Source organism: Pipistrellus kuhlii, unplaced genomic scaffold (assembly GCF_014108245.1).
Source record: "Pipistrellus kuhlii isolate mPipKuh1 unplaced genomic scaffold, mPipKuh1.p scaffold_m20_p_18, whole genome shotgun sequence".
Taxonomy (NCBI): domain Eukaryota; kingdom Metazoa; phylum Chordata; class Mammalia; order Chiroptera; family Vespertilionidae; genus Pipistrellus; species Pipistrellus kuhlii.
Genome location: NW_023425493.1, coordinates 9068315 through 9353779, shown reverse-complemented (window position 1 = coordinate 9353779; position 285465 = coordinate 9068315). Strand labels below are relative to the sequence as shown.

Here is a 285465-nt window from a genome sequence, read left to right as displayed (position 1 = left end):
GGTGATGATTTAAAATCAAATTATAGATAACAGAGAAAACTTTTGAACAATTGGTAGCCACTCTCTTATTGTATTTATCTGCATGGATTCAAAATATTTTGTGGCATCATCTTGGACCTTTTTTAGTAGTTATGAGGACATATCAACTCAGATCAAGTTTCACCTGGCCCCTGCTCCATGTCTGGACGCTAATACCTGACATAGGGGGCCATCCGTGTCTTATCCTGAGGATAAGACTCTTCCTCCAACTCTTTCCTTGGCCACATCACCCAGGATGCCCAAAGCCTGCAGAGTGCCAGGGACTCAGGTGAAAATCGTGACCTCTCTCCCCTAACTGGTTTAGCTCAGTGGATAGAGTGTCGGCCTGCAGACTGAAGGGTCCTGGGTTCGATTCCGTTCAAGGGCATGTTGGGGCACATCCCTAGTAGAGGGTGTGCAGGAGGCAGCTGATCGATGTTTCTAATTCTCTATCCCTCTCCCTTCCTCTCTGTAAAAAAAAAAAAAAAAAAATCAATAATATATATATATATATATATTGTATTTTTAAAGTGATCTCTTTCTTAAGAAAGAAAGAAAAGAAAGAAAGAAAGAAAGAAAGAAAGAAAGAAAGAAAGAAAGAGAAAGAAAGAAAGAAAGAAAGAAAGAAAGAAAGAAAGAAAGAAAGAAAGAAAGAAAGAAAGAAAGAAAGGTGACCTCTGTCCCCTGTACAACAGCTTAGCAGCATGGGCCTTCTGGGGCAATACTCAAAATCTTCAATGAAAAATAAAACAAAAAACTTCAATGAAGTCAATCTGGCCACTTAATCAGAGGATATCTTCTTTTCCTATCAACCTTTCATTAACTTCTTGTGGCTCTTCGGGAAAAAAATCTGAAATCTTTAACATTGCCTGCAGACCTGATATGATGTGTCCAGGCCTACCTCACCTGGTGCCTGGTTTCTACTTCTCCCTCCCTCTTTCACTCCATTCCAGGCAAGTTTGTCTTAGTGCATCCCCCAAGGTCTCTCCTGCCTCACACCTTTTGCATATGATGTTTCCTCTTTCCCCAAACTGCGCCTGGCTAACTCCTAGTTATGATTCAGGTCTCTGGTTATTTGTCACTTATAGAGAAAGGTTTTCCTCATCTTTTATCCTAATACTACCCCAATCTTTTTCTTCATGCTCCTTATAGCCCTGATCAAACTTCTACTCTTTCTATTTTTCTCAGGATCACAACCCTGTTGTTCTTGGCTGCAACTCCAGCACACCACACATACTATAGACCACATACATTGAGTCAGTGTCTAAAGAAATGAATTGATAGACATTGGCTGTTCAAAATGGAATTCACTACTTATCTTTCTAACACCCTGTTTTCTGATCCCTTCCCTTTTCCATTCCAGATCCTTGTGTCTAGAACTCCTTCTCTTTGGTGATTCTTAAGGAGGCCCTGAGCTCACCCAGCATATTGAAATGGATGAATCATTCCTCAGCTTGATGATGCAGCCGAGGATACAGTTACATAGGTTTCATCCATGTGCAGTATACTGCAACTGACAGTGACAATAGCAGGTGAAATATGCCAGTCGATGCACAATAAATATGATTTTTATGTCTCATTTATCCTTCACAACAGCCCTACAAGCCAGGGACATTAATTGTCCCCATTTTGCAGATGAACAAACTGAGAACTAGATTAGGCCATTGTCTGAGGCCATGTGGTAGCTATTTGCTGAGAGGATAGTTGAAACAAACTTGGTCTAATCCCAACACTCAAGCACCTAATCTCTTTCATAGCTTCAGGCACCAACTTTGCCAGTATACTCTTATCTGACTTTAGCTCCACACTGCTTCCCTCCTAATCCATCTAAGCTCCTTTCTTAAGGAGCAACACCTTAATGGCAGTTCCCAAAAATAACCTCAAGGTCAGGCACAAGTTATGTTTTCTTCAATGCTCTGATGCTAACAATTGACAGTCTTCTCTCTTTGATTCCCATACCTACCAGTCCTTTGCCAGATTTCTACAGCTCCTTTCTTTTAACCAAGGTCATTAAGACTCTTGCACTTAATGAGAGGGGAAGAAAAGGTAGAAAAGTAGCATTTATTCAGTCCCTTCTATGTGTCAGCTATTCTTCTACATGTTTCACATGTGTCACTCACCCAATTGCCTAATAGCCCATTAAGTGGTTATTAGTATCCTGTTAATATACAAGAGAACACCGGGCCTCAGAGAAGTTAGATAATTTACTCAAGATCACAAGGTTGCTATGTGGCAGACTCAAAATGTCAGACCCATTTCTCTTTAATTCTAAAGCCATGCTTTTCCCTTTATGCATATTCCCTCTTCCTGAATCTTCCAGATTTGTCTCATAAGCTCTCTCGCATTGTCTCCCCCTCTCCTTCTGCAGTTCTCCATGGGCTTCACCATCCAGGCACCGGGGTCCCACTTCCATCTCCCAACCTTAGGAGGAATCGTTTTGTTTTCCCCTTTCCTTGCTTGAGCAGTGGTTGGCCCAAAGAAGACTTTATGTTTATGTGTATGTTCATTCTATTTACACTTGCAAAGCAACTACATTTGCATATCTCTTTTCCACAGCCACTTTCACAGAACATTAACCAAGGTAAGAGTCCTGAGCATGGGGCTGAGGGAGCATTTTATTTGGGAGCTTGTCTTGTTCCAAGGCAACGACGTTGTCACATATCATCACATTAGCAGAGAGCAGGTTCCTAGGGAATGGGATGGAAGACAGACCAGCTTCGAGAGGACAAGTGCCACCCTAATATAAGGCAGCTAACGGATGAGGAGGCCACACGGCCCCTGGAGGTGAAGAGCTCTGGGAGCCCAAGGACATTGACAGAGAGAAGGGGACCACGGTAGTGAGCACATTGTTTGAAACGATGAATAATGGAGCTTCAAATTGTTATTTAGTCTGGCCCTGAAAATACCATCACCGTGCACCCCCCAGGCAAATGCCACCTTGAAAGATTTCTTCTCCCTGGGAGTCTTGGGTAGAGCCTATATGCTTTATGTTATAAACAAGATAATCAAATTGACTGATATATCCCATGATTTGAGTCCAGGTACAAGTGTTATGTTTGAATGACAAGTGTGAGAGAGGCTTTCAGAGATGCAATTAGAAAGCATTGATGGGTTATGTGTGCATATGTGGGCCAGGCATAAATGCCTGGCTGCTCTTGATAAAAGCCATAACTCTACCCAGTTTATAGCCCCACCAAAAACAACCCATTGGCCCTCTTCCTGGTCCTGCCTGGTGAGAAAAGATTTACTCTGGTCAGAGCCACTACTGTTAATATTGCTATAACCTTAGAATGGGTGCTATTCCTGTCCACCCAGATCCCTTTAATCCTAGGGGCAGCCATCCCCAGCTGCTATGTGATGGCCAGATATCCACTCCCAGCCCCCAGCTCTGCAGAATTGCCTTTGGTGGAGCAGGAGCATTGCTAACTCTGAGACCAGCTCTCCCACCACTTCCAGGTACTCAACCCAGAGCGTAACCATGGTTGGGGGGAGGAGTATGCTTTGTATGTAATTTGTGCTTCAAAGCTTCTGTCAGGGATCAGACATGAAGTAAGTGTCCAGAGCAAAACATATTCCTACTTAGCTTTCTCCCTGCTTCATCCTGATTCCCTCACTCACCTTTCCCCAAGAGCACACCTCCATAAATGCGTGTGTTTATATACACAATAGAATATTACTCATCCATAAGAAGGAAAGATATCTTGCCATTTGTGACGACATGGATGAAGCTTGGGGCATTATGCTAAATGAACCCAGCTATATAAAGACAGATATGGTACGTTCTCCCAACAGGTGGAATCTAAAAAGCTGAACTCCTAAAAACATAGAGTAGAATGGTGGTTACCAAGACCTGGCGGTGGGGAAAAGGGGAATGTTAGACAAAGGGCACAACCCTGTAATTAAAAGATGACTCACCTGCAAGGATCAGTTGTCCAGCGTTGTGATCATAGGTAACTACATACATGAAAGTTGCTGAGAGAGTAGATGCTAAATGTTCTCACCACAAAAAAGGAAATGGTAATTATGTGCCTAGGTGGAGGTGTTAGCTAACATTGCCATGATGATTAGATTGCAATTGTATGTGTATCAAATCAACATGTGTACATCTTCACGTGACACAGTGCCACATGTTCGTTCTATCCCAGCATCTGCTTCTTAAGAGCATCCGGAAGGCATCCCTCTGCTGCTCCCACGGACGAGGCTGTCCTGGAGCCCTGGTCTAGGTGACACCCAAACCTCTCCACCGAGGCCCCGGGAGGAAGCTGGCTCCCCTTTAGTCCACCGGGCCTGTGTCCTCTGTTGGACAAAGAGTCCGCTCTTGTGCTCCCCTTCAGAAGTAGGAAACTAGGTTTGAAACCAATTAAACCACAGTGACTCCTCCTGCTCCTGAGTTGGGGAGAGTTGCAGGGAAATGTGGGGTTCTCCAGTCTGTGTGAACAGAGGCCAAGCTGAGCGCAAATCACTTGCTCCCAGCACTACACTGTCCTGCCATTTTTGGGAGCCCTTCTCCCACAGTGGCAGCTGGGACTGGGAGGTGGGCTGCTCCTTTCCATTTGCAGCTCCCCGCTCCCCTCCCCCAACTATCCTCCTGTGAACCTGGTGATGAAAAACAGACTCGGGCAGAAAACCGGGAAGGGGGTGCTGGCCAACATCAGATGTGTATTTATTGAGGTTCAAGGAGCTCAGGAAGTAGCACTCCTTGCTTCTACTCTCAGGTTTAGAAAAGATTTCAAAGCAGATAAATGAAGATCAAACTATCACAATAGTTGATAAATCACATAGAAAATAAGGCCTGCCCTGCCGGTGTGGGTCAGTGGTTGAGTGGTCACCTGTGAACTAGGAGGACAGGGTTCGATTCGGGGTCAGTCAGGGCACACAAGCAGGTTGTAGACTCCATCCTCAGCAGTGGGTGTGCAGGAGGCAGCCAATCAATGATTCTCTCTCATCACTGATGCTTCTATCTCCCTCTCCCTCTCCCTTCTTCCCTGAAATCAATAAAAATATATTAAAAAAAATAAAAGAATGCCTTCCTCAAAAAGGACTGATAATACTTCAGTCCTGAACTATATGACTCACTGACCCAGAAAGGGGCCATGGGGGCAACCTCGGGCTTCGTGAACTTTCCTGCTCAGTGGAGAGCAGAAGAGAATGCCCTGTGTCTACGGGCATGCCGGTCTGAACATGAGAAGGCAAAGGCTTCTTCACCCAAATTCATTAATGAAAGAAATCACTGCTCCAGGGAGGGAGGTCTGGGGACAGTGCTTCATTCTTGGTGATCGCTACCAAATTTCCATTGAGGAGGGAGGGGGTCTTAAAATCATGGGGAGGGCCGAAACTGGTTTGGCTCAGTGGTAGAGCATCGTTCTGAGGACTGAAGGGTCCCAGGTTCGATTCCAGTCAAGGGCATGTACGTTGGTTGTGGGCACATCCCCAGTGGGGAGTGTGCAGAAGGCAGCTGGTCGATGTTTCTCTCTCATCGACGTTTCTAGCTCTCTATCTCTCTCCCTTCCTCTCTGTAAAAAATCAATGAAATATATATATATTTTTTAAAATCATGGGGAGATACAACCAGCATTTAGTGGCAAGAGTGAGAGATGCTAATCATTCTATATCATGAAGGACAGTGCCATAGGACAAAGGACCAAAGGCCATTCCACCCAGAATGCCAATGGCACCCCGAGGGAAACGGAAGTCTATGTGGGAACCCGGGCAGAGAGCTTGGAGCTGCCTGCACACACTCTATGGATCACCTCCAGATGGCAAAGCACAACGTTCCCAGCAGATGCCATTGGGGAGGGGCCATGCCAGTTTCACAACCTTGGGGAAACCCAAGAGACACAAAGCCGGTGGACCAGGCATTGCTCCTGCACTTTGTGGGGGGCTCCCAGCTCCAGAATCAGCACAAAAGTGAGGAGGCCTGCGCCTTTGCTGAGAGAAGCACAGCACAGAGGGCCAGCGTGGCTGGTGGCGGGCACTTCTGCTGCAGGCGGCCGTCAGCCCCAGGGGAGTCCTCACCTCCCTTTCTTCCTTCCCTTTCTTTGAGAACTGTGGTTGCTCCCCGGAGGTTAATTGCTTGCCTGTCATTGTGTCCAGGAGTCTCTCTGTCAGCTCCCTCTGCTTAAGGACCAGAGGTGTCAGAGGGAGAATTTCTGCTAATGCTGCTCACACACCCACCCCGGGGCTCCTCGTCTGCCTTCACAACAGGCTGGTGTTCTCTTGGCATTGCCCTTCGGAGGACTTGGGCCACAGGCAAGCATGCCCAGATGGTTGCTCGGGCCTCTACGTCTGCAGGCATTGCGGTGTCTGGCCACATTAATGGGATTATAAATATGTCTGATGGGAGCCTGAAGTTTGGAATTGATGAGTGTGATTGGCAAACTACTCAAATAACATGTTTATTATTGAGAGCGTGAGAGAGACGCAATGACATACAGAGAGAGCTCACGCATCTCATTTGCACCTTCATTTCCTGATCTTATCTACTTTTATTTGATGCCACATGAAAAATGGATGGCAGCTGCTTGCTGTGGTGCATGAGGTTTCTCTGCGAGGATTCTTCCTCTGCCTGCTTTTTCAATGAGAGTAGCACCAGGGTCCTCAGAGCCAACCCCAAAGAAAACCACCACTCAGGGCCCAGAGAGATATGGAGGAGCCGCCTCCCATGTACATGAGACATGGCCTTCATGGACTCAGCCCGCAGGCCTAAGAGAGCTCTGCAGACCCAGCCTCGTCCCACATCTCAGGGATTGAATGAGACATCTGCACGTACAAGTTTGTAGATGAAAAGGATTATGGGAAATGTGGTTTCATATGTATTTGCATGGCTCATTTAGAGAGCCTTTAGGAAATGGTCTCTATGCCTGGCCCTTGGGTTGCATAATACAGGCATTTCATAATACTAGATGCTCAGTCTTCTCCTGGAAATGTTAGCCAAACGCTTTAAGATGACTTGCTTCTCAAGATAAGATTGTGTAAATATTTCATCAAAAAACCTAGTAGTAAGCACAGTGACGGCCAGTTACTCTGACCACTTAAGATGTTCCTGGCAGTATTCTGAGCTCTTTGGAGAAATGGATTTACTTCATCCTCACAAGAGTGTGTCCATCCTGAAGATGAGCAAACGGACGCAACTGGGCCGGTTAGTAACATGCACATAGTGGCAGAGCACAGATTCCGACTCAGGCCAACTGGCTCTGGGCCCTGACACAGCAGGACGCTAGTCATTCTGATGTTTATGTTCATCAAGATTCTATTATGAACAAGCTAAGCATGTCGATAGAATCGAACAGGTTAGGATCCTTCTAAAGTATCTAGTCCAATTGTTTCTACCTCAGATGCCTACATATATGGGCAAGCAACATCTACATATAAATCCAACAAGGTGCAGGGGGTCTTGTGAATGGTGGGACATGAGAGCAACCCAACACTATTTTTCTTTCTTTCTTTTTAAATGCTTTTAAAATGTCCTTAGGCTAAATTCTGCCAGCTGGCTGCCAATATGGGAGCCCTGGTTTTGGTCCAAAATTTTACAGACAGTGAAACTGTAACCCAGAGAGGGAATGTGGTTCACACCAGGTCACATGTAAATAGTGACAGAAGCAAAGCTGGAATGCCAGGCTCACGGTCCAGCACCTTTTTGCCTATCCCACACCAAAATCCTTCTCCATCCTCTACTTCCCAGACCCTCCATCTGGGTACCCATCTTTCTTATGCACAAGATAGAAGGCTTTTATTCTGTTTGCCAAGTTAAGAAAGCTGAGACACACACTACTCGCAAGCATCGAAGCTTTTGTGCAATATAAACAGACTCTGGGTAACGTGTTCCCTTTCGCTCCTCTCCCACACATGCAGACTCTGCGCCACCCTAGCGTGGTTAGCAGAAGGCAACTCGAACTCGGGCATCCTGGCCACCTGGAGAACACTGTCCAATACACACAAGGAGATGCACTTAACGTTTCCTTCTTCCTTCTCTTTTCTCACTGATCCTCCGATGGGAATTAAGACTGGATTATTACTCAGGAGGTATCACTGAGGAAATAGAGGAAGACTTGGAGTCAGCTGGGAGGACTGGCTTCTCTTCCAGTCTCCCTGAGTCTCAGTTAAGTTAGTTTCAGTGATGTGAGGATTACATGGGTTAATAAAAAAAATAAAGGACTGAAATACGGCACATTATCAAGGTCCCTACTCTCTATGTCTGAGAGGACACACACACACACACACACACACACACACACACACACATAGAACCTCTTATATATTCATAACTACAAAACACAATACATGTATTTGGGAAGTTACATTTATAACAATAGTTCTGCCATTACTCAATTGCTCTTTTTGAGAACTAACTCATCCACGAGAACATTAAGGGCTTAGCAAATTCAGTGTAACTTTGACAGCAGCAAACCTTCATTTTTTCCGAGTGTGAATTGATTTGATCTTTGAGAACAGCCGAGAGTCTCTCAGAGCTCTGGAGGATAAATTGGAAAACAAATCTGGGATACGAGTTTTAGATATGAGAAGGCTGGGTGATATGATAAAAAGGGCTCAAGATTCTGTGTCAGAAGATGCAGGCTGATTCTCTATGTTAGGTGAGTCTACAACTGTTCTCAGTTTCAGTTTCCTCATCTGTAAAATGGGAATAACAATTGCTTCATGGAATCTCTATGAAGATCAGGAGATACTATGTGCACAAGTGTTCTCTGTGCCATAATGTCTAAATGTCAAGTTTTAAAAGGTTCTTAGGCCGAAACCAGTTTGGCTCAGTGGATAGAGTGTCCGCCTGTGGACTAAAAGGTCCCAGGTTGAATACCAGTCAAGGGCATGTACCTTGGTTGTGGGCACAACCCCAATAGGGGGTGTTCAGGAGGCAGCTTATCGATGTTTCTAACTCTCTACCTCTCTTTTTTCCTCTCTGTAAAAAATAAATTATATATATATATATATATATATATATATATATATATCCATTTTAATGGGAGCAAAAATGATATCACAATAGACAACTGCACATGGCCAATCTCATCTCTATACATTTCATTCATTCATTCAATCAGCCAGCCAACAGATGTTCTTTGAGTGCCGAAAAGGACCAAACTGTTAGACTCGGAGAATTCCAAGTCTACAAGTTGACAATGGAATGTGGCTGGACATCCAGCACTTACTTTAGATTTACCTCATCCCCTTAGTGTTAGATCTGATGTGAACAATGACAGTGCAGAGCAAACTTAGAAGCTTCCTGAGGCTTCCACGTGCCTACACAATGCTTTGAAGAATAAAAGATGCTTCCATATGTGTTTCAAAGAGAGAATAGCCAGTGTGCCCATGAGGCAGAACCAGAAAGATGGTGAAATAAAGGACACAAGGGGAAAGTTCCAGAAAGAAAGTGAGGGTGGGACCAGGTTGGTGTTCCTCCCTTCCCCCCTCCCCCCAACTTGGCAACATCCCCCTTATCAAACACCACTCACCGCCTTTCCTCCATCTGTTCTCTGGTGCTACAGCCCAGATAGGAGGAACTGTACCATGTAGAGAAGCCACCAGGTTTCCATCCTTTCCTTGGACCCAGTTTGATTTTATTTCAGATTTTTTTCTGCCTCACAGACAATGATTTGCTGCAGCCTGGAGGAAGACAACCTGTCTGACCTCAGTCACGTCCATTTGCCTCTCTGACTCCATTTTCTCGTTTATAGAATCAAGGACGTCAGCCAATGACCATCAAGGTTCATTTCAGCATTAAGATCCGGTCATCCTCTGCTAGACAGGGTAGCAGCCCAGTGACTTAAAGGAGTTAATGCATCTTGCAGAGTGTGTCTAACCTTGCATCAGCCTAGGTGAGGCAGAACCTAAGGAGACGAGAAGGCAAGGCCGCCCATCATTTGCCTTTCATCTGTTTTCTTTAATTTTCTTCCTAAGGAAAGTCACAGCTCCAATCAGCCCTCTAATCAATGACTGCACTTACTCCTGCGCAAATGAGCTAGATTTATTAAAGGAGTCTTCTCTTCAATGGAAATGGGCTCCCTGCTGGGGCTGCAAACACAGCCTAAGATTGACTGCTCCCAGAATAGGTAAAGATGTAAGAAAAATGAGAGCTGGCAAATAAGAGATGTGGGAGAGGGCACCCAAGGCTTCTGACGACCACTCCACCACCCCAATCATGAATGGGTGGTAACCAGGGGCAGCCTGGACATGTGTGTGTCATTTATAGGATGACCTTGAGCTCAGTAGCCAGTAGTGATTCATGGGCAAGCACACGTACTCTGTCCCTTCCCTACACCCTCTAGCACCGTGGTCGGCAAACTGCGGCTCGTGAGCCACAGGCGACTCTTTGGCCCCTTGAGTGTGGCTATTCCACAAATATACCACGGCCTGGGCGAGTCTATTTTGAAGAAATGGCGTTAGAAGTTAAAGTTTAAAAAATGTGGCTCTCCAAAGAAATGTCAGTTGTTGTGCTGTTGATATTTGGCTCTGTTGACTAATGAGTTTGCCGACCACTGGCCTAGCAGAAGAAGCTCACCCAAAACAGACTACAGGTGACATCCCTTCCAAGTAGAGAACTTCACAGTTTAAAGGCTGTCAGACTGGAAAGATCATTTGAGGATGATGTATAGCCACGAATTGAAGGGGTGTTCTGTGAAAGGACCCTGATATTTCTGAATCATTGATGGCCAGAAGCAGAGGAAATTAATATTTTAACACTGCAAGAAATTATTCATGTTAAGTAAAAATTAAATATGTACATATTCATATCTGGGGGCTGAGAGCTCTTTGTTGATGGGAAGTGGACACTTTCTTAAACGTTTGGTTAGATGGAAATACTTGGGACAGAAAAACTTAATCTGTCCTACAAAATAATGTCAAGCTCTGCCTGCACTGTGGGTGCTATTTCTAGAAATATTTCTAGAAATATGACTCTAGTTTTTGGGGCAGGTGTGAGGTTATGGTAGGGAAATAGATTTCTTATTTGTTTCCCCTTGAAACCTCAGAGAGTCTGAGAGGCCGGGACCTCAGGGTAGACTATGGACAAAGACACTCATGTGGGAGACAGCTACTTGATCCCGGTAACATGGCAGAAAGAGAAAGATAGAAACAGAGACGGGGAGAGACACAGAGAGAGGAGAGTCCTGTGCGATAAACAATAGACACCACGTTTGCTTAGCATCTGTTTTGAAATGTTCTATTCTCAGCTATAGTTTCCTTCTGTTACCTTCAAACCTCACTTTTGTTCAGCATGTCAGCCTGAGAGTGAGCAGTCTGGAGAAACAAACCAGTTACAAGATGGTAAGAAGGATCAACATAGCAGCTAGCCAGAGAAGAATAGTTTATGGAGATGATGAGGTCACCAGGACAGATTCGTGGAGTAGTAAACATTCTTGAGGTGAACCTCCAACAATGTGGGCAGGGGAACCTGGTGGAAGGCCTGCCTTTTCTGGTAGGTGGAAAAGGGGGCTGCTGCTGAGTAACATGGGAAAGGCTGAGGGAACTCTGAGAGCTGGAGGTCTTGGGCTCATCTGGATTCTATAAGGAACAAAGCCCACAGGCAGTCATTAATGACTTGCTCAGGGTCACATAACCAGTTAGTAGCAAATTCAGATGGAGACTTTGTGACACTTAGTCCTGGGTTCTCAGTCACTAGATTAGACCATACTGCTTCCCACCTTACAAAGCCCAGTGAAGCTTTAAATACCACCCAGAGAGGGAAGGGAGGAAGGGCGAGGGCAGGAAGGAGAGGGACATGGAGAAGGACAGGGGAGTCGTTCTGTGTTTAGGAGAAGAATACTTCCTAGCATTATTCTGGTCACTCACCTTTCTCTTGACCCCATTCTGCTTTCTGAGACTTGCAGCCTACTGAAGTTGGAAGATCAGTTAATCCCCTCCTTTTGACAGATAAGAGAAGCTGCCCACACAGACAGCAGCATGGTGATTACTGGAGGGGAAGGAGATAGAAAAGAGTATGGGGTGGGATAGATGGCGATGGAAGGAGACTCGGCTTGGGTTGGTGAACGCACAATACAATATATAGATGATGCATTATAGAACTGTATACCTAAAACCTAAAAAAAATAAATAAATAAAAACCGCCCAGGCAGTGGAAGTGGCTTGCCTATACTTACTGTCAACTAAAGGCCCACGTGCGTTTGGAAGCAGAGAACAAAGTGGCAATGACAAAATGTGGAGGGTGGATGGGGAAAACGAGTTCCCCCAGTCAGCCTGCCCCTCACCTCCAAGAAGTGATTCTAAGAATAACCCGCAAACTATGCAGGCGTCTGGCTCTTTCCTCCCTCAGCCTCTAAAATAACGAGGGTGAGGAAATACATCATCTTCCCAGTCTCCTGCCCGGTGCTGTCCTCTCTGCCTCGCTTAAGTCTGGTTCCCCCCACGCTCCCTGCTCCTCCAGGGTAAGAACTGGGGTCCAGGGACTGAACCGTACCACGTGCTACTCTTTTTATAAAGCACCTCGCATGGTTTAGAATAAGCAGTCCATACCCTATGAAACACCCGCGTGTGGATCCCTCTTTGAGAAAACTTGAAAAACTTCTCGCGGTGCAAATTCTTAAAAGGGGAAAATGTAAACGTGGGGAAATGAGACTCAGCTTGCTCATCTGAGAAATGGCGAGGACATGGCAAAGGCCTCTTGCCCTTCCTTCTTCACTGAGGTGGGTCACTTGACGAACAAAAGTTAGCTACTGTCTTGCCAGACCCCAGTCTGCAAACTGCGAGGCTTCCTCCCTTCCCCTGGCATCTCCTTCCCTCTCACCCCCCATACAACGGGGCAGGGCCCAGCAGGGGACCAAGGCATCTGAGGACTCCTGCAATGACACAGCCAGAGATTGCTTGAGGCCTGTGTTGTGTTGCAATTGAAATTCTGAGCCTGGAGCTGAGAGAAGGCAGCTCTGAATGCATCTGTAGCTGTGGTTGCTTTCAGAACACAGAGGTGTTTCGCCTCCAGGGATGGGGAAAAGTCAGAGTTCAGGCTGGAAGCGGGTCATCGTCATCGTTGCAACCAGAAAACATTTTATCAACATTTTATCGGGCGGTGAGAGGAGCAATGGCTCCCTCTCCCCGATGTCTCCTCCCCAGAACCCACAAGCTAATTTCCCTCTTTGTGTCTGTGCGTCATTAACATGGAGTTCGTAATGTTACATGAGACCCTGAAGTTCAAAGGTAACTGCGGGAGCCATAGAACTCTGAATGGAGAGCTTGGATTTTTAATAATCTCCAGTCTTCATGGCAGAACATTCCTGGGAGGTGTGGGGAGGAAGGGAGGACCAACTCAAACTGACTTTTTCCTGGACTGAAGAAAACATAGTGGAGAGGAGCACGTATGTTTCTGCCTAAAAGAGCCACTCCAAAGCCTCTTGCTTGGCATTTTGCACCACTGAATCTTTTCCACTTGAAAAGCGGATTCCAAGTTGCTTTTTTTTTTTTTCCAAGCAGGTCTCAGCTCCACAGCCCTACCAGAGAGGGACCGCACGCAACCGCCACGCTTTTATTCAGGCAAATGTAGGCAGCGCTGGAGACAGACTCCCTTCTGCCCCCCACCCTCTGACCTTCACTTCTGAAAGCCACTTGCTTTCAAGGTGAACAAGTCTTGTCCTGGAACCAATTAAATATACATGCAGCAGGGACGGGAGAGTTCTGGAAAGGATGTGCAAGGGGAGTACCGAGAAAGAGGAGGCATTTCAGAATGAATTATTGATCAGGATGTTCTCTTGCACACACACACACACACACACACACACACACACACACAAAACACAAGGGTCTGGCAACCCCAGCCTGGGAGAGATTGTATCTTGTGTGGTCTTCACGGGGTTAAGGAAAAGATAACCTCTTTGCTCCAGATTCTATTTATCTGGCAAGTGGAAAATGTGTTTACATCTCTGGGTATATCTCCTTCTCTTTGGTTTTTCCAGAAAGCCTGAATCAGCAGATTTCGGAAGAATGCTAACGCATCTGACAGGCTTAGAGAAATGATCTGTCACATGAAAAAGATAGTTGGGGGGGAGGGAACACTTTTCACTTATGTAGCAGTTTTATCCTCGTCTCAAAACAGGTTATGGGTATTACCGGTATTTAAATGTTGCCATGCATGGCCACCTTGGTTCTTTAACCCGCATGGAAACATCAGGTTTGATTACTATTCACAGTGGGGAAACTGAGATAGTATAGAAGGATGGATTAAACACAGTCACTAAGGAAGTTAAGGGAGATGTCTCCTATAAATAGACCTATCTCCCTCATCTCATGAGAACTGTGGTGGGGATAACAAACCAGGTACATTGCACCTAATTCTGGTCTCCTCACTCCCACTGGCTGCCATTTTTGCTAACCCAGCTGATGGAGCTATCTCCTCGCAGGTCCACTTAGTGGCCATTACCTTGCGTCAGTTCCCTATGGCTGTATAACCAATTACCGCAAGCTTAGAGGGCTAAATAGCACACATTTATTGAATCACCGTTTCAGCAGAAGGGGAGTCCCAGCATGACTCAGCTGAGTCCTCTCAGCTTAGGGTCTCAGGTGGCTGTGATGAAGGTGTAGACTGAGGCTGGACTCTTGTTTGATGAAGAATCTGCTTTCCTGCTCATGTGGTTTTGGCATCACTCAGCTCCTTGCAGCTATCCTGTGCTGGCTGCAGGGCGTGGCTCCTAAGGGCCCCCTGCAGTTCCTTGCCATTTGGATCTTCTGATCCTGCCCACTTTCATCAAGAGTTTAATATCAAGAAGGAGCCATATACAGCCAAAACCGGTTTGGCTCAGTGGATAGAGCGTCAGCCTACGGGCTCATGGGTCCCAGGTTTGATTGCGGTCAAGAGCATGTATCTTGGTTGCGGGCACATCTCCAGTAGGGGGTATGCAAGAGGCAGCTGATCGATGATTCTCTCTCATCGATGTTTCTAACTCTCTATCCCTCTCTCTTCCTTTCTGTAAAAAATCAATAAAATAAAACAAAATAAAATAAAAATTATATATATATATATATATATATATATATATATATATATATAATTTTGAAGGAGCCATATACAACAGAATGTAATTACATGATGTGCTTTGTGGTCACAAAAGGGAACACCCCATTACATTTGCTGTATTCTGTTGCTTTAGAAGGAAGTCACTCTAGAGTCTGCTTGCCATACCCAGGAATCTGGAAGTAGAAACTCCTTCGCACACTTACGTTTTAGAGTAGGCTTTCAAGAGAAAAAGTTAAGGATTTGGTCAGATTATTTGATATTCTCCATCTTCCACAAGACAGGCGAATTCAGCAGAACTTGGAAGCCCACACAAAAATAGGTGTTTAATAAAGAACTCAAGAAAGCCCCAGCAATTGAGTTCATTCATTATGATATACAGGATTAATATACTCAACTAATAGCCAGAGTACTAAAATGCCACCTTCAAGTCCTCTTTCATAGTCTCAGGGGTAGAGGGGAAGGATAAACAAGAGAAATTCCACTCAATGCAATAATGATTTATTGAACGCCTGCTTGTTGCTCGCTCCATTCTAAACCCTGAACAGGAGACTCAGGATGCTTTCAGAAAGGAGCAGTGTTTCTCAAAGCACAGCCCTCAGCTGGATCAGAGCCACCATAAGAGTGTATGAGGAAAGGTCTGCTTCTGGGTGCCATCTCAGGCCTATTGAGTCAACTCTCAGGGTGCAGAGCCCAGTCATAGGCATCTTAACAGGCACCCCTGAAATCTCATTCACGTGGTAGTTTGAGCAACAGGATGGAGAGGCACTCAGGAGACGTTAATACACATATGACAGAACTGAGGTCTTGTTGGAATGCAGATTCTGACTCAGTGGGCTCGGAGTAGGCCTGAGAGTCTACAATCCTGATGAGCTCCCAGACGATGTCATAGTTGCTGGTCCTCAGATCACGCTCAGGAGAGCAAGAGTAGAAGATGAGAAAGACTGGAAGCACCAAATAGCAAAATTCTCTCCCTGCCCAAAGTGACACTGGAATTAGGGAATTTTAAGTTATTTAAATATTTGAAGTGCAAATCTCTGAAACTTCCAGAGCTAGATGAAGATTGCCTTTTGCTGTGCACTTGGTGTATTGTGACTTTGGTAGGGAACTGATATTCAGGTTTGGGAGAAAGGGGCTGGATCAGGGGAGTGAATGATGCTAGGGGTGAAATGATGATGTTAATGAGTACATGATTAGAAAATAAGGACACAGAGAAGAAACAATGAGGGTCCAGGTGAGTGTCTACGAAGGCTAGAGCTGGGTCAGAGCTAATCAGAACAGACTGGAGCCTAGAGCATTCTGGCACAGGATGAGATATAAGAATGCAAGGGGAAAAAATGAAATAAAATAAGATCCTTAACAGTAATGCATCAGAATCAACTTAGAGCTTCCAACCAAATGCACAAAAGAGAATGAGAGCAAATAAGAGTTCCTAGAAGACAGGGTATCGGGCAGGTGGGAAGGGAGGTGACCACTAATTTTATTTTCCACCAGAAGCTGACAGTAGTACATCTCAAAGGCAATAACTTAATTTTGAGCTAGAGGATAAAAGAAGGGAAAATGCCTGGGAAGCCTAGGGTGGCTAACGTTTCAAACCTGAGTTAAGCTAAGTTAGCCAGGGGAGTAGCACCATTTTTGGAAGGCCTGAGTCCATGTGATCTGGAGGAAAGACCATAGAACTGAGAGTCAGGAGACTTGACTTCTCCTTCTGGTTCATTTATTCATACATTGCAAATGTATTGCGACTCTGCAAGATTCTAAACCCTGGGCTAAGTTCTGAAAAACTTAAAATAATTAAAATTAAAAAAATATATCAATAATGTCAATAATAGTAACATTTTGAGTGAGTAATTTGTGTTAAGCACTATCTAAAGTAGTTCACATTGATTGGGTACTTTAAATATTACAACAATCTACTGAGGTAGGTAGTGCTTTTATACCCATTTTTCAGATGTGGAAATTGAGGTGAAGAAATTGCAAAGACTATTTCTGCTCCACAGGAGCTTATATTCTAATCGTCATGCCTCCAATTAACAGAGTGACTTTTGGTGACTTTTCAGTCTGTTTCCTCTTCCATAGCCATACAATAATAACTAAATATGTTAAGTGCTTGCTCTGAGCCATACATTGCATTTTATTTAGTCCTCCCAATGACCTTATGATGTAATTAGCATCATCATTTTCATCTTGCAGATGAAAAAACTAAGGTTCAGGGAGGCTAAGTGATTTTCTTAAGACACCACATCAAGGATTTAAACCCAGGCAGTCTGACTCCACACTAAAACATAACACATTTAAAAATAGGAGATTGAACCAAATCTTGGCAATTGCATGTTGTTAGAATGTTCTATCACATTCCTATAAATTTCCTGAATCTAACAGAATTAACGGCTCAGATACTTTTGTGCTAACAGAGTATAAGGAGCAGACAGAGAAAAAGCCACAACCTAAGGACAAGTTGTAACAGGGAAAAATCCACTTGACGTCCGTGGGCAATGCCAACAGAGCCCACACAAGCTCTGCCATCTGCGGGTGATGGCACAGATAGGCTGTGCCCCCGTGCGGACCCAGACCCAGCACTGCCTGGGAATGTCCCGTTCAGCTTGGAGACCTCCAGGGGCAGGGAATAATTGACTCTGTGCGTTCAGGGATTTGTTTCAGTGCAGATCCACAACGTAACCTTTCCCGATCCAGATGAAGAGGAAAGGGCTTAAATTGAGGTCCTGAACTGAAAGAAGAACACATTAATCGTGCTCATTGCTGGAGTCAGAAACAAATTCATATTTCCTGAAAGGAGTGTTATCAAGCAGGAAATCAAGTCCACGGGTGAGGGAGGTGGGGAGGTGCTGAGAGGAAGTGACAGAGGTGCCCATGAAGACACCAGAGCCATCGTATCGCCACACTCTATAGAGCTTTATACACAAAATAGGTCTCCATATACCACGCACCACCCTTTGTCTGATGTGATGGGTGGCTCAAAATTGAATGGATGCTCCATAATTTGAGAGCTTCACCTTGTCCAGAGCCCGAGTGATTCATTTTTTTTCATTCAGCAACTATTCAGGGAATGCCCACTAAGCTCCAGGCCTAAGGGATTTAACAGAGAACCAAATAAAAATTGGCCCTGCCTTTCTCAAGATTTTTTCTAAATACAGAAAATAATTAAAGAGCATGATAACTATGGATAAACCAGGAGTTATACATGGTAACTTCAAGTGATGATAAATGTTCTATAGGGCACACACAGGATGTTCTGATGGAAAAAGGCCAGAGATGATGGTCAGGGGAGATTTCTATTTTGAGGAGGCATTGGACCTGAAGGATGAAGAGAAGCTAGGTGATGAGCAGAGGAGGAGAGTGCTAGGCAGAGGGCCTCTGAAGCAGGAGCAATTGTGGCCTGTCTGAGGATCTAAACAGGCGTCCTCAAACTTTTTAAAGTGGGGGCCAGATCACGGTCCCTCAGAGAGCTGGAGGGCCGGACTATATGAACTACTAATTCCTACTGTAACACCTCGGCTGCGCTCACTGCCCAAAAAACCTGGCGGGCCGGATCAGACTCCTCTGCGGGCCGCATGTGGCCTGCGGGCCGTAGTTTGAAGACCCCTGAAAGAGGTGGCTGCCATGGCTGGTGGGTAAGGGGAGAAGCTCCTGGGATGAGATGTGAGAGAAGAAGCTATGGCAGGGCAGGGTCACACAGGGTTTTGTGCATCATGCTGAGGAGGTGGGTTTTACTCTAAGACCAAGTAAAACTTTAAAACATATATATGTGTGTGCGTGTGTTTAATTTATTTCAGAGAGAGGAAAGGAAAGGAAAAGAGAGATGTAAACATCAATGATGAGAGAGAATCATTGATGGGCTGCCTTCTGCATACCCCTGCTGGGGATTGAGCCTGAAACCTGGGCCTGGGTCCAAACTGGGAATCTAACCAATGACCTCCCGGTTCATAGGTCGAGGCTCAACCACTGAGCCACACTGGCTGGGCAACAAATGAAGCTTTTCAAGCAAAGGGTTTGCTTTAGAAAAAGCTCTCTCTGCTACAGTGTGGAGGAGTTACAAAGGTCCTAGAATGGTGGCAGGGAGACCAAATGAAGATGATCACAGTCATCCAGGTGGGAGATGACGGTGAGTTGGATTAGGTGGGGGCAGTGAGCTGAGAAAAAGTGGATAGATTTAAGAGCTATCCTGGAGGTGCTAATGAATAGGGTGTGGGGAGGAGCCAGAGGGCATATCTGTGCCCTTATATCACCATTTTTCTATATTTGAAGCTCTCCTTCATGGATTTTGTTCAGCTTCAAACATTATAGATATCCCTAGGGGTGAAACACAATTAACCAGCCTGAGTCTCTCCTGTTCTTCTCCTATGCTGATGACCATGACCACAAGGGGGAGGAGAGAGAGCCAAGGGCTTGGCAGACCCACCACCTGGACCCGCAGCCTCCCGGCACAGTCAGCTGCTGGGCTGGCTTTGATGAGGGACTAGGAAGAAGAGGAGGAAGTCAACGATGCAAAGTGTTGGGCACAGAACATTGGAAAGGGCCTTGCCAGCCATTTCAGATCTACCTCAGCCCATCACAGAGGAACAGGGGTGGAGGGGAGGGATGGGTTGAAGATGGGGGTGATATGGAGGGCAGAGGCAGGCTTGCTTTGTCTTAGCTAGAAAGGGCATCTCTTAGCTCCACATGAGGCTCTTTGGCCCCTCGAGTGTGGCTCTTCCACAAATACCACAGCCAGGGTGAGTCTATTTTGAAGAAGTGGCGTTAGAAGAAGTTTAAGTATAAAAAATGTGGCTCTCAAAAGAAATTTCAATTGTTGTACTGTTGATATTTGGCTGTGTTGACTAATGAGTTTGCTGATCACTACCTTAGCTACCTTGAATTAACAGATAGGAAAAGCACCACATCTGCATTCTGATGTCTCTGAACTTGTCAGAACCTGTCTCTGTTTGCAGCACACATGGGAGGGGGTAGTAAAAAAAATTTAACCAAAAGATTATTTGGTAACTCAGGTTCCCTCCCTCCCCAGTCCCCCAGTCCCCTCTCCAAGCAGGCCCCCCCTGCTGACCCCGGCATGTTGCCTCACCGAGGCCAGGTCTGGGCTAGAGGGAATCATGGAAATGCTGTCCTTTTGTGCCCTTGTCAGAGCCAATTAGACATAAAGAGAGAGAGATGGAGGCCCTCAAATATTTTTTTTTCTTTAAAACAAAATATACAAACTGGCTTGAGTGATCTGCCTTGAAAAAAAAGAGAGAGAAAAAACCCAGAGAGGAAATGAAGTAGAATCCTAGATGGGAGGAAAGCAGGTTGCTGGAGAGAGAAGAGGAAGGCATGTTTTGTTTGGCCTGCGTTGAAGGGAGTGAGCCAGCAAGGAGTGGCGCTCCTCTGGCCATCCGCAGAGAGACTCCCTGTCCTCCAAGCACTTCATACCTCCACGTTTTGACAAGTTACTTAACCCCTTGGGCCTTCATTGCTTTGTAAGTAAAAATGAGAGGGGAAGACCTACCATAAAACCTTAACTGCCTGGAGATAGCAAACTTAACCAAATGATCACGTGAGGTCATTTCAAGGTCAGGAGTCCAGGATTCTGACCAGGAGGCAGAATCATATTGTGGTAAGGAATGTCCTGCCATGTCACCTTGGACAAGTTATTTATCTTTTTTTGTACTTTCACTTCCTAATGTGCTCAGTGCAGACCATAATAGTGTTGTTGTAAGGACTGGAGGAGTTAGCAGAAGTAAATAGCTTAGAACGGAGTAAATAGGTAATCTTTATTGCTCCATAAATATTAGATGTGTTTTCTCTGAAATCCGTCTTCTGTAACAATCATCCCATGAGTTGAGCTCCAAAGAATTCCACACAAGGACCCTTAGGCTCCTACGATGATCTGCTGTCATCCTGTCTCCACGCTTCCATGGAAACTTTGTCTAAACTACCCCAGAGAGATGGGGGGGAGGGTGCCACCCAATTTGGAGAAGCACCCTGAGGTGTCTGGTTCCCATGGCTGCTATCATCGGCTGGTGGGCTTGTCTGTGACCATAAAGTCCCCTCTAACTAGAAAACTTGTGGGCACCGCAGCCACCAAATATAAGGGCAACCACACACACACACACAAAAACAAACAAACCAGGCAGTTGGACAAAAGATCACAGAGAGGGCCTGTGTTCAAAGGTCAGAAAGTAACCTCAAGAGCCAACTCAAGCTCCCGTCCTCTGATCCATGTGCCAGGGACTCATGAAACAGAATAAATCTCTCCCCAAATTTGTTTTACTTGGGAAGGTCAACGATTCATTCATTAACCAGGCATCTCTGGTGATGCAGAGTTCTCAGAGCAGAGGCTGATGGGAGAGTCAGGAAGACATCAGCTTTGTGACTGGGCTTGGGGAGCTAGAGAGCACCCAGGATTCTTCCCTTCCTTAATACAAGGTGGAGTGTTCCCCCTAAATAGGAATACTATGTGGCTTGTGGGTGAGTCCGTTCTCTAACAAACTCTGAGACCCTCAGAACCAAGTGCCGTCTTACTCATTCCAGAGTATCTATCGGAGAAGGAGCATTGCCAACGCCGTTCCTTTTTGTTGTTGTTTAAAATAAGAATTTATTTACTTTTTCTTTTTTAATTTAAATTTTATTTTCCACTTATAGTTTGCATATTATTTTGTATGGGTTTCAGGTGTACCATTTAGTGGTTAGACAATTATATACTTGTGAAGGCACTAAGGAGCACAAATTGGTAGTTACAAAAGAGTCATGGAGGTGTAAAGTACAGCAGGGGAAATACAGCCAATAATATCGTAAACACTCTGTGCGAGGCCAGGTGGGGGCTGAGAATATCACAGGGAGCATGTTGCAAATGCTTTTCCTTAGTTAATGAAAGGGAAACCGGGGGCCCCAGAAATAGAAGTAGGCCGAGATTGAAAAGCAGTAGAAAGAGTTGAAACTCAATCACATTGTTGGACTCCCAACTATTCAGGCAGCTAGCTCTTCCTTGATATTTTATTTAATTTTTTCAGGAGAGATTGCAAATGCAGTCCCCCTCTACCATAAATGATGCAGTGAGGTTTCCCACATTTGGGGAAATGGCACGGGTCAGCACATCCTGAGTGCAATGGAGAAGCCTCGCCCTGGGACAACCACCTTCGCCATCATGGCAGCTCCCTTGATTACTTGGTATCTTCAGCAAGGAGAAGCCAGATGTCTTCCTATCCAATGTGTTGTTAATCCCCTCGCTTGACCAAAAGGACAGCCAATATTTGGGAAAGAATTTTTTTTTTAATCCTATAACTGATCTCACTGCCTCAGGCACCCTTCCCTAGAACACAATTTCCGAAAACTTAAAACTACTTATGTCATTCTCCGGGTTAAATCCTTAAACCACTCCCTATTGACTTTAGGATAAAATCCAAAGGCCTTGTAATAAGGCTATTTCTTAACTGACTCCTACCTTCCTCACCAGCTTCATCCCTTCCTGTTCCCAACATACACACTCTCCATTCCAGCTACCAGAAGCTTCCACTGGCCCCAGTGGCCAGACCCAGTCTCTTTCCTCTTTTCTCTGATGTGATGAGCATACTGTATGCGGCCTGCCCATCTCTTTCGCCTTTCTAACTTCAACCCCGTCATGTCATAGCCCGATATCACTTCCTCTCAGATGCCTTGTCAGTTTCCTCACAGGACTCTGTGGAGACCCAGTAGCAGGAAGGTTTCACCACCTTTACTAGTAAGTGATCCCTCTGCCAACAGGCCTGTGAGCTCCCCCTAGGGGAGAGGCTGGGAATATCTATGTCCAAGACCTGAACCCCCACTACAGTGCCTGGAACAAATAGACAGTCAATAGTAGATAGGTAATTAACCGATGCCTCTGTCTCACCTAGAGTAGGCCCCTTCCTTTGGTAATTTTACATACAACTACTTATACTGATGTTTAATTACAACCTAGAAAAAAAATTAGGGAAGCAGAATCTATTGTTAATTACTCTGAAAATGATCATCACCTACTTTCTCAGAGAAATAAGACTGGCTTCAATAACCAAAATCAACAGATGATCCAGAAGTCATTTCTACCTGGTTTGGGGTACATGACATTGTGGTATAAAGTGTGTGTGTGTGTGTGTGTGCAGGGGAGGTGCAGTGTATGGTATGAATGAAGCAGAAAGAGGCATGTGCAATTGTGTGTGGTGTTCGCTTTTATACTTTGACCTTTGTTTTTGCTGACCATGCATACGTGCCTGCTCCCTGAGAGCATATTCACTACCAGGGAGAATGAGGGGGGGAGAAATGGCAATATGGGTAAAAATGAGTCTGGTACTGCAAAGTTATTGCCCAAAGACATACTACCGTCCACCAAATAGATAACGCATAATACCCCAGGAATTTAGCAATAAGCTACCAATGTCCACAGCCCCTCTATCATAAAACCTCTTACATTTATGTTGTAAGCTGGAGTTTAAAAAACACTTTTCCATTTGAGTACTCATTTGTTTCAGACAACGTTCTGAAAGGTCTGAAGAATATTTGTATCTCGCTTTGTTTTATCTCTAAATAATATAGTAAGCAACCTTGTACCTACAGACAACACAAACACTGGCACCTTGACAAGAACTTGTACTTGTCAGTGCTGTAGTCTTCTCCCATCCCATCCTCTCCCCTACCAACAGCTCATACGAGTACAGAAAATAAAACCAGGGCTTCCCTTCGTATGGATTTCTAAAAAGCATATTTTTATTTTCATTTTTTTAACTTTATGAAATGAGGCTCATGCAAGAGAAAAACTTTGTAGCTTACTTTTTAGAACTTAAGATATATATATTGCTAAATTTCAACCTTATTGTTACATGGAGCTGTGATGTATTCCTTTTGTCTGCTAGATAATATTTTGTTATATGACTAACTATACCCTAGTTCATTCACCCCCTTCTCCCTCAATGGGTAATTGAGTTGTTTACATTTTTTGCTATTGAACAGCACTGCTGTGAATATTCTTAGGCATATATCCTGGTACACATGAGTCTCAGTCTAGCATCCTTTGTGCCAAATTAGGCTACTTGTCTTGGAAAGTGTTTGACTAGTTGTTTTAATTTGGCTTTGCGAGACAGACACTCTTGTCTACTATAGGCCTTACTATTCCCTAATGCTTTATACATGGGCCACTTTATACATTTGTATTATTTCCCGGCCTCTATAGGCAAATGAGTTTGAGATCCCTGTGATGCCTAAAAATCTACAAATTTAGACTCATGGAAGAAGAGCTGGTCCAAGAAAATGTGCTTTCCAAAAGAATGCAGAAAGAACTCAGTTGAATGCCCTGCATATCTTGGATAAATTATCCCTCAGTACTGAAACTGCAGCTATTCTGCATCAAATGAGGTGAAGTATAATCTCAGGAGTTCGTGGAATTCAAATGACACATGCAAATGGGATGGAACGTAAAATAAACAATTGTTGAGGGCATATGCTGCCACAATAAACCCTCCTATCAATTCTTAGAGGTATAGATTATTATGCCCACTTTATAGCCAAAGAACATGAAACATAGAGAAGGTCATTGGCTTCCCAAGATATTAGTAGGGAAGAGCTGGGATCTGAATGCATCGCTGAACGACTGAATTCAAAGCACATGCACAGGACACCACAGCACACTGCCTCCAAGATAACTCTCTGTTGAGAAGTCACTGGTTTTATAAGAGGCACCTAATTCAACTCCCCATTAGTGTGGCAAGGTGCTTATAACATTTGCTCTTGCTGTTTCTTAGAAACAGGACATCTAGGGGCTTGCCCGGGATCACCTGGGGAGTACCTGAAGGTACTAAGTTTTGAACAAATTCTCCTCACTCTCACATCACCTTCTTATTCCATAACAACTGAGCATCAAGTTCTACCAACAGGCCCTGAGAGGAGTCATTGGCAGCTGACATAATGTATTCCTGCTGGATAGAACCACAAGTCTCCTCACAGCCAGGCACAGAAGGTGATGGTCCAGGGGGGGCAAGTTTGGGAAAGGAGAGAATTACTGCACCTCTACTGCTCTAGACAGATCACCTTCATGGATGGCAGTGTTGGGCTGAGTATAAGCCTGCCAAATTAGAAGGCACACACCACACTTAAAGGTTCACTAATCTTCCTAGAAAGAAGAGAAATGTTAGGGAAGCAGACTTCCAAAGAAGAGTAACGTGCTTTCTAGAAACTGACAGAGTGGGAAGCCCATGCTACAAATTTCAATGTGATATTCTTCTCCTTCTCAAAGTAGGTTTAGAAGGTTGCAAGAATAAATTGACCATCACCTTTGAAAACAAATTAAACTTTGAATTGTTCTCATTCAGGTCTGCATCCTGAATGAGAACAAAGACAATGGAAACCCTCCAACTTCAGAATAGTCACCCAGAGGAGCCATTGCTGGATTACTAACCAAAAATAATTCAAATTCTGACTCTATATCTGTTGAGACAGAGAAAGTTCCTAAAATACTAAGATGCAATTAGCGTGAGCTGCTTCAAGCTTTGAGTGAAGCTGCCTCTGCCCTTCAGCCACCCCACAAGGGGAAGGTTTGGGGTAAGGACCACTTGATCTTCTTCAGGCACAGAACTCGACACAGAAGATGCAATGACAAATAAGACAGACTTTGCCCTCAATCTCAGTTGGTAGGGAAGGCATACCCACAAACAGGCACAATTGGAGTACCATGTACAATGATAAAAGCAGGCAGCTGGGCCTGAAGAGGAGGGAGGAACATCGGGACTCTCAGTGGTGGGGAAAACCATGTAGAGAAGCAGATGCCAGAGATGAGTCTTCAGAATGGAAGTAATGCTCAAGTTCTACCTCCTGGATCTCAGGCATATCCTTGCAAGTCTTTCTCTTCTGCAAATAAAGGTGAAGTAGTTATCTCTTGTGTGGCAGAGAATTAACACTTTCATTTGTAGACCTGAGGTTCAAGGGACCTAAGGCTGAAATGCAAATGATCACCTTGAAATGCAACCCTACAGAGTATAGCCCTTTCCTACAGCACGTGAAAGACAGGGATCTCTACCCAAGTGTTCGTTTCTATCTGGATTCGTTTCATACCTGAGGAGACAGAGGCTGAACTGATGGCTTCTAACAGTAGCATCCTTCCTCTTCTCTTTCTCCCTGTTACCCAGCAATAATGGCAACCTTTTCTATTGTCTCAGAATCTACAAGTTCAAACTGGCATCTCTATCTTCTGTGACCATCAGATAATCTGATGTGACTGCCTCAGCTTTCCTCTCCAGAGAAACTACAGGTTATTTCTGTTCCAAAGCAGTAAAGGAGACACATTAAGGGTGGGGGTGGTGGATTATCATCACCTACTCCCAGGCTATTTTAGCATTCTCACTCCTCCTGTCCCCCTCCCTCCCAACCGAAGTCAAACAAAGCCAACCGTTTCGTCCTGCTCTGTCCCTTTCCCCGCACTAAATAAAGCTAGCTACAGATGGCATGCACGGATTGGTGCTCCAAAACTCCCCAGTGCCCACTCCCTTCCATCAAGCTGGTTCCTAAATCTGTGGATGCAGCAGACTTCAGAAGAGGAAACTTGTGATCACACAGCGTGAGCCTTGGCACAATGGAATCCGGGCTATGCCAGGGCCATGGTGCCCAAGTCTCACCCGCTCTGAGGCAGCACTCGGATTGGCATCTGGTTGCCCCACTGACCACAGGATGGGATTCTGGCTTTGAAAGCCAAGTTTCTCTCTCTTTATTGCACCCTGGGTAGTAGGTAAAGAAATGCACGATAAAATAGGGAGAAAGGAAAAAATCACCAGGGGGAAAGTAGTTGAGAGGCTTGGGGGAAATCCATCCTTGAACACTTTCTTCTCTGCTCATTAATTTTTCTGCTTCCAGCTTCCAGGGGAGAGTCTTAGGAAGGGCCATCCAAGGAAGAGGAATAAAGGGATTGGAGGGTTTTTCTTCCCTGGGAGTTCTTGCGCTGCTTGCAATAATCCCAGCCATCCCCAGTTCCATCCCAGAGCACTTACCCACAGTAATGCTCATTTGTTGGTGTTTATTATATTCCAGGCATTCTGTAAAATTTTTATACTCATTTTCTCATTAAATCTCCAAGCAAAATTGAGGGCTAGTATTATTTCCTCCATTTTCCAGAAGAGAAGAAAAAAAGAGATGCTAAAGAAGTTGCCAAATCACATAATTCTTGAATGTCAGAGCCAAGATTCAAACCTAGCTCGGTAGAACTTCAAAGCCTTTATCCCTAAACAACAACAACAACAACAACAACAACAACAACAAAAAACTTATCTAGCCCAGCGAGCTGTCCTAACAGAGCTTTGGCTTTCTGAAGCATTACCTGAAGCTCTGGGTCTCAGAAATATTTACATTTTAATAGCCTGTCTCTTAATGGGGCTTCGAGGAGCAAAGAAATAAATTGCTTGTAATGTTATTTGGGGCACCGTGATAGGTCATAGAGGAAATGCATGGGTTCAGAAATGTCTGGAATAACAGTGTGTAGACTGTTGTCCGTCTCAACTCCACATAGTGAAGGCAGGCCCATCTGAAGGAAGGTTGAAGCTACTGCTTCACATTTACTCCAATAGGAACTGTGCTGGTTGGGGGTTAAAACCAAGAGAAATGTTGCTTGCGTATAGGAAAGCTTTCCAGTGAGCCTGTGGAAGTTTCATAGATGACTGAACACACACATTCAGTGCTCACCCCCAGTCCGGGAGGGACTCAGTCCTACGTACCTGGTCACAGACAAACGAACAAGGTGATTTCCCAGGAAAACTCTTGGCCTCAACTTGGAACCTTTAACTTTGACCTGGGGTATTTAGTTTTATTTCCCAGGACTTCCTAAAGACACACATGTAGCTGACATTTCTGTCCTTAAGACAACATTAGATAAGCAAAGCAAGAGACTTCCAACACAAAAGAAAAACATTTTCCCGCACGTGGGTCAGGAATGGGTTGTCTAGCCAATAACGTTTGGGATCTAATTGCCACCCTCCTCCGGGCTCCCAGCTCTCTCAACCCAAGTTGACTTTCCCTCCTCTGGGACCCGCCCTTATTGGAAATCTTTTCCTGACAGACCACCAAACACAGCTCCTTGAAGGCAAACAGCAGACCTAAAGGCCTGTTTTTGTCTTTGTATCTTCCCTCCTGCTGTGTAGAGAAAGGTCACCTCCAACACAGAAAGATAGTGGTGGTGACCTGCTCCATTCCTGGGCTTGGCAGAGGCTGGATGCCAGTTCCCTCTTCAGGAGATCCCTTTCTCTTCCCCTCCCCTCCCAGAGTGCTCCTGTGGCTGCCTTGCCTGAAAGGAAGAGAGAGAAGGAAGGGGAGGAGAGGGGAGGGGAGGGGATAAAAGGGGAGGGGATGAGAGGGGAGGGGAACTTCAAGAGGACAGCTCATGTGACATTTCATCAATCAGGACCTGCCATATGCAAATAGACAATGAAAATAAATTGCATAGAGGTTCAACACGTTCATTCCAGCGATGTGGATGCAGGTGAGCTAGATAAATATGAGCTAAGATTCCCCAGGGTTGCCTTTCTATGCCCTCTTCATCCTTTCAGCCCAAGCAGGAAGCTCTGATTAATCTGGTTCCATGCTATGAACAACGATATATGTTTTCTGACAAATGCTTTTATAATTAGCTTTTAGCCACCGAAGGTATATTGTTGTCACCGGGACATTTGCACTTAAGAAAGGATGTGAAACTGGTCAGGGCTTAACCTCAAAGTAAAAGCCAAAGTCCCTATTTATTATAGTGTCCTATGAGCTCCTTCACAATTTACTTCCCCCCACAACTTAATTTCTTACTCATTTCCCTCTTAGTTCCCTACTCACTCCCTTTCAGCCAAAGTGGTCTCCTTACTGCATTTCCTGTTTTAGTCTTTGCCCTGGCTATGCTTTCTGACTAGACTAATATTTCCCCAGAACTCTTCTTGGCTCACTCCATCAGATCTTTGCTCAAATACTGCCTTTTCTAGGAGGTCTCCTCCCTTCCCTAAGCATTTTACAATATATACAAAGTCCACTTGCTCCATACCACTCCCCAACCCCTGCTCCCTCCAAATCCCCTTTACCCTTTGCTATTTTTTCTACTCATCATTTTATAACTTTCTGCATATTTGTATTGTTTATTATGTTCATTGTTCATTTACCTTTGTCTCATACCTCACTAGAATGTAAGCTCTATGAAAGCATAAATTTTTTAGCTTTTTTTTTTAAAAAATCACCAATATATCCCAAATGTCTAGGATAACATCTTCTATGTAATACATGCTTGAGAAATGTTGGCTGGATGAATGCTGAGTGAAAGGAATACACAACTAACGGAGGAATTTCAAATACTCTGGAACTGGGCATCCACTTCTATCCATACTCCAGGCGATGGGTCCACCCAGCATGCGCAGAAACTCCAAAGAAGAGCAAGCCTCCATGCTTCTTGTGCTCCTCACAGCCTCCATCCTTAGTCCCCTTGGATTTGTTTTCCTTTACATGTTTTACACGTTGCACCCAAACTTGAAGTAAATCCACTCCCATATTAACCTCCCATTTCATCCCCATTGTAGATTTAAGGGGCCCATGACCCCTCAATTTGCTTCCTTATTTGCCTGCAATCCAGGTTTTTCTTCCCAAACTCTGGCTCTGGGCTCCTGGCACTGCCTGCTACTTGGTTCTGCTTGGATGCTGGGCTCCTAGTTCTGCCTGGCAACAGCCCCCACAGGCACCCTGCTGTGCCCTTCTAGGTCAACTTGGACCCTAAGAGGAAGTAACACTCTTGAATGAATCTTCATTCACTGCAATGCATAATATCAGAACACATTTACATCCATAAAAGCTCTCAGCTTCATCAGGAGACACGCTTAAGAAAGAATGTGGCATAATTATGACTGTTCAGAATGTCAAAATGAACTTTGAATTTGTATATCAATAAGGCAAGAGCGAAACCTGTAAAACTCTGAAACCACAATGATGACAAACTATCCCCAAACTGCACATGTATTTTAAGAAAATTTTTCTGTTCTAACTCTGTTATTGTCGCTAATTCTCACCTGAGGATATTTTTCCCATTGATTTTTACAGGGAATGGTAGGGAAGGATTGGCAAGGGGACACAGAGGAGAGAGAGAGAAGAAACATCGAAATGAGAGAGACACATCAGTTAGTTGCCTCCCACATGCACTCTAACTAGGGCCTGGGATAGAACCTGCAACCAGATACATTCCCTTGCCCGGGAATCAAACCTGAGACCCTTCGGTGCACAGACTGACACTCACTGACCTACACAGTTCAAGGCCGTCTGGTTTATTTTGTTTGTTTGCTTTTTTTGACAGCACACATCAAATGATACTCTATTTTTCAAAGACTACTCAATTTCAAAACTGGACAGCCACTTTTTAATAGTCAGCAGCCATCTAAGCCAACTCCATATATAATAGTATGGGAGCTCTGAGCATTGGGCCAGGCTGATGTGGACATGTGGTGGGCACTCTGCAGGCTCCTTACACCTGTGGAACTGTTTTGCAGTATTACCACCTCCTCCCAGTGGGACCCGCCATTCCTCACTCTGCGAGACCTCCCTATCTTAAACTCCATAGCTTTCTTCTTTGCCCTCCCTTCTCACGATACTACAATGATACCTGCTGTGTGCACATCACTTTGTATCAATAGATTTCAGAGTACACTTACAGCCATATCCTAAGTCTACCCCCACATCAACACTGTAGAGTGGGTAGAATTGTCCATATGTTATAACAGCAGTGACTGAAGTTCTAAAAACACAGGGGACTTGTGCCAGGCTCACAGCTGGGCCATGGTGAGTTCAGTTCTAACTTAGGCCCTTGATTCCACAGCCTGGGATCAGCCTCCTCCTCCTGCTGCCTGGCTCGGTCACCCAGCACTCAGTGGTAAGTATAGCCCCAGGTAACACTTCCACAGATAAACTCCTTTCATGCTGCCAATGTGCGTGTGCTTCCTCATCCTACCTGCACATCAATGCAGGAACCAGCTGCCAACCTCACACCTAATTCTCTGTTCCGTCTCCCTGACTCCTTTGTGCTCTTGATTCACACCTTGGCCACAGCACTATTATATTGTTTCACAGTTACTCGCTGTGTGTCTCTCTTCTCTCTGTGTGTCTCTTTCCTCCAAGATAGGACTGTGTATTACTCAGCTCGGTTACCCCAGAATTTAGCACAGTGCTTGGTATGAAAGTTTCCAATACGGGTATGTAATTTTTGAGATGTTGAATGAATGACAATCGTAGCCAAGAGAAGAGGGGCATCCTTCTGCATCCAGATCACACCCACCCTAGCTTATGTACATTATCACAGTCACACAGACCCCTCCAGAGAGCACAGGCAGAGGCATGCTACACAGCCACAAATCACCCACTTCTAAAGTCCCGGGACCCACAGTATTGCTGCTCCCAGAGTCTATGGAGCCCAGCCGGTGTGGCTCAGTTGGTTGAGCGTTGTCTCATGCACCAAAAGGTCACAGGTTGGATTCCTGGTCAAGGCACATGCCAGGGTTGTGGGTTCAATCACTAGTAGGGTGTGTATAGGAAGCAGCTGATCCATACTTCTCTCTCTTTCTCTCTTTCCCTCTCTCTCTCAAATGAATAAAAACATATTTTTTAAGGTTTATAGAGAAACTCAACTAAGAGTAGCAAAGAGTTGATAGGGGCAGAAACACGGGACTGGAAAGAGGAAGAGCTGTCAGGAGAGCAGAGAAGGGAAGGGGATGCCAGGAGGAGCATCAGCTATGTCTCCATCTCCAGCCTTTACCTTGGTGTGCCAGGCCCTGAGAATTCTCTGTGCTAAGAGTGATCAGACTCTGAGACCCTATGAGGAAAGCAACTGCTAAGTTAAGAAAAGGCTTGTATTTCAGTCTGGAATTGTCTTTTCTCTAAGTAAAATCTGAAGCTCCCTAAAAAGTGGCCCAGCTGTAGCTGTTTTATCACCATAAAGTTTTACTCCAAATCTCTCCTCCATGTGGCATCCCTATTCCACACACACACACACACACACACACACACACACACACCATCTCCTGGGACCAAGCTCAAACATCTATGACAATGAGGTGACCTGGAGCCTTCTCAGCTGTCTTTACATATCAGTTAAATTCAGCTAATGTGCTAAGGCCTCTCGTGTGGTGAAGCTCAGGGAACACAAACCTGAATAAACATGATTCCTGCCCGCATGGAGCTCTCCGTCAGGTAGATCAAATGAACGTGGAGAGAAGTGAGGGGAGCTGTAGCAAGCGATAGACACACTATTGCTTGGGATGAAGGGAGGGAGAAATTAATTCCACTTGAAGAGGATCAGTACCGCTGGTGGAGGAAGTGGGACCTAAGCTGGCTCAGGAAGGATGGCACTCGGGCCACTTTGGGGGTGGCTACATAGGTCTCTGTGTAGAACCCCTGTCACTGTCATGATTTCTGCTCTAGGGAAGAACTCAGGCAGGACTAGTAGACTCTCCTAAGAACAGTAAAAGTCAACCATGACACCAAGGAGCAAAGATTAGAGGTTCAGGATTCTCCCCATTTGGGAAGATGGTGGTCCTCCAAACAAGCCATGGAATGATGCTGACTCACTCAGTAACTGGGAGGACTCAAGGTATTAAACAAAAGCATGTGCATAAAATGCCTAGAACAGTGCTTATGGGAAATCACCCAGTGGCACCATTACTTTTCTTACCAGCACCTTTTGTATCTCACACTCTTTTGTATTTACTTTCAAGCTGGATCTCCAGTGCCAGTCCCTGTGCCCAGCCTTAGTATCAAATTCAAACACAGGGCCTGGTCGTGTGGCTCAGTGGTTGAGCAACGACCTATGAACCAGGAGGTCACAGTTCGATTCCCAGTCAGGGTACATGCCTGGGTTGTGGGCTCAATTCCCAGTGTGGGGAATGAAGGAGGCAGTCAATCCATGATTCTCTCTCATCATTGATATTTCTATCTTTTTCTCCCTCTCCCTTCCTCTCTGAAATTAATAAAAACATACACTTCTTTAAAAATCCAAATACAGGGACTTCAGTAAGAAAATGTTAAGGGAGGGGCAGCATTCCATGGGAATAGGGGCACTCAGAACCTGTCAGGGAGTGGAGACTATGTCCACACTGCTTTACAGGGAGCAAACAAGTGAGGACACTGGGAGGCACTGGCAAAGTCCCTGAGGATCAGAGCATGGGGAGCTATGGATACCAAGCCTAGGAGTTTCCATTGGCTGGTGCCTGCAGGGGAACCACTGAAGGCTTCTGAGAGTGAATTGATCTGTTTAGGTCCCTCCTGAGACCTATGTCATCACCTCAGGAAGTAACCAGCCTGCAGAGAAAACGGTGTGAATGCTATTCCTAAAAGATGGAGAAGGTCTTTCTTGTCTCTCCGGTCTGGGTACCTGGAACCCGGTCTGTATGCAAATATCTCTGAGGGCCTTCAATGCCACGTCCTCAATTGGACCCTGGACACTGACAAGTGAGCCATAGGTGAGCACGGAGGTGGCTCTCTCTGTCCTTGGTGAGGGGATCAACAGGCCTGTCTGAGCAAAGCCTCCTGCCTACCAGCGTATGAGTCCCCTATGGCTCAGGCCAAGCAAACATGATATGTCTCCTCTTATTCACGACACATATTATCCATCTTTTCTGCAGTTTCCAAGAGAATGTGCTGCTAACTGCAGTCATTTTCATTGCAAATGTATGGTATTGACCAACCAACCAGGGGGATGGATTTCCACTGAGTCATGCATATTCCTTTGTCCACCCAAATAGGGCCAAGAGTAACCCATTCTTGCCACATAAGGGCGTTTGAATGAAAGCATGTAGACCCTAATCATGAAAGGCAAGATGGAGAGTGGTGTGGACAATCTTGCTCTGGAAGAAAGAGGAAGTACAGTTGATATTTCCTAACTCCATGGTCGGCAAACAGCGGCTCGCAAGCCACACGTGGCTCTTTGGCCCCTTGAGTGTGGCTCTTCCACAAAATACCACGGCCTGGGCAAGTCTATTTTGAAGAAGTGGCATTAGAAGAAGTTTAAGTTTAAAAAATTTGGCTTTCAAAAGGAATTTCAATTGTTGTGTTGTTGATATTTGGCTCTGTTGACTAATGAGTTTGCCGACCACTAGCCTAACTTATTTCATTCAAGTCCCTGAATCTGTGCATTCATAGGCTTGGCTGGTGCTGGGGCAGAAACGGGTGTCCATAGAAGTAAGGCTTTTCTCTTCTGGCTTCTGGATTATCATGAACTGGAGAATGTTTCCTTAGCAAAATAAATAATGTAAAAGTTACAGGGAAGGTTTTTAAAAAAACAAAACAAAACACACACATAAAAATTGGGCATATGGTTTGACAAGTGTGAGTGTGCTTAGGAAAATATAAGGAAAAATAGCATTTAAAATCGGGGCTGTTCCTGAAAAGTCTTTGGTACCCAGTCACCTGCACACAGTGCCCTCATGGATGCGGAATATAATAGGCATCATCAGGGGGAGCTCATTAGACAAATCACTGGTGACAACGAGGCGTTACTTGGGGTCCACGTGTAGGAAGCACTGCTCAGCTGAGCCTCTTCGTGCCTCTCAGCAGCTAAGCCGCTCACTCAGAGTCTCAGCAGCCTGCAGGCAAGGGCGGCTTCCTCTCTGCACGTCAGCATGTCAGGAGACTCTGGCCAGTGCAGCCCTGGGAGCAGACTTAGAGGCTAACCAAGTTAACCACACACTGTCCTCCGGAAAGCTGAGCCTGGGGGGTTATCCATCGCTTTTCTGTGCAATTGAGAATGGAATAAAATGGAAGCTTTCCTGACCACCACAGAATCGCTTTGTTCTCATCTGCAAAATGCATAGTTGGTCTTGCTCATCCCAATGCACATATACACAGATCTCCATCACAATCTCTCTCACCTCTCTCTCTCTCTCTCTCTCTCTCTCTCTCTCTCTCTCTCTCTCTCTCTCTCTCTCCCCCACACACACACACACACACACACACACACACACACACAAGGCAGACAGGCTCCATTTGGTTGTAGCTCCTGGGAGGGATTCAGAACAGAGCCAAATGTACATAGAATGCCAGACAAGCCCTCCGGCCCCTGAAACTTCACACCTGTCTCCTGCCAGGACCCAAAGTGCCATCTGCTTCTCGGGAAAGCCAGACACAAGGCCTCTCTTCATGCTCGTGGTCGCTGATGAGAAAATCTGGCACGGGGACCCTTCACTCCTCAGAAATAACGCCGTGGAATGTAAACGCAGTCTCATGAAGAGCCAGAGGAGAAGCCTGGAGGTCTTTTTACCAACACGCAGGGTAGTGGCTGGGGCATGCAAAAGGGAAACTATTTAAGGGCTCAGCCTGGTCCCAAGCTGTCTCCTCTGCCAAGGACTCCACAGGAGACAGTCCCATGGAAAAGAAGTGAGAGGCATCCAGGCCGGATCACAGCTTTCATCCCTTCCACTTGAATCTGTGACCCTCTCCTGAAAACGTCCCCCCCCCCCACAGTTAAGAAGTTTACTCGTTAATGCCACTTTTATAATACAGTCCTAGTCAGCTGTAGTTAAAAAATAAAAACAAGTGAACAAATAAAATACAGTTCTTCGCCAGTTGTGAGGACAGAGCAGAGGAAAGCCCCTCTCCCAGGTGCGTACAGCATTGTCTGAGCAAAGACAAGCCCCGCGTAAACCAGGGAGGCTGAGCCTGGCTCCGCGGTTGACCAGGAGGCCACAATTCAATTCTTAGTTAGGGCTTATGCCCGGTTTTGAACTTCATTTCTCTCTCTCCCTTCGTCTCTGAAATCAATACAAATATATATATATATATATATATATATATATATATATATATATATATATTTTTTTTAATAATAAAAAAGAAACAGGGAGGCTGAGAGAAGCAGGCTGGCTCCCAGCATGGGTTAAGCCCAGGACTTCTTTGAGGCCCGTGGAGAGACTGGGGCAGAGCCTGCCACCAGTGGCGCTGGTGACATGTGGGTCCCATGCATCTTCATCGTGGGAGCTGTTCTGTGCATGGCCAGATGTTTTGCAGCTTTTCTGGCCTCTACACACTACATGCCTGTGCAGCCCCTCCCCCAGGTGACACGCTAACAGCCATTGTTAAATGTCCCCTGAGAGTGAAGTCACCCCTTTTGAGAACTCCCAGACTCCATGATCTCCTGAGGTCTCCTCAGTCCATTGCTGGGGGGGGTGTGGTGGCAGAGAGGGCTCTGACATCGCACTGATCGCGGAGAGTGATGTTGGTCATTTGTGAGTCCGCATCTCCCATTAGGTTGTAGCTTTGGGAGAACAGAAGCCATTTCCACCCGGGCACTGCTGCCTCTCCAGCCCGTGGCCGGGAGCCTGGCACGTCGGAAAGGAATGACTCACTGCCAGGATACATGGCAGGCCGCATCCCCCTCTCCTTCCCAACCCCACCTCCGCTCCCGTGCCAAGCGCCGTGCCTTTGTGTCGGTGGTGGGAGCATGGGGGGTTTGGGTGGCGGTGGGGTGGGGTGGGATGGGGATATCTTCAGAAACTAATAAAATAAATGACTAAATAAATGGAACCTCTTGTCTAAAGAACACAGAGATAAGATAAATCATTTTGAGTCCTGGGAAAATTATCTCCACCATCCTGCCCCGGTTTCTCCGTTCAGCCAGAAAACACTTTAATTTATCTTGTGAAATTTTTCATCCACTAGACGAACATTAAGTATTTCTTTCTTTCTTCCTTCTTTTTTTTTTTTTTTTTTTTTTTTTTTTTAATATTCTTCTCTCTACAAAGGTGGGTTGGCTCTCAACTCATTGGAATAAAAGCTCCATTAGCCTCAGAGCACGGAAGGCTTGTGCGGTTGGCCTGGATTCAGGGCCGGCAGAGGGATAAAGAAACCTGACACTCATTCTTCATGTAATTAGAGTTGGTAAAATAAACTGAGTGTATTTCATTAAGGGAATGGACCCATCAGGCCCAGGACAGAGCGGGAATCCCATGCTTGCCAGCCACACCAGCCTTTCATCTCAAATGAACCCCCAGCTGATAAAAAAAGCTTCCCGTGGAGTCATTGGGGAACATTCCTGCACCCCAACTCCTGTCCCTTCATGCTCTTGGTCTCTCTCTGAGTCCACAGAGTTTCTCAGACCGAGGACACACTACCCACAGGCGTCTTCTTACACAGGACACGTGGCTCTGCCTCCCCGCAAAGTTCCTCTTTAGGGTGCTTTTTTCCACCAGGAACATGATGTCATTTGCAGACATATCCAGGTTCTCACCCTGGGCCAAGCGGGCTTTGCTTGTCCATGTAGTCCGTCGTCAGGACACGGTGGCACCAAGAAAGCCACACGTTTGACCAGCCTAGTGATCAGTTGCAACATGAATCAGATCATTGACTGGGAATAAACAGAATAACCTGCGATGAAGAAATAAAATCTCTTTTGAAAAGTAAGCAGCCCCTTCCTAAATTCAAATTGTGGTTCTTAGCTATGTCGGTACCCTCTTCTAAAACTCTGAGACAACCAAACCCAACCCAGTTTTCAAAGAGCCAGGGGGGTCATCAAAACTCCATTTTATGTTCTTGGATTAATTGCTACTCAGTCACAGTTCTGGATGGTCTTCATGTCTGTCGTAGCTCTCTATCCCGCCTTTGCTTTGGCTCACTTAAAATTAATATCAGTCCCAGCCTGTTTGGCTCAGTGGATAGAGCATCGGCCTGAGGACAGAAGGATCCTGGGTTCGATTCTGGTTGAGGGCATGTACCTTGGTTGCAGACTCGATCGCCAGCCCTGATAGGGGCTCATGTGGTAGGCAACTAGTCAATAACTCTCTCTCACATTGATGTTTCTCTCTCTGTGTCCCTTCCTCTCCCACTCTCTCTAAGAATCAATAAATATCCTCAGGCCCTGATTGGTTTGGCTCAATGGATAGAGCATCCTAGGTTCTATTATGGTCGGGGGCATATACCTTGGTTGCTGGCACATCCCCAGTATGGAGTGTGCAGGAGGCAGCTGATCGATGTTTCTCTCTCATCAATGTTTCTAATTCTCTATCCCTCTCCCTTCCTCTCTGTAAAAAATCAATAATATATATATATTTAAAAAATATCCTCAGGTGTAGAATAACAAAACATTTAATATCAATTTCCTCTAATGGCCTTTGACCCCTCCTTACTTAGCAGATGTTCCTATTTTATTATTATTTTTTGCATATTTACCTATAAAAGAATGGTAGGTGGGGAAATGTGCCAGGTTACAGAACAGACAAGCCAGCTCTCCACTGACCCTGGAAGAACATCTCCAACACTAGGCAAGAAGGTGCCAGAAGGCCAGGCCAGGACTGCCAGGAAGCAAAGGCACCCTGTGACCCAGACAGGCTGAGCGAGAGGTTCTGGACGTACGAGTTGTTTCACCCAGAGGTGCGGCCTGGCTGTCCCCCCCTCAGCGAGCACCTGCAGGCGCTGGGGCCCTGGTGCTGCACCGCTGGCCCAACCCCCAGGGCCCAGGGAAACAGCCAGGACGACAGTGTCAGCGAATGGGTGGACTTGCCTGATGACAAGACTGTGAGATCCAGCTTCCCCCCTCTCTGGGGCTCCTTGAGATTAGGAGAGTCCGTTTCCTCTCCAGGGAACACAATACTGAGCTAGCCTGGATGAATTTCTAGGAGTGTTTTTTATCTCCAGAAAGCTATGAAAATCGAGGAGCTATACCCAGGGCAACAGAGGCACCAAGCAGGTAGGGAGGCGGAGCCAGTCGGAGCCTGACCATGTCCAGTCGTTGAGCAGTTTGAGGGAGCCTGGGTCTCCTTTGGCTTAAGCATGTCCTGAGAGGGCTGGTGTAGTTCCTTATAGTCCTGATGGGTGAGTTGTGGTGTTTCCTCTTTCATTGTCTCCTGCCTCACTCACAGTAATGTGTGTGTGTGTATGTGTGTGTGTGCACATGTGCTTCCTTGGCCATTCCAGACACATTGCCATGAGGACAGAAGCCTCAGCAGAGGCTGGGAGCAGAGACGACCTTGGGGGTTGGGAGGCCGTCTGTTAATGCCCTTGTCCATGAACTCAGACATTTGGCATCCATGACGTCTCTCCCTTTAAGCTCAGTGGAGAGTAGCGGGCAGCTCCTCTTCCCTGCTGGCCTTTGTACACCCTCCTCCCTCGCTCCCTCCTGCCGCCTCCGTCCCCCGCTCTCCTTCTCCCCTCTGGTTTCTTCAGTTTCAATGACTTTATTGGCATGACGAATGTTGCCAAAGCCAATAGAACTGAGTCTCGGTGTCTGGGGATGGATTTCACAGTGGGAAGGGGGTGACCGGGGCCTCGGACCACATTCCCACTGTGGGTTTCTGCTTCAGTCTGAGGCGGTGGCAGGCTGCCAGGGACCTTGTTCACTTGGGTTTCCAGTCCCAGCTGAACTCACCAGCCTTGTCTCCAGACGGAGGGAACGTTCTTATTATGGCAGAGGTCATGTCTGGAGCCTCAAGTCTGGGGCGAGGGGGGAGGGGTGCTGGTGCTCCAAGCTTATGTTTTCAAGGAGTCGTTTATAAACAAACCCCTGTGCAAACTGCGCTGTTGCAGCCCCGGCCTCACAGACGGGGCCAGCCAGGGTGACAGGACAGGCAGCTCGCACCCCGCTTCACAGGACATCAGAACGGTCCCGGATGGGTCTTCGGAGCAAGTGTGAGTCTTACCAATGTCCACGCCCACCCCCCATCCAACACATGCACAGAAAGAACAATTTAATTTGGAGAATCTGAGAAAGGCAAGAGAAAGAGGATATTGTCACAACTGGAGCCCAGAGCATCCATCTCAAATGAGTTCTAGCTCAGGAAGTCTCCTTCCTAATCAGGGAGCCTTATGAGGCTTATCAAGTTCTCTCTCTCTCTCTCTCTCTCTCTCTCTCTCTCTCTCTCTCTCTCTCTCTCTCTCTCTCTCTCTCTCTCTCTCTCTCTGTCTCTCTCTCTTCCTCCCTCTTTCCCATTTTCACACACACACACGCACACACACACACACACACACACACACACACACACCTTGTCAGCACAGCAGGCATTTCCCTCCAGGGTGCCTCAGCTGATGGAAATTTCTATTTGCAATGAAAATCAACTTTGGAAAACGTCACAGCAAGGGACTTTTTTTCCTGGCTGTCCCAAGATTGATCTGGTCCATAGGATGCCCCAGATCATTGCATTCGGTAATTTCATTCAGCTTATGATCTATTTCTTATACGATCAATATGATAAATGTGAGGCAGAGCAAAGTGGGTTACGGCCCGACGCTGGCAAAGAAAGGAGGAGAGGGGAGCACTGGGCTGCCTCGCTGTGTGTCTCATGAAGCAGAAAAGCAATTCAGTCAGACTAAAGGCTACAGACAAGGCGGTATATTCTCCATGATAAATGCAAATGATGTGACTACATTTCCCCCAGCACACGTGGGGGAAGGGAGAAAGGCCCCGCTGTCTGGGATCACAACATTCCCTTAGGATTCCACAGGAAATTTGCACAAGGCAAGCTTATTATTATTTTTTTTTTTTGGAGGGGGGTGAGTAGAGGCACTGTGAGGGAAGAATTAGAGCTGCTTAAATAATCAGTGCTAATAGCAAACCCCCTCTTCTCAACCTGGTCATGCCTCTGAGCATTGCCATTTTTAAAGCATAACACAACAGAATCAGGCAGCCCGCGAGCAGAGAACCTTAGGGAAATATGGGACAGGGCACTGATCCATGAGAACCCCATCATCTTCTGCGAGCATCAGGGTTCCCTTGGCTACAGGTCCTGTGAGGTAGCAATCAGTTTCACTGTCGGCGTGGTTATTTTGTGCCAGGGTCTTCTGAGGGCCAACGTATCTACGTGTCCTTGAATGAGCCATTGAATTCTCTCCATCGAACTTCCATTATTTGTTAAAGGGGGTAAATTATATCTCTGCCACTGCTGGAGAGGATCTTTATGAGGATGGAATGAAATAATTTAGATAACCTCTAGAAATATATAATGTGCCCCAAGCATGAGGTATGGGCTGTAGCGGGCATGGTGATGCCTCTGAAAGGGGAAGGAAGAGACCATGCTCCCAGAAAGTTCTGAGATCGATCAGGAAGTGGAGTTCAAATACAGAAGAAGGAGAAGCAAGACAAGTGCACATGGGAAAAAAGTATCCCGGACCAGAAGGCATAAACCCTGAGTTATAATTCAGGCTCTAGCACCCCTCATTGCATGACCATACAACTTCCTTTCCCATGCAGGGCCTCAGTTTCCCCCAAAGGAACCTAAGACATTTGGGTGATCTCCAAGGCCATCCAAGGCCCAGACTTTGTATGACACTCTGACCAAACTGAGCCCTAACGTGAATGCGGATGTTCAAGAGTGACCTGAACTCCAGGAGAAAATAAAACAGAGGTGGATTTTAGAACAGGGAAGGGCATGCCTTGGTAAAATGGAAGGGCAGTGACATTCCAAATGGGGAACTCAACCTCTCTAAGCACCCCCAAAATAGGGCTGGACAAGTTCCAATCAAGCATGTTCAAACCATTCAGGTGGTTGGACCCTGGAGGGAAGTAAGGAGAGAGGCAGAGAGCATGAAGGATGTGCTTGGCTCTGAGCCCTGGCCTGGGATGAGGAGGTGGGGTGGAGGGTGTGGACAGAGCTGTCTAGCTGGGTGGGCTCTTCATGCCTGTGCTGAGAAGAGCCTGACCTGCTACCCACTCTCTCTCCCATCTGTATCCAAAGGACATAGCCTTCAGGATCTTCCTCCTGAGGAGCACTCTGTCACCACAACACTGCTGTTTCTTGTGTCCTTTCAGGAAATTAAATTGGAAGCTGCTGGCCCTGCTAGTGTTTGATCCTTCCCAGACACCTCGGCCTCCTGCTGCAGAAAGCCTGGGGCTGACCAGTGGGGATAGTGGATGAGGGGGAGGAGGGTGTTGTCTGGGGAACTGTCATGGGAAGATGGATTCCAGCACCTCCGTCCTCCTACACCTCCCTCTGCATGGAACTCTTGTCTCTGGAGAAGCGCAGTCGGAATGTCCCTTCTGTTTTCACCTAGCTGGCAGAGGCTGAGATGAGAGCTTCAATGGGCATGTTGCTTAAGTGGCCATTGCTCTGAGGGCAGGGCTGGGAACTGTGACCCAATTGATAGTGAAACCATTCCTGGCCCATGTGAAAATAGTCAGGCCAACTCACCTGGGCATTTTCTATTTGCCAGGGGATTGTAGGAATCACATATTCATATGTACTATGTCTACAGAAGGTATATCTTAGATTTTATTAAAGATGACCATATATTTGTTCACTCCATTTACTTTCACCCACAGGGAAAAGGAGTCCAAAGCACTAACACATTGCATCCTTCCTCTATAGCTGAGGTGGCTGAGGCCTGTCTGGGCCACACAGAGGGTCGTGAGAATGCCCTGGGGTCTAGACCAGTGTGGGAGGTCTGGGACTTTGGCAGGAGAAGGGGACCTGAGTGGGGGGAGGGAGCTATGTGCAACTGTTCAAAAATTAGGAGAACAAATAAAACTCTAAAAATGGGAACTATTCATTTTAGTCAACAGTTTCTCCTCTCCTCTCCATTCAGATATCTCAGCAAGTATGAAGTGCTGAAGAGAAGGCAGAGTAGTGTCAAGGACCAAAGGGCAAGCCCTACCTACCCTCTTTGACCTTCAAGAAATGAGTTGCCAAGACAGAGCACATAGGCTTCCTTATCAATGATTGAGGATCATCAGCAAAACAAAAAATGTTATGGTCTGTGCATTGATAAGCCAGAGCTGGTGCATTAAATTGAGACTCTGCAGGTTATGACCTGCTGAAGGAGGAGGTACAGTTGCCCCCATCGGTTTGGCAGGTAAATCCCTCAGCATCTAAGCTCCCACTTTGGGGAAGTGAAAACCCCAGGGTTGTTTTGATGGAAGGTGCACTTCCAATACACTCACACAAAAGAATTAAAGTCATAAGACTTGTTAGTTACAGAACCAGGGGAGTGGGATGGGTGCAAAAGAGCTGGGGGAAGGGCAGCCCACTGTCCCAGGTCAGCAGCCAGCAGGAGAGAAGCACTTTTTACTTACAATGTGGTTGGGGCAGAGGTCACTAACTTTTCAACTCTAAGTGGTTATTTAAAAGGGTGCCCCTGGGAAAAGCAAAGGGGGAACCTGGAGCAGGAATCAGTCCTTAAGCTCAGGTCCTTATCTAAGTGTCCTGACTCTGAGTGTGAACAGGGTTGCCACACTGTAAAATGCCTAGGCAGCAACTCAACATAGTTGTTTTTCTTATCACAGTTTGCAATCCAAAAAGGGAGAAGTACCATTCTTCCCCACCCTCCTCATGTCTGGGTTCATTTCCTACTGACTTTATTATTAAGCTTCTTAGAGTTTTGCCTTAAAGAGATTTCTGGTGTGCCCTTTGCCAGCAGCCCAGGCTGCTCTTCTTTTGTGGGTAATGAGTGCAATTGTCACATGAGAAGCCAGAACCTTTTGAGACATTTGGGCGAGTCCCAGGCAACTCCTTTGCCAATGCCACTTGCCCAAGAATTCCTCTCGAGCCCCCAGGCCACTTAGACTCCACTCCCTCCAGACCATTCTCAAAGCTCCAGAATAAGGCAAATACTAAAAACCAATGGGAATATTCCAGTAGGAAGCCTTCCAAAGTCACCAGAGACATGAATTACCTTTCCATAATTGGGAAAGTCCACTAAATAGCAGAGAAATGGTCTCTTTCTTTTTCCCCTGACTTGCCAATCGAAACACTGTCTGCTCCCCATCTGAGGCATGTCATGAGGCCTATTCCCAAGAAACTCAACCCCAGTAATTGGAAGCAGCCCTGCCTCGCCTTTGGTCTTGGGTATTTTCATCCATGGACTGTTGGAGCCAAGACATACATTTTGCCAAGGAAAACTTTCCTTTGAAAACTCCATCTTATCCAAACAGAGTTGGAATTGACTTTTGGCAGCTCCAAAGATAGTTCTGAGTTATGAAAAATAGTACATATGTGTCAGCCAATCTATGAGATTGTCCCCAATCTGAAAATAAAAAAAAATTAAAAAAAGCAGCCGTGCCCATGAACTCGTCCTTCCTTCCTGTGAACTGAAGAAGACAATGCACCTGTAACAACTTCAGAGCCCAGCTAACTGGCCCTTTGAAGCCACCTGTCCAGTTCCTCTGACTGCAATCCCCAAATCCTTCTACTCTAAGAGGTTTGTGAGGCAAAAGAGCAAGAGGCATTTTAGTGAAAGGGAAGATCTGGGGTACAGAGAACATTAATTGTATTCTCCAAGGGGAAGCATTTGAATTCCAGCTCTCTGGAGATTGTACTTTGGGGAAGGTTTGGTCTGACTTGGAGGAACTGTAATGTTAACAAACAGGGCATTGGCAGACATTGTTTATCTCCTCAAGCTGGAATGAGTTTTCATGAAGGGGACCCTAGCTATACCCAGAAACTGATGGAAACATTTTGCAAATATTCAAACCAGTTTTCTGACCTAGAAAACAGAGAGTCTGCCATCCCTAGATAGGCTTCTGCAAGGGTAAGGGAGACAGGGCCTTTGGTGTTTTTGCTAATCCCCACTGGAGGCTATATTTTCCATTGATTTTAGAGATAGTAGAAGGGAATGGAAAGGGAGAGAGAGAGAGAGAGAAACATCAATGTGAGAGACCCACATCATTTGGTTAGGGCCGTGGTCGGCAAACCGCAGCTCGTGAGCCACATGAGGCTCTTTGGTCCCTTGAGTGTGGCTCTTCCACAAAATACCATGGCCTGGGCGAGTCTATTTTGAAGAAGTGGCATTAAAAGAAGTTTTAGTTTTAAAAATTTGGCTCTCAAAAGAAATTTCAATTGTTGTATTGTTGATATTTGGCTCTGTTGACTAATGAGTTTGCCAACCACTGGGTTAGGGGAACCTGCAACCCAGGTATGCACCCTGGACAGGGCCAATGCTCTAAACATGGAACACGCTAGCCAAGGCAGAGATAGGGAGTTTTATTGAGGAATTCAAGGCTCTGAGAATCCCTTGCCCTGTGCTGCCTCACCCTGGGATACTGAGTTTTCCCCTAGTTGCCTTCATAGCTCCTGGAGATGATGTATTTAGTGCTACATCACACTCTCAGGACAGTCACTTGAATGGGGAAGAAACTACTTAGAAGTATAGAGTCTCATAATTAGACATGACCTTAAAGCCCATTTAGTCAATCACCGATCTCATGCTAGAACACTGCATAACACAGTCCATCACCAATGATATGGCCATGGCTGCCCACAGCACAGCTCAAGATGCAGGGCTGGGCAGAGCTACATCATCTCAAGTGGGAACAAGATGCCAAGGCAGAGAACCAACTTTGCCAGTGAAGGGGATGACTGGTGGTTAGGATCATGGACTTAGTCTGTCTGGGGTTAGACTCCCTGAGTTCAAATCCTAGTTCATTCACTCCTAGGTGACCTTGAAGACCACGCACTTGACCCATCTGTACCTCAGTTCTTCATCTGTAAAATAGAGATATTGATAACACCTACTTCATTTGGTATTTGTGAGATGAAAATGAGTTAACATAAACAAAGCAAATATTGCTATCCCAAATCAAGTAAATGAAATGCTCCTCACTTGAAAAATATGTTTTACAAATGTGTGTATATACACAAAAGCATAAATATCAACATAATGTACATTCATATATCAACATAGAGTAATGAATGCCTCACCTAATTTCAACAATAATCAATGCATGGTCACTCTTGCTTTATCTTAACTCTTCCCACTTCATTTCCATCCCTATTATTTTAAAGCAAATAATATTTAATCTTTAAATATTTTAGTATGCATCTCTAAAAAGCAGGGAATGTCTTAAAAATGTGTAGCCATAATAGCATTACCACATTCTCCAAAATTATAATAAAAATTCTACCATTCTAAATATCAATAATTGTCTCCTCTCTCTCTCTCTTTCTCTCTCTCTCTCTCTCTCTCTCTCTCTCTCTCTCTCTCTCTCTCTCTCTTTCTCTCTCTCTTTCCCTCTATCAGAAATGATATGAAGAAAGGTCCACACATTCATATTTTAAGTAGTAAGTCTCTTTAATTTGTAGGTTACCCCCTTCAATTACTTTACACTATTGTCCCCTTGCAATGTTTTAGTCAGGAGATTAGGTCATCTGTTGTGTAATGTTTCTGACAGTCTGCATTTTATTGATTGCATATCATTTCACATGCTTTTCTTGCCACTCTGCATTTCCTATAAATGGATACATCTGCAGGATTGATTGATAAAGTTTCAATATATTTTGACAAGACCACTTTATGGGTCCTCTTAAGTATTTCTATAAGGAGGTTCACAATGTCTGGTTGGTTTCTTTGTTGTGATGTTAGCAGTATTAGTGATCATTGCCTAAATTTATTAACTCTCTGTCAGGTTTTTAAATAAAACCTGGAATGTCCAGTTACAGTTGCATTTTGTATAAACAACTAATGATTGTTTAGTATAAGCATATCCCAAATACACTTACTCAGGTAATTATCTGGTTTTAATCTGAAATGTATATTTAATTGAGGGTCCTATGTTTTATTTGCTAAATCTAGCAACCCTAAATGGGGGCTGCAAAATGATGGCATTCTATGATTCCTTCTTTATTTGTTAGATGTAAGACTTATATAAAGAGAAACTTCCTTTCATCTATTAGATAGCCCTGGCATACAGACTATACATGGAAAGCAGAGTAAATGCTCGATTTTTCCTTTTGTTTATCAATTTCAAAATAATGAGATGATTCCTTCAATGGCCAATAGAGGTATCACAATGAACTCACAGGTGTAAATATGTTGATTGTGAATTTCAAGCTTTTACAGCTATTATCCTTCCTGTAAAATAGAGATATTGATAATACCTACCTCATTTCTTGTGCTTAAATCCTCCCATCTCTCAGTGAGAATCTATCCTAGCAGGCTCACGAGTCCTTTTGACATGACGCTAGTAGTGTTTGGTATTTAGTTTTTTTTTCTGGTATGACACGATTTTACAGACTCATCTTGTGCATTCCTGCCCTGGTTCTGGCATAAGACAGTTCTTCAAGAAATTTTGTGTCCTTTTAGGAGAAAATGGTATTTAGAAAACGTAATCATGGAGCTAACGGTTCTCTAGTTCATTATTTGTTGGTCTTTTCAAGAGACGAAGCCAGTAAACGTGCATTTTTAAAAGATAAGATGGATTGTGAGTTCATGATAATATTCCCAGCACAAATACAAAATCACAGGTTTTTCTTCACCTCATCGATCTCACATCTGTGTCTCTTCTCCCATAATAAAAACCCCTGCTGCCAATGACATTTAGTATATAATTACTCATATACAACATATTCACATAAAACAATATATAGCAGGTCCTCAAATAATGTCATTTCATTCAACATCATTTTGTTATAATATAATATTGATGAGATGCCAGAGGAACCTAACTCTTGTTTATATCACTAAACGTATGGTTGAGTTCTATCAAGGACATTAAGAGAGGACTTGCTGCACAATATCAACACTACTAGCACCAATATGATTGCTCAGAATAGCTTAAGGTTGGTTTCATTTTGTATTTCTTTTTGTTCTTAGGGTGGACCCACTAGGAATATAAAAAAAATTATACTTATTTTTTAAGTTACTTGAAATGCTTTCTTGGTGTGGTTTTGCTCCAACTGGATATACGGTTACATTCGCTTTTGTTTTCTTTCATTTCACTTTCTAAATTTTTAGAAACCACTTTGTTTTATTTTGTTTCAAACTTGTGTAAAAATATTTACATAGTTCCAAGAACAAATCCATAAAACGTGGTATATTCAAAAAAGTCTCATGCCCATCCTAGTCTTCTCCACTCTATTCCCTCTCTCTCTCTCTCTCTTTTTTAAACATGTTGCTTTTACAATTTATTCTTCCTTGGCTTATCCTCCTATAATCCCTTTAAGAAATACAAAGCTATATCTGTACCCTCCTCATTCTTCAAGCCTCAGCCCCAATATTACTTTTCTAGGCCACCCCACCAAAAATAGAGGACTCGTCAAAGTAATTACTGCCAGAAGCATTCCCTGCCTGGCAGTACACTGGCATGGTCACATGCATTGTTCACAGCTGGCCTCCATGCTGATGGTTGGCTTCTCTGTTCTAATTGTTTGGTGCCTGAGTGTTATCTGATTACAGTTCATTGCATTCACATCTGCCTCCCTTGGTAGCAATAGTACCTAGGATTTCCTTGAATGCCAAGACCAGACCAGCTCTTACATATTTTTTTTATATTCCATACAGTCACAGCCTCAATGAAAAGTTGTTGAACTGAATGCACAAAGCGGTGCCTCTTAGCCCTGGATAAGCATCCAAATTACTGATCCAGCCATTTCAGCTTTCAATAATATTAGATAGATAGATAGATAGATAGATAGATAGATATAGATAGATAGATATAGATAGATATAGATATATATAATATTATTGATTTTTTACAGAGAAGAAGGGAGAGGGAAAGAGAGTTAGAAACATGGATCAGCTGCTTTTTGCACACCTCATACCGGGGATGTGCCCACAACCGAGGTACCAGCCCTTGACAGGAATTGAACCTGAGACCTTTCAGTTTGCAGGCTGGCACTCTATCCACTGAGCTAAATTGGTGAGGGCCATTTCAGCTTTTTAACAGTGCAGGTTGTCAAGTTCTAACCCAAGACCCACTGAATCAGAATCCCCAAAAGTGATCTCCAAGAATCTGGATTCAATGATGTGATATGACTCCATTATATGGAGAGTTGGAGTGTTCTTGACCAGCAGCCTCTCTGTAGAAAGGCCCAGATGGGGCACAGCCCTTGCCATGAATGGTTCTTAGTAGATACTCCCCTCTGCTGTCTTAGATGGTGCCATTCTGTGTCGGCAAAGCCAAAAGGAAACCTCAGCTGGTCCCTTCATTGCCCCTGAAGGTTTTCATAACTAGTGGGGTTAGGCCTTGGAGAGAGAGTTGGTTGCATATAAAAGCTAATTACTTTTTAAGGTCACACAGTTTGTCGACACCTAGGATGAAGCTGGCTTTGTGATCTTCTGTCCCAGGGCTCTGTCACCATCAGCAAACAGCTGCTTCCCTTGGCCAATCCTAGGATTACTCGAGGATAGAGGTGGCACAAATCTCCCCAGCCCTCTTAGTGCACTTCCATCCCCCAGCAGGACTTGAGAGCCAGAGGGATTTGAAGGATCTAATTCAATCCCTTAGGTGAGAAAACTGTGGCCTGGCTCAGCAAGGCGGTGAAAGGCAAAGCTAGGACCAGAATCCAGCGTTCATTCCTGGTTGATTAGACTCTTCCCTTCCCTTCCTGCGGGGTCTCGTTCACTCTTGTGCCATCATAGCGAATAGCCAATACATTGAAGTGGGTGGTCTGAATGAAGGGAGTTGCTGACATCTAGTCTCGGCCTAATATCACATTTCTGCAACTGTGTTGAAGGCAAGAATCAGACCCTACTCGGTTTGTCTCAGCTTTAGTGACAAAAGCCATTGCTAGACCCATATCCAGGAAGTACATCCAAAGTAAGCCGAGAGCCAGTACTGGTTTGGCTCAGTGGATAGAGCGTCGGCCTACGGACTGAAAGGTCCCGGGTTCGATTCTGGTCAAGGGCATGTACCTTGGTTGTGGCACATCCCCAGTAGGGGGTGTGCAAGAAGCAGCTGATGGATAATTCTCTCTCATCAATGTTTCTAACTCTCTATCCCTCTCTCTTCATCTCTGTGAAAAATCAATAAAATATATTAAAAAATAAAATAAAATAAAACAAAGTAAGCCGAGAGGAAGAGGGGGGAGTGGGCAGAGAAAGGATTATCTCCTCCCACAATAACTTTAAATGTGCCCTCTCATTTGCTTTTTCTTGATTATCTACCCTGTTTCCCCAAAAATAAGACACTGTCTTATATTAATTTTTTCTCCCAAAGTTGCGCTAGGTCTTATTTTCGGAGGATGTCTTATTTTCAGGGAAACACGGTAGCAGTGAAAAGAGGCAGTGGGTGGTGGGTGGGATGCCTGGGGGCGGGGGACCCCCAGGAGGAGCCTCACAGTTGCTTCCTCCACATCTGCCATCGCACTTTTATCCCCAGGGCTCCATCGGTCAGAGACAGTCTAATTTATGTCCTGGTGGAAAGAGGTGGGGGCTGCGCTCTATAGAAACGAGGCTTAGGTTTTTCTTCCATGGTGCCAATCTACATAATCCTTGCCATTCCCTGGCCCCTGCCCGCAGTTTGAACCAAAGGCAAAAGCTGGAGGTGGTCTCCTTGGTGCATCTGGCTATTTTGGAAAGCTCCAGGGAGGGAATCATCGGAGTAATTGAATGCATCAGTTAAGCCCAACAGTGTTTCAGTCACAGGCCACACAGACACACACACACACACACACACACACACACACACACACACTAATACAATCGTTTATCTCAATGTACTCTCTAGAGCTTACACTGGCCTCCTGGCTTTTATAGTGAGTCAAGGCAAATAAACTATTCAAACCACAAGCTTTGGGTTGTGGGGGATGTAGGAAACCAGAGAGGGTGGGCAAGCATGCTGTTGAACTTGAATGTGTGCCAGGGAAGGGGGCCCCGAGTGGCTTTGAAGGCAAAAGTCCCATAGGGATGCTAATCAGGAATATTTTACTGTGATAATTCCAGGTCTCTTTCCCTCACCAGGATGCACATAAAACTATGATGTGTGATAGGAGCCTCCCAGATGCTCCCAATATTGCCATTGAAAAAGAAATTAGTTCTAGAGCCTTCTGTCCAAGGCTTTCATGGAAATCATTGTTTTCACTGGATTAAAGTTTAAAAAGAAAATGTAGACTAGAATTTGAGAATCTTCCAGACTAAAAAAACTGTAACAGGTGGTAGGAATATCAGTAATATATTCTAGACTTCTTAAAAGTGATAAGCTGGCTGCCCTGGCCAGGTACTCGGTTAGAGTGTTGTCCTGTATATCAAACCATGGCAGGTTTGGTTTCCAGTCAGGGCACATACATACCTAGGTTGGGTTGGATCTCTGTTCAGGGTACGTATGGGAGGCAAATGATCGATGTTTCTTTTTCATATCACTGTCTCTCTCTCTCCCCCTTCTGCTCTCACTAAAATTAATAAAAATATAAACTCAGGTGAGGATTAAAAAAACGTTATAAGTTGGTAAATGCCTTATCATTGGATGGGTACAAAGAGACAAAGAATGACCACTGACTGAGTTGATCTAGGAGACATTTTTAGAGGATGCAGTGGAGTTGAATTGTGTCCCCTCAAAGGATATGTTCAGTCCTAACCTCTAGAGCCCCTGAATGTGATCTTATCTGGAAATAGGGTCTTTCCAGATGTAATCAGGTTAAGATAAGGTCAGACCGGAATAGGTGAGGCCCACATCCAATGACTGGTGTCCTTATAAGAAGGCCATGTGAACACACACACACACACACACACACACAGGAGCGGGGAGATGGCCTTGTGAAGACCGAGGCAGGAACTGGGGTGATGCACCTACCTACTAAGGAAGGCCAAGCACCATGGACAATGACCAGGAGCTAGAAGAGGTTCAACAGATCCCTTCCTGGAGCCTTCGGGAAGAGTGTGACCCTGACAAAACCCTCTGAGAGAACAGTTGTTTCCCACCACCCAGCTTCTGGTCCTTTATATGGCAGGGCCTTAGGAAACTGACACAGGGTCAGACCAGGAGTCATGGAGGACCTCTTCCAACGGCAATAGACCGCAGACCTAAATTCATGGAGGTTTCTTTGTTGGGAGTTTATGCAGAAACATCGTTCTGAACTGATTTCCGCAGTCCTATCATGAGAGAGAGGAAAGCGTGTCGGCCAAGCCATTGTAGGTCCTGTAGGGAGAGCCTCAAGGGAACTCTCCTTTCCTCACGAAAGGGTTTGACGTGTCACACTACAACGCTCTCTCACACATGGGCTGCCTTCCCATGTAACACAGCTGCATGCTCAATGCTCAATCAAGGGGACAGGAACCAGACCCCAGATCCCAGGGCTGTCAAATGGGATTCCTGACTCAGGAGCGCCATTCAATCCCAAACAATTAAGATAATCCAATCAACATTACAGACGGCACAAGCTAATGCCATTAGAGAGTAGGTCTCCCAGGGCTGTGGCGGGAGGACGAGATGGGAGACAAAGCAGAGTGGGTTCAGCCTCAAGGTCACGGCGCTTTCTAAGACGGAGTTCCCTGAGACAGATGGTTCTGAATCGCTGCTGGCATTCTCGGGAGCAGACACCGCTGTCATCCTCCAGCAAAACCATGGCCAAAAGTAAAGATGGCCAATGTCAGAGTCCGGTGAGCCCATGCATCTCCATGGAGAAGGAAGGGGAGCAGGCGGGGCAGAGAAGACCGCAGCAGGAAGCCCTATTGCAGGAATCTTCCTGCAACGGGTCTCTAGTATATTATATTCATGATTAATATTCACTGTTAAATATGATTGCATTAAAGAGGAGTGAGTATTGGGTTGACTTTGAAGCTTCTCAAATGCTCAGAGGTGAGTTGTAGGTCCTGGGATGAGGTGGATATAAAAATTGCAAAGTCATTTGGCACCTTCTTCTGTCCAAGGGTCTTCTCTGAGCTCATCGGTCAACAGAAAGGAACTTGGTTTCAAGAAGGCTAGAAGTGCTGGTGGCTGTCCCTGGAGGCAGAGCTGGTGGCAGGGAAACTGAAGGCATTTTTCCTGTCTCAAAGGAGGAGATGCTGGGCCTCCTGACATTCCCACAGTCACCATGATGAATGAGAGGCCCAGACCAGCGGAGCAAAGCTGGGTGGGCCCTAGTGTCAGCCTCGGTGAGGAGCACAGATCATGGGTGTTTGCCAATCCGGGTCCACAGGAGACCCCAGCGTCAGAACAAAGACCTTTCAGAGTTCATCTCCATAATGTTGTGACCAGTTTTGACAGACTGGAGAAACGCTGGGGTGAGGTGGTCACATGAGATTGACCCATAACTTTTATTTCCAACACGAGACACGGAGCCTGCTCATGATGCAATGTGATGAGAAAAGGAAGTGCTGATTGTACCGGGAGAGGTCAGAGGGGTTTGACGTCGGAATGCAGCAATGCAGATGGGAGGACCCCGGCCTTGGAATTAAAACACTGGGGCTCCAGTATGTTCTCTGCCACTTCCTGGACATGTGATCTCCACATTACTGGACCTCTCTGAACATCCTTCCTTCACCAGCTCTGGAATGAGCAAGAAATGGCAGATGCCATCCGTAAATGTAATTCGGCAAATGTTTATGAGGTGACGTCTCTATGCCAAGCTTACCACGGATAGGAACAAGTCCACAAATTCTTAAACACACTATGACCATAATGTGCCCCTAGCAAAGACGGGGAAACATATTGAAAAAGAGATGGGTCTCAACGAGGCCCTAAACCTGCTCAGGCTATGGGAAAGGAGTGTGTGTGTGTGTGTGTGGGGGGGGGGGGGTGATAACAGGCAGAGGTTCAGGGGATACTATGATATCCAGGACTAAGAGGGAGCCCCTGTGCCTGGGATGGGTGGGAGGGGTTGTTAGCACAGAGGGCAGGGCAAGCTTATGAGAAACCTTGAAAGCTGGCCTTCAGGTCCTCTGATATTGTGGTTGTGGGTGTTATTTCTATTCCAGGGGAGAAGAAAAGAAAAGGAATGCCTGCTGCTCACCCAAACATCAGGACATTCTGTTCCTCTGTGATTGTGCTTCATGAAAATGCTCTCCAGCAAAAAAGCAAAGGAATGATTAAGGGAAAATATAACCGGAGCCACATTCATTTCAGCTCCACTGGAAGCACAGCGGGAACAAGGAGCTGTGTTTGCCAAACTGCAGAAAGAGACACAGTTGATGGGGAGGGGAGGGGAATGGGGGGAGAAGGGATGAGGGGGGAGGTCGGGGCAGGGAGGAGGAAGGTCCACTTTTGCTTTATTCTCCCCCAAAAGATAGTATCAATAATAGCGAGGTGTAGTGCACGGAAGGGGGAATTCCTCTGACAGGGCCACTTTAGGAAGGCAAATGGAACTCAATGCCCACCCAATCTTTCACTCAAGGCCCCATTGACATGGGGACACCCTGGCGCTGGTGTTTCTTCCCCTTTGCCGTCTTAAGTCCTCACTGACCAAGCCCCATCATCTCGAAATAATGGCCTGCGATTCTTCCACCGCCCTAACACGGGGTTATCATTATGAGCACTTTCCGGACAGTTCCCTATCCTTCCACCAGGGGGCGGTGATGCCCTCCAGCGACCACAGAAACCTTTCTGCAACTCCAGCTTCTCTAGTCCCCCAGGACGGGGATCTGCACGCATCCCAGGACCTCCTGGAACAACGCAGAATAGGAATTCCACAAGGAAAGAGAGAGAGGGGAGGCCTGAGAGCGAGCGAGGTGGGTGGGAGAAGAAGAGAGAAGGCAGATATGTGATACCCCATCACCGCAGAGGCTCTTGGCTTCTGGAACGTGGGGAAGTATTGACAGCTGAATGGATGGAAGGGGCTGGAGCCACCCATGATTCAGAAAGATTCATAACAGCAGAGCCCTGAACGGGCGCATTTATCACAGGCAGGCAGGGCGAGCCGTCTTCCACCTCGAGACAATTCAAAGGCGCAGTCCTGCCTCTCAGCTCTGTCCCTGGTCACACCCCTGTGTCGATTTTTGAAGGCTTTTTTGTGTCCAATGTCCTTCCTGTGTTCTCCAAGGAGAGGCTTGAAGTGATGGCAGCACAGCTGTGCTGCGAGAGAGGGGAGGACCCCGCATGAGTTCTGCCTTTTACAGACAGGGGAAGCCAGAGCCCAAAGTAGGGAGGTGCTAGGACTGGGACATGCAGGAGTGGGATTAGAACCCCGGTTTCTGACACCTGACCCCTACGCTGGCGGTTCCAACCTCTGCGTTTTGAGGAAAATGACAGTCTTTTGGTTCACCTGTGAGTTCTGAGCAATTGAAGCCATTCTAGGAAAAAAGGAAGAGAGGAAACATCAGAAAAGGACAGAAGCAGAATTCTCCCTGTTGATCTTTTCTTCCCTCCTCCTGTTCCGCCCACACATCCCACACATCCCACAGGAGAGAAGTCAGAAATGGGACAGTAATGAGCTCCACAGTAGCCCTGACTGGTTTGGCTCAGTGGATGGAACGTTGGCCTGCAGACTGAAGGGTCCTAGGTTCGATTCCGGTCAAGGGTATGTACCTTGGTTGTGGGCACATCCCCAGTAAGATGTGTGTAGGAGGCAGCTGATCCATGTTTTTCTCTCATCGATGTTTCTAACTCTCTATCCCTCTCCCTTCCCCTCTATAAAAAATCAATATATATATATTTTTTTTAAAGAACTCCACAGTAAACTGACCTTGAAGGGCAAGTGTGGCCCTTTCTTTCTTTCTAGAAATTCAAATGCAGAAGACATGCGATTGTGCTCTGTCTCCGGCCATTGCTTCATGGCATCAGTGATGATGCAGCTGACTCTTACCTGCCAGGAGCTGTGCCCTTTCTGGATTTTTCCTTTCTAGCCCTGTGTCCTTCACACCCTGCCCTGATTCCCAGCCTGAAGGCAGGCACTGGGTTTGCACCTGGATGTCAGAGCGTGTGATTTATGGAAGCCGCCTGCACTTATTTGTTTTTGCAAGGGAGATGGACTCCCCTCTGCCAGCCTCCTCTCCAGGCGAGGCCTCCCCCCTGCCTCTCTCCGCCCCCCCCCCCCCCGGGCCCCGGGCCAGCCCCCACCTGCCTGGTTTGAGGCCTCCCAGACTCCCCCATGCTCTGTGCTCTGCACAGCCTCAGCAGCCAGCCTAGCTTCCCCTCCCGGGCCCAGTTCATCACTGTCACCGCGCAGGGCTCTGGGCCCAGGGGGAGCCTGGCACTGGGTTAGGGACTCCAGATAGGAGTCAGGAGAAAGGAGTCAGGGTTAGGGGCCAACAGAGGGAGAGCTTGACATTCTGTCCCGGAAGAAGCAGGGCGGAATTCTCCTGCTATCGCTCCCGTCTTCCTTTCTCCCCTAATTAGGAGGAGATGTAAGTTCAATCCCATTGGGGTTGGCAGGGCACAAATGCAATCAGGGAGCAGGCAGACGCTAGCTTTGGCCCCCCTGCTCCCTGTGGACCCATAAAGGCCTGCTGGCATGCTCTCTGAGGGCTGGGGGTGATGCATGCTGCACCCAATCGCCCCATGCTTTTGAGAGGCAGGCATGGCCACGTATGTGCTGTGTGCGGCCCGCGCAGGGCGGAGGTGACATGGCTGGTGGAGATTTGCGTGTGTCGGCAACTTTTTTCCTCCGGGCCGCGCTCATTGTTCGACACAGACACCCTGCGAGGCGGAGCAGAATTGAGCTCATTAGTGTGATTGCTTATAATAATCACGGTCATAATTGCAACATGCGCTCCTTTGTTAGAGAGAATGACACCCTGACCCTCAGGGGAACAGAAGCCCAGGATGGCTTTGCTGGACTCTGGGGCGTCCGGAGGGCCTCCTGATGCTGGGGGGCTCCAGGCCACCGGCTGGGTGTGTTCTCAGAAGGATGAGGCTCCGGCCCCCCATTTTCTGGCATTTGAAATACAGCCCCCCTTGTTCAACACGTTCTCCTCCTTCAGGAGAGGACAATACTAGAGAAAATAGGCTCAGAGGGTGTGGCTCCATGGTTGAGCATCCATCTATGAACCCTAGGTCATGGTTCAATTCGCGGTCAGGGCTCGAACCCCAGTCTGAGCCGATCAATGATTCTCTCTCATCATTGATGTTTCTATCACTCTCTCCCTCTCCCTTCCTTTCTGAAATCGATATATATAGATAAAGATGTAGATGTAGATATAGATATAGATGATATAGATATAGATAGATTTTTTTAAAAGAAAGAAAATGGATGTCAGGGCAGATAAACCTAGCTGCAAATTCTGACCATACCACGTGGCCTTGGGACCGACCACTTGACCTTCCGCTCATCAGTTTTTGCATCTGCACAATGGGATGACAGTGCGTACCTTGTAAGATCAGACTGGGAGGACTAGGCACCCTATAGGTCCACCAGCAGCATTGGGATGGAAACAGGGTGGGCATCCGATACTTGCTAGCTCTTGCCATTGTGATGATCCTTATAAACAACAGAAGGGAAGCCATCGTTTTATTTAAAGGAAGAAGCTTGGATAAAACGATTGCTTCTGATTAGTTCCAACAGTTTCTGATCTCAAAGGAATAGACTGGACGGGCTCTGTCCTGCCTTACTCACTCCCACCCCCGATGGCCCTGAGTGAGCCTGCCGGTCAGACCAGCTCCCACGGATGCTTCGAGACCAACTATCATCCTAGCCAGGCTGGGCCATTGAGGCCAGGGGTGACGTGTGTGTGTGTGTGGGGGGGGGGCACTGACTCCAAAGGTGCCTCTTCATAATGCGTCCCAGGCAATGAGGGTCCATGCTTTCCCGGTGCTTATCCAATGAGGGTGTTCTCCCAGGCATCTCGCCACTCTCCTGTTTGCTTCCTGCCCAGGGAGGGAGGGGGGGGGCATGTTTGCGCCCTGCCTAGCGGTAAGCCGGCTCCAGGATCCGTGTGCTCTGTGTCTGTGTGGGAAGGTAACTGGACAGAACCCCTTTGGGCCTATGGCAGTTTCCAGGGGAGGCATGGGAGAGAAAGAGGGACCCCGAAGTGACGGGAAGACAATGCAGCCGCCCCTAAAGCGAAGGCGTATTTCTAAGGAGTTGGCTGCTTTGCTTTGGAGACCAAGCCAGAGAATGAACTGCAGCCCCAGCTGTGGAGCAGTGAGTGGGGTTCAGTCTGGAAGAGCCGCCTGGGTGGTAAGACAACACCCCCGTGTGTGTCCGACACACTCCGATTCCCAGCCAGGGAATTATCTGATTTTTATGAAGCAGTGGCTGCAAAGCCAAGGATGTGATTTCCACTCTATAGATGGGGAAACTGAGGCACCGAGAGACTTAGCCAGGGATGACGTGACCAGATGGGTGGCGCCTCCATCTTTGGAGAAAATAAGGATGGAAGACCCTTTCCCAGACCCTCACTGTGAGGCACCTAGCAGGGACAATAGTCAGGAGCCTCCACGCAGCCTGGCCTTCCTCCCCCGAAGCCCCGAAGTCCAGGCACCCTCCCTCCTTCCCCTTCCAGCCTGCACTGTCCCAGGGACCCATGTCCTTAGCTGTAGAGCTGGGCAAGGCTGGGCCTCTCAGAGACTATCCTTTTCCCAGAGCACCGTTCTAGACGGATGGGGAGAAGGAGGGGCGGCAGGGAGAGAGGGTGAGGGATACAAGGACATAAGCCCCACTTGTGGGAGGTTTAGCGAGAAAGGAGTGAAATCCCTCCTCGTTGGATTTGGAGCCTTAACAGGCTCGCTCCTGTGTAAAGCACACAGGAAGGTGGGATTTGTGCAGGGATGAGAGGTGTGCAGAGAGGAGGGGACATCCTACGATGAAAATCCGGGTGCAAGGGCCCCGTTGCCCTGTGTCCTGGGCCCCTGGCCCCCTGGCCCCCCTGCCCTGCTGAGGCCCGCCAAGCTGGCATCCCAGTGGCTCCTCTTCCATTCATGGGACTTGGCCCGCACACTCCTGTCTGGCCCATCAGAGGAATCCCTTTGTTCCCAGCACTGCGGGGGGTGGAGGAAGCAGCCTGCTTCTGCACAGAGTGACAGCCTCTGCCCCAGACAGTGAGGTCTGGAGGGAGACACAGGGCCCACCCACCAGGGGCGGTCTCAAGGTCGGGGCAAGGGAACGATGATGAGGATTTTATTTATTTATTTTAATCTATTTTTTATTGACTTCAGAGAGGAAGGGAGACGAAGAAAAAAATACAAACATCCATGATTACAAGAGAATCATGGATCGACTGCCTCCTGCACTCAAGCCCCATCCTGGAGTTGGAGCCTGCCACCTGGGCATCTGCCCGATCGATGGGGAATCAAACCGTGACCTCCTGGTTCGTAGGTCCATGCTCAGCCACGGAAAGCTGACGAGCATTTTAGAGCAAAGATGGATCACGTTGGTGGTGGCATCCGTGGCCTCAGCTTTGAGAGCCGGCTGCCGCCTGCGAATGGAGATCACTTCCCTGAAGATCACACGCTGCTGCTGGCAAGCCCTCCAGCCTCCAGACCAGCAGGTCCAGGCACACAGCCTCCCAAGCTAGCCCCCATTCTGCTCAGGGCACCCTAAATATATGCGTGTACACACTCCCAGGCAGCATTCCCATGCTCAGCACTGGAGGCTTGCCCCCCCCCCCCACCTCCCCGCCCCCGCCCCTCATCTGAAAGCAAGTGGACTTAATGCGAAGTGTGGCCGGCTTCCAGCACCAAAAATACATCTTGCGATCCGAGAGGCTACTGTTTGGCATCTATTTGTGGGTCTGGAGCTACTGCTGTGACGGAGAGAGGACCGCCCCCCCTCCCCCCGCACCAGCATTGGCTGGTTGCCGATTTGGGCCTGTTTCCCCCAAAGGCTAAGGCCTCCTTCCAAGGGCCCCAGGAGGGCTACGCAGCCAGACTCACCCCCCTTTGCAGGGGACATTGTAGCCATGGCTCCCAGGGGAAAATTCAGCTCCATTTCAGAAGGCCCTCGCCCTGTTCGCTCCCACTTCTCCTATCCTCTTCCCCAAGGTCACCCGTCTAGCGGTGAGCAGAGAAGAGGCCTGGGCCCGGGAGCCACAGCTGACTCGGCAAGAGTGAGGTCCCAGGAGCACGGGGACCAGTGGGGGGGGGAGTGGTTGGAATGGAGAAGAACCCTGCTGAGTTTTCGAGGGTTTTCCAAAAACGACAATTTTATATAAGACGACCATGCTCCCTGCATCCATTTGATAAATATTTATTAAATACCCACCACGGGGCTGAGCTGGCTGCCCCTCCTCACAGGAAGGAGGCTGCACAGCGAGGCACTGGGCCGAAGCGTGGCGAGTCCCTGGGAGCTGTGGGTTTGACACTAGTTGGGCAGGATGAGGGAGAGGACATCAAAGCCAGATAGATACCAGAAACCTCGGGTCCCAGAAAGACATAGGCAGGCCTAGGGGTAGAGAGCCTGCTAGATTATTAGCGTGATTCCTAAGGAGAGAGGAAAAAAATGTGTGGAAGAGATAATTATGTGCTGCCTGTGAATTCCTTAAAGGAAGAAATCTAATAAATTCGATGTTAATACATAATATTTGTGGAATAAATGAATGAAGGGATGGATACCCAGTGAAAAAAGAAGTGAGGTTATCTGGACACCTTTAAAGACCAAGGATGTTGCCTAGGAGGATTACAGTATTATAATTATGGGCTTAACTAATAAGATCCGTATTTTTGCATTAGCTGATTAGGACTGAACGTATGAATAAATATTTCCATTTTAATGATACCATTAATTCTTCCAGTGCTTTTAAATATGGCTATTTTAATTCTTTCAACTGTCTGATGATGGATGGTAGAAATCCCCATCTTACAGATGGACAAACTGAGGCCCAGAGATGTTAAGACTTCTTTGTCCAGGGTTCCTCCCCATAGACCAGGGTAGTGTTCTTCCCATTGTTATGTTGACCACGGGTATGGCCACAATCTCTCGGGACTCAAGTCTCAGCCTCACTGAGTGGCAGTGGGAACTGAGTCTCACTGCCACACTGCCTTCAATGTGTATTCCTGCCTGTCTTCTCTCTCTCTCTCTCTTCCTCTCTCTCTCTCTCTCTCTCTCTCTCTCTCTCTCTCTCTCTCTCTCAGAAATAAAAGGGGAGGCTACAAATGAAGGATAGAAGAAGTGGAGGAATTTGTTTCATTTTATCCTTTCTTGCCCTCTATTTAGAATTTATTTCTGGGCCCTGGGTGGTATTCACCCAATTGCATTAATGCAATTTAATTATTTAAATTGTATTATAATCTTTCGAAGATGTGATTAACTTGAAGCATGAGGAAGAGATGTGACCTATGCCAGGGTCACAGAGCACTTGATTTAGAACCGGAGGCTTTCAGCTTTATCACCTAGATATTTCCAACCGACCGACCGCCGGCCAGCTCAGGCATCGGTGGCCAGCCTGATGCCCCATGCATCAAACAAATGGGAGAAATGCTGTTGCAAAACCTCCCAGTGCCTTCTTCAAATCATCTCCCTTAATAAATTGTGGTTTAGATGGAGTCTACCCAGCGATAAGGAGGTAGACTAGACTTGTCTGGATGGGGAGACAAGATCTACTTATAGAGAGAAATTAATAATAATATAGGGTAATTTATGATAATTGCCTGGAGGGGTGCCAACAATGAATGCTAAAGGAGTTCGCAGAAGAGAACAAGTACGGATCAGGGAAAACAGCTTAGATTATTTCGTGGCTCCACAGGACACCGCTAAGGGACCAGGAGACAGATTTCAAGCTAATGACAAGGCAGAGAGAATGTTTGAATCAGTAGCTAATTTCTGCAGATGAAGGAGAGCCGGGGTTGCCCCCAATCCCGTATTGAATGGACAATTGTGATGTCCATTCAAAAGATGACAGGTGAAGAGTCTCCATTTCTTTCCTTTTTCCTTGTTGATGGCTCCTAAGGCTTAGAGAATTTTCTGCAACTCTGGGGTTTCCGGAATAAAAATGCTTCCCCTTATTTTTAACCACTGAAGACTGTGGCCACGAGAGGGCAGTAGAGGGGGGTGATGCCCAGTCAACTCTCTGGTGCTGGCTTCTCCAGCAGGGAAGACGCAGATCCCGCGAACTGGCCGGGGTCTGGCTGGCAGGCCCGGTTCCGAAAGCCGCCGCTTCCAGAAGCTGCGGAGATACCCTGACTCCTCTTCACGGGGTGCCATCAGCGGCCATTAGGGCACCGCCGCCGCCGAGGCATGGCCATTTGGAACCCAGAAAACCCTCTCCCCTTGTTATTAAAATAAGTTATCTTAAGGCCACCTCTTGGAATCCCCCCCGCCAGGCAGGCGCCGGGTCTGGGTCCAGCAAACTCCCTCCCTCCGTGCCCTCTGCTCACCGGGACCCCTAAGAGCTGGGGAAGCATGCGATTCCCAGCAAGACTCATCTCTGCGTTATGAAAATCATAATTCATAACAACTTCAAATCTCCTTTGACAGCTTGCTGGCTTTCCGAAAAATGCACCAGCAGAAAGAAATTTGCTCCCATAGATTCTGAGACCCCCATCCCTAACCCCCCCACCCCCCAATGTCAAGGCCGGCCCCTCCCCATCCACCCCAAAGGAGAGATGGAGAGGGTGGTGTGCAGGGTGCGCGCGGTGACCGGCTATGCTAAGGGTGGTGGTGGGGGGGAGAGAATGCATGCCCCCCTGCCCTCACCCTCCTCTCCTGGGGTCCCCCCAGCTCTCCCCGCACCCGGGGGGCGAAGCCAGCTCGGCTGGCCAAGCCCCCACCCGAATTCCCAGGCCCAGACAGGCAGGATTCCCCCCCCCCCCCCGCTGCCCCTTGGCACTGAAGGGGTCCGGTGGTGGGTCCGGGCTGAGCTGGGTGCCTGGAGGGCAGAGGGGCGCCCCCTCCACCCCCACCTTCCCATCCCCTCTACCCCCCAACTCCCGGTGCCAAACGCGCGTCTCCTTTGTTGACAGCTGGCGGAGGAGGGCGGGGAGGGCGGGGGGGGGGGGCGCAGGGGGCTGTGGCGGGCGGTGCCAGCGGCGGGCGGGCGGGCGGCCGGCAGGGAGCGGGTTAAGGCGCGGCCTCTATGATAATGAGCCGCCGGGACATATAGGGGGGAGGCCGGGCGCGGAGCAGCGCCGCCGCCGCCGCCGCCGCCGGGAGCCCGAGCTGCAGCCGGAGCAGCGGTGTCCTCGCCAGCCGGCCGGGAGCGGGAGCGGCGGGGCAGCGGCCGGGAACCCTCGGCCGAGAGGGCGAGCGAGCCACCAAGGAAGGGGAACCCCCCCGCCCCCAGCGAGCAGGGGAGCGCCAGCGCAGAGGACCTTCCCGGCGGCCTGAGCCAGCCCGGCTCCCGGCTCCGGCTCCCGGAGGAGGAAACGGGCTGCGAGCGGAGCCGGGGAGCGGAGGGAAGGAAGCGAAGCGCCGCCGAGATTGCTGATGTCAGAGCAGCCCGGAAAGTCGAGCTGGGAAAACCTGAAGGCAGCCCGGGCTCCGCCGCTTCCCCTGGACCGGCACTGGCACCACCACCGGCACCGGCACCGGCACCGGCACCGCCGCGCGCCCGCCCCCCACGCCCCCTCGGCGCCGCCCGGGGCCCCCGCGAGCCGGCGGCCAGCGCCCGGGCACCGAGGCGGGGCGCGCGGACCGGAGCCCGAGGGGCCGCCACCCCGGGCACACAGCTAAGTGGCCGGGGGCCCGCCGTGGATTTTCCATGCATGTGGACTCCGCCGTGCGGATGGGCTTCATCCCCCGGTGACGGCGAACCGCGGGCCAGGAGAGGGGCAGCGCGCAGCCCCCGGCAGCCGGCGGCCCCGGAGCCCGAACCGGAGACGCCAGGACAGACGGACGCCGCCGCCGCGGAGCCGGGTAAGCGGCCTCTCCCCCGACACCCGCGCGCCCCGCGCCGGCTCCTCCTCCGGCTCCCCGGGCGCCTCTCCGGGGTCCCGGTCCCGGCCCCGGGCTCCCGGGCTCCGCTGTCCTGGGCCAGTCCCCGCGGGCGGACGTGGAGCCCTGGCCGCTGGGGCTTCTGCGCCGCCGGCTTCCCGGCCGCCGGGTGCCCGTGGCGGCGGCGGCGGCGCTCCGGGGCGCGCCTTCCCTTCCCCGCGCACCTGCCGGAGCTCTGCGGCTTCGGGGAGCCCCGGGGCGGCGGGGCTGTCCCGGGGAGCTGGGGCCGGTGTGGGCAGAGGTGGCACGAGAGCAAGGGAGCCCCAGGCCACTGTGGCCAGCGCTGGATGGGAGGGTGGAGGGGGCGTTCACTCCCGGGCCAGATCCCTGGTGGCTGGCGGCTGTTCCTTGGGAACCTGGAGGCTGGGGAATGGAAGAGGAAGCTGCGCGGGCGCCAGGGGGCCTCGGGGAACCAGTCCGAGGTGCTGAATGGGGAGACGCGCCCCCATGCCCTCTCCCGTGCGCCCTTGTGGTGCACACCGCTGGGCACCTGCCCTGGGCTTGGGCGCCAGGAGGAGGCTGGAAACAGGAGTATTAGCTTGCCCGCCGGACCCCATGGGAGCCCTCTCGCCCCACCCCCACAAGGGATGGAGGGACCTTAGAAAATTCTAGTCCTTTGGATCCATCCCACAGGTAGTCTCCGTCAATGGTAGTCAGGGGCTGGCTGGGTGGATGGCCAAAGAGAGAGTCACCAAAAATTGTCCTTTCAGCTCCCAGACAAACATCCATCCGTGTAGCATGGCCCTTGCCACGGAGGCGTTACCCACTCAAACTCAGGTCCGGAGTGATGGAGACAGTGGGCATGGGGAGTACAGGACCTGGGGTTCCGGGCCAGCGAGGAGTCCACACTGAGAGCCCCCTGAGGCGGGCAGGGGAAACGTGGCCAGGTCTCCTGTAGAGGATCTAGTTAAACGGCGGCAGTGGCTTTGCAAGGGACACAGGACACGGCCAGCCTGAGGGACCAGGGCTGCCGGCTGATCTTGGCAGTGGCTGGGGGGCACCCAGCAGCAAGTAGGAACCTGCAGAAACGCGGGGACCGTTCATTCTCTTCCTTGTGTGCTCCGTGCCCTGGACGAGATGAATGAGTATCTGCGCTGGGCTGGACATTTCAGGGGTAGAGTCAAATTCGGCTCTCCCCTCCTGGGGTGATAGCGGCCTTCCCCCTGCCTCCCCCCCACCCCCACCCCCATACCGCTGTGCTTCTTTCTCAGACCTTGAAACCCCCTTCCTCTTCCCTCTGGGCAGCTATGAATTCTGGGGCCTTCCACAGCGCCCACGGAGCCCGGGGAAGAGGGACGTCTGGCAGGAGGAGCGGAGTATTCCTGGTGGCAGTGCCCACGTGGGAGGCGCTCACCCCAGAAAGCGCGTGGAGTTGCTAGCAGCCCTCTGGCCTCTGGCCTCCCGGCTGGGAGAGAGAAGGATCCCTTAGAGTCCCCCTCACCTCTCTGAGCACCAGGTGAAACTCATTACCCGCAATTGTGATCTCCCCTCCTTGGCCTGGGGGAGGGGGGTAGGGGGGATGAGGAGAGAGAGGAGAAGGGACCAAGGAAACCGAAGGAGCACAGGTCAAGATGCCCTAGCCAGGGGGGGGGGGGGTCTCTTTCCCCTTCTTCCACCCGCCGTCTCCACCTTTCACCCCATCCCTTCCTTGTGCGGAGCATTCCCTAAAGGAGCCATTGCCCTCTGTCCCCCAGCAGACGCTCCTCGGGGTCCTGCTGCTCCCTCTCTGCTCCCTTGCCGTTGTCTTCTGCGAATTGCATTCGACCTGGCACGTTGGCTTGCAAAACACTCACACGGGAATGGCATTGGGAGCCATGGGTGGTGGAGATGGTGGTGCTGAGGAGCATCAAGGTCCGGCCTGGCAAAGTACCGGCAGGTCTCCTCTGCCCCGGGGACCCCAAGTCTGGCGGGGGTGGGGGGGTCCCACCTGGCCTTTCCTCTGGCAGGACACAAGGGTCCTCCAGGTGCCTCACAGCCTGGGGCAGGGCGGGGGCTGGTCCGCCTTCCACATCTCAATGAGGAGGGGTCAAAGGTGGTGGTGCGTGTCCACTACCTAAAATCAGCCTTGTCACCCACCACAAGGTCACCGGCCCCTTCCGGGGCTGGTCTGACTCCCTGCCCCTGTCCCCAAAGCTCGGGGGGCCACGCACCCTCTCCCCCGGCTGACCGTCTGAAGCTGCAGGTGTGGGAAACATAAAAGTTCACCGTCTGTTTTTTCCCAGAGTCTGTGCTTCCAAGGAGAACACCCTCAAAGGGTAGCTCCTCCTCTCTCAGGTCTCTTTCCCACCTACAGACACCGCTGGGGATCCCATTAATCTGTATGTCATGGGCACGCTACCCGGACACCCATAGAGCGCGGGAGGGGACGCCGGCGACAGTTACATACGCGGGGCAGCCGCTGGCAGCGGCCTGAGCCCGCCTGCTCAGGTGTTGGGGAATATTTACGGTCCTGGAGTTGGCACTGTTTGGGGGTTTTATAGTCTCTCTCCTTTTCTCTGGCTGCCTCCTCCAGACGGGGGGTTCTGGGGAGGGGGGCGGGGAGAGGCTGGAGACTATTCCTGTCTCCAGCAGCAACAACCCCCCTCCCTTCCCGCCCCCCCCCCCCCCCCCAGCTGTCTCTCTGCTGCCACACAGCTGTCCGGACACACACAGGCCGGGCCCAACATACTTCTGTCCATCACAGCCAATGTGGAGGCCGGGAGCTCTCAGCCAAGCCCCCCATCCCCCCCACCCCATCCCCATTCCGATCATAAAGCGATGGGAGCATTGTGTTACAGTCTGTTAGCGACAAATAACCCAGAACGTGACCGCGGGGGAAAGGCAGAGCCGGAGTGGAGGTGCTGTACACCCCTCCCATCACCGCCACCCTCGCCCAGGGGCAGTCTGTTATCAATTCATTATAGGGGGACACTCCGTTTCTCCCCCGCACATATGCTCCGTTCAAACCGTGATGAATGGACCCCGTTCCCTGATGGGAAACAGTTTTTTCACGTGGTGACAAAGATTCCGTGCCTGATTAGGGGAAATGAGGCCAGGGGTGTGTCCACGTCTTTTCTGGTCGTTTCTAAAGGGGAGCCCTGTCTTCCCAGGGTCAAACAGCTGATCCCCAGAGAGGGTGGGATGCTCAGAAGTAGACTCAACCCCCCCCCCCTTTCTCTGGGGGCCCATTGGCTGGCACAGGGCATATGGAACTGCTTTATCTAGCTCCAGACTCTTCCATCTGGAACTGAGGGCAGAGAGAGAGGCGAGAAAGTGCTTTGTTGGGGAGCAGGGCCCCTCCTGGGTAAGAGTGTAAAGAAGGAGGGGGGATGGAGGGGGAGCTGAAAGGGAAGGTGTAGGCCTGAGCAGGGCACAAGTGCCCGCTCTCACAGCTGGTTAACCATTAACCCCTGCCCTGCCCTGCCCTGGCCGCAGCAGTGGGTGAGGACACCCTCAGAAACCAGAGGACGAGCAGGTGCTGCCCGCGTCCCTTGTCCCAGCAGAATATTCACTGTCTCCCCTTACCAGCTCCAGCCCCAGGCTCAGTTCTGGCCTCTACTTACCCTTTTCTCCCCCTCTTCCCACCCCCTACCAGTTGGCCCACCATCCTGGTACTGCCAGTTAGTTGCCTGCATGGTAGGGTCTTGGCAGCGGCCAGGATTCCAGCAGCACGCTGGGGAGAATCAGGAGCTGGTTCCTCACTGGTCTCCAGAGCAGGAGCTCCCAGCCCGGGTTCTAGACCCTGTCACACAGGAGTCAGCCCAGGGTTACCTGGGGGCGGGGCTGTGGGAGGCAGCTGATGCCCAAGTTTCAGACACCTCCGTCTTCCTGCTTCCGGTGCTTCTCGCCGTGGGTCTGCCTTAGGAGTCCCCATGTTGGCCTCTGAGATGAGGTCGTTCGATCAGGGGCCTTGTCAGAGCTCTGTTTCCAGCTCGCCAGACCTGGTATCCAGAAAAAAACAGCAGGTGGACCCCAAGATGCAGACCAAATGGGTGCATCCCAAAAGACTCAGGGCCTGATGTTGACAGTCACAGGTAGACAGAGTGAAGCAGGTGACAAGAGAGGACAGTAAAGACAGAGAGACTGGCAGTGTGGATGGAGCAGAAAGAGCTGAGAGCTACAGCAGAAAGCACATGGGAACAAATGACCCTCCCGGGCCGATGGGGGGTCCTTCCCATCCTCCCAGGGAAGGCCAGGCTCCTCTGGGCGAATGGGAAGGCCGAAGGAGCAGGTTATCGCCACTAGAGGGGGCTCTTGAAAACCAGGCTTGGTTTTTGTGCCTTTTTTTTAATAGACGAGAAAAAAATAGATGAGATATATTAGAAACTACCAGCTGTCACTACCCAGAGACCACAACTGGTGGAGTCATCGCCAGGGGGACCTCGGGACCCCGTCTGGTGGCAGGGGGGCCGGCAAAGGCGCCTGCAGCATTAAGCAGGGCGCCCCAGGGTGGGGAGCAGCCGGGGAGAGGCCCATCCCAGCAGGATGCCTGGGGGTGTGAGGCCTGGAGGAGGGCTGCCTCCTTCTCCAGTTAGCAGGCACTCAAGTCTGCAGGCTGGTCTGCCAGGAGGCCCTTGCCTGTCTTTATCAGCAGTAAAAGTTTTTGGCTCATCCCCAAGGCGCCTGCCCATGCCTCCCCTCCTCCCAGCTCCCTGCGTGAGGACTTTTTCTGAAACCCGCCCAGGTGGTGGCAAAACGATTTCTGGAGAGACTGTTTTCAAAAGATCTTTCGGGACCGGAGGCCTGTCCACCACGGCGCATCGCTGATTTAATCTCCTTCGTCTTCATGTTCTCGGTGGGAGCCTTTCTCCGAATGATAATTCCCCCTTTCATTTCCGCGCAGGACGGTGGGGGGAGCGCCGAGGCCACGATGAGAGATAATAACTGCCCAGGAGGGTGTGCGGGGCCGTGGACGTGGGGGCGGGCAGAGGGCCAGAGCCGGCATCTCCTCAGATCTGATAGCAGCCCCTGATAGTGCATCTCGGTTTCCCTTCTACTCACATTGACCTGGGGTCAAGGAGGGGAGAGGGAGAAAAGAAAAACAAGATAAATGAATCGTGTTCCGGAAGTGTAACCCTGCTTTTCCTTGGCTAAGATTCCTTTCGGTGCGCGAGAGCAAAGGCAGTTAGGAAGCTCAGCGGTGTTGGAGAAGGAAGAGGGAGAGGGGTCCTGGGGTCGGGAGCGAATAGCCTGTGAATGAACCCCTCTCCTGGGCCCCCAACACCCCCCTTCTCCGATGGGCAGCCCAGGGCTGCCCACACTGCTCCAGGGCTCCCTTGCTTTGTATTGAAACAGTCTCCCCCTCCTTTCCCCTTAGTTGGGAGATGGAGGGGTGGAGGGAACGAACATCCCCTTCAACAGGAACCCCCCCCCATTGGAGCTGTACCCACACTGCTGGCCCTGGCAGCGAGCAGAAGACACTGAACGCAGGGACTGCGGTCCATTTCCCTGAAGCGGGCAGAAACTGATCACGTAGGTCAGGGGTGGGCAAACTGCGGCTCACGAGCCATATGCGTCTCTTTGGCTTCTTGAGTGCTCTAACACCACTTCTTCAGAATAGACTCGCCCAGGCCAAAAACCGACTTCTGCACATGGGCCATGGAGTTTCAATGGCACTGTACGTGGTATTTTGTGGAAGAGCCACACTCAAGAGCCAAAGAGCCACATGTGGCTCTCAAGCCGCAGTTTGACATAGGCAGTGTGGCTGCACCCAGCACAGAAGGAAAATGCCATGGGTCCTGCCTTCAAGAAAGGGACAGTATCCTAGGGGGAGGGAGCCGGACAGCAGCCAAGAGCCCCCCCAAAGAAGCTTAGCCTAAGGCAGCACGTAGGCCACTGGGCACTGGGACTCAGGAAGTGAAAGGGCAGAAGTTACTGGAAGCCCTTGCTCGGGGCCATGCAAGGTGCCTTGGAGTGGAGCCAGCAATGTCCAGTGCTGATAAGGAGAGGCCGGGAGAGAGACTCAGGTGCCTGAGAGCCTCCCAGTGGCCGGGCAGGTGGGGATGACTAAACTCTCATTCCTCAGCCTCCGAGCACTGCCCCTAAGCATCCTTTCCCCTCCTTCTGCTCCACAGGCTAAAGGACAGCCGGACAGACTGCACTGGGGTTGTTTTCTATTAGTCCGTGTCCTGTCCTAGAGCGAGGTCCGCAGGCCCACTCCCTGGGGGTTCACATTGTATTCTATGTAAATCGCATCCCTTTCCGGCCCCCTGGAGCTGGCAGGGCGGCCCTTCCGGAGACGCTATTACTCATCCGTGCTCGCATCTCATCTCGGTGTCCAGAACCCCGCTGCTCCTCACCCTCTCCCATCCCGGGGAACTCTCCACCGGGGAGAGCGTCCAGCCTGCACCCCTGCCCTGGGGCTGAACAGAGAGGCCCTGAGGGACCCCCAAACTATCTGCGCAGAAAGAAGGCAGGGAGGGGTGCGAGGAGCGAGGTTAGTGGGGAAAGGCCAGCTGCGGCCTGGTTTACAAACTGCCTGTCATCTTAATCCTGGAAGGTAGAGCTCTCCCGCCTCCTTGAAGTGTTCAGATCCAGTCCGGGGTCCGGGAGGCCCTTGGCCTGGGAGGCACAGAACCAGCGGGCGTGCCTGGGCTTTCTGCAGCCTCTGGGGCCCCCTTACCAGTGTGTGCTCTCTAGAAATAGGGGAGACCTCTGTATGTTTCTGAAGACTTGGTGACCCCTCCTCTCAAAAATATAAAGAACCAGCCTATGGCCCAGAATCCCCCCTCAGTTGCTGGGTCCTGCTCTGAGGGTTGGACTGAGGCTCCCATTGAGGAACAGCCCGCCTCCCCCTCTCCTCCATCCACAGGAGTCCAGGGCTGAGAGTTATACAGGAGACATCAAGCTGGGGCTCTGAATGCATGCCAGGGGGAGCCAGGCCAGGGGGAGCCAGGCGTTGGAATTGCCCTGCATCTCCGGGCAAGTCCTGTCCCTCTCCGATGAGCAGGCAGGGCAGGGGGCATCTCCCCTCGAGGGAGAGAGGGTGGAAAGCTCCAGAGGAGAGGAAAAGCTGGGAGAGCTACCCGCAGGGCAGGAGAACAGGGGCAGCCAAGTGACTGCTTTGAAGTGCTTTCCTGCTTCACACACGCAAAGACCTCGCCAGGCTGGGTAAATATTACGTTGGCCTCTGACCTCCCACCTCCCCCGGCTGCTGTCCCAGCTCCCCCAGTCTTTCTCCTGAGTAACAAAGGTACCCAAGGGAGAAGAGCCTGTTTTCTGAACTCGGGGTCCTCCTCCGAGGGATGGGAGCCCAGCCCGAAGCAGACAGGACCTGGAGGTGGTGTTTCCCAGGAGCGAGGGGGGTCAGGATGTCACAGTCCCCTGATAAGACAGGCCCCCCCCCCGCCCCTGCCCCAGATGCCTAGACCATCCTGGCAAATCCCTTGACACTCTTTGGAACTCAAACCACACCACCAGGGTTTCTTTTAGGCAAATACCCCCCTGAGGTCCATCCGGAAGGTAAGAAAACTCAAGTCTGCCACCCACGCCCACTCGGAGCGGCCCAGGACCCCGCTGTGAGAGGCTTAGAGGCTGGGGAACCGAGCCCTCACCCTGGTGCTGGAGGTTGGGTCCCACCATGAAGATCCCAACAGATGGCCAGGAAGAAGCTGGTGTCAGAATAGGGTCCTAATGGGCCAGCACAAAGGGCCCACCTTCACACATGAGCTTCTCCCCCTTCCTGAGAGATTTCTCACCTCCCCACCATTTGCTCCCTGGTCCCCCGAGGGAGGGCAGAGGGCCAGGAGACAGAGCCACAAGACGCCCTGGGAGAGCTGGCCCCTGCCCTGTCCCCAGCACCATAGCTTCTCCGTTCGCTTGGTGGCGGTGGCTGCTTCTCAGGTCTCCCCAGTGGCCTCTGTGTCGGAAGCCAGGCAGAGCAAGGTGGTGAGGGGATTTGGAAAAAGGACAATTGCTGCAAACATGTACTATTATCCCAAAACTGAGAGCAGGATCGAAGCCAAGCGAGGGACAAGTTCTTCTCTTTCTCTGAATCTCTGAATGTGTTTGGGACATTCTGAGGGGGGGAAAAGATGAGATTTTATTTAAAGAAGATCTGTGTGCTAAAGGTTTTTATATTTAAAAATAGATAAAAGGCTGAAGACTCAGTAGAGACGGGAAACAGAGCAGGAGGCCACTGGTGCCTGGCTCCTGGCTGGCATTAGTTTTGAGATCCTCTCCTGAGGATATGACGTTATTGATTTCTAGAGAGAAAGAGAGAGAGGGTGAGAGAAACATCGATCAGTAGCCTTCAGTATGTGGCCCGACTGAAGATCAAACCCACAGTCTTTTTGGTGTAAGGAACGACACTCCAACCAACGGAGCCAGCTGACCAGGGCTCGTGGTTAGCATTGAACCAATGGGACTGGAATTTGAATTCTGAGTTTGCTATCCTTCCACCTGGGTCCTGGTGCCTTCATGTCTAGGAGGGGGGTGAACGAGACTGTCATAGAATTGGTAAGGTGGCATTTTTCCTGGGAGTCAACCTCCACGGCAGGGCATGGGGCAGCTCCCACAGGCCTCTGCCTGCCTGCAGCAGGCTTACATCTTTCGGCAGACAGAGCTCCTTGGAGTATGGGCATGCAGGGGGCATGCAGGGGGCATAAAAGACATGAGCAGGCTCTGCGTCCCAGCACCCAGCAGGACCCTGGGGCACCGGGATGAGATCCTCAGCCAGCTCCTGTCATTGGTCAGATCACAGCAGGAGGTCTGGGGGACAGCTCGGCTGTATTCTAGCCCAAGGAGCTGCCCGTGGCCCTCCCAGCTGGTGCCCAAGAGCCTTGTTGGAAGTGCAGAGCGTGGGGAGGTGGCTCACAGAGGAGCGAGTCTATGCAGTCAGAGCACGGCCCAAGAGCCAGCTGTGGGAAATGAGTGTGGCAAGGTGCCTCTATTTTCTTTTCTAACGTATTATTTTAAAAAACACATTTGAGCTACAAAGGAATTAGGCGTTCTATGTTAGAACACTGGGGGGAAACGTTTCTGAGTATTTCCTAGTGGCTTTTACCCAGGCCCACACAATAGATGTGAAACCCAACTCCACATGGGGGTGGGGTGGGAGGGAGGCATGGCCAGTCTCTGTCTTATCTCTAGGAAGTTTGCTGGCCCCAGCCTAGCCCAACACACCCTCTGAATCTGCCCACTGAGCCACCTTCCCTTCCAGTCTCCCCCTCCCCGACCTCATGCCCAGAAGAGGCAGGCCCCTCACAGTGACGATCCCATGGAGCTGTCCCCTCCCCTTCACTGCCAGTCCGCTGACCCTTAGGACACACTGACTGGACTGCCCACTGCTGACTGCCTCCCGCTCTGGGCTGGATGGTGTACGAAGGGCCTCTTCTCTTCAGTAGCCCCACCAGCTTGCCCCCAGGCACAGCCGGCCTTGCTGTTTGCACAGCCAATGATTCTGGCAAGGTGGAGCTCCCATCCCTTCGCAAGAGGCCCTGTCTGCACTGTTTGTGTTTCGGCCTCTAGGCTCAGCATTCACTGGGGAGAGGGTGAGACAATGACCCCAGCAGCTGCCTGCAGAGTGCCAGCTGGGAGCACCCCTCCCACCTTCCACCTCCCATCCCAGCGCCTTGGGCCAGCCAGGTTTTGTGCACCTCACATCCATGGGCACGTCCTCAGGCAGCCAGGCCCAGCCCAGAGGGGATGGGGGAGAGCTGGGCTCCAGAGGGCCCGGACCAGGCCGCCTGACTGGCTTCCATCCGGCACCCCAGTTTCCTTAGCCCAACTTTTCTCCAGTGGTGCTGTCCCCGGGGCCTGAGGGGAGAGAAGGGACCCGGCTGCTGAGGACGCAGGTGTTTCTGGCCGAGGACAGGAAAGGGCTGCACACCTGTCCAGGTAGAGGAACACTAGGAGCTTCCCAGGAGCCTGCCCAGCAGGAGGGAGGGCCGGGGACTTGTGAGGAGACTGCACCTAATTCCATGTGGTTGGGCAAATGTTTGTTGGCTGGCTGTGCCGGCTCTTGAGGACCGTGCAATGTGCCAAGGAAGGAAGGGTGTGCACACAATACTATTGCCCACGTTCGACGTAAGTGCTGCAGGACCGAGGAGATGGCATCTGGAAAGGGAGGAGCCCTATCATTTGGAGAAGTCAGGCAGAGGCTGGGAGCCGAGGACCAGGTCTGAAGAAGGGATTCCTGCCCGGCCCGGGTGGTTCAGTGGTTGAGCATCAACCTATGAGCCTGAAGGTGTCTCAGTTCGATTCCCAATCAGGGCACGTGCCCGGGTTGTGGGCTCCATCCCCAGTAGGGGGCGTGCAGGAGGCAGCCAATCAGTGATAGTGATTCTGTCTCATCATTGATGTTTCTATCACCCTCTTCCTCTCTGAAATCAATAAAAATACTATTTTATTTTATTTTTTCTAAGAAAAGGGATTCCCGTGTGGAGCAGAAAGGTATAATAGCTGGTGGCTGAGACACCACCGGGCCTGCCCCCAAGTCCCTAATCTTGAGTCTCCCTGTTTGCTGCTCAGTGAATTCGAGGAAGACAAAGTTGCGAAGTGAAGTGGAGTGTCAGGCCCGCAGCTGCCGGCCTTAATGCCATGGCAAACAGAGCCGGTTCTCACACCGTCACCCCCACGAGGCCGGGGAAGCCCCGGTCTCCCCGGGAGCCAGATTCCCCCTAATCGCGTTAGAATGAGCACTCCCTCTTACAAGCAGGGGCAGACCCCTCTGAACCGAGACTGGTCAGTGCTCGGCGCAGCTCTAACTTCTAATCATTGTCATAAGCGGGAGGAGAGCAGCTGCTCGCTCCAGTCTATTATCAGCTTGGTTGGAGACAGAGAAATTTAAATGACAGTAAGATGCTTAGCAAAGAAACGCAAGTCGGTGTTAAAAATAAAGAAAACAAGACAGCTTGTTTCATCGGAATGGAAGGGTTATTAAACAGCCCTGAATTAATCAGTGATCTGCCAGGGGTTGGAAATTGAAGAGCGGCAGGGCCAGGGTGGCAGGGAGGATGTGAGTGGGGGGTGTGGGAGAGATGGCAAGTTGAAGCTGCCTGCATGCTGGGCTGGCCGCAGGGGTTGTGGAAGTGCCACCGTCCTTAGAGGGGTGGTGGGCAGCCCCACGGACAGGAAGGGGATGGTGTCACCCCAGCCTCTCTCCCTACGAAGTCCTGCTTCTGGAATCTTTGCATCTGCCACCTCTTGGGCACCCCCTGGGCCCACTCCAGTCCTCAGCCCTTCCCAGCCCTCCTTCCCACCCCTCTTTCCCACCAGAGGTCTAAGTAGGAGCCAGGTGGACTTTTCCTCTTTCACCGAGGGTCCCCAAGAACCCAACTCTGATCAGAGCTCCTCATCCCCCCCCCCCCCCCCAAAAAAAAAAAGCCTCTGTGCTGAGCTGGGGCAGAGCCTTGCCTGACTGGAGCAGAGAGCAGTGGCTGGAGTAAGTGATCTCTCTCTCCTTGGAGGTGTCGGGTGGTGGCACCCACAGCTCCAGGCGGCGGAGAAGGAGGGTGACACGCTGAACTCCGGGAGCCCACGTCCAGGTCCTGGCTCCACACCTGGTACCTTTGCCAAAATACTCCACCTCTCAGACACCCGAGAAGTCCCGCCTGCGAAAAGTGATGCTGATGCTCTCTGTCCCTCCCTGGCTTGGGTGTGTGTGTGTGGGAGTGCATTCATGGGGACACATACATGACATTTGCAGCCGACAGTGAAACGCGGTCACGGCACAGATGCTGGCATATGTTACAGGGGGCTCCCTGGGGGCCTCAGAACTAGCCATGGGAGAGGGTTTGCGGGGGGCACTGCATGTGTCTGGGAGGAGAGCTGACTTGCTCACCCCTCAGCAGGGGTGGGGGCCGAGGTGGGGGGCAGGGCCCCGTGTCTGCGTGCACATCAGCACCCACCCCTCTGGGCGTGCAATGTGCTGGATCTTGATTCAATCATTCCAGGAGCATTGGAGTTGCTCTTTGACCTCAGCATTCTTTCTCCTCAGCCCTCCCTCCCTCCCGTGTCCCTCCTGGCTGTTTACCCCTTCCCAGACTCCTCTCTCACACCCCATTCATCATGGAGGCCAGATTCCCACTCGGGGAGATCTTTTCATCTCTCTGCCCCAGGTGCCCCGCTGCCCTGGCCACCCGCCTGTCTCCCCCCCGCATTCCCTCCAGCACATTCTTCCCGTGTCAGGCTCCGGTAATTGCTCCCTTCACTTTCCCTCGGCTGCAGGGCCTGGGTCCCAGACATCAAAAGTCTCTGCGGCTCTGCACGCTCACCTGGGGCCCATGCCACTTCTGGTGCGGAGGGGCCCCTGGGCAAGTGTGCGTGCCTCTTGGCACGGCCCAGCTCCCAGGAAGACAGAGCGCTGCCCCTCTGTCTGGGATGCCAGCCGCCCAGCCACCTCCACGGGCGCTTTTATCCGGCCCCACAGCACCTGCCCCGCTGCGGGGTGTGTGTGTGTGTGTGTGTGTGTGTGTGTGTGTGTGTGGCTGTGAGCTCCCCTGTCACTTCAGAGAGGCTGCTGAAGGCGGCTCAGAGTTTCAGACAGAGAGAGAAATAATAGACACCGAAGACGGGGCGGTGCAGGGCGGGGACACAGTCTGCTTAAAAAAGCTCCCTCATAAAAAAGGAGTTAGCTTTTGATTTGAAGGCTCAGCTGTCGGTTCAGAAAAGCACTGGAGAGGAGGAGAGGCAGGGGAAGATAAGAGAGGGGACGCTCAGCCCACAGGCTGGCCGGACCCAGGGCGGGCAGAGCCCAGAGGATGCGGAGCTCCAGCATCTCCTCCTCCAGGGAAAGGCCTTCCTCTCTCCTCCTCTCCTCCCTCTCTCCTGCCGAGGGTCCCTGGATGAATCACAAGAGCAGTAGAAGTGGGGTGACCTGGACAGTATGGGGCCATAGGCTCTGGGGAGAATGGCTGCTAGGGACCAGCAGCACCCAGTTCCTTCTCAGCATCCCTGGGAGCTGGGAGCTGGGCGACCACATTCCCCGGCACAGGAAGCACCCCTCGCCCGGCTGAAACGGAGTCCTCAGCAGCCTTGGTTGCCATCCTAGGGGATAGCCGCCATCGCCAAGGAGATGGTGCCCTTGAACAGTGTTTCAAGGCAAGTCCATGGTGTTGATCCAGACCTGCAGGGTTTACCAAAAACACGTTCACATCCGTCCTCTCGGTGATTCTTATCACAGCCCTACGTGGTGTCCTTCTGTAGCTGAGGGAAACTGAGGCTCCCAAAGGTGAACTAACAGGTTCAAGGTCATCAAGTGGAAGTGATAGAGCAAGACCGGAGCCCGGGTCTGTCTCCGAAGCCAGCACGGGGAGCCAGGCCTTGTCACTGAGTCCTGTTCTGAAAACTTCCTGGGGCATCTCACCCACCCCTCTCTGCTCCTGACCATGTCCTGCTGTCAGTTGACCGATTTGTATCACATACGTCTATGTGACCTATGAGATTGTATGATCTGTGGCTTCAGGGCTCTCTGGCCAAGCCCTGCCTGCGTTGGGCATTTTTTCAAATGACTGGTGTCTTCCTGTTCTTCTCCATCCTTCTCCCCACCTCCCTCACCTAGCCAGGGACACTGCTCTCCACCCTGTGGCTTCAAGAGGAGTAATTGGCAGAATCCTTCTCACATGGTTCACTGCCTTCTTCCCTTCCACCAAAGAGCAGTTATGACAAATCACTGAGCTGAGCGTGGGAGTTCCAGCCGGGTCTCGGATCAGGCCTGCAGTGAGATAGAGCACCGGATAGCCCCGTCTCACTTCTCCTCTGCTCCCCTGGGTTCAGACTGAGGGAAAGGCCCTAGGCTAGTCCAACGCGGGGTGCTGAGGAGCGTGAGGTATGGTTCCTGCCCTCTCTGAGCCTCCAGTTCAATGGGGAAATGGGACCTGGTCCCATAGCCTGCAAGAGCCAACACTGCGATGCCGTGTGTGCTAGAAACAGCCGTTTCTGATGGACTTTGGGGGAGAGCTTGGGTGATGGGGGGCCTAAGAGTCTTCAAGAGGCTTTGAGGGATGGATGGGGTTTGGACAGGCAAAGCTGAAAGTGGAGACAGGGGTGGGGACCTCGCAGGAGGGGGGACCTCGCAGGTGGAACTGTACCTAGTGCTCTGGGGATTGGACACATGAGCCAGTGTGTTGGGAGTGGAGTCTCTGGGAGAGCTGGGAAGGGAGGCAGGGAAAGACAGAAGAGCCAGCTTGGGAAGGTCATGAACTTGAGTGCCTAGGAGACCAGCTTTGAGTCTACCTGGCACTAGAAGGTGCTTCCACGGAAGGATATCACACTCTGGCCGCAGACAAGGAGTCCGAGGCACGAGAAATGAAGCACAGCGGGCAAGGTATCTACAGCTGCCCAGGGCTCTCTCCAGCGGCATGCCCAGCCCCTCGTCCCTGGGATAGTCTTCCGTGCATTTTCAGGGAGGCCACACCAGACTTGCTGGTCAGGAGGCCCACTCTTTTGAACTCCGGGGACCCCCGACTTGTGGAAGTGGACAGTACTAATGGCTGCTTTCCCTGACTGAGGCTGAAACAGCAGGAGGGTCTCCAGATGGCCTCGGGGACCGCCACAGAGCCCCTGGAAGCAGCGGGCTGGGAGGATCCATAAGAGAAGCAGGAAGTCCTCTCCTCCAGGGACCCCCGGAGGCCATTGCATTTTCTTCAAGAGGAGGAAGACGGGGAGACTCTCTGGGGACAGGGAGTGAGTTGGGGGCCAGCCCACGGCCTGGGAGCCGGGAGGAATGCCTGGCGTTCTGTTTGAGTTGTTCCTACCCCCTTATTTTCCTCCCTCCGCCTCCCGCCGCTGCGGACCGGAGCCGTGTCATTATTCTCCGAAAACATTACAGTGGTTAATGGCAGCATAATACGCCATTATGTGGAGTCACTGTAATTTATTTAACGATTTCGTTGGGCACTTTCTACCCTGTGGCCTGCTCTGCTGCCATGTCTTCCCCCCAACTCCCTGCTCTGCCGTGGACAGAGAGGAGGCAGGAGATGCATCTCCGGGCTCCTGGGAAAGGTCACGGGGATGTCTCCGACAGGTGACAGCCAGCCGGCACCCCTCTCTCCTGGAGACAGCCCCGGGCTCCACTGGGTGGCACATGACTCAACCCCCAACCCCCACCCCCAGCCCTGCGCCGCTACCAAAGTGGGGGCCTCCAGTGTTGACCTTTAAAAGAAGGTGCTTGCCAAGTCTTACTTAACATCCGAGTGAGTGTTTCCAGACCAGAGATAAGAGGGTTTGGTTGCAAGAGAAATGCTGACTCTCGAGGCAATGTGGACTGCTGGGGATAGCGAGGCTCCAGAAAGTTCTGTGTCCCGGCGGGATGGTCCCAGCGCGGTCCTCCACCTCCCCAAGATCCTGTTTTTCCATCTGTGAAACGAGAGAATCACACCCTTCTGGTGAGACTAATGCAACACGTCCTCTCGCTCAGGCAAAGAACCTGGCTCAGGGTGCCATGCAGCAGGCCGTTGGGAATGACATTGATTATTTTTCGTGGGAGCTGCTGTGATGTTGCTGCCCATGCCATCAGGGTCCCAGGTCTTTTTACCTGAATGTGGACTTGACATGAGCCACATACCCCCACTTTTATTTTTTATTTTTATTTAAATATATTTTATTGATTTTTTACAGAGAGGAAGGGAGAGGGATAGAGAGCTAGAAACATCAATGAGAGAGAAACATCGACCAGCTGCCTCCTGCACATCCCCTATTGGGAATGTGCCCGCAACCAAGGTACATGCCCTTGACCGGAATCGAACCTGGGACCCTTCAGTCCGCAGACCAACGTTCTATCCACTGAGCCAAACCGGTTTCGGCCATACCCCCACTTTTATTCTCCGGCCTGCGTTTGGAAGGAGCCTGAGCATTCTTCCCCCTGCTCTCTAATCCCATAATGCCTACCAGACGGCCCTCCTACCAGGATGGCTTAAGCAGGGTCTGGTGTGGAGTCGGGGAAGCAGCGGGGTGACCTTTCTGAGCTCGCCATGCCCAGAGCAGGATTGCTCCAAGGGCCCATTGCTCCTAGCCTCAGCGCCCTGCTCACCTGCAGAAATTCTCCCCCTTCCTTCCCAGGGATGAGGTGGTGGCCATGGGCAGGCCCTCCTTGCTGGCCATCCTGGCCCCAGGGGGGTTGAAAGGAGCAGAGCCATGATAGGGGGAGGGGCAGGATGGGGGGAAGGCAGCTGCTTGAAATTGATTGCTCCTGTAGTTTAGTTTATACCCTGGGCTCTCTCAGCGCTGCCCGGGGGGCGACCTTTAGATAATAAAGGGAATTCTGGGAGATTTCTGACAGGCCCATGACATATGGGGCAGGTCTGCAGGGTCAGGCGTGCATCTCCCTGCGCCCGGGGCCCCCGGGTAATGACTTTGCAAAGCCAGCCCTGCCCGTGCCCCCTCCCCTGCGCCACCCCTCGAGTGAGTGTCTTTGGAGCCCTTCATCATTCAGGGGGACAACTGCAAACTTTGACAGGCCGAGAGCGCAGAGGACAAACACCGCATGTTTTGCTAAGGCCCTGCGAGAGCCCATGCGGTTTCCAGGGCTCCACCGAGCCCGCAGGGAGACCTGGGTGTGTGTGGGGGATACATAACAGAAAGCCCTCCCCAGCATGAAAAGGCCCTGGGGGGGTCAGGCACAGGCAGAGCTGGGGTGGGTGGGATAGGAGGGCCATCGGTATCTGGAAGTCACACAGTATCCCATAAGATTCTTGGGGTCTGGGAAGGGACACACTGACTGGTCCGGGCAGGAGCTGAAGAGCAGGGCAGGGGAGGCCAAAGGGCGAGAACCCTCTGCAGGGAGAGCCCAGCCCTGACTCAAGGGGATAAAGCGGGGAGAGGCAAAGCAAGCGGGCTCTCTGGGGAAAGAGGCAGCCGGATGTGCCATCCTGGTCCTCACAAAGATAGCAAGACCCCTCGGCATGAGCATGTGGATTTAGACCCTGCCCGCACACCCACCTTTTCTCTAAAAGAACAATCTGGGAGCCAGGATGCCGGGGCGCTTACCCCTCTCTGCTCTCCGTCTGCTGGGGCCGCTTAACACAGTACCACAGGAGGGGCTTCCATCGCAGGCGGGTATCCTCTCCCGTTTTTGCAGGCAAGGAGTTCAGGTCCCAGCAGGGTGGTGCCTCCTGAGGTCTGGGAAGGAAGGCTGGCCCAGCCTCTGGCCTTGGTTTGTAGGTGCCCTCTTCCCCGCGTGTCTCCTCACGTCCCTTCCCTCTGGGGCGGTCTGTCTCCGGCTCTGTCCACATTCCCTTTTTTATAAGGACAGCAGCCTTTGGCCTTACGGCCCACCCCCTGACCTCACTTTAACTCCATTTCCTCTTTAAAAACCATTTCCAAATGCAGTCCCGTTCTGAGGTACTGACTTCCCCATATGCATAGGGGGGCGGGGGAGAGAGAGACACAGTTCAACCCATCACGCCCGCCATCTGCCTTTCTTGCCAGCGCCCAGCCCCTGCCCATCACCCCACGTCTGCCCATCCTGCCAGCTAAGAGGTCGAGTCCAATGCGGCCATGGGCTTCCATGGGTCCAGGGCCTGTTGCCTGAGCAGAGAACCATACCACAGCCCACTGCTGAGCTGGACTGTCAGGCCCACCCGGAATCTCCTTCTCCCTCTGACTCCTCGGTTATTGGAGATCAGATCTGGCTTACCCACCCATAAAGAGGATCGCGTATAAAGACAATCAGGGGATTTCTCTCCTTGTGGTGAGAGGAGGCAGCCGGAAGTTGTATTGACACACACTGGGGTGCCACAGTGTCGTCGGGGTCCCCCGCTCTGGGAAGGATGCCAGGAGGGCATGCAGGCCGAGGCCCATTCCCCCACCCCCCGTCTCCCTCGCCTTCCTTCTCGCTGCTCACTCCTGGGCGAGGTAGAGCCACTTAGCTTCACATAACAGCACAGAGTCTGGGGTGGGGGGGAGGCAGGGGGAATGACATTCGATTAATGAAGCAAACGCAGCTGGTATAGCAGTGACATCTAAATTGTTCCTTTGGTCCCATTATTTTTCTGTAAAAAATTCTCCCTCTCCCCACCCCCCTTTTCCTTTAAATCGTGTGCATAAAATACGCTAATAACCATCTTGGTGTCTGTGCCTGAGTGACAGCTGAAATAAGAAAAAGACTAATCGTACCTCCTGCAGCCCTGTCACATGGAGATTAAATGAGTCTCTCTCTCCCCCTCCCCACTCCCCACCCCTCTCCCCCTACTCTTTCTCCTCTCTCTCGTGGTCTCTCCTCGGTGAGAATCATGGGCATTTGAATAATAATATTATAGGCGCCATCAGGGTGACAGTGGGGGGGAAAAATCAGCTCAAACCCATGATTATTCCTTCAGTCTAATAATTATTTAAATACCAGATAACGCCGCTCACTTTAATTGAGGCCTTTCGGCTGCCGGCATTCCCCGGGGCCTCTGCCTGCGCCCTCTCGCTCACCTTGTGCCACCAACGTGCCTGGACTACCTCCGAGGTCGGTGTCACACAGCGACGCCTGGGATGTTTGCATGTACGACCACGCCGACGACATTATGTCGGGCCCTTTGGGGTCATGCCGCCCACAGGGGACAAGCTGAGGGGGGCCCCTCTGATCTCACATGGAGACATGCTATCCTCATAGACCTCTTAAAGCAGCAGAAGAAGACTTCCGAAGTCCCTAGATGGCTGTCAGGGCCCATCAGAAAATTCCATCATCTCCTTGGCACTCTGCCCCCCGGGACCCTCTCCAGAGAGGCTGTCCCCTGAAGGTCTGCCTTGAGTCCCTTCTGCTGCAGCTCTACTCCGGGGAGAAAGAGGCTTCCTGTGCTTAGAGTCCATCGGGCCTGCCTGCCAGGCTGTCTGTAACCCGGAGGGATGTGGCCCTGGCCCTCCCACAGCCCACAGGTCACGGCTTAGGTTCCCTTCCTGAGGCCGATGACGTCCTGGGCCTAGAGGAGTCCCAGGAAGTCCTTCTCCCCGCACCGAGGGGGAAGCGCCCTCTGAGAGCTCCCATCCCTGGCCATCATCAGTCATGGCACCTTCCTTCCCCAAAACAGGGCAGCCTCCAGGCAGAACGTAACTGACTCTCAGGACCCTTTCGCCCCACGACGGAGGCAGCGCTAGACTCTTTGCGGAGTTCTGATGGCAGCCTGCCCCTGACGGACTCAGGACAGTAATTTTCTTTTCCTTTCCGAAGGTTTTCGTTTCTTCATCTAAAAATAAGTCGTGGATTGGGAGTGATCATAATGCCCTTCAGCCCTGGCCCCGAGTGGCTGCTTAAAAGGTGCTGCTGGTTGGAAAGGACATGGGGGAGGGGATGGACAGTCTTCCTCTTTACCCTCTGGCTCCTGAGGATGCTGGCGGTGTGAGCCACTGGGTAGGGCAGTGATGATAATAGGCATTTGTGATTGCCGTTAGGAAATGGATCCTAGTCAGGATAGTGGGGGTGATAAAGGGGGGGGAGGGGACGGCCATGACGGAATGGAGGTGGTGGGGCTATAGACGGGTCCAAGCCCGGCTCTAACGCCTCTTCCTGGTAGCGGTGCCTTTTGCAATAAGAACGGGACAAGTGAAAGCATGTGTGCCCGGATCGCCTGAGAAAGGCCCCGGAGTGGGCCTGCTGGCGGAGAGAGCCCTGCGCTGAGCTGAACTGGAAATGCCTGCTGGCCACATCCTCGCTGCTTAGCCACCGATGCCCGCAGCAGCTGGTGGGGACGGTATTCGATGCCTCCCCTGGCTGTCACCCACACCTGCCTCCTGAGTCCTGATCAGGGAGATGGTGTCCTCGGGCTCCCCCAAATAAAATATTCAGTGACACTGCTTCCCACAGAGGCAGCCGTGGCCTCTGCTTGGCACGGGGAGGGCTCAGAGTAAGATGTCCCCGGAGGCCCTGTTGGGAAGGCAAGCGTCCCAGCACTGCATGTCCTGGTGTGAGACTTGGGGTGAGGGAGAGGCAGGCACTGGCTCTTGAGAATGCATGTGACAAAGTGGCTTCACAAGCTAGACAGAGAGAAGAGAAGCGATGGGGAAAAGGAGGCATCGCTGAGCGGAAACTCCTGAGGCTGACATTAGCAGAAGCCCGGAGTTAGGAGAAAATAATAGGTGAACCAAGGTCATGGGCAGGTGCTCCCTGGCTTGTACCCCAATCGAGACAGAGTGTAGAACGGATGGAGGTGAAGAGCTGGACCTATTGACAAATAAATTACTGCTAATAAAGACTAATGAATGGTGACCACTTACGATGCACCAGGCATTGTTCCAAGTGCTTTATCTGTATGAACTGACTTCACCACAATAACCCCACGAGGCAGATGCTAGTGCTGATCCCCTTTTATGCAGAGAGTGAGGTGGCATCTCAGAACGGCGAAGGACCTTGACCGAGCTTGCACGACTATCCAAAATCTCAGCTCAGCGTTCACGCATTTGACCCTTGCACAGCACGGCTTCTCGTCAGAGGTACCACGGAGGGGGCCTGTCCCCCTTTCTCTGAATGCGGAGAGGAGACTTGGTCCTTGCCAGCTGGGCCCTGCTTGGGAACAGCGACCTGGCTCCCTCCGCCTTGGCATGGAAAGACAGAGGCGCTCAAATTGCTGTGGGAGTCGGTTGTCCGTGTGAAAGCCACACTCCTGAGGTAGGGCGGGCGCCTTCCCTGTCCCCTCTTCCCCCCAGGAGTCTGTGCTGCCTCCTGACTCCACTCTGCCAGCGCCTGCTGTTCCCACGCCATGGTGAACCTTGAGCCCCCTGGGGTGATTTCGCTTGGCTGGTCACCAAGAGTGGTCTGTCTCAAAGTGGATGCTGAAGGAGGCGTCGGGGGGCCGGGGGGGGGGGCAGGGGGACAGCCCAGCTGCGGGGGTCTGTTGAGAGTTCCTGACCTAGCCAGCTTTATCGGGTCAGAGGGAAGTACCTCCTCAGCTATCTCAGTCACAGACTAGAAGCTGAAGGAAGCAAGCCTCAAGGTATTATTTTATCTGAAAGAAGGGATCTTACAGATTGGCTCACTCAAGCCCCCTTTGTTTTAAAATCAAGAAATGGGCTCAGGGAGATGTGAGGCCATTCTAAAGCCACATGACACATGGCCAACAGAGGCAGGATTTGAATCAAAAGCTCCTGAGACCCCAATTCTTCCCCCATGACTGCATGCCTTCCAGCCACCAGACCAGTTTTCCCATTTCAGCTCTCGGGATTCTGCACCTCCGCCAGTGCCCCTGCAGGCGGCCGAGAGACTGCGTTGGGACTTGTGCGGTAGTAGGATAGAGAAGCTCAGCTCAGGTCTGTCCTCCTTCCTGTGACACATGCTTCCAGACTGAACCCCTTCCCTGGGTCAGGGAAAGCTGGGGATCAAAGGTCAGCCCACCGTGTTCATTCCCGTGGAGAGAAAGAATAGGAGCGAAAGAAGGAAGCCTGGAGCTCTGGCAGGATTCCTGAAGTGCGGTCTCCTGGGGAGGCTTCGGTGAAAACAGTAACAACCAGCAGAGGCTGAGCATCACGGAGTGCCAGCCAGCAGGCTGGGAGGGTCCCCTGCATTATCCCATTTGCTCTCATGACAACCAGAGAGTCGGTACTGCAATGACCCCCACGCCCCCAGAAAGGGAGGTGAGACGTGGCTTGCCCACTTTCCCAAATGTGTTCCCAAACTCTGCCTGCCAACAAAGCCACTCACGATTCAAACCATGTCTTGGGATATTGGGAAGGGAGGTGAGATGGCTGACATCATCTCTGCTACCAGGACCTTCTTCCTGTAGCCACTGGCTGAATATAATATGCATGCATGTTAGGCTAAACAAAATGTGCATATATGTCAGGCTAAACATAATGTGCTTATATGTCGTGGAGGAGGCAGGACTGTGCTGTCCACAGACTCAGGGCCGGAGTGTCTGAGAGAGCACTTTCTAAAAGGCAAAACCATAGCACCATGTGATGACAATTATTCTCCTCCTCAGGGCTCCCAGTGGGACACACTGCCCTCCCCCCACTGGGACAGGGGCCTGCCCAGCACGGCCTCCGGCCTCCTGTAGCGCCCCGTCCAGTGGGGGACGTGAGGATTTTGTTATTTCCCTTTGCAGCTCCTCTTGAAGAATTCATGTCCTGCTACCCGCCCCAGGACATTACTAAAAATAGCCCCCGGTTTTCAAACCGAAAGCAGTGTTGTCTGTCGGAGGTCTTCCCGGTGGGTGCGGGAGTGGGGCCGGAAGGGCCAAGCTGGAGTCCCCGAGGTCAGCCCGGGCCTCACACCGCCGCGGCCTTCCTCCCTCCAGGGGAGGACGGGCCTCATGAGTCACCCGGAGAGCCCGTTGGAGGAGCGCGGTTAGGTGGCCCCGCCGGCACCGCGGTGGCTGTCAGGCCCCGGGCCCAGGGTGCAAAGGGCGGAAGGAGAGCTTCTAAAGATACAGAGCACATTCCTGAGGTGGCGCCTGTGCTGAGTCTGAGCCAGCCCAGCCAGCCTGGAGGCTGGGAGGAGGCAGGACCCTGCTAAGCTGCCTGGGAGCCAGGTCCCCATCCTTGGCCGGCATGGGTGTGTGTGTGTGTGTGTGTGTGTGTGTGTGTGCGCGTGTGTGTGTGTGTGTGTGTGTGTGTTCCCTTCTGTTGCCTGGCCGCCTGTAGTCGGCTGCCCTTGTCTGAGAAGGGTGCTGGGCCATTTGTCCAGCGGGAGGAAAGAGGTCCCTGCTGGACGGTGCGGCTCTCCGCCACCTCCTGCTGCTGTCCTCTATGCTGGCCATGAGCAGTGCTCCGAGTGAGGGACAGCTCCTCTGCTCCCCTGAACCAGGCATCCCCAAAACCCGGGAGCCCCACTGTGCTCCTCCGGGTGGCTTCCCTGGAAAAGCCTGGGGTCTGGAGGGAGGGGAGGGAGCACAGGAGTCAGGGCAGGGGCCAGTCTCTGAGGGTTAGGCTAAGGCCCCGGGGTGACTTCATGGATCCTTAAATAGTCACGAGGCCTCCGCAGTAGCTACAATGAGACTGGCCCTCAACTTGCTCCCGCTTGCCCCTCTCACATGTCCCAAACCCAGCCAGGCCCTGAAGCTGGGCTCGGAGGGCCAGTCCCCGTAGCGAGGAGGAGGAGGCCCGCCTGCAGGGAAGCAGAAGGTGAAGCAATGTCCCCAGGGCCTGGCACCCTCTTACGGAGTGATAGTGCCCGGCACCCCCTGTCTCAAAGAAGAATGGGTGGGGGGTGTCTCCCCGACTCCCCGTGGCTGTTCAGGCTCCCAAAGGGCACTCCCGTGTCTAACAGGTTGTAACAAGTAACAGCAGGGGTTCTTTCTGGAGAGGCCCCTGGCTGAGGGGCAGCAGGAGGCGCTGTCATTCAGAGTCTTTCCCTGAGGAGGACAGAGCTTGAGGAAGTAAGGAGGAGCAGCTGCGTGAGGGGCTGGAGGAATTTTATTTGGGATGTCCCACTCTGGAAGTACAATAGTTGGCCAGGAAAGCCCAGGAGAGGGCCTGCCTGTCAAGCACTTAAAACCGGGAGATTTCCACCTGACAGCAAGAAGACAGACGTGATTGCTGGGAGGGAAGACTGGCTTTAGTCCCCACCCGGGATCCACTAGCCCAGTGAACTCGAACTGTCTTTTAACCTCTCGGAGAGATAAAAAACGCTGTCTTGAGAGGACAGAAATAGAGACGTTTTGTAAAGTAAAAGAAAGGAATTTACAGCGTAAAGGGCTGGAGACCAAAAATAGATAATAGGATTCCCTGAGCCACCCCAGGAGGGAGGACGTCTGTTAAAAATAGAAACGCTGAAATACGCAAGGAAGAGACTCAGCGCTCGCCGGGGCCGGGACTCTGGGTCAGGCAATCCGATTCCCTCCTCTCGGGACCCATTTCTCATCTGACCTCCCTCCCTGCCTTGTGTTTCCTTCCAGAACCATGTGAGGGCCAGCCCTGGACAGCGGCGGCGCGGTTGAGCGCTCAGAGGATCTGCCTCCGGGTCCTTGCCCCACTCAGCATGGAACAGAGGAGGCCCTGGCCACGGGCGGACGTCGACAGCCGGTCCGTGGTCTTGCTCTCGGTGGTCTGGGTGCTGCTGGCCCGCCCGGCAGCCGGCATGCCTCAGTTCAACACCTTCCACTCCGAGAACCGAGACTGGACCTTCAACCACCTGACCGTCCACCGGGGCACGGGGGCGGTGTACGTCGGGGCCATCAACCGGGTCTACAAGCTGACGGGCAACCTGACCATCCAGGTGGCCCACATGACGGGGCCGCGGGAGGACAACAAGTCCTGCTACCCGCCCCTCACCGTGCAGCCCTGCAGCGAGGCGCTCACCCTCACCAACAACGTCAACAAGCTACTCATCATCGACTACCCCGAGAACCGGCTGCTGGCCTGCGGGAGCCTCTACCAGGGCGTCTGCAAGCTGCTGCGGCTGGACGACCTCTTCATCCTGGCCGAGCCGTTCCACAAGAAGGAGCACTACCTGTCCAGCGTCAACAAGACGGGGACCATGTACGGGGTGATCGTGCGCTCCGACGGGCAGGACGGCAAGCTGTTCATCGGCACGGCCGTGGACGGCAAGCAGGACTACTTCCCCACCCTGTCCAGCAGGAAGCTGCCCCGTGACCCCGAGTCCTCCGCCATGCTCGATTACGAGCTGCACAGCGACTTCGTGTCCTCCCTCATCAAGATCCCCTCCGACACCCTGGCTCTGGTCGCCCACTTTGACATCTTCTACATCTACGGCTTCGCCAGCGGGGGCTTCGTCTACTTCCTCACAGTGCAGCCCGAGACCCCCGAGGGGGTGGCCATCAACTCGGCGGGGGACCTGTTCTACACCTCGCGCATCGTGAGGCTCTGCAAGAATGACCCCAAGTTCCACTCCTACGTGTCCCTGCCTTTCGGCTGCACGCGGGCCGGGGTGGAGTATCGCCTCCTGCAGGCGGCTTACCTCGCCAAGCCCGGGGACTCCCTGGCCCAGGCCTTCAACATCAGCGGCCAGGACGATGTGCTCTTCGCCATCTTCTCCAAAGGGCAGAAGCAGTACCACCACCCGCCTGACGACTCCGCCCTCTGTGCCTTCCCCATCCCCGCCGTCAACCTGCAGATCAAGGAGCGCCTGCAGTCCTGCTACCAGGGCGAGGGCCACCTGGAGCTCAACTGGCTGCTGGGGAAGGAGGTGCAGTGCACCAAGGCGGTAAGGAGGCGTGCACCGGCCCTGCCCCTGAGGTGGGGTTCCGGCTCCCACTGCCCAGCCTGGGCTCTGTGCACACCCAGGCTCACGTTATCCGGTGGTGACCAAGCACACAGAATCTGACCTACACCAGACACACGTGTGTTGGTCCGTTGAGTGATTCCAAATATGGTTGACCCTTGAACAATGGGGTGGGGCACCGACCCACTGTGTGGACAGAAATCCACTGACAACGTTTGACTCCCCCAAAACGTAATTAGTAGCCTAGTGTTGACCGGAAGCCTTGCCCATAACATAAACAGTAGATTGATACTTCTATTTTGTATTACTAGATACTGTATTCTTTTTATTTATTTATTTATTTTTAATTTTTTACAGAGAGGAAGAGAGAGGGATAGAAAGTTAGAAACATCCATCAGCTGCCTCCTGCACACCCCCTCCTGGGGATGTGCCTGCAACCAGGATACATGCCCTTGACTGAAATCGAACCTGGGACCCTTCAGTCTGCAGGCCGACGCTCTATCCACTGAGCCAAACCGGTTTCGGCGATACTGTATTCTTAAAATAAAGTCAGCTGGAGAGAAGAAATACTAGAAAATCTAACGAAGAGAAAATACATTTATAGTATTTATTGGGGGAAAAAATGCGTGTGCTCAAGGGTCAACTAATATATATGTCAAGAGCCGGGCACTGCTGGCTTCAGCAGTGACCTGCACAGCCAAGCCCCCTACCCTCATGGAATATTCATCAGTGAGGCAACACAGATAAATCCATAACATATGTAGCCTGTCAAATGGTGGTGATTGCTGTAGAGAAAACTAGAGCAGAGAAAGTCGGTCCCAGAAAGGGTTGGTTCATTGAGAAATGGGGCCTTTGTGCAAAGACTGTGGAGGGTAAGGAAGAGAGCCATGTGGGAATCTGGGGAAAACATTCCCGAGAGAGAACAGCAAGGGCAAAGCTCGGGGGGCATGCCTGGCTTGTGTGGGGACCAGCAGGGAGGCCACTGCAGCTGGATCAGAGCATGTGGGAGAAAGAGCGGGAGAAGGTGAGGCGTTCAGTCAGAGATAACAGGATCAGATGGTGTCTGTGCGGGGCCTGTGGGCCACTGGGAAGCCAAGTTGGAGTGTTGAGTAGGCTGGTGGAAATGGAAGCCAGAGGAGAGGGAAGGGAATTAAGCTTGCCTGGTAGATTGCAAACCGGGGAAACATAATCAGGTGAAGGGAAGAGCGGAGGAGAAAGGGAGCTCAGGATCCAGGCCAGAGGGCAGCAGAGACAAGATAAGCAGTTTCGAGCACTATCCTGTCGGAGGGTCCCAATAGGATATTCACCAGCTTTTCAGGTATGCCCTTTCAGGGTCATAGTCTCCACTGATTGGTCAGGGTCAGAGCCAGGGGCCATTAGTCAGTGCGACTGGTCCTGAGGTCAGCCATGACCTGGCTTGTCTGATTTTGCTGCTTTTCTGGGCCTGGAGGTGAAATACAACTGAGGCTAGATATATTGGATGGGGGTCAGAGCCTCCTTGTCTTGGGGCTTAATGCTTAAGGGCTATTCTCTGCCCCCTTCCCCTTCCCCCTCTAAAGGGATCTAACCCAATAGACTAGAAATATGCCAGGGGATCATCAAAAGTGCATGACCAGCAATATGAAGGTCATGGGGGCTCTAAATCACATGACCAGGGATATGCTAGGGGACAAAGGTTACCCTGGGAACCAGGTCTTTGTCTTCCCAGTTTTGCCCTTTATGAGGCACCTGGGGCTCTTTGCACTGGTGACCTTCTGTACCTGGCTGTCATCCTTGCTCTGCTCATGTCTAACTGCCTACCCACTCATGTCTAACTGCCTACCCACAAGTCCAAGTTATTTCTGTCTAGCCACGCTGCTTTAAACAAAGCCACACTCCAAGATCTCACCCTTTGAGCAGAAGTGAAGGCACATCGGGTGTTTGGGAGGATCTGACAGTTTAGAGGCCAGGCAGAGAGAAAAGTCAGCCATCCCCAGGGGTTTAGACTCAGAATAAACCATTTTCCTCACGGTCTGGAGATTCTAGAGTCAGGAGGGTTGCAGAGAAACCCACAATCACCAGCAGACTTGCTTCTGTCGTCATCTCTGAGAAGCTGGCTTGGACTGTGGCTGTGTGTAGACTCTGCAGTTCCGTCGGCCCCAGGAGACAGTGGGAAATAAACCGAAATCTTGACAAGGAACTTTCAGAGTTGAAAGGAAAGTTGATGATTAGCTGGTCTACCCCTTTCACCTCACAGATGAGAAAACTGAGGCCCAGAGCGGGCATGTGACACATCAAGGTCATGTGGCTAGTTGGTCTTAGAGGCAGGACTACGATCTAGATCTTACGAGTTTTCCAGGGCCCCTGATGCCTGCAGGGTGGGGATGAGAAAGACAAGTGGAAGAGGTAAAAGGTAGTAGCTGTTCCTATGGCTCCATTTCTAGGCACAAGAACTTTGCACCTGGGCTCCCGTGGTGTGCTGGTAAATATTAAACAACCAGCTCTATGCAGGCTGTGGCAGCAGTGGTGGAGGTGGTGGGAGCCTTGGCTACAAGCATTTGCTAATGACCATGGTGTGAATGCTCCCACCATAGCTGATTTCATGCCACCGGTGTGATGTCACTGAATGTAGAGATGTGCTCTCAACCCTCAGGGGCTGGCTCTGGCATACCCCTCCTCCATTTCCTGCCTTCCTCAGTAGCTCAACCCTCTGCTGGGGCAGGGCATGGGGTATGGAGGTGGATCCATCTTACCAGAGTTCACAGAGTTCAAGGTTATCTTTACCCTGAAAGTTAGTTCTCTCCTAAAGAGTACACACACACACACACACACACACACACACACACACACACACGTAGCACCACCATTCCTAACAACAGAAGGAACACGATTCTCTCCAAAACACAAGTCTCTGTTCCTGTGTTTCTCAGGAGGGAATGGAAGGAAGACCCTGATTTAGCAAGCACATGTCCTAGCTTCGAACCCAGTTATTTTAAGCACCCGAGGCCGCTGACCAGTGATGCATCAGCCAGCTATTTCCGGGGAAGAGTGAGAGGAGGAGGTTGAAGGGAACAGGTTGCAGGTTTTTCCCTATGCGACAACAGTCATTTCCTTCCTCCTCTGGGATGCCTTTCCAGACCCAGAAGAAGCAGCTGTCACAGGAGTTGGGGCTCTTAGCTGGCCCGGAGTCTGCGGCCTTTGCCCACGCGATTCCAGCTGTGCAATCCACAGGGGCGTTTTGGAGGGCCCGTCACGGCCGGACCCCAGGATGGGCATTGAGTAGAGACCACAGGCCCTTTGACAGCCCCTGTCCTCAGGAAGCACACAGTCTTTTTATTTATTTAACTGAATGCAATCTTAGAAATAATCAATTCAACATCCGCCTTTAACAACAACCCACGAGGATGCCACTGGTCCAAGTTGATACGTGTAGGTACTAAGCAGTAGAGCAAAGGCTAGAACTCAGGGCTTCCTACTTTCTGTCCAACTAGTTTTTCATTGGTTTAAGGTGACCTTCTTTCCAAAGTGTCCTACTTAGTCTCTGTCAATAATGAAAATAGAAAAATAAATGAAAGTGCCCTCATCTCTCCTAAAAGATACACAGAAGCGCACCACCAGCTCCTTCACATGTCTGGTGCTAGGCATGCTGTCACCTGGACAGGCCTGAAGACCTGTACTGTGGAACTCATTGCATAACTTCAGACTCCCCTGCATGCATGACTTCATTAGCTCTTCAGTCATCCTCTCAGGAAGGTGGGCAGGTAGTTTGACAAATGAAGAACCTGAGGTTTATACAGATGAAGTAGGTTTTTCAAATTAAAATTCTATGGTCAACACAAAAATGACCCTTTTTAATTATTCCCTGTATAGAAAGTAGTAAATGGTTGGCTTAACATTCTTTAAGCCCAAAGGGAGGCGTTGCATCCCAAATGAGCAAGAAACCCTCTGCAGGCTGGTAGAAATCCTGGGGTGTTGCCTCTAGACCGAACCACTGCTGTCTAAATAGAAAGACCACCAAAATGGCATGTCCACCGAGACATTAACATGACCAGGAAGTGAGTTTAAGCCATCAGCCTTACAAAACACCCGGATGTCTTGATAGAAAGGGAAGGGGTGACTGCAGGTGAGCGAGGAAGATGGCTGATATGACTGGACGCCACTGTGGGACATGTGGGTCCACTGGTGAGGTGTTGTTTGCAGCGTGGGTAAGGGCCCTGCTCCCGTGTCACACCTTGCCGAAGCCCGGACCTAGGGCTGGGGGTTGGGGGTGACCTATAGACCGATGGCCGTGACTCTGCTGTTGTTCACCCCCATTTCCTCCCCTTCCCTCCAGCCGGTCCCCATCGACGACAACTTCTGTGGATTAGACATCAACCAGCCGCTCGGAGGGTCCACGCCGGTGGAGGGCCTGACCCTGTACACCACCAGCCGGGACCGCATGACATCCGTGGCCTCCTACGTGTACAACGGCTACAGTGTGGTGTTCGTGGGGACCAAGAGCGGCAAGCTGAAAAAGGTAGGAGACGGGGAGCTCGCGGTCCTTCGGCGCCTCTGCTGGGAGCCCCTCCTGTGAGGTCGCTGTCGGTGGAGCCTGAACAAACAGGCAACTCTGATTTTCTTGGCAGACGGGGTCGGAGAGCGGAGTTATTTTTGTGGCTTATCTCCTAGCTGTTTCCCCAGCCATTAGTCAATGGGCGGGTAGGAAACGCAAGCACATTTCATATTGCCCACACTTCAGGGAGCTAGGAAGGTGTGTTTGCCTAAGGGAGAAAAACACTTCACTCTTGATCTCCGAGCCGAGCAGAACTGGTCTGATCATTCGATTCTCTGTATTATAAACGGCCAACATCATGGATTCCTCCCCACAGCCCAGAGAGCTGATTGTACTGGCCAAAAGTCTTTTGTTGAGTTCAGAGCATCTGGTTGAAGCAGATGATGGGTCTCGGTTCTAAGAACAGGGCAAGTGGTGGGGCTGCCCTCTGAGGGCACATGGTGCCTGGTAAGACGCCATCCTTCTGTCTCTCCTCTCTCCAAAATGACAGAGTCTTTTCCATTCCTCCACCCCCACCCACCCCGAGCCCTGAGCTTCCAGGAGGAAGTAGACATCTTAACCTCTGCCTGCCCTGGGCACCTCTGCCAGCGGGAGGGCCGGGCCCGGCCCGTCTGGGCTAACAGTGTGGGCGGCCGTGTGTGCAGCAAGCTTGTAGCTGCTTGTCTGGTGCTTGGGTGTGGAGACCGAGCACGGTCTGGCTCATTAGGTGGATTACGGCTGCGGCCACATTCTTTCCGGTCCCAGCTAATCCTTTCCCTAAACTTACCTTCTTGCCACCTTTCTCCAGCTCCCCACCCCACCTGTGGATCAGGGCACATGGGGAACATCACCATGCCCTCCACCCCCTCTTGATGTTGACAGCACCCCTGTAGTTCTTTCCTCCTAATCCATTTAGGGCCTGGGAGAGATGTGACTTGGGAAGGAGGGTGCAGGGCGGGAGCCTGAGGAAGAAATTCCATGACCTGCTTGATCTGATCTGCTGCTAGGGGAGGTGAGAGCAACCGGCCTGTATGTGGGTGTATGCGGAGGTGCTGAACCCCGCAGACCTCTTGTGGTTCTCATGAGAACAATACCCTTTGACCCTTTCTCGCTCTGGGCAGAAGTTCCTACCTTTCCCTGTGCCATACTCGCTCCTCTGCCGGGGCTGTGGATCCTGGCTTGGCTTTTAGACACATGGAAGGGAGGCTGAGTGTGGTCCCTGCTTTCCCAAAATGAAGAAAGAAAGGAATTGCCTTATGATATCCCATTAAGATTTAACAGTGATATGTCCCTCCTGCCGGTGTGGTTCAGTGTCGACCCATAAAACAGAAGGTCATGGTTCGAATCCTGGTCAGAGCACATGCCTGGGTTGCAAGCTCCAACCCCAGTAGGGGGCGTGCAGGAGTCAGCTGATTGATAATGTTGTTTCTATCTCTCTATACCCCTCCCCTCCTCTCTCTCAAAAAAAAAAAATCAACAAAAGCATAAAAATGATGTATTCCACCAGACAAGGTTCAGCTTGGACCCCTTAGCTGGCTGCTTCCCTGCCCAGCAGCTTCCTGTAGGGTTGGGTAGACTGCTCCTTGCAAGGGGCTTTGGGTCAAGGGGCCTATGGGAGCTGAAGTCCATCCTCAGCTCTCCCAGCCATGTTCCTGCGGGTATAAACATTCTCCCAGAGGGGCTGCTTTTACTAGTCTCTCTGCCCAAAGAGACCACCTTTTTCTAAGCCTCCCAAGGACCTCCTAGGGCCAGCAGTAGCCACAGGGTTCTGGATCACTCATGTAGCTCCGTCTCCCTTATCCTCTTGAAAGTTTTATTGAAAACAGGGGCCATGCTTTGTTCATGTTTATTTCCTTCTTTCTCCCTAATTTCCCCCCATCTGTGGTCACACATGGGACAGCCCTGAAAAGTGTTTTTGAAAAACAGAACCGACCTCTAAGGAAGCTTAGAGATCACCTGGCCCAATACTCTCAGGATTCAGCAGGGAAACTGAGGCCCAGAGAAGTAAAGTGGCTTGTCGAAGCCTAGAGACTAGGACAAGTTGCTTCTTGACTTGACACCCAGGTTGACACCATTTCTTAAAGAAGCAGCCACAGAGCCCAGGGATGGATGCTGGGAGCAACCTTTGGGCGCAGACTGGTGCAAGGGTCAGCCAGGGGCTAGTGCCTCCACTCTTTTGGGTCTTCGATCTGAGTTAAGGAGTTAGTGTTTGCTGGTGGACAGATGAGGACTGAGTGAAAGAATGACCTAGCCAGACTCAAAGGGACCCTGTGTTGACCTTCCCATGTGTCTGTGTGTCTTGCAAAGCGCACAGCAGGGGCTGCTTGGGGCATCTTTCCAAGCCACACACCCAAGCGAGCAAAGTTCTCCAAACCCTGGCGGACAAGTAGTTATGGAGGCCAGTCAGCAGGTTCAAGGGCAAGGCTGGGAGTATGCCTGCCCTCAGCTTGTTCCAACCTGCAAGTTGGCGGCTCCTTCTCACTCCTCGCTTTGCCTTTCTTTGACACTGTCTATGAGCTCATAATACCCCTCTTTCTCCTCCGTGCAGCGCGCCCTTCCTTTCCACCCACACTCCTCTGAGGCACCTGGGACTCACACCCCGGCTCCCGCTGGGCTCCCACTTACCCACCCATCCCACTCCAGAGAAATGGCCCGTGATGAATTTGTGGAATGTCCCCAGGAAACCTTACCATGGTCCAGGCCCCATAGCTCTTTCAACACAGGAAGGAAAAATAAAAAATAAATAAATTACTAGCTAAGAGTGTAGGGAGGGGAGGGAAGCGGGCTGTGTCAGAACTATGCACCCTTTCCCAGCCTGTGCAGGCATCTGCCAGCCTGCCCAGCCCTCATCCCCGGCAGCCCGCAGGAATAGGATGTCCCCGAAAGGGGAAGTTTAGGGGAAGCAGAGGCTCATGACAAGTGCATGACCATGAGGCCACTTCCTCTGAGCCACAAACACGCAGAAGGACCAGGAAGAAAAAGGGCAAATCTTCAAAGCCAAGATGGGAGATGAGTAATGCTTGCCCAGGCCAAGGGTCAGTGCTTGCAGGTGATAAGAAGACAGGTGAAGCTTCACCACTGAGATGGAACCATTCCAGAAACACCTCTGCGATAGAGCGGCCAACCTGGGAGGCCTTATCAGGGAGGACCATCTCCAGGCTTTGGTTAAAGACCGAGACAGGTCCACGGATGAGCTGGGGGCCTGAGAGAAGGGCACTCTAGGCCTTGGGTGCTATAGAGTGCGCAGGGGAGCTTGGAGGACTTGGTGGAGTGGAAAGCAGAGGTAGAGTGCCGAGAGAATCCAGCCCCTAAGAGAAGCACGTGAGAAGGATCTTGGGATTTTCACTGACCACAAGGTTGACAGGAGCCAACTGTGTGATACAAGCAAGCAAAGTTAATTAGTCTTTGCAGAAAAGACAATTGGCAGAAAGATAATTTCCAGGTCATGAGAAGTGGGGGCTCCATGTTGGAGATAACATTGTAAGGGGGCCTTAAGCCCACTAAAGTGTGAGATAAACAAGAGCTGGCGGGAGGCGGAAGTCTTGCCCTATACATACTGTTAGAAGGATGTTAAGAAGCGAGGAAGAGAAAAGAAGGAGACTGTTTTGTTCAGAGACTGTCATTTACTGAGCATCATGTGTCATGTGCTATTCTAAGAGCATATATCTACTAACTCAGTCTGTATGTAACTCCATGGAGTAGGTGCTATTATTATCTCCGTTTTATAGATGAGGAAATGGAGGCCAAGGCAGGTCAGGAAATGCGGCCAGTGCCCCATAGCCAGTGAATGGCAGACCCAGGGTTTGAACCTTGATCGTTAAGTTTCACAAACTGCATGCTCAATCATTAAGCTGTGAAGGACGAATTAGGTCTATTTGCTGTGTCCCCAGAGGGTGGGACAGGGCCACTGAGTGGGAGTGACAGTAGATTAGCTTTCCACTCAAAAAAAGGAAGAGGTTTCTGGTGGCCAAACTGTCCCATAACGGAAAGAGTGGACTCCAGAGGGAGTGAGCTCCCAGTCATCGGAAATATTCAAGCAGAGACTGGATGGTCACGGACCAGGGGAGCTGTGGAGGGGCCCCTGCACTGACCACATGACCCTTGTGATCCTGTCCTCGGTGTTTCTCTGCTCCGCCGGTGGGAGTGGGTGACAGGGTGGGCAGGCCGTGGCAGAGGCAGGAGCAGAGAGGGAGGCCAAGGCCCCCTGGGGGTGGGCTTTGAAGGCACGGCTGGGTTCGAGCTTGCCTGTGAGTGTCATGGAAAGCCCCTCAGGGTCCAGGAGTAGGTGCTTGGCACCCACAGGGATTGGCTTTGCCAAGGTGATGAGGGCAGGAGACCCTGGCAGGAGTCAGGGGAGCGACAGCAGGCTGTTCTGGGCAGGATCACTGCGATGGCATCCTCCTGGCTAAGAGCAGGCTGTGGTAGGCAGAGGACAGGTGGTGGGTGCGAGCACGGAAGCAGATGGAGCAAGAGCAGTGGGCACAGCTCCTGTAGGGGGTAACCACAACCTCATCTAATTCCACTTCCCCGGATGAAGGGAGCAGCCAGGTGCAAGCACAGGCCCTGGGGCAGAGGAGGGAGGGGCCCACTGAGAAGGCAGCAGCCACCAGGACCTGCGGGGAAGGATTCCCTCCCTGAGTCCTTATCAGGCCAAAATCCTTCTGGTTCCTTCTCTTCATCTGCAGCTGCTAGAAAGGCTGGCTCGGTCCAGGCCTCCTCCGCCCCCGGGCCTTACCTAGCAGCAGGAAGTGGGTTGGCTCCTCGCTTTCTGTCCCCACTGGAACCTGCACTGGAAACTTGCCTGCTGCTCCAGGGCTGGTGACGGGACTTCCCTTGGAGCATCTGAGCTGCGCCTTCCTCAGGTCCCTCGTGGCACGTAGTTTTGCTGTGACAGCATCTGACACAGGAGCAGCTGCACATGTGTCCACCTCTCTTGAGATTCACAGATCCTTCAGGGCAGGGACCCTCCTTTCACATTTATATCAGCCATCCCCACTGTCAGATCCAGAATCTCTCACACATGAGGTGCTCATTAAATGAATGTCAAATTTGGGGAGGGGCTTTCTCCTTGCTAGACTCCTATGTACACAGATTAGATACCAAGAGTGGACATGGCTGGTTTGCAAAGGAAGGACGTATTGTGTGTTGGATATGCTGGACAGGGAGGAGGAAGAGGAGGCGGAGGCAGGAGGGTTGGGGGTGGTGGTAGGATGAGGAATTAGGGGAGCTAGAGAACTGCGTAACAGGAAAAGGGTTTGCTGGTTAACACTTGAAGGAGGCTGGGAAGGTGCTCTCAGAATTGTTGACTGGGGTGGGAAAAGGGGAGGGCATTTATACCGTTGCTTGAGACCCCTAGAATATAATAATATGGGGGGGGGGGGGGAGGTGGCATCTACCTCACCCAGGCAGGGAAGCAGGTACAAAGGCTCAGGTGACCACCGCTCCCCTCTATCCCATCAGCCCCCTGGACATTCCCAGAATCCACAGAGACAGCCTTTTTCCAGTTGGAGGTAGGGAGGGGTGTGGCCTCTTTGGCACCACCTTATTTCCCATGAGCTAACAGCCAGCTGCAGAAAGGCCCGTGGAATTCTTGAGGCGCATTCTTTCTGCCTTTCCCTAAGGGCCCTACCAGCCCAAGGTCTCCAGTCCTCAGCCCGAAGGAAGCCCTGCCGTCCCAGTCCTATTCTTCTCTTTGTGATCTCACCAATTTGCTAAGCAAAGCCAGGAACAGGGTGAGCTTCTGGTAGTAGCGTTTTAGGCTCTGGAAAGAATCCATGGAGAGCCCCTGAGTATTAACTAACTGCCCCAGGCCCCGGAGTTACTCGATAACATTTTTTACTTACAAGCTACCTTTTCATGGTCCTTTCCGTCTTCCACAAATACTGCTATAAGTGCGGCTCCCGTCCCTATTTTACAGATGTGCAAAACCGAGCCACAGACACATTCAGCATCGCGCCTAGGGTTCTAGGGCCCCTTCACGGGCAATGTTGACATTGGCAATTAGACTTCCTCCCAGAACACCCAGGGAAGTGCCTAACCTTTGACTTGGCTCCCTCCTGGGGTGGAGCTGTCTTGGCAGACACACCAGGCCGAGTTGGATGCAATGCTGAGAAACATGCCTTGCCCTCGGTGCCAGCCCCACCAAACAATAGCCACTCATTCCTCGGAGTGGAAATGATTCACTCCCGTCTCTCAGCGTGAACCCTGGATCCTGTAAACAGCCAGGGCTGCGGCTCTGGGTTGACTGGGGTGGGAAAAGGGGAGGGCATTTATACCGTTGGGAGAGACCTCCTGGCTCTCCCAAGACCTGGCACTACTGATTGGATGCCCTAACTCCCTGGCACCTCCGCAGGACTGGGGCTGGGGGAGCTGCGGGAGCTGGGGTCAGGGGCTGACACCCTCTCTCCTTCCCCGGAGCCTGCGTGGCCGAGGCCGGTGGTGGCTGGAAACTCACCACGGCAGCCCTAGGAATGAGTCTGGCTCCCTGCCCAGACTCCTGCCGCCAAACTCGCTGTTTGTTTTGTTGTTTTATAGCCCTCTTGAGTCCGGAGAACTGGTCTTCTGAAAGCTGGGAAAGGCAGCATTTGGTTGGCACAGGGAAGGAGGCGTATTTACAGAGTCTCCCCCCCTCCACCCCCCCCCCCTCCTGGCCACCCCCCGCCACGTGACAGGTGTAGAGATGGCGTGTGGGTTTCTGTGCAGAGCCCAGCTGAACCCAGGGGGAGGAGGCCCTGATCTCCCAGGGCCGGGCTGAGCAGGAGAAACCAAAGACTCATTTATTATTATTATTTTTTGTACCTTTTTGTGCAGCTTCTTCCTATGCCTCAATCTCGGACAGTCCCTGTAGGAGGCATCAGGCTGTGTGCGCAGCAGGCTGCTTCTCATCCAAGAGTTTGCCCCTTGGAGCTCAGAGCTGCATCGCAGGGCAGGGGGAGGGAGGGGGGGCTTACGGGATCCAGGTGACCCACATAGGCTGCGCGGAGTTTCCAAGAGGCCAGGGTGCTAATGTTACAGGCGCTCAGCTTCAGGAAAACACCAGCCACATAGCTGCACATCCTTTCAGGCCAGTGAGCCTCACCCACCTGCCTGTGGAGCAGGGCTGGAAGGGACCTGGGAAGACCAGGAGTCCAGTCCTCTGCCTCGCAGTAGGAATCGATTTCCTCACTCAGACCTCCTAGCTGGGGGGGCCTCTCAGATTCAGTGTCCTCAGGTGTAAAAGGAGGACAATTACACTACCTGCCTCATGAGACTGTAATGAAATTATTCATTATGGAATGCAAGTTTATTGGGCAAATTTTTAGACAAATTTATTGAACACCTACTAAGTGCCATTTGTTGGGATTAAGTAGTGAGCAAAACAGTCAAAACTGCCTTTTCTAATGAAGAGTATATCTTAATGTGGCAAGACAGACAAAAAAAACAACAACCACCCATAAACCTACAGTATGCTTAGAAAATAATCAGCGCTAGTGGGGAACATAGAGCAGAAGGAACTAACTCGTGTGAAGAGTGGACAGGAACTTAAATATCGCTGCTGTTGGCTCCTTAACTCGCGAGCCTGTGTATTTTCCTCCTGTGGAGTGGGCAGTAACGAACACTTTGCATGGTTATTGTAAGAACTAAACGAAAGCAAGCACAAAAGTGCTTTTCATGATTATCACTAGCATCTTTGAGTTGTCCCCCCCCCCCCCCGCCCCCAAAGCCCACTCTCCGCTGGCTCCCTGGGGAAGTGGAGCTGTCATATCAGCTGCCTTTGCAGTGACATGCTTGCAAGGTCAGATGGAGGAAGAGAACCCTGCCCCCTGCCCCGAGCCCTGAGTCATGGGAAAAAGTACTGCGGAGACTAGAGCAGCTGAGCCGAACTAATCTACTCCTGCTGGACGCTGGCACCAGCTGCCTCGGTCACCAGGGAGAGCTTGCCGAGCCCTCCCCCCAGCCCTCCCCCGATACGTGCTGGCCCCACCCCAGGGAAGGGTTGGGGAAGTGGCGGTTTGCTCCTGTGACTTTACAGACAGAGGAAAACAGGGCCCTTCCGTGCCCTTTGCACACTCCCAAGGCAACCAGAATGTCCTAGCGCCGCACAGCTAGGTCTGTCCCAGGTAACGGTGTGATCTTGGGGGACATCCGTTTCCTCAGCTGGGCTGCCTTGTGAGCTTGCTATGCACATCAGACAGGGGAGGTGCGAGGCTACCGCAGAGGCTGGTGCATGGTCGGTGCTTTGTCAAGAGCAGGCATTGCTGCTGTTAGCTCTCTCACCACGAGCATGACTCTCGCTTGGATTGCTCCTGCCCCTCCTACACCATTGTCGTGCTTTTCTTCCGAGAGCCCGGCCAGACTCCCTGGGTTTCTGTGACGCCATTAATCCCACGGCGTTCTGAATGGACAGGAAGGGTTGGGATAGTTCTCCGCTCTGTTGCACACACTCATACCGAAACTCGGATTGTGGACTTCTTCGGGGCTGCAGGGGAAATAAGGGGAAGAACATGTGGGAACTGGAACCAGAGCTACAAATATATTTCAGGTGGAGTTGGGCCCAGCACACACTTGCAGAGTCCCGAGGTGGCAGAGCTGAAAGCTTGCAGCTACTGGTACTTGAATGTCTCTTTGCTTCTTGTCATCACGTGTTCTTCTGCCCAGAGAAGCAAGTGCAGAGGTGCAGGTGGGAGGGTCAGCTAAGGTCTGGGATTCTGTCCCTCTCCTGGTCTCAGCTTCCAGGAAGGGTTCTGGGCTGCAAGGTGCAGCCGAACATAGAAGCTGGTGCCTCTGGCCTTGTCTCAATCAGCCAGCGCTTGGATAACACATTCTGGTTTTCTGTTTCAGCGGCTACTGCCCTAGTTGGATGTCCCCACGGGGGGTAGTAACAAATCTGGAATTCTCACGCTTTACTGTCACGGTGGGTGAGAGCACACATGCAAGGAAGGGAGAGAGGCCATGGAGCTGGGACCCTGAAGAGGGTTTGAGACCTCCCCTCCCCCCAACTGTAGAGGAAGGGGACTCTATCTCTATCAGAATCTTTCTCTGATTTTGTAACTAGAAAGGACCTCAGAGAGCGGTCCAGCCTACAGGCTTTAGGCAGTTGAGATGTGTCTTCTATGTTTTGGGTAAGACGCTGAGGCCCAGAAAGGCTAAGTGATCTGCACAGAATCGCTGCGATGCTTAGCAGCAGGAGCAGGACTAAAATCCGGGTCTTCAGATGGCCATGTTTTGGGCCCTTCTCTCACCATCATAGGGAAGAACGCTCCTATGTAGGAATCATCAGACTAACCTCTGCCTCTCCCTGGCATGCGAGCATTCCCTAAGCGGGACCTAAAATCGGTCCTGGGATCTCCCTATCTAGGGCAAGAGTCTCATTAGCGTCTTATCCCAGCCATGGCCGGGCAGCCTGGCTCTGGGGTGACCAGCCCTCCCTGAACCCTCACCCACATGCATCAGGAATTGTGTTAGAGCCTGGCCAGCAAAAAGGCCTATTGAACCACAAAACCCTTGCTTTGGGACTGAAAAGTTCTGGCAAATCCTAACATTGATTTGGGAATCTCAAGCCGTTCATGGTAGTTCTCTCTCTCTCTAGGCATGCCACTTTTGGGGGGACATGAGGGGTCTATTACAAAGTAAGCACTTCCGCCGAAAACAGTTTGGCTCAGTGGATAGAGCATCGGCATGCGAACTGAAGGGTCCCAGATTCGATTCTGGTCAGGGGCATGTACCTTGGTTGTGGGCACATCCCCAGTAGGAGGCGTGCAAGAGGCAGCTGATCAATGATTCTCTCTCATCGAAGTTTCTAACTCTCTATCCATCTCTCTTCCTTTTTGTAAAAAAATCAATTAAATATATATATTTTTTAAATTAAGTACTTCCTCTGTGCTAAAACCCTGGGGTAAGTAGTTTGGTTTTTGTTCCGTAACACCTCTCATTGTGCTTATAAGAGAAGGATTACTATTTTGCCCATTTCCCAGATGAGCAAACCGAGCTCAACTTTAGATAACTTGCCAGAGTCCCATTGCTCCTGAGTGAAGAGCTGGGATTTGAATCCAGATCTTTCTGACCCCAGACCTGTGCTTAGCGTTCCATTGGCCTTCTCGAAGATTCTGTTTATCCATCCACAACCCCCCGTGTGCCCTTATAGGGAGCTGCCAGAAGATGCCGAGAGAAGAGTAGACGGGCTCACGCTCGGTGCTCTTCCCAGCAAAGATGCCCTGGAAACCCAGGACACGGCAGCTGTCACCTGGCACACGCTGCCTTGTGTCGCTCCCCTCGGGCCTCCTCCCCCCACCTCCCCACCCATCTCGGCCCAGGCCACAATGGATGGGGTGGCAGCCTTTTGTGCCACACACGGTCCCAGCTGACTCCCCTTTCTCCAGGCAGCATTGTCTGCCCAGAGCCTTCTGAAAGGGAGACAAAGGGGCGCTGCTGACGAGGCCAGAAGCTGCTGTGTCAAGCGTGGGGCCTGCCCCATCGCCCGAGCATCCCCCGGAGGCCTAGGGCTCTTCTTCAAAGACGCCTGTCTGGGATCCTTTGTGTGCCAGTCATACCCATTCAGAGCTGGCGGGGCCGAGGAGGGGGGACACGGAGCAGTGGAGTCGTTTTCGCCTGGCAGGATGGGAAGAGACATTAATGCAATAGTTAACAGCAAGCCGCGTGGGGGGTTGGGGGGGAGAAGAGCAGGAATGCTTGTTCTCTGTTTATGGGCTTACGCAACTCCATCAATATTGATGCCTGATGCCTCTGATTCTGACACTAATCATTGCGATGAATTAAATTTTCAGCCATATAATTAGGATGGCTATTAATAGGGCCCTGAGCTAAGCGCTAGGACAAGGCTTGCGTCTTTTTCCTGATAGAAAATGGCATCCTCGGGACACCGCTAATGGGGCGCACCTGGGGTTTGCCAGGAACAGTGTGGAAATTATGCATTCTCTCCCGGTATCGGGCCTTCGCTAAAATACCAGCGAGCAAAGGTGAGGCTGGAGGGAAGGCTCCCGCCTGGCCAGGGCTGGGGGCAGCAATTAGGCATCTCTCATGCTCTTTAAAGTCTTTAGGATCCGTTAGGCCAGAGCCAGTGCTGGCCGCTCATGGTCAGGCCTCGGGCATATCACCGCCAGGAAGGGAGGGCTCTCTTGAGTCTAACCACGTGGTCGGCAAACTGCGGCTCGCGAGCCACAGGCAGCTCTTTGGCCCCTTGAGCGTGGCCCTTCCACAAAACACCACGGCCTGGGTGAGTCTATGTTGAAGAAGTGGCGTTAGAAAATGTTTTAAGTTTAAAAAATGTGGCTCTCTTGCCGAAGCCGGTTTGGCTCAGTGGTAGAGCGTCGGTCTGGAGACTGAAAGGTCCCAGGTTCGATTCCGGTCAAGGACATGTTGCGGGCACATCCCCGGTGGGGGGTGTACAGGAGGCAGCTGGTCGATGTTTCTAGCTCTCTATCTCCCTTCCTCTCTGTAAAAAATCAATAAAAATATATTTTAAAAAATGTGGCTCTCTAAAGAAATGTCAATCGTTGTTGTACTGTTGATATTTGGCTTTGTTGACTAATGAGTTTGCCGACCACTGATCTAACCTGACGCTAGCCAGCTACACCTAATAGACGAGATGCAGTTGCTTGGGCAGCTGCTTTCTCAGACTTTAAGGTGGCAATGCGCCAACTCAGGAGAGAGGAGCATCTCTTTACGCCCTGAGGTTGGTTGAACGGGGCTGAGCCCATTGAGGCCTCCATCCTGGGTAGATGATTCGGCAAGACCCCTGCTCACAACTGTGATTCCAAGGACCCCCCTCCCAGAGGGCTCCGTGGGCCACAGAGCACAGGTTGGCCTGGAGCATGAAAGAGCCTGCGCTACACCTGGTGGGAAGGATGAGATCTCTCTCAGGGCGAGATGCTTCTCTAAGCAAATGGGCAGCATTTGTTGACTGGGGAGCCCAGTCTTTTATTATCAGGCCCCCAGTTCAGTGTTGGAGACTCGCCCCCCCCCCCCCCATTTACCCCCAATTTGAGGAATCCAGTGTCCCCGTGCACACAAGGTTCTCTAACACTTTCCCAATGGCACATGTGGTGGCCACCCCCCTCCCACCACTTCATCACTTGGAAGAATAATACACACCAATTGGCATAAGGCATGCATTAGTCCCTGCTCTTTGACCTGCAGACTGGAAATAATTTTTCCTCCAAATCATCATTTATTGATCCTCCCCCCCCCCCCCTTCATATGTTTAAGTCATTGCGAGGAGACAATGGTATGAGTTCAAGTCCTAATTTTACTACGAGTATTGGTTAAGGATGAGACCCTGGCTAAGTTACTCCCCCAACTTGGAAGCTTAGAGTTTAGAATTGTCATTTTTAAAATAGGGGTAATTATAGCTACTTTATAAGACTTTGACCTTATTCTATCTGAATTTCTCCTCATAGGCCTTCTATACCTAATAACACTCCTTATCCCCTTCTCTTTGTCCTTTCACATATACCCAGATAGAAAGGGCTACAGCCTAGCTCAGGGGTCCTCAAACTTTTTAAAGAGGGGGCCAGATCACGGTCCCTCAGAGAGCTGGAGGGCCGGACTATATGAACTACTAATTCCTACTGTAACACCTGGGCTGCGCTCACTGCCCAAAAAACCTGGCGGGCCAGATCAGACTCCTCTGCGGGCCGCATGTGGCCCGAGGGCCGTAGTTTGAAGACGCCTGGTAGCTCTTGGTACCCATGGCATTCAGAGGAATGCCACGTTAGTTCCCTCCCATCATGGAGACAGCACAGGAAAATGAACTCTTCAAAAACACGAGTGAATGGGAGCATGAATTTCCAATGCCTTTAGGCTTTTTCTCCCCACCAACTGAAAGATGGAACGAGGGGCTTCTTGTCCGACAGTAGGCACCCTACTTTCTGTTTAGACTCAGGCAGCCCATGGTCTTGGGTGAACTGAATTCACTCTTGAGCTCAGGGCCCAGACCTCTATCACTGAGGGCTTTGGGCATATGGAGACAGGGGCGAGAGCATCCTCGCATCCCCCAGAATGGAGGCCCTTATTATTCAGGACGTGCATTCCCTCTGCCTTCTGCCCCTCACCTACCCTGCACCGTCACCCATTCTACCGAAGTGCACACACTTCAAGGCAAATGTGTGGACACATGGCGATTGGCCGACGGCCACCATCCACCAGAGAATGTCGATGCTCCACCACAGAAAATGCTAGAAGGAAAAGATGTGTGTGGATGAGCCCTCCACTTGAATGTTTCATTAATTACCAAACAACTGTTCTGCTCTCCATACCTGGAGTTGAGCAAGATGGAGACTATTGTTGAGTTATTGTTGGTAAAGCTGCTGTTTTAATTCCCACTAAGTGGAGAACATAATTCAGTCCTCTTAATGTTGGAAATTAGCCTGATGTTGGGCAAGTGCGTAGTTACTCATTCGTGCATCGGAGCACACATTTAACATAATTATCCTCACCCGCTGCTGTTCTTTTGTTATCTGCAAAATCTTGGGTGATCCAAGCAAAACTCCGAAATTGACTCGCCCTGCGAGGTAATGTGATGCACCCACAAACTCTCCTGCACCTCCAGTCTTTCCAAGAGTTTAACTGCTCTAGAAGCTGTAAAATATGGAGTAGCTTCCGTCTCAGGCAGAGAGGTGGTATCCCCAGAGGAATGACCATAGAGAAATAGAGGGGAAAAACATGCCCAACCTCCCCCCACCATCAAATCAAAAGAAATAAAAAATCTGTCTCCTTGGTGCCTCCCCAATATTTATGTCCGAGTTCAGCAGACACCTCTGGGCTGCAGCCAGTCTGCATTCGTCCATTACACTTTTTATGATGCGTGACCCACCCCCCAACGCAACCTTTTATGACTGTCCTTTTCATTTCTGGGAAGAGCTGCCCAGAATGGCAGATGCCTGCATTTCTCCACTCTTTGGGGAGCTATTTGTAGGCGGCCTGTCCCAGGCCATAAACAACGGGAGATAAACCATAGTCACTGGCAATAAATGCAACCAAGGCCAAGGAGGTGCAAAGGAGGGGTGTGTGTGTGTGTGTGTGTGTGTGTGTGTGGAGGGGGGCTGGGGTGAGCTTAATGGTGTCCCCACAAGCCCAGTGGCCGGTGGATATGGAGTAGATGCCACCTACAGGAGACTCAAGGGCTAGTACAGAAGTGGATGCCATGCCACCCTTCTAGATTTCCCCGAAAGCTAGAGGGAAATCCTCTCATTCTCTTGTGCCCGGCTCCCCCACGAAGCCACCTGTCCCCTAACAGTAATCAGGACCAGGGCACTTTCCAGTGGGGAGAGGACGGTTCCCTTTGACTTTGTCTTCTCCTGGGAGCTCATGGTGCTGCATAGATCACCACTCCTCTGCCATTGATGCTTCTAGAATTTGGAGGAACTTCCCTGAAGTGTCTCTGCCTTCTCGCACCCTCCCTCCCTGTAACAGCAATCCAGCCTCTCCCTCCTCCCCTCTCCAACATGTTCCCCCTCCGTCATGCCCAGGGCCAAGCCTTACCAATCAGTCACCGCTTCTGCTGGTTTATTAAAACTACAGCCAGGGCTCTGGTGGCAGTGGCAGTGATATTTTTTAAATTTTATTTCTGCTTTTACGCTGCAGCCACGAGCAAGGTACTCGCGACAGCACCTGGACCCAGCTTTGCTCCCCAAGGTCACCCCTGGGAGAAGAAAACCAGATTTTGAGTGGATAACTGGTCCAGTGGAGGTTTCAGATTCTTCCCGCACGCACAGACAGCCACCGGAAGCGGAGACCAGAGCAAAGCAGGGGGTGGGAGGTGCAGGGCAGCCAGCGAGGCCCTGAATCATGAGTGTGTTGACGAGTTTCCCGTCTCATCGGCCTCATCTTAGGGGCAGGAGGCACCCAGAGGATGGGGTGATGTCCCTGTCTCCTCCTTCTCGGTTTTGGACCCCCCATCTAACGGAAACACACGGATGAAAGTGGCGTGCCTTGGCAATGTCTGTACACATCAGACCGCTGGAGATGGTAGCTATTATGCTGCGTGTGTGTTTTTTTGCGGGGAGCTGCTAAATTATTTATTGAGCGCTGGGCTTTAATCTCATACACATACAGGCGGGCGCCGGCCGCCGGCGGAACGCTGCATAAAACACGTATGTCGGCTGCACAGGGCACTTTGATGACTGGGTGGAGGTGGACCGTTTCCACTGGATCTTTCCCCCAGATCAGCTCTGGAACGGCAGGCAGACCCAAAGGAGAACCTTCTCGCCCTCCCATCACTGGGAGTCTGGGAGCTGATTTGCATATCGTAGCAGAGAAGCGCCCCAACCTGAGCACAAAGGACCGGGAGCAAGTCCCCAGGGTCTCTGTCCTTGTCTGAGGGGTGGGAGGGGGAGGCTTAGACAGCGGGATGGACGGCTCAGGGCCACTGGGTGCTGCTGGGATTTTCTAGAGCCTTGAACCCTACGCGATGAGGTCCCCCCACACCCCCTAGGATTAATCAATGGATGACAATGAACAAATTATTTTTTAAAATATATTTTATTGATTTTTTACAGAGAGGAAGGGAGAGGGATAGAGAGTTAGAAACATCGATAAGAGAGAATCATTGATCAGCTGCCTTTTGTACACCTCCTACCGGGGATGTACCCGAAACCAAGGTACATGCCCTTGACCGGAATCGAACCTGGGACCTTTCAGTCCACAGACCGATGCTCTACCACTGAGATGCTCTACCAAACCGGTTTTGGCCTGAACAAATTATTTTATATCTTGGGCCACAACTTGACCTTGTTGAGTAAAAGTGGTCTCCATCAGCCTCCCTGGTTGCTGGTCTGGAAGGCAATTCTCTTGGTGCATCTCCTAGTCCCGTCGTCGGCAAACTGCGGCTCGCCAGCCACATGTGGCTCTTTTGGCCCTTTGAGTGTGGCTCTTCCATAAAATACCATGGCCTGGGTGAGTCTATTTTAAAGAAGTGGCGTTAGAAGAAGTTTAAGTTTTAAAAAATTGGCTCTCAAATTTCAATCATTGTACTGTTGCTACTTGGCTCTGTTGACTAATGAGTTTGCCGACCACTGTCCTAGGCAGTCTCTGAACGCCAAGATAGTAATGCCACCCGCTAGCTTGTTCAGTGGTTTGAGTACATGAAGCGCTTCCATGTATATCTCACCATTTTGAGCTCATCTAGTCACCCTAACAACCACGGCCGTGAACTTGTGGATGAGGAAGCTAGCTGGAGGGATCAAATGCTTTACCCATGACTCCCCAGGAATGGCACTAAATTGGAACCTGGATGCCCTCTTTTGTCTCTTCTAACCCTTGCCCAGGTATGTGAGCTCACTGGCATTAGGCTAGTGAGGAAACTGAGGCACAGACCCTCTCTGACCCCCCAGGTCCTCTAGGGTTGGCTGTGTGGGAACAGTGTTCACACCAATGCTTTCAGCATAGAAATCTGAACCCAAGAAGGTCAGGCTTTCCAAACCCTAGGCCTCTGCTCTCTCGGGACAGACGAAGCAATGCCGGGACAGTCTAGGTTTCGTCACTGACTGTCTGCAGCCACCGACAGCTTTCATCTCTCCCTGGCAGTCAGCGGGGCAGGGAGACCCAGCAGGGAGATATGGCCGAAGCTAAGAGCACAGGGTTTTTAACCTGATGCCAGGATCCAGGGGTCTGTGATCCAGAGAAAAGTGCCGTGCAGACATTTGTAGATCTCTGATTTCTGTGTGGAGATAGCATTGCTGTCGACACATTCTCAAAGCTGTCTACAACCCTCGAGTGTGAAGACCCTTTGTCTAGTGGTTTTTAGACAAGTTTTTAGGCAGCGTGCCTCTGAGCTCCAGGGTGACCACTCTAATTCTCCAATTCCACCCTCCCTATATAAGTAGGGTAATAAGTAGAATTATTTTGTTGTTGCTAAAAAAAAAAAAAAAGGTTTGGCCGGCCGGCATGCTCAGTGGTTGAGCATTAATCTATGAACCTGGAGATCATGGTTCAATTCCCAGTCAGGGCACATGCCCGTTTGCAGGCTCATTGCGGGGGTAGGGAGGTGAGTAAGCAGAAGGTAGCCCATCAACAATTCTCTCTCATCATTGATGCTCCTCTCCCTCTCTCTCTCCCTCTCTCTCTCTCTCCCTTCCCCTCTGAAATCAAGGGTTTGAACGAAAGATGATGAAATGCTGGGCCGGTCTGACTCCCATGTGGTGTGTACCCCTTGTAACAGGCACGCATACATCATAATCACCACCTGCCACACACACATGCACACACTCCCCCCCCCCCCCGCCCCCGCCTGGTGTCAGCAGAACAAGGCGATGCTGAAACAACCCAGATCAGGGCCAGGAGGTGAGCCAGGGGCCGGAGGGGGGAAGCAGATCCGGCACGTGGAGGAGCGGTGTGGAAGACACACCTGTGGGAGGCCGAGCCCGGGTCCCTCCCAGCCTTTCAGTCAGACAGCACGGCGGGCAAAGGAGGCCAACTGGGTGGCCCCCCGTGAGTGTCCAGAGAGACACAGCACAGAAAGGCCAGACAGGCCCAGCGTGTCATCCTCTTTCATACAAACCCATATATATATATATATATTTTTAATTAATTAATTAATTGATTGATTTTTATTTTATTTTTTTTTTTTTAGAGAGAGGCCAGCAGTAGTAGTCCTATCAGTCAGGAGGGCAGGAGAGGGGGCTCACCTGGGAGGGTAAGAATTGTCCCATGGAACCTTGAGGGGTCTCTGTGCTCCTCACCTCCAACTTTGCATGTGTTGTTCTCTCAGACTGGAAACACTTCTCCCGTCCCCTTGCCCAGCTATCACGTCTCATCTTCAAGATTCTGGGGTATGCCTCCTCCAGGAAGCCCCCCGAGATGTGCTTCTTAGCGCCCATCACATGAGTACCAGAGCAGAAGAGCAAAGTGGCTCAGAAGAGTCCAGGCCCAGGAGCCAAAGTGCCCTGGGCTCCACTCCCGATGCTGCCCCTTGAAATCTGGGTGATGCAGTAAGAATCGCTTCACCTTTCTGTCCCTGTTTCTTCACCTGAAAATTGGAAATAATGGTTTCCGCCTCCCAGGCTAGTGGTGAGGGACAAAGCAGATGAGTTGATGCATGTAAAGCACATAGATGAGTTTCCAAAATAGACTAAGAGCTCAGTAAATGAGAGCTATGATTATTATAATTTCCCTTTTCCTTTCTCTGTCCCTCGGCACACGCAGTAATTTTAAGATAGGGGCTGTGCTTCTCATCTCTCTGCCCATTTTACCAGCTAATAGAGCAGACATTCAGTAATTGTTTAAAAAAAAAAAAAAAAAAAAAAAGAGGAGGGGGGACAGGGGGTGGAAAGTGGAAAAAATCCTGGGACAGGAGCCACCTCTCTGCCCAGCTGTAAGGTACCTTCTTAATGTGAGTCGAAGTGGCTTGCAGGTGTATGCTGTGTCTCCAGGTGGAGCGGGACTTCGGGGCTTCCACCCAGTGTCTCTGACTGGCCCTGGGCATGAAGGAGGTTCCTGGGAGGAGCGTTTGTGATTAGAGCGATCACATCTCTTACTCTGAAATTCAGGCCCTTATTGCTGCAGGCAAATCCCGTGGGACTGCCTTCCTCAGAGGGAAAATGCCTTCAGCCTCCTTAGCTCTCAGCCACACTCACCTGTCAGTGCTCTGTCTGCAACTCTCAGCAGATGCCAGGGCTGTGCCAGAAATCACCTGGCAGCAGAGATGGGGGTTGAGGGGAGCCAGAAGGCCCACTGGGTGATGCCCTTCCCAGTCCCTGCTGATTCCATCAACTGCCTAGAGTCCAGCACAGAGTAGACTGTACCGCTCCTGACTCCAAGGCTTGACGATGAAGAACTCCACCTGTTAGTACTTACTGTGTGCGTTCACACATTCACTCCCTCATTCAAAAAAAATACATGTTACCACCAGGGCCTACTCTGTGCTTTCAAATATATTGCTTGCTGCCGACATCACCATTACTTACATGAAGCCGGTATTTTTCAGTGAGGGCAATTCTGTGGACCTTTGGCAATGTCTGGAGACATTTTTGAATGTTCTGTTTGGAGGGAGGAGATGGTACTGGCATTCGGTGGATAGAGACTGAGGATGCTTCCCAACATCCTATAATATTAGAACATCCCCCAACACCAAAAAAGTACCTGCCCAAGTGCCAACAGTACTGAAGAGTAGAAACTGATCGAATCGAGAAACATGGATTGGGCATCAACTCGGTGGTAGGCACAGAGTTGATGCTCAATGTTATTTAATCCTCAAAACAGCCCTGCAGCGCAGGTACCATGGCTATTTATTGTTCCAGATAAGAAAACTGAGGCTCAGGGAGGTTCGGTTATCCTCCCATTCATTCATGCACTACGAGTCTATTGAGCAGCTCAATAGGTGTGGATTTGGAAAGCAGACCTAGTTGTGCTGGCCCCAGAGTCTGTGCTTCCCTCCACACAAGGTCAGGAAGGAGAAACCGTAAACTAAGTGTGTGAGGGAGGAACATAAATTTGGGAAGAGACTCTACCTGGTAAACAGCACTGCGTTTGAAAAATGATATTACTTTTCCTTTTCTGCTTGCTTCTTTCCTTCCTCCCCACACAGGCTCACCTGCTCACAGACACACACAGGCCCTGGAGGCGAGTCCTTGAGGCCCCAGTTTGCCTTCCAGTTTATTTTGGTGTGGGTGGGGATTTTAGCTTGAGATTGCACTCCCCTTTCCCTATCCCCCACCCCCAAAAATGTTTCTCATCTTACAGACACAGCCAACCCTCCGGCTGGGAGGAGGCGGAGGTATTTCTCTGGCTCCTCAAGTGTCTCGATAAAGATCTGCTCCCTGCCAGCCTCTCCTTGCGCTGATTTAGTGCCTCCGTAGGAGGCGCGGTGTTTTATTTGTAGCTCCGACCGTGGGCTGTTTGCCCTGAGCAGCATGTGTAATGGGAAGAAAATGGACCTTGGAACCAGACCATGTTGGTTCAAGCCCTGCCTTTGCCACCTACCAGGAAGATGGTGCTGGGGAAAGTGGTTGGCCTTGTTGAGCTCTGGGTTCTTCGACTGCGAAATGAGAAGGAAGATTCCCACCTGGCAGGGTGCTTTGAACATGAAGTGAGGTCAAATGTGTTCATCTTTTAGCATGGTTGCTTGGCTGAGCGTGGCTACTTAAGACATGCTAGCCCAATGGCCAGCAAACTCATTAGTCAACAGAGCTAAATAGCAACAGTACAATGATTGAAATTTCTTTGGAGAGCCACATTTTTTTAAACTTAAGCTTCTTCTAACGCACTTCTTCAAAATAGATTCGCCCAGGCCGTGGTATTTTGTGGAAGAGCCACACTCTAGGGGCCAAAGAGCCGCATGTGGCTTGTGAGCCACAGTTTGCTGACCACTGTGCTAGCCATCCTGGGCATCCTTTCGCCTTCGTCCCAGGTTGGCGTTTTCTAGGGGCTGCAGCAGATGGGAGATGTAGTCAGTCCAACCTTCTGGTGGGCCTGCTAAGCCTGGCCTCTTGGCCTCCTCTGGGGACCGCATGGGTAGGTTAGTCCAGGCCCCTGAATCAGCCACAGGAGTGCCCTTGTGCCCTGTCTCTATGGTGAATTGGGTGACTTGACGACAGCCACTACCAACTCCCCTGACATGACCATGTGAGCCAGAGTCATCCATATTTACCCCTCAGCCCAGCAGAGAGCCAAAGAGTGGCACGGAAGAGCGAAGCAGAGAGAAGCAGTGGTACCAGTTGACTCTTTGTGAAGACATAATCTGAAATCATTTAAGACTCTGAGGCTGGGAGGGAGCCTCAAGATACCTAATGATTGTCCTCCCCATTTTCCCTTCTCATTCGTCTCACAACGAGGAACTTGTAGAATGCAGAGACAGAACACGTGCCCTAGACCAGTGGTCGGCAAACTCATTCGTCAGCAGCGCCAAATATCAACAGTACAACAATTAAAATTTCTTTTGAGAGCTGAAAACCGACTTCTGCGCATGCGCCACAGAATTTCAGTCGCACTGTACATGCGTGCCCGCATGTGGTATTTTGTGGAAGAGCCACACTCAAGGGGCCCAAGAGCCACATGTGGCTATCGAGCAGCAGTTTGCCGACCACTGCCTAGACATCTTGTCGCCCTAACATAGCTTGCCGTCCCCTCCGGACACACTACTCATCCGCCTGGGGCAGGAGGGCGGGGGCCTTGCTCCGAGAGCCCTTGGAAGAGGAGCTTCCTTCTCTGTGCTCTCATCTCTGGCGACCTCCTCAACCTCAGGGTCAGCAAGACCCAACTTGACGCATCGCCGTTTGCAGTGTTTGCATTCCTCGTCTCATTTAGTCCAGATAGCAGCTCCAGAGCTGGGCGTGCCTTCTCCATTCTGGGGATGAGGTCAACAGAAACCCCAAGGGATTACTCAGCCAGTGAGCCCTGGAGCCTAGACACAAACCCTAGTCGGCTGAAGGTTCACAACCCCCATGATGCCTTGGTACCCTTGTGCTGTCCTTCCTCTTTTCCTGCCTCGAGTAGCCAGTCACACTATTCTTGGAGCACCTGTGGTGTGTAAACGCTAGCTTGTGGGCCGTGGGAGATGTAAATGAGAAGGAAGGGCCCTTTGCCCAGGTAGCTACCAGGGGTGTGCTTGCCCCCTTCTCAAGTCCTCTGTGCACCATTTCCCAGAGGCCTGGCTCTGCAGCTTAAGGGGAGAAAAGCCCAGAATCCTGCGGGACTGCGCTCCAGCCAGCTCTACAGCCTGTTCCCTTATCTCTAAAACTGGAGACATCGGTCATTCTGGTTCCAACCTCCCAGGACGGACGAAGGGGCACCTCTGATGAGAAAATACCTGTGAAGGCATTTGGAAAGCAAATGAAGGGCCTCTGTCCCCTTCCCATCTTATTAGCAGCCTGAGACCCGCAGAAGACATCTCTATGCTAATCACCATTGTCCCCTGACCATATGTCCTGTGACCAGGGCAATTACAGCTGCATGCTTTAACTGCTGCTGCCCGCCGCCTATGTCCACCCCCCCCCCCATCAATTACAGATGTTACCTGTGTGATGACAGGTTAACGTACAACCCCCTCCCCATTAAAATAAAAGAAAAAAGAAAAGTATAGAATGAGCAGGAACTGAGCAGTAAAACCCAACATCGGCAGGTTGTATGTAACCCAAGACTCGGGCCTGGCAATGCCCTTCAGATGGAGGGAAAAAATGCCAGGAACTTCCATAAGATCTTGGTGATTATCCCCACAGGTAGGGGAGTGACAGATTGGGGAGGGCACGGTGCCCCCGAGGACAGCCTCTCGCAGCCCGGGTTTCTCCGAGGAAGACTTTGACTTGCTTCCAAGGTTGGCGGGTTTGCCTTCAGGAGGTCGGTTGTAGGGAACTGAGCTGTAAATAAGCACCGAGCAGTGGAGAATTTCAGCTTCTGAGTGTTCCTGAGGGCCGCATTCCTGGTGAAGGCCAGTCCCTTCCACCCACTCCCTTCCGAACCCAGCCTCCCACAGCCTCCTTCGCACTGGGGGGAGCTGAGGTCAGCGAGGTAACAAAAACCACCTTTCCCCTGCTGGTCTGGGACACCCCCCCCCTCCGCCCCACCATCAGTCTGGGAGCCATTACCTTTTCCAGATGTGGAAGCATTGCAGGGCTGTTTCACCCCTGGGTCTGCTGGGATCTCTCTCCAAGGGGCGGCAGGTCTTTCTAGTTGATCCTAGCAGAAAAGAAGAAAGTGTGAGATGCTGAGAAGAGAGCTAAGATGTTTGCCCAAAGACACAGTGAGCGGCTCCTAATTCCAGCTCAACGTGCTTAGGGGCCGAAAAACACTGGATTGTGTCTCTCTTCTCCCCCCCCGCCCGCCCCTCACTTCCTACAGGAAGAATTCTGTTCAGAATAACAGTGCAAGTCCCAGGGCGCCATTCCTTAGCTACTCTCTGCAGATGTGGGCCAACTTCTCCCCCGCCCCCATCCTCTCCACCGGGCCTCGGCCTCCCAGCTACCTTCCAGAAGACATTCTGACACTGTCATTACACAGCTGCCAGCAGCACCTGCTGGCACGTCTCTGTCTGTCTCCGTTATAAAGATAACAACCGGCTTTACAAAGAAAGAATGCCAAGCAAGACAGGCTCCGGGAGGTGGAGTTGCAGGAGTTGGGCTTTTTAGTTTTCTGGTGTATTTTTTGCTGTGGTTTATTGTGGTATTGTTTTTGTTTTTTTTCCAAATGACATTGTCTGCCTTTCTCAGTTGATCTCCTGTCCCAGTGGTCGGCAAACTCATTAGTCCACAGAGCCAAATATCAATAGTACAACGATTGAAATTTCTTTAGATAGCCTGTTTTTTTTAAACTTCAACTTCTTCTAAAGCCACTTCTTCAAAATAGACTCACCCAGGCCGTGGTGTTTTGTGAAAGAGCCACACTCAAGGGGCCAAAAGAGCCATATGTGGCTCGCGAGCCACAGTTTGCCGACCATGGTCCTATCCCTTTGCACTCTCCACGCTCTGCTTATGAATCCTCTCTTCCAACCCCCACTTTGAAAATCAAGAAAAGAAAACCTTTTTGGGAATTCAACATGGTGCCAGCATGTGGCTGGGATCTTAATACCTCACAGAGGAGTCACGGGGCTCTCTCCACCCCACCCTTTATTAAAACATATATTTTTATTGGCTTTAGAGAGAGAGGAAGGAACAGGGAAGGAGAGAGGGAAACATGGGTGTGTGAGAGAAGCATCTGTTGGCTGCCTCCTCATGCCCCTTCCTAGGGATTGAGCCTGCAACCCGGACAGGAGCTCTGACCGGGAATTGAAAATTTGACCCTTTGGTGTGCATGGGGGTGATGCTCAACCAACTGAGCCACACCGGCCAGGGCTACCCCCACCCAGCCTTGAACAGCGGAGCAGGAAGTGGAAAGGTGGCAGAACCAGTCTTTCCGTCCTCTCTTCCTGGGCCTCCTTCCAAGAACTGCTGATGCAGGTGATGGAGACAGGATTCTTAGAACCTGTGCCTGGTGATAACTCCCTCAGAAAGCCATTACGTAGGCAGCTCTTCCAGCTCTCGCTGGTACCCGGGGGTTTCTCCTGCTTATCCAAGGAGCCATCACCGGGAGCCCCGCCCGTCTTTGCTTGGTGCCTAGGTGGTTGCCAAGCCCTGACAGATGCCTACTTAGCGGGACCCCATCCTGCCCAGGGAGGTGTAACCCACTCTGAAGCAGCAATGCGCCACCCTAACTCAAGCTGCTCCTAAGTGCCAGGGGGTGCCCCTGGCCGGCTGGCTTCCTCCTGTGCCAGCTGGAGCTCCGATGCAATGCCTATGTACATTTTAAGTGGGAGGTCAAAAGCAATGGACTCTCTTTTGCTCTCAGAGGCCAGAGAGCACTTGTGTTCTGTGACTGGGGGGTGGGGGCTGTGAGAGGGGTCCAGGGGCTCTGCAGAGGTCACCCCTGAGCTCTGTGTGTGGGAACCATCAAACTGATGACTCTGATGGTTTTCTATTGTGTCATGGAAAAGGCTTCCAGGGAGTTCTTGCCAAGTCTTTAGGAGAAAAGTTATATATAGTGAAGGATATGTGTATTTATAGAGAGATATATGGATGTATTTATGCCAGTCGTGCCGGTTAGCTCTGCACGGGGGAGGAGGGGCCTCGGAAGGAGAGGAGAGCACCGGGGTCTCCTTGCAGCTCTTCCGGGCCCTTGGGAGAAGGAAATGGCTTCATGGCCACACTGAGATCCTGGCCTTCATTCCCCGGGACCCCTCCGCCTGGAGCCCATGGAGAGAAGCTCCCTGATGGAGGCCGTGCCTCTAAGTCCAGTTTTCCTTTGAACCATTCAGGCAGGCCCCTGAGGCCTAGTGGACATGCCGGCAGCAGACCTTGCTGTGATCCTGAGTAATCTGAGTGGGGGCAAGTGCAGGGTGCTGAGGGGTGTCAGAGGCCTGGGGGCTTCCTGGCCCCAGGACGGGAAGGAATGACTCCAAACACATTCGCTTTTCCCGTGTGGAAAGAGGTGGCCTGCTGGCCTTAGGGGGCCCAGACCCTAGGTTCGGAGGCCCTAGAGGCTGCTGCTTCGCGGGACCCTCTGTGGGCCCCTGGGGTCTGGAGGAAGAGCTGAAGCCATTGAGAGATGGGCTCAAGGTTCTTTCCACCCGCCCCCTGCAACTCCATGGTGTGCGGTGTGTACATGCCTGTGTGTGGAATGTGTGTGGTGTGTATGTATCTGCAGCATATGCGTGAATGTGGATGTGTGGTGTATGTATGTATGTGTGTGGTTACTAGCATGTGAGGTGGGTGGGGTGGAAGGCTGTGGCATATACGTATGTATGTGTTTGTGTAGAGTGTGTATGTGCCTGATGTGTGCATGCATGCATGTGCTATGTCTATGGTGGTTATGTGTGCATGTGGCGTGTGCATACATAGGTACTTGATATGTGGGTGTGTGTGGGAGTGTGGGGTATATATATATATGTATGTGTTTGTGGGTAGGGTGTGTGTGTGGGGAGTGGAGAGTGTGTATATATTTGTGTTTGTGTGTAGGATGTGTGTGTGTGTAGGGTGTGTGTGTGTGTTTGTGTGTAGAATTGTGTGTGTGTGTGTGTGTGTGTGTGTGTGTGTGTGTGCCTGTGCTCTTCCTGACTTCTCTCGGTGCCGGGACCTCCCACCGTGGGCAAAGCAGCCAGGCCGGTGAGTGAGTCGGGTGGGAGGCTTGGCCGGGCGTGCTCAGTATCTGGCTCTGCATCTCCCATTCCAGCTCTATCCTGTCAACAATTTTCAAAATTGAGCATAACCGCTTACTTCATCCTCAGCCTATGTCCCGGTCCCCGTTCCTGCCTCCACCAGCCCCGTGGAGGCCAGGGGGGTGGTGAGTAAGTCATCGAGTGCCACTCCGCCCACCTTATCTGGGATGCCCTGGCCTACCTTCCTGGGTTCTGACGCTGGAGCAGGGGCGGGGGCGGGAGGCAGGATATTATTGCAAAACCCGCTTGGCTGAGCCGCCTGAGTTCCGCCTGCGCCGGCAGAGAGGCTCCAGGTCTAAAGAAAGCACCCGGGCTGCCAACAGGAACATAATTGTCGTGACATTCTTTCATCGCGCTTCCCTTCGCCCCGTCCCACCCACCCACGCCCATCTTCAGGGCCCACCGTTCCCTCATCCTAGAGGAGCAAGCTGGCCTGGGACCTTCTGAAGAAATCCAGAGCGAGCCTTAGACTCCAGTAGGAACTTTCTAGAACAGCAGTGTCCAAAACAACTTCCTGTGATGCCTGGAACTGTTAATATCCGGTTGTCCAGCACAGTGGCCACTGCTCCCTTCTGAGCGATGAAATGCCTTAGTGCATCTGAGGGACTGAATTTCTCATTTTATTTGATGTCACTTCATTTATTTTTATTTTTTTATTTTATTTTTAAAATATATTTTGTTGATTTTTTATAGAGAGGAAGAGAGAGGGAGAGTTAGAAACATCGATGAGAAAGAAACATCGATCAGCTGCTTCCTGCACACTCCCTACTGGGGCTGTGCCTACAACCAAGGTACATGCCCTTGACCGGAATTGAACCTGGGATCCTTCGGTCCACAGGCTGATGCTCTATCCACTGAGCTAAAAACGGTTTTGGCTTGATGTCACTTCATTTAAATGGGAATGACTGTGTGTGGCCACCATAGTGGCTAATGCAGTTCTAGAATATGAAGTAAAAGCAACTTGGAAGCCTTAAGGAGGGTCCTCCACCTCCGAGTCCCGATTGAAAGGGGATGTTTTGTAAGATGCCCCAGTGAAGTTTACCTCCCCTTGCTCCCAGCGAGCCGGATTCCCACCCCCACCCCCAGGACTAGCCATCAGTCATTCTGTGATCCATTCCCTGGACAAAGGAGCTGGGGGATGGAGCAAGCGTGATGGGGCCCAGCCCTCCCTGCAGCCCCAGATGGCCCCCTCTGCACCTGTCCTCCCCCAGCCCCAGCCTGCACCCCCAGGCAGCGGGTGGGGGCACCGAGCAGAGTGCCTGCAGCTGCAGACCCCAGCTCGCCCTTGGTCTCTGCCCCGTCATTGCTTTTCTGTCAGCAGCAGCTCCGGGCCGCTGACAGTCACCAGAGTCAGAGCGGCCACCACATGTTCCTCTTCCAGACCATGGCAGGTCCATCTGTGACCTTTATTCTGCCGACCTCACCCCTGGAGGGGGAGGGAGCCCCAGAAGAGCTTTCACTCCCTACCCCAGGCTGAAAAATCCCATCCTCCCCCCTGACCTCAACCTTCCGTCCATCCGGGTACCCAGGAGGAAGAGAGGAAAGCCCCCTCTGGGCCAGGAAGTCACCAGCCCCGGCTGGATCCATGTGAGGAGACAGCCCACAGAGAGGAAAGGATTCCTTCTTCTGATCCCGGCCTCTTGGCCTTGACCTGTGCTGGCCGCGCAGCCAGGGAGGTGACCAGCTGTGAATTGCAATTCACCAGGTCCAGCAGCGGCCGGATTCTTCCCAGGAAGGCTAAGCTGCCCGTCCCAGCGTGGTGAGAACCCAGGAGCACTGGCCACAACCCCCCTGGTCCCCTTCTCAGTTGTAGGGCAGCTCTCCAAGGTCCCTTCCTTCCTTCCTCGTAACTGCAGAGGACGCCTACCAGCCAGCTGGAGGAAGGCTGTTGCGCCTCAGTTTCCCCATCTGCAAAATGAGGAGATTGCTCCGTAGGGCCCCTTGGGGAACTAACATTCCAAGAGTGTAGTTTCCAAAACACTCCACTCCTGGGAGGGCTGAGCAGGCACTGCTGGTAGCTACGGAATGGCAGTCTGATCTTCTTGAGGGTTTTGGTGCTCACCTCCCTGTCCGAGTCTGAGCCGCTCCCCACCCGACCTGTTCTGCGCCTAGGAGCCAAGGAGCCGGGCTGAGTGCTGAGCTAGACAGGGCGGGAGGGCGAAGACAGATCCGGTGTGAGTTAGCTTTTGTTTGTGTAACAGCGAGCCCTGGGAGGAGTTGAAGTGAGATCATGGAAGGGACTTCCTACAGCGGCTCAGTTCCCAGGGAGACTTCCTACAGCGGCTCAGTTCCCAGGGAAACCTAGCGTTCCCTTTCCTGGCAAGATTTGCAAATACGAACATTAGAGGGTGCATCTGGGTCTTGAAAGTTATTCTTCAGGGCATTAGTGAAAACGGTGCCTTCCCCTCCTCCCTTCCTCCCTCCGTTCACCACCCCTTCCCACCTCCAGGGCCCGTCCTGTCCCCCCACCCCCCAAGCCCAGGCCCTTGGGGGCCTGCAATGCAGATGGTGGGAAGCCTCCGGCCAGGGAGCAGGGGTAAACTCCCAGCCCTTCCCTGACTTCTGACCTCTGCACCTTTCTTGCTAGAGATCCCTAAATTACCGAGCTGTCTAGCCCCCTCTGGGGGGAGGAAGGCCGTCGGGGCTGACGGGGAGGAAGAGCTGAGAAAGGATGAGGTGAGGGTCAGGGGTCCTTTCACAGTATGTTTTGGCAAAGGAGGCCTGTGGAGCAGCCAGGGGGACAGGACTTTCATCCTCCCTGAGCCTCCCTCATGCGGAAAGCAGCAGCTGCCACGGGGGCGGTGATTTGAAGCCTGTGCTCTGGGGAGGGGGGCGCACCCCTCGGGGTGAGGGGACATGGGGGGAAGAAATGGCTGCTCAGGAGGACGAACAAGGCTTGGCTCAGTCCTGCTGGCCTGGGTGAGGACCACGTGGATGCGAATGCGAAGGGTCCGCAGAGCGCCAGCCAGGATGGTACCCCTCCACATCGCCACGTCACTGCGGAGAACATACATGCAATCCTTTCCCCCGGGGCAGGCCAATTCAGGCCTAAAGGAAGGGAGAAGCCACAGGCTCGGGGCCTGGAGACTGGGATTCCTGTTGGGAGTTCCAGGCTCCAAAGTATAGCCCGTCACCCTTTCTCACGCCCGGGCAGGAGGGAGACACCAAGCGCCTGAGCTGCCCCGGAGCCAGAGCTCTCCTTTGCCCTGATGCCACCACTCTCATCCCCAGCCCCCAGCCCCGGGCTCCTCTGTGCCCGCTCCCCTTGGCTGCTTTGGGATGAGGCAGGAAGGAGGCAGCGAGCTGGTCTCCACTGGAGCTAAGTCTCCAAAGACTCGGCCGTGGTGTCGCGTGGCCTGTTTCCATGCTTTGTCCGCCACTTGCTAGCTATGACTCTGGGACCCTCGGTGTCTCTGCTGTGGGCTGGGGTGGTAGTGGCACCCCCTGCGTGCCGGGTCCACAGGAGTGCTGCTTCTGTGCTAGCTCGCTCGTTCTTGTTCTGTAGCACAAGGGGACAGCCCAGTACCAGGCCACGGCCATGGCCACGGCCACAGCCACGGCCACGGCCCCAAAGGCCCAAACCGTTCCTCTGCCTCCTCCTCCGGCCCCAGCATCCAGGCGCAGAGGTGCCTGCGCAGGCTCCAGCCAGGCCCTCTCCCTCTGCCCCAGGCAGAGGCGTTTCCTCCGTTGACAGCCTGAAGACAGGTCATTTTTCTTCTCTCCCCATATAATGGCCTTCACTCCCCTCCCCGCCACCCCCTTTTCAAGCCTTAATGACTTTAACATACACACAGTGCTTTAAAAAAAAAAAAAAAAATACAAGCCCCCAGCGAGCTGCCCCAAACCTCTGGTCGTGGAGGAGAAACACCCCGAGCACATGTTCGCAAGTCACTGCTGTGATGACAGGGGGCCTTGTGCTAATTTCCTCCCGTGTTTGAAGCCAGGGCGGGGGGCGGGGTGGCAGGCAGCGAGAGGGAAGCAGCGGAGGACTCGGGGTATTTGGTTGCTGCCTTTGATCCTTTCAGAAACACTGCTGCAGCATTTAGGGGACCATTTCATCCCTGGAAATCTTGGAAAAATAAGAAACAAGGGTCGGTGGGTGGTGGGGGCTATTGTGGAAGGAGAATGCTACCAGATGCCCCTTTCTCTCCTTGAAATTTTGGATTGCTGCTCAGTCTTGTAGTCTTGTATCTTCGGGTAAGGGACGGGCGGGAGGAGATGACCTCTAAGGGGAGACGTAGCTCTCACTATGTAGGAATTGGCTGAGGCCCCCTTCCCTCATGTGCATGGTTTCACCTCCAGTTTCTCTGTGGGGCCAGCAGAGCCCAGGTGCCTCAGCCTCTCCAAACAGGCAGCGTCCAGGGTGAACCTCTCGCCTGCCTTCCTCGGGGCTGGATCTAAGTCTGCAGAGTGAATACGCACGGATGGTTCAGTGGGGGTGGAAGGTGGGTACTGCCGGCCTCTTGGCTGTTGCCTTAGCCCCTCACCGGCCCAGACACTGGCAGACCCCTGTGCCAGGAGGAGGGGAGGTGACTGACTGGAGGGAGGCTCCTGCAGAAGAGGAGGATGGGGAGCAAGGGGCTAGGAGCCCCAGCTGCACCCCCTGGCATGGAAATGGAGCTGGCTGGGGTCCAGGGTTTCCTCCAAATCAGAAGCAAATGCACGAAAGCTGCAACCTTACCCCTTGACCGAAGACGGGAAAATGCCCGTCTGACCTCACGTTATTGATGCTATTATCGTCATTATTGGTAATATCGCCAATCAGCATCCGGTAATTTGCCAGTTTCAATGGCGAGGGGGCTGCGGGCCTCCTCTGGGCTTTCGTGTGCAGAGAAAATGAGTTGTGGCAGCCTCCCCGCCCCTCTCCTCCCCTCTACCACCCACAGGGCCTCTCCTCCCACCCTGTCCCCAGAGACTCCCCTGGCCCAGGCCCAGAAATGCCTTCATCCTGGGGAATGGGGATGGGGCGGGGCACTGACTGGGTGGGAGCACTGGATGCCAGCATCCGAGGGAGGCCGTTGCCTGTGGGGTAGCACATGGCCTTCCTCCAAACGAGAAAAAGACTTTAATCCTTAGTGCCCCGAACAAGTGGGTCTCAAACCTGGGCCTTCGCCACAAGCCCCTGAAAGGCGTTAGCATGCAGATCGCCGGGCCCACCATGGAGGCTCGGGTTTTCATGGGCATGGGGCGGGGCCTGAGAACGAGCATGTCCCAGTTGCCGATTTTGCCAGTTCTCAGATAAGGCTGAGGCTCTGGGTCTGGGGACCACACTTTGCGAACCCCTGCCCTGCATCATCCTAAACTGGGTTTATGTAAGGGGAGAGGCCCTCAAACTCCCCTCCTCCTCTCGGCCTCACGGATACAGGTGTTTAGACTGTGCCTCATTCAATACCCTCAAAAGTAGGTTCCCAGCCAGGGGCCAGGCGCCCAGGTGCCGTGTGAGGTAAGAATGCTGCTAGCTCTCACATACACGCCCCCCCCCCCCATCCCCTTGGGTAGGAGGCAGAGGCAGGCAGCACCCCCTCCCCCCGAAGATTTATCCCTTTGCGTGGCATTTCAGGCCTTCCCCAGGGGAATGACTCATGTGTAAACCTCTGTGGGGAATGCTGGGCCCCAGCCAGCCTCTCCTCCCTCCTGCGTCTCCACCTGTTCCTCTCGCTGAGCTCCAGGCTCACGGAGTGACAGTGTCCCTGTCCTCCCTGGGCACATGCCCACGGTGCACGCTGTGTGTGCTGATTCTCACAGCAAGGCTCCCACCCATCGTTCCGTGCTGCAGTCTGCCCCTCCCCTCTGCCGCAGAGGGCTCAGGATTCTCCATAAGCATGGCTTCCCCCCCTTCATCCCCCTGGTCCCAGGTATCTGTAGGAAAAGGAGCAAAGAGCACAGGAACTGACTGACACGTGGTGAGCTCCGGCAGCAGGCAGAGACCGCGCTGGCCTCATGGCACGCGGTCTCCGATCAGCAGCAGCGTTTTCTCCCCGACACGTGCCCCAGGCCTCGGGGGAAGGCCCCCAACTTGTGTTGCAACAGCAGGCTTGAAATCTCGGAGCACACACTATAATAAGACACTGACAAAACCCAGCCCAGTGGCTCTCAGACATGAGTGTGCACCCGATTCACCTGAGAGCTATAAAACTCCCCCTACTATAAAAACCCAGGCCCTGGGTTTCTGATTCGGGACCCCCGGGACCAGGTGAAGACTGAGCATTTGCATTTCTGACAAGCTCCCAGGCTGGGCTGATTGCTGCTGGTCCAGGGACCACACTGAGAACCACTGTGCTGGTCCCACCGCCCATCAAATAGGCTTCCGCTGGCTGCAATTCCATGTTGCACTCCATCCCAACTTGATTTCCATCCCTACAGAGGTTACCCTCGTTCTGGGTTCTCAGGTCCCTGAGGAAAAATGTGGCCAGCACACTAATTCCATGTTGTTTCTTCCTGCTTTCAAAAGGGAATAATTATTCGAGGGAACACGGAGCGCTCGCTCAGTGGCACTGTCCGAGTTTTGCATATATGAACCCTCATAATGATCCTGTGAGGTATCTGTGATGATTATCCCCATTTGACAAATGAGGCAACTGAGGCACAGGGAAGACAAGGTTCATCAGAGGCAGAGCAGGGGTTCAAACCGGGCAGTATGGTGCTAGAACCTATTCTCCTAACCAGCCTTCAACGCGCTGGGTGTCGGTGGTAACTTAGGGGCCGTGCTGGACTCGGCATGGGGTGGGTAAGAGAAATACACAGATGGAGAACGTCGCATTTCGCCGTGTATTAACAAAGGGGATGCCATAGGATAATATAAAGATAGAAGCATGGACCGAGTGCCCAGGGCTTGAGGTGGAGAGAATGAATCACCACTCTGCCTGGGAAAGCGGGAGAAGGTATTAGAGGAGAGTGGGCCTTGGAGCTTGGATTCTGAATAAAAGCAAAGGCTGAAGGCCACTCCCCAGCAGCAGGTGGAGGAGTCTGTGCAGAGACCCTGTGGGCACGGACCCTGAGTGGCCCCGGGGCTCAAGGAGGCAGGGACAGGGGGAGAGGGCCAAAGGGCTAACCTCCCCAGCTTCCTTGGTGACTCATCCCCCCTGAATCAGACCTCTCCTCCTTGGCATTTCCTGTCAATTGGGACAGCATCCCTTGGCTGTCTGGTTTCCACGTTGGGACTCTCTCTAGTGTATAATATCTTTTCTGTTCTCCTCAAGGCGTTTCCAACAGGTAGCGACCTCATTCGGACCTTGTCACTCATGGTCCTTGGGTCTTACTCTCCATGACCCCACGTCCTGCTGATCTCTAGCCCAAAGCCCATGCTTGGGTGGACTGAGGCTCCTACTCTGGCAGGAAAGGGTGCGCTTGGGCACATGCAGAACTAAAGAACTACCGGGGTCACCGCCCTCCCTCCTGCCCACCCCCGTGGAAATGGACGGGCCCCAGAGTAAATTACAGGCCATTGGGACTCCTCCGCCGTGCTCCCCTCCCCTGCGTTTAAGAGGCTTTGCCTGCTCTGTGGAACCGCGCGCTCTTCATCAACATGCTCCCACCTCTATTTCCTCACCTGTGAAGGGGCAGCAAGTCCTCACCCATTTATTCAACAGAGTTTGTGTGACCTGAAAATTAAACCCAACTCGGAAAGCATTTTGTAAACGGTAAAGCACCGGGCAGGTATGAGGGAGAGGAGGGTACGTAGGCTGGTTGCTTCAGTCGGGAGCAGAATTGAGCCATCCATCAACTAACTTCAAGCAAAAGCCCAAGATACCACTCAACGGGAATCTGACCCATGTCCAACCCTGTAACTATCCCAACGAGTCCCCAGGTGCCTGTTAACTACCTTGTGAACTGTAGGGTCTTCCATCTCGGACTGCTGGGCTTTTTCAGGCATTCTCTTGGGAAGTCTGCTTTTCTGAAACCCTTTCTCCAGACGGTCTCCCCCTCCCTGACCCCTTCAGGACCTCTGGGTGTAACTCCCACCCGCCACGGGGACTATGGATAACCTTTTCAGATTTCCAGCCCATTCCCCAGGGGAGTCGTTCCTACTGGTATAAAGCCAGCTGACCCCAGGCCTCCCAGCAGAGAACAGAGCCAAGCAGGAGGATACAGACCTCACCGGGAGGCCTAGAATTTTAAGAGATAAAAAGCACATGTGGAGACCTTGTCCTCCTTAACAGGACTTTTCAGAGGTCATTTTCCCTCTCTCGCTGCCTTCAAATCAAGAACCTCAATCCTTTCTTACTTGGATGCTAGAGCCCTTGTGTCTCCCGTTCAGAGGACTCCCACGTGGCAGGTATGACAGCCCCAGCGGGGACCATGGAGGCACCTCCCCCAGAAGAAATGCCCCCCCTTCTTGCCCAGTGGCAGGCTGTGTCCCACGCTTAGTCCACACTGCACTGTCTGTCAGATGCTGAGCTGAGCTGAGTGGACCTGGGTGGGAGATCCATATTTTTAAAATATATATATTTTTATTGATTTCAGAGAGGAAGGGAGAGGGAAGAGAGATAGGAACATCAATGATGAGAGAGAGTCATTGATCAGTTGCCTCTTGCACACCCCCCACTGGGATCGAACCTGCCCAGGCATGTGCCCTTGACCAGAGTGGAACCCAGGACCCTTCAGTCTGCAGGCGATGCTCTATCCACTGAGCCAAACCAGCCAGGGAGCCACAATCTCTTCTTGACCTAGCACATCCCCATCTTCTCCCACACTCACCCCCTTAGCCTTCTTTTCCACCCTCCCTCAGTCTAATTTCTGAGCTGTCTCCAGGCAGAGGGTCCCCAGGAGTTGTACCCCTTCTCCTAACTATTTCTGCAGGAGTAGCCATCTGCTCACTGCTGATGGCCGGTGGGTGTGCAGTTGAGCCCTGGGTTCAAAGGGTTCTGGGAGTTCCCAAGAGTTGCCAGTGCATAGAGTTCCAACCAAGGCTGGCTCACAGCTGACCCTACTCCCCCAAAGAGAGCGATTGGCTGGGCCTGGCCGGGGAGTCTGAGCACCGTGGAGGGGTCAGAGCAGCAGGAGACGCTGAGGGAGACCAGGACACAGCAGCTCATTTTCTCGAGGGGATTTCTCCTGCGTCCACCACTGCAGAATTGGGAATGCCATCACTTGGCGGCAGTGGACTTAAGGTCAAAGGGGGAGAGGAGGCTTCAGGGCTAGTGTGGAGCAGGAGATGTAGACGTTAATGAGAACTTCAAGCAGAGGAATTGGGCACAGGCTCAGCAGGAGCACCTGGCAGTCTCTGTTGTCTTCTCATACAACCAGCCTCCCAGGAGGCATGGGACCGCCTCCCACTTCCCTCTGATGGCATCCGGGCCACCAATGTAGGTGTGCCGCCTTCATTACCTGCCACTGGTGCCCTTCCCAGCCATTTCCCTGCGTTTTGTCCTTCTCTCCTCACCCCGCACCCCGCCTGCAGCCCGGCTCCATATGGTCCGCACATCTGGCTGATGACCATCCGGAGACATTGACGCCTTTATCCCTCCCTCCGCAGCCCTCACCTCCGCCCACCCCCACCCGCTGAGCCTCCTTATGACTCTACCATCTGTGCTCCTCCCTGCCTCCCCCAGGTGCCCTGCAAAAATAAAACAAGAACACAGGCTCTCCGAAGAGTTATCCCTCAGCTCCCCGCCCCCAGCCCCACGCACAGCCTCATCCAGTCCCCACACCCCTCGTGCCTACATTCAGAAACCCATCTGGCTGACAGGAGCTGAGACCAGGAGGTGGGCAGGGCCTCTCCATGACCAGGCAGGCCCGGGACACGTTTGCAGAGACCCTTCTCATCATCCCTCTGAGAGTCCAGCCTCCGACCCCAGGGCCCTCCTCAGAGGCCCCCTTGCATAAGGAATCAGACCCACATAGTCCACTAACTTCTTTTCTCTGCAAGGCATCCTTGGGCCCCTCTGTCTCTGGTGTGAGTATGTGCCTGTGTGTGTGTGCGTGCGTGTGTGTGTGTGTGCGTGTATGTGTGTGTGTGTATGTGTGTGCACACATGTCACGTCTTGGCATCCCGCGCGCAGGCAGCATCCCCTGGCAGGACGGAGGCAATGAGAGTCGAGCAGACTGCAGCAGCAGATGTTGCTGGGAGTTCGTCGTCCTGGCTCAGTGCTGCCCATCCCTCTGCAGGTCAGGCCTGTAATGAGAGGATTAATTTTCTTTCCCTCAGCCTCAGCCCCGATATGGCTGGCTTATGCTGGTTCAGCCGGTAGCATTTCCACCGGCAAATCCCCTGCCCACCCTGGAGACGGGCTTAGCACACGCACATGGGCCCAGAACCGGATCTGCCTGGAACCCAAGCCTTGGCCCCAGATCCTGGTCAGATGAGACAGCCTGGTACCGAAGGAGCAGCTCTGGTTCCACTGCAGACAGACTGGCTTGGAAAGAGGACTGGGTGGGGCCGTGGCCATGGGCGAACCCTGGATTTGCCATGTGCTAGCTGTGCGACCTTGAGTACGTGACTCACATGATCGGGGCTTCGACTTTCCCATTTCTTAATGAGCATAATAACACGGGACTCACAGGACTTGTTCGAGGATTAAAGATGATAACATATTCACATGTAGTGAGCGCTCAGCTAATGCTCACTAAGTCTGATCTAAATGGTGCTCGCAGTGCAGGGAACTGGAACCACAGACTTCACAGAACCCTGCGGTGCCTGGGGTCCCACCACACAGGAATCGAATGTTTCAGGTCATAGGCTGAGGGCTGTCTCTGTGCCAGTTCGTGATCCTGCATCATCTAGTTTTCCAAACGAGGACATGGGGCTCCTGGAGATGAAGTACCTCACCCCGGGACATGCAGCTCCTTCCTGACGCAGCTGGGAGTGAACCCTGAGGAGAAGGCTCTGGGCTCCGCTCCCCAGCACTGCCTTCAGACTGAGGCAACGGCAGCCCAGAGACGGCAGGGCCTTGCTCAGGGTCACCAGCTGTGAGTCCTCTTCCTCTGCAGCCGGGGCGCTTTCCCATGGCATCGTGCTGATTGGCCACATTCTTTAGGAGGTGCTGCAGGGACCCATCTCCCAATTGGCCAGCCAGTTCCAGAGCAATGCAGTTACCCCTTTCTCCTCTGTGGCTCAAAAAGTGTCTCCTGAATGCAAAAGGCAGCTACCCGCAGGCTCCTAAGGGGACTCCGGGCAAGGCCAGAGCCTGCCCAGCCCTCCTCTCTGTGCACAGAGGACACGGGAAGGCCAGCTGCCTTTGCCCTCCAGCTTCTCAGCAGGAGAAGACAGCTTCCTGGGAACACTTGCACCCGAGAGCACAGAAGCTCATCTCTGCAGCCGTGAGATAAGTGTGAGGGCACGTGTTCCGCCCCACCCGCCCAGGCCGAGCTCAGACCCTGTGAGCCCCCTGTCACCTACAGGTGCGGGCAGTGCTGTGGGCATGGCCAGGAGGCAGAGGCATCAGGAATGGGAGAAGAAGGGCAGTGCTGTAGGCATGGCCAGGAGGCAGAGGCACAAGGAATGGGAGAAGAAGGGCAGCAGTAAGTTGCAGGCTCTTAGGAGTTGTTTTTAAGGCAGTGGCAATAGTGAGCTAGAAATAGAAGAAAGAATAGAATGTACCTTTTCACAAGGCAAAATCCAGGCATCCCAGACCTCTCATGCTATGATCCCATCTACCTTTCCAATTCTTCTTCCCTTAGCCAGAAAACATTACTCCATGAGTGAGCTGGGGCCCCAAACAGTGACTTTCACAAGGTTTGCATCTCTCCTTCAGAGCCACTGCTCATAATACCAATGCTGCTATTTATTGAGCACCTACTATGTGCCAGGCACTGTGCTTAGTGCCCTCCATGCATTACTGACTCCTCCCAACATAACTTAGGCAGGCACTATTATTATTGTCACTTAATGGCAAAAGAAACCGATGTTCAGAGAATAGATTGGGTAATTTAGGCAAGTTTCTCAAACTCTCAGTGTCTCCGTTTTCTCACCTCTAAAATGGGGAACTAGCTCAATTTTATCTTGAAGATTAAATAAGATGATGCATATAAAATATTAAGAGTGTTATTTGGCCCTAGTAAGCATTTAATAAAATTTAGCTATGGCCTGGCCAGCATGGTTCAATGGTTGAGCATCAACCTATGAACCAGGAGGTCATGGTTTGATTCTGGGTCAGGGCCCATGCCCGGGTTGTGGGCTTAATTCCCAGTCCGGGGCGTGCAGGAGGCAGCCAGTCAATGATTCTGTCTCATCGTTGATGTTTCTGTCTCTTGCTCCCTCTCCCTTCCTCTCTGAAATCAATAAAAATATATTTTAGAAAGTTAGCTATGATTGTACAATAAGTACCATTGAGTCTGACTAAAAGCGTCCTCCCCCTTCCCAGCACACAAGTCTTCAAGCAGTGACAATGCCAAAGCATGACCCCCAGCCCTGACCCTACCACCCCACTTCCACCGCTACTCCTCTTTCGTGTGGACAATTTGCCTCTTTCCAACTCTGTCACGTGCTATGCAAGCTTTCCTACTTCCCTTTCATTTGTGCCCCCCCCCCCCCCGTTCCCACTTGCAGTCAGGTTGGAGCCCTTGGGGAGATGGTACCCCCATTACAGCATCGCCGGGAAGGACACCCCCTCTGGGATGCCTCACCCTTCAACCGCCACTGGCCCCCGATTCCTGGCACAACTGTCATCTGTATCAGGCCTTTGCTCACTGGCATGGCTCCCTGCCCTTCTTTCCCTAGCTTATGCTTTTTTCATTGGCTCCCAGGGTTCTTGAGAGCAAGGGGCATGTTTTATTTATCTTTACCCTGCCAGGATATTGATCACTCAGGAGGACCCGAAGGAACTCGTGGGTTGGCCGGTCACCCAATCGTGGTGAATTGCTCATTAAAAACAATACAGGTTCTGAGGCAATGGGCAGAGGAGGAGGCAACGTGTCAGCCCTGGGCCTATTCCGAAGGCCGCAGGCCAAATGATTTGGGAGCCGTGGAGTTCTGTCTTGAAGCCTGTCTGACTTTGACCGCACCAGGTTTGCCCCTAGCGTGCTTGGCTGAACTGGCCCCTCTATGAGCACCCCCGCAGATTGCACTTGCCTACTAGCCAGCCCCTGACCCTGCCTCTGGCCAGCATCCAGCCTCCCAGGGCCTCCTGCTCCCCTGCCTCTGTGGGTGGCTGTGCCTCTCCTGCTGGCAGCAGTTCAGATCTCATCCACCCCACTTCCCCTCAGCCTGTCAATCACCAGTCTCCGGAGAAGGGTCCCCGAGGCCCATCCCTGTTCTCCCAGTCTCCAGTCACAAATGACTGCTCCAAGGCAGGCTGGTCTTTGTTTAACATTCCTTTCATTTGACTTTGGGCTAAAGGAGGAGATAAATGACACTCTGTCTCTTTAAGGTTAAAAAAAAAAAAGGCATTAAAAAAAAGACCTCTATTTTTTTTTTCTTTTTTTTCTTTTTTGCCTTTTAAGAGAAAATAAAATCCTCCGAGTTATTAGGGGAGAGAAAATTATTTGACTTAAGCTGCCTCTGGCAGTCTGGTGATGCTGAGACAATATACCTGTCAGCATCTATCAGGTTTGGAAAACAAAGCCATCTGCATATGGGGAAATGAAGTGGGGCTGGGGACTGGGAAGAGGTGGTGAATATCTAATGAGGGATGCACAGTGGGTGCTTCGCAGCTTGCCAGAGAAGTCCTTAGAGATCCCAGTTTCTGTGGTTGTCCAGGACCCAAAAAAGTCTAGACATTTCGGGAGGGAGGAATAAGTCCAGAATGTTAGAATTTTTTTTTAAAGTAAAGATTTTAGAGTTCATCTAGCCTGACCCTTTCATTTTTTTTTGGGGGGGGGGGGGGGGCCGAGGGGTGATCAAGCAACTTAAGATCACAAAAAAGAAGCGACTTGTTCAAAGCCATGCTTGACTGTTCCCCAACCAGGGCCAGAATCCAGTTTTCTTGGCATCTGCTGACTGCAGTCCCCTTCTTACCTTCTGCACATGCTCTTCCGGCTCTTCCTCCTCTCCCATCCCTGAGCCCTGCCCCTCTTCTGCCTTCCCTTCCCTGGGCCTCCCCACCGTCAGCCCCTGCACACCCCAGGGTAACCTCCAAGTCCAAGTCCGTGTCTCTCTGACTCCTTGGCGCTCTAAGCCCCTGGCCCGCTTGCCCACAAGGCTGCGGCCACTCTATTATATTTTCTATATTATATTTTCTAGGATAGGGGCTCCAACTTATTCAAAATACACTTTTAGATGCAGCACCACCCTGCCCCGAGGCTGGGCTCTGTGGGAGACAGAGCAATAGTCATGTGAGGTAACGCTCCACCCGCGCACAAGGCCGGTGGTCCGAGACTCTGCCAATCACTGGTAACCCATCTGAACCCTCCCTGGGTCTTGTCATCACCCCATTAATCTGCACTTGTTTATCAGACTTTTAGTATGTGTCCTGTCTGGGTCTGGAGTGTGTGGCCTGTCACCCGTCTGCCAGTGACTCCCAAAGGTCAGCCTCTTCTTTCCTCCTGCCTCTCAGCAGCATAGTGGGGAGCACAGTACAGAGGGAGGGGCAGCCTGTACCCCAGCCCAGCTGTTCTGCCCCCAGTAACTCGGCCTGGAGCATCCTCAGGCCTGAGTGAGGACAGCAGGGTCCGCTCTAGGGAATACACACCGTAAAAGAAGTGCAAGAAGGGCCGGTGATCAGCTCAGCCTCGGAAACCACGGAAGGGGCAGGGTAGCTTTTGAAATCAGCATGGATGGAGGGTGGAGTTCAGAGTCCATGACCCTGGAGGGGTCCAGCTTCAGCTTTGCAAAGGCTCCGCCTCTGGTGCCTGCTGAGAAGTTCGTGTTCCTTGGCCTCCTGTCCTGGTTGAATCTGGGACTTACTGGTCACGGGTGCCGATTAAGAACTGTGTTGGGGTCCAGTAGCCGCTCGGAAGCCGTATCTATATCCTTAAAAACCACACATACTTTATCTTCTTTTTGTGTCTATTTCCCCTTTTTCATAAAATTAACAACTCCCCGCCCTAGCCGGTTTGGCTCAGTGGATAGAGCATCAGCCTGCAGACTAGAAGGTCTCAGGTTCAATTCCAGTCAAGGGCGTGTGTGGGATTTTTTTTTCTCTTCAGTTGGGGGGCATGCAGAAGGCAGCCAATCAGTGATTCTCGCTCATCATTGATGTTTCCATCTCTATCTCTCCCTTCCTCTCTGAAATCAATGAAAAAATAAATAAAATAAGGTATCACATTAAAAACAAAATTAACAACTCCCCAAGCATTTGGGGCCTGCTGAGGGCATCAGAAAGAACACTTGAGTCAGACACATTTTTATCCAGGTTTAGGCAAGACACCCCACCTCTCTGGGCCTACTTATTCTTCTGCACAATGCTGGCAATATGCTCTACCACGTGGGGCTGTTAGGAGTAGTAAATAAGAGAAAGCCATTTATTTTATTATCTATTTGTTTGTTTATTTTATCCTCATCTGAGGATATGTCATTGATTTGAGAGAAAGAGAGAGAGGAAGGGAGAGAGAGAGAGAAAGAGAAACATCAGTCAGTTGCCTCCCATATGCATCCAATCAGGGATCAAACTCGTTACCCAAGTATGTGCCCTAATCAGGAATTGAACCCACAACATTGTGGGACATGGAACAAGGCCCCAGCCAACTGAGCCACTTGACCAAGTCTCATTTATTTCTTTATTCAGTATTTCCTGAGCGCTGACTATATATAAATGGTGGTCACTATTCTAGGGGGAATACATATCTGTGAACAAAATAGACAAGAGCCTGTTGCTAGCGACCTGTTTTAAACTCCAAGGAGTACACTCTAAACCAGTGGTCGGCAAACCGCGACTCATGAGCTACATGCGGCTATTTGGCCCCTTGAGTGTGGCTCTTCCACAAAATACCACGGCCTGGGCGAGTCTATCTTGAAGAAGTGGCGCTAGAAGAAGTTTAAGTTTTAAAAATGTGGCTCTCCAAAGAAATTTCAATCGTTGCACTGTTGCTATTTGGCTCTGTTGATTAATGAGTTTGCCGACCACTGCAATAGACTGAAACCTGTGTGTGAGGTATTGTTTCATTCCTACAGCCCCTTCCCCTTGGCTGGACAGATGCGTCCACGCCCCCTCCAGGCACAGCTGTGCATAAAGAGGGGGAAGGGAGGGAGAGATGCACTAATGTTTCTCATAAATTATACCTCGTCATCCTTGTCTGTAAGAAAACCAAAGCTCCAAAGGTCTAGGGCTTCACAGCAGGTGAGTAGCACCAGCAGACTCTGAACCCAGGCCTTGTGACTCTGAAGCCCTGTCCTGTAGGTTACACTGTCCGCATCCACAGAGAAAGTCCCCTTTGTCTCTGTATGAATCACACTGGGTGGTCCCCGAGGCCACGGAGGGATTCTGTGATGGGTGGTGGGGGCAGGGGCAGCAGGCAGGTGCTGGGCTCGTGTCTGCCGAGCCTGTGTATGTGTGTGGGGTTCCAATGACGGGCTCTCAGTGGGGAATTGGTACTTGGGCTGCTAAATCACCGCAATTTGTATTAAGCCAAAACATAGTCATTATGCAGCACGTGCGGGCGGCTGTGTCTGACTCTCATTAGGGAAGCGGGGAGCCGGGGGCGCTCTGGCCTGTGGTCTGGGGAGAAGCTTCCCCCGGGGGTTCTGAGATGCCCTCCTCTGGGCAGGATGTGGGGAGCAGGTGGCAGAGAAGCGAGAGCCAAGGGGAATGGGAGAGAGAGAGGAGCTGCAAGCACCTCAATTTCAGATGGCCTGCGCCTCGGCCCCTCCTACCTCCATCAGCAGGGCCATTCCAGTTCTAATTAACACAAGTAAATGCACGTCCCAGCGCCGGGCAGGGGACACATGTGTTGATATTTAATTATATAGTGTGCGCCGAGTCTATTACGGCTCCTCCAGGGAATGGCAGCTGCAGACAATGAGGTGCGATGGAGTAGATTCCAAACTACCAGTTATTGCATAGCGGCTCCCTTTGGTGTCAGGGGGTGTGGGAGAGAGGGCACCCCGTATTCCCCTGGGGTCCTCCTCACCCTCCCTGTTGCTCTCTTCCTCCCAGCCCCTTTCTTCCACAAACTCTGTGACGTCCTCGGGAGTCACAGGGAGCCCCCATGCGGAGCTCTGGCCAGCGGTTCAGTGAGCAGAGGGATGAAAGCTCTGTGTACACATAAGTCAGTGAGGTTTGGAAATGACGGGTGGGTTTCCTTGTCTAGTGAGTTCCAGTCCTCAGGGACCTAGAGACTCTGAGTGACATTCTGTCATAGCCCCGAGCTCTGCTCTCTATTTTGGGAATGCCCTCGCCCATGCTAAGCATCAGGTGCAGGCTCCGCAGCTGAGCTGCACAGCAACCCGCCGGGCAGGGAACGGAGGGGTTTGAGGTGACAGGAGGGAGTGCCAGGGCCCAAAGCCGGGGTTAGGGGTCTAGCCATGCGGGAGAGAAACAGGGAGAGGCACCTCCTCCTAGTTCCTGCTGGCGTGTGCCCCTGCCCACCTCCACACCAGGCCCTTCCTGACTCTGGTTAATCACTGTCGGTGAGAGAGGCCCTCACTCCGTGCTCTTTGCAGATTTCACCGCTGTGCTGCTTGCACAGGTGTGGATTTTCCTTCTCTCACCCCCTGTCCTATAGGCTTTCTGTCTCGTTCCTTGGCACCTCCAGAACATTTTCCAACTCTCCCCCCCACCCCATGTGCATTGTCAATGAGCCTGTATGGCTCCCTCCTGGCACAGGTGGTGCAGGTCACAGCACGCTCTCTGTGCCGGGCACCCCACTTCACACAGCTGGCATTTGGGTGACATGTGAAGTCTCCACAGGTCAGGGATCATTCCTGTGTTTGTCCCCGGCGTCCCTGCTCCCAGCTCGGCGGGCAGAGTCTGCTGAGGTTTTGGCCCTGTTGGCTGCTTTACTTCCAACCAGCTTCATGCCAGCTCTGAGGACCCCTGCCTGAGCCAGACACCTGGCGGGGGGAGGGTGGGCCTGGGAGTGGAACTCGGGAGAGCAGCTGCTGGGGTTTGTGTGGGAGTTCCCAACCGACTGAGATCTCTTCATTCTCTCCCCAAAGCTGGCCAGTGGGGTGGATTTCTTTCCGCGCCGCATGTAAATGAGAGGGATGCAATGTGCCCTTTCCTGGGGTGTATGGCCCCACTTCAGGGTGCTCTCTCCTTGGACCAGCGGCGATGGGTCCTGTCCTCCTGTGGGAAGTGACTCTCAGTTTACCTGCATAGAATAAACAGCGATAGCAGGAAGGTAACCCATGCAGGGGGCTTTCTGAGCAGGAGGGACGGGCAGAGTGAGCAGGGATCAGTTTGCCAGAGGAAATTGTAGAGCATTTTTCCTCTGGTAAAAAAATCAGACCTAAATCCCTGGCCCGGCAGTGAGTGGAGTCTCACCTGGAAGCCCGGGGCTCCCCTCAGTCCTGGGCTCCTCTCCATCCTGGGCTCCCTCAGTCCTGGGGCTCCCCTCAGTCCTGGGCTCCCCTCAGTCCTGGGCTCCCTCAGTCCTGGGCTCCCTCAGACCTGGGCTCCCTCAGACCTGGGCTCCCCTCAGCCCTGGGCTCCCTCAGTCCTGGGGCTCCCCTCAGTCCTGGGCTCCCCTCAGCCCTGGGCTCCCCTCAGACCTGGGCTCCCTCAGTCCTGGGCTCCCTCAGTCCTGGGCTCCCTCAGACCTGGGCTCCCCTCAGACCTGGGCTCCCTCAGACCTGGGCTCCCTCAGTCCTGGGCTCCCCTCAGTCCTGGGCTCCCTCAGTCCTGGGCTCCCTCAGCCCTGGGCTCCCTCAGTCCTGGGCTCCCCTCAGCCCTGGGCTCCCTCAGTTCTGGGCTCCCTCAGTCCTGGGCTCCCTCAGTCCTGGGCTCCTCTCCATCCTGGGGCTCCCTCAGTCCTGGGCTCCCTCAGTTCTGGGCTCCCTCAGTCCTGGGCTCCCTCAGTCCTGGGCTCCCTCAGACCTGGGCTCCCCTCAGACCTGGGCTCCCTCAGTCCTGGGCTCCCCTCAGCCCTGGGCTCCCTCAGTCCTGGGCTCCCCTCAGCCCTGGGCTCCCTCAGTCCTGGGCTCCCTCAGTCCTGGGCTCCCTCAGACCTGGGCTCCCCTCAGACCTGGGCTCCCTCAGTCCTGGGCTCCCTCAGTCCTGGGCTCCCTCAGCCCTGGGCTCCCCTCAGTCCTGGGCTCCCTCAGTCCTGGGCTCCCCCAGTCCTGGGCTCCCCTCAGTCCTGGGCTCCCCTCAGTCCTGGGCTCCCTCAGTCCTGGGCTCCCTCAGTCCTGGGGCTCCCCTCAATCCAGGGACCCCTCAACCTGAAGCTGAGGAGAGGAAGCCACCGCTGCAAACGTCCCTTCCGTCTCCAGGGAGGGAGGAAAGGAAGGGAGGGAGGGGGCTTTGAGGCCAGCCTAGAGCGAGGCCAGCCCCGGACCTGTTAGAGGCAGCGGGGCCTGTGGCACGTAAGACCAGTGACATGAACTGAGTTTTGCCATGAGCCGTTGGGGAGATCCCCATGGGCTTTTCCCCAACAGGGGGATGGAGGGAAGCAAACCAGAAAATGCACGGTGAATCCCGGACAGGAAGCACGAAAACCCTCCTTCAGGTCCACATGCTGCTACTTCCGAGCTACGTGACCTTGGACAAGTCTCATAAACTCTCAGGGCATTGTTTCCCTATAAATAAACCTGGGGGAATGATTCTCACCTCAGGAATGCTGTGAGCCCGCCATGACGTACGTGGCAACACTTCCGAAGCAATAAAAATGCCCTATAATGTGGGGTATTGTTATTCCCTCCCACCCAGGACGTGGCTCCTTGTCCCGGGAAAGAGAAGGTACTATAAAAATGAATCAGAGCTTGGCACCCACACCCAAGCCCAGAGCATCAGGAATTTCACCCACCAAGTGGCGAGCTGTCCAGACCTTACAAAAGAGGCTAAAGGACCCCCTCCGGCCCCATGCTCCTGTGCAAGTTCAAGTTCAAAATTGTAGCCAGTTCTACCCGGAGGCAGAGGAGAGCTTTGGCCAGCTGGAGGTCCGGCCCCTTGGGGCCCACTCGTGACTTCTTGTCCGGGAGGCCTCTCCCCTCACTGCAGTTCCCACAGCACGGCCCCCACCTAAGCCTCTTTGCTAACAGGGTATTTTTAACCTGCAGTCTCCTTCCGCTTTGCCGATCGGCAGACAAGGGTCCCTGCGAGATAACAAAATCCATTAGTGCCGCTAGCATCCGCAGCGCCTGCTAAGTAGTCCTAAGGAGGCCCCTCCTGGGGGCCGCGGCGGCCGGGAGGGACACGGAGGGGGAGGCAGGCTGGCTGGAGGGTCGGGGAAGGATGCTCCCTTGCATCTGGGAGGAGTTGGCCTTCTTTTCTTAGGAGTTCTCAGGCATGGTCCCTGCCCCTGCTCCTTGAAGACCCCCGTCATCCCACATCTGAGAGGGAGGATCCCATGCTCCGTCTTCCCATTTCCCTCCGAACCCCACCGGGATTTGGCAGGAAAGCAGTTCTTAGGAAGTGCCTAGAACTGGTCCCCAAAGGAAGACACCACCCCTGAGAATGGGTGGTCGCCTGAAGGAGGGGGAAGGCAGACCCCCTGCACTTCCTTCGGGGTGGGGGTGGGGCTGAGAACGGGAACTTCTCTGAGAAGCGTTGTTCTGGGAAGCAGGAACTGAGTGGTGGGCTCCTCCCCCCAACCCCTCTTCAGGTAGATGTTTGGGGGCACAGAAGGGGCAGAGGAGCATCCCCAGGGAGGCTGGCAGGGAAGGGGGTCAGAGATCTCTTGCATGGGCGCTTGCAGGGCTGCAGGTGTCCCCTAGCGCCATGGTCGGCAAACCGTGGCTCACGAGCCACATGTGCTCTTTGGCCCCTTGAGTGTGGCTCTTCCTCAAAAGACCACGGCCTGGGCGAGTCTATTTTGAAGAAGTGGTGTTAGAAGAAGTTGTTTAAGTTTAAAAAATATGGCTCCCAAAAGAAATTCCAATCGTTGTACTGTTGATCTTTGGCTCTGTTGACTCATGAGTTTGCCGACCACTCCTAGCTAGCGGGATGCTCTCTGGTCGCTCACGCACACCCAGCCCCCTCCTGCCAAGGCCAGTTTCCATGGGGAACTGTTCATTACTGCCACCGGGCATCAGGAAGCGAAGCGCCAGAACCCACCAGCAGCATGGGGAGAGTGGCAGGTGAACCCATGACTACATCTCCTGCCCCGCACTCCGAGGGGAAGTGCAGGCCCTGGGGAAATGGGCATGAGAAGCCCAGACCATGATGCCCACAGATGGGCAAAGGGCACCCAGCCCGAGGCAGCGCTCAGTTCGCTGAGCGGGTATTTGGTGAGCATTGGGATGCCCAGTGCTGTGCCCGGCCCGGGTGCAGGGCTGATGGGGCAGAGACACCAGGAGTCGCTGCTGGTCACTGCGGTGATCATGTTAAAGAGGTGTGCGGGTCCCACGGGTGGGCAGGTGATGATGTGTAACCAGGGGACCAGGATGTTGGGGTGGGGCTTCCTGAGGAAGTGATACGTAAGCTGAAGAAAAAGACTTCACCAGCCTCTCGGCACAATTTCAGACCCTCCCCCCCACCACCACCCCTTGGGACCACAGTGCACATTCCTCACCAGCCATTCCAGGCACAGGTGTGCCCCCTGCATGCCTTCAGGCCTCCCTGTCCCTCATTCCCTGCATTATTAGTCCTTCCTCCTCTCCAGGTGCTCTCACCTGCCCTCCTCCCCCCTTTCTCGCCCCTCACCCCTCCAGCTAGGACTTAACCTCCTGCTCCTGAACTTCTGTTGGCTCCCTAGTTGGCTCCATATATTTTTTAAACTCTTTTAATGACTCCCACAGCTTTTAGGAGATAGCTCAGCCTCTTTCATCGTCTACAGAGCAGTAACCTGCGGGCCAGATGAGCTGAAGGAAGGTCTTGTTCAAACCACAGCCCCTCAGCACTCAGAGCCTGGCAGCCAGGAATGGAATACATGGGTCTGACTCCTGGCTTTCCCGCTCCTGCCCCCGTGCGTGCTATTTCCGTCCGCTTTAGAGAAGAACGGATGGTCACTGCCATCCCCAGCCTTCCCTGGGCCTGTCCCTGAGCCTCACTTCCAAATCCCCTCAGCCTTTCACCCTCCCTGCCAGTGCGCTCAGCTGTCCTGAGCCCTTTGCCCTTCCTGAGGCAGCTTTCCCGACCCTCCAGGCCGGTGCTGTGTGTTCTTTAAATAGGAAGCTGCCCGTCAGATTGACCCCCACCTTCTCCCAGGTCACCCTGCCGGGCACCCAGAACCCACTCAGACTCCTCCCTTCACTGTGGACTTGATATGATCTGGCAAATGCATGCCCTCGCTGGTTTGGCTCCGTGGATAAAGCGTCAGCCTGCTGACTGAATGGTCCCGAGTTCCACGCAGGTCAAGGGCATATGCCTGGTTGCGGGCACAATCCCCAGTAGGGGGCATGCAGGAGACAGCCAATTAATGATTCTCATCATGGATGTTTCTTTCTCTCTCTCTCTCATCATGGATGTTTCTTTTTTTCTCCTCTCTTCCTCTCTGAATCAATAAAAGTATCTTTTAAAAAAGAAAGAAAGAAAATGCATTACGCCTTACACAGAGCCGTTGACATGTAATTAATGAAGTACAGATTTTGGCTGGAAGCCTCCACTTAAAATAGCACCATGACTGGGGGAGAGGAAGAGGAGGGGAGGAAGGGAGGCTCCAGAGATGGCTCGTGAGGACCAAGCCTGTTACCTCCGAGAGCAACAGGGCACTTCTCCGAAATGAGGGAGCGAGGGGCAAGACGCAGATTTTATTTTTTTACTAAGAAGGGTGAGACGGGGGTTCAGAGAAGCCAATGTCTTGCCCAAGGACACTGTGCATCACCGGACAGAACTGGGAACCCGCCTGGGCCGCTGCCTTTGACCTGGTCTGTACCCCCAGGTAGCGGAGACCAGCATTCCTGTATCCTAAATCCGGGAAGCCGCACGTTCCAGGACTGTTTCAATTTGAGAGATGCTTTAATGGCATTTGAGACAGCCTGTTCCCCCTCCCTCTCCAGGGAGGCTGGGGGGAGCTTCGTGTCTTCTTTGAAGAAAAAAAAAAAAAAAAAGGCGTTTCCATCTGCAGGCCTGCTCAGAGGCCCTTCTTCAGTCATAGGCCTCTGTGCAGGGGGGAGGGGAGGAGAGCTTGAGGAGGGAAGGAAGGCGGGTTCTGTGGTTAATTCAGATGCCTGGCCTCCAAGGCATTCTCTCTGCAAGCTGGTGCCCTGCTGCTTTCTCATCCCAAACTGGTTTTTTGAAGCAAACATGCATATTCCAGCCCAACTAATCACCCCGGACAGGGCCGCAGCCCCTGTGGCCTGCCACTCATTAACCCATGACCCCCGGGTGGCTGGAGGAGGCCGGCCGGCCCTGAGGGAGGAGGCTGACATGGAGGGGCATGGAACCTTTAGAGTCAGGTCACCAAAGGGGAAACTGAGGCACGCTTCACCGGACAGGAAATCCTGGTGCAATCCCTTTGTTCCACTTGAAACGCTTCCCTCTTCTCTCTACAAGGCAGAGAACGGGCGAAAGTCTGTTCTATGCCGAGATCCCCGCAGGCCCTCTGTGAGATAATTCATCTGATAATTGTGGGCCGTAAGGGAAAACAGCCTTGGCTCCTATAGCATGATCTGTGTGTCTTTGTCCCTATAGCCGCTAAGCAGAAGCACTCTCTTTGGCCTGTGGTAGGAAAATGGAAAATGTTTGTGGCCAGACTCAGGAGACCAACAGCAAATGTTTGCTCTAACCCCTGCCTCCCCCCGAGCCTCAGTATATTCATCTGCAGGATGGGGCTAAAGAAAGCCTCCCTTCCCTGCAGCTTGCGGGGCGGACTGAACGAGATGCTGCTGTTGGTCTGGCAGCCAGGCCATGGTGCAGTGCCGGGGTGACGTCAGATGGCTGGCTGCCTCCTTCCGTCTGGTTTCTACCCCCCACCCCCACCCCTCCCCATCTTCCCAACCAGGCCTGGGCCAGGGCCAGCTGCACACACCTGGCCATCAGAGAGAGACATGGGGTTTCTGCCTTCTACCCTCCGGCTTCCCCTGCAGGCCTCTTGTTCTCAAATATCCAGAACTTGAACCCGGAACCGTATACAACTACTTCTTCCCAGGGGAGAGGAAGAGATCTGGAGCTGGGAGCCCAGCCATGGGCCAATTCGCAACTCTAACCCTTTCCACCCTGGGGAGGGGGAGGTGCTGGTGCAGGAGAGCAGGGGCAGGGAGGACAGGCACTGTCTCGGGGGGTGCCATGGGGTGAGTGGGAGGCAGGGCAGAGCGGGTTGGGTATCGTCACCCGCATTCCATAGTGGACTCCGGCCGGCCGTGCCGCTGAGTCAGAGCCCAGGGAGCTGCCCAGACCAGAGGAGCCGCAGAGTCGACTGTGGGCAAACCTGATAGCCCATCTGGAACCCATCCACCGCCTCCCTCTCCCTCCCTGAGTGCCTCTCCTCGGAGGAGCTAGAGTGCGGAAGCGGGGCCAGGCGCCCGCCTCTACCAGCCACCCCCAGGTGACAGCCACAGCCCCCCACAGCCATCCCCTAGCTCTGAAAGCACAGCTCGCCCAGGCACCCATCCTGGCTGCTGTGCCTGCCCCTTCCTCTCAGCACCAGGGTGAGCTGATCTCTGGCTTCCAGCAGAGCAGGAGAAAGGGGGAGGAGACACCGAGTCCTCCCCCCGGGGGCCTGGGAACGCAGTCCTTTCCCTGTCAGAAAGAAGCTCAGATGGCCTTTTTAAAAAAAATTTTTTTTTTTTTTTTGGTTCAGAGAAAAAGGGAGGAGAAGAGAGAGAGAGAGATACTAATGGTGAGAGAGGATTATCTATCACTGCCTCTTGCATGCCCCACGCCACGCTGGAGATGGAGGCGGCCCTGACCAGGAATCGAACCATGACCTCTGGGCTCATAGTTCAGCACTCAACCTCCGAGCCAGCGGGCCGGGCCGGACTGCCCTTAAGGTGGCGCCGGGCCTTCAGAACCCCCACGGAGGAGTCCACAGGCCCTCGTTGGCTGGCGGAGCCCTTAATCTCCTGGGTATCTGGTGCCACCGACCTCACATCATACCAGTGTCCTGAGAGCTCAAGTTCTCCCAGCCAGGGGTCTCGGGGTCGGGAGGCGTGGGCAGTGCAGAGAGGAGGGACAGCCTGCTGCCTGGAGCCTTGGGCTGTGTCCTCAGTGCTGCTGAGTGAGGGGGCTGCTCTGTGACCCTGAGGAAGGCCTTTTCTTTCTCTGGGACCCAGTTTTCTTCCCTCTCAATAGGGTACCTACCCTCCCTCCCCATGGTGATCACGAGGCTTGTGGGAAAAACAATTTAAATCGCCGAAACCAGTTTGGCTCAGTGGATAGAGCGTCGGTCTGGGACTGAAGGGCGCCGGGTTCGATTCTGGTCAAAGGCATGTACCTTGGTTGCGGGCACATCCCCAGTAGGGGGTGTGCAGGAGGCAGCTGGTCCATGTTTCTCTCACATCGATGCTTCTAGCTCTCTATCCCTCTCTCTTCCTCTCTGTAAAAAAATCAATAAAATATATTTTAGGAAAAAAGAAAAAAGAAAAAAAAATCATTTAAATGATAGAAACAAAAAAATGGAATGCCATTCCCATATGGCAGTGCGGTGCCAATTATCCCAACAAGTGGCAGCCTCCGAGGGGAGGACCTGCCCCTCAGTGTGCCCCTATCCTGGCCCATGACAGGGAGTGTAAAGCCTGGAGGGGAGGGTTTTATTTCCCCATTTTCCTGCGGTCCCCCCCTCCCTGGGGTCAGTGAGCGTCCTGGTGGTCTTGTTGTAACCGCACTTTAGTAGCCTCTGACTGCCACCCAGCCAGCATGTGGGTGGCCACCCATGGGGCCCTCCCTCCCTCTCACATGCAGACATGCACCACTGCCCTCTGTGAGCAAGAGGGGGAGCCCCTGGGACTGGCGGGCTGGAGAGCACCCACTGCAGAGACAGGCCACCTGTTTGCTGGAGACCCTGGCGGGGTCAGGGGTCAGGGGTCAGGGGTCAGAGGCAGTGCAGACCACCTGCAGGGAAGCAGGCCCCTTTGCCCACCACAGATCTCTCTGAACAACAACTTTCGGGAACAGCCTGTGTTCCCGGTGCAGCTTCCTGCGCAGTGTTTGCCTAATCTGTCTGCCCCCAAATCCTCTCCAAACACGAGGTTTCCTGCCCTCCGCGGGCAATCAGCGAGCTCATTATCTGGGATTAGGGAGGGAATGGGGTGGGGGGTGGGGCCCCTTTTAATTACAGGAAAAAAATTAGCCCAACTCAAGTCAGCAAGGCCACTGGGATTAGAAGGAAGTCCAGGTCTGGACACAGGTCAGTGGGCAGGCGGGAATGCCCCTCGCTCTGGGCCGGGGTCTTCTGCTCCGGGCTGTTGCTGGAGTCTAGGATGGGTGGAAGGGGGGCTCCCGGAGCTTCTCTCTCAGGGGTTGGGGAGACAGGTGTGTGCCTGCGTCAGAGAGAGAGGCACAGAGGCAAAGCAGGGGAAGACAGGGATGTAATGGACACCCAGAGAAACCGGAGTTGACAAGAGAACGACAAGGAAGGGAGGAAGGAAGAGAGCAGCAGGTGGGAGTTAAAAGAAGATTGCTAGTAAAAACAGACAGACGGACACATGTTCCAAGACCTCCCTTCCTCTCCTCACATTTCCGAGGGCCAGCACTGCTGTCACTTTCCCTTTCAAGGGAGGACAGCAGGCAGGCAGGAGAAGCAGGCCTCCCCCTCTGCCTGCTCCTCCCTCTCTTCCCTCTCTCCTTCTAGCAACCAGCTCACTCACCCAGCTTCGCCACACACTGTGCAGGTGGCCTGTCTTTCGGCCCGGCCAGGGGTCAAGGGTTTGATTTCAAGTCTCCTCTGTGACCGGAAAGAGAGCCCCTCTGCCAAACAGTTCTTGCCTTCTCTTCCGTGAGAAGAATCTCTTGGCTCAGGGAAGCTTTTGTCCATTAATTTATTCATTCATTCTGCCATTTCACAAATAGGTAAGGGAGCGTTGTTATGGGCCAGACCCATAGCTGACCTTAGGAGTTTTATTTTTGTCAGCCCAACCCAAGGCTCACTGACCACTGGCTCTAGGTTTCATGTCGAATCTGTCTCTTCACCTCTTTCCTCTCTTCTAATACATCATATATACACTGGAAGCCCAGTGTGTGAAATAGCGCAGCCCTGCTTACCCACATAAGCCTCGCCGCGCCCACCCACCCAGTGCCCCGCCTGCCCTCGGGCCATCAGCCTTGCTGTGATCTAAGCCTGTGGGCCAAGCCACAGGAGCCACAATCCCTGCCCTGCCACTGTGAATGGCTCGCAGGCCAGGGGGAGGGACTGAGAGGTGCTCCTGCACCTCCTGGTGGCCCAGACTGCTTCACTCTGACCGCCGCTACCCACCCTGTTCCCCATCGTTCCCCGTCTGGTCCTGTCTGGTCATTGGTCGTTACGGCATTATAGCCTCAGGCTTTTTATATATATATATATATATATATGTATAGATAGATAGATACTTAACCATCTTGGGAGTAGTCCAGTTCCTCAGATACACTCACTGGCTAGCTCCTACCCAGAGACAAAGAATACAAGCGCGCAGTGCAAAGGCCTGAGAATATGTCAAGGCAACCTACAACAGAGTGAAAATGCATCCATGCAAACAGTATATTCGCGCATGAATTAGTCATGATTTGTATATCTTTCTACCCACTTTTCAGACAAGGCGTTAGGTAATGCAGAAGAAAAGACTTGGCAAACATATATATAATGAAAACAAGCACGGAACCAGGAAATCCAAGCCACAGAGTGGAGTGGAAGTAATTATGTCAAGAGTAAAGCTCTTTTAGGAACCATCCCCCAGCAGCACCTTTGGCCTGAGTCTCCTGGCAGCCAAATCCAAAAGGGAAATGGGGTGAACTAGACAGAATCCCTACTCTCTGAGAGAAGTAAGACCCATTTTTTCAGGAGAGAGACAGTTCCCAGATGTTCCACTCTACACGTGATTTATCGTGTGAAACCTTATACAGGAACCAGGACAAAAGTTGGACATCAAAATCAGAAGCATCTTTTATGCGGCGATTTCTTACAATAACTCACGATGAGATGCCAAGGCTGTGACATCCATGGAATAATCAACATTCAATAAATTACTCTCCTGGAGTCACCAACAATAAGAAGCGAGGAGATAAGGCCATTAAGGAAAGTGAGGCTTGATGATTTGGCTTTTGTGATCCAAGTTTGTGGCTTGCTGGAGCTCTGGCGTGATTCAAGGAGAGCTTGCAACTTTTTTTTTAAAGCACCCCCTTATGCTTGGCACGCTGCCAAGAGTTGAATAAAATGAACTCTATAGATCCAGCCTGTGCATCTGGGAATTTATCATCTTTGTTGCCACTTCCATAGGGGCTCAGACAGCTGAATAAGACCATTAAAATGATAGTAAGATGGCAAGGGGAGGATGCATTTGGGAGAGAGGCCTGTGGCTTAATAAAAAAGCTCACGCAATCAAACCGGCTCAGGTTCCAATCTCTACCTGCCTCTTATCGGCTCTGTGACCTAAGGTGTGTTTTTGTTTTTTTAATATATTTTATTGATTTTTTACAGGGAGGAAGGAAAAGAGATATAAAGTTAGAAACATCGATGGGAGAGTGTCATCGATCAGCTGCCTCTTGCATGTCCCCTACTGGGGATGTGCCCACAACCAAAGTACATGCCCTTGACCGGAATCGAACCTGGGACCCTTCAGTCCCCAGGCCAACACTCTATCCACTGAGCCAAACTGGTTTCGGCCTAAGGTGTGCGCTATTTAACCTCTGTGCTCCCCTTCTCCCCCCCAGTTTCCTCATCAGGGGAAATGGGTTTGGGGGATCCACATAGATATTCTGTGTGAGGCACCCGGTGCCCTGTCCAACACAGGATAGGAGCTTAATAAGTGCTCACTTACACAATCCAGGGTTGCCACCTAAGGCTAGATTCCTAGTGCAAGGAGCGAAACCCCGAGCAAGGCAAAGGGATGGAGTTCTCTGGTCCTCCCTGGGTGCCCAGGGACCCCAAGCCCCTTCTGAAGAACCCCTCAAACCCATCAGCTCCTAATGCTGGCGACTGTCTGAAGCCACTCCTGCATGTCCCAGCCTAGGCTGCATCTCCTGAGGCCCCAGAATGCTCTCTTTGTTCTACTCCCATCAGCACCGGACTGAGAAGTCCCTGTGCCTGCTGCCTCTCACCTGTTTATTTTTTATTTTTTATCTTCGGGAATGTCCAGGAGTTGGGTTTTGCTGCCGAAGGTCATTGTTTAGGTCTATCTTTCCCCGCCCAGTCCCATCGTCTTCCCACACCTCATCCCCCAGGTGTGCCTCCGCCGCTTGCCACGGGAGGGTCAGGTATTGGGGTGGGATACCCGGTGATCACTCCTGTCTTTCCTTGGGGCGCCCGTGTCCAGGTGGATGTCAGCCACCCCAGGCAGCCTCTGGGCTACAGCAAGAGGGGGTGAGAACAGGAAGCCCTGTGGTGTTCCCTGCCCATCCCACCACCCCTCCCTGGCAGCTGGCGACCCTGAACTCCCTTGACCACGGAGCTGGGCAGGAAGGAGGGGGAGGCAGAGCCAGAGCATCCAGGTGTTGGGCCAGGGGCCAGGCACACACCCTCCCCTCTACCTACCCTCCCTCCCTCCCTCGGCTTCTTCGCAGTGTCTCTCGTACTTCCCAGCCCACTGCCAAATTGTCAAAAGCTATGAGAGGCAGAGTGCTGTTCAGCTAATGATTCCAGTCCCTGGAGAGGAGAAGCGCTTTTCTGGAAGAAGAAAAAAACACAGAGAGGAGTGGGGTGTGGGAGGGGCAGGAGAGGGGGATGCTTTAGTACTTTGCACAAAAGCGACACTGTCGCTCCTCGCAGCTCTTTTTAAGGAGCAGATTAGAAGTGGGTAGGTTTGCTCTGAGCAGCCTTCTCTCCCTGGGTAATGACGGGAGCCTCCCCCTCACTTTCTCTTTTTCACAAAGTAAAAAAGGGTCTGACTCAGACACCGCCATCCTGTTGGCCCCGGTGGCCTTAGCCTTCTGTGTCACAGCACAGGTCCCAGGCGGGCCCTGGCCAGCCCCTTCCTCCCGCCGCTCAGAGAGGCTGTCATCAAACGCAGGCTGCACATCACTCAGTGCAAAGGGCTGAGCTCCTCTCTCCCTCCTCCCCTCCTCCTCCCCTCTTTCCCCTCCTCCTCTCCTCTCCTCCTCTCCCTTCTCCCCCTGCCCCTCTCTGCCTCCCTCCCCTTCCTCCTCTCTCTCTCCTTCTCCTCCTCTGCCTTTTCCCCTCCTCCTCTTTCTTCTCCCACTCCTCCTCCTCCTCCCACCTCTACTCCTTCCTCCTATCCTCCCTGTTACCCTCCCCCTCCACACCTCCCCTTTTTATGCTCTCCATCCTCCTCTCTCTCTCCTTCTCCTCTGCCTTTTCCCCTCCTCCTCTTCCTTCTCCCACTCCTCCTCCTCCCACCTCTACTCCTTCCTCCTATCCTCCCTGTTACCCTCACCCTCCACACCTCCCCTTTTTATGCTCTTCATCCTCCCTGCTCCTCCCTCCTCCTTCCCCAGCTATTCCCCTGGAATGGACAGAGAGCAGAAGTGACCAGTTGCCCCAATGGGCCTCCGAAGAATTTCCTCTCTGCCCAGTTTTCCTCCTCAGTTGCGTCCCACCCAGATCTCTGGATTGAAAGTGAATCCATCCAAACGTCTTTCCCGAGTCCCACCAGCTTTCACATTCCTGATCCAATGCGTTCCTGCTGCGGCCTTGTCCAGCAGGCAGTTCGGTTCCTCCCTGTGCTGCGGGTGAGGGATGTGAGAACGAACTTCCCGGAAGGCAGAGTGTCCCTGGGTGGCCTCCGCCCCAGCCAGTTACTAGTAAGACATCAGCCCTGACTGACAGTCAGCACCTGTGGGAAGGGAAGGGAAGATGGACGCATGGGGCCTAGAAGACGTAGGAAGCAAATGGAAAAATCTAGGAAGTAGCTGCAGACACAGACCCGTGTGCTATTTCATTTCCATCATCACCAGGTGTGGCCCAGCCTTAGGGAGGGTTTCTCTAAGGTTCTGTTTTCCATAGCTTGGCTAGGAGAAGGCCCTGTGGCCCGGGTCCCTGCCATCTGCTCACACACACCCCCACGCAGAGAATTGTAGGGATCATAGAGATGCCGCCACCGCCACGGTGTGCAGCTGTGCTGAGTCCAGGAGCACAGCGTCCTGGATGGTGGGAGCCCTCAGGGGTCTGGAGAATGTGGGAGGCGGCTGGCCGTTCAGCCCATTGGGTAATCTCAGAGAAAGGGCAGTCAGTTTGCCCCTCACAAGGCCTCTGCCTCCCTCCCTCTCCCTCTCCAAGAAGATCCTGGTACCTGCATCCGTGCCGGGGGGGGGGGGGGGTGGCGTCAAGGAGAAGCAGGTGTCCAGTCAGAGAGAACAAGGTGACCGGGAAGGGTCCCGAGCCATGATGCCGGGGAGCAGAGCGGGAGTCCGTGGCAACCCTCGCTCACCACCCCACTTTGATTGGAATGGCCTGGCCCCGGAAGAATAGCAATGAATTCATTAGGGGTCTGCTGTCACAGAGCTGCTCATTAGGAAAGTCCCTCTGCTGGGAGGGGAGACTGGGAAAGGTGTGAAGGGGACAGCTGTTCAAACAGAATCTTTGAAAGGAGCTAGACACCCTTTCTTCCCCCCACAGCTGTCTGCTCTCCCCTTGGCCTCTGCCAGAAAGACCCGCAGAGCAGAGGACCTGGGTGTCCTGAGCCGCCCTGTGGGGGCTGCTAAGGGTTTCAGGAGGGAGGCTTTCTGGTCACACCCCTTTCTGGCCTCATTCCTCTTCCTGCGACTCTGAGTCTCAGACCCCAGCTCTGACCCATCCATCCCACATTATGACCCTAACCCCTGCTCTCCGTCTGCCTTTGAGCCAGCACAGCTCCAGCTCCGAGGCCCGGAGTTCTTTACATAACAGCACCGTGAGTGTTCAGTGCTTTCCTCCTAAGAGCCCTTATAGGTCCAACCGGGAGGCACAAAGACCGTTTCAGCAGAAGCAAATGTGTGTAGTGTGTGTCAGTACCTGAAGTTCCAGAAGATTTGATGGGCGGGGGGCGGGGGGTGGGCAGGCCAATGGTGGAGCGAGATTCCTTCTTTCAAATGCAGTGGCATTTGGATTGGGCCTTAAAGGACAGTCAGGATCTGGGAGGTAGAATAAATTGTCAAATCAAGGCATCAAGACGATATACCCAGAGACATCATTGGAAAATGGCGGGAAGGCCGTGTTCGGAAACCCCTAAATGACTTTTCTGACTTTCCAGTGGGGGATGGAGAAAGAGATGGGGAAAGAGAGGCCTAGAAAAGTGAAGGCCCAATGGGCATAAGGTTCTGTTTCTTCCACCTCCCAGCTGTGTGACCTTGAGGAACTGTCTCACCCCTTTGTGCCTCAGTTTCCTCATACATAACGTGGGAATAGTAAAACCCTTAGGAGGATGTCTAACAGTCATAGGGGCTACCTATACGTGAGCCGTGGCTCATGTGCCACCCCTGCCCAGGTCCCACAGCAGGATTCGCGCATTCCATCAGCCTGTGCCCTTACAGAGGACCCGCTGTGTGCACAGTGGTACCCAGTGCAGGGGGGCACAGGAACCTGTAGAGAACACAGTGCCTATTTTCTGGAAATTTACCATCTCAGGAAAGATAACTGCATGTGTTGACCAGTGAGTGTGCCAAGAGACACCGCTAGGTGCTGTGAGAATTCAAAGGAGAGATCAGGATGGGCTTCATGGAGGCGGCGGCATTTGGATTGGGCCTTGAAGGACAGTCGGGATCTGGGAGGTAGAATAAATTGTGAAACCAAGGCATCAAGACCACAGATCATTGGAAAATGGTGAGAAGGCCATGTTTGTGAACCCCTAAATGACTTTTCTGAATTGCCAGTGGGGGCAAGTCAAGGTGTTCTGTGTGTGTGCACGGATGCATGCAACTATTTACCTTTTCCATATTTCTAACTTAGTGTATGTTCATTATTTTTTTAAAAATTAGGAGCCTGAGATAAGCAAGAGAAAGGAAATTACAAACACCTGAAATTTAAGGGTTTTGCATACAGAAAAGGCAGGATCAAATAAGTGTTTTAAGAAGATTAATCTGGCAGTGTTTGGGAGGGCAGATTAGAGCAGGAATATGCCGGAGGCAGGCAGATTTCTCAGGTTATTGCAGTGGCACAGATAAGAGGCAATAAAGACTCAGACCTAGCCCGCGAGCAATGGGAGAGAAATACAGAGACAGGGATGTGGTCTCCGCTGTTTTGTTTTGTTTTCCTTCTTCCCAGTTACCACGCATTTTCTGCACCGTGGTATACACCTGCCACATGTGTTCTTTAAATTATTTTTCCTTTGAAACTCTCAGGGAGTCCCCCTGCATTCAGGCACAGCCCAGGGTCTGATTGCTGTGCACACAAATCTTGACCTCCCGTCTCCTCCTTCCGGCCCTCAATGCCATCCTCAATGTCAATGAAAGCAAGAGATGACTGTTCCAGATTATAAAATGCAGGACCTTGCTAGGCCATGGAGAAGAACGAGTTAATTAAAGAGGGTAACAGCCTTCGCAGACACCCATCTTTTGCTCTTTTTTCAGACTCCAGGTGCCTTTCTTTGTCACCCTGGGGGAGACAGCCATGTGATCTATTCTGTGTCCCGGGATTTATCTCCAGGGTCACCCAGCAGTCCTGGGATGTAATGTTGAGTCCCACGACAGACATCAGATGCATCCTCTGGGTGGTTTACCGGTTGGAAAAACTGAGGCCTCAGAGTGAGGCTAGAGGAAAGACAAGAATCCAGGCTTGGGAATCAGGCAGACCCGCTCTGGGCTTCCCTGCCCCCCTGACCAGCTGTGTGATCTGGACACCAAACACTTCCTATTCAGTGACATGGGAAGCCTGTCCCACAGAGGGTTCAAGCTGATTCCTGCTGATATCGCCAACATTTTAAACACGGATGGCCATGTTCAATAGAGGTTCAATAAACCCTTGAAGCTAAATGAATCAAGGGAGAGGAGCCGTTCAAGAGCCTGTGTCATCCACCCCATGTCACTCAGTAGTTGAGTGTCCACCTAGGAACCTGGAGGTCACAGTTCGATTTCCTGCTGGGACACATGCCCAGGCTGCAGGCTCAATATCCAATAGAGGGCGTGCAGGAGGCAGCTGATCAATGATTCTCATCATTGATGTTTCTCTCTCTCTCCCTCTCCCTTCCTCTCTGAAATCAATAAAAATATATTTTTTTAAAAAGAAAGAAAGAAAGGGAAGGGAGGAGAGGGGAGGGGAGGGGAGGGAGGAGGGGAGGAAGGGAAAGAAAGAAAGAAAGAAAGAAAGAAAGAAAGAAAGAAAGAAAGAAAGAAAGAAAGAAAGAAAGAAAGAAAGAAAGAAAAAGAACGAAGGGAAGGGAAGGGAAGGGAAGGGAAGGGAAGGGAAGGGAAGGGAAGGGAAGGGAAGTGAGGAGGGAGGGAGGAAGGGAGGGAGGGAGGGAGGGAGGGAAGGAGGGAAGGAAGGAAGGAAGGAAGGAAGGAAGGAAGGAAGGAAGGAAGGAAGGAAGGAAGGAAGCCTATGTAGATCCAGTCCCAGGGAATGCTGGCTTCCCTTACGGGCTCCTCCCTAGCAGTGTGATGTGCCTTTCAAGGTAGTTAACCTGAGTGTCAGCATGCCTAATTCTCACCACACCCTGTCCCTGAGCTGGGTGCGGAAAGCTGCCCCCCCCCCCCCCCCCCCCCCCGCCCCACATGAGCTTTAAAGGACGGTTCTAAATCATTCATTCAATCCTGAAGCAGCCAGGGTGTCCCCGGGTGGGAACCTGTGTGCGCTTGCCCGGAGCCCCACATATTAGAGCTTTGGGTCAACAGAGATTTTGTTTGGCAGAAGTTGCTCATTATTCTTTATTAATTCCTCCTCCCATCCCTCTACACTCCCCCCAGCTCTGTGCGCGCTCCCTGTGAATTATTGCTTTGCCACTGCGTGATGTGATTTCATCTGAGGCTGCTTAATGCCTTAGCTGTCCCCGGCTGTGTTTATCTTATTTGTTTCCCAGAACAATCAAGTGCTTCCTCTGCCCCTGGCGGCTTCATCCTGTTCCCGGAGCCTCCCTCAAGACCTGCCCAGAGTCTTGAGTTGGAGCAACACTGAAAGGTGGGGCTGGTCTGAGACCAAGCCCTGAGCTCAGAAACTGCCCCGCCCGTGCCACTCATCTGCACAGGCTCCTGTCCCTTCCCGCCTTGAGACTCAAAGCCCTTCTTGACAGAGGGAGACCCCAGAGTTGGATTCTTCTGCTTCTGGGTCTTGATGTCCTTTTCCCCTGAGTCTAAAGGAAGAGGCACCTGGGATAGGAGCGTTGGCGCCCTGGTGGAGGCAGTGAGCCACTGACCTCAGGAACGGGTTGGGGGGTGGGGAGCAGAGGCTGCTCTTCTAGGGGCCTGCGGGCTGCAGGGCTCCGTGATTGCTGGGCCCTCCACCCCTGGCTGAGGAGGAGCAGAGAAGCCACAATTTAGGGAAAAGAAAAAAGCAACACTTCCCACTCCAGCCAACCGAAAACCCAACTCCAGAACACTTACTTTACCCACAGTAGGTGCTCAATAAAATATTCACACATCCCCTGTCCCCGGCCACAAGCCAGGCTCTTACACCTCAACCCGTCCCAAGGTGCAGGACTCTAGAAAGTGCTTCCTCTTAGACCCCATGTTTCAGGAGAAAGCCCTCCATGGCGTGGCCCTCTGAAGACCAGGAGCCTGTAGCCCCATGCACTCCTCTGCTAACCCCTCCCCCGCAGGTTAGTGTTTAGGGCAGATTGCTAACATGCACAGAAATAGAAGTAATTGTACATGGAAATGTCATTCTCCCGTGTCAGAGCCCCAGTGAGGAACCGACAACTCTCCAGCTCCCTAGGGACCGGTGTTGGAAGCCTCTGTGTGTGTGTGTGTGTGTGTGTGTGTGTGTAAGGGAGGGGTGGCCAGAATTCTCCAAGTTTAGCACATATTAGTGACCTCTTTCCTTTTCTTTTTAAAAAATATCTCCTTTTTATTTCCCCATAGCCCTTCCCCCAGCCTCCCCTAACCCTTGTCGCATGCCCTCATCCTCGCCCCCCACAGTATCTTGTGTCCATTGGTGTGCTTATATGTATGCATATAAGTCCTTTGGTTGATCTATTTCCCTCCCTCCCCAACACTCCCCAGCCTTCCCGCTGTAATTTGACAGTCTGTTTGGTGGTTTATTGTATCTGTATCTATCTTTTGGTTCATCCAGGTTATAATGTTCTTTATTTTCCATAAATGAGTGAGATCACGTGGTATTTTTCTTTCTTACCTGGCTTATTTCACTTAACATGATGCTCTCCAGGTCCATCCATGCTGCTGCAAATGGTAGGAGTTCCTTTTTTTCTTTAATGCAGCATAGTATTCCATTGTGTAGATGTATCATAGTTTTCTGATCCACTCATTAGCTGATGGGCATTTAGGCTGTTTCCAAATCTTAGCCATGGGGAATTGTGCTGCTATGAAAATAGAGGTCCATATATCCTTTCTGATTGGTGTTTTTGATTTCTTGGGATGCATTCCTAGAAGTGGGATCACTGGGTCAAATGGGAGCTCCAGTTTTAGTTTTTTTGAGGAAACTGCATACCGTTCTCCACGGTGGCTGCACCAGGATCTCCTTCCTTTTCATGGGCAGGCAGATCCCGGGTCTTGCCTTCTCTCTTCCCCTCCTCTCCTGGATAAGGGCAGCCCACTGGCCAACTGTTGAGGCTCCCGTGTCCCTCTCCAATTAGCCAAGCATTTAGGGCCAGGTGCTCAGCTGTCCTCTGGGAGCCTCGACTGCTTGGCTATGACTCTGCGGGTTAGTTAATGTTCGCACAGCTCCAGAGGGCGGGGGGTGGGAGGCGAACCCGAGGAGCCCTGGAAGTTGTTGCTGCATGTGTGTGTATGTGCATGTGTGTGTACGTGCAGGATAGAGGGGAGAAGAATCTCAGAGGCTGAGCTAACTAAAGACTTCCATCTATAAATAATCTGGGTCATGAAGCTGTGCAGAAATAAACTCCAGCGTGAGTCCCTTCTCGCGGCACTAAATGCGCAGCTGCAGACACACTCACTCGTTAACTCACTACTGAGTTCAGTCTGGGCAGCACCAAGCTTTTCCCACCTTGCCCCCTTTAAAGGTCTGAATGTGTGTGTGCGCACACACACAAACACACACACACATACACACACATATATATTCACACACATTTATATGCCATGCAACCCAGAATCCCAAGGCAGCAATACAATCAAGTCAAAAAGGCCTCTTCCGAAGTGAATTTTAGGATAAAAAAAAAATGACAAGAGCTGAAATGGTTGAGCCCCCAGTAACTGCATGTCAGGTCTGCAGCCCCAAGTTTCCAGGAAGCCTGGGCTCAAACATGACAACAACTGCTTCCTATTTACAGGACACTCCGCCTTACATTTTGCAAAGAGCTCCCATTCCCGCCTCTGCTTGTCACCTCCTTCAGGAAGCCGCCCCTCACGGCTCTAGGTGAGGTGCTGTCCTACCCCCCCCCCCATGCTGGACCCCCCAGGTCCCCCATGTTTGTGGTGAGGGTAGAATTGTCCATTTCCCTCTTCCTTGGACTTCCTAAGAAGATCCTTCTTCACAGCGTCCCCAGCAGTCAGCACAGGCCTGGCTCACCGTGGGCATGTACTGAATGATACTGAAGTTCATGGCTGATAACTCATTGCATTCTCACGCCATCTTTTTAGAGCTGGTCAGGACGGGCGCTCCCACTCTCCGTTGGCAGCAATGAGAACCATTTCACAGACAAGGGAAGCGCGCTGCCTGCAGCCACACAGCCAATTACTGAGAAAGTTGGGATTCCATCCTAGGCCCCCCCCCCCCCCCCAGGAACCAGTGCCTCCCACTGCGAGGGGCCGCCTCTCACACAAATCTGCTTCCTACTGGGAGGCCCGAGGAGAGAATTCCCAGTTCTGCTCATCTGCTGATCTTAAAAAAAAAAATGACTATGACGATGACTACTACTGATAAAGTGACATTACAGCGTCACATTCCAAGCCAAGGCACCATCATTTAGGAGTAACTAGGGAAGAAATTGATGTGCAGGAGGAAGAGTTGGGGGTGGGGCGGGGGGTGGAGGTAAGCTAGTTAATTGGATATGCTGATGTGAATTGGATGTTCAAGTAAAGAGGCTGCCGTTAATTTCCGCACAAGCCTCGCTGTGATTTAAAGGGAAGCTCCTAATAGGATTACTATTTCATTCTCACTTCCCAGAGGCCCCTCCCATCCCGGGAAAGGACAGTAAATCTCCCCTGGATTTCACAGCCCCAACGCCCTCCGTGAGAAATGGACTTTTAGCCACCCTCCGAATTAGATTTGGAGTTTAGCGTTGCGTCCCAGGAAAGAGGTGACTGTCCCGCTTTGGCCTTGGGGTCTGAAGGAGGAAGAGTGAGTGGGCAAGGAGAGAATTGGGACTCTCAGCCGCCATGAACAGCCAGGGTCGCCCACGGTTATTCTTTCTTAGGAGAGACACAGGTCTGTGTGTGGATGGATCCCCTTCTGTTACCCTTCGTATGTGGTCTTGGCCTAATTCCGTCTAACGTTGGCTTCGTGGGCGTGGGAACTTGGCCCTGGGGACACAAGTTCAATGCTGAATGGAACTGTCACTTTGTGGGCCACCACACAATAGACTCAACCAGGTGGATTTTAAAACCCCATTTTTGTTTGGGACTCTGACAGCCCCTCACTACCACTCTGGGTCTGGCAGGGATGGGGACAACTCTGAAACTCAACCCTTCCTGTCCCAGACAGAACAGTCTGGACAGAGAAATTGGAGAGTGGGCCAGGAGGCCAGGGCGGGTCAAAGAAGATGAGGTGAGGCCAGGGGTTGTGGCCAACTGGGCCACAGAGGTCCTTCCTCGCCCTAATTCCCTTTGTTCCCTCTGGCTGACCTTGAACCCTCCTCCTCTCTAGAAGGACCCTCCTGCTTAGCCCCTAGCCCCCTTTAGCCATGCACTTTCTCTGGATCACACTGGCTGGGAGCCAGATGGAGCCCCCGTTCCACCGATACTAGCTGTGTCCCTTAAACAGATGTGTTTGGATGAGATGTGCTCCAAAGCCCTTGTATCTCAGCAGTGTTGTACTATCTGTGGTTCTCCAGTGACAGACCCCAAGCAGATTGCTTCTTCCTGTTACTCAGAGGGAGAAACTGAGGCTCAGAGAGACAAGGTAACGGACCTAAAAGTATACCCATAAGCAGAGATCAAGCGCAGGTGAGAACAGAGCCAGACCAGAATCCCAGGAACCACAGACCCAAGCTCTGCCCACTTCAGTATGTTGCCAGAGGGAGCAAAGAGAATTAGGGCCAGGAGAGACCTCTGTGGGCCAGTTGGCCTCCCCTGCCTTCTGCCTGCCAGTCTTTGGCCCCACCCCCTTTTCTTTGACCCTCCCCCTGGCCGTCTGGCCTATTGTCCATCTTCTCTGCCCTCCTGAAGGCTAATGGGAGAGGCACAAGCTGGGGGCAGACAGAGTGGAATGGGAGTCAGAGGAGGCGCTGGGCTCCCTGGGTAGTGTGACTCCTCTCTCGGGGAATTCAGAACTAGTGAAATAGGATAGCTTAGTTCAGGTTCAGCTCCAAGAACATTTTCTGTTCTGGTTTGGTTTTCGCTCTGCCATTTGAGTGTTATGCAGATTTGATTCTGGCTTTAGCTGGTGTATTAAAAAGATGGGGGTTGCAGATGAGGCTAAAAAAAAAACCAAACAAACAAAACACAACAAATCTGCCTAGGTCTCTGATTCAGTAAGAGGTGAGTGGCTGGGATTGGTCCTAACTGGGATGCGGCAGAGGGTGTGGTGCAAAAGTTGTCTTTGGCATAATCCCAGCTTCACCCTCACCCTGGGTACCATCAAGTCCCAGGGACCCGAGAGGTGGGGCCAGGCATGTGGTGTTCCTCCTTCTGACTTTGTGTCCAGGCCTTGCTGGGGGTTCAGGCAGGTGTCCAGGAGGCTGCTCTGCTTGGTGGAGGGGTAACTGGCCTCCTAGGCAGAGAGATCCTGGGCCAGGCCTGAAGAGGGGCACGTTCTGCAGCTCCTGGGCCTGAGCCAGAGCCTTGGGATCTCGCAGGAGAGGAGCAGCTGTCATAGGGAGGGTGGTGAGTCACTGGACACTTCCTCTTGAGAGGAAGACTGGAGCCTGGACTTCCCATGATATAGAGATAGAAGGCTGAGGTCAAGCCAACCTGGAGTCATGACAGCCACTTCTTCCCTCTTCCACTGGCAATAGCACAAGAACTTTTGTGACTAAAAGCTACCGCCTCTGCAAGAGTCTCATGGAAATTTGGTATCTGTTCATCTGAGAGAGTGCTGCTTTGAATGCTAAGGAGAACCAATTTAATGGTGGGATGTTTTCCCACATAAAGACCCTGGCCCTTCACTCTACTTGAGTCCATAGTCAGATTTGCTCAGGCTGGAGGGCAGTAGCCTCAGCCCCATAGCATGATCACTGACCCCAGAGTCTTCCTCCACCCTGTGAGAATGAATTCAGTGATGCCTGGTCCCGCCCCTAAAGGGGAGGAGCTTAGTGACAGTTGCCAAGGCAACAGCTTTGAACAGCAGGAAGCTACTAGTCAGGCAGAAAAGAGGCAAAGGCAAAGCTTTGGGGAAACAGGAGTGTCTCGCCCACAAAGGGAGGTATTTGGGTAGGAATGGCTGAAAGCAGTTTCTTTGGTTCCATTGAGGCTACCTCCTCATCTTCATCTCAACCATCAAAGCAGGCAAGAAGAAACAATTATCCCCCATTCCAGGCCCTGCTCTACTCTTCTCACCCTGGGCTGGGCACAAGGCCGCAGGCAGGAATCTGCTGTTTCTGCCACTAGGAAATCCAGGGCCACATGGTTCCCCATTCACAGTGGGCTCATGGTCTATCTCCCACCCGCTCCAGTCCAATCCCATTGCAGCAAGTACAGACCATGCCCTGCTCAGGCCCTTTAAGTAGGTCATTGTCAAGAGGGTAGAGAAATATGAATGGAAGCACTGGTCCTACTTTCCCAACTCTGCAATAAGCAATGCACTTAACCCTCCCTACTTGGCCAGTGGAAACCGAGGATGCCTCCACTTGTCCATCCTGACATGTTACATGTGGCATCTGGCACCAGGCTCAGCCCTTGGGGTGAATAAGCCATGTCCTCCCCTAAGGAGCTCTCTATGGGGTGGGAAAAATGGGCAGAGAGGAAAGGAGAAGGTTAGAAAGGGAATTGGGACAGGAAGGCTTAATCTTAAAATCTTCCCAAGAAAATGTCTTTTGACTTCTTTTCGATTTAACACTAAAGAGTCCATAATACTTTATTGGTTGGTTTGTAGCGCATGTCCTTTCAACAAGTATTTTTCAAGCATCCCCTTTTATCCACTAACAGCTATGTCCCCAGCCCCATTCTAGTCCTCAGGGTTAGAAGGCTCTGAGAGAAAGAGAAATGTTGATGGACGTCTGCACATGTGAAGCAATTAGAGAACAATTTAAATAGGTCACCAGTACACATTAGCTAGTACATATTTGATGAACAGATCAATTGATTATAATTCAAGGGCAAAATGTCTGAGTGAAGTGCAGTTGGTGTGGGGAAGAGGTTGAGGAAGACTTCATGGAGGAGCTGGGCCTGAGCTAGAGGGGTTTCCAGGAGCAGAGAACAAAGAAATGAGCCACCGGTCATTTCAATATTGGTCAACAGTCAACTGCTATGCTGGGAACAAGAAACCTAGGGTGGGGGCACACTGGAACCAAGGACCCCAACCACCAACTTTTGGATGACTTAGGGACATCTCCCTACCAAGTCTCAGTATTCTCTACATATACTGCTTAGACTAGATTAGTTTGCTCCTCAAATTGTCAGATCAGCAGATCACATCACCTGGGAATTTATTAGAAATGAAAATTCTCAGGCCTTATTCCCACCGAATCAGAAACTCTGGGCATGGGCCCAGTAAAGCATTTTACCAATCCCCTCCCCTGATGATTCTCAGGGTGATACATCAGTGCTTCTAGACTCTGGCTGCTCATTAGATTCACCTGGGAAGCTTTGAAATCCAAAAAGGATGCCCAGGCCCCACCCACAGAGATTCTGATGAAAGGACCCAGCCTGGACATCCCTATTTTCTAAAACTCTCCAGGTGAATTGAATGTGCAGCCAGGACTGAGCAGCCCTGGGCGAGATGATGTCCAAGTCCTTTCTGACTTATGACCCTGGGATGGGCTGGGATTCCTGCCTCACCGGATCTCACCGGATCTCACCGAGTGGATCTGTAAACATTTAGGGGCTATGTGTGGGAACAGACAGAGCTTTCTAAGACCCAAAAATCTTGTGTCTCTTGACCCGCTTTTTGGTGGTTTGGGTGTTGACCCACCATTCCTCTCCCTTCTTGCCTAAGACAGAAACCCTATGCAGGTGTTGACTCTCTCACCCCAAACACTAATGTGTATTCACAAGCACACACTCACTTGCACATACACTCATCGTACTGTGCTATAAATGTCTGTAGACACACACCAGAATGACCACATTGGAATATTCAAAAATCACACTGCCGGGCTTACGATATGCACACAAATAAAGCCACCATTCAAAACCCCAGACTCTGCACACTCAGACCACATGGGAAAGGATTCATCTTAATGGAACTGGTCTATTTGGGCTAAGGGGCCAAACCTCTGTCTTCCCTGCAGCCTCACAAAGGTCAGCAATTGGTGGTGGAGTGGGGTGGGGTGATTATCTTCTATAAGACTACCCAGGCTGAGGCCACCCACAGGAGACAGCTGAGTGCAGATGCTGATGATGCGCTTGTTTCTTGTGCAGATTCGAGCTGATGGTCCCCCCCATGGCGGGGTACAGTATGAGATGGTCTCTGTGTTCAAAGACGGGAGCCCCATCCTCCGGGACATGGACTTCTCCATCGACCAGCGCTACCTGTACGTCATGTCAGAGAGACAGGTAAGTGCTGGCGCCTACTCTTCCTTTCTGAAGCCCAGCGGGGCTGATACCCTGTGACCTTTATGCAGTAGCTGTTGCATTGCACAAGGGAGACCTCTGGGCTTGCTGCTCAGGGGCCTGGGAGAGGCAGAGTTCAGAGAGGCTCCTGCAGGGAGCCGGAGAGAAGCATCATCGGGGGCCAGCCACTTCCTGCAGGCTTCTCTCTAGGCCACAGCCCCTGTCTCAGCGAGTGATGAACAGCCCCGCAGGAGCGGGCCAGACTGCGCGGAGCAGCTTGGTGTGATTAGGAGGTAGATTTACTGCTCCCGGGCCCACAGAGTCTGCTGCTTGAGGGAGCCAGAGAGGTGTAAATAATCCGGGCCTCGGGGCCGGGCCCAATCCTGGGAGAGACAGGCCCCAGAGAGGGCCTCCCCCCAGGAGATAAAAATCTTGGCCTGAGCCTTAGATGAGGCAGGATAGAAGCTGGCGAGCACTGAGAAGCTGACACTCTGCCTGAGAAATAGAATTCTACCCGCTGCTGGGTAACCCCTGACCAGGTTCCCCACCCACTGGGCTGGAGCATTATTTCCCTGGATTGTATTTGCTCTGCGTATGTGTGAGCAGAGAGAAGGCAAATGGAAGGAGAGCCATGGTGAGGCAAGAGAAACAGGGAAGATGGGGGATTCTCCAAACCAATGGAGATGCAGAAAGAAAGTCCTTAGGAAAGGCTGGTTTTAGCCATTCATTAAGTGGGTCAGCAGTTGTTCAGCAGAATGGGTGGTCTTGACGTTGACCTGAACACGGTAAGCAAGGCAAAGGCCAAACAAAGATGGAGAACAAAGCCTGCGACTCTGTCTTGGTGCTGAGGACAATGACTTAGGCGAGACAAGGATGCTGGGCTAGAGGTCCAACAAACTTTCACAAGGTGCCTTCTAGCTCATGTGTCACCCTCAAAATACTCTGCCAGGATTCCAGGTGTCCTTGATCAGTGTCACCCAGAGTTCTCTTTCCCTTCTTTCCCTCTTAATGTAAGAATCCTGACTCCAGGAATGATGGATGAGTGGAGGGAAGAACGAAGAGGCGAATGGGCACATGACAGCATGAGGTGGAGCAGTGATGCAGCTCTAACTCGAAAATTACTTCTGGAGAAGAGATGGCACAAATCATATGCTAATGACATGCAAATTACATCCAGATCCTCTTGAACCCACCTGTCTCCTTACCTCCTTTCATGTGGCCCCTGCAGTTGAGGCATAAACAGGTCCAGATGGGAACCTGGTGGAGCTGGAGGAGGCTCTGCCTGACCTTCAGTAGGAAAGACAGTCTTGGAAGTAAACACTGACCTATCATTCCAGTAAAACAGTTGGTGAGCCCTAAAAACCCATTACTTGAAATACGTTTATTGGGAACCATGTACTGGGAAAATAACAAAAGGAATGGGACTCAATCGCTACCCTGAAGTTGCTTACAGTCTAACGAGGGAGAGACACATACCCAGAAATCTATAACATCGGGTTTCAATCTATAAATACTCTGCCTTCTCTTCCTATTTTTTTTTCTTATAAACAAAGGGTTATTTGTTTTGAAAAATGGTATATACTCACTATACAAATTTCAACAATACAATTGGAAAACAAGGTAACAACCACTCCCCAAACCTACTACCCAAAATATTACACCTTGTTAACATTTGGCGAACACCATTCCAGACACTTTTTGCAAGAAAATGTAGAGATAGAGGGAGGGATGGATAGACGGCAATCTGGATGAGTGGATAAAAGGGTGGTCCGAGGGATCAAATAGACCCACATTATATGTGATATTTTCAAAAGGCATTAATTATTATGAGTGGCTGTGGACCAGGTGGGTGATCCTAGGTAAAAGCACTTTCTTGGGTTCTCTGAGCTCACTGAAGTGGAAAAACAGAAACAGCAAATAGAAGTGACCAATGAGACCTTGGTCAAAGCATCTGTTTTCCGGGCGTATATCTGTTTCTCAAATGGGATGCTTTCTGATATTGCATTTGAAATGTGGCCAAAGACACGTAAGCCAGCGATGGAGCTGATGAGTGGCCTTTAGAGGATATAAGGGCCTCTTGGGGCCATGTCTTGTGTCACCTTTGAGAGCATCAGTTCTGGCTAAACCAAGTGTCCATATCGCTTATTTCTAAACATCCTCTCCTTCTGCCTCAGCTGCACCAGACAGAGGGGCTCAGCAGTGGCCAGTCACGCTGAGCAGATATAGGAAGTGTTGGGTTGAATGCCATGGGGCTGTCTCTAGCAGGTGACATATACCAGGTGGACTGTGAGCAGTAGGCAGAGTCTAAGGGGGATTGGTGGTGGTGCTCTGAGGCCTGTCACCTGGGGAGCTGTGAATCATGTAGAAATAGGTAGCCAGGTGATTTCACCAGGGGCTGGGGCCAGGGACAAGGGCCAAGAACAGCTCGGGAGGCCCATCTGTCTGAGTCTGAGAAGCTCTGAGCACAGAGTGTTCACAGACAGACAGCTCGGACCTCCTAAAGGAAGCTCTTTAATGTATGTCAACAGAACAACCAACGGAAATGCAGTCAGATGACTTGGGTTCCAGCCCAGTGTTCACTATAACCGGAAGTGTGGCCCTCGCACAGTACCAGTTACCTCCCTTATAAAATAAAGGAGTGGCATCAGATAATAGAGTTGTCTCTGAAGTCCAAAGCTCCGATTTGGATGTTATCTCAACGTTTTCTAGCTGGGCGGCCTTTTATAAGTCACTTCGCCCCCGTGCGTCTTGGGTCAACATGAGGCTCAGGGGAGACCACAGATGGGAATCTGGTTCCCAGTGCCTCGAGCGCCACTCAGATAGCCAGTGGGAAGATTTTATGTGGCTTCTTCCAGCTCTCAGGCTTTCCGATCCCGACTCAGGAGGGTGGTGATTAGAAGGAAGTGAAGTGGCAGGTGGCACACCCAGAAGGCCCCAGGCTGATCAGGAGGCCTAGCTTCTAGTCCTGGTCCCACTTCTAACAAGCTGGGTGGCCTGGCCCCTTAACTTTGCAGAGACTCCTTTCCTCACCTATAAAGATGGAGAGTGTCAATCCAAGTCCCCCGTCTCTCTAGATCTTAAAGAGGCTTGTCTAAGGTCTTGGCATGGGGACTCTTCTCTCCAGAAGACAACACCAAAGCACAGTAGATGGGCTTCAAAGTTCACGAGGCCATGGGTATTCATACGGACTTCCTCCCTGAAGGGGGAGCACTGCAGAGAGGGAGCAATGCTGGTGGATGTGGATAAGTGTGTATCTGTTTTGAGGCAGTGACATAAGTGTTCTTTGGAATACCTGCCACCTTACAAGACATCATGGCAATGGGTCTTCTCGTCACTTTATGATAAATCTCCGGGCAGCCTACTCTCATCTCTATCTTCACCTTGTCCCCAGCTCTGCTCTCCCTGTTCCTCTCCCCGGCCCCAAACATGGCACCCTATTGTATTCATGACAGCATGTGAGAGTAGAATGAAGTCTCAGGATCCACCTATAGAGGTTTTCATCTTCCCACAGAAAATTTAATATAGCTCATTCATTCCGTGTGTGTGTGTGTGTGTGTGTGTGTGTGTTGATTAAATGTAATTAAAAAATGGAATAGGACTAATCAGAAGTGTTGGGTCATTAGTGCCACTGCCTGACAAGCTGAGTTAATATACTGTTAATATGTCTGAAGCAGCCAGACCCAGGGGAATCTTGGGGAACCCGTTCCCCAATCCTGTTATCTGCCCTGGCTCTCCGCTGCTAAGGAGCCTGGCTCTTCCCTAGAAAGTCTACCCAGCTTCCTCAACAGCGAGTAGACAGATGCTGTGGGAGGGAATACGAGTCACTCCCCTATCTTCAGTATCTAATGGAAGTCAGACAGCAAGTCCAGGGGAAATCAGGCTGCGAGCCAAGCGCAAAACCAAGCGACCAGATGAAAAGAAACTGGATAGCCCCAGTTTCCACCCAACTTCTCAGGCTGGCCACTCCAAGAAAGGGAACCTAACTCTACTCCGGGTGGATAGAGAAAGAGTACGGGGATGGAAGCAATTATTCTATTTTATACTTTAATTAGTTTGAATTAGCAGAGGGAATAGAGGCATAAAATGATCCAGCGAAGGGTGAAATGGAAAAAGGGAGTCGCGGTGGAGAAGGCTGTGTGCAGGCTGGGAAGGGCCTTGGGAGCGGCAGAAAGGCTGGCGATGGGGGCTTTGGGAGGGGAAGGCGAGGGATGCTGCTGTCTATTTCAAGGCTTGGAAGGGCAACACAGCCTAGCGGTTAAGAGCTGCTCTTCACTCAACCTGCGGACCCTTACGAGGTGTGTGGCTCTGAGAACATTATTGGACCTCACTAAGTCTCAGTTTCTTCATCTGTATAAAGGGGCCATGAATGGCAACTGTTGTGAGGATTGAGAGAATATACATAGATGATCTAGCTGTGTGCCTGACACATCATCAGTGCTTTCCAACAGTGACAGTGATGATTATCATTGCTGTTGTTAGTAGTAGTAGAAGTTCTCTGGATCCCCTGAGAGGGCTAGAAGCAGATCCCAGTCTCATCAAACATCTCCAACCTGCCATGCCTGCAGGCCCCTCCCTGGGGCCGCCTCCAGAGCCCCTGGCCTGGCCGAATGACAGCATCAGGCTGAGTTGCTCATAATCTCCTATTTATTTTAAAAATTCAGGAATGTGCCCAGCAGACTAAACAGTCCTGCTCCTTTTGATACAGGCCGAGGCAGCCCCGGGCCCGGGTGTGAGGCCCAGGCGGCCAGTGTTGCAGCATCTGTGGAGAGAGAGAGAAGGGAGGGGTCCTGCGCCTTGGTCATCCCCCACCGCCAGGGCCCGGGCTGGCTGCCTGTGTGGATCCTTGGCCAGAAAGGGGCTGCCCATGGGCTTTTCATTCTGGACTCCTCAGGAAGTAAACTAAGTCTCCAGCTCATTGCCAAGGATGGCCTGCCGTGCTCCAGGTGGTGGACACTCAGGCCCCAGCTCTGCACACCCTGAGAGTTGTGTGGTTGGCACGCTTCAAAATTTAGGGGCAGCCAAAACCGGTTTGGCTCAGTGGATTGAGCGTCGGTCTGCCGACTGACAGGTCCCAGGTTCGATCCAGTCAAGGGCATGTACATTGGTTGCGGGCACATCCCCAGTAGAGGATGTGCAAGAGGCAGCTGATTGATGTTTCTCTCTCATCGATGTTTCTAGCCCTCTATCCCTCTCCCTTCCTTTCTGTAAAAAATCAATAAAATATATATTTTTAAAAATTTAGGGGCAAAACAACCCATTGGTAAACACCAACTGTGTAAGCCAGGAATTCAGACAAGATGCACCCAAGTTTTTTTTCCTTCTCTAGAGCTTGATGGCATGGGGGGGACTAGAATGACTAGGGACTAGAATCCTCAGGAAGCTCCTCCTCTCAGAGGCTGGAATCAGCTGGCAGCCAGCGTGCCTTGGACAAGGCTCGCCGTGTGTCTTAGACTTCCTCACAGCGTGGTGGCCTCAGGATGGTCCGCCTTCCGGAGCAGCTGACAGCTGACAGCAGCTCAGGGCTGCGAGAGTGAAGACATACTTTCTTGCCTTCTTTACGGCCTGGCCTTAGGAATCCCACGGTCCTCTTTCCCCCCCGCCTCCCCTCGCCACAGCAGCCACTCGGTGACTCTGATGCCCGTGGCCCATGAGCATGCTTTGAGCACCGAGGCTCGGGGAAGAGGAATCCATGGCTTCCTGTCTCCCGGGGTCTCGGAGCCGAAGAGCGTGAGAGTTCCCATGCATGTGGCACCCGCTCACTCACAAGGTGGTCCTCGGTGGTGGTCCGCTGTGGGCACACGGGGCAATGGATGGGAGGAAACTTCCCCGCATGGATCACGGAAGACTGACTTGGTAACCACAACGCGTTGAGTCCTTTAAGAGAGTAGGGGCACGAGGAACTTTGACTGGGTGCCATTAGAAACAAAAATAATTTGCAAAGATGGGAAGCCCTCCCCCCACTTCTCTGCAGGTCTCAAGTGCAGCACAGGACCCCCACCCCTAGCCCCCCACACCCGTCCTTGAGGGAAGATCCCCTGTAAGGCGGAGAAGGACACCCCAGTCCCCTCCCCGCCATGTCATGACTGCAGTCTCTAGCCGGCTTCACCAGTGAACTAATTTGGGTTTCTTTGGTTTGGGGGAGGGCCTGACCACTACAAACCCAGACCTAGGGCCCAACATAAGAAGCATTTTCCAAGCGCCTATTGTAAGGTGACCAGACGTCCCGCTTTTGGCGGGACAGTCCCGATTTTTAACAATTTGTCCTGCATCCCGCGGTGTTATAAAAAATCTTTCCAAAAATCGGGACTTTTTTAAAACGCTGTGGGACGCGGGACAAAATTGTTAGAAATCAGGACTGTCCCGCCAAAAGTGGGACGTCTGGTCACCTTAGCCTATTGGGACACAAGCCTTCTACCTGTGACCAACGCGACGGAACTGCCGGCCCAGAAAGGCATGTAGAGACTCCGGGAAGGGAGAGGGGAAAACACATGGAGCCGTGCCTCCAGATGTCCCCTGACCATTTATTTTGACATCTCGGACGATTATTTTGGTTGTGCACATTTGTTTAGTCCAGGCGATAAGGCTTCCCCGGGCGCAGGCCGAGCGTGCCGAGGTGTGTTTGCACAAGGCCCCGGGAGTCTGGTAACGGGAGCCCTGCCTGCTGCCTGGGCCAGGCGGCCCAGCGGAGCCGCGGGGAGGGGGGAACGTGAGGAGGCAGGGGCTGCAGGGGAGCCCCAGGGACTTGGGGGGAGCATTACGGAGTTTGCGGATTAGGAAAGTGAGGATAAGCGAATTTCTGCTGCACTTTTGTTTTCAAACGTGTCACTTTCGATCCAGGCCTTTGATGCACATGTGTTTCTTGTTAAGGACGGGCCCCCAGCGCGGGCCAGGAGCCCGTCCACATCTCAGTGCCTTTTCCCAGAGAAAGGGAGGGCTCCCGCCTCCTGGGGAGGGGGCCCCCGGGAGCCGCGACCACCTCCAGCCTGTATTTCCATCTCTCCCCCTGTTTCAGAGAAGCCGGCATGGAGCTGATTCCTTGGCCATTAATATTCCCATTGGAGCGTTTTTGAGAAATATTTTCACACCCGGGAGAGGGAAGGCAAACCCACCCTATGAATCAGATGCTTGGCTTGTTGTTTTGCAGAGAGAAAAACTCCAGCTTCTTATTTTAAAATCCTTTGGTTTGGAAAGAAATGATTGAACACAATGCCCAGCTAAGAGAACCGGCGCCAAAAAACTCATTTCTCTAAATGGGCAGGGAGGGCTGGAGACGCTAATCCTTGGCAAGGGAGTTGATTTCTCTTTCTAGGCAGGCACTGCCGAATGCTCACACCCCACCACCCAGGAGGAGGTGACCGTGGCCCAGAGAGGGGAAGTCATGGTGCCTCAGCACCGGAAGGTACCCCCAGTCCCACATTTATCTTATTATTTTTTTCCCTCCATTTATTTTAAAGATAAGGAAACTGATGCCCAGAGAAGACAGGCACTTGCCTAGGCCCTTGGTAGGCAAAGTCTGGCTCGAGAGCCACATGCGGCCCTTTGGCCCCTTGAGTGTGGCTCTTCCACAAAATACCGCAGCCTGGGCGAGTCTATTTTGAAGAAGTGGCGTTAGAAGAAGTTTACGTTTTAAAAAATGTGGCTCTCCAAAGAAGTTTCAGTCGTTGTACTGTTGCTATTTGGCTCTGTTGACGAATGAGTTTGCCGACCACGGGCCTAGGCCATCCCCTTAATTACAGAAGAGCCAGAATTAATCCTAATTAACCTGGTCCAGCCCAGCATTCTTTTCCCAACTTGACAACAGCTTCACTCAGAGAGAGAACTGGTTGTGCTAAAAGACTTTCAATTAAGAAAATTAAAACAACCTGGGCCCTAGAGTCCCTGAAGGTGTTCCCAAGGGTCAAATTAAAATAGAAAAATTTGCATATCATTTGCATAGACTTATTCATTCACTAGACCTTTAAGTGTCTACCATGTTTAATGCATAGAGCTGTCCACCTGACACGTCGTTTGCATATACAGATGTAGGTAGGGCAGTCTTTCTAAGTAATATTCCAGGCAAGCTCTTATAAACAGGGCTGCCCTGAAGGTAGGTACCTTCTTGATTTCTTTCTGTTCCCTTTCAATGTGAAACCACACTGGTAAGTGTGCTTCTGTGTAGAGATAAATAAAATAGAATCCCTGCTGTCAGAGAGGTCATTCAGGAGAGAAGATTGGTGTATAAATGAATTACAATAGCCCAGCTAATGTGGCTCAGTGATTGAGCATTGACCTATGAACCAAGAGGTTGCCGATTTGATTCCAGGTCAGGGCACATGCCCAGGTTGCAGGCTTGATCCCCAGTAGGGGGCATGCGGGAGGCAGCTGATCCATGATGTTACTCTGTCATCATTGTTTCTATTTCTCTATACCTCTCCCTTCCTTTCTCTTAAAAAAAAAAAAAATCAATGAAAAAAAAAAGCATCCTATATAATAAAAGGCTAATATTGATATGCAAATCAACCGAATGGCAGAATGACATGAACTGACCACCAGGGGGCAGATGCTCAAAGTAGGAGCTGCCCCCTGGTGGTCAGTGTGCTCCCACAGGGGGAGCGCCATTCAGCCAGAAGCAGGGCTCACAACATCCCAGGAGGGCTCCAGGACTAGGAGAGGGCTCAGGTCAGGCTGAGGGAACTTCTCCCCCCTCCCCTCCAGTGCACAATTTCATGCACCAGGCCTCTAGTATACAATATAAAGTAATGCTGCTAGAGCAAAGGTATATCATTCGCTCAATAATTGAAGTAACTCACACCAGCCAACGACAGGCCTCTCCTTGTCCCTCTTTGGAGTAACAAGGACTCACCTTTTCTCTGACACAGCAGCCCAGAATGGTAGAGCCTCAGAGATTTTCTCTTGAGAAGTGGCCCTTTCTAGCTGAAGACAGGAGACCTAAGTGGGAAGTGGCTCTACCTTCCATAGATTGCAAAGAGGCAGGTAGTGGCTGATGAGGGGTTGCTTTCTGAGCCCGTGAAGAGCATGGGCTCTGGACTCTGCCCGCCTGCTTAGGTTCAAGTCCTGACTCTGCTGCTCATTGGTGGGTGACCTTGGGCAAGTTGCTTGACCTCTCGGTGCTCTGGTTTCCTCATTAGCAAAATGGGCTTAATTATGAGATCTGCTTGAGGATTAAGTTAATTGAACGAATGCATAAAAAGCACTTTGAAAAGTACCTGGCACATATTGCCTGCTTAATAAACGTTGGTAGTGGTAATTATATTTTTGTGTGTGGCTGTGCCCCGTGCATAATCACAGGGCCAAGCCCAGCAGACCTAGCTGTGCCTACAGCCACACCTAACAAAGGAAGCTAACCACCCTGCCTTGCCTTTCAGCTCTACCTGAGGATGTGTTGAGATCAGCTAACTAAACCTGTAGGTCGGGTTTTTTCTTAATTTAGTTTACAGTAGGGGTGTCGAACTCAATCAGAGAAGGGGCCAAAATCTAAAATCCAGCCTAAATCTAAAATCCAGCCTAAATCGCGGGCCGAATGGTTTACTGAACAGTCATAAACTGTCATTGTGATGGAAACGCAGCGGAGTGCAGTGATGACAGCACGGTTAGGGCCACATTGCAAGGCCTGGCGGGACGGATTTGGCCCGCGGGCCTTGTGTTTGACACATGTGGTTTACAGACTTGACCTCACTGAATGTAAACAATCCCATGAGATAAATGGTATCTTCTGGCCTTTTTTCCAGATAAGAACACTGACATTCAATCTGCCTAATTTGCCCAGGGCCACCGCACTGGCAAAAAAAAAAAAAAAAAAAAAAAAAAAAAAGCATTCATCCACCCCACACATCAGAGCCAAACTCACCTTTAGCTTCCTAAGAGGACGCCCCCTGGCGGCTGCCTGAGTGCACCGGGCTCCAAATTTAAGAGAAAGGCCTCAGAGGTGGCATGGGAGGCTTGGAGGCTCCAGGAGACCAGCGCAGACTTACAGCTCCCCGTTGGACACCCCCACGGAGACGGGCGCAGTGCACTGTCTTATTTTAAAATCCAATAGAGCCTTAGTCGGCAAACTGAGGCTCGCGAGCCACATGCGGCTCTTTGGCCCCTTGAGTGTGGCTCTTCCACAAAACACCACAGCCTGAGCGAGTCTGTTTTGAAGAAGTGGTGTTAGAAAAAGTTTAGAAAATGTGGCTCTCAAAAGAAATTTCCCTCATTGCACTGTTGATACTTGGCTCTGTGGACTAATGAGTTTGCCGACCACTGCATAGAGGCTAGTGAGCACTGCCCGGGCCTTACATGGTCGGTCACGAGAGCTGTCTCTGGTGCTCAGAGCAGAGGGAGCGAGAGTGGTGCGTGAAGGAACTGCTGCCGTTGATCCTATGCAGCGGGCCAGCACCTCAGAAGCATTAGCTCCTCACAACAACCTTGAAACACAGGAACTGTCACCCTCATCTGACATGTGAGGAAGGCTCAGCAAGGTGAGGTGCCCTGAGCAGGCCATTCATACAACCCTGTGGTGGCAAAGCTCCTGCCCACCTGCCCTCCCTCACCGCCAAGGAGCCCCGAGCAGTGACCTGTGACTCCTCAGCACACTCTCTGCCCCCATCCACAGCTCGGCCTGTCTGGCGACGGGACCCCGTTGCAAGGAGAGGAGATTCCCATGAGAAGCATTGTACCCACACCCCGGTTTGGCCCAGGCAATCTGGTATGGGCTCAGAGGCTGGCCCCCATCAAGGCTCTTAGACTCTAGAAAGCTCTGTGTTTGCCCTCTGGAGTTTTATTTATGCAGCCCAGGACCAGGGCCCCATGGTGACACCCCAGGACTCTGCAGCCTGTTCCTTGGCTCCAGAGCTTCCTCCAGGCTCCCTGGGTTGCATTTCGCGTTTCGGTAATTGAATGTGTTTTATTTAGACCAAAGCAGTTAGTGCCACTTTGGATTTCCAATTAGGCTTCAATCAGACACCAAGAGTCTGATCCGTAGTGTGGTTTTGATGTGCACAAAAGATGGCAGCATCAGAGGAGCTGTCACGAAAAGTTATTTCCATCTGCTGACGACTGGGACAGTGGCTGCGATGTGAGGACACAGCTCCAGAGGTGGCAAGAGAGGATGCAGAGGCATCGGGGCAGGGGGAGGGGACAAAGGGAAGCTGGCACACCTGCAGAGAGGCATGCTGGGAAGCTCCGAGTACCACGTGGTCTCCCCCAGAGAGGGGGCTCTGGGAGGCCGGGCATTGGGCAAGTTGATGAGGCTCCTTTCTAAGTGGGCGGGGGGTTCTAGGGGCCCAGGGAGGAGGGGAAAGGAGAAACCAGCTGTCTTCTCACCCAGATGGCCCAGGCCTGTGAGGGGGAAAACTGACCATCATCACTTTCTCTAGAGCTTGTGAGCTCCTCAGTCAGGCTGTGCTGGTTTCCCAGCATCCTGCGGGCCTTCCTCACTCCTGAGAGTGCTGGCCAGCATCTCACATGCACTGCCTGTTAGACAAGCCTTCTCTCTGAGGCTGGTCCTAGGGATGAAACTTAAAATCTCGCTTTGAACTGCCAGGGAGTTGGTGGAGGAGGTGGAGAGATGGCAGAGGGCGATGTGAGAGGGACAGGGGAGTGGTCCATTAGGGTCCTGCCTTGGGTTAATCATCAGAGTTCCACCAGTGCACTGACTTAGGGCCTGATGTAGCCTCAGTTTCCCCATCCACAAAATGTTTTTGAGTGGCCCTGAAGCTCAGGTTCATGAGAAGAGGAAAAGAGAAAGAGAGAGTGTCCCGTGTCCCTCATCCATTCATTTGGTCATTCATTCATTCAATCATTCCAGCAACCATCTTACCTGTCTGGGCTGCTTTTGCTCCCTCAGAAATAGTACAACGCGTGGCCCTTACTAGGTGCTCAGCAAACGCTTGTTGAAGATTAGGAAGATAGGGGAAGAAGAGAGAACTGTGAAACAGAGGCATTGGAGGGTAGCGCAGAGAGCTCGTCTTTGGAAGCAGTTCGGCCTGTATCCAAATCTTGGCTCTGCCCCTCTTTGACAGGACGTGGCGCAGCCTCGGTAAGCCTCGGTTTTCACTTCTGTAAAGTGGCGATAACAATCATCCCTGCCTTCTAGGATTGCGGAGAAGACCCAGTAATGAATCCCCGGGACACAGAGAGAGCCAAACCCCACGCAGTCAGCTTCGGCTGAGCCCCGGCCCTTCCCTCTGGTTCACTCGTGAGCCTCTCGTCCCGCTGCCACGGAGCCCCCACACGACCGTGTTGCTCATTTTTCATCTTTAAGTCACCTGCCAGTTGCATCTATTTCTAGCCTCTGTCTTCTGAGACGAGAATAAGAAAGGGAAACAGATAACCGCAGAGGCTCATTTGCCAATTGTCAGCTCCTGCCGTCAGCGGAGCTCTCTGCCTGCTGCTCCCTGGGCACCGGAAAAATCACTGTGACCTTTTATTTACTGGCTGAGCTAGTCAGCTCTTGGCTCCGGGTCTCCCTGCCTCCTCCTCCAACCCACCTCCCACACCCCCACTCCCTCAGCAGCCCAGGGCTGCCACCCTGCCTCCCAGGCCACGTCTCGCTGCAGGTGGGCCAGTTAGGCCGCTCCCTCGAGCCCCGGTGTCTTCATGATCATTTTTGTAAAAACCTGTGGCCACAGAGAGGAGGAGGGAGCAGAAGTATTGATCTTTCCGACTCGGGGCTCCCACCAGGAGGATTTCTGCAGCTGATCTGCAGACCTCCCCTTCTGTCCTATGTTGCTGGAGCACAAACTGAGGAGTAGACCAGCAAGTGGCCTGCCCACCGCCCCTCGGGGATCTGCAGCGTTTCCCGGGAGAGCATGTGTTTCCCCAGCCCCTCGTCCCCATGTGTTCTTGGAGCTTTACCTTGTGTCTCTCCTCATTTCCATCCATTTCTCCTCAAGGCTCTTCCTCTCTCACATCAACTCCTACTGGCTGGCCTGCCACTCTTCTCTCTCCCAGGCCCAGCCACGCAGTCACTTACCGGCCCTCTGAGCCAGGTGGGCTGAGGTGTGCAGCCCCCGGGGGGTGTGGCGGGGGCCATTGGGGTAGACAAGGAGGCAGAGATGGTTGACAAGTGGTGCTGGCAAGAAAATACACCACAGAGGCCCCAGGAGGCCAGGAATGAGCCAGGCTGGCCCAACCTACCGGTGTCTTGATTGGCAGGGTTAAGTGTGCAAACAGTGTGTGTGTGTGAACATGGCTGCTTCCTCCATCGCCTTCAGGCCCCTACATTGGACTTCCCAAAGCCTCCTTTGCCCACCTCAGAGCTGGCCCGCCTTACAGCCCCCTGGAATTTGGGAAGAATTTTGAAAGCCTCCTGTGCAAGTTCATTTCCCCTTCTCTTCCCCCCGCCCACCCCCCAATTTCCAAGCTCTCTTCTTGGCCCGCGCTGTCAGCATCAATTCTCTGCAGGGAGTGATTTAACCTTCATTTATTCATTAATTCTTTTTTCCCCTTAACTTCATTAGGGAAGATTTATAAAGGTGCTGAACGGGAAAGGTCACCTGTCCCTGGGCCCAGGACACAGTGTGCCTGCTTCTCTTCTCCGAGTCCCCTTCCAAGAGTGTTCTGGAGGTGGGGTGGGGTGGGGGTTGCAGGGGGAAGGGGGGGGGGGAGGGACAGGGACATAGCAGGTTGAGCTAAAGCAGAACTCTGGCTCCCAGGTAGACTGGGCAGCCTCTGAACCCACCCGCTCCCTTTCCTTGCCAGCTGTTGGGAGACCTGTGGCATGGGGGAAGGGCAGGCTCTGTGTTAACCACATCTGGAATCCTGGCATCGCCTCTCACTTACGCTGGCCTTCACCAGTTTATCAAATCTCACGGAGCCCTCTGTTTCCTCTTAGAAAAGATGTCCATAACAGGGTAGACTACTTGTTGCAGGGGTTAAACCAGGGGACGCGTGTAGAGTATGGAGCAACATTCTAAACAGGGCAAACATTCGAAACAGCTGCTTCCTAACAAGATCTGGCATTGCCCTGAAGGCGTCCTGGCAGGGATGGGCAGTGGTTAGCTCACTAGCCCCTGGAGACCGATCCCTGGGATGTCTGCTTTCTCCAAGGAAAGGAAGCCCACAGGCATGACCGATTCCACCTCCAAAACCACAGGAAAAGCCCCAGCTCGTGGAGGGTCAGGAAGCGCCAAGGCACTGCGTGGTGTCAAGGTCGCTTCCCCGGGCCCAGTAGGTGTCAGCGGGGCATCGGGCTAGGCTGGCATCCTGCTCTCCGCGGTGGGCTGGCCGCACTCACGGGCCCAGGCTCACCCAGCCGTTACCTGTGATCACGGGCTTTGCCCACGTCTCTGAGGCCTGCCGGGCCCTGCCGTGAGCCATCCCCTCTCAGGGGGCTGTCTCTCATTAACAGCCTTCCGGGGACAGGGAACAGGCCGCAGGCCGAGGAACCATACAGGTAGTTTGAACTTGTGGAAAGAAAAGGGTATCAGCTTGCTGCCACTTTCATGTGTCCTTGCTTCTTCTGCCCCTCACAGAATTCAAAACCATCCACATGCTCCCCAATCCCAATGGATCCGACTCTCTGAGCCTCTTTTTTTTAAATAAAAAAAATATTTTTTTTTTTTATTGATTTTTTACAGAGAGGAGGAGAGAGGGTTAGAGAGTTAGAAACATCGAAGAGAGAGAAACATCCATCAGCTGCCTTTTGCACACCCCCTTCTGGGGATGTGCCCACAACCAAGGTACATGCCCTTGACCGGAATTGAACCTGGGACCTTTCAGTCCGCAGGCCGATGCTCTGTCCACTGAGCTAAACCAGTTTTGGTTCTCTGAGCCTCTTTAACTTATGGTCAAAACCATCTATCTGGTGACTGTCTATTTGGTGTCCCCTCCCCCTTAGGCTCAAAGTTCCTGGGGACCTGGTGCAGGCTAGAGGTCCTCGGCCCCTCCCAGCACTGAGTGTATGCCCAGAATGCAGCATTTGAGAAAATAATTTTAATAGGAAAGCAGGCAGGCACACCTATTCTGCGTGCCAAGCTGAGAATATTGGGTTTGGATATGATCACAGTGGATTACAAGAATTAATTTTATTTCACCTAACATTCTTAGCATTCCTGCCTCTGGAATCTCTAGAATTCAGCATGCAAATGGATGCTCATGGTGCAAACTGGAGCATGCCAGATTAATGGAGAAAATTCTAGTCCCCTCACTTTTCCCAGAACCCTATCTCCCTCACTAAGGTCCCCTGTTTATTTGCCAAGAATGCACTAAGGAGCAAATTGCAATTCAGGAAGGAACTCTAGGGCTGGGTGGCTGTGACCAGTGTCTCCTCTCTGCTGGGTGGGAGGAGGGAGACCCTGACCACTGGATAGCAGCTCTCTGGGGTGTGTGTGTTAGGGGAGGGGTGGGGGGTTGGGCAGCAGCCACAGGAATCCCCACTGCTGCTCTGGTCCCGGTGCAGTCCTCCCTGGGATGCAGGCCACTGCACGTGTGTGATATTCGTGTGTGCTGTCCTCATGTGCCCGGATTTAATGAGATTCGTTGGGCATTGTTAATAAACAATGCTTGACCTTTTAAAGAGTGGCAGCACTGGATCGTTTTATTTCACGAAAGAGGGCCCTATCCAACACGCCACTGGGTATGCTATTGTCCCATTTTCAAACAAATTTTGTTCTAGAGATAAACTTGGCTCTTCGACTCTCGCGGTGTTCACCGAGGTCACCAGAGATGCTGGTCACTGTTCAGACAGGAAGTGGCCAGAGTGACCCCTGACCTTCACCAGTCACTCCTCATTATCTGAGTTCTTCCCTGGATCTCTAGCTACAGCTGCTACCGCTGCCAGCACGCCTGGCATCAAAGGACACTGCAACTTGTCGCCCCGTGTTGGCCGGACTGTGGACGAGTTCCGCTCCTTATAATTCAAGCTAAATCCGTATCGGAATTTATAGGAGAGGAAGACCGCGCGTAACCCTCGTTAGTCGGGTTTGCCTAAAGCGTACGTGTTAGCAGTGTGTCTGGTTTTATTTTGCATGGAAGTTCAATCTCTTCACCCGTGGCCCTAGACTAACATCTAGTGGCCATGGGACAATGATGATAGTTATCCGTGCAGAGAGGGAAGTTGAACACACGATTTAATCTTTAAGTCTTTTCTGTCTCTGGGGTCCACTGGCTGGACCATGTACCCTGCTATTCCTGAAACTCTTGGGATTGCTGCCCTAAGGGGCACATCCCACACCAGTTAGAAAGCAAAGGTGATTGACATTTCCTGAGTCCAATGAACAGCTTAGTCCTTTTCAGTCCCGACGATAAGCCCCTCCTACGTCAGGGACCGCCTTTGGCCCACGGGTGTTCTTTCCCGCTCCCTAATGCTACTGTCTTGCAACGTTTAAAATTACTTTAAACATAAACAACGACAGATCACCATTAGAGGAGAGTCATCCTTTTCCGTCGTAAAAACAGAGCTGGGAATTGCCACTTTTCAGAGGAAAGAGAGAGACATGTGGGCAGAATACCAAGAGACTCCCCTTTGTCTTTTAACATTAAATCTAAATCATAAATCCAGCAGATGAGAGACTCTTACGCTGGGAGCCTGTTTTGTTTTCTCTCTTCAGAAGAGGCATATGGAGGGTGCAGAGAGCACACGCTCGAGGAACACATCCTTTCTCTGCGCTCCAGTCTCCCCGTGGTAAACAGGAAGAAGGCTCTGACTGCTCAGTGACTAGCCCGGTTCAGGGAGACGTCTTAGGGTGAACACTTGGATGGTTTCCATTAGTTATGACACTTGCTGGCATGTGGGTATAATAAGCTCTGGCTCTTCACTGTCTTGGCTTGGAATTAAGAAACTTGGGGAGTTACTAATGTATATATTAGTAACTAATGTATATATTATAACATGATGAGCTTAGGAAGCAAAATACCAAGTGGAAGAAGCAAGCCACAAAAGACCACATGTTGTATGATCCCATTTGTATGACATGTCCAGGAGAGGCAAGTCCATAGTGATGGGCGGTTGTCTAGGGCTGAAGCAGGTGTGGGAGGGTTGGGGGGTAGGGGGTGGAGAGACTGCTAATGGATATGAGGTTTCTTTTTGAGATGATAAAAGTGTTCTAAAATCGATTGTGGTAACGATCACGCCATTTGTGAATATACTGAAAACCATTGAGTCATACACTTTGAGTGAGGGGATTTTATGATATGTGAATTACATCTCCATAAAGCTATGATTTTAGGAATCTTAGGAAGGCTGGGCCAGAATGGTATGGCTACTCCATAACCTCCCCTCCCCCCAGGAACCACCACTCAGGAAGGTGTGGGCACCCGCCACTGATGATGCCAGTGTGTGGCATCCAAGGGGTCTGCCACCCTCACTGTCTCCGCCTTTCCCTTCTCCTGCACTTCTCTTGCCCCAGTCTCCAGCTCTTGCCTAAGTTCCTCTACCTCCCTTTTCCTTTTCCCTCCTCTCCCTGACGGTCCCACCCGTCAGTGGGCCTTCCTTGACCTCAGGAAGCTGAAAAGAGAGGGAACAAGAGAGTGAAAACTAATTGTAACTATGCTGGTAAATTATTAGCATTACAAATTATTATTAGAGCTGTGCAGGACTTAATTTACTCCCCACAGCATCTCTATGTAGGGGGTAATTATCCACATTTTATAGACGAAGAAACTGAGACTTAAACAAGCAGCGTGACATGCCCTGGTTGATCGGGGCACAACCAGAATCCAATCCCAGCCTGCCTGGCCTCAGACTATTCCTCAAAGCACGATGAGACTGAGCTTGGTTATTTATTGATGAATTATAATAGAAGTCATTTGATGGGGCTCAAAACTGCAGTATCTAACATCTCATCGGTTGGCCTGATATTTATGGCCATTTATGGGTGATATCTGTGTGGCTCTTCCATTCATTATGGCTTTCATTAAGACTCTAATCCTGTTTGGAAGTCGGTTTGTCATTTTTTTTACTCCTCCGCTTAATCTTGGGCAGCCCTAATCCTTCTTCCTTACCAGCCACAGGGTGACAGCTCCCGATGGCGTCCAGGCTCGGCTGGGAGTGGGGTGACGGGTTGGGGGCAGGAACGCCTGTGTGTCATGAGCGTGTGTGACATGAATATGTGTGTGGGATGTCGGTGCGAGCGTGAGAGGCGTGTGTGAAGTGTGTGTGGTGTCGGCGTGTTGGTGTGACGTGGTCGGAATGTGTGTTTGTGTTCGTGAGTGTGTTTGTACAACAGCAGGCGTCCGCGGAGTGATGGTGAGCGTGCGTGTCAGGGGGCCTGTCATTCATCACGTCATCGCCCAGAGGCACAGGGATTCTTGAGTTGAGGCCTAATCATTTGTTTCCAAAAGCAAAGGGACTGTTTCCCACCCGCACGTGCCAGGCTTTCCCCCCTACGATGACTTCATCCCTCACGTACGGACATGGGGCCTCCGCTTAGCATTCCCAGTGATGGAACTCGCCTCCATCCTGGAGCAATTTGTTTATAGAAAACGCTTTCTGTCGGGTTAGTCTTCCTTGAGGGAAGCCTGGAGTCCCTTTACTTTTTAGATGCTAGTTATGATGTCTGCTGACAAGGGAGACACACAATCTTTATTGTGTCCTCTGTTGTCCCCAGAGACACCCCGAAACCCATTCTCCCTGCTTTAGCTTTGGCTGTTTTCCTGCCCAGACACTCCCCCTGCTCCTCCTCAGCTCCCTCCTCCTGTTAGAGTCTTCCCTGCACCTCATCCACCCTGGACTCTCACCTTCTCTGCCCCCAAAGGGTTGTAAGAGTCACAGTCTTTAGCCCTTAAGGTCTTCTGTCTGCAGGTCAGCTAGCACGCTGGTAGACCCACCCCACTACATGTTCCAACTCTATTTCCCGGGACTTTGGGCATCAGGGCCGCCACATGCAATGGCTCAGGCTGGGTGCTGCACAGAGGAGTCAGGCTCAGGGCAAGTGGGGCTGAAACCAAGTCCTCGCTCATCTTATCAACCCTTATCTAGAGGGGCACCCTTTGCCAATTGCACAAAAGTATTGGTGAGAGGTGGCCAGAAAGGGAGCCCCAGGGTTCAAGCTTGTTGTGTGAGGGCCCCGGTAGCAGCCAGAAGGATGGGTAATGAGAGACAAAGGTGCCATCACCCACCGCCCTCCTGTGACTGTCCCTGAGGACCCTTCGCCCTCTGAGGAAGCCCCTCGCCCTGTGATCACCACCTAGCTCCGCCTGCCCTCGTCTGGCTCCAGCTTCATTTTCACTCCCCAGTGTCTGCCTTTTAAGTGTTCCAGATCTTTTTTCACATCTTTGTCATGTTCCTCCCACGAGCTGGCTAGCGCTAAGAAGACAGAGAGCCTGTTTCCGGCTCCTTGACTTCAGCCACTCCTGGGACACTGTCCGAGGACTCGGCCCTGCCCCTCAGCGGGGGCCAGATCAGCGTTGCTGAGACTGAGCCACCAGCTGGCGGGGCAGAGAAACGGATCTGTGCTCAGAGCCCTGATCCACACACACACCCCCCCCCCAACACCAGCTCAAGCAGGCGGCTCAGGGAACACGCACCCACTCTGCCTCCCTCCAGCTCTGGGCCTGGTCACCTGCAAAATGTCCCTAAGGGTTCAAAAGTCCTGGAGCCCTTGCCAGTTTGGCTCAGTGGATAGAACAGTGGACTGAAGGTCCCAGGTTCAATTCCTGTCAAGAACACATGCCCCAGGTTGTGAGCTCAATCCCCAGTTGGGGGCGGGCAGGAGGCAGCCGATCAATGATTCTCTCTCATCATTTCTCTCCCTCTCCCTTCCTCTCTGAGTTCAATAAAAAATATATTTAGGGAAAAAAAGTTCTGGAAAAATTCAGCTCTTCCCAGCATCTCTCTCTAGGGTGACACGAAGAGCCGGACAGGGAAATTACGTGGCCTCAGCCCTTTACCAGACTAACCTTCAGTCATCACGTAGTGACATGGATTGGGTTTCTGATGTGCAGTGGCTGGGCAGGGGCTAACACTTCACCCCCCTGGACAGGTGTGTGCTTGGATGAGAGGCAGGTGTGTGTGAAGGCGGGGCATCCTGAGAAGGGGCCTTTGGCTGGCTCTGTGACATGGGATCATTCCCCTGCAGAACAATGCATGAGATAGGTCTAGCCTGCAGCAGAGGGAGAACTCTCTCTGCCTTTTGTTCCTGAAAACACCTCTCCCTCCCCACCAGGCCTGGCTTTGGGCTGACTCCCTCCACTTCTATCCCCCTGTCAGATCCCCCTGTCAGCATCGGTGCCCTGCGCCCCCTCGGCAGCTCTCACACTCCACAATGAGCCATTCAGGCAGGCCCCAAATAGCAGTATACATGCTCCAGCCCCACGGGCCCCCGAGATGATAATGCATCACCCGCGGTGCGTATCCAGATTACGCTCAGGTGGTTAAAAGTCCAGGTCTAATTAGAGTTCCAGGGAATCGAGCCATTGTATTATTAATGATTCGCCGGCAATGTTCTGATTAAAACAGTAATTTTAATAAGCACAGCTCGATGCTAAGTGTTCACTGAGCATCTAATTACATCAGTTATAACTCCAAAATTATTTAAAATCCCCCTCCTTTTTTTTTCTCCACCAGACCCGGCGTGCACCAAATATAATAGAGACTCTGACAAAGCAGTGATTATTTGTCCTAATTAATTTCCTAAGCACCTGGTTAAAAAAAGGAAAAAAAATCTTTGTCTCTCTTCCGACTTCCCACAAACCCCTCCACCCCTTTCTATCTTCAGAGACATAGTGACATCAGGTACATTTGAGGCCATCATTAAGGAGGATGCAGATAGAAAGCAGAGAGGAAGGTGAAGTCTGCAAAGCCCTAATCCATCCCTCCCTTCCCCCAGCGAGCACTCAGGGTGGGCCGGGCGCTGGGCTGGGCAGGCAGGGGCACCACCGGGCTCCTGACCAGGAGCCAGTTCCTTCCAGCACCCTGCCCTCATTAGAACAGCTTCCAGTGGCATCCGCCATGACTGTGCTGTGTTGTCTTGGAAGACAGAGGCAATGGGTCATCAGGTCCCCCGTGTGTGGCAGCTCAACTTCTTTTGACCCTACTTGGGTTTGAAAGAGACCTCACCCCTCTTTGCTCCCAAGAGGGGCCCTTGGGTTTCAGGGAGAATGGTCCGCTGAGCCATCTGAGATTTGATATTTTCAAAAATCATGTTATCAGTAAGTTATCCTGTCCCCAGAGGTGACACCCATAATCCCCCCGGATTTGTCCAGGAAGCCTGATCTTGAACTGGGCAGTATCCTGCCCTCACTGCCTGTGACCCTGACAACCAGGTCAGGCATGGCAGTCTGTGGCGTTCTCAGGCCCAACCAGTGTTCTGGGAGATAGAGTGAAAACACTGCTGTAGGCTGTCCCCGATGGCCCCCTTTCCCCAGGTCCCGGGCAGCCTGCGTAGCTCAGCCAGTCACAGCTGGTAAGTCTCAAACGCAGGCCCATCTCAGTTCAGAATCGTCAAGTCCCGCTCCAGCCCCAAAGTGGAACTATGGACTTGACTGAAGCTCAGACCTCCGCCCAGCCCTCCTCCGGCAGCTGCACTCCCCTCTTGCAGCCATGCAGGCTGGAGGCCTGATTTACCTCCTTTTCACCCTTCTCTTCCCCGACTGGATCTGTCCTTGCTGTCCCCTGCCTCGCTTGAGCTGGGATTGTCACAGGGAGGCTCCGACGCTGGTTTTCGGGGCTGGGTCCCTCCTGGCCCTTGGACAACCTGGGCAGCAGCTCCCATCAGGTGGGCGGTGCCTCCTGCTGTCCTGCCCCCCCCCCCCCCCGGCCCCTCAGCCCTGATTGTTCCTCCATATACATGTTTCCAGCAGGACCCCAGCCCCTTCTCCAGGGGCCGCCTGGACGGGCCAGCTCTTCCTCCTGAAGTACTTCCCAGTCCTCCCTACCACTGTCACAGGGGTGGGAGCTCAGTGACTTCCCCATGTGCTGCCTTCTCTCTCCTCCTGTGCGCTCACCCACCTGCCCTCTGGAAGTCCTGCTTTCTGGATTCTCCTGTCCACTCTGTGCCCCTCGAGCTTTCCGGTGGCCCTACTGTAGGATGGCTAGGTGACAGCATCCCAGGGCCTCCCTCCAAGCATCTCACAAAATCCGCTCTATGTATACCTGGACCGTTTTATTTCCGTGAGCTGGGTCAGGGAGCCCAGACTGAAGAGCAGAAGAAGGGTGAGCCTGGGTCTTGAGAATCAACTCTGAAAGCCGAGGGCCGGGCTGCCCACGCGCTTCCGCATGCAGCATTCGTTGTATCTGGGTGCCCGGGAGGATGCTTGAACTTGGACATCCAGTAGTATTTACAGATGTGGAAACTGAGGCTGGGGTGGGGGAGCGCAGATGCGTGCAGGGCGAGGCCGAGCCAAGTTCTTCTGTCTTACCAGTCGTGTCCTTTCCCTGACACCGCGTGCCTCTGCCGGGGTATAAACAGTGAGTCCATTAAAAAATAAAAGCCTCCACGTCACCTAATGGATCCCAGCAGAATGCCAGCGGCCTCAGCCACACCTAGGCAGCCTTCCCAGAGCTCAGTGCGTTTACTTAAGGAGCTTAAAATAAAATCTGGATCACTGGGCTCGTGCGATTAGCTTCTCCGCGGGTGTTTATAGACCTATTTTGTGTAAGAAACTGAGGTGGGAACGCACAGGGATTGCTCCTCTGAAGGAATACAGAGCCGAGTCCTAGGCGCCACCTGGAAAGAGGGGGAGCTAAGGAGAGTTGGAAAGTTTACTCGAGTCCTGCCACCTGGGCTGAGGTCTGATACTAAATCCAGAGGCTGGTCAGGAAAGGCCCTGTGGCGAGGAGAGGGCCCGGATGTGCCCATGAGCAGGGAGGGAGGGGAGACCTTCTGAGGAGCAGGAATGTGAGAGAGTTAAGGAGGCAGGACTGTGCAGAGTCTGAGAAGAGGCTGGCCTGGGGTGGGGGCTGACCCTGACAGACGGAGCCTAGAGAGGAAATGACAGGGAAATGGGAGCAGAGGTGGAAAAGCTGAAATGTGAGGCTGCAGAATTTGGACTCTAAACTTCATTCAGGAGGCAGTTTTTCTGGCTGTTTTGATGTGTGTGTGTGTGTGTGTGTGTGTGTGTGTGTGTGTATTATTGTTATTGTTTTAGCTGAAGCTGTCATTACAACACACTGCCTCTTGGAAGCCTTCCCTGATTTGCCCTTCTTCTTGGCTCTTAGAGCTAGCCAGCTGTCCCACATCTCCGTCATCGTGCTACTATTTCATACAGTATGGAGGTTTGTCCATCTTCCTGGCAACATTCTAAGTACTTCAGGATCAGAGCCATGTCTGGTCATCTTTTGAACTTCCTACCTATGCAGAATATATAGCAGGCACATGTATATTTATTAATGTTATTTATTAATAACAAGGAATAGCTAGCTACACGTCAGACCCTGGGCTAAGCATTTTCTAACCTGGACCTCCTCATGCTAAGAGGCAATTTGGTATCAGAGTTCAGAGCATGGTTTCTGCAGGCAGCCTGCCTGGGTCCAAATCCCAACTTGACAACTTACTGGCTATGTGACTTTAAGTGAATTCACTAAGACTGTCTGTGCCTCTGCTTCTTCCTCATCTGCAAATAGTAGGTCTTATATAATAAGTACATGCCATTATTATCACCCTGTCACAAGTCAACCACTGAGGCTGAGAGCTGAGTAACGGGCCCACGGCCACACAGCTAAAGAGCAGGGGGCTGGGATGTGGCCCCTGGTAATCTGTCTCTAGGACACCGGCCCTCACCCACTACGCCTTTGTGAAGAAAAATGAAGAAGTGCAGAACACATCTGGTAAGGACGCGGCCTGCAGCTGGGCAGGCAGAGGGAGGCTGAAGTAATACAATGACAGGGATAGACATGGGACACATCATAAGTAAAAGAAATGCAAAATTTCTCCTTTCCCTTCTTCCTGTTCTGTGCCCATGACCCTGGCCTTCCAGTCTTCCCTCAGATCCTTTTCCCTGTCGGCAGCTTTGCCCTAATACATGTCCGTGACTGGGATTCTCCCTGCAGGTCTTGTGGCTGTTCTTTGCTGATGCCCTTTCCTCCTCATAGAATGTCCTTCCTCCATTCCTGTCTGTGAAAGTAACCACACTTTCAAGGCTGCCATCAGTGATGGCGCCTCCCTGGTTCCTTCAGCCAGAAGTGATCTCTCCCAGCTCAGAACCTCCTGTGACATCTGTCACTTTCTAGCTTTCCTGCCAGAGGGTATTCTTTTTGGAGGGACTGTGAGAACAGGGCCAACTGGCATTTGTGCCAGCACAGGGAAAGACTTGACACCAGCTCTGTTGAATCAATGAACCAATGAATGAAGGATACATTCCTAAATGAACTAATGAATGAGTACATGAATGACAAAGAAAAAAAGGAACAAAGTATAAGTGCTGAGTGTATTTTAACCATATGCAGGACTACTCGGTTATAAATTGAGTCTACCTGAGTGTGGATCCATAAGGCCAGGTCAATCAACCCTATCGACTAGCTCCCAAGTACAGAGCACTGTGTCCCTATAGTCATTGCTGCCTCAGGGGATGGTCTTGTCTATACAGGTTCCCGAAAGCAGTACAGTGTCACAGGATTCAGCAAAGCATGGTTCTGCCTTCCACGTCTCCACCTTGCCAGGGTTGCATGAGTGAATGAATGAATGAATGAATGGCATGAATGAATACACTTGCTATATTCAGGAAGAAAATTTGAATATGCCTGCAGGAGACTTTTTTTGCCTTAGATATTTAACATGTACTCTTATCCTCCATCTCTCTCTTTCTCTCTCTCTCTCCCCTTCCACACCTCTCTCCCTCCCTCTCTCTCTCTCTCTCTCTCTCTCTCTCTCTCTCTCTCTCTCTCTCTCTCTCTCTCTTTCACACACACACACACACACACACACACACACACACACACACTCATCCACTTATCTACTAATTTGTCCCAGGAAGCTGTGAGTAACAAGAAAAGGCTCTGTCCTTCTCAAAGGTGCTAGTCACTTGGCATACTAAGAAAAGAAGACAGCCGAAACCGGTTTGGCTCAGTGGGTAGAGCGTCGGCCTGCGGACTGAAAGGTCCTAGGTTTGATTCCAGTCAAGGGCATGTACCTTGGTTGCGGGCACATCCCCGGTGGTTGGTGTATCTCTCTCATCAATGTTTCTAGCTCTCTATCCCTCTCCCTTCCTCTCTGTGAAAAATCAATTAAAATATATTAAAAAAAAAAAAAAAAGAAAGAAAGAAAGAAAAAGAAAAGAAGACAGACTATTTTCAGAGCCGATATGGCAGAGAGGACAAGATGGCCACACCTTAGATCCGTGGTTGGCAAACTGCGGCTCTCGAGCCACATGAGGCTCTTTGGCCCCTTGAGTGTGGCTCTTCCACAAAATACCATGGCCGGGGCAAGTCTATTTTGAAAAAGTGACATTAGAAGAAGTTTAAGTTTAAAAAATTTGGCTCTCAAAAGAAATTTCAATCGCTGTACTGCTGATATTTGGCTCTGTTGACTAATGAGTTTGCTGACCACTGCCTTAGATGGTTAGAAAGGAAAGTTGGGAGATGGTTGAAGAAATGTGCTCCATGGGGACAACTGGAAACCAGAATTCTGGATTGCAGCATGAGATTTCAGTTGTTTCTTGTCTACTTCAACTTACAGGGCAGACAGCGAAGGCAGGAAGGTGGAAGGACCACTTCCAATCCAGCGTCCATGGGTAGGGCTAACCAGCTGTGTTTTTTCTCATGCACACAGCTGCCGACGGGTGTACTAAAGAAGGACCTGAGGAGATGGGCTTGACAAAATCCGATTCCATCTTATACATCATCTGGTAGGATTGCTCTCCCTAGATCCAGGTGACTTGGAAACTTCAGCTCGAGGTTCCTTCAGAACCTCACAAGCAGATTTCAGGGAGGGCATTTAGGATAGAAAAGTAGCGCACAAAGAACCCCTGAGATTATATCAATAATCATGAGTGCCAACATCAGAACCAGAGGTGAAGTTGGGCACAAGGAGGCAGACACCAGGCCATGCCAGGATCTCTGCCAAAGGGAGGGTTATGATCTCCTTCAGAAGCAGTGAGTCCTCAGGCCCCACTTTATCTCTTAAAGAAGGATTTCCTGAGTCCTCCTCTCACACAATCTAACATTAGCCCCTACCTGCTACCCAGACCGCAGCAAAGGTGTGCCTACCCTAGATCTCTGACTGGCCTCCTCTTGGGCCCTGATGATTCACATCCAAACCCTACCTTGCAAAGCTCATGGACCATAGAGAATGTGAGACCAACTGGAGCTCCAAACCTTCTCTTTCATCTTGCTCTCCTGGTTGACTGGAAGGCGGAGGAACCAGAAGTTAGTTGATGGGACTTTAGCCAGATGCCCAGCTCTTAGATAAAATCGAGCTGGGTGTGGTAAGGATACACGTGGTCTCTGCATCCAGGGTCCTCACTAGAACCTGACTGAACAGAGGGTGAGATGAATGAATGCGGGTGGGTGGGGATAGGGGCGTCCCTGACTTGTTATCCCGTTGCCATCACCACGCTTCCCTCCCGCGGGAGATGAATCGACATCCACCCTAAAGGGAGCTTTGTGAGACCTGGCTAATCCTGGGCGTCTGGTTTCCAGATGAGGGATCTATTTTAGTTATTTCTTAAGCCCTATTTCCCAAATCCTCCTCATCTCTCATTTCCTACCCCACCTGCTTTTCCTAACTGAATAAATCCATTGTTGCCATGGAGATAGCATAGTATTAGCATCTCTGCTTCTTGGTAGATCCTTCCAAAACCCAGGACTAAAAAGGGCCCTGCTCCTAACTCCCTAGCACTTCTGGCCCAGGAGTCGTGTCTGAGAAACAACAGTATGGTACTGGGCATGTCTGTTTGGCCCATTTGGTTTCCTCACCTCTTACCTCTTGGTATATTGTCCTTATCCAAGTTCCCCTTCTTCCTTAGGAGACCAAACTTAGGTGGACGTCTTGCAGCCAGGGATCCCGAGTGTCCATGCACTTTAGGCCTTTAGAAGGGATCATGTCATCAATAAGGATAATAGCTAAAACCGGTTTGGCTCAGTGGATAGAGCATCGGCCTGTGGACTGAAAGGTCCCAGGTTCGATTCCGGTCAAGGGCATGTACCTTGGTTGCGGGCACATCCCCAGTAGGGGCTGTGCAAGAGGCAGCTGATTGATGATTCTCTCTCATCGATGTTTCTAACTCTCTATCCCTCTCTCTTCCTCTCTGTAAAAAATCAATAAAATATATTTTTAAAAAATAAGGACAATAGTTTGAGGGGCTGTGCTGCTCTGCACGCCAAGGGCAGTTATAACTCTCCTCACAAGGTACATCGGTGGTCTCAGCCCAAAGAGCCTCAGTGGCTGGCTCAAGGTCACCTGACCGGTGGGCGCAGAGCCTGGGCAGGAGCCCGCCCAGGTTCCTTGGGCACACACTGCCACCCCCAGTGGGGACTGCCTATAGAGACTGAGCATGATAGTGGCCACTATTGAGCACCACATGTGTGCAAGGCCCTTGGTGCACAGAGGTCACTTAAGCCTCAAAACAACCTTGTGAAGTTGATCTCATTGTGGCCATCACTTCGCAAAGAAGGAAACTGAGGCTCAGGGAGGTCTGAGAATTTAATGTCGTATACAGATAGGAGCTGGATTTGAAAAGGAGCACTGACTCTTTTAAAGTCCACCTTCTCAACCAGAATAAAATTTGGCCTTTACCTAAAAAATAAAAAAAATAAAAAAAATAAAAAAAGATTCAAGAGCAGCTGCTCCCCTAGCACTTACCAAAAAGATAAAATTTCACTCTTTGGGGCCAGACATGTCTTTCCTGGTTGTCCTCTCCTCTTTGACTCCTGCAGGACCCTCTGCTGGGTTTTATGAATGAGGAGGGAGGAAGTGTCATTGAAAAGTTCAACAACTTCGGATTCCACTTCCCTGAGTGATAGATAGCTTTAATTACTCTGAATTACTCAGCCACTCCACTCTTCTCCCCAAGTCATTAAAAATAGATTTTCTCTCTCTGAACTCCAGTCCTCTCTCAGGTCTCCAGAGAGTTGGGAGTTCCCAGGAGACACCCAGGGTCATCTTCTGACCAGAAGGTTGCCTGTTGCTTTAGCGGCAGTCACAGGCTCCAGAACCTCTCTCTGGCTTTCTGGGGGTTCGTGTCTCCTTTTTCTTGATGACCTTGGTGATGTGATTGTTACAGCTCAGGGGACAGTAGGGGGCTGGGCTGTGTTTATGAGGACTTTCAGGGATCTCACAGATGACTACTGATTTTTGAAGAACTGGATCTAACACTGGGGACACACAATAGGGAGTTCTTCACATGAATTACTGGGAAGCTGATTCGTAGACGAGACCGAGGCTAAAAATGTGAGCTCAGAGGTCCTCCCTGATAAGCAGGTGAGATGGTGAGACTGGCATTGCTGTTTCCACTTGAAAGATGAGGAAATGGAGGCTTGAGGAGGTTAACTGGCTCGCCCAGGCCACTCAGCTAACAACTGGCAAGACGGGGATATAACACACCTGCCACCTTCACTGCCCTTGCTGAGTCGCCCTGGCATTCCTGGGGGGCTCTGGACGGGAAATGTGCAACCTGCTGAGAGCCACTTTCCTTAGTGTGCTGGTCCTGGCGGCTGAAAACCACCCAGCAGAGCTCTTCCCCCTTCCCTGACCTCCATCCCTCTTCCCCTCTGGTTCCATCCCTCCATGGTCTGGCTCAGGATCCACCCCCTGAATGTGGTTAGCAGACAGAGAAGAGTAAAAAAGCTAAGGGGCATGCCGTGGTGGTGGATGGAACTGCACTGTCAACAGACTCAGCTCATGCTGGCACCCCATGCCCATGGCGCCCCATGTCCAGGAGGGCCTGCCCTCTAGTGATGCCTCTGTCTCCACATCACTCCTGAGCCTTGGAGTCAGAACTGAACATGAACTAAAAGTCTGTTTCTGATGCTCATTAGATGGGTGACCTTGGGCAGGTTACTTAACCTGAGACTCAGTTTTCTAATAAGTGGGCCTAATATTGTTTCCCTTGCAAGGATGGTATAGGGATCAAATGAGATAAAATAGGCAAAGGGCCTGGCATGCAGTAAGTGCTGGAAAAAATAGCTGTTATTATTATTATTAGTTGTTGTTATTATTAGTTATTAGAGGCCCAGTGCATGAAAATTCATGTACTGGAGAGGGGTCCCCTCAGCCCAGCCTGCCCCCTCTCACAGTCCAGGAGCCCTCAGGGATGGGAGATGACCTGGTGATCAGGGAAAGGCAACAACCCTATCACACCTCTACTGCTGCCACTGCCGGCAGTGCAAGCCTTGGCCAGCCTTGGTTACCTAAGCCTTGGGTAGCCCTGAGTGGTGGGAGGCTGAGGGGACTGGGGTACCCCAGAGGCAGGCACACGGTGCAGCTGGACCACCTGAGGTCAGGCCTGGCCGTGCCACACGCCTGCCGCCCTGGTGGGGCTGAGGGGACTGGGTGCCCCCATCTTATGGCTGTGGGCACAGCCATTTTTGAGGGTGTGGCGGTCTATTATCACATTCCCTCTTTCTTAAATATTATTATTATTTATTATTATTAATATCCCTGCTGCTCCATTCTGTTCAACAAGTTCCATCAACTGCCCAGCACTGAGCAAGGAACCTGCCAGCCATCAGTCGGAGACCTCAGTCCCCATCTCTCCCTTCCCCAAACCCCAGGAGGAAAGGATCCCCTTGATGCCTCTGCACTCCCTCACACCCACTCTGCATGGGAGACTGAGACTGAGATGCTGCTTCAGGCAGCCATAACCAATGGGCTCCTTCCCCTTTAAGGACAGGAGAGAGGATGGGCATTTTTCCGTGGGACTTGCTGAGCCAAAGGGGATATCACTGGAGGCCCGTCAGGAGCCCGGGGAGCCTGGCCCACCCCTGGGGTGTCCCCTTTAGCTTTGGTGCTTGAGAGAAACTGACCAGAGCAGGAGGCTGAGCTGGGCCTCCCTGATTGCCCATCTGCTCATGTCCGTCTCCCGGTGAGGACTCTGCCCTAGGCCCCATCTGGTGCAAGGGGAAGGACAGAGCCCCAAGCTCTGGGCCTCCCCATGCTCCTGGCACCTGTTGAGGAGATTTGGGGGAGCCTGTGAAGTGAGGTCCACCCACCCATCCAGTCCCTCAACTAACAGCTGCTCGGTGCCAAGCAGCGCTGAGGGCAGGGGAGTGAGAGCGGTGGAGTCAAAAGCATGAGAGACAGTCTCCCCTGCCCTCAGGCTGCTCCCCGCTTCCTGTTCCCTCCGCCTCCGACTCCTGGAACTGACCCCTGAACCGTCCCTTCCTCCTCACCCTCCAAAAGACGCCTCCTAGTATGTCACCATTAGGGGAGATGGAGGACTGTCCTCTATTCACAGCAAGACCATGCCTAGCATTGAGCCAGCCCTATAGGCCTGCCTCCTGCTGGTTCACATGGAGCAGGAGACCCAGCCTCTCTTCCTTCCTGGGCAGCTGTGCAAACCTGGGAGCCAGGTGTGTGACAGCGCCTAGAGATGCTAAAACCCGCGCCAAGCGTTGGGGTTGTGTACGGGACCTTGGTCCACACACCAGCCCCGGACCCTCAGCCCAGTATGTAAATGAGCTTCATCTCCTTTCGTGAAAACAGGCTGGATTGGGTGAAAAGGAGAAAGTGGGTCGAGACCTACAAACTCCAAGGGAAAGAGCTTGAGCTAGCAGGCAGGGACCACGGAAGGTACAAAGGAAGGAGAGGCAGTCTGGCCAGTTGTGTTTCAGCTGCTGTGTGCTGTGCCCCGGCCCTGGGGACCCCGGGGGCTGAGGATCAGGCCAACTGCGTGCTCCGGCCAGGCTGTGTGTCACCTCACACCCCTGCCACCTGGTCTCAGCACTGAGAAGGCCTCTGTCTCTTTCCTGGGGTCAGGAAGCAGGGGACACGTGTGGGGACAGGTGTACTCTCTGGCAGGGAAAGCAGATTCCAGGGGAGCGGAGGGAAGGATTAAATGCTCAGTGCCCCAGGGGCCCCTCCAGGGGTGGGGGCTGGGACAGCTCTCCCTCACTCCTCCCTCTTGGCTCCCTTGCACAATTACAAAGGAATCCCACTGGCCTCTGAACACCAAGTGTTTGTACCAATACCTCCTCTGTGGCGAACCTCCACTCTGTCCAATCCACAACTGTCTCTGGATTGCACTGGCTATGGTGGCGTCTGCCCCACCGCATTGAGAGGCCCCGTTTCCTTAGTCTCAGCCTCAGTGGCACCATGGGCTCCAGGAGGGCAGAGAACGCAGCCCCATGCCTAGCAGAGAGCTGGACACAGCCCAGATGCTCAGTAAACGTCTAAGGACTGTGTGGGACCCAGGCACCATCCACGGTCAGGGTCCTACGTGTTGTTCCGTTTTTAACCCCAGTGTTTCTGCGGCAGAGCCCTCCAGGTCCTCAGAACCAAGTGGCTCCTGGCAGGTGTCTGCTTAGGGGCAGACAGAGCACAGATCTGCTGCCTCCAGGGCACTCGTGGAGGGGCTCCTATGCCTCCCTCTGCCTCTCTGAAGAGAGATGGGTTTGCACCTAAAGGCAGTGAGTGCTCAGGGCCTCTGCCCAGGAAGGTAGTGACTACAGCGCCCAGAGACACCTCTGCCCTCACCCTGGGTGGTCCCCACCCTGCAGGTCTGCCAGCTCCTCTGGGTCCCTAGGAAGGAGACTCGGCTCCAGCAATCCCCTCAGTGACAGGTCCCCACAGCCAATAACCATCCTATATCATGTCCCTCACTGTGCCTGGCCCGACACCCCCTAGGCGACCCAGATTTGCTGAGAGAATCGGGAGGAACCTCCTCACACTCTGCAAGCCCTACTGAGCCGGCCAGCTCCCCACATAGACATCCAGCGCCCCGAATCTGGCCAAGGAAGGTACCAGAGATGGGGGGCCTGAGGCCAGAGGAACCAAGAACACAGCATGAGTCACCTTTAATGAAGAGTATTTCTTAAGTAAATGACTTAATAGGACAGTTACATTCATTAGAGGCATAATTACAAGACGGAAGATCAAGCAGAGAATGCGGGTGTGAGGGTGGATGGAGTCAAGTCTGAGGCAGCCCGTGGTCCCGAGGAGAAGGCGGCAGAGGGGCAGGAGAAGGGTGCCCTCCGACCCCGGGCTTCTCATCACCACACTCATTAAGGGCTACCTGGGACGCAGCCGCCCTCAGATCCCAGCCCTCCGTGAAAAGGGTGTGGAGATGCAGGCATAATTAAAAACACAATCATCATAAACAAACACTCATTAAAGCCTTCTAGAGTGTCCCATTAAGCTCTGAGTCAGCCCTGACAGAGGCCACCTGAAACTCTTTCCTCTTAGGGCTTCCAGAGACAACTGCCACCCACTGTATCTCACCCCACCACACCCCATCCCACCCCTCACTGCCAGGTCCTAGAGCAGGTGCCCACCTGTCTCCCGGAGACTTGAACTTGGTCCTTCGGGCCTCCATAGACTCAGTTATTAAAACCATTTCTTCCTTCCTGGACATAGTAAGATGACCAGATGTCCCACTTTTGGCAGGACAGTCCCGCCAAAAGTGAGATGTCTGGTCACCTTAATAAAGCAATCCTCAGAGTACCCTCACTCACCTCCCCCCAGATCAGTCCAGGTCTTTACAGAGCCCCACGGCAGAGTTTCATTATGTCTCTTCCTGGCCCCGGGGCCCTAACATTCGGCAAGATCTCCCCAAGATGTTAGGTGGTCTCAAACGTTAGTGGTTCTCAAACGTTAGCGTTCAGAGGCAGCAGCTGGAACGCTCTGAGAACATTTCGGGGCCACCGCAAGTTTCTGGCTTTTCTGTCTCCTAAGCTCACAAGTTAATGCCAGCGGTGCTGGTCTGGACCCAGGCCATGAGAGCCGTTGTTCCTTTAGAGTAGGGGTGTCGAACTCAATCAGAGAAGGGGCCAAAATCTAAAATCCAGCCTAAATCGCGGGCCGAATGGTTTACTGAACAGTCATAAACTGTCACTGTGATGGAAACGCAGCGGAGTGCAGTGATGACAGTGCGGTGCGGGCCACATTGCAAGGCCTGGCGGGACGGATTTGGCCCGCGGGCCTTGTGTTTGACACATGTGCTTTAGAGCCACAGGCCACCTCTTAAAAAATTTTTTTTAAATTAATTTTAGAGAGGAAGGGAGAAGGGAGAGGGATAGAAACATCAATGATAAAAGGGAATAATTGCTTAGCTGCCTCCTGCACGCCCCACCCCGGGGATCAAGCCCACAACCTGAGCATGTGCCCTTGACCGGAATGGAACCTGGGACCCTTCAGTCTGCAAGCCAACGCTCTAGCCACTGAGCCAAACCGGCTAGGGCTGACAGACACATTTTAAAAAGTGAGACGCAGCAGCTGAAATTAAGATTAATTTTATTTAGCCCAGTAGTTACTCAATTTTTTCTTTTCAACATGTCGATAAAAATTATCAAGGTGGTATTTTATATTATTTTTTTTCCGTGCCACATCTTCAAAGGCCAGTGTGTGCTGTGAGTATCCGGCGCATCTCAGTCAGGACGGGCCACACGGGCGAGTGGCTGTCCCACTGGGCACTGTCCATGCAGATGCATCTTCTCTTTGCTCTGAGTTCCCTCGGCCTTCTTCCCGCGCCTCTGTGAGGACACACGTCACTTTGCAACTCGAAGGTGATGGCTGTGCTGTGATGCTGCGGCTCTTGTTATGCCCCTGAAGTGCTCGGTGCGGGCCGGTGGGTAGGACATGATCAATGAATATTGGCTGCCGGCTGATGAATGACGGTCGCAGCCCGAGAATATAGCAAAGACAGGGAGCCCGTAGTAACTAACATCTGACTCTGAGGGTCTGTCTCTTCCGGGCCCCTGGGACATTGCTTTCCTCTGGTGGTTAGATCTTTGGCTGTTAGACCTCTGAGGAGAGAGTCATTCCAGTTTTAGGATCGCCCCTCACCCCTATAAGTTTCCTGTTTCACTTTGCTCTTCAACTCCATGCATTAAAAAAAAAAAAAAAAAAAAAAATTCCCACCAGGAGGGCCCAGGAAACAGGAAAAATAGTAGTGCTATTGGTTTCATGTTTGGAGAAGAACAGGGTTCTCACTATCTCCGTGGCACTTGGCGTGAAAGTGGGCTTTGTTGCCGGAGACACTGCTCCCATTCAGGGCCCCCTTGCCCAGCTGCTGAGAGCCGGGCTGTGTTTTGACAGACGGGCCAAATGCAATGCAGACAGTTGTTTTAATTCCCAGCCAGATGCAGACATCACTCACACGGAGCCCGAAACCCAAGAAAGGAAGGCCGGGCACTGGGCTGCTGCTCTCGGGCCTCGGAGGGAGGGTGGGTGGGAGGGGGCCAGGCGGAAGCCGAGCGGGCAGCCGGGGTCACAGGAATCCCGAAGGGCCGAGTCCCAGGCCCGCAGAGGCACGCCAGGACGCTGCATGGCGAGCGCCTTTCGGAAAGGTGCTCCTGGTAGGAATCGCAGGCCTGGAGGCCTTGGTCAGGGGTAACTCCTGAAAGCGATGGGATAGCCGTGGCAGATAGCGATGGCTGGATGTTAGCTTTTAACTGTTCACGTGATACAGGACAGAAAGCATCAGCAGCGGCAGGGAGGAGTTAGGCAAACTGTGGGAACCAGAATCCCAAGTGGCAGAAGTGACAGGACGAGGTCAGCCCTCCTCTGAGGACAGGAATCCCTTAAAACCCCTGACACAGGTCACTTTCACTGCTTACACATCCCACTGGGGGGCGCTCCTCCGGAAGCAAGGTCCGGTGCCTTATTGCACAGCCTTGCCTTTCTTCTGTGGAGATTTCCTAACACTTTTCTTTCTTTCTTTAAAAAAAAATATATATTATTGATATTTTACAGAGAGAAAGAGAGAGGAATAGAGTTAGAAACGTCCATGAGAGGGAAACATCGATCAGCTGCCTCCTGCACACCCCACACTGAGGGGGATGTGCCCGCAACGAAGGTACATGCCCTTGACCGGAATCAAACCTGGGACCCTTCAATCCACAGGCTGATGCTCTAGTCCACATGTGTCAAACACAAGGCCCGCGGGCCAAATCCGTCCCGCCAGGCCTTGCAATGTGGCCTGCACCGCGCTGTCATCACTGCACTCCGCTGCGTTTCCATCACAATGACAGTTTATGACTGTTCAGTAAACCATTCGGCCCGCGATTTAGGCTGGATTTTAGATTTTGGCCCCTTCTCTAATTGAGTTCGACACCCCTACTCTAGTCTATTCACTGAGCCAAACCGATTTCAGCTTTCCTAACACTTTTCACCTGAGTCTTATTGCAGCCACCCTGCTGCCCTTCAAAACATTGAAAAACAGCCTCAGTGGCCAACCCGATATTTGTCTTTTTTGATCCAAATAAACAGGCGACATCCATAGGCTGTACTTGCGATGCACTAATGGGGTCCACCCATGGTGACCTCCCTTTGGGAAGGATCCTTGGTTGAGCAACACCCCTCGTGGGGCGGGTTGCAAAGACCTGAGCGAGGAACCCCGCCTGGTGTGAAGCAGCCTCTCTCTGTCCTGATACTGTGTCTGTTTCTGCAGATCACGAGCAAATTAGCCCCTCCAGCTACGCCATCGCCGTGTCAGGTCGTGTTGGGCATAGAGTGGACACAAACCCCCAGGTCTAGTCCGCATGAGCTGTTTCACACCAGCTATCCCCCAGCCTCCACTTGAAGTATGAATTTTTTAAAATCCGACTGCAGGATTGTACAGTTCTCCTTCTTGCATTTTCTACTTATGTGATTAATGGGAAGTTAGGGATGTTTAAAGCGGATCATGTCACTCGCTAACAGGAAGGCCTTGAAATAGAGAATCATAAGTGTTATGTTGTAAGCATGAGGGGCGGGGCTGTGAGGCTGGTGCCTTTGGTGTTTTGGGGTCTTGTTTACCTCCCACCAGCCTCATCCCTGCCCTGCCCATCCGGGGTGCACTCTACACATGTGCACTCTGAGCCTGATTACTTGTGTGGGTGATGGTCTCTCAGCTCTGAATGCCCTTCGAGATCCATTGTTTCCCCACTCAGCATTACATCCTTCCTCCCGGCAGTTTATACAGGGTACCCTCTTTTTTAAAAAAAAATATATATATTTTATTGATTTTTTTACAGAGAGGAACAGAGAGAGATAGTTAGAAACATTGATGAGAGAGAAACATCAATCAGCTGCCTCCTGTACACCCCCTACTGGGGATGTGCCTGCAACCAAGGTACATGCCCTTGACCGGAATCGAACCCAGGACCCTTGAGTCCGCAGGCTGACACTCTATCCACTGAGCTAAACCAGTTTCAGCAGGGGTACCCCTCTTTTAAGCTACCAGGGCACACACCCATCCCAGGCACAGTGGAGAGCAACTTGGTTTGTAATTTCCAACTTCCACTGGACTGTGGACCCTGCGGGGGCAGGATCGGAGTCCAGTGTGCTGTTGTTTCTCTCCAGCGAAGCATGTGAGCCTCCTTACAGTGACATCTAACAAACATCTGCTGCCTGAGCAGCGTGAGGCTCCCTCCCAGCCTCTCGGGAGGATGCCGTAAGACATCTCCATCAGATCCTTTGCCCCTGTCAGAGGCGGGGCACTGTGCTGCTGGACCACAGGTTGTGTTTTCACCTGAGCTCACACATCCAGTAGGTGGGGGACCTCTACGCCCTAACAAACAAGGAGCTGTTCCCAGCCATCAGATGTTTCAGCGGCCTCCTGTCCCAGCCAGCAACAGATACCTAGGACCCTGGTCAGCAAACTGCGGCTCGCAAGCCACATGCGGCTCTTGGGCCCCTTGAGTGTGGCTCTTCCACAAAATAGCACACCCTGGGCAAATCTATTTTGAAGAAGTGGCGTTAGAAGCATTTTTAAAAATTTAGCTCTTAAAAAGAAATTTCAATCGTTGTACTCTTGATATTTGGCTCTGTTGACTAATGGGTTTGCCGACCACTGCCCTAGGACATATCAAATGGAAAACTATCTTCTGCCCCTCCTGCCCAGCCTTAACATCGCACACCTGGGCACGTAGGGGTGTGTAATGTCCAAACAGGCCCAGCTCCAGCCCTGCAGGGCACAACCGGGACACCAGGAGGAGTTGGCAGGGGCTGCAGCCTTGGGGGGCGGGGGTGAGGGGAGGGCGTGGGAAGCTTGATCTGAAACCCCCCCTTTCCCCAGAAAGACAGCTCATCTCTGTGGATGTTCCCATTTAGCCAGACTTTTCAGATGATGGGACATTTGCTAAAGAAACGGAATTCAGACATCAGAGAATGGGATAATTGGATCCAGGTGGTATGTTTGGTCGGCTGCAAAGAGACGGTGCCACATGATGAATCCTATTTGATAGGGAAAGTTTCTGCCTCTCTCCCTTTTCAAATGTGCTTTGCGCAGGCAGGGTGTCTCAGCCCGGGCCCAGCTGAAAGCTCTTCAGAGGCGAGTTGGAGGCATGTGATGGCCTTCTAACAGCGTTAGCCGTTTTCGGCACTCGGCAGGGGCAAGCCCAGCTCCCGCGGGGACTGCAGTGCAGGCAGAAGGACACTGGGGGTTTTGCTTCATTGCTGGGAGGGCAGGAAGCCTTGGCCTGCCACCCGAGAAACGCAGTCTGCTTAGCTGTGCCTACCTGTGCCAGGCAAACAGATGAGAACACGGAGGCCACCAAAATACGCCCCCAGTATCTCCGCTTTAGGGGTAGGGATGGTGCAAGTGCGGTGAGTGAGATTGTAGACGAGTCTGAATGCACATCAGTGAGGGGGCACTACCTGACCTAACCATGGTCTCTCCTCTCTCCACCAGATCACCAGGGTCCCTGTGGAATCCTGTGAGCAGTACACGACTTGTGGGGAGTGCTTGAGCTCAGGGGACCCTCACTGTGGCTGGTGTGCCCTGCACAACATGTAAGTTTGGGACTGCTCTGGGAAAGGGCCGGGAATGCACAAGACCAGGTGCTTTCTGGGAGGGTCGACGAGGGATGTGACAGCAGTTTGCAGGGAGAGAACGTCTGGGGGCCTTGTCCCACGCAGCATCTTTATCTCCCTGTCTTTCATTGCACTTTAAAAAAATATAGATATTTATTATTGATCTCAGAGGGGAAGGCAGAGGGAGAGAGAGAGAATCATTGACCGGCTGCCTCCTGCATGCACCCTACTGGGGATTGAGCCTGCAACCCAGGCATGTGGCCTGATGGGGAATCAAACATCAAATCATGATCTTCTGGTTCAAAGGTCAGCGCTCAACCACTGAGCCACGCTGACTGGGCTCTTTCACTGCACTTGTAAAGTCTGCCCTCCCCGCCGCTCTGAGTCTGTACCTCGTCAAAGGGTAATGATTTTGCAACATCTCAAGCTATAGAATCTCTAGGTTTCTGGAGAACCTTCTGGGGGCAGCCTGAGCAGGTGTTTCCCGCTACGAGTGTAGGGAGGGCCGGGCAGGAGAGTCGGGAGTTTGGACTCCGCATAGCTGCTGTGTTACCTCCAGCTGTTCCATCGCTGTGTCAGGTCGTGGTGGGCATAGAGTTGACCCAAACCCTCAGGTCAGTGGGCTCCTCTGGGCCCCCTTCGCTCAATAGGGACAGTGCCTACCTCACAGGTGAACTGTGAGCATTAAAGGAACCAATAAACGCTCTGGGAATGAGGAAGCCCAGAAGAGGCTGCTCAAATCAAAATAATTCCCGTGGGCCCTGAACTCTTGGGGGCACCCTTCTGGCCTCATTATTTAAGGATTGCAAGAAATCTGCCTCCCACTCCTTCTGGCCACATTTCCCAATTTAGTTACACACCACACACACACACACACACACACCCGCCATTGAATGCCAGCTCCATAGAAATGCAAAGTTACACTTAAATTTCTGAATGTGAAGAGCCCGCCGAGGGTAGAGAAAAGGGTGAAACCCTGAAAGGCAGGCGCTGACTAGGAATTCTGTGCCCCAGCAGAGCTGGAAACTCCGTGGCTCGGTGCCAGCCAGCGAAGCATCTCTATGAAATGCGCCGGGTTTGGGCTTGGGGTGGAGGCGGAGGCGGGGGCCAGAGTTCAGGGGCCGCACAATAGCTCTTGGCTCCCAGCCTCTGCAGCAGGTGTTGGGAGGGCTACGGAGGGAGAGAGGGAAGCAGGCGCCTCGCAGATGCAAAATCTGGACTGGATTTGAGCCCACAAATACTGGGCTCCCCGCTTGGGTTTGCAAAAAAAAAAGTTTTGCAAAAAAAAACAAAAATGCTTGCACTGGAACCCCAGCATGGAGTCACCATTAAAGGCAGGCAAGGGATGATGATGGCGGTGACACCCCAGGTGTGGCCCGGGAATGGGAAGGCAAAGGTGCCTAAAACTGGGTTCCCTCCCGTGAGGCTGGCCTGCTGGCCTGTGGGCTCTCTCCTCCAGAGGAGCCCGATGGCCGCCCATGCAGTATGTCCTGGGTATCTGCCCTCTCACTGGGCAGCGGGCACGCCCAACTGTACCACTCACTCCCGGCTGCCCCTGCCTTGGCCACCAGCTCCTGCCAGCTTCCCTTCTCCCAGGCAGAACACACCAAAGTCAGACAGAGGATTGCCATCCGTGCAGCAGCTAGGACATCCGCGTTCCTCAGCTTGTCCTTGTGCCTACAAACCTGTCTGCAATGCCTGAGCCTCCCGCTGACCCTGGCCCACCCCTGTCATCCTCTGGGCCAGGTGTGGCTTCTAGAATGACGGAGCCGCGTCATCACAATCTCAGACCTCCTCTGCCCTCCAAACTGCTTACCTGTCCTCAGAGACGCCCTGCTACCTACCAGGCCACACCTGTCCTTCCAGCCACGCTGCCTGCCGAGAGCAGGCGGGGAGCAAGCTTTTTCCTGTTTGTACCCAGAGCTTTCTTCCCTCTTCTTCCCCAGCCCCTCCTGCCACCCTTCCCTCCTGCCTTGGGGAGGGAAAGAGGAGAAGGGCCCAGCTCAGCTCCCGGCCCCACAGGCCGGGCTTCAGTGGAGGCAGAGGGCTGAGGGAGATTGTTCAGGAAGCTCTGGGTCCCCGGGGGATTTGCAACCTTCCACTCTCTTCCGTGTGCCTTGCTCTTGCGAGTGTGTTATTGTCTCCAGGGCTATTTATCTCTGTTAGGGCGGTTGCCATAAATAGTATGATAAAAAAAAAAAAGAGCCATTTCAGCCAGTCAATGAGATAAAGGCTCCAGTCAAGAGCTCACTTTAGAGCTATCTTAAGGATTCACTTAAACCCCCATAATTCTTCTCTGTGACAGCATTCATATTTAGATCCATTATGTGCCTGGAAAGGAAGAGGGGGAAGGGCGGGGGAGTTCCGTGGGAATCGCTGCTCCCCCTCCCCCCTGCACTGGGGAATGTGTTACTGTCCCCTGGCTATCGGTTTGGGGGAAGCACCCGCATGTTCCCGTGTGACCTAAGTGGCCACCACACGCCTCTGTGTGGAGGTGCCACGGTGCCCACCTGCCACCGCGGGCCTTGGCGCCGCCGGGAGCCAGAGATAAAGTTGTCGGGAGACAGCCACACGGTTTTCTGACAGAGGCAGCCCTGGCTGCGACTCCTCGTCTGTCTCCCTGTCTCCAGGCATTACTCCGCACCGCAAACATCTATTTAAACAGTGCCGCGTGACAGGTAGACTATCTCAGTGAATAAAACACGGTCCCTGCCTTCACAGACCCATTAACCCAGCCACGAGATCACATGTACGCTGCCCCATACAGCTAAGACCCATGGGTAGACTTTCAAATATCCCTGGAGAAGAATAGTAATAGTCATCTTTGATAGTATTATTATTATTATTATTAATTATTATTATTACAAGGGCCAGGAGGCCGTTTTCTAAGCAATAACTCATGTAATCTTTACCACAACCCTATGAGATAAGGGTCAACATTTTACAGTTGGGGAAACTGAGGCAGGGAGAGATTAAATGATTTCCCCAAAGGGCCACAGCTGGCATGCAGTTGATTTGGGTTAGAACTCAAGTCGCCTGGCTCCAGAGTTTATATTCTTAGCCTTCTTTGTGCTCATGGTCCCCACCTCCCCTCCCTTGCTCATTGAGAACCCTATAAAGATGCTAACTAAGGGCTATGCTTTGTGTCCAAACCGAACTTCTCATTCTGGGAGTTAATCCCACTTCCTCCTAGCCTGTCTTTCACTGCCGTAGAGACCATCTGGGAAGCACCCAAGCCTCGGGGTTGAGAGAACGCTGTAATGAGGGGACCGGTCACAGCCTCAGAGCAGCAAATCCCTCTTCCTTATGCCTCGGGGGACAGTGGAGCCCTGACCTCTTGCGAATCTGTGTCTGTGGCAGGTGCTCCCGCAGGGACAAGTGCCAGCGGGCCTGGGAGCCTAACCGATTTGCTGCCAGCATCAGCCAGTGCATGAGCCTTGAGGTGCATCCCAGCAGCATCTCCGTGTCTGAGCACAGCCGGCTGGTAAGTCAGTCACCCAAGAGGACGGGGGGACACAGAGTGCACACACGTGTGGGAGGGTCCCTTTAACGCATTTACAGCACAGGAAGCTGTAAATGGATCGTGCTTTGCATGCTCCACTGAAGCTATATTTATAGAAAACCCCCCGGCAACTGCCATGGGAAAGGGCACCGTCCTCCTGCATACGCCTTGCAAATTCATTATCCATTGATCTGTTTTGTAAACCTCGATTTTGCATTTAGCAACCAGCATCTACAACATCCTGCAATCCGATAGCAGATAACGCGTTCTTTGGTAGATGCTATATTTATAATCCTCCACTCACACAGCCTCTCACAGAAACCTGAGAGTTGCATGTGTGTGTGGGTGTGTGTGTGTGTGTGTGTGTGAGAGAGAGAGAGAGAGAGAGAGAGAGAGAGAGAGAGAGAGAGACTTAATTCACAGTGTGTGTGTGTGTGTGTGTGTGTGTGTGTGCTTAAAGAGAATATTAAAGAGAAGACAATAGCCCTTAACCACCTGTCAAAGTGCAACCCCAAATATTTCATGTCCTCAGGGCCCCTCACAATTATTTCATTCTGAAGGTTTATGAGCATTCACGAATGTTAATTAGTTAATGAACCTTCCAAGATTCCCGTTCATTCATCCCCACGGGGATTTTTGGCTCTCAGGGAGCTGAGGGAACAAGTAGCGGAGTTTGTACCTAAGTCTCTGGGCCCCATGGAAACGAAACTGGGGCAGAGATTCAGCAGCAAGCAAATGTATGGGGAGGCAAGGGGACACCCACTGTGTCTGCCAAGCCCGCTGCTGCTAAATCCCACCAGGTGCCCGTAGGAAGACCCAGGGAGACCCATCGGTGTCACGACTCCCAGTGCGAAGGCCACAGGGCTGATGTCACTGTGACCCCTTCTGGGCACCACCCACCGCCCGAGGGAGCCAGTGTCATTTCTCACATACTGTTCTAAATTTCACTTAGAGGTGATATTGTGGTAATTGAGTACAAGCTCACTTCCAAGTGCACTGAATTCAGTGCAGCATCTTGCCATTCAATGGTTTCTCGAGCAGCAGATTCTTCTGGCAGTTGGGGATGTTTTTACCATTCCAAGGAGGGTGTTCACACTTGAAAAGGCTGGACACCTCTGGCCTAGGTCACTGGAAGCTGTTCAGGTGACGGCTGATGTCATCCACATCCCTGGGGCCCATTCCCCGCCTTCTCTCATCCTCTGTGCACCCTGTGAAGTGACTGTCCCATCCAGGAGGGCTGTCAGCAGGCCGAGAGCCCAAGAGGGACAAATATACAGAAACTCGAACATGTCCACCCCATTGATAAGCAGCCCCAGAACAGACAGCCAGAGTGAGGAGCTGGTTGCCTCTCACCAGCCTGATAATCTCCCGGAAACCTCCAGGCTGGTGACCCTTACTCTCCCAGGAGCCAAGGCTACAACTTGGGAAGGGCTCACCTCATGATTTTCTTTCAAGCTTGCATGGTTTCATGTCAAAATTACCGGTGTCTGAGATGGATATGGGTACCTTTCCCCCTAGGGCACCCGACCCCAGTCATTCTTAATAATATTAATAAAGACCATTGACCCTGGCAGTGTGGCTGTAATTGTTCAGTGTCAAAGCCAAATCACCTACATCAGCATCCTTTCTCAGAGATGAAGTCAGGGCAGATGAGAGGCCATGGCAGTGGCAGGGCCAGGACCAGGGCCAGGTCTCCAGGTCCCTGGGGCTCTTCCAAGGGCATCAGCTTTTGGCTCCCGAGCCTCTTTGCAGCTCTTTGCTCCTCCCACAGCTCAGCCTGGTTGTGAACGATGCTCCAGACCTATCTGCGGGCATCAAATGTGCCTTCGGAAACCTGACAGAGGTGGAGGGACAGGTGTCCGGGACCCAAGTCATCTGCATCTCACCTGGGTCCAAGGATGTTCCTGTCATCCCATTGGATCAAGGTAAGAAGTGTCTGCCACCAGAGTCACATGCCGGGGCCGGCCCTCCGAGGGAGACCAGGAGTAGAGAATGCTGGGAACCAGGGTGAGCAAAACCAACACAGAAGTTGCCTGACCAAGTCTCCTGGTGACCAATGCCCAAATGGGCTATAGAACAAATTTGAGAGCCAATTGACACGCCTCAAAGAGAAACGGAGGAACTAGGAAACCCCTTGCTCCCGTTTGGGTTAAGGCTGCACTGGTGTGCAAAGTGTTTTTCTAGACTACCCTTCTTGGAATGGCTGTGGCTTCAGCCAGTGGTTTCCAGCGGGCTTCTCTCCACAGAACTGGAGGCTTGAGGGGTTCTGGCTTAATCCTTCTAAAAGTGTTTCAGTAGCTGAACTTGCCAGACCAAAGCCTGGGGCTCTGTGGGATGTGACGGATGACTTCCTCCCTAAGCCAGGGTGTGGGGCTGCCTGAGTCTCAGCAGGATGAAAGGGACTCTGAAGAGATGACTCAGGCAGGTGCCATCTACCACCTGTGCCCTGCACGCCCTGAGATTGCCAAATGGTTTACCCTCAGGCTCTCCACCAGGCCCGCAGGTTGCCACCTCCATCCTTTTTTCTTTATTTTTCCAGACTGGTTTGGGCTAGAGCTGCAGCTGAGATCCAAGGAGACGGGGAAGATATTTGTCAGCACCGAGTTCAAGTTCTACAACTGCAGCGCCCACCAACTGTAAGTCCTCGCCAGAGCCTTGCCCTGGGTCTGGATGTGGGTGTGGGATTTCTCTGAGCTCGAATCGTATCATATTCACCTCCCAGTCTTCCTACGGGGCCCAGTGCATTGTCTGGAACAGGGGAAGCTCTCCATCAAGGTTACTTTCCAGTTCCATTCAGTTTATTCAGTTCCATTCATCTGAATGGCAATCACAACCAGAGCCTCTGGTCTCATTCAGACTCCCTTGCCTGTCTTCCCCCTCCCCCCCAAATGCACACACCTAAAACCCTACTTCCAGCTCTCAAGCTAAAAGAAAGTTTGAAGTAAAAGATAAGGACCATGGTCCAGAACCATAAGAAAAAGTCTTCATTTCTGACCAATTGGTGGAGCATTTGAACATAGAGATTGACAGTGGGTAGAGTGTAGGCATGTCATCCATGACCAAATGAAGAGGGACTCAGAGATAAGATTCAGCTCTGCATGCAGCAACCCCCAGAGGAGGGACTGGAATGGGGCAATAGCCTTGCCCAGCACCCAGGATAAGGACCTGGGCTGGGAGAGGGAGAGGAGGGTTTAACTCCACTGTGGTCTAAACCCAGCCTTCAACTTTTTAAAAAGGAGGTAGGAACCAGGCTAAACCCCAGCCTCCAGAGGGGCTTGAATATAGCTCAACTGACTTCACCAGCTTCTACGGCAGCAGAATGTCTACCAATGGGTGCCCACAGCTATGAGATCCTACAGCTGCTCAGGAATTGGAAGCGCTAGGAGCAATGAAGAAATGGATCCACATTCAGTTTCTGCTGATCCTCTCTAGGAAAGAAACTGAGCCTTGTTTCATACAAAGCGGGAACAATGGTCACCGGACCAGTTACCTTGAACATTCAGCAAGGAGCAAGATCATACCAGAGGAAACAGTAATTGGGAATATTCTATGGACCCATTTTTCCCCTTGTTTGGGACAAGGACAGCCTGGGGTCTACATAATAGGCAGATGTCCGAGGCATCACGTCTATATGGTGGGCATGATGGGCTCAGCAGCCACATGGGGAGAGGGTCTGTTTGCAGCTAAACCTGAGAGGAATCTTTAGCCCTTAAAACAGACCAATGAGCCAGTCCTCGTTTCTCCCCTTCTCTGCTCTTGATTTTGATGATTAGAATCATCTGCTAGAGTTCTTGGGCCTCCCCAGTAGTTAAGGAAGGAGACATGGCTAAGCCCCATTTGGGACAAATCAACAGATGTGCTGAGAAAGGACAAGTATTAAAAATGGTTCAGGGGAAGAGGGGGAGGAGGAGCCAGGGCAGCGCAATAGGGCTGAAGTCAAAACAGACAGCAATGCCCACTAGCCACTGCATTCTAATCCCAGATATCCGGGTTCTGGGAAATGCAAGCATCTTGGGAAAAGAACTTCCCAACCTTCTTCTCAGACCCCAACACAGTGGTGATGGAAGACACTGTTTGTGAGCGCATTCGCATCTCCATGGCAGTCCAGTGCGATGTCACCACTTTCACTCATGCATTGCTGTGGCAGCATGTTTTAGGAAAGAAAAAACAAACAAACAAAAAACAAACGGGTCTCCTTGACAGCACAGGTTCCATCCTTTTATTACCAAAAACTATCTCTCTTGGCATTCATAGTAAAAAGTCACCGAACCAAGTTCAGTCTTTCCTTTTAGTGTGATAAACTGAGGCCCACAGAGGACAAGCGCTTCAATGAAAGACACAAAATTAGTCTGTGGAAGAGCCAGGCTTAGAATCGCATCTCACCGTCCTTGGACCATTGTCATTATTTACTTGCTGAATCGCAAGGTGTTAGCAAGAATCAGTCAATCTGGCCTAAGCTCATAAATGAAGTCACTTTAGGCATTTCGGGAGGGAAAACAAATGGAGGAGATGAATGCAGTTGGCTAATGCACCCAACACATAGCCTTCCAGGTTGTCCAGTCATGAAAGGCTAAGCTAAGGAAGCTGTGGAGGGGCAGGAAGACCAACCCAGTCACAGAACCCATTCCCATTATAATGGTCTGGTGATACACACAGAGCCAAAGTCATATGCACATCCTGCAGGTATTGTAGAACAGCAGGGAGGGAAGTGCTCACCTGGGCAAAAATGCATGAGCCACACAGCCTACTGCCACTTATGCCTGGCTACTTGGTCAGAGCCAGACAACATTTCCATTTAATACTATTTAACTCCCAAAGCTCAGGAGCACAAGTGATGTGAACCAATCATTAACAAATGTGATGTGAGAGTTTGAAATAACAGGTCACTTAAGGACTTGAAAATAATACATTTAGCATTGTATTTTTCAAAACCATTTCCTATACATTCTCTGGTTTGATGCTAAACATCCCTTTGGAGGAGCCAGGAAAGTTTGATTACAAACAGATGAAGACATTCCTACTCAGAATGTGGAGTGACTCACTCGGGGTGACCCCAGTGGCAGAGGCAGAGGCAAGACTGGAATTGGAGCTGCCCAGTTTCTACCCCAGTGCTCTTTCAGCCTTTTTGTCTTAGAAGTAGTCCTTTGAAGGGTTTCCCAAACATACTCCATTGGCCTTGAACTCTTAGTTTCTGAAGCAATATGTTTTATTCAGCCAGAAAAGTGGAATTTGCCTGGAGAACTTCATATTGGTGTTTGCCAATTCCTATGGTGTAAATACTCCCTGTGGCCTATTTCAAGCTATCAACCAACTTGCAAAATTCCCGAGGCTATAAATAACCGGTTCTCATGAACTGATACAGGCCAGCTCTAGCACACCTGTGCTTCATAAGTTACAATATTTCTACTCTGGAATCATTTATTTATTTATTTATTTATTTATTTATTTTCAGTTCTCTCATCCTGTGAATAGCTTAGAAGGAGAATCCACAATGATCAGTGTTGAGGGCTGCCCCATGAATATACTCTCCTGAGAATAAGACTAGGATAACAGACTAATATCAGGCTACATAGGCTACTTCATGCCCTTATCTTCCCTCTCTGCTTCCTTCTCTTGGCCTCTGACTGTGTTCGTCCTTGGCAGGTGCCTGTCTTGTGTCAACAGCGCCTTCCGCTGCCATTGGTGCAAGTACCGCAACCTCTGCACTCACGACCCCACTACCTGCTCCTTCCAGGAGGGCCGGATCAATATTTCAGAGGTAAGCGGGGATCACGTTGGCCTGGCATTGTTCCCAGTGAATCTGAGTGGCCCTCCCTTTCAGATGGTCAGTCTCCTGGCTTCTGCCCATCTTGGTCTCCTTCCAGAGGTTCTACATGTGAGAAAGCCCTGTTGTTATAAAGTTCGGAACATGGCAGGAAACAACCCAGAGGCAGAGAAAGTGCGCTGTATCTGCTAGACTCCCAAGACTCTATGAATTCAAAAGCTTGAGGGGAACGGAAGGTGGAGGCTGAAAGCTTAGAGGAAACATATCCCACCAAACAGACTCCAGGGTCTAGAAAGTGCGGTGAATGGCATTTATTCTTTGAGTCTAAGCCCTTTGCTTGGCTGCAGGCATGGTCTAGTTAAACGGAACATTCACTCCCAACCATTCTTTCATGCCAGCTTCTCTTCCAAGTGTGAAATTCAGTGATTCTTTGACTCTGATGTATGACTGGGTGGGTGGCCTATAGAGAGAGAAGTTCAGCGAGTGAAAAGAACCAGGTCTTGCTAGAAGTCCCATTTTATTATGTAGTCAATGTTTCATCCCTAGGCCTGACCCACCTTTGTTTTCAAAACAGTGGAAAAACAATTGCTTATCTTTCTATGAATATTCCATCCAATGATGATTCACTGATGTGGGCTTTTTTACATGTCCACGCTCTGCCTTAGGACAATGAAGCCTGCTTGGTCAATTACCCTTCCCCTTCCCAGTGCTTTTCACACTTGTGGGTAGTCAGTGGCTGCGTTTGAACAATTGCAAAAGAGACTTTATGCATTCACACAAATGCACATGTGCATATGTACACACCCCTCTTTTTATTTTATTTTTTCTTATAATTTTCAAGCGAGGATATTTTTCCATTGACTTTTAGACTGAGTGGAAGGGAGGGGGAAAGACACAGAGAGAGAAACATCAATGTGACAGAGACACATTAATTGGTTGCTTCCTACATAGGTCCCGACCAAGGCCAGGGATCAGGTCTGCAACTGAGATATATGCCCTTGACTAGGATCGAACCTGGGGCCCTTCAGTCTTTGGTCCAACACTCTATCCACTGAGCCATACTGGCTAGGGCTAACCATCCCCTCTTAATCTACCTTTTAGAAATCCACAAACATAAATAGGTGACGAGTAGCATTTGCACTTATTGCTATAGCCTCTCTACGCATGTCTCCCTCTGCACTAAACCACAAGATCCTTGCAGGCAAAGCTTACATCTCTTAAGTCCTCAGTGAACGTTTGTGGAATGCTTGTGGGATGCATGCCTGAAAGAATGGATGGACCAAGGCTACTCTACCCAAATGCCATTGATAGAAAGGGTTCCTTGGATCTATGTGTCTAAGATATCAAGAAATAGAGTCTCATGTGTCTCCTAATCTTGATAGACGTGCTGGTTGCTTTCATAGATAAACATAAGAAAGCAGGCTTTGAGATATATATATATATATATATATATATATATATATATCACACCGTGCACCTCAAATATCTTACAATTTTATTTGTCAATTACGCCTCAAGAAAGCTAAAAGGAGTTTTTAAATTAAAATAAAAAAGAAAGTAGGCCTTTGAAAGGTTTCCCAACACAAACCCTTGGCCTTGAACTCTTAGTTTCTGAAGCAATATGTGTTATAGTCAGTCAAAAAAAAAAAAAAAAAAAAAGGAATTTGCCTGTCATAGAAGAGAAACAGAGACAGTGCCCAATGGGACAGACCCACCCCAGGTGCCTCCTGATGAGATGGGATACAGAGTAGTCGCTTGAAAACCGTTGAGGAAAGGTTTCTTCTCCAGCCAGTTGCTGGGCTTTGACGGAGCCAACCAGTAAGCCGTGCAAGGGTTTTCATGGGCCTTGGGAACCCAGTCCAGCCCGGGGTTCTGCAGGAGCTGAAACTGCTCTCAGGCCTGTCTTCTCGCTGGTCGGAGAGGCCTGAGAGCATGCGGAGGGAATGGAGTGGGCTGGTCACCCCAGCTTGGGAGTGAATGGAAGAATGGGAAGGGAGGGAGGTGGGACAGGAAGCATAGAAGCCACAGGCAGACCAGCTCAGGCAGCAAAGGATCCAGATAGTCTCAGAGACTGGCCTTCACATTGGTCACTTCTAAACTGCTAAGTTCCTTTAAAAAAAAATACATAAATAAATGGAGGTGGACTACAGGAGAGAGAGAGAGAGAGAGAGAGAGAGAGAGAGAGAGAGAGAGAGAGAGGAGAGGAGAGGAGAGGAAGAGGAGAGGAGAAGTAGATGAGAGGAGCGGAGCGGAGAAGGAGAGGAGAGGATAGGAGAGGAAATGAGAAGGAGAGGAGAGGAGTTCTAGGAGTGAGAGACAGAGAGAGACAGAGAGAGAGAGAGAGAGAGAGAGAGAGAGAGAGAGAGAGAGAGAGAGAGAGAGATATTCAGGACAAGAAGGAACAGCTGCTGCATTTGCTCCTAGGGGCTCCCCCTTGGGCAGGAGAAACCCAAAGCCAAGCCTGCAACCGCCAGCAGCTGGAGCAAGGGCAGGAGTGTCACAGAGCAAGACAGCAAGACAAATAAACTGCCTGGGTGTGTGTGTGGGGGGGGGGGGGGGCGCGGGGTGGCTGGGCCCCAGAAGGCTAATTGGAAGCATGCCGGCCTCCATCGTGCCTTTTAGAAGCCACTGGAACACAGTTCCCTCTCAGCCCTGAGGCTGAGATTCAGGCCTGAGGTCCATCCAGGCAGTCCGCAGAGCTGAGCCTGAGAGGAGCTTTTGCTCCCGCACCCACCCCTTGCACCTCAGGATTGAATCAGTACGGAAAGAGGCCTGGGGGGACCCAGAGGCTTCCCATCGCCTTGTAGTTTTGCTTTTCCTCCTTAACATCTGTTCCCTGGAGTAGGAGAGGTGCCTTTGTCTCCCCGCACCTCCCACCTCCCCGAGCGGGAATGGGGTGGATCCCTCTCTTCCTGCTCATAGGCACCAGCCTCGGGTCCCAGTGGGCTCTCCAGAGGCCGGTGAGGGAAGCCCAGACTCCATCAGCCCCTGAGTCTTCTCAGGAAGGGAAATAAGGTGCAGGCTCCCAGCGGGTTACCAGGCCTCGCCACGGTGCAACCCATCCCATCACATAGCTCCCCCCGCCACTCTATCCACCCCGTCTTTCCCCCCACCCCGCCCCCACCACTCCCAGCCTTGCTCTCTGTCCAGAGCTCTGCTTATGGGAACCCCATTCCAAAGAATGTGGGGGCAGCAAAGATGCACTTGTCCAGCTTTGGAGAGGTTCCCCGACTGCTAGGAGTCCTCTCTGACAGCCTCAGGTTCTTCTGGGGATGGGAAACCCCGTAGGGGCCTCTTCAAGGTTCCTAGAATATCTCTTTTATACCTGCAGTAAGGCACCCCCTAACGCTGAATCAAAATGTTAGGTCTGTACTTCCTAGAAACAACATATAACTGATGAGCTGTGTTGATTCAAATAGCAACACGAAGGCGTTACACGTTTGTAGTTCTCTCACATGTAATAGGAGCTCTCAGTGTGTGTGTGTGTGTGGCAGGGGGGAGGGAATGGGGGGGGGGTGCAGAGCAGCAGCCACAGCACCTGGGAACTTGTTAGAAATTCAAATTCTTGGGCCTCATCCCAGGTTCGCCCGAAGATTGAGAACCACTGACATATGGCATCTCAATTGATTCTCGCAACAGACCTGCAGTTTCACATAATTCATATCTGACATATATAGTAGCCAAGATGCTACAAATTCAGGATTTTTGCCCAAGGCTGCGGAGAACGTAAGCATCTAAAAAAAAGCTGAGCACAGTCTGCTTTCTCCTGAAAATCAGGGCCAGTTAGCGTCTCTGTCTGCATGGCCACAGCCACACGGGAGGCCCTGACCGGTCTGGCCCGCTGCTGCTGGTCCTAAGGGTTGAGGCGGGGGGAGGGACCCTTCTCCATGGATGGAGAAACTGCCCCTGGAAGGTGGGTCCCTAGTGCCACACCCAGAGACAGAGGCCACCGGCCCGTGTGGTCAGTCTGCCCACTTCCTTCCAGCGGGCTGGTGGCCCAACTCCACGCGGAGACTTGACAACAAGGAACCGCTATTCTGGAGCGAAGGCAGGTGCAAAAAATGAAAACACAGCCGCAATCACTTACTGAATGCTTACTCTATAAGCAATCTTTTTAATACCTGTGTATCTCATTTACTCTATGAAGTGGACTTTATGAAGGAAAAATAAACTGAGGTTTAGGTAGACACATGCGAGAAATATGCAGTAGTAGTATTTAACCTGGCTCATCCCATGTATTGCCATTGACGACATACTTTTATACCCTTTCATGCAAGCTAGTGTCGTCAGTCATTCTCGGCCCCGTTTTCTAGGGGAGGAAACGGAATTGCAGTTGAACCACCTCTTGAACTCCCTTAAGGTCGTGAACTAAACCTCCCTCCTCTTCCACTGCTCAGAGCACAGGGGATCTCTGATGGGAGCCCCCAAATCTCCCCTTCCCCGGGCTGGATCCAGCCGCAACACGGTGTTGGCGAGCAGCGTGCACAGGAGTATGTGTGGCTTTCAGCTTTAAAAGCTCATCTCCCTCCATGGCTAAGCCAGGCCTAGTGAGATGTAGATACATAAATATCTTCTTTATGCCCTGCCCCAGGGGAAAGATAGAACCAAATAAATCCGATTAGCGGCCCGGGATGCTGGCTGCTCTCTCTCTTTGAAGTCCAGTGGGTGAAGATAATGCCATTTTCATGTGGGAGAAGCCGTTTCCGAGGGCGGAGGGTCCCCAGCACGGAACGCTGGTGATGCACAGTGGAATGGGAGGGCGATGCCACCCTAAGGTCCTAGGGCTCCTGTGCCAGGGTCCTGCCCTCCCTGGGGTTGTGTTGCCTCCTCCCAGTCTCCCTGTGCCCCTGGGATATTCCCGAACACCTCTATTCATCCTGATGGCGACTCAGGTGGCTGCGAAGATGGTGCTGTGCCTACAAACAGAGGAATAAGATGAGCTCCAGAGGCCAGTCCATGCTGGGAGGCAAATAGTAGCAACAGGCATCTTATCGATGTTAGTGACAGTCCTTACGTCCCACGGAAGAAGAAGCATAGCATGGCTTTTTGTCTCTTGTTATTAGGACAGGAACTGTGTCTGTCTGTGTGTGTGTGTGTGTGTGTGTGTGTGTGTGTGTGTATTGTTATTGTTTTAGCTGAAGCTGTCACAGAAGCAAACAGGTTGGAGAGGCCTCATTGTAGCAGATGAAAGCCATCACCTTCCTCAGGCTCCTGAGGTATTGCATTTCCGACAATTCGGCCATTTTCTCGGCCACCCGCTCTGCTGCGCCTGCCTTCAGCCCCGACCACTAATTCCCATCCAAGACTTACTGCCCTCTCAGGGCTGCGTCCTCCAGAGCATCTCACAGCCCTGTGGTTCTCTGTCTTCCCCTGTTTCCCAAGAAGGCATGGACCTGGCTGCCAACCATTTTTTTTTTTTTTTTTTTTTTTTTTGCCTGGAATACTAGCAGGACGAATCCTACTCTCTATGGCCTGAGAGGAACAACCAAATCCACAAGCAAAAGCATAAGCCATCCTTGTCCCCTGGGGCAGTCTTGGAGCCTGTTTAGGCATTTGGGAAGCCCCCAGGAAAACTGTCTTTAGCCCAGCCGGGTGTATCTCAGAGGCTGAGCATTGACCCAGGAACCAATAGGTCACCGGTTTGATTCCTGGTCAGGAGGGCATATACTCAGGTTGCCGATGCGATCCCCAGTGGGGGGCGTGCAGGAGGCAGTCAATCAATGATTCTCTCTCATCATTGATCTCTCTCTCTATCTATCTATCTATCTATCTATCTATCTATCTATCTCCCCCCCTCCCTCCCTCCTTCCCTCCGTCTTCCTTCCTCTCTGAAATTAATAATTTTTTTTAAAAAAAATTGTCTTTAAATGTATTGCCAAAAGGTCGGTCTAAAACAGCAGACCATAAGGAATTTTTGTAAAATGTTAGAATTTCTTAGGAAAAAAAAAAAAGAAAGAAAAAGAAAACCTCCTAAGAGCCCTCATAAAGTATCTTCTCTTGATTCTTTAACCTCCAAACTGAATCAGATTTAGCCCAGACAAAGAGTGAGGATGTGTACATGGGTGTGCATCTATAATATTACACATAATAAAACCAATACCTATAGAAGTATATCTTTTTTGTTGAAGTTAAAAGCATTCTACAATCCTGTTTACTAACCCAAGACATTATACTTCCAAAAGCACAGCTTTAATGCTCTGCTGCTGAAATCTGAATTTGTTCTCCGGGCTCATTAGAGATGAAAAACAACGGCCATCATTTACAATGTGTCAACTAGTTCCAGGTCTGAAGATTTATTTATTCTCTCTCTCTCTCTCTCTCTCTCTCTCTCTCTCTCTCACACACACACACACACACACACACACACACACACAAGCACACACTCAGCCTCATTTCTAGTCTAAATTAACATTCCAATTTATTAGACTCAATGGGATTTTTTTTAGCCACTCACAGGAAGCAGTACCATAGGATGCCTGGCTTTCCCTAAAGTGGTGTTTATTTTTTTTTCTGGGCTATAAATATATGAAAGGCTCTGTCAAGAGTACCTGCAGGGAATAAAGGTGAAAACCCGGGAAAGAGCAAGTTTATGAGTTGGCAGCTTGAGGGGCTGGCTTCTGAACAAGGACCCCTCTTTCTGGGGTCACCCTGTGATCCCAGCTCTTGTGGAAAGCTCACCTGCTTGGGTCCTCGCTTGCAGCTGGCCTGCAGGCCGGGGTCAGCATCGGAGCTTCATGCAGGCCTCCTAGATGGGTTTCCATGGGAACTTCCCCCCAGACTCCCCAGAGCACCCTCTGCGAATTACAGCAGACAGGAAGGGGATAGGGAGAAAAGCACCATCTTCCAGAATTTTCCTCATTGGTACCTAGAAACAAGGAATGGTTGCAGGGGAAGATGACAGCCAGGTCCTCACTGAGCGAGGCTACTGGACTCTGTCTTCCTTAGACAGGGGGAAAGTGGGCAGGGGATCGGGGCTGCATTGGGGCTGGAGAAGCAACATCTAGGAACAGAACTGGGGGAAAGCAATCACTTCCTTTCTCAGGGTCCTTCTCAGAGCCTCTCCCCATCAAGACCTGGGGTGTGTGTGTGTGTGTGTGTGTGTGTGTGTGTGTGTGTGTTTCAGTTTTGTTTTCAAAGCAACGTGGCATCCATGCAGGGCCTGGTAATGAAATGAGATAAAAGGCCAGAGCCAGGGCTCAGAGCATTGCTGGGAGGCTGACCAGACTCCTGGAAAGGCCGCTGTGGGAGCTGAGAGCTGAGGCTGCCGATAACAGACCGCCTCAGGCAGGGACAGCACAAGGGGCTGGGGAGATGCATGGAACCGAGAGGAGGGGGGTTCCGGGTTGGAGGCAGAGACGCTGGGAGCCTCTTTCATCCCGTGTCTTGGGAGATAAAATCCACATGCTGCCACACCAGTGCCTGGAAATTAATTCCTGAAGGGTAACATGCATACCAGGTCCAGGACAACTTGCAGGTTGGGAATAACGCGTTCAAGGCCGGGAGCTAAGAGATCGATCTCGTTTTCCCTGCTGATGCCACGTGCCCCTGGAGGGAGGCATGTCTTTCTTTCGTGCAGCCCATCTGGACACCAGAGGGTCTGGCCTGGCATCAGGCCCTGTCCTCTGCCCTGGCTCTGGTGAGCCGGAAGGTGTGAGCCGGACAGACGGAACCTCTCTGCTTGCTCTCCCAGGACTGTCCCCAGCTGGTGCCCACAGAGGAGATCTTGATACCTGTCGGGGAAGTGAAGCCCATCACCCTGAAGGCTCGAAACCTGCCCCAGCCTCAGTCCGGCCAGCGAGGCTACGAGTGTGTCCTCAACATCCAGGGGGCTGTCCACCGGGTGCCCGCCCTGCGCTTCAACAGCTCCAGCGTCCAATGCCAGAACAGCTCGGTAAGAGGACCAGGGCCAGAAGCAGGGCTTCTCTCACCTCTGCCAAGGCCTCAGCCTGGCCTTCCCCAGCTTCCAGAACCTCACAGGTCCACAGGCGGATCCCAGAGGCAGAGAACAGAGGGGCAGGCACGCTCTCCAGGCCCCCCCGCAAGCATCGATCAGGCGACGGTGTCAGAGGAGCTAGACTGCTCTGAGCATCCTAAAGGCAGACCCAGAGCTCTGGGCCCTCTCTGAGTTGGATGAGTGCCTCTCGGACTTTGGCGAAACTTCAGCCAAAGCCAGCCAGACCCCACAAACCCCGTCCCCATTCAGGGAGTGGATAAACCAACAGGAGGGACCAGCAGGAAAGCAGGATGGAATGGGGGGAGTCAGGAAGGAAGGAAGAAGTGGAGGTCCTGCATTTCAAGAGCAGCCAGGGTTCAACCAATTCCGAACAAAGGAACAAACGCCAGACAGAAAGCCCGAGGTGTTTAATTATAATAGCAGCCCGGAGAAGATCTCCTATCTGCCAACTCCCTGTCTCTGCAGGTGGGAGGTCAGCGGGAGATGGGGGTGACATGACAAAGGTGTTGAGGGAAGCTAATTCGCCGGGGAGAGATAAAGAGGATCTGGGCCTGTTATCAGGGAGCTGTCAGATTGCCGGGTCACAGGCGCTTGATGGAATTTGTAATCGGTGGAAGGCCGCCAAGCACAAAGGGAAGTTGGGACAAGAAAGAAATGGAACAACAAAGGAAGAAGGTGTGGGGAGGTGGGGCCCTCTGGGCAAAAGGGCTGATGGGGACATGCCCTGAGAGCTAAGTGGCTGAGGCTGAGGCTGTCCCTGAAGAGGGGGTTCCCAGAAGTCCCCTTCATGGAGACATATGGCCTGGGCCACAGAGAGAGGCTGTTCTGACCTGTGTGGAAGGGTTACGCATCCTATGTGGGGGCAGCACCATAGAGAGTCGCCTCCCAGCCACAGCTTGAAGCTGTTCGTGGCAGAGCTGATCAGGTATCTTGCCCATGAGGCTCTGGGCCCTTCCCTAGCAGAGTGTTGACCCAAGGTCAAGCTCAGGTGCAGAAAGAGAGAACCATGCAGGCCCCAGCCAACTGTGTGTTACTCACATGCTCTGCTGGAGTCTCTTGGTTTGCAGGCAGCACATGCACCTCTGGAGAGAGTAGACTTGCACGGGAAACAGTCCCAGGTTGAAGACAGAAGTTGGCAGCCCCAGGGAACAGAGAGCCTGGAGAGGGCTGGCAGGGCTGGCCCAGAGGAGACACCTGGGGAAGGCGAGTCTGAGCTAGCCCAGGAAGATAAGGGTGGGTGAAGGACCATGTCATAGGCAGAGGGGGCCATTCCTTGTGAGGAGAGAGCAGAGGCATGGGGAGGGGAGGACACGGCGAGTAGGTGTGCACCAAGTGGATTCAGAAATTTCTGGAGGAGAGCAGAGGAGGAGAAGGTTGGAGGAGTCAGTTTGGATCTGGAAGGCATTGAATGCCGAGCTAAGGGGTTTGAGCTGGATCCTGTTGGCCTTAGTAACTAGGCCCGTGGTGGGCAAACTGCGGCTCTCAAACCACATCCGGCTCTTTGGCCCCTTGAGTATGGCTCTTCCACAAAATACCACGTACAGTGCGATTGAAACTTTGTGTCCCATGCGCAGAAGTCTGTTTTCGGCCTGGGCGAGTCTATTTTGAAAAAGTGGCGTTAGAAGAAATTTAAGTTGAAAAGATTTGGCTCTCAAAAGAAACTTCAGTCGTTGAACTGTTGATATTTGGCTCTGTTGACTAATGAGTTTGCTGACCACTGAGCTAGAAGCCAGGGTGAGGGCCTCAGAGATATTTGAGCGGCACATGGGGTTCCTCTGATCGGCTCGCTGCTGCCTTCTCGGCCCAGGGAACTGGAGCCCCTCACTCCTTTCCTGCTATGGCCCCGGTCCCCGGAGACACCCAGCATCCCTGCCCCTGAGGCAGCCTCACCAGCATGTGCCTCTGCCCTCTCCCGCAGTACCAGTACGACGGGATGGACATCAGCAACCTGGCCGTGGACTTCGCCGTGGTGTGGAATGGCAACTTCATCATCGACAACCCTCAGGACCTGAAAGGTGAGCGGCTGCCTCTGGGTAGCGTTTTGATCCGTCCGTGACCCCGGGCAAGGCCGGGGCCGGCGGGATCAGAGCCTGCGGCCGCTGTGCCATGAATAACACACTGCCTCCGTCAGCAGAACTCTTCCGAGGGCCCGAGAACAACATTTGGAGCCATCAAAGGAGTCCTGTTGGGACCCCTGTTTTATTACAACCAGAGCATCCGCTGTGGCTGCCGGCTCGTCACAGCTCTCCTCGGCTCCCGGAGGCTTTGAAGTGTCTGTGGAACCTGACCTGGGAGAGCAGCAGGTGGCATGTCCCGCCGGCTGCCCTGGAAATGGGGATCTTGTTTCCAATCTGGTTCTGGTCCCGTCCTTGCACAAAGAAGGTTTTCAAGCCTGCTCCACCGGTCCCGGAGTGGGTAGGAGAGGCCAGCGTGGGGACTCAAGTGCACAGCGGACACGGAAAGTTCAGGAAGGAGCTAGGCTGAGGCAGGGGGCTCCCCCGGAGGCTCCCCCTCATTCATCGTGTGCCGGTCCTCCCATGTGCCAGGCAGGTGTACCCTCAGTTCAGTAAATACCAACATTCCATCATGCTCTCAAGACATGACAAAGGTACCTCCAATTTGATGAGCACGCATTGATTATTTTTTAAATATATTTTTATTGATTTCACAGAGGAAGGGAGAGGGAGAGAGAGATAGAAACATCAAAAATGAGAGAGAATCATGGATTGGCGGCCTCCTGCACACCCCACATTGGCGATTCATCGAGCCTGCAACCCAGGAATTGAACCATGTGCCCTGACCTGGAATGGAACCATCACCTCCTTTCTCAAGGTCATCCTGAGCATCCCATGAGACGCTAGACATGGACCCTTTGTGCACAGTGACAGATGCTCAGTGTGTGTTTCTCAGTGTAAGACGCCCGTTTCCTAGGATTCCTACCGTAGGAAGCCATGGGCAGGTGGGTGTTTAAATCTAGTCTCTACAGCTGGGACTGGAGACGCTTGACAGAGCAGAGGAACAGGATGAGGACCTGTGGAAGAATAAAACAATCACTCCTTCCCTGGGGCCTGCACACGGCCTCCCGCAGAGTCATGCCAGGAATCCTGAAAGCTATGTCTGCTTGACTTGAGCTGAAAACCACTTTCTGAGTATTCTGCTTCTATAGATTCTACTTGGAACTCATGAGTTCAAAACACCCAGCAGGCAACAACTAAACCCCAGGCTCACAAGACACAGTTCTGCTAACTGGTTGGGCAAGGGCTTTAAGTCAGGAAATGACAAGAGCAGCAGCAATGGATTTACAGACTTCAAAGTGACCTGCTACGTGGCCACTTTGCCCTCTCTGGGGACAGCCTCTTCATCCACAGGGGCAGGAGCAGGATGGTGGTAACCCTGTTCCTCATCAGTGCTGCCTCTACTTGGCCAGCCGCGGGCCTTTCTGACGCCTCTTCCCACTGTGCGGGGCCAGCTGCCTCCCTGCTCAGGACTTAGAATCCAGCAGCACAACCAAGTGGAATTTCAGGATCCCAGGATCCCAGCTTGGGGCACTCACCTCAGTGAGCTCCAAGAGTGAACAAATCTCTGAGCTTCATTTCTTAAAAATATTTTTTTTTACTGATTTCAGAGAGGAAGAAAGAGGGAGAGAGAGATAGAAACATCAACGATGAGAGAGAATCACTGATCAGCCACCTCCTGTATGCCCCACACTGGGGATCAAGCCCACAATGTGGGCATGTGCCCCAACCAGGAATCAAATGGTGACCTCCTGGTTCATAGGTCGACACTCAACCACTGAGCCATGCCAGCTGAACTCTGAGCTGCATTTTTATGTGAAATGGGGAAGTTAGTCCTCCCATCTCAGGATGAGGCCGCATGTGAGGCATAAGAAGGTAGTTTGTGTTCAAAGAAAAGACAATAAGCAGGTACAGAACATCAGGAATGTTACAGGCCCAGTGCTTAGCACTGAATAGATTACATCTCACTCAAACCTCACAGAAAACGACGATTATCCCCATGTATGGATTAAGTAAACAAGGTCCCAGGAGGTCAAAGTCTTTGTCACGTGGCTCAGGAGGGGTGAAGCTTCTATTCAAGCCCACATCTGATTCAATCTGGAGCCAGAATTTTTCAGTAATATTGTATTAAAAGTGTATATATTGCCTTTATATTTTTAAAATATTTTATTATTGATTTCAGAAAAGAAAGGAGAGAGAGATAGAAATATCAATGATGAGAATCATTGATTGGCTGCCTCCTGCCTGCCACTACTGTGTATGGAGCCCGCAATTGACTGGAATGAAACTGTGACCTTCTGGTTCATAGGTCGACGCTCGATCCATGGAGCCAAACCAGCGAGGGCTCTGTATTGCCTTTCAATGATTGCTAAGATGTCCCACTTATTGTGAATGATTCATCCATTGTTCTGGCAATAATCAGGACGATTATTGATGCTATCTGTGGCTGGGGATGTATCTGTCACACCTGTAAGAAGAGGGTCAATTGTGGGAAGCCCTAGCCCACCCCCTCTGAGTCCTCCCTCCTGTCTTTGCAGTCCACCTCTACAAGTGCGCAGCCCAGCGGGAGAGCTGCGGCCTGTGCCTCAAGGCCGACCGGAAGTTTGAGTGCGGCTGGTGCAGCGGCGAGCGCAGGTGCACCCTCCACCAGCACTGCGCCAGCCCCTCCAGCCCCTGGCTCGACTGGTCCAGCCACAACGTGAAGTGCTCCAACCCGCAGATCACCGAGGTGAGTCCCCGTGCTCCAGGGCAGAGTGGGATGGCCAGGAGCTGACCCCAGGGCAGTGGGACGGAGTGCCAGCTGAGCCTCGGTGGAAGAGTTCTTGTCCCCTCGGGGGTGTCGCGATGGCCCTCGTCCAGGTGTCAGTGACAAGTGCACAGAGGTGTGCTCTCGCGCCTGTGCAAGAATGTGCATGTACCCAACAAGAGAGGCAGAGCCAGGCCTAATGGCCGGGAACGGGGAAAGGCACTGGATGGGGAATTGGCTGTGTGGTAGGTGAACGTTTCGGAAAGCAGGTTTCGCTTTCCTCAGCAGAAATGGGGTTTCAGCAGCTGAGATTAGCTCCGAGTCGCACAGTTGAACACGGAAGGAGGAAAGGCAGGCGCTACTCAGCCACCGTGCCATTTCCCAGGGTTTACTCTGTCCCATGTTGTATGTGCATTTTAATGGAAAGAAACAGGCAATTCATTATCCTGGGGGGGGAAAAAAAAAAGCATGATGTTTCCTGAATAGCAAATTGCAAAGGACGATGAATAGGTGATGTATGTGGAAATGCAGCTGCTGTGGTTCAGGTGGCCTGGGAGAGGCATTTCGGAGTTTAACTTTGCCGGCGTGAACGTACTCATCACCTTTCACCACTCCCAGTCCGCTGACTGTCTCTGTGGCTGGGAAACCAATTGCACGTTCCTCTGGTTCCGTGGTGTAGAGGCCTGGGCAGGCACCGCCATGGTCTGCGTTTGAAGAAGGCAGGGACCGGCTGCTCTTCGTCTACCTCTTTTCTGAGCAGAAGCTCTGTCCCTTTTCCCGCCTCGCGCTCACTCCTCTGCTCTCCCGTGGGTAGCATGGTCTTGGGAAACCTCTGAAGCATCCTTATGATCATATCCAAGATGCAGAGCAGAGCAAAGAAAACCCTTGAGGTCAAACGAATATTGGTGTTTAAAAAATATATATTTTATTGGTTTTTTACAGAGAGGAAGAGAGAGGGATAGAGAGTTAGAAACATCGATGGGAGAGAGTCATCGATCACCTGCCTCTTGCACACCTCCTACTGGGGATGTGCCCACAACCAAGGTACATGCCCTAGACCAGAATTGAACCCAGAACCTCTCAGTCAGCAGGCCGACGCTCTATCCACTGAGCCAAACCGGTTTTGGCCAAACGAATATGGGTAACCTACAGCGGGGTCATTTGGAGGGGGAGCACATATCCAGGCATGGCTTTGGTTGGCACAGTCTCATGCGGTCCTCACACCCACCGTGGGAAGTGTACATTCCCAGCTCCATTTGACAGAGGAAGACAACGTGGCTCTGAGGAAGGGAGTGAGTTGCCCAAGTTCACATGGCCATTAAGCGTCAGAGCCCCAGTTTTAGCTTGGATGTATTTGATTACAAAACCATGCTTAAAGCCTTTACCTTTTTGCTCAAGTAACATAAAACAAGCAGTCGTACTTCCCCTTCCTCTATATCTGACCTGTCCAGCTGCTATGGACCAGAGAGAGGCCGTCCATGCACAGGGCAGCATATCCCAAGGGAAGCGCAGTTTTCAGGGCGGGTGGTTTCTGCACCCAGGCCCTCAGGCAACCAATAGGAAGGTGCTCTGAGACTGTAGCACTGCCTCTCAAAGACTGGGCTTCTCCAATCCCATTGCACTTTCAGATGTGGCCAGTGGCGGCGCCCACTGGCTTTCCCCTGTGCATTTATTTATCTCACAGGAAAGAATGCTTGCAGGGCTGTCCCAGCCTCTGCCCTCAGACAGCTGCACCCCCCTCCCGCCCCCCAACCTGCTCAGGGCTCCACGCCTTCACCCTGATAGTCATGATTTCCAGCAGCTGTTGGCCTGGAACGTGCTCTGTTCTGTAATTCTTCTTGTGGATGCAGTTGTGGCCTCTAGATCTCGGCGCCTGTGTCATCGGGGCTCTTAAATGAGCCCAGGACTCCACCATCATCTCCCACCTCTGCCAACCCTGGCTGCTGCTGCTCCTGCCCCAGGTGTCCACTCCCTGACTGGCAGGCCCCCCACCCTCCCCCAGCCCCAAGGCAGGCTTCTCCCCGGGAAACCTCTGCCTCCACCGCCCCTGCTCACTGACCGAGGACTGACAGGCTGCTCTACTCACAGAGGACACCCAGCTTACACGATGCTAATTAACCCCCTGAGGTAATTAGGCTGTAATTGATTTTCCCAGAGAACATAGCAGCAGGAGCCAGAGGCCCCGAGCAGTGGGGTCTCCTGTTGGGGTTTTTCAAGCAGAGGCGGTGGAGAAAGGGATGTGCATCTTGTTGGAGAGGCAAATCCATGCTGGGCCCCAAGCCATTGTGGGCAGATCATTCTGGACAGAACATGGCAGGGAAGGAGGACCCAGGCCTGGAACGTTTGACTCACTGTTACCAGGAATATTTCCTTTCACTTTGAATCTCCTACTTCCAACCCATCCTCCTCTCCTTGTACAAGTCATTTTCAAATTTTTTTTTAACTTTTAATTTTTGAAATAATTGCAGACTTTAACAAAAGGCACAGAAATAGAACAGAGAGCTGTCATGTACCCTTCACCCAGGTTCTCTAACATTAACATCTTACATAACCACAATGTAATTATCAAAATCGGGAAATGAACCATTGATACAAGAACGCCATCTCCTATACATGTCTCGTTCGCATTTTTGCCTGTTGTCCCTCTGACGTCCTTTTTTTCTGGCCCAGGATCCAACCCAGGGTCATATGTGACATTCATTGCCATGTCCCCTTCATGCTCTGATCTTCCTTTGTGTCTCATGACCTTGATACTGTCGAAGCATGTAGGCTTGCTATCTTGTAGTTGTTCCTCCACTTGGATTTGCCTGGTGTTTCTTTCTGCTTAAATTCGGGTTGTATGTTTCTGGCAGTGAGCACTAACAGGAAACATTTGTAGGTTACATGTCACAAGGACACAGGGACCAACCTGATTTGGCCCCAGTGGGCAAATCTGTGGCAATTTTAGCAAGAAAATAAATAAGGATCCTAACGGGTAGTGAGCGATAGAATAAAATTAGGATGTATGGTCCTCCGTGATATAAACAAACAAGTCATGGAGGAGAGAGAAAACTCTTCTTTTTGTTAGAATTTCAGCTCATAAACGTAGAGGGAATTATGGAAATAGAAAATCAACGTTTGGCAAAAACTCACGGTGATAATTGTTTGAGGCAAGAATGGCCAATGAATGTTAAAATGAGTGGATGAAAGTATGATGAGAAATGGGATATTTGCATAGTCTCCGGCTATCTCCCCCAGGATACTTATTAATTACAATAAGAAATAGTAACTTTGCAGCAAAAACACCTGGCACCCACCGCCTCAGCCACGGGACCACAGTTAACATCTTAGGAATGGGGGAGCCAACCTCATGTGCCCCTCCATAGCATGTGCTAAGAATAAGAACATGACCTCATTTCTACGGCTTTTTTTCCCCCCTCAAAATGTAAAATTTGTTTAAAGTAACTTTTAAGAAGAATTAACTTATTTCCTTTACCCCAGCTTTCTTGGCCAATTCCTTAACATTCACATCGGTCTTTTTCATAATAATTAGAATTCTTTGAGATCCTTGCCCTTTTCCTCCTCCTTGTCCCTGGCCCGTAAGGGTATCACCTCCGTGCAAGCCCACGTGCAAACAGAAACCATTTCCTCTGAAGAGCCTTCTTGAGGGGCGGGAAGAGGAGGGTGCTATGACAGCTGTGAAGGCTGCTGGGGTCGGCAGAACTGCCCATGTTGGACGCAAACTGGAGCTGGAATGGGTGCTGTCCTTCCCAGGGGCGGGCAAATCAATGAGATGCAACCCCAATGAAGAGTTCTACTTTAGGAAAAGGAGGGGGCCCGAGTTTAGTTAGAGGAACAGCTGTGTTCTTCCTTAACCCCTCCTCGTTACCCCCGCTGTCTCCATGACAACCAAGCCCGCCCCTAGAGACCCATCTCTTATGGCAGCCTCTTGTAAGACAAGTCTTATAGCCTATCGGATTTCCCAGTTTGCATAAACTTCAGGTTAGGACCCCCTCAGGACCCGCCGTCTGCTCCTTCCCAGCCGGCCCGTGTTGTGATAATGACGCTGTCCCCCGTGGGAGGCATCCCCGGCTGCTCCCACTCCAGCTGTCATCCTGGATGTCTCTGCACGTGTCACCTGTTCAACCCCAGGAACAGGCGACGTGCAGAGGGTTGGGAAGCCCAGGAGATGCCTGGCCCATCCCGTTTCTGTTCTCCCCAGCGTGTGCTTCGGGTCGTGCCGGGACCTCGGAGAGGGGGAGGTGATGTGCCACCCACTAGACAGGAAGGCTCCGGAAAAAAACATTTTCCAACAGGCTGTGAGTGGGCAGCAACCAGCACAAAGGGGAAGGATACAGCATACGTTCTTTGAGAGGAGACATTTGGGAAGGTTAAGGGGCGCTGTGGCTCATGTGACAGAGGTCTCCACTCAAAGTAAAAGTATTCGTTGTTAGCGCAGCAGTTACAAGACACTACCAACGGGGCCGCTTAAACAATAGAAATTTGTTTTCTTATCGTTCCGAAGGCTAGAAGTCCAAGATCAAGGTGTTGGCAGGGCTGGTTTCTTCTGAGGGCTGGGAGGGCAATCTGGTCCATGCCTCTCCCTCAGCTTCCAGGGGTTGTGGCAATCTTTGGATTTCCTTGGCTTATGGAAGCATCACCCCAATCTCCAGCTTCATGTCCATATGCTGTTCTCCCTGGATTCATGTCTATCTCCAGCTTTTACAACAGTAAGACCCCAGTCATGTTGGATGAGGGCCAGCACTAAGGATCTCGTTTGAACTTGGTTACCTCTGTAGAATCCTGCCTCCAAATAAGGCCATGTTCCAGTCTAGGTAATGGAAGCTAGAGCTTCACCATATGGATTTGGAGGGGACAGAGTTCAACTCATCACAGCATTCTGAGAACTAGGACCATTTGGATCCCAAAGAATGTCCCTGTGTGTTTCTGAAGTCTCCTGCCACACTGCCTAGTGAGGGGACACACATGGCAGGCCGCCCGGATCCTGGTTCTGCAGTTGTCTCTCCATTGATCACCTTGTAGCCTTTGCTTTATACAGTTTTCAATTTCACTAACTTCCCCTACACCTCACTAGTCCCTGCTCAGGGGATATGCATTCCCTTTAACGTTACCTTAGGTGCACATAACTAGGAAAGAAAACCCACTGCAGAAATCCGTGTTCACCCCCCTCCAAGACCAGGCCTGAATCATGTTGCTGTTTGATAGGATCCAGCCTCTGGCTTCCTCCTGCTTCCCTCCTGCCCAAATAATTTAAAGTAGATCTCCCCCTTCCCGGATTCCATCAGATGCAAATGCATTTGTGAGATCATTCAGGGAGCTGGACCTTTACAAGTGTTTATCTGTAAGGCTGCCTCCGATCTCTGCAAGAAAGGCCAAACGCCACCTGCCCAGGCCCAGAGTGACTCGCTGCAAAGTGCCCGACACATGAAAGAGAAGTCGCCCGCTTTGCCGAGGAACAAGTCAGCACTCTGATCCCCGTGTATTTGTTTGCAGGCCTCATTAATATAACATCCCGGCAACACACCGCTAACGGGGAACGGTGTCAAGATGAATAATGGAGTTGCTCTGCTGAGATAACAATTAGGTTTTGAATGTCCTATCAGCTAAGACAGAGGCAGCCAGGATTCATGTCGGGTAGCAGAACTGGCACCACCAGGGCTATGGATTCCTGCAGAGCCATCAGCTGGGCTCTCGCCCACCGTGAAGAGTGCACACACACACACACACACTCACATACACACCAACTTGCAAAAGAATGTGACAGTGTGTTATCTTGGATGAGCATCCGGGTATCTTTGGGATCCAGGGAGAGATCAGCATTTGTAGGTACAAAGCTGGCATCACTGCTCTCTATGGTTAGGGAACTTGAAGCAGCAGGAAAGGAGTGAGAAGTCAGGAGGAGAAGTGGTGACTACACACCCTAGACGTGTCCTCACGGACTTGTCTGGATTGTGGCCGCCTGAGCTCTGATCCACAGTGTGACCTGAGTCCCCACCAAGAGCAACACAAGAGGCTCACCTGCATGCGACCCAGAGCCACTTGCCCTGGCAGGTGTGGCTCAGTCAGTTAGCACACCATCCCGTACACCGAAGGGTGGCGGGTTTGATTCCCAGTCAGAGCACATACCCAGGATGTGGGTCCAATATCGGGTCAGGGTGTGTGTGTCACACAGCCAATCCACGTTTCTGTCTCACATTGATGTTTCCCTCCCTTTCTCCCTCTTTTCTTCCCTTTCTCTGTCTAAAATCAATTTTTAAAAAATACAACAGATCCATTTTTCCTCAGGACTTCAGCTAGCCCAGCTTCTGCCCAGATTTCTTACTCATAAAATGGTAATGAGAAAAATAATTAACTACGAGTCCCTGAGTGCTTAACCTGGCACCTTGCATGGGGCTTAGCACCTCGGTATGTTCACTCATGTAGACCTTACAGGGACTTTTAGGAGGTAGAACTATTATAATTGCCAGCCCCATCTGACAGGTAAGGAGAGCAAGCCTCTGTGAGGTGCGGTAACGCTCCTGAAGGCACTGCTAGTGAGTGTTAGGACTGGGACTGAACCCTTCGCTACTTGGTGCTAGAGTCCCGGAATTTGACCCGTAGACCATCCTCAACCCGTCTCCTGGGCTCACTTAGGCAAATGGAACTTGCACCACAAGGCTGGAGGCAGGGAGGGTGCTGCCCCTCTGGCCTCAGCCCGCTGCTGGGATGGGGAGAAAGGCAGTGCCCACTCCCAGGGAGAGGTGCCAGGGACAGAGGGACATTCCCAGGGCGAGGGGCAGAGAGGAAGGAGGAGGGAAGCTGAGAAGTTTGGTGACCAGCAGAGCCAAACTCGGAGCTTGGAAAGCAGGAAGCATGGCCTTAGCTGAGGGAGAGGGGACGGGGCCTGAGCAGAGGGAACCCATGGGGAGATCCGATTGTGTTGACCCAGGGTCTGCCCAGGGTGGGAGGATGGCTGTTGAGCGGAGGCTGAAAGCACAGGGTAGACAGGCCCAGCTCTGCCACTCCCTGTGCAACCTTGAGCAAGTGACTTAACCTCTCTGGAACACTGTCCCCATCTACACAACGGCCATCATCATGGTCCCTCTCTCCGAGCGTGTTTTGAGCGCATCGTGGGATAAAATATTTAAAGCCCTTGGCACAATTCCTGGCTCATGATAAATACTTAGTAAGTGCAAAGCTGGCCGTCATCATTAACCGTGATGACCTGGAGCGGGTGCTGGGTTCTGTCTTTTCTCTCTGTGTCTATCAGAGGAGATACAACCAGAGGAAGACCGGTTCCAGGATGGAACTGGGCTTTGTGAGGCGCCCACCAAAAAGGGGTTATCCTCTGACCCAGGCGTCCTCAAACTTTTTAAAGTGGGGGCCAGATCACGGTCCCTCAGAGAGCTGGAGGGCCGGACTATATGAACTACTAATTCCTACTGTAACACCTCGGCTGCGCTCACTGCCCAAAAAACCTGGCGGGCCGGATCAGACTCCTCTGTGGGCCGCATGTGGCCCGTGGGCCGTAGTTTGAAGACGCCTGATTAGTCTGACCCCTTAAGCCCGGACCCTGTAGGAGGCTCCCACTCCACCCCTGCAAGGCTCCAGAGCCCCAGGAATGGCTCACCCCACACTCCCCAGGCTGCAGAGCTCCGGGCCCTGGCATCTCCCTCCCCACTCTCTGGTGCAGCCCCTGGGGGCGCTCCAGCTGTAATTAACCAGCTGCATCTGCGCTGGCCCCAGGGCGGCTCCGTGGCACAGTTCCCTCCAAACCGCTCCATGAGTGGCTGCGAGACGCAGGGTGAGCGCAGCACCACGGGGACCAGTTTCCAGGTCATGGCACCCACATTGGAAACACGCATGGCACAGTCTGGCAGGAACATGGATCCGGCTGTGGTGCTGGGCACGGCTCAGCTGGGCTGGGCTGCGGGCATTGGGGTCTGGGGAGGTGGGGAAGCGGCTCTCCACACCAGAGACGGTGGGAGGCTTTGAGGGTGAGAGGACCCAGCAGGACAGGACTGTCTGAGTTAGCCCCCTGCCATCAGCACACGCCAGCCTCACCCATATCCTCTGGCTGAAGATGAGGCAGAGAAAGAAGTGCGTGGCCAGGACTCTAACTAACTAACGCCTTTATACCCAGTCCTGGCCAGTAACTGCTTCTGAGATGGGGTTTAGGGCTGTTGGACTCAGCCCTTCGCCCTAATGTGTTCCCACATTTTCTTTCTGAATCCTGCAAATAGACAAGCATGTTATAGTCTACAACCAGGTAAAAAGCCAGTATTCTTAAGGCAAGATAATAATTGAGCCTAATGTCCCATTAAGATGCAAATAAAGATTTCTTTCTTTTTAAAAAATATATTTTATTGATTTTTTTTTTTTTTTTTTTTTTTTTTTTTTTTTTTTTTTTTACAGAGAGGAAGGGAGAGGGATAGAGAGTTAGAAACATGGATGAGAGAGAAGCATCGATCAGCTGCCTCCTTCATGTCCCCTACTGGGGATGTGCCTGCAACCAAGGTACATGCCCTTGACTGGAATCGAACCCAGAACTCCTTCAGTCTCCAAGCCGACACTCTTTCCACTGAGCTAACCAGTTAGGACAAAGGTCTCTTTAGGGAGGAGAGACTAGGAGGGTGGGAGGTGCCTGAAACAGGAGATGGAAGCCCAGAGGGAAAAGGAAGAAAGGGGAAGGATACCCAGGGGCTACCTGCCTCCAGGATTCGCACAGGGCTCGCCTGGTGAGTGTCTGTGTGACAAGGGAAGAAGTCCTGGGTGCAGGCCGTCCCGCTGCACGTGGGGCAGGCCCTACCTGGGGTCACCACCCTCTCCGAGGCGGCACGGGAACCTGAGGTCCACAGAACAGCATCTGCAATGATCAAAGGGCTTAGGAAACAAGATCTCCCGACGGAAGGCTAAGAGAATAGCAGCAGCGAAGGCCAGGGGTGACAGATTGGCCCTCCTCCGTGTCTGAGAGATGTCTGATGAGGAGGCAGCTGCTAAGTCACCCGTTTGATGCGGAATCACAGCAGAAACTAGCTGACATGAAAGCAGGGGGGAGAGATGCAGAAAGGGCGTGTAGAAACAGCATCCACCCCCAGCCACGCTGGGCACCCCCATGCTCCCCGCCTTCATGAAAGGGCACAGTTTGTTCCAGAATCCGGTCAAGACCAGCGAGCGGGGAGGTGTCCATCAAGGCAGTGCACTGAGTATTAGGTTGCTTGGCTAAAGTGAGAGGGCCCCTGACCCAAGACAGTTATTGACTCAATGAGGAAAAAGCAGTTCCAGTTCCCATGGGCTCTGCTGCCTTCCCAGAGGGCAGTGGGCGTGGAGGAGAAGGTGCTGCCAGTCCTGCCCAGGGAGTCGGAGAAAGCCCCTGACTTGCAGTGGACACGCTGCCTGGGCATGTCACATGCACATGGGCCTTCATTGTCTAACTGTGGGGACCCAGCGCTCAGGGAGGTGGGTGGGGAGGGGCTCCCAGCAGGAGCCAGCACAGAATCTAGGGGAGACCCCCAGTGCCCCCTGCACCCCACTCAGCAACAGCAGCAACTGCTTCTGGGATCCTCCCTCCCCCGTGCCTGACCTCTGGCTCTGACTTCCGAGGACCGCAGAGAATCTCAATAGCTGTCTGGTCCACGTTATAATGGGCTACAGAGCACGGGGCTGAAGTGAGTCAATATCTAAAGATCTTGCCAGCTGACTTCACAGGTTTTCAGCTTCCTTCTCTCTCCACACCCGCAGCCACTACACCACACACACACACACACACACACACACACACACACACACACTCAGCCCAAACTGCCAGACCCTTTGTTTGTGTGGGTGTCTCATTCAGAATGACTGAATTACTTGAAAGAATTCATTGTGTTTGTTGCAAAGGATAGTACCTACCTCAGAACAGCTCCTAGGCAAGGGAAAAAGCAGCGGGGAGAAGGGAGGGAGGAAGGGATGTGGACCATTTTAGACAGGACCAGTGACCTTCCAAATTTATTCCGGGAGAAAAGGTGATGTGTGGCTCGTGATGTGTGGCTCAGTCTGTGCTTTTGTGCAGGGCCCGGAACCCACTAAAACCCAGGCCCTGCTCCAAGCACCCCAGCCACTCCCCACCCAAGTCCAGGCTGCAGGCCCCCTCCCAGGCTCTCTCCAGTCAACCCAGGACACCTCTTCCCACGGGGGTCACCCCAGCATCTAGGTTATGTCTATCTGGTCCGTGTGTCCTTCTTCCAGATCAATAGGAAGAGCTTCACCCTCGAAAGCTCCCGACCCACCCTGCCATCCTGTGGTTTGTGATCTAGGAAAGCACAGGTGGGGTGGGGGGGGGGCCGGGAGCACGAGGGAGGGAATTGCCTATTTTCAAGGCCTGCTCTCCAATCCACCACGACATTGGCGACTTTCATACATGCCTGTGAGGCAAGCATCATTGTCTGTTTTCTGATAAGAACACGGGCAGGTCACATAGCCCCTACATGTCAGAGCTGGAATTCAAACTCAAGTCTACCTGATGCCAGAGGCCACTCTTCCTGCTGCAGACCCTGCCTGAGCATCAGATGGTCTGTCTGCATCCCGGCCATATCTTCTCCCCTGTCAGTGGGGAAATCTGTATAACCCCGCCCGCCCTCTCACCTTCACCTATGCGGGAGATAAGCTCTTCCTGATCTGCAAGGCAGAAAGCAAGGCCTTCCTTGGAGTTCTATAAGCCGTGGCTGGGACTCCAGCCACTTACCTCTTTATAGATTGGGATGGATGGGCCAGACTTGGCTCCTTGGAGAACCAAGCATTGTGAGTGCTACACTGGGTGCTTTGCAGTCTACTGCTGCTCTAAAAGTTATGTATAGTTGATTTCAGAGAGGAAGGAAGAGGAAGAGAGGGACAGAAACATCAATGATGATAACCATCAATTCGCTGCCTCCTGCATGTCCCCTACTGGGCATCCAGCCTGCAACTCAGGCCTGTGCCCTGACCAGGAATCAAACTGTGACCTCCTGGTTCACAGGTCAGTGCTCAACCACTGAGCCACATGGGAAGAGCTCTAATGCTGCTTTTAAGAAAAGAGCCTTAGGATCGGTCTCCAGGATGGGCTTGGGACTCTGCAGCTGCCTGGTCTGAGGGAGTGTTCTGAAGGAGAATAGATCCTTTCCCATCAAGCCTCTCCTCTGTAGCATCTCCCCCATACCCGGGCCTGAGGAGAAATAGGAAAGCAGGATGCTTGGGTTTCTACCACCCAGGCCACTGCCCAGACATCAAGGGCCTTCTCACCTGGAAGCGATCAGGCGGCAGGGGATGTGTCCCACACGGTACCTTCCTGTTGCTTTGTATGCTGAGCTCACATCTCCACCTGACTCCCATTTGTAAGCAAAAGGAGGGCAATGACATGTACAATACAAAGATCCACAAAGTTTAAAGAGCACGTGTGTACAAGGATGGCTAGTACCTGGGGGGACACAGAAGACATAGTACAGGATGTACTAGTCACCAAAGTCAGAACCTTAACTGGTGTTTAGAGCAAACTGCTAGTAACCTGGTCAAGTATGTGTTCATGAAGGCCAATCTGAGGACGTCCGGTCTAAGGGAGGAGCATGGGGTTCTGGCTGTTAGTGTGGGTGAGGGGTGGAGCCCTGCTTATCACCTGGCCAGAGCACAGAGCAGAGCACAGATTCAAAAGATACCTGGGAGTAAGGACCCGTAAGCCCTGCCGGCCATATTTATTACACGTGGTAGGAAGGAAGGGGAACAGTTGAAAATGCAAGTTTCCCAGCTGGGTGCACAGTGATTCCGTTAACCTTGCAAGAGAATCTGGGAGGGTAATGAGGTTAGAGGTGGAAGGAGAAAAAATTAAGAGTTCATTTTTCGACCTGTGAAATGTGAGGTGCCTGAGGGACACACAGTGGAAGTGGAGGTGTCTAGTAGCGATTGGATATATGGATATGGAGCTGGAGAGACAGGCCTGAGCCAACAATATAGATGTGAAAGTCATCAGTAATGGGGGCCTTGGGAATTCTCTTGCAAATCAAATGCTTGCCACCTCATCTGTGTTTGGAAAATCCAGATTTTTACACATCAAGTTTCATTTTAATCAAGGAAGATGCGAGCCCCAGGGCATGATGGATGCTGAATGCCTTGGCCCCCAAACTCCTCCGCTACCTACCCCAGGTGCTGGCCGCAAGCACATACATGTGCCTTGTGGGGAAGAAAACCCACACGGATCCAGCATTTCCTGGTGCTTTCCAATGAGTCAGAAGGACTCTGGCTCTCCGGGGTTGCATTCCCACACCTGGTAGCTGGGATAGAAGGGATCAGGCGGGTGTCTCGACAACCCAAACTACCTACCTTTTCAACATGTGTCTTCATGCGAAGTTCATAACATTTGCTACCAATTTTTTTTTTTAAGTCTTCCTTTTCTGCACAGTATAAGCTGGCTTACTCTTCTGAGCAGCTCAGTGCCCATGACCATGTTGACCCTGACCCTGAAACGTGGGAAGGGGGTCCTAACTGACTTGCCAGCAGGAGGAAGCTGCCCCATGGAACCTGCCAACACCCCCTGCCTACTCACAATGCAATCCCTACACGCTACCTGTAAGACGAAAATATTTTTAGTCTTCCCAGAAAGATTTCATTTCAGTTTTTCTGAAAGGTTGTAATTAACTGCAGGGAGCAAAAGAAAGTATTTTTAAAAATAAGAGGGGTGGGGGGGAGTGAGTAAACCAATCACGGCAGGCTTGTCAGTTGCTTTTAGTAGGTGGGTTCCTGCCATCCAGGTGGCTGGGGGAGGGAAGGAGGGGCCCGTTGAGCTCATTCCAAGTGGATCAAAGGAGAGCCAGCCAGGTGCTCAAGCTTGTGGAGAGAGATTCTTTTCTACAGAGCTCCTGCAGGGGCATGGAAGCAGCCCCTTCCCCATTCCTCATGGACAAGGGTCCATCTTGCAGAGTCCGGGAGGCCCAGGGACCTGAGAAACTGCCAGGGGGGAGTGGGAGAGTCAAGGTCGAGTGTTGCTTATTTTTAGCATCCCAGGGGCAGAAAACTGGGGTCCACGGTTCCTCATGCATTTCTCTCCAAATTGTCCCACCTCCCCCCCACCCCCACCCCGACACTCACGCCAGCACACATAGATGCCTTTGTGCCCCTCCAGTCTCCCTCCATTGACTCATTTCATGAATCTTATTGGTTTTATTCATAAGGTGGGACATTTCATTCCCATGAAAGGGAGTCAGAGCCACAGACAAGGTGACTTAGATGAAATGAGTCCCCGGATGAGATGAGTTCAGGGCCTGGGCTGACAAGGAAGGAAGGAGGCTGCAGGCAATGGCGGGGGAGGGAGGACGTCAGGAGGTCAGAGCGAGCTCAGGTCCTGGCTGTGCAGCCCAATGACTGAGAGCCCAGGCCTTGAGGGAGGAGGGATGGTGGTGGTCCTGTCCCCAGCATCTCTTCTCAATCCACCATCACCTGGGGACTCATGTTTGAATTGGTGGCAGAACTCACAGTGCCCATATCATAGGCAGAGAGCAGGGCGCCTTCGGGAAGGCGGAAGGTGGAAGAGTTTCCAGAACCTTCAGCAGCATTTTCACCTGCCCTTACCTGTCATCTGTGCCCCGGGGTGCGAGGACTCATCTGCCCTCTGGACACCCCACCAGCACATAAGGGCCAACTCCCCAGAGGGGCCTAAGGACAGAAGAGACCAAGGCTGCAACTCTCTGCCCAGAGGCCTCATCTGGGAGAGTCTGGTGGACTCTTGGCCTTGTCCAACCCCCTCCCTCTCTCCACACCTTGCCTTCCCTGTGGCCTCGAATAGAGCCCTGGACTTGCTTACAACTGTGTGTATAGGTTGTACGAGCATCTTAGACTAAGTCATCTTCCAGTTCTGAAAATGCGTGTTCTTGCTCAGGACTGGGTTTTGGTCTGATGCCCTTCAGCTTCCGGTGACTGTGGACCACAATATGGCCGTCCCCCTGGCATCCGTGGGACCCCTCAGAGCTGCTTTCTTCCTGAGCCTGAGCTGTCCCCGAACAGCAGTGTACGCCTTGGGAGAGCCTGATTCTGCCGTTCCCTTCCCTGTTGGGCCACGGCAACATGAAGCAGTCGTCATGGGGTGACTGGATTAAGAAATGAATCCATTAGTGATCCTTACTAACAGGAAGCCAGCAAAATTTGGGAAATCCTAAAGTTATTATTATTATGGGGTTGGGGGGGGGGCTATAGCATGCATCACAGGACTTGTTTTCCAGAACGATGTATAACACCCTTTCCATCTTTGGTCATGCCTCTGCAGCCCCCTTACTTCAGGCTCCTCAGGGGTCCACCCTCTTTGCCTGGAATCCACTGAGTTCCTGGCATCAGCACTGGGTGCGGCCTCCTTCATCTCTCCTCTCGCCCAGATGTTCCTTGAGGGCCTGTTTCTTGTGTGTTCATTGTTGTATTCCCACGGAGCCTAGCACACAGGAGTGGCAATAGCCGCACCTCTCAATTGCAAGGCCTCTTTGGTGTAGAGCCGTGGTCAGCAAACTGTGGGTCGCAAACCACATGCGGCTCTTTGGCCCCTTGAGTGTGGCTCTTCCACAAAATGCCAAGGCCTGGACGAGTCTATTTTGAAGAAGTGGCGTCAGAAGATGTTTAAGTTTTAAAAACATGTCTGTCCAAAGAAATTTCAATCGTTGTACTGTTGATAGTTGGCTCTGTTGACCAATGAGTTTGCCAACCATTGGCCTGAAGAATGCTCCCAAATACACTCTGTTGGTACTCAGGAGCTCCCAGGGTGAGGCTGGCAGAGATGACTCTCACTATCAGGCAACTGGTGAATCCCAGACATGGTTCAAAGGATGGTTTTATTCCTTGAGTCTAGTACTTTCCCGTTTCTTTTTAACAATTGGATGAATGAATGACTTAATGACCTAAAGACCCGAGGAAGAAGTATAAAAAATATGGTGCCAGGATCCCAGACGAGCTACAAAGTAGAGAAAAACTCTCCGTTCACCCAGGTTCCAGATGTCCCTGGGGAAGGCAAAGGATGCTGCCACGTCTACCACCTCTAATCCCGTTTCCCTCCCGCAGATCTTGACAGTGTCTGGACCGCCCGAAGGAGGGACTCGAGTGACCATCCACGGCGTGAACCTGGGCCTGGACTTCTCCGAGATCGCCCATCACGTGCAGGTGGCTGGGGTGCCCTGCACACCCCTGCCTGGGGAATACATCATCGCTGAGCAGTGAGTCCGGTCTGCTCCGGCCTGTCCCTTCCCAGGGGAGCTTCTGAGTGGGCGGAGACTCACCCCCACCCCCTCTTTCTCTGGGACTTTTCTGAGAGTCATTTCCCATCTCCCTTCTCCCATGGACCCTGCCCCCAGGAGTCTACCCAGGGCCCTGTCCTTTCCTACCTCCAGTCTCACAAACTCATGGTCATGCTCTTCCCTGGCCCCCAGCTCCTCTGGCACCAGGGATCCCTGTGCAATGCTGCCCCTCCATCAGTTTCCCCCTGCCCACCCCTCCATTCCCCACTCCCTACCCCCCTCCCCGCATGACTGAGTCAGTCCCCCCCCAACCAGCCCAGGCTCCGCCTCTCCCCTGGCCCCTCCCCTCCGGACCCCATTGGCATGCATTCCGCAAGGTGGGCCTTGGGCAACAATTTGTTTGGCTCACGGGGCTCTGACAGCGGCTTAATCCGAGCAGGGCTGCCACCGGAGTAAATTCATTTATTTCACTAAGGGAAGTGTCAGCTGGAAATTAGAAAATAGGCATGTCGCAGCAGACAGGTGATCGGGGCTCCGGGAGTGACATATGTTCCAATCTGGGGTGTTCATTTGGCAGTGGCGGCCACTGTGGAGTTGGCCGGGCAGGAGGCGGGAGGGTCCAAGGAGGGGTGCCTCCCCCTTCAAAGGAGAAAGGGTGGGGAGCAGCCGGGTCACTCTGCATCGTTGGTCACGTCAAGTCTGGTCAAGTCGCCCTCGTTCCACAGAGAACACAGCTCGGCCAGGGGTTCCCAGAGCTTGACCCAGAGCACGGCTTGAGGGGTGGGGCTTCTCTCCTTAAGCATTACCCCCTGCGGCCTCAGGTCCTCCCCCCAAGAACCAGCCTTTAGTAGCAGCCATAAAAGTGGCATCAGCAACCATAAAAATGACATCACTTTGTTCTGTCAGCACTTGCACCGTCTCTTCTATTATCTCATTTTTCATTGGTCCGGACTCTGAGAGGTACATATCGTTATTGTCACTTTGCAAAGCAAGAGAGGCGGGAAAACCTGTCCCATTCCCTCAGAGCACAGGGCCAAGGCAGAGCGGGACCTGGAGTCTTCCCTTCCTTACCAGCGATGGGGTGGACCCCAGGGTGAAAGTGGCTTGGAAATCTCATTATGCGTCACAATGTGGCCTCCAGATTCGCGGGGCCACAATCTCAGTGTGGCCCAGAGCTGGGTCAGGGCGAGAGGGTGAATCCCCAGACTCTGAGGCTGGGAGGACACCTGCCAACAGGAGAGAAGGAGCCAGATCCTTCAACCTGCAGCTCCCTCCTCTGGGATCCTTCACTGGCAGCCTTCGCCCCAGGAGGAGAGCATGTCGGGAAAGGCTGGCAGGGTCTGCAGGGCGAGAGGAGGGAGAGGAAAGGGATGTGACTTAGTAGCACGTCTGAGCCAGGAGCGAAGGGACAGCTGTGGGCAGGAGCCAGGCCGGCCTGAGGGATCCTCACAGTGAAGGGCTTTCCAGGGGCCAGTGCCCTACCAGGCGGGGCTAGCCCCTCGGTCTCACTGACCCAACCCCCCGGTGCGTCCAGGCCCTGCCTTGTGCCTCTAGACGTGAGCTAAGTCTCCACCTTGGGGAGATGCCGCAGGACGCCAAAGGAGAGGGCTTGGGTGAGTGAGAGGGCCGGCTTTGAGGTGAGAAGAGCCTGGGCCGTTGGCCATGGATGTGCCATGGGGTTTGGGACGCAAAGGTGTTCAGAGACCTTTGCACTCTGCCCGGCCCCCTCCCTCCACCGGCCTCATGGGAACTGTGATTCCTGCTGCACATGCTTTGAGGAAAACTCAATAAGATGAGAACACGGGGACTGAACTGTGCCCTACGAATGTGAGAAAGTTTTCTCTGTGAAATCAAATGCTCTGCGCTCGCTGAGGGCCACGGGGAAGAAAGTCCTGGCAGGAACTAGAAGGAGCCTGGGACGGTGAAGGGACCAGTGCTCCCTGCCAAGGCTGGTGGTTGCCCTAAAAAACCACCACCACCGCCTCCGGGCACAGGGCAGGCCGCAGGGGTGGGCACACCCGGCGCCTCAGCGGGAGGCAGCCCTGCTTTCCAGCCGTGCCAGGCTCCTGACTGCTCCCGAGGTTTCTGAGTTTGCTCACGTCGTTAAAGCCTCCGTCCCGGGCAGGGAGCAGCAGGCACTGTCGTTACAGATGTCTGTGAGAGGTGGATGTGGCTGGCCGTGCAGAGTCCTGGGCGCGGGCAGGATCAGCGGGCATGGGAATGGCTCGCCATATGCTGGTGCCTGCCATGGATCACCCAGCAATTAGGTTAATGTTGATTAAAGGGCCCCACTTAGGCCTGTGATCGGCACCCCACAGGGCTACGGAGGGCCGGAGGATCCACTACAGGATGTTTTCCGGGCAACAGGGCGCAGGTAGAGGCTGCAACGCAGCCGGTGCTGGGACAGGGACTCTGTGTGACGGGCACTCAGCTCCGGGCCTCAGACCACCTCCCTCCTGTCTGCTGCCCCTGTGAACTCAGCCATACTGGATGGGTGTTAGATGCATGTACCCCCACCCCCTTAGATGCACAGTGCTGGGCTGAAAAGCATCACCCATGCCAATTGAAGGGAGGTGGTCAGGGGTGGACATGAGGGTACTGGCAGGGGCCAGGAGTTCCGCTGTGGATGAGCTAGGACCGTAGTCTGCAAACTGCGGTTTTTGAGCCACATGCGGCCCTTTGGCCCCTTGAGTGTGGCTCTTCCCCCAAATACCACAGCCTGGGCGAGTCTATTTTGAAGAAGTGGCGTTAGAAGAAGTTTAAATTTTAAAATTGTGGCTCTCTAAAGAAATTTCAATCGTTGCACTGTTGCTATTCGGCTCTGTTGACTAATGCGTTTGCTGACCTCTGAGCTGGGAGACTTTGAGCAAGTGGCTTTGCTGTCTGCTCCTCAGATGTCTCCTCTGGAGAATGGGCATGTAGAACTGGGTGACCCCTACAGTCACGTCTGTGGTCCTCGGATGGCAGAAGGAGTAGCGTGTATGCCCCACGGGGCCTGTTCCTCCCACTGTTAGAAAGCTCTGGGCACTGACATGTCCCCAGAGATCCCTGCCCACCAGGAGGAGGCAAGCCTTTGAACGCTGGAGCTGAGTAACTATTGGACAGTGACTTAGTCCAGCTCTTCCCTTTATCATGAGAAAACACGGCCATCTGTTGTCTCCTAATGGTGCGATGGGAGCCTAGAGCCGCCAGGGAAACTGGGAGGAGGCAGGGAAGGCAGACAGCCTCCAAAACCAAACCAAAGAAATGTGGCCTAGTGGTTAGGCCCGAAGGAGGAAGTGGTGCCCACACCGTGGCCTGTGGCCATCGACGGCCAGGAAGGCAGAGGCACAGGTGGGCAGCTCTCAGGGCCTTGGGAACCCAGCCAGTTCTTCCCTCCCCCACCCCTCTTCCCACAGCAACCCCAGCTCCACCCCAGCATCGCTGCCATGCCTCCCCTGTCCCCTTCCCAACAGACACCCAGGTCCTCCCATTGTCCTAGAGGCCAAAGGCGTGAGCTTTGGAGCTGGCTGATGTGGATTTGAGGAGGGTGCTGTGGCTTACCAGAGCTGTGGCTGCCGTGAGTCACCGGGCACCTCGAAGCCTGAGTTATTGTCTATAAAAGGAGCTTATCCCTGTAGGAGAGCCTGAGGACATGGGATCCTGTCCTCCCCGGGGCCTGCCACGGTCACAGCTCAGGCCAGGAGAGCTCCTGTTACGGTTAAGACACAGAACCTGCTTTGGCCTGACCCACGTTCCTCATGATGACCCTTCCCGCTCCCTGCAGCTGCCCTTCCTTTCTCCTTGAGCTGCCCCTGTCCCTGAGCTCAGAGAACAGTACCTGCAACAGATATGCTCCAAGAGGCCAGCCCTGGATCCCAGGAAGGAAAAGGACGGGAGTTCGAGGGCTAAGGAATCAGGGCTGCCTGATTCCTTAGGCCTCTCGGCTGTTTCTTAGACCTACCGACCCAGACCCTGTTCCGCAGCCCACCACCTCTCTTCCCACTCACTAGCTACAGAGGAACCTCGTTCCACCTGTGGAAGAGGGTCAACTCTAGGCCCTCTCTGCCCAGTCCCTGACCCCCTTCCATACCCCCCTGCCTCCACATCACCCCTTTGTAGGCGGGGACTCAGAGCCGACTGCAGCCATTCAGCCTTGGACACCTGGACAGTGCCCCTCTCCATGCATCCCCTTCTCCCAGGTGTTTGACATGTAAGGCATATCTTTTGGGACATGAACCCTGAGCAAAAAAAAAAATAGAAAAAATATTCTAGAAAAGGCAGAGTGCCCAGAGCTGCTGGCCCATTGTTACTCGCCCTCCAGGCACAGTTGAAGCCGGTCTAGGCTTTGTCTTCTCCTAGACTGGCCCTGGGGTGGCCCAGGGAGGAGCAGATATGCCCATGACCTTCACATATTCTGTTTCCTCTCGCCATGATTTCCAGCCTGCCCTGTTCCTTTCTCCGTGTCTTCTGGAGAATCACTTGGCACAGATTGTCCAATGGGGGTAGGGAGTGCAGGAGGGACAAGAAAGCCCTGATTAGAAGAGAGGGAAGGAGACATACCTGCCCCCTTCTCTTCTGCGCCTCCGGAGCTCCTGAGAGCCCAGCGCGTGGTCTGCAGGGGGGCCGGGCCCACACAGCAGCAGGCGCTAGGGCCCAGGAGGCAGGTTGAGCGTGGTCACTCCACTGAGGTCACCACACACAATGCCATAAATTAGGCTTCTCCGATGCCCTGCTCATGGGGTGTGAGGAAACAGCTTCGTGGAAAATGCTATCTGATCATCACTAGCATCTTTCCTCTGGGTTCATAATTAACGTATTCATTCGTAGTGAAGGGGACGGGAGAGTGGCCTTCCCTGTGATTCAGCTCTTGCTTGTTGAATCTAATATGCTAAACGTAGCCAGACAGTTATTGCATGTTAAGTAAATATTCGCCAGGAATGAAGTGCTTATTTGGGATTAACTGTGATGAAGGAAATGGAGATCAGCGCCCGGCGTGTGTGCGAGCGTGCGGTGTATTTGTTTAATGCAGATTTTATTGCACCGGAATGAAATCTTTGTGTAGTTACCTTCCTTCCTAGAGAAGCGGTGGAGATAAGCATCGCTGGGTTAAACTCGGATCCTCCCCACCGTGCCAGGATAATGCTGGGGATTAGTGCGGGGGAGGGGAGGTGTCTTTTGCGGACTCCCCACTAAGCAAACCTACCAGGGGTGCCCAGCTGCTCTGAACTTTTTAAAAAATATACTTTATTGATTTTTTACAGAGAGGAGGGAGAGAGATAGAGAGAAACAACGATGAGAGAGAGACATCGATCAGCTGCCTCCTGCACACCCCCTACGGGGGGATATGCCCGCAACCAAGGTACATGCCCTTGATCGGAATCGAACCCGGGACCCTTCAGTCCGCAGGCCGACGCTCTATCCACTGAGCCAAACTGGTTTTGGCTGCTATAAACTCGTATCGTGAGGTTGGGAGAAAAGGAAAATCATTGTCTCTGACCCCTTTTTGCTCAGCCTGGTGGGGACCTTTCCCACACTCCCCACGTCTGCCATTCCAGGCAAGAGTGCCCCCCCCCCCAAAAAAAAACACACAAAAAACGATTTCTTCAATCCCACCATTTCTAATCTGTGGCCAAGGCAACCGGCCTCTGGTGGTGCTTGTTGTGACTTATCTCGGGCGCCAGGGAAGGCATCGCGGGGGGGTATCAGTCTGCACTTCATGAGAGAGAATGCTGCATCCCTCTCCTCTCCAGCTCTGTCTCCTGTTAACAGGAGGCCTGACTTCCAGCCCCAGGGCTGGGTGCCTCCCTCCCCCAGCAGCTCCGTGCGCTCAGTCCTTGATTAAGTGGGAGTCCAGTGCCCGAGCTGTCCTAATGAACTCATCTGCCTCCCAGCCCTTCTCCTGCCACCACAGGACTCCGCTCCTCCGGCTGTGCTCCAGCTCCTGTTCTGGGCTCTCCCTATCTCCCCGGATTATCTCTCCTCTTTTGAAAACTCGCGGCTGGAAGCAGACCACATTGAATCCCTTCGGCAAATAGGCCCTCCCTCCTTCTATTAGGGAGACTGGCAGTGTTGGCTGGTCACATGGGAAAGAACACGCCATTGGGCAGAACCTCTCTGTTGGGTTATTTCCCAAATAGCTGGCAGCCACCCAGGGGTAGGCACTGCCCTAGGCACTGAGTACCACACGCTTGCTCAGGGAATTGGGCATTTTGGAGGCACACGGGGGCTTTAGAGATGATTTCATCCAGCCCCGCACTGCACAGATGAGAGAAACTCAAGCCCAGAGAGGGAGAGCCATTTCCTCCAGGTCACACAGCTCAGACAGGGGAGCGAGCTGAGCCTTGGTGTGTTGGGCGCTGTTGGGAGGCTGTGAGGACCCATTCATTGTGACAGCGAGCAGTGGGAACAGGGACACCAGCCCTAGCCCGGCTTCTCACCGGAAGGCACGCTTTCTCCCCAGGATCGTCTGCGAGATGGGCCACGCCCTCGTGGGGACCACATCTGGGCCCGTGCGCCTGTGCATCGGCGAGTGCAAACCAGAGTTCATGACCAAGTCCCATCAGCAGTACACCTTCGTGGTGAGTACGGGGTTTCAGGCAGGGCCGCAGGCTCCCAGCAAGGGCACACTGCCTTCCAGACTTCTCCACGCACCCCCTCCCAAGGCAGGCACCTCAGCCAAGAGACCAGGAAAGGGAACTTGGGGCCTCGCTTTGCAAGCCTGTCTTTCCGGGCGGGATGGGTGACTAAGGAGTCTGAAGACTGGAGTCCCCCAGAGCCAGGGGTCAGAGTTCTAAACATGGCCAAAGCAGGCCTTTCTTAGGATTCAGACCTTAGGAAGCACCTCCCTGGCCAGGGAGGGGTGGCCCCTCTCCCTGCCGATGTATTGTAGTACCTTCACCCTAATCCAGCCTAATGAGGCCGGAGCGCCTGGAGGACCCAATTAAAAGGGTCCAGATTGATCGCCAGCTTTGTTTTCTGCCGAGGATATTGTAAGTAGGAATTTAGCGAGGGGCCCTTGAAATCCTGCAGGGCCGTGTCTTTGTGTGGGATCACGGGCATGGGGTGTACGAGCGAGCTGCTCGGTGTGCTGGTGTGTTTACACGCAAATAAGCACACATTCACACCTGAAACCATCTCTCTGTGCTCAGGCAACAGGTCAGAAAACCACAAAGGCCTCCTTTGAGGTGCCTACTGAGTCGATAATTTGCCTCCGGGGCCCTCAAGTCCCTTTTCTGACACTTACTTGGCTTCATTAAGAAATATCAGCACCAGCAGGTGGGGTCCAACTAGCCTGGCTGAGAGTTTTGAAAAATCCCTACACCACAAGATACTCTTCTCTGCAGCATTTTTTTTACTGCTTGTTGTCGGTTCTCCCGTCCCTGCCTGCCTGTCCTGGCGCCTGCACCTTGTTCTTGTACTCTTGTCTCCCGGGCTGGAGAGAACTTCGGCCTGTCTGCCTCCAGCCTACCCCACCCTCTACTAGGGGTGTCGAACTCAATCAGAGAAGGGGCCAAAATCTAAAATCCAGCCTAAATCGCGGGCCGAATGGTTTACTGAACAGTCATAAACTGTCATTGTGATGGAAACGCAGCGGAGTGCAGTGATGACAGCGCGGTGCGGGCCACATTGCAAGGCCTGGCGGGACGGATTTGGCCCGCCGGCCTTGTGTTTGACACATGTGCTATGCAGACAGACCGGGTCTTCTGTGAGAGGCAAACGCAGAAACGCTGGATGCAGAGAGAACTGCTGAAGGCCGGAGCAGGGAGGAGTGGAATGGCAGAGGAGAGAGGCTTTAGCACACCCTCCTCCCCACAGAGGGGCAAATAAAAACGCAGGGTGATCCAGAGCCTTGCTGCAGGGCTCACTGCTAGTGAGTGGCTAATGGGGACTCGTCCATGTCTCCCTAGTTGCTCAGTTAAATGCACTTTCCACTTCGCTCCGCTGCCCTCTGCTGAGGCAAAAGCAAATCCTTTCTGATTCAGGTCGGCTGCCTGGTGACATTTCTTCTAAGCTCCGGGCTTAATTTTACAACTTAATGAGCTTCCTAAAAAGCCCCAGCCAGCGATGGGCCATCCATCCTCCTGGTGCAGGGTGGGGAAGCCGTGGCTAGCATTCCCTTACAGCCCTCTGCACCCGGGACACCGCCGCGTCCTTCACATGCTCAGAGAGGCGTGGACGGATGTGCGTGGCCCTTAATGAAGGACTTCAGCCTCGGAGTGGCCCGATCCAGGCAGGGATGCTTCATTCAGCCCTATCGATTTTGTGCCCAAAAAATCAGTACACGTTCGAGACAGAGAAGCATTTTCAAATTGCTCTCAATTTGTAAACTAATTGATAGATTAGTCAGTGTCACCTCTGCCTTCCCATCAATGTTATGGGCACGAGACTCCCTGGGGAGGTAATTAATTCCGTGGCCTTTCTGTCTTCCCTGGACATGCCCGGAGCCTCTCAGGAAGGGTCGGTGGAGAGAGGGTGTGGGATTCCGAAGGGCAGGGATAGTACCTCCACTCTGAGCATGAACATGGTCCCTCCTTCTGTCCTCACGTCTGGCCTGTGTCCGTCCCTTTGCACAAAACCTGAGCTGTGATCATGTCTCTGCTTCCTCCCAAAGAACCCTTCCGTGCAGTCCCTCAACCCCATCCGCGGCCCAGAGTCCGGAGGCACCATGGTGACCATCACGGGCCGTTACCTTGGAGCTGGGAGCAGCGTGGCCGTGTACCTGGGCAACCAGACCTGCGAGTTCTATGGGTGAGATGGGCTCCGAGGAGCACTGGGAGACTGTCCTTGTGTGGCCTGTGCATGCTCACACATGTGCAGATGTGGTTGTGTGCATGCACACGTGACTGTGCATGTTCATAAATATGCACCCATGTGTACACAAGTGCCTGTGCATGCTCACACATACAACACATGTTTCTGTGCATGTTCACACATAGGCCTGCCTACCTCCATGCTGTGTGCTTCATCCTTGACCCAAACATCATTCTGGTCACGTAGCACTAGTTCATTCACACCTCCTGTACCACAGGGCTGATACTTCTAAAAATAATGAGAAGTGAGAGCCCCGAGCTGCTGAGGAGAAAAGCCCCAGGAGCTGTCCAGTCACCAGCAGGCCACACATTCATTAGGTCCCCATGTGGTTACATGGACACTGCATGGCCTCGGCCCTCAGCAAGCCAGACTCACCCTCTGGGCATCTCATAGGCCTAAAAAACTGAACACCTACTCTTTGTCAAATACATTGAATGGAGGTATAGAGAATCCTGAGAGAATTCTTAAAGAATCTATGCGTGATAACCCAGCTTGCCCAGGATTGGATAATTGCCTCCTTGGACCATAAACTGCCTATGGGCAAGAACTGCATGTTCACTTTTTTGCATAGTAGGTGCTCAATGGATATTTATTTACTTATGTATTTATTTATTTTTAAATATTTTTATTAATTTCAGAGAGGAAAGAATAAGGAGAGAGATAGCAACATCAATGATGAGAAAGAATCATTGATTAGCTGCCTCCTGCACACCTCACACTGGGGATTGAGCCTGCAACCCGGGCATATACCCTGACTGGGAATCGAACCATGACCTACTGGTTTATAGGTCGACACTCAACCACTGAGCCATGCTGGCTGGGCTCAATGAATATTTATTAACTGACTGACTAGATTCTAAGCATCAGTTAAATAGTCATTTTCTAGAAAAATCCAGAAAAGAGAGTGAAACCGGTGAAGCCCAGCCCCTGCATCACATTTTCTAATCCCCTTCTCCAGCTGCTTCCTCCTAATCGAACCAGAGTTGGATCTCAGGGAAAGAGGATACTGACAAGGGAGGTGTTCCATAGTATACATACTGAGAACCAAGGACATGTCCTGGCCTCACTCTCGGACTGAGGCAAGCCCCTTTTCCGGCAGAGGGCACCCCTATTGCCCTGCTTTTCTTCACAACCCTCCTGCTGTCTCCCCATCAGGCGGTCAATGAATGAGATCGTGTGCGTCTCACCCCCATCATCCAACGGACAGAGCTGTGTTCCTGTCTTCGTGAGTGTGGACCGAGCCCGTGTGAACAACAGCCTGAAGTTTGAGTACATAGGGGACCCCCAGGTGCAGAGCATCGAGCCAGAGTGGAGCATCGCCAGGTGAGGCAGGGCGCGGAGGAATGCACCACGTGGCATCAGCCCCTCAGCCCAAGCATGGCTTGTGAGAGGACCCAGAGCTGAGGTGGTGGCAATTTGCACTTTTACCTAACCTGGCCTCTGCTTGTCCCCAGTGGCCACACCCCCCTGACCATCACAGGCTCCAACCTGGACGTCATTCAGGAGCCAAGGATCCGAGTCAAGTTTAACGGCAAAGAATCTGTCAATGTGAGTAACCACTGGCCCTTAGCAAACACCATGCGTATCAGTGTTTTGTAATGTGATGAGCTCTGAGCTGGGCACTGGAGCATTTGAACGTAGGTGGCTCAAGACTGAGCCTGGGATCCTGTCTCCAAACGCCTGAGCCATAGTCATTTCTTGTCAGAAGGTGATATCATGAGTGTGTCGACATAGTGCCTTCTGAGCTTCAGATGCAGCACAAAAGGGCTCCTGCTTTATGAGAAAAGAAAGAAATTCTGACTCCAGATTCAGGTACTTCTGGATAAGCAGGGCACTGCCAATGATCAGCTGGACAACCAAGATCAAGTGACCTAACCTGTCTGATCCTCCACCCCCTGTCCATTCATATGGTGATAAGACTTGCGTGCAGATTGGTCCCCTTCAGCCATTGGCCCTCAGCAGGTTGGCACTGGACACCTGTTAGGCCCTGCAGGGAAGAATCCCATCCGGGTTGCTAAGATGATCAGGTTGAACATGTTACTTTCCTCCTCTGAACTGAGCCACATAATTCAATTTCTTGCATTATGGATTTTTGTGATTTTTAAAGAAGTTTTCTATCATAAGGGCAGCCTGTCTGATATGTTATAAATATTTTAATTTGTTCGAGTGGCTCTTCCCGGCCAATATTTTCTGAAACGTTATTGTATTTATAATTATAGTCCAGGAGATGCCGGCACTGTGAATTATGGCTATGATTTTTCAAATGAATTGCTATCATTACTACTTCGACCGTCGGGGGATTGACGAGGCTGAGATGCAGATGGGGAGGATGACTCTGTGTCTACTTTCATCTCTGACACATTCCCGGAGTGCTTGGGACTCCCTGAGGAGACAGAAATGCACTAAATGACAGGATGCTAGAAGGCTAGACCTGGAGGCTCTCGGGGGACCTCTGGGGCCACCCCCTCATTGTACAGCTGAGGAAACTGAGGCTAGAAAGGAATAATGACTTGCCCCCAGCCATGCAGATGACTGGCGGCCAGACCAAACTAGATCCCAAATATCTAGACTCTTTTTAAAAATATATATTTTTTTTATTTATTTCAGACAGGAAAGGAGAGGGAGAGAGAGAGAAACATCAATGATGAGAGAGAATCATTGATCAGTTACCTCCTGCACACACCCCCACTGGGGATGAAGCCAGAAATTGGGGCATGTGCCCTGACCGGGAATCGAACCCTGATCTTCTGGTTCATAGGTCGATGCTCAACCACTGAACTCCTTTATAACTAGTTCACATGAGATGCTCCTGGAATTGGCATTCCATCATGCCAGGGACACCTTGTGAAACCTTCTACACACCAGGATCCCAGTTCTGGGGGCTAAAGGAGCACATGGTTCCTATCACAGGTGTAGAGCTATCACAGGTGTAGAGTGTGACCCCTGGGTAAAGAATCTGTGTCCCAACTCCACGTCCCGGCTGAGGCCGCTGCCCCCAGGAGCTCACAGACCACCTCCATCTGTCCAGCTCCTGCGTGGAAGGGAGAAGCGTGCGGTATAGGAATGGGAATAGCGAGTTCACACTCAGGAAAAACAAAACTCCCCCCAAATTAGGTGCATTTTTAAAATTTAGATTTTTATAATTCAGGTATGACAAGGCCAACAGATCAGGAGATGATTGCCATTGGGTAGTTTATTAATATTCTTACATCCCACCCTGGCCGGTTTGGTTCAGTAGATTGAGAGTCAGCCCATGGACTGAAGGGTCCCAGGTTCGATTCAGTCAACGACATGTACCTCGGTTGCAGGCTCAATCCCCAACCTTGGTCATGATGCACGCAGGAGGCAACCAATCGATGTGTCTCCCTCACATCAATGTTTCTCTCTCTCTCTCTTTCCCTCTCTCTCTCTCTCTGTCTCTCCCCTTCCCTTCCACTCTCTCTGAAAATCAATGGGAAAATATCCTCAGGTGAGGATTAACAAACAACAACAACATACAGGTCCCAAGGAAAGGGGGCATGCCACGGGATGTGGGGGGGGGGGGGGGGGGGGGGAGAGGAAGCCACAGAGTAGCTTAGGAAGCAGAAGGAGAAAAGAAAACTGGGGTGAGAGCCTTTATTTTGGTTTCCACAGGAAGGAACTAGCAAGGCGAGGCCGGCAGATTTAGGGCCAGTTTGGATCATTTCAATGGGCTGTGGCAGAGGGGCCCTCGCTGTCTGGCGCCCAGCCCTGGTAGAGTTAGGGAAGGTGGATAGCTGCCCACAGGGTGAAAGGAGGAGGTTAGGGTGTGGGCTCTGATTGGTTGTCTGCATTAGAAAGCACGCTCCAGCAGGCAGCACGCTGTTGACGGTCCCTAGGGATTGGCGAGTCTGAGGAGGGGCAGTCCCTCCAGAGGCTGCGAGGCCCCAGATGTGAACACATCAGACACAGACAATAAAAGGCATGGTTCACGTGGCACAGAGGGAACTTGGGAGAGGGAGGATGTGCCTGACAAGTAGGCCTCCAAGGGTGACAGACACCCAGGCCCAGGGAAGCCACTGAAGAGAAGCCTGGGCTGGGCCCTCCGCTTCAGCAGGGACCTGCCTGGGTGTGCAGGCGGGCAGACAGGAAGCCCGTGAACTCTGCCCTGGGCCTTCTGCTCAGGCTGGTGGGAGAGAAGCACTTGGCCCCGCAGACCAGCCTGGGCCCCGAGGCATCCTCAGCCGTCTGGGGCCTCTCCTTGCCTTTGGGCCATGAAGCAGCCCCCAGTGAGAAGGGAGAAAGGCCAGAGCCAAGGCCGCAGAAACCCCAAGGAATGTTTGGCAAACAAAATGCCGATGCAGCACGGGGCAGGAAGCAAACAGAGGCCGGTTGTTTTTGGAGGAGCCCAGTCTGGGGCGCTGGAAAGAGCAGGGAAGAAGGTGGGGTGGGGTGGGGAGAGGAGGGAAGAGAGGCACCCTGGTTGCGTGTCTGCCCGCAAAGCCCGGGGCTTCAGTCTCCCTGGCTCAACTCTACCCTTTGACTGCACCCCCATTTTCCTCCCGCCAGAGTGTCCCCAGCTGGAACATGAAAGGGATTTGAGCCTCTAAGGGCTGCTGAAGCGAGAGCTGAAAAGGGTGGGAAGGGGGACTGGCCTCCAAGATGGCAGGCAGCCTTCCCCGCAGTGAGCTGTTGATTGAAACACAAATGGCCGCTGGGAGCAGAGGGTTAAGGCTTGGCCTTGGAGCTCTGACCTCAGCTCTGAGCCAGAGGCAGCCTTTCTGCAGTTATACACACGGCCTTGTTTTCTGAGCACAAAGTCCATGTATGTGTGTGTTGGCCAGACATGCATGTGCGGACCTGCCAGGACAGTGTGTACTCGAGCAGGCCGAGTTCCCACGGATGCCCTTGGCTGTTGCCGGGACATGTGGCTCCCAAAACCAAAACTGAGCTGGGAGCTAGGAGTCCAGATTTCTTCCCGAGCCCCACATGGGTCCTGTAGCGGTTTCTTCATTCCAGCCTCGGCCTCGGGCAGCCCCAGGTCTAGCCCAGAGGAGAGCATGACACACCTCATGCTAAGGAGGGGTCAGCCCAGCTAGGATCTTATTTGGGAGATCAGAGTCCACCAGTAAAGAAAGGACATTGCGAACTCGGTATCAATACCAAGGTCACATCCCCTCGAAGTTAGAGGACTTGCTTGGAAAAGAAAGAGATTCTACGTAGAATATTTAAAGAGCTGAAGACTCCTTTTCATGAACCCATGTAGTCAGTAAGCATTAACTGAACACCTACTGTGTGCTGGCAAAGTGCTTACCTCACACTACGTGCTGCTCCCCCCAGCTCCCCTCCATACTCACACTCATATCCAGCACTGCATCCCACGTTTTCCTCAAACTTCTATGCACTCTGATCTCGGGCTTTTGCTGCAATTTGTTCCCCTCCCCCTCCCTCTCCTTGCCTAGGTAAGTCCCACTCATTCTTCAGATTCAATTTCATTCATTTCTTCCCAGGGGAAGCTTCCGTGAGCCATTGTCACTCACACAAATGCTCATGGCTACACACACGGGCAGTTGCCTGTACCTGGTACCACCCCCCACCCCACCCCCAGGACCTTCCTCATATCCATCCATGCCCCTGCTGTGTTCCCAGTCCTCTGCCAGGACTCTATCATGCTTGAATTGTTGGTCTCCCCTTGTAAACTGTGACTATTCACCAGGTAGCCCCAACTCCTAGCCAGGACCTGCTACAAAGGAGGTGCTCAAGCATTGTTGATGAGTGAATGAGTGAATGAATAAGGTTAAAATGCAACCCCCCAAAATTAGTTTTACAGCACTTTGCCTCAAGGGGTTCACTATCTAATGAAGACAAGCAGGAGCCTAATAGCAATGGCCAAAGCAGACAGCAGGTGGGTGGGCAGGGCCCCGCAGACCCCCGGCCGCTCGCTAGGCGTGTGAACGCTGCTCTCTGGGCCCCGTAGGTGTGCAAAGTCGTGAACAACACCACCCTCACCTGCCTGGCACCCTCCCTGACCACGGACTACCGGCCCGGCCTGGACACAGTGGAGCGGCCAGACGAGTTTGGCTTCGTCTTCAACAACGTCCAGTCCTTGCTAATTTACAATGACACCAAGTTCATCTACTACCCCAACCCCACCTTCGAGCTGCTCAGCCCCACCGGAGTCTTGAATCAGAAGCCGGGATCCCCCATCATCCTGAAGGTAGGAACGTGGGGAGGCCAGGGAGGGGAGAGAGCATCCTCCCTCTCTCCTTGCCTTTGACGTTCTCTTTTCTACACGGGACGAGCTTCCAAAGCTGGCCTCTCCCTGTAAAAAGAGAGCTTATGTGTGGAGATTGGCCCAGCGGGCGATACTCAGGGAGGGGCCATGTGGCTTTACGGTTGGGAGTAGGCAGAGCACGAGATGTATTCTTGTGTTACTGGTTATTATCCTGTTCTTTTCCATACGAACACCTGTCAGCCCACCTTTGCCCTCCCCTGTATCTTGCACCTGGGATTCCTGCTCGTTCTCGTGAGCGTTGGGGCCCGAAAGGGCTGCCGTGAGATTGAAAGTCACCACTGCCTTCCTTGGCCTCTGTTGTGCACACGTATTTCAGAAGGTCGCGTCCCTGGGACAAGTGGTTTGTTAGTCCCCCCCGCTCCCACTGATACCCGAGGTGGATTTTTTCACTTGTGTAGTGTTCTGCCTCCCCTTCCTCTCTCTCTCCTACTCTCTTCCTCCTCCTTCCTCTTCTCTGTCCGCTTTCTCTCTTTGTCTAAATTGTGGCTGTTCGAAGTGGACTTCAAACAGCCACAATTTAATCATTGGCCACATTTAGCCACAATGGAGTCACCCACTGGTCTTCGCACTGCTGCCCTTCCCTCCTTAATCTGTCCCCTTCACCTTTTTTTTTTTTAAAAAGGCAATTAACTTCTGAGCACATGTATCACTTATCCCTATTACACTGTTACCTACAGGGCAAGAACCTCTGTCCTCCCGCCTCTGGAGGCGCCAAACTCAATTACACGGTGCTGATTGGGGAGACCCCATGCGCCGTCACCGTGTCCGAGACACAGCTCCTCTGCGAACCCCCCAACCTCACGGGGCAGCACAAGGTCATGGTGAGTGTTCTTCCTATTATGTCCTCCCCTCGTCACCGTGCACATGTGATCAATCGGTCACAACAAGGGTTCTCTCTTCCTCCTAGTCCCGTGGTCGTCAAACTGCGGCTCTCGAGCCGCATGCGGCTCTTTGGCCCCTTGAGTTTTTAGCAAAGGCCAGCTTAGGAGTACCCTAATTAAGTTAATAGCAATGTACCTACCTATATGGTTTAAGTTTAAAAAATTCGGCTCTCAAAATAAATGTCAACCGTTGTACTGTTGATATTTGGCTTTTGACTGATGAGTTTGCCGACCACTGTCCTAGTTCATATCCCTCTCCACATCCTGCATTAAAACGGGAAATGGGTAGCAGTTGAGAACACAAGAACGGGGACCGGAGGGGCTAGATAATCAGCAGGATGTTGTTTTGAACACGGACCGCACTGTGCGGTGGTGGCCTCTCGTGTCCCTTCTGAAACGGTGCGGACCCGGTGGCACGCCAGGGTTCTACAGCGTCTGTGTGTGTGTGTGTGTGTGTGTGTGCAATGCGCAGGTTCACGTGGGCGGGATGGTGTTCTCTCCGGGCTCGGTGAGCGTCGTCTCAGACAGCTTGCTGACCCTGCCAGCCATCGTCAGCATCGCGGCGGGCGGCAGCCTCCTCCTCCTCATCGTCATCATCGTCCTCATCGCCTACAAGCGCAAATCCCGAGAGAACGACCTCACGCTGAAGAGGCTCCAGATGCAGATGGACAACCTGGAGTCCCGGGTGGCCCTGGAGTGCAAGGAAGGTGCGTGGAGGCACTCGGGCGAGGCCTGGACCCCTCTGTCTTTAGGGAACTTACTACCTCCCCCCCTTACCATCCTCCCTCATCTTTACCTCCATCCTCCCACCCCAGCCATTGTGCTCCGCTTTGTCCTCTGTGTCCTGTGCCCTCGAGACCAGAGACGTCGTGTTAGTGCCCACAGTGAGGCCCAGGCCTGATCGTATCATTCTGTCCTCTGTGCCCTGACGTGTGCCTCAGTCTGGCTGCCTTCATCTCCCTCTCAGGGCCTCAGTCTCCCTCCAGCAGAATCTCAGCCTCAGAGCCCCCAGGGGGGTGCCTGGCCCCTTTGGCAGAAGGCCCTGGGCATAATGCAGTGGCAGGAACGCCAGAGGCATCTCACCTGCCTCCCACTCCAGGGTTTGTTTTTCCTCCAAGCGCTCTTGTTGCCAGTGTCCTTGGCCATGGACGTGTGTGGGAGTGGAGAGTGTGTGTTTTTCCATCTCCGGTCTCCCACGCAACCGCAGCCGCGAGGCGATGAATGTACCTGGGGTCCCCGGGGCCTGCAGACCCAGGGAGCGCTCTGGGTAAACATTTCCATTAGGAATCAAAACATTTCTTCTTTGGCTGCCAAACGCCAGGATCGGAAACAAGCCCGCTGCTGGAGGAGAGGGGAGAGCTGGGCTGAGCAGAGGTGGTCAGGGACTCATCCCGGGGCCAGGGCTGGGGAGGGGAGGGGAGGAGGGTACCAGGAGACAGGCCTGCCACCAAGGGGGTGCACCCCTGTCGGTTGAGGCCCTAATGGCCAGGGTGCCCCCAGGCCAAGTTGGGTTTGGTCCTCAGTTTCTCATGTATATGAGTGTGTGTGTATATGTGTGTGTGTTAAAATACACATAACATAGCTGAAACTGGTTTGGCTCAGTGGATAGAGCGTTGGTCTGCGAACTGAAAGGTCCCAGGTTTGATTCCGGTCAAGGGCATGTACTTTGGTTTCGGGCACATCCCCAGTAGGGGGTGTGTGTGTGCAGGAGGCAGCTGGTCGAAGTTTCTCTCTCATCGACGTTTCTAGCTCTCTATCCCTCTCCCTTCCTCTCTGTGGAAAATCAATAAAATATATTAAAAAAATAAAAATTAAAAATACATATAGCATAGACTTTACCATTTTAACCCTCACTGTCTCTACACCCCAGGGCTCTCCCCTCCTCCCATTCCGTGGCATTAAGTACATTCATGTTGTGCAGCCATCCCCACCATCCATCTCCAGAACTTTCTCAATCCCAACTAAAACACTGTATTGGCTAAGCCATAACCCCCTCTGCTCAGCCCTTGGCAACTGACGTTCTACGTCCTGTCCTGTGAGATTGTCAACTCTAGGGACCTCACATAAGTGGAATCACATGGTACTTATCCTTTGGTCCCTGGCTTATTTCACTTAGCCTAATGTCTTCGTGATTCGTCCATGATGTAGCACGTGTCAAACTTACTCCTCTTTAAGGCTGAATAATATTCCCCTAACTCTATAGACCACATTTTGCTTCTCCATTCATCTTCCATATTTGGGTTATTTCCACCCCAATATTGTGAATAAGGCTGCCGTGAACATGAGCGTGCGAGTATCTGTTCAAATTCCTGCTTTCGGTTCTTTTGGGTAGATACCTAGGGCCAGAGTTGCTGGGTCGCATGGTAATTCTATGTATAATTTTTATCCTTGCCAATATTTGTTATTTGCCATTTATTTTGTAATAGCCACACTTATCTCATGGCGGTTTCCCTTTTTATTGTCCTCCGAGCTTTTGCATCTTGATGTATTCTCTTGCTTGAAAATTGGGATCAAAGCTTCCTGTTTGGTCATTGCTTGGCCACTTACCTGCCTTCAGCACCTGTAGCACCTGCATGACAGGTCACAGCGTTCTTCCTTTTTCTTGTCATACGTACAAAGAAAATTCAAAATTACAGATAAGCACAGAAAAGGAAATAACAGAAATCACCCACATTCCCACCACCTAGGAAAGGCAGCCTGGAGAGAATCCACCCCCTCTGAAGATGTACCCCTATAACCCTCCCTGTCTGTACCCCCAGTGCCCCCTCCTTCACAAACTTCTTCTCCCACCTTCCCCTTTCTGCTGGAGTTCCCATCCTAAGCCTCCCTGTCTCTGCCGCCCTTCCGTAGCTTTTGCTGAACTCCAGACGGACATCATTGAGCTGACCAGCGACCTGGACCGCTCAGGAATCCCCTACCTGGACTACCGGACCTACGCCATGCGCGTCCTGTTCCCCGGCATCGAGGACCATCCCGTCCTGCGGGAGCTGGAGGTAACCCCCCACCCCTGGCCCAGCCATGCAGTAGGGACGCAGCACCTCGGTGTCCCGGGACAGGCCGATGGGGCCAGCAGCTCAGAGGAAAGTGAGGAGGGGATACAGCTGGTAGCAGCATCACCCCAACAGGCACATTTCCAATCGGGGAGATCATGGCCAGGGGGGGCACCCAGGCTCTGGGATGATTCCAGGGCAAGGCTCGTTGTTCGTTGTTTTTAAATGAATAACGGAATTAATTAACTACAACTCTGCCTCATTTTCCAATGGATTTAAGGTGGTTTAGGGAAAGACGTAGGATTCTGTGTGGTTTGTCTTACTGAAGATGGTAAATCAGGAGAGAGGTGAAGGGGAGTCCAGTAAACGGAGAGGGTTTTGCGGGGTGTCACCAATCATATCCTTGGGAGAATCAGATGGGTGGCATCTGCACCCAGGGCCCTGCCTGGAGCCCACGCCCCCCCTTCTCCCAACTTAGGAGAAGGTTCAAGCGAGCAGGCTGTGGGCTTCAGAGGCCGGCCATGCCTACCTCCTCATAGGCGGGGTGAAGAGCCTCAGGGGGAGCTGGGCCCGGAGGCCGGAGCTGTCCTCTGAGGGGTCCCCGCCCTGCCCGCCCACCCAGGTGCAGGGCAACGGGCAGCAGCACGTGGAGAAGGCACTGAAGCTCTTCGCCCAGCTCATCAACAACAAGGTGTTCCTGCTGACCTTCATCCGCACGCTGGAGCTGCAGCGCAGCTTCTCCATGCGCGACCGCGGCAACGTGGCCTCGCTCATCATGACCGGCCTGCAGGGCCGCCTGGAGTACGCCACCGACGTGCTCAAGCAGCTGCTCTCCGACCTCATCGACAAGAACCTGGAGAACAAGAACCACCCCAAGCTGCTGCTCCGGAGGTGAGCTGAGGCCGAGCCGGGAGGGCGGTGGTGGGGACGGCCCCACCCATGAGAGCAGGTCCGGTGGAGAGTGTACCAGAGGGCTCCCCCCAGAAAGGCCTGTGTCCGCACATCCCACAGAGCAGAAGGCATCTCCCAAGCACTGTGGGGTGTCTGCAGCCCTAAACCTGATGGAGAAGCACAGGCCTTGGCTCTGATCTGGGCTTGAACGCCAGCTCCACCCCTACTGGCTGTGTCCACGTAGTCATCGGGATAAGATGACACTGAGAGCACCTGCTGCACCATCTCTGTCCCTCCCGGTGTGTCTAGACCTGTGCTGTCCAACATGGTAGCCACATGTGATGATCCATTACCATGAAACAAGATGGATCATTCAGCCCCTCCATTATGCTAGCCCCGTGGTCGGCAAACCGCGGCTCTCGAGCCACATGCAGCTCTTTGGCCCCTTGAGTGTGGCTCTTCCACAAAATACCATGGCCTGGGCGAGTCTATTTTGAAGAAGTGGTGTTAGAAGAAGTTTAAGTTTAAGAAATTTGGTTCTCCAAAGAAATTTCAATCGTTGTACTGTTGATATTTGGCTCTGTGGACTGAGGAGTTTGCCGACCAGTGGGCTAGCTGCATCCCACCAGTGTCACCACACACCGGCCACTCTTGGGCAGAGCAGAAGGAGAGCTTCTCATCCAGCAGAAGGCCCTCCTGGGCCGCAGCAGGCTAGAGCTTTGGTGTGGCCTGTGCCTTCCGGGCCCAGCCTCTGGGATCTGCATCACCAGCATCCACCACATGCCCCCTCCCCGGTTGCCAGTTCTCCTGCAGAGGAGCGGGTTGGAGACCTTGGGGCCCATCCCTCAAGCGCACCCTCTGGAGCTCAGGGAAGCAGAGCACAGCTTGGGAATGCACCAGGCCTACGTTGCTGCCTTCCCTTCAGCCTCCTCCGAGCCAGAGCGCAGGCCTCCGGGCCCCACATGGAGTGAGAAGGGAGAAAGAATGGCTTTGTTATATGAAGCCTGGGCCCCTATCCTGCCAGTCTGAGCATTGGCAGCTCTCATTAAGAACCGTTGTCTTTAAATTAGAGCTAATCTCAATGTGGGAGAGGGTGCTGGGAGGGGCCAGAGAGGGAGCTGCCATTTCTCCCTCTCGCTCCCAGGCCCCCGGTCGCTGAGCAGCCTGGCAAACGCCTGGGGTTCACTGCAACCAGAGGGTATAATTTGCACCACGTGCAGGGAGTTAAAATGCGCCTCCACATCCCCATCGCCGAGGACCTGTCACAGCTGCTTTGTTCCTTCCCGAGCCCCCAGACCTGCAGCCCAGGGTGGGGGTGGGGACGGGTGGTGCTTGCAGAAGCAGGTCCCCTGTCAGTGAAACACACACACTGCTCTCTACAGGCCAGGTGGGGGGAGAGGGGGCGCTGGGATCCAGACTCCACATGACCCCAGTGACCCCTCCTGGCAAGATACCAGGTGGTATTCTTAGCACTTTACATCTTTAACTCATTCAATGCTGACAGCGATTCTATGGGCATAGATGATGATGATGATGATGATGATGATGATTCAGAGATGGGGAAACCAAACTCAGAGAGGTGTGCGTGCTGGCCCAAGGTCGCACGGCCAGTACATGGCAGAGCCAGGATTTGAACCCAGGCAATCTGACTCTGAGTGTTGGAGGGCACTCCAGGGGGTGAGCTCCAACCCTCTCCTCTACTAGGTACCTTGTAGACATGCGAACTAGAGTACAGTATTCAGGCATGCAAGCCATCCCAGGGGGACAGGAAAACTGGTGCTTTACAGCCCTGGGGTGGTGGGGTACTGGGCATCTTTATCTACAGACAGCAGCACCACTCCTTTGTCACAGGGAACTGAGATCTCTGTCTGCCCAGGGCCCCGCTGGGGTTACCAGCTGAGTTTGCTGGGACCCAGCTGTCCCGGCTCTCAGCCCTGTGTCCCTCTGTGCCCCTAGCAAACCAGGCCCTGCCCTGAGGCCCCTCCTAAAGGCCTGTCCCTGTCCCTCTCCCTCCCCAGGACGGAGTCAGTGGCTGAGAAGATGCTGACCAACTGGTTTGCTTTCCTCCTGCACAAGTTCCTCAAGGTGAGTGGGAGTGGGACAGGAGCCGCAGATGAGAGCAAGATGGGGGGCCGCTCCTCTGGATGGTTGGCCTGCTTCCGGGGCTGCATGGGGACCACTCAGGAGCAGGCAGGGACCCGCCTGGTGGTCAGGAGAGGAGGGCGGAGGTCCGAGGCCGGTGCTGCCACACGCCCGCCCCGCCTGTGCCCGCAGGAGTGCGCCGCGGAGCCGCTCTTCATGCTCTACTGCGCCATCAAGCAGCAGATGGAGAAGGGCCCCATCGACGCCATCACGGGTGAGGCCCGCTACTCCCTGAGCGAGGACAAGCTCATCCGCCAGCAGATCGAGTACAAGACCCTGGTGAGGAGGCCCGGAGCCCAGGGGGACAGTGCCAACCTCCTACCCCAATCTCTCCTTCACCCTCTGCCCACACAGCCCGTCTGAGGGGGTCCATAAAGAGGCCAGGAGGCTGGCCGGCCTGGGAGCAAATCCAAGGGCACCCAGGACAGGCAGGCAACCTGGGCGCCTTCTCGCCATGTCCACTGGTGGGCCCAACGTGCTCTCGGCGCCTCAGTTTACCCTAGATAATATAGGGTGGAGAAAAACTACCACCTGCCCTTAGGTATGAGGGAATTGGCATCCTGAGAAAGAGCGGGAGTCTGTGGCTTCCTAAGAGAGAGTTTCGGGGAAGGAGCCATCTCGGAAGCCAGGAGGCCTGGGTCCAGGGTCACCCCTGGTCACCCAGGAGCTAGAAAGGCGAGTCCCGGCTCTCTGAGGAAGAGGAGGCGGGCAGAGCAGCTCATGTCATTGTTGGCCGATGGCAGGGAGGTGGGCGAAAGTGAAGCATGGACAGAGAGGCACCCCTTGTCCCCGGGAAGGGAGGGGGCCTTGGAAAGAGATCCCTCAACTCCTCCCTCAACTCCCTCCTGCTCCCCCGCTCTGGCCACTTGGCAGATCCTGAACTGCGTCAACCCGGACAACGAGAACAGCCCGGAGATCCCCGTGAAGGTGTTGAACTGCGACACCATCACGCAGGTCAAGGAGAAGATCCTGGACGCCATCTATAAGAACGTGCCCTACTCGCAGCGGCCGAGGGCCGTGGACATGGACTTGGGTAGGAGGCCTGGCTTGGAGTGGGGGGCAAAGGAGGGTGGGGGGGTTTCCAAGGAGGGCATTTGGGCTGTGGGGTGACTGGGTCCTGCCCAGTGAGGGGCACCCTGAACTACTGCTTCAATGGGGCCGCCTTTGGTGAGGCCCACACTTCTGCCCAGCGTTCTGAGCCCCACGGAGGCCTCGATGCCTTAGGTGCTGCCACTGCACCAGCTCGAGGGAGCTGGGGTTGCAGGTCCCTAGAGAAGGTAGGACTGGGGGATCCTGGCTGGCAGCCCCCACCCCCTCACAGTCACCTGCACCTCCCCCCACCCCCCCAGAGTGGCGTCAAGGCCGCATCGCCAGGGTTGTGCTGCAAGACGAGGACATCACCACCAAGATTGAGGGCGACTGGAAGCGGCTCAACACACTGATGCATTACCAGGTGAGGGAGGGGTCGAGGGGGGGGCGTCTCGGTGTGGGAGGGGGCTTCGCTGCAGGACCTTTGTCCCAAACGTCCCCTCCCCTCCAAGGCTGGCTCCTCCGCCCTGAAAAGCCTAAAGGGGTTTTCTGATCTTTCCTTTCCCCCCTTCTCCCGGATCCTAGAGCAGTGATTCTCAGCCACGGCTGCCCCTCAGTGTTACCGGGGGAAGTTAGCAGACACATGAGCACGAGGCCCACCTGGGAAACTGACTCACGGGCCTGGGGGGAGGCCAGGCACTGCTATCCTGGAGGCCCTGGCCCGGCAGGGAAATCGCATGTTGTAAAGTCCACCTGGAAGGTAGCCACTGTCGGTGGTGCCTGCGCTTTCTCCTTGGCCTCGGCAAAGGCGGCTTAGCTTCTCACGCGCAGCAGAGCAGGAAATTGGATAGACTCGTCTTCAGGTCTTACATCCTGCCCCTGGCTCGCCGACGTCCTCGGGGAAATTATGGAAGCTCTTGTCCTCCTTATCTGTAAAACAGGGTTAACGGTGATCGCTGCCCCAAAGTCATGTGGAATAGGTTAAATATGGTGTTTAGCACACTGGCGGAACTCAACTGCCTGTTGAATGAGCAATCTAAAAAAAAAAAAAAAAAAAAATTCCCCAAATCCCAGCCCTCCCTGGTTTGGTTCAGTGGATAGAGTGTTAGCTTGTGGACGGAAGGGTCCAGGGTTCGATTCTAGTTGAGGGCATGTACCTCGGTTGCAGGCTTAATCCCTGGCCCTGGTCAGGGCAAGTGTGACAGGCAACCAACTGATGTGTCTCTCACATCGATGTTTCTCTCTGTCTCTACTCCTCCCTTCTACTCTCTCTAAAAAAATCAATGGAAAAAATATCCTTGGGTCAGGATTAACAATAAAAAACCATTTTAAAGAAAGAAAATATAACTTAAAAAAAAAAAAAAAAAACAGCAAAAGAACAAAAGATCCAGGAGGGGTCCCCTCCTCCTCTCCCTCCCATGGTAACCACTCCAGGCTCGGGCCTCTGTAAGAGTAAGCACAGATAGGCAAGTTGGGATTAAGGAAAAAATTATAAAATAGAAGCTGAAAATGAGAGACACCAAGGGAAATTAAGCCAACCAGAGGAAGTGCCTGAGGCTGCAGGGTCCGCTGGGACTGCCTGACTAATAACATCCTCCTGTGCCTGCGCCTCTCGTGGGGGGGTTGGGGGGAGGCTCGGCTCTGAGGCACCGAGTTGCCAATGACCAGGAGATGGGGGACCTTCACAGCCACAGGAGCTGACTGGGTGCCTCCAGGGACACTGGGGAAACCCCGAGCTGCTCCTCTCCAGGCTGCATCCCCCTTACAGGCCTGCATCATCCTTGCCCCAGATGGGAGGAGTATGCTGTAATGGAGGAGAAGAGGCTTAGCAATCTATATGTATTGAAATCCCTGCTTCCTCACTCACCGGCGGTGTGACTTTAATCTCCCCCGAAACTCGGGTTCTCATCTGTACGATGGAAATAACAACCCAACTTGCGAAAGGCGGTTGGGAGGATTAGAAACAACAGGTGAGGTGCCCAGGGTGCGGACTCACATCCACGGAGCCACATACATGCGTGCTGATCCCACCCACCCCTGCTCCACAGTGCCTAATGTATTCTTCACGGCAGTTGTAATGAGCCAATTTGAGCTGGAGAAGGAAGCGCCAAGCAGAATAGCATCATACCCCCGAATTATTAGTGTCTCCAGGGCAGACACGGGACCTCTCTTCTCTGCCTGGGATGCCCTAACGCTGTGCCTGGGCTGCCCGTTCGACAGCTCCCGATCAGAAGAATGGGATATTCTATTCTTACGGTGCTCGTCACACAACGCCCCTTCGATTCCCTGATGCCAGTTGTCATTCATGGATTCATTCCTTCCTCAAATATTTACTGAGCTTTATGGAGTGTGTGGCACTTCCCACCTGCTAGCCCTGAGTGACAGGGGACCACGGGGATTATCCCTCCCTCCAGGGGCCAGTGCTGCTGCTGCTGCTGCTCATAATAATAGCACCAATGCCAACTCTCACCGAGTGCCCGCTGGGCACTGCGCCAGGCGCACAGCCCTTCCTGGCCCAGCATCTTTCATCTGCACAACAAACCTTAGACAAGATGATTATCCATCCCTTGGACAAAAGAGACCACTGAGGCACGGAGTGGGTGAGGTGGCTTTCCTGGAATAAGGTAGCCAGGAAGTGGCAGAGCCAAGGTCAGACCTCGCCAGGCATCCTGACCATAGACTTGCACTGCCTGTTGGTCAAGAGAAAGAGTGAGGACGGTTTGAGTGAGAGAGCCGAAACCGGTTTGGCTCAGTGGATAGAGCATTGGCCTGCGGACTGAAAGGTCTCAGGTTCGATTCCGGTCAAGGGTTGCAGGCACATCCCCAGTAGGGGGTGTGCAAGAGGCAGCTGGTCGATGTTTCTCTCTCATCGATGTTTCTAACTCTATCCCTCTCAGTTTCTCTCTGTGTAAAATCAATAAAATACCTATATTTAAAAAGAGAGAGAGACAGAGAGAGAGAGAGAGAGAGAGAGAGAGAGAGAGAGAGAGAGAGAACGGGAGATTTGGTGACGAGACCTGGACTTGAGTCGGACTGTGCTCATTCGGGGACATCTTGTGAATCTTCCTTTAGGTGACAAGTGGTGGACAGTAGGTAATCTGTCCTTTCTGGCTTTGGATACCCCCAGGCTTTGGAAGCATCATTTCTAGGCCATCAGGGGCAAGGAGAGTTCCCTCTGGCTCCAGACCTGGTGCTAGATGCTGCAAACTGCTGGAGGTCCTGAGGGTGAACATCAGGGAGCTTGGCACCTCTCAGGCCTGGGCCCTGGCAGGACCCTGCAGCTTTAGGCCATCAGGCCAAAGATTGCCCTCTAGTTACCCTTTCTGAAGTCAAAGGTCCTTGGAGCTTCTAGGGTAGAAAATCTGCATAATGTTAATTAACAGAGAGAGGTTAACATCTTCCCGGGCTCCCGCAGATTTATGGGGAGGGTAAAATTACACGCCACCACTAAAACCAGCTATCAGGGAATCTCGTTAGCGCTAATGTTCATTTATAGTTCGACTTCCCAACATCCAATTCTTTTTTTTTTTTTGGGTGGGAGAGAAGGACTGACAATTTAAGACCCAGAAAGATGGTTTTACGACTGGTGCGGCTATAAATCAAACTTATAAAGTTCATAAAAATTGTTAAAATAAAAAATGGTTTAATAGGAATGTTTTATGGCTCATAACATTATTATAGCTATTTTATTCCCTCCGCGTTAGGGGTTTAATTGGACCATCACAATTCTGGGGATTCTCCGTTTTTATTGGATGGAGGGCGATCTTAAATCACAATGGCCCCAAATGTCTTCAATATGGCTCCTCGTTTATCACCCTTGCCCTCCAGGCTGGGCGCTGCGCTGGGCACCCTCACAGAGAACTTTTTCTCTGAGTCGCCAAGAGCAGCCATTCTGTGCGAGGAACTCTTCGAGGTGGCCCAGGCCTTGTAGGACCCGGGCCAGAAAGAAATCCAAGCCAGAAAGGAAAATGGACTTCAGAGCAGTGTGACTGGAAATGAAGTCCCAATGAGGGGTAATGAGGAGAACCGGTGCTCTGGGGCCCGCAGACCTGGCTGCGGACAGTGTCTCTCAGGGTGTGACCTTGTAAGATGTGGCGTAACCCCTCCTCGATGCTTCGACTCCCTCATCTGAAAAATGGGAATCATTGTCCGTAACTCATGAGGTTGAAAGGGGCCCGGTTCTAACCCAGCACTGCCCAATAGAAATACGATGCAAACCACATTTAAATTTTTACTATCCACATTTACAAAGTAAAGATACACCAATGACATTAATGTCAACAATATATTTATTTCACCCAACTGATCTGAAATAATTATCATTTCAGCATGCAGCCAATATAAAAATTATCAGTGAGATAGCTCATATTTTTTTATTCATGCTAAGTCATTGAAACCCAGAGTATATGAACATTTATTTATTTATTTATTTATAATCCTCACCTGAGGATTTTTTTTTTTTTATTATTGCCTTTTAGAGAGAGTGGAAAGGAGGCAGGGGGAGAGAGAAACATGGATGTGAGAGAGACACATCTACTGATTGCCTCCTGCATGTACACTGACCCGGAGCAGGGAGCAATCCCTTTTGGTGTATGGGCCAGCACTAACCAGCCAGGGCCTGAGCATTTCTTTGTAGCACATTTCAGTTCAGGCACCTACAGTGCATCTCGGTTTTGACTAACCCAGTGGTCGGCAAACTCATTAGTCAACAAAATCAAATATCAACAGTACAACAATTGAAATTTCTTTGGAGAGCCACATTTTTTTAACTTCTTCTAACGCCACTTCTTCAAAATAGACTCACTCAGGCTATGGTATTTTGTGGAAGAGCCACACTCAAGGGGCCAAAGAGCCGCATGTGGCTCTCGAGCCGCAGTTTGCCGACCACGGGACTAAACGAACTCCCAGGGCTTGGTAGCCACAGGTGGGGAGCGCTGCCGTGTTGAATGGCAGGAACTGCTACTTCCGGTATTCCTGAACTGCTTGCACTCTGCTCCACATCTTCTCCATAATTATATAAGTGCTTGACTACTCGGTCTCACAAGACACCAGCAGTCACCTCGCTGTACCTTCCATGCCCTTCTAGGTGTCAGACAGATCAGTGGTGGCTCTGGTCCCCAAACAGACCTCCTCCTACAACATCCCCGCCTCTGCCAGCATCTCCCGGACGTCCATCAGCAGATATGGTGAGGACCAGTCTCTGTGACCTTCCAGGGACCACTCGCTGTCCCTCCTGACAGCGGGAAGCCCTGGCTGAAGCTGGCCTCCAGTCAGAGGCCTTTGCTCATTCGTTTCCCTCCCCAAATAGTGCAGTGGTTCCCAGGGCAACCCACCTCCTCAGAGCTGTGGGGGCAGGTGGCACCCTGTGCCCTTCCTTCCACAGCCCAGGCCTGGTGAAGGAGTTCAAGGGGCACCTGGACAGGGGAGGTTCATAGATCCCAGTCTATGTCCGCGGTCCTGGTTAGAGTATGAATAGTGCCCATGTTTGCTCTCAAAAGCGTCCCGTTTGGGCAGTTTGTGGTCCTAGCCTAAGGTGACCAGATGTCCCGCTTTTGGTGGGACCGTCCCGATTTTTAACAATTTGTCCCGCGTCCCGCGACGTTTTTTTAAAAAAAAAGTCCCGATTTTCCAAAAATCAGGACTTTTTATTTTTAAAATATATTTTATTGATTTTTTACAGAGAGGAAGGGAGAGAGATAGAAAGGTCAATGAGAGAGAAATATTGACCAGCTGCCTTTTGCACACCCCCCACCAGGGATGTGCCCGCAACCAATGTACATGCCCCTGACTGGAATCAAACCTGGGACCTTTTAGTCCGCAGACCGACGCTCTACCACTGAGCCAAACCAGTTTCGGCAAAAGTCGGGATTTCTTTAAAACGCCGTGGGATGCGGGACAAATTATTAAAAATCGGGACGTCTGGTCACCTTAGCTTAGCCTGTCCACACTGAGGAGCGTTAGGGACCCCCATGCCTTCCGGGGCTGAGGTTCAGGTGCTGCTCTTACTCTGTTTCCTCTGGATGCACCTGTGCACGGAGGCTTGGGGCTCTCCAGCTGAAGGGCACCTCAGGACAGAGGCCAGCAGCCCCAAAAGGCCTTGGCCGTTCCCTATTCTAGGCCCCAAGAAGGGCCCCATGAACTTCAAAGAGGGGGGAATCACAGCTCCCAGCTCCAGAGTATCAGGCTTTCTTCAAGGCCCTGGTGGAAATATTTGACATTTTACCTATTGATCATCGTGGCTGGAAGCATCAGGGGCGGGGGACTCCAAAATCCCCCAGGGCCCCTCCAGCTCCCAGAATCTCTTAATCCCCTTTTCACACAAAGCTCTCAGGCTGTCCTCACGCCAACTGTGAATCCCTAACCACTCCTCCCGTCGGATGAGCCTAGCGTCCTCTTCCGATCGAAACTGGTGTCTTCCGAGTAGGGCTGGCAGGCGGGCAGGGACGCTAGGAGGATTCTTCAGGCAAGGATGGTGCCCTCAGCTGCTCACAGGCCTCCGCCGCCCCCTTCTCCTCAGACTCCTCCTTCAGGTACACAGGCAGCCCCGACAGCCTGCGGTCCCGGGCCCCCATGATCACCCCGGACCTGGAGAGCGGGGTCAAGGTGTGGCATCTGGTGAAGAACCACGACCACGGAGACCAGAAGGAGGGCGACCGAGGCAGCAAGATGGTGTCGGAGATCTACCTGACCCGGCTGCTGGCCACCAAGGTAACGCCTGCTCTGCTTGGCTCCGGGGAGGATGTCATGGAATCTGTCCCTCAAGGGGACCCAGAGGACGAGCCGTCCCAGGCCTCCGGACAGGCTTTCCGGGGGACCTGTCACCGCTGTTTCCTTCCCTTTGGCAAAAGTCATAGCCCGGTTGCTGCTCCCGGCCCACTCCCAAGCCCACCATCCCTTTCCCACATCTGCCCGAACCCCTTAGGAACAGACTGCGGTTTTCTTATTGGTGCTGGCTGAGCAGACATGCCGGCTTTCACCATCGCTGCCTTGTCTGCCCACTTGCTAGCCACAATGAGAGGGGAAGCATGAAGGAAGGCCTGGTCCTGCCAATAATCACAGAGAAAGCTCCTCCCCGCTCCCTAATCCCATCTGCCCCTGTTGGGGCAGGGAGGGCTGCATTGCTGGAAACTGATATGAAGCCGCTCCCACTTCCCTCACAGAGAAGTAGCATGCCTGTTCCTGTGGCCACCGCACAGCGACGCAGGCCAGGCAGGGCTAGGTTCCAGATCCTCTCCCCGCCGGCCCCAGGAAAATGCCACTGCACGTCCAGCACAGTGGCATCCAGGTTCCAGCTCTCAGACCTGCTTCCAGAAATGGCCCCAAAAAAACACCAGCCAGCCACATGTCTTTCCTTCTGCTGTGCCTAAAAGGCCAATGAGAGACCCACAAAGAGGCACCAGGGTTAGACGTGTTCCTGGCCCACAGAGGTATTTCTGGATCCTGTGAGCTGTGGGACCCAGGCCCAGTCTTATCCCTCCACAGAGGCTCTCCGAGGCCCTGTGGGTCCCGGCTCTGCCTGAGGGTTAGATCTGGACCCTTCACTCCAGCCCCGACTCCAGACACCACTTACCCCAGGCCCCTGACGTCATCAGCCTTTCTACACCTACCAGACCCTGTACGGTAAGGTGACCAGACGTCCCGCTTTTGGCAGGACAGTCCCGATTTTTAACAATTTGTCCGCGTCCCACGGCATTTTTAAAAAGTCCCGATTTTTGGAAAGATTCTTTTAAATCTTTTGGACTTTTTAAAAATGCCACAGAATGCAGGACAAATTGTTAAAAATTGGGATGTCTGGTCATCTTACTCTATGGCCCGGCCATGTCCCTGCCAGGAGGCTCCCAGTCTTCTAGCTGGTTCTTCAGACACCCTCTTCTATCAGCCTGCACCCCACTTCCCCGTGGAAGCCTGGGCTCAGAGCTCTCATTATCTTCCCTCCTGGCACGGACACTGCATAGATGTGGCATGTGGCTGCACATGGGAGCAGATCTTCTCAGGAATCTGCAGTCCATTCCATCCCTCCTGCCTCCCCGACATCCCAACGGTCACCTCCCCACCCCCTACCTCCTCCACTGTCTGCTCAAGCTGGAGTCGCAGACACATTTCCAAGGCGGGATTGGTCCAAGGCACCATCTGGTCTGCCCGCCTGCTGCCTGCTGCCCCCCTTCTCCTTCTCTCCCTGCCCCTTCACCTCATCTTCTCCCCTCCCCCTCCCCCAGGGCACTCTGCAGAAGTTCGTGGACGACCTGTTCGAGACCCTGTTCAGCACTGTGCACCGGGGCAGCGCGCTCCCCCTGGCCATCAAGTACATGTTTGACTTCCTGGACGAGCAGGCGGACAGACACAGCATCCATGACACAGATGTGCGGCACACCTGGAAGAGCAACTGGTAACCCCCGGGGAGGCTGCAAGCTGCGAGCGGGAGGGGCTGGGACCCGCGGGGTCCCGGGAGACGGAGGAGCCAGGTCGCTGTGGCTGCTAAGCCCAGGCGCCTTGGGCAAATAGCGCACATATGCTCTGCAGAGACACCAGGGTCCCCAGCTGCCACCGAGGGGGGCCTGCCTGGCTTAGTGCCCGGGGACAGGATGCACACTTTTTTTTTTTTTAATATTTTTATTTTTATTGATTTCAGAGAGGAAGGGGGAGAGAGAGGAGGGAGAGAAATAAATACCAATGATGAGAGAGAACCATTCATCGTTTGCTTTCTGCACGCCCCCTACTGGGGATCGAGCCCGAAACCCAGGCATGTGTCCTTGACAGGAATCGAACCTGGGACCCTTCCATCTGCAGGCTGGTGCTCTATCCACTGAGCCAAACCAGCTAGGGCCAGGACACACACTTGAGCTCGGCCCTGTCCGGTGGAGGCCTTTCCCCAGGAAGCACCTCCTCCCTGGCTCTGAGGTCTTCGTTCTCAGGGAGAGGGAGCTGGGGGAACCCACACAAAGCCTCATCTGAGAACTAGCAGCTGAGCCTCAGAGCCAGGCAGCACCGGGCACCCTGAGTGGGACAGCGTCTGAGGCACTTCCTGAGCCCTGGGAGCCCTGAGTTGAGCCGAGAGCCTCGAGGAAGGTGGCCCTCGCTCTGGAGAGAGCTCAGGCCTGCTATAGACTTGAGCCCACGAATCAGGAGGAGGTCCCTGCACACCTGATCCCTGAAAGCCAAGGTTTTACCCCGTGGATGTCCGGAAGCAGCGGGCCAATGTCCTGCAGACTCGCCTCTCTCTCCTGAAAGTAACCTCTGCAGCCAGACCCAGCGTGGGGAGGCAGCGCCCACAGGCCGTGGCATGAGCCCTCTCTCCCCTGGGTTTGAACCCGGACCAAAAGCCAGGTGAAGGGCTGGCTTTCAGGTCCGATCGGGCCTGGCCAGGAGCGGGAGTCAAAACCCTATCCTTTGGGAAAGAGCACAGAGAGTGGAGAAAGGAGGTCCAGGCACTGGGGTTGGGCAAGCAGCCCGCACAGCTGTCTGGAGTCAGCGATCTCTTCAGAAAACAGAGCCGGCACAGATGGGCCCAGGCTGCTATTTGGGAATCCAAAGTCCTAGCAACCAGCAAAACACTTTGGAAATACCCAGCCCCGATCTCGAATGTTCCTTCCTCTCTGGTGTGTCATGGCTGCTGAGCCCATGGTGCACTTCACCGGGACAGGCTCTTTGCCTGTGTCCCAGGGGCAAGGGCAGGGATGGCTCCTTTGTGTTGCTGGGAGTAGGCAAATTCAGGGAAATTGAAAGAAAAGTCTGGATTCTCCCCATCTCTGTGCCTCCTGCTGCTGGCCAGGCCGGAATCATAGAAATCCCCTCCCCTGCTGTGGTGGCAGGGAGTCCCCTTACCTAGACTTAAATAGCCAATGTCTGAAGAAAGACAGTCAGGAGCTCCCCAAGGCTGCTGGTGGAAGGGAGGGGGGAAGAGATGTGTCACCTCTCAGTGGGGGCAGCTTCTCCCAGCTTATGGGAAGCAGGTCATCATCATCCTAATGACCATTTATTTATTGTAAATAGATTTTTATTTATTTCAGAGGGAGGAAATGATGGAGGGAGGGAGGGAGGGAGGGAGGGAGAGAGAGAGAGAGAGAGAGAGAGAGAGAGAGAGAGAGAGAGAGAGAGAGAGAGAGAGGGAGATCAGTGATGAGAGAGATCAGTGATGAGAGAGAATCATTGATCAGTTGCCTCTTGCACACCCAATACTGGGGATTGAGCCTGCAACCCAGGCATGTGCCCTGACCGGGAATCGAACCGTGACCTCCTGGTTCATGGGTCAATGCTTAACCACTGGGCCACACCTGCCAGGCTAGACCATTTATTTTGGAAGATAAGCAGAAAACCTAAAGAAAGGGCTTAGAGTGGGCAAAGCAGATATTTCCCAAGACCTGACAGGACTAAGATTTTTCAGGAAAGATTGGGGTCCATCGGAGTCAAGAGAGGATGAGAAACGGGAGAGGAGAGGTAGGCTGGGTTGCTGGACCCGCACCTCAAGCCAGAGGACAGAGCTCACTCCACAGAAGAGCCAAAGGAGTTAAGGCCGGAGGCAGCCGGAGGAGAAGGCAGAGTTGGGAAAGGCAGGAATGAAAAAACAGCAGCTGTTCTGGGTTTGATGGAGACTAAACGGGCTTACCCTCCTCCTGGCCTGAGGAGCGGAGCAAATGGGTTCCGCTCCGATTATGAATCCCCGCTCTGCCGAGGGAACCTCCGAAAGACCCATCGGTTCCTCTTGGGGTGGGAAACATGGAGCAACAGCGGGTCATTCCCAGCGCCCACAATGGCCTCCTCTGCTCCCCTGGCCCTGCCCAGACACACGAAAGCCCTGGGGGAGGCCCTGGGGCGAGTCCTGAAAGACCTGCCCCCGGGGAGCCCATTCCTCACCCCAGCAGCCGGGCTGCCCAGGAAGTGGCCTGGGCTGGGCGGGGGGCACAGGTGGTGCCCTCTGTGCCCTTCCGAGGCCCAGTCTGGGGACAATGGCCATGGGCACCGCGAAGGGGCTCTGGGGGGCCCGGTGGCTTTGTGTGAAGCCTTGAGAAAATGGTGCCGATCTCTGTACTGGGGCAGCCCCGGGGCACCGAGGCCCTTGGAAACGGCTGCCAGGAGGGACCAGAACGCCCCTCACCTGCCCCCGGCTCTGGGAGAGCAGGTTCAGCCCCACGAGGGTGCTGTGGCATCTCTCCTTTTCTCTCTGGATCAGGAGCGGCTTGAGCTACATATGCAGGCCTGGCTGGACCACTTTTCTGTAACTCCTTTCCTTGCCCTTTGGAGAGAGAACTTGCATTTGGGGGGTGCAGGGGGGAATGTTAGGGGCCAGCATCAGGGGTGCGGCCGAGGCACAGTCCTCAGGGTCTGCCCCGCCTCTCCCCCCAGCCTCCCTCTGCGCTTCTGGGTGAATGTGATCAAGAACCCCCAGTTCGTGTTTGACATCCACAAAGGCAGCATCACGGACGCCTGCCTCTCCGTGGTGGCCCAGACCTTCATGGACTCCTGCTCCACGTCAGAGCACCGGCTGGGCAAGGACTCCCCGTCCAACAAGCTGCTGTACGCCAAGGACATCCCCAGCTACAAGAGCTGGGTGGAGAGGTCAGTGGCGCCCGAGGACAGGCCCCTGCCCGCTGCCTGCTCCTGCCCCCACCCTGCGGCTTCCACTGGCCCAGCACTCACAGCTGTGTTTGGTACCTTTTTACCTGCCCCGTCCTTCTTGACTGCACTGCCTGCTTGGTGGCAGGGGGGAGCTTTGTGGCCTTGGAAATCAGGTCAAGGTGATTATCACCCTAATTACCATTTACTGAGCACATGCTAAGCACCCAGCACTGTGATAAAGATTTTGTCTGTACCAATATCTGACAGAGTCGTGAAGTGGGTAGTATCACCATCCTCGTTTTTCTGATAAGGAAACTGAGGCACAGAGAGGGTGAGTCACTTGCCCCAAGTTCAAACAGCTAGCGGGTATAGCAGAGCTGAGATGTGAAGATAAGGATTCTGCTCAGAGTCTGGGCTTTTCACCACTGGGGGGCACTGCAGCCAGGAGCTCGCAGCTAGATGGAACCTGGCCTTAGGGGGGTAGGGGGACCTGTCTGGGCACCTTCACCTCAGATTGAGGCCAGAGGCCAGCCCCATCGGAAGAGAAAGAAGAAGGCGCTAGGGAATGGGGGGGGGGGGCTCCGGGTCAGGGTGAGCCCCCCTCAAGGAGCCTGTCCTCTGCACGGCAGATACTATGCAGACATCGCCAAGCTGCCCGCCATCAGTGACCAGGACATGAACGCCTACCTCGCCGAGCAGTCCCGCCTGCATGCGGTGGAGTTCCACATGCTGAGCGCCCTCAATGAGATCTACTCCTATGTCAGCAAGTACAGCGAAGAGGTAAGACCAGACCCTGGGGCACAGACCCCAACACTAAGGTGACCAGACGTCCCGCTTTTGGTGGGACAGTCCCGATTTTTATTGGGACTTTTTTTTTTTTAAGCGCCACAGGACAAATTGTTAAAAATCGGGACTGTCCTGCCAAAAGCAGTATATCTGGTCACCTTACCCAACATGCCCCAGGCTAGGTGGTTACACACACAACGCCCAGGCTTGTCCTTACGTGGCACACCCGAAGGTCATTTAGAAAGCACATTCATGGAGGCAAAACCCCTTCGCTCCAACATCTGCCCCCGCCTTCCAGAGGCAGCCCACCTCCCCTGGCTCAGCCAGCTCTTCCTTACACTTCGCCTCGGCTCTCTTGTCCTAATGCAATAAATAAATAATAACGCAATAAATAACACTTTCAGTTAATGTTGTTGTTCTTCAGTGGGAAGTGTTGTGCGATGCATTTCATTCTTCCTTAAACACTGAATTGTGCGCACTTGGGCACGGCCTGTCGGTGACATTTCAGAGACGCAGGGGGACCTTCAGGTGGTGGCAGCTCCACAGGACAGCTTCAGGGAAATCACCGGCCACACATGAGCGTTGTGCCTGAAAGCGGTGTCAGTAATAATAACCATGATGATACCAATAACGGACGCTTGCATAGCACGTTCTAAATGCCGGGTGTTGGTTCAAACACCTTCGCTGTGCAGGGGACCCTGGAACAACATGGTGTGAATTGTACAATCCACTTGCACATGGGTTTTTTGTTTTGTTTTTTCACTTGACCGTAATTCAGTGAGCTCGCACAGATCAAGCCCACATTGTTTGGAGATCAACTATACTCTTGGGACTCACCCATGCAAAGGGTTGGCTGTAATTATACGAGAATCTTCTGCTGTCTGGGACAGTGGTTGGTAAACCGCGGCTTGCGAGCCACATGTGGCTCTTTGGCCCCATGAGTGTAGCTCTTCCACAAAATGCCACGGTCTGGGCGAGTCTACTTTGAAGAAGTGGTGTTAGAAGTTGAAGTTTAAAAAATTTGGCTTTCCAAAGAAATTTCAGTCGTTGTATTGTTGACATTTGGCTCTGTTGACTAATGAGTTTGCCGACCACTGGTCTGGGAGGTCAGCACTCCTCATCCCTGTGCTGTTCCAGGGTCCCTATATGCGTACATGCATACATAACATGTGCACACATATATGAATACACAGATCCAGACATAGTTAAGCATGGGCATTACTTAAAGTGATGCTCACTAGGGGAGAACGCCAAGGCAGAGAGAAGGATGGAAGATTCAGAAACAGCGTCTCCTCCCCTGAGTCCTGAAGTCCCCCCACCTCTGCTTTGTTCCTCAGCTCATCGGGGCGCTGGAGCAGGACGAGCAGGCCCGGCGCCAGCGGCTGGCCTACAAGGTGGAACAGCTCATAAACGCCATGTCCATCGAGAGCTGAGAGACGGAGCCTCCCGTTCCTGGGAAGAGGGACCCACGAAAGCTGTGACACCGGGCGTCTCGGGAGTAAGGAAGGATGAGTGAAGGGGATCGGACCCCAGAGCTTGCTGATCCTCCGAGACCCCATCCCGGGGAGAGGGGAGGGCCCCTCTCCCACGCCAGCCAAGTCTCCTCGCAGGCGGATCCTACAGGAGAGACCCTGGGCGTCCTCCCCCCCGGGCCGCGCAGGAGAGGAGCAGGGCCGCGGAGGACGGAGGCGGTCCTCCAAGCCGAGAGGCGCCAGCTGGACACGGTTCTTGCCTCTGGGACTGCTGCTTTGCATGAAAACTCATTTGATGTATATTGGGGAAATAATGAGAACTTTATTTAATTTTTTTTAAGAAAAAAAAAAAAGAAAACCGGAAATAAAACAAAACAAAAAGCTTCCCTGTTAATCCCGTCCAACTTTTGTTGAATTCTGGGTCCTATCCCCCGCCTTCCTTCTCTCCTGTCCCCAGCCCTCCTTCCTTACCTAACCCCCGTCTCCAAATGCCAGGAAAAAGAAAAGAAAAAAAAAACCTACAGAGAGGCTGAGAGAAATCGGAGGGGAGATTGTTGTTTCTTTAAAAAAAATTAAAAAAAAAATACAAGGAGAAGATTGAGCACAAGTCTGCACCAAACACTTTGCAAAATTATAGAGGCCAGTAAAACCTGGAATTATCCCGGGCAGCCAGAGAGCATGGGAACGGCAGAACTTTGCACCAATTGCCAAGCCACGGAGCGGCTCTGCCTGGCGGATGGGAAATTGAGCTTTACAGACCACACACCTGTATATTCTCAGCTCTCGAGAGATGTGTCTCTAGAGTACCAATGCTTTTTGCTACTGGTTTTTTGTTGTTGTTTGTTTGTTTTGTGTGTGTGTGTGTGTGTGTGTGTGTGTTTTATTTAATCCCAAACCTCAGCAAATGAGGAGCTGATCTTTGGTACCCTTCCCTTTGGTTTCCCTGAAGTTCCTACCGGAAGTGGGGGAGCGGTGGGCCTCACTCAGACCAGACGCCGGGCCTCCCTGAGGACATGAGCAGCTCGGCCTTAACATCAGTCACTGTCCGGGCCAGGCGCCCTAGGGAAAGGGCTGGAGGCTCTGGGCCAGGCCTCCAGGAGGCTCCCTGTGGGGGCATGGGTGTTTGGCTTTGGACGCCATTCCAATCCACTAGAGGTTTTTCCAGTGAAAGAGAAAGCAAAAATCAAACATCACACCATGTTTACAGCAAGCAGTACCTGCAGAGCATCGTTTTCAGCAGCCACAGTCTTCCCTGCTCTGCTTGTTTCTTTCGTCCTCTTGTGCCTGGAGAGCGGAGGAACCCTTCGCCGCATGTGGACGCTCCTGAGGGCACCCTTCCCGGGGAGAAAAGACGGTGGATCCCATGACGTCGGCCTCTCTTGTCCTTGTGAGTCACAGGGACAGGCGGGCAGTTTCTCGCTGGGCTCCTTTCCTGCTCTCCTGCTGGCACCTAAGCCACGATGACGGACTCTCCGGAGCCCGGTTTGCAAACAGGCCACAGGACCAAGCCCCAGAGGACTCTGGGGAGCCAGTGGGAGTCCCCGAGAGGAAGGCACTCTGTGGGGGACAAGACCTTGGTGACCAGGACAGCCCCCCGAGTTTCCAGGCCTCCCACGTTGGCAAGGATCCAAGCAGACGGCTCCAGCTTCCCTACAAGCAGCACCGAAGTGCGGGGGAAGGAGGACAAGACAGAGGCGAAGGGATGGGACGTGGGGGAGGCAGGAACGGACCGACCTCCCCTTCCCACCTACTTTTCAAGGGGCTGCTGCAGTGCTGGGAAACCGGACCAGCCATCCCCAGAGAGACCAGACCTGAGTCATTTCCTCTGTAATTAACTCTGGGCCCCGGCTTCTCTGGGCCCTGATTTACCTCCAAACAATTCCCACTTCCAGAGGCTCTGCTGACCACACTGGATTCCCAGGGAAGGCCTGGGGGAGGGAGGCTTAGAGCTGGCTTCCGTCCCTGGCGTGTGGCTTTGGGCTGCCCAGCTAACCCCACAGCAGACACCGCCTGCTCTCAGCTCCGGTTTCTTGCCTGAATGCAGCTGACAAACGGGAAGAGAAAAGCATTCAGCGAAATACTCAGGAAACTTGCTTGTTTTCATTATAATTCTCGGCCAGCCATGCCAAGGCCACTCTCTTCTGATAATCCTCTTCTGTGAAAGTTTCTCTGGGCTCCATTAACGGCCTGAAAGAAATACTAATGACCGGCCTCGCGCACTCAGACAGTGTTTACTCTTCTCAGCACCCAAAGCTTATCAGCTCACAGCCCGTGATTTATGGAGATGAAAAGAGAGGAGATACGGGCAAGAGGCATGTGAGAAGAAACTCTGTGCTACACACACACACACACACACACACACACACACACAGCTGGCTCGTCTCCTGTTACTTCTGAGGGCTGAATGCAGGTTTTCCCATCACACCATTGCTCTAACTGGCACCCAGCACGTGGCTCCACCAAGAAGCAAAGCAAGTTAGACATTGCCATCTCTTACCTCTGTGCCTCCGCCTGGGCCTCTCCCAGCAGCTACTTCCGGTGGTCACTCGCTGCCCCCAGGGATGCTCCTGAAGGTACTTGGAGAGTGCAGAGAATGATGGGAGACGAGGGGGTAGACTGAAGAAAGCAGCCGCACCAACAGAAGAGCCAGCGCTGGCAAGAGACGTGGCCCCGTTTCTCGGGATTCCATGGAGTCCTACAGGGAGAGACCATGGGCGTTGGGGAAGTTGGGTTGGCAAGGGACATGGCGGAGGGGCATGGAAACGTCGGTTGGACTCAAGCCAGGCTAGGAGGGTACGTGGTGGTAGAACCTTGCCCCCTCTCTGGCTTTTCAACTATTCCTCCTCCACCTCGATCGCTCTTGACCTTGGATCGCCAAGAACCAGTGGAGTCCACCCTGTGGAACAGAGAGGAGGGGCAGTCCGTTGGCCTCCCTCCTCACTATTATCCAGTTCGAAGGCATGTTGGCCTTGAGTGCAGACTAAGTATTAAAGTCACAGCCTCTCCCCCACATGAAGCCATCCATCCACCTTGGAGGGAGGCGAGGAAGGAGGTGTCTCTTGAAAGGCAATGCAGCTTGTGTTTTATTGATCTAGAAAAGGAGGAGCAGAAATGTGTTTGGCGACATAAGATGTCCATCTTGGGGGAGCAGGTCACTCCAGCGGCCTGCTGCTTCCCACCCTCAGCCTGATGTCAAGTGCTGCCATGCCATCACTCCTCCCCTCCCCACAGCACATCCCTCAGAACCGTTTCCCACCCACCTCTGGCTAAGAGCACCCCTCTTTGCAGAGCTCAGTCACTGAACTCATGGATCAGCTGTCAACCTCACTTCAGGAAGGGGCCTGTTGGTTTGTTTGTTTTTTCATTCGTTCATTCGTTCGTTCATTCGTTCGTTCATTCATTCAGGGAACCTTCAGACCTGTAACGATTTTCTAGGCACTGCTCTTTGTGCTGAGAAACAGCAACAACAAACAAGACCAAGAAGGACCTTCTAGCGAGTTTATATTATTCAGGTTACTGGTTCTTTTGCCACCAACTTAACAGGCGCAGTTCTCCTTCCTCACCTGCAGGGGGCAGGAGGTTTCTAAGCAAGGAGGCCTGCGGAGAGAAGAAGCCCACCTCCCCAGCTGCCTTACCTTATTCTGGGACATCACTTGGGCCATAGAGCCTCCCTGGTTTCCATTACCACTTCCTCTTGTGGCGACAGCTCGCTGCTCCCGGAACCCCTGACCTTCCTTCATTTCCACCAAATGAGGATAAGAAACAGCCATGGAGGCCCCTGTCCCTGCTGGGCGTGCAGAAGTCAGGATGGGTGTGACAGACTGAACATGGCCTGGGCAGAACACCTAGAGAATGCCCAAAAGGCTCGTCCGCTAAATCTCCCGGTGCTTCCTATTGCCGCACCTGCCCCCATGAACCTGCTGCCAGTAAATAGGTAAATACGGAGCCAGCTGCTCCGGTGGAGGCCTGACTACAGACAGGAAAGACCTACATATGGGGGCAGAGGGGCTCCAACAGTAAGAAAACGTGAACAGCCGCACAGACACAGGGTCTATGTCGGAGTGGATCCCACAACAAGACTCGGGATGGAGTCCAGGGCCTTGGGGGGCCTCAGGAAGAAGCTCCGAGAAGCTGGCAGCATCCTCTCCCTAGCTCCAACCTCCCTCCTCTCTTCCTCCTGGTTTCCCCCATGAGTGAAGGCTTAGCTACTGGACTCAGCGATGCCACCTAGGAAACCTAGGGAAGTGTCAGTCTTGGACTCAGGAAAGACCTGGGAGAGAGATCAGCCCACAGCTGGTCACACAGGCCAGCAGCCCAGCAAGGCACCTGAGACTCTGGCTTCCACAGACACCCTCATCCCGTCTCCTCACCTGAGAGAAGCTCTGTCTTCTGGCGGGTCCCCCCTTTTCCACAGCTCGCCCCGCCCCCTGTCCCAGCCTCAAGGAAGGTGGGCTCCCTGTGGGCCCCTGCCTGATTACCCTCCTTCCTGGCATTGCAGGTGGAGAGCAAAATGGAAATAGTGCCCTCCGTGCAGAGCAGATGTCCTCAGGGGTGTCTGGGAGGAAGGGACCAGCTCCTGGTACCACGACTCTAGGGGCCTGAGCCCACCCGCCTCTGCTCACGTCTCCTCCCCATACCCGCTCTTCCTGACACACTGGAATCTGTGTGATAGCTATATTTTTAAGAAAATGCAGCGATAGTTGTCTGGTTTTCTTGTTTTTACAGGTGTTGCAAAATTAAAAAATAAAAACTGGAAGAAAATGATGAAGTATTTAAATGTTCCAATAAAATAGGGTTTTTTGTTATTCTAATATATTATTGTGTACCTATTGTAAATATGAAACACTCCTATTTTGCAAGCCAAGGACACGATTTGTACTGTTGTTATATAAATAAAATTTACTGGATTAAAAAATAACCTCAACGCTTCAAATGCACTTGATTGTTCAGCAGCATAGACACAGACGAACGTTTCCTGGCACATTTAAGAAGCAGGAGATCACGGAAAGATGAGCTAAGTTGTTTTTGAGGGACTTCTAGAATTCTCTCTGGAGCCAGAGCTCATTAATGTCCAGTCATCACACAGACACACACACACACACACACACACACACACACACACACACACGCTGCTCTGCTTGCACCAATGGGTGAACACTGCCCTCTAGCCCTAAGGCCCCAGAATATAGCTTTTCTTTCCAAAAGGCTGACAGTGCCAGATGCTTTGGGTTATGGCACTTTCCCTGGGTGAATAAGGCCTCAGAAGAATGAGGTGATCCACCCCTAGCCCTTCCTAAAAATGATATCCACTTATTAGTACATAACACTTACTAAGCATCTACCATGGCCCTGGGATAAAATTAAGAATGAGCTCTTTTGGCTCAGCAGATAGAGCGTCGGCCTGTTGACTGAAGGGTCCCCGGTTTGATCCCAGTCAAAGACACGTGCTGAGGTTGTGGGTAGGGTGAGTGCAGGAGGCAGCCAATCAATGATTCTCTCTCATCATTGATGTTTCTCTCTCCCTCTCCCTTCCTCTGTGAAATCAATAAAAATATATTTTTTGAGGAAAAAAAAATGAGAAAGACCTGATGGCCCTCATTAGCCTTGCAGTGTGGTGGAAATCATAAAGACTCTGGAAAGGGAGCGTCTGAGCCATGGCACAGGAGGGGCATTTTTGTTGTTTTCCTTGTATTTTCTGTTGAGAGATGAAAGGGAGAAGGTGCCAGGCCATGAGTGCCTTTAGATCCAGCACAGGGAGAGGGAGAAAATAAGCAGTTAGGCCCTGGCTGCATGGCTCAATGGTTGAGTGTCAAGCTATGAACCAGGAGGTCACGGGTCGATTCCCAGTCAGGGTGCATGCCCAGGTTTTGGGCTCAATCAATGATTCTCTCTCATCACTGATGTTTCTATCTCTCTCCCTTTTCCTTCCTCTCTGATATCAATAAAAGTATATATATATATATATATATATATATATATATATTTATTTTTTAAAGATAAGCAGTTAGGCTGAGCTGAGGATGTCCGTTTTTCTGTATTTCTTGCTCGTTTCCCAAAGTGTGTGAGTGACACTTCCACCCTCGGCCGGTGAAGGTTGTGGATGAAGGTAACTGGACCACCTGCCCTTCTGACATCTCAGCTGAGCGGCCAGAACTGCCGGTCACTCCCTTCGTGATAAGGAGGTCAGAACTGGCTTCCGGCCCCAACGCTGAGTGCCTGGCGCTGGAAATGAAAACCCCTGAAGGAGAGCAGCAGCCCTTACCCTCAGAAAACCTCTGATCTGATGGCAGAGGTAGCAGCCACCTTCACGGAGCCGCCAGCCGGCGGGGAGACGCAGACCCTGCTGGCCTGGTAGCCAGTCTTAGATGGACTGTGACGCTGTAGGAATGGGGCCTGGGTCTCAGAGACAAAAGCATGCAAACAAGAGCCTGTTCATAGAACACAGTGCGTGCTGGAATTGTAGAATTATCGTAGATTCAAAGAGAAAATTCTCGCCCTCCCTCTGCAGCCTCTGCAGCTCACACACACACCCTGTTTCCTAAGAGACAGGAGAGATGCAAATGCTGGCCCTGAGGGTGAGAAAAATGCAAACACAACAGCCTGAAGGGCCAGGAAGAGCAGGCACTGGTTGCTGTGGCCTGTGTGTAATTAGTGGGTTGTTTCCGGTCACACTGAGAGCTGGTTTGTGAGCGCAGGGGCCGTGGGCCATTTGACTAACGTTACTGACATTAAACCATCCTCCTCTTCTCTTTTAAACGCAGGCCCGAAGCCCCGGAGGCGCCGTGAAGAGGTGTGATGGTTTCTCAGCAGAGACCCTGCACCCTGGCAAGCTCCTGCAAGAGTGTGGTTGGAGGAGAAGGGCCTCTGACAGCGTCTGATGGGGCCTGGGGTCGGTGGGGACACAGGCTGATGGAGGGGGCCTTCACTTTACACAGGGTCCGTGCACCCAGAGTTCCCCACGGGGCCCCATCTCCCCTTAGCAACTTGGACTTGGAGAGCTCTGTTATTATTAAATAGCCACTGCGGGAACTGCCGGCCTTAGGAAGGAAGGGGCGGGGAGAGGAATCCGCCAGGTGCCGGCCTGTCCTGTTTACACAGGACACAGCGAGAGCCAGGCACACAGCACACGCCCAGTAACAGTGCTATGAATGAATGAATGAATGAATGAACGAACGAATGAACGAATGTTAGGAATCACCTATCATACTCTAAGCATGGGAACATCCTCTTTTAGGCCTCTTACTCTCACATGATAGGAGTGCTCCATTTTTCTAGCCTGAGGCTCAGAGAGGTGAAGGGACTTCCTTCAGGTCACACAGCTCCTCAGTGGTAGAGCCACTGAGGTCTGACTCCAGAGTTCAGGTCGTGTGCTTCTTCCTGCCGCTCAGCCTCTCTTACCACGGAATCCTCGGCAGTCTTCTCCAGAAGTGGATCCTCCCTCTTGCAACAAGCAGGTGCCAGCCAGCCCGTCTTCAGTGTTCATCAATATTCATATTTGCTCCACACAATTGCTATTGATTCATCGCTTGAAGTTAGCATCACACTAGACTGGGCACCATTAGATATACACGTCTCAATGTTGCCGCTTTCTCAGAATTTACAATCTAATGTCAATACCGAATCATTACTCAAAGAGAGAAAGATTTATCCCTTTTCTTCATTTTTGCCTACAAAGTGCAGAGTAAAGCTGCCGATCTGCAGCCACAGGAGCCTGGGAGTGCTGGGCTGCTCGGTTTGAGGGGAAACGTGCAGGATGAGCCACTGGAGAGAATTCGGGGAGGTGGGTGTGGCTGGTGAGGCGTGTCTGGTCATAGTAACACCGTGAGCTGCCAAACCTCTCTGCTCAGCAAGGGAGCTGACACACAGATGCTGGGAGCCAAATTTGGGGCCCACCGGTAGCACATGTGCAGGACTTTCTGCTATGTGGTAATAATATATTTTTAAGTAATAAGAACTATATTAACTAATAATATATAAACACTAATAATAGTAGTATGCTATACATCTGATTCCCTGCTTTGCTTTATGTCTCTGTCTCATTTTTCTTGCTTCCTCGCTCCAGACCCCTGGATAATTGCTGGGGTTCACATTCCCCTCAGAGCTACAGGCCTGGGATTCAAATGCCCACCGTTGAATTCCATCCCAAAGCTCAGTGGTCTGGGGCAAGTGGCATTCTCTATGTATCAATTTTCAAATCTATGAAATGGGGATGCTATGTATTAAATAAGGTTTTTGTAGGAGTTAAGTAGGGTAAGCTATATCTTGGGGTCCATAGATATTACAGACGGTAAATAGAGAGAGAATTAACCATAAATCCTTCTTTTTTTAAAACAGTACCACAGGACACCCAGGCCGGAGGAGTGGGGGTCTCTGGCTATGGATGAAGCTGAATCAGTGCCCATAGGTTTCAGAAGGGCAAATGGGTGCTGAGAGGTAAGCACTTAGAGGACTAGGCCTGGGTGCCGAGCAAAGAAAGCGGGAGATGGATGAAGGGTTTGCCCAAAGACAGAATCCACTATGAACCAGGCAGTCAAGAAGGCTACAGGAAGCCCAGCTGGCATGACTCCGTGGTTGAGCGTCAACCTGCGAACCAGGAGGTCATGGTTAGATTCCCAGGCAGGGCACACACCTGGGATGCAGGGCCCCTCCCCTGTATGTATGTGTGGGGTGGGAGTGGGGGTGGCGGAGAGGGGATGCAGGAGGCAGCCGATTAATGATTCTTTTTCATCATTGATGTTTCTCTCCTTTCTTTTTCTCTGAAATCAATAAGAAAAAAACATTTTTTTTAAAATGCTACAGGTAAGTAGAAAGTAGCAGAGAGAAGTGGGTCAAACCAGATCTCCATGTGCTCAAGCTGCAGACGGAGGCCAGTTGGCCACACACCAGTAGATGGCTTCCTGAAAGCCTGACCAGGACCAGGATCCAAAACTACTTGGGGCCTCGCAGGTAAAACACCCCTTTACCCGGACAGTCATGAGGCAGGGCAGGCCCAGGGCCCGGGGCAGGTGAAACAGAGAAGGGTAAGTGTGGAGGGCGGCTCCCACGTGCTGAGTGACGTGGGCTCTGGGAGGTGCAGCAAGTAAACAAAGCTTGATCAGGCGCATGTAATTGAGTAGATTCGAAACCCAGGAGAAGGTTATAAACATCTTGACCACGCCCTTACCTTGGCTTGTGGAATCTGGCTATAAAATAAAGACTCTGCGTGCAGGCAGTGGCACTGTCTTTCTAGTCAAAGGGCAGCATTCCGTCTAGCCCCAGCTTTATTCTCTTGCCTGTCTTTTCTAAATCCTTCACCACTACCACCTCCCCTGCCCTCAGATTCACCCATGGCTATGCTGGTGGGGCACAGATAAGTGGGCTGGAGGAACAGGGCACGTGTTTGTGTAGACTAGTGTAGTGGTAGATAAAGACAGACAGATTTTAGGGACTTTGTGGAATTGGCTCACGTAACTGGAACTGGCAAGTCTGCAACCTGCAGGGCAGGCAGGCAGGCTAGTGAATGTGGCAAGCATGGATGCAGAGACAGAATGTCTTTTTTGGCATCTGTTTTACCTTCAGGCCTTCCACTGCTAGATGAGGCTCACCCATCCCACGGCAGGAAACCTGTGTGCTCAGAGTCCACTAAATGTCAATGTAGAGCCAAAAGCTAGCTTTGCAGCAACATCTAGACCCCTGGTCGGCAAACTGTGACTTGCGAGCCACATGCGTCTCTTTGTGGCTCTTCCATAAGCTGACCCAAAAACTAAACCATCACAGTGAAGAAAAGATAACCAGCTTTCAAACACTGAAGCTGAACGCAGGTGTGTCATCCGCAAATTCGTTCACTGTGATACTTTTATTCTGCTAAAACACAACATAAAATGTCCCCTCATCATGCTTTTTATCCTGCAAAACTGAAATTCTACCCACTAACAATTCTCCATTCTCCGCTCATCCCAGGCCCTGGCAACTAGGAGGAAACCCTTAGTTTCCTGATAGTGTCCCAGCCTTGGCTAGGTAACCAAAGGAGCCAAGGGGCAGATATCAACCAAGTATTAAGTGCCCTGGAGGCCAGGAATAGGGGGTGGGAGAGGGAGGGGTTCAGGTCAGAGAGGAATAAACTGGAATGGGGAAAACTGGAATGACCTCCGCTTTCTCCCTGAACTCACGAATGCCTGTATAATCCTAGTCCAACAAGAGTCCCAGCTAAGAAGCACACACCAGAAGAGAAGCTGGTAAAACACACACAAAACCATGTTGAGTTGTTTATCTCTGAGACTCCTTCAGGACTCGGGCCTTCCCGCTCTCCTCTTCCCTGGCTCTTCCATCTGCATGTGGCTCCAGGCCCCAGTTCCTGGCTGTCACTGCAAGTCCCCCTAACGTTGGGCTCCTTTAAGAGAGCACACAGTCTTGTTAGCCATCCTGTAATCTTATCCCTGCCTTGCTTGCTCCCACCTGCAGGTAATCTCGCTTAAATTCCCTCTGTAGTTTCAACTGTCTCAAGCCGCAAACTGTCCTTTTCAGGAGAGTCTCTGATCTTGCCACCCAGCATATGTTGTCAGTTTGGCTCCAGTAAATTCGTGGAGAAATTCTCTACCTGTTGGGGCATTTCTTAGCTCGGCAAATGCAACATCACGGATTCCAGGGGTACTTGTTTTTTCACCTAGGGCCATGGTCGGCAAACTGCAGCTCGAGTGCCACATGTAGCTCTTTGGCTCCTTGAGTGTGGCTCTTCCACAAAATGCCATGACCTGGGTGAGTCTATTTTGAAGAAGTATTAGAAGAAGTTTAAGTTTAAAAAATTTGGCTCTCCAATGGTGGGGGGGGGGGAGGAACATTTGTAATAATATGAACAATAAAAACTTATTAAAAAAAAATAAATTTGGGCTCTCCAAAGAAATTTCAATCGCTGTACTGTTGATATTTGGCTCTGTTGACTGAGTTTGCCAACCATTGACCTAGCAGGGGTCCTCAAACTTTTTAAAGTGGGGGCCAGATCACGGTCCCTCAGAGAGCTGGAGGGCCGGATTATATGAACTATATATGAATTATATACTAATTCCTACTGTAACACCTCGGCTGCGCTCACTGCCCAAAAAACCTGGCGGGCCGGATCAGACTCCTGGCCCGCGGGCCGTAGTTTGAAGACGCCTGAGTCCTAGAGGGCCAGCCAGAGCCTCCCCATGGCAGAGCATGGCAAGGATGCTCAGGTGCACCCACTAGCCTGGGGGGAGGGGGTGTGGGAGGGCTGAGCCCTGGCTCAGGTGACCAGCTTCAAACACCTGGACCTCATATCACCAGAGTCTGTTAGCCAGGAGAGCTGGAGTTAGACGCCCCTCAAAAAGCAAGGAGCCTCAAACATTTCTCCGGATGATAAATTCCCCAGTCAGAAGAGTCCCTGGCGGAGGGGCCATTGGGTCAGCCACTGCACAGCAGCGAGAATCATGGGATTTGGGTAATATTAGGTATTTCTGCCCCCCTCCGAGCCAGTCTTCTAATGTGTAAAATGTAGTGTGCGCTCAGGGCTCTGGTGAAAATTAGACTACTATATGCCATGGCCTTGGCACAGGCCTGGCACCAAGCAGGCCCTTGAGAAATGGGGAGGTTTCTAGTATTATTACCTCGCACCACCTCCCTGGAATGTTCAGGCCACTCATTCTCCTTCCTTCTTTCCTGGGAAAGTCTGGAGATTGGTGGCCGCAGGGCCAGCATCTGAAAAGGGGTGGTGGTAAGGGGATGGGGATCAGTCTTCAGTCTCCGCCAGCCTTGGTGTTTGTGCAACTAAAAACCAAAACCTGCCCAGCCGGTGTGGTTCTGTTGGTTGGGTGTTATTCCATGCACCAGGAGGTCACCGGTCCAATTCCAGTCAGGGCACATGGTCAGGGCACATGCCTGGGTTGCAGGCTGGATGCCTAGAATGGGGACGGGCAGAAGGCAGTTGACGGATGTCTCTCTGTCATCGAGGTTTCTCTCTATCACTCTTCCTCCCCCTCTCATATTAAAAAAAAAAAAAAAAAAAAAAAAAAAAAAAAAAAAAAAAAAAAAACACAGCCTAAACCGGTTTGGCTCAGTGGATTGAGCGTTGGCCTGCAGACTGGAAGGTCCCAAGTTCGATTCCACTCAAGGGCATGTACACTGGTCGTGGGCACATCCCCAGTAGGGAGTGTGTAAGAGGCAGCTGATTGATGATTCTCTCTCATCGATGTTTCTAACTCTATCCCTCTCTTAAAAAATAAATAAAATATATATATTTTTAAAAAACAAAAAACATAAACAAAACTGGCATCACACTGCTCTGTCCCTTGGGCCACTGGAAAGCCTCCTCCCGGAGGCTCTGGTCAAGGGCTGGCTCTGTATTCAGGACGTGAATCCTGGTTTGGGAAAAGCAGGCAGCGACTGCAGGAGCCATCTGGAGGGGGTGTCGTTTCCAAGGGAAAAAC

At 52.0% G+C, this 285465-nt stretch overlaps 1 protein-coding gene and 1 non-coding gene across 6 annotated transcripts; one reads left to right on the top strand and one right to left on the bottom strand.

The window, feature by feature from the left end:
- Positions 1 to 21989: 21989 nt before the first annotated feature.
- LOC118721809 lies at positions 21990 to 22151 on the bottom strand. Its single transcript, XR_004988832.1, has one exon. It is a non-coding gene; the product is annotated as a U1 spliceosomal RNA (small nuclear RNA).
- A 40352-nt stretch (positions 22152 to 62503) lies between these two features.
- PLXNA2 (plexin A2) lies at positions 62504 to 273440 on the top strand. Of its 5 annotated transcripts, XM_036441956.2 has the most exons (32): positions 62504 to 63261; positions 87069 to 88336; positions 92667 to 92849; positions 161199 to 161333; positions 198957 to 199057; positions 202439 to 202562; positions 204352 to 204505; positions 205120 to 205216; positions 208224 to 208338; positions 216035 to 216235; positions 218217 to 218313; positions 220851 to 221041; positions 236084 to 236235; positions 242699 to 242816; positions 244850 to 244986; positions 246205 to 246372; positions 246504 to 246597; positions 250985 to 251224; positions 251980 to 252123; positions 252656 to 252890; positions 255034 to 255176; positions 255796 to 256064; positions 258083 to 258149; positions 258339 to 258485; positions 259080 to 259239; positions 259556 to 259659; positions 264322 to 264421; positions 265753 to 265943; positions 267452 to 267621; positions 270576 to 270788; positions 271418 to 271568; positions 272912 to 273440. In XM_036441956.2, the coding sequence occupies exons 1-32, from the start codon at positions 63111 to 63113 to the stop codon at positions 273005 to 273007; spliced, it is 5916 nt and encodes a 1971-aa protein (XP_036297849.2). In that variant the 5' UTR covers positions 62504 to 63110; the 3' UTR covers positions 273008 to 273440. The 5 variants fall into 5 exon arrangements, with proteins under 5 accessions (XP_036297849.2, XP_036297854.2, XP_036297855.2 ...); XM_036441957.2 differs by lacking the exon at positions 161199 to 161333 and having other exon boundaries at positions 62518 to 63261; XM_036441959.2 differs by lacking the exons at positions 198957 to 199057; positions 202439 to 202562; positions 204352 to 204505; ... (23 more) ...; positions 271418 to 271568; positions 272912 to 273440 and adding an exon at positions 168343 to 168546 and having other exon boundaries at positions 62507 to 63261.
- The last annotated feature ends 12025 nt before the right edge of the window (positions 273441 to 285465 follow it).

Excerpts from the sequence above, each read along its gene's own strand:
- PLXNA2 (XM_036441956.2), top strand. The coding sequence starts at position 63,111 with ATGTGGACTCCGCCGTGCGGATGGGCTTCATCCCCCGGTGACGGCGAA. Across the intron at positions 218,314-220,850 it reads CAACCCTCAGGACCTGAAAG|TCCACCTCTACAAGTGCGCA; the intron begins GTGAGCGGCTGC and ends CTGTCTTTGCAG. Across the intron at positions 221,042-236,083 it reads CCAACCCGCAGATCACCGAG|ATCTTGACAGTGTCTGGACC; the intron begins GTGAGTCCCCGT and ends TCCCTCCCGCAG.